Genomic DNA, 288358 nt, shown 5'->3' with positions numbered 1-288358 from the left:
AGTGGCACTTTGAATGTTTTTTTTTTTATTTAAAATATCTAATTAGAGAAATAATTGGTTTATGTTTCGTTCAAGTCTCTTTTTCGGGAGGGTTAATTTTTTTCTAGGTGCGATTTATCTTGGGAGGGTGGTGGTACCCTCCCCTAAAATAGTTATAAACCTTCCCGGGACCTATGAGAAGCTACCCTGTTAAGGAGAACCAATTCAGCAGTTAGCGAGATCCTTCGGTACAAACACACAGACATCCTGTTACTTTAGTTGTTGTTGTTGTTGTTGTTGTAGCCATGATTCTCTGAAGTTAGGACTCAGATCCACACGGAGACTGGAAGTGAGAATCCTTTGGCCAATCTTAGATTGGTAAGCTTCGCGCACAGCTGATTGTATTCTATGTTACATTACAAGCTGACCCGCAATTCTCGTGGAAGCTACTCAATTATTACATCACCCTGGCCTAGAGTTTTGGCAGGTGTTCCATATTAAGCCACCCTAATTAATGGCACTCTGATACGAGGAGCATGGATGAGGGAAAGCATGATCAGAGCTGCTTGATTTGTAGAATCCTAACTTCCTACAAATCTCCCCCCTTACAACCCTAGGGCATCTTAGGGTAGGTTGCGTGATCATAATCTGACAAATTGCGACAGCATTTGTCAACCAAGTGCAGTCTATGTTGGGACTTGAACTCGGTTTCTCCCAACCACAGCGTAGTGCGCTAACCACTACACTATGGGACACCCTTGTTACTTTAGTATATGGATGACCCGACCTGACCTGAAATAATAAACAATTTATTTTAAAAATAAAATAAAATATTTTAGACGCAAGAGCACGTTTCTAAATTTATATAATTGCTAAATTTTGTGCATTTCTTATTTGATTTACATGAATTTGCTTAAGACATAAATTCAGGGTTTTGGAAATAATTTTCATTCTAATTTTTACAAAGATGTTACTAACTTTTTTATTCGTTGGCGTAAAAACTTTGTGAACTCTAGTGCATTTTGATTGTTTTGTCATTAAGTTTAGTGTTCAAACGTTTCAACCACTTATCGTAATGCACAAAAGGGGTAATTTTGTGCATTATCAATGGGGATGTACATCAATTTATTGGCCATTATTGTATCCCTTTAGAATTAGATTCCTGTTGTAACATGAACCCTTATGAAATGAACTTTACATAAGTAATATTTGTTTTTGGTTAATAAATAGTGGAAATATGTCTTAACATGTTTAATATTTGCTAACACCTATAGAATGGACTACATTTTATGCATAGCACATTGGGCAAATAGAAAAATATTTATAGTTATAAGGCCTACTTTCCTTCCTTCAACTAGACTTATTACCATTACCTTGTAAGGGCGGGATTCCCCTTCGATTTTAAGTGCTCATCTAGAGAACCAAGAGCATCATCCACGTGTAACGAGATTCGATACTCTAACACCCAAGGATATTAGGTGAAGTAACTTCCATCAGACAACCAACTCTCTGTGACGCACGACCTTTGTCTGAGAAGTCTTAACTGCATGATAATGAGCTGCGCCTGCTTTGGGCCAAGGCATTCCCCCCACTCTAACTGTTTACGTCGCGCATCTGACATAAAAGCAGTTGGAACCATTTTTAACGTCTTTAGTTATGAACCTGTTACCTTCCCGACGAAGAGCGGATGCGCTACGTGTTGAGCCACGGTCGCGGGTTTTTCAACTAGAGTTAATAATGATTTACGAATTTTGTAGCCTTTTTTGCCAAGATAGCTAATAAAGAAAAGGAAAAGAAGAGTGATAATTTAAAATGGAGAAAGAGAAAAAAAAGAGAAAAAGACTACTAGCTGCGAATGTTATTAAATGACCAAACATACCTTAGAGAATATACACAAGAAAAATCAGACCTTTATCATTTACTAGCGGCTTCGTCCCTAGCCTCTAGGGGATTTGCCCCAAGAGGCAATTAAAGAAAAAAAAATAAGTACCTCTGGAGATGCCCATACTAATTTTAAATAATTAAAAAATTAAAATAAGCACATCTGGAGATGCCCCCACTAATTTTAAATTATTTTTAAAAAAGAATTGGGGGGGATTTTTCATTTTTTGGGGGGTTGGGGGTGTCCTTTCCAGGAAAGTAGCCTAAAACCACTAAAGGACCAGTAGGTATGTTCCATGAAGATTAGAATCCGATTGAATCAGTTGTTACCGAGATCTTAAGGAACAGACGGAAAGACAGACATCGTTCTACTTTGAATCAATAAAATGTCACCTTTCTTTATTAACTTACTACAGGTTTTTGAAATGGAATAAAATTAAAGTCAACACAAGCCAATCAAAATTGTAGGTCAATTAGCTATTTAGGTTTAACATGGATGGTTATATAAATATTTGCCGTACTTACATTTTGCATGGGTAGACTTTGAACTAAAAATGGATATAGGATATATGTATATGGAATATGTATAGACAAGGAAATATTTGTAGTCAATTTAGCTTGCTATTATAGACCTCATTTATTAGTCAGTACGTTTATTCAGTAGGAGGGAAGGGGGTGGGTGGGAACTTGGAAGTTTCATTAATATAGCCAGCCGCAAGTATTACTTTATCAGAGTCCATGATAATCTGTTGCAACATCCAAGTAATAATATATCGATTGTCAAAAACGTGATTTTTAATGGTTATATAAATATCAAAATGAGCAGTGTCGCTTTTCAATGGATTATGTTGACACCATGGAAACTGTCCCAATTTTTTATAACTTTTGCGGAACATGTTCCAGTTACGTCATATACGTTTCGGGAAAGAGAAAGGGAAGGGGGAAAGAAAAAAAGGGAAGGGGGGAAGAAAAAAGAGATGGGAGAAAAGGGGGTTTTCCCCATCTCTTTTGAAGAGATTTTCTTCCCCCCTTCCCTTTCTCTTTCCCGAAACGTATATGACGTAACTGGAACATGTTCCGCAAAAGTTATACAAAATTGGGACAGTTTCCATGGTGTCGATTATGTTACCCAAAAAGCTAATCTCCATATTTTCTTTGTCCATTAAAGATCTGAATCTAAAGGAATAAGACAATGGCTGATAAAATGATGTACATCCCTAATGACGATACACAAATTCACCTCTTCTGTAGATTAGAATTAGCGGTTGACACGTTTTTACACTTAACTTAATATATGAACCAATTAAAATTCACTGAAGTCCGACGAATAAGAAAACGTTTCAATTAACATTGGGGACTAAAGTAATGAATAGCCTATGGCCCCCTATCTCTCTGCATGAAAGAACACCAAAACAAAGCTTCTCCTCAAAGCGCAACTTATCTTATCCAGTTTTTAAAAAAAGTATGATGCTTATAATCAATTTACCTTTTTATCCTATTATATATTGTAGAAAGCTTTTTTGTCTGTAGCAAATAATCTCATTAACCACTGAACCGATATTGTTCTTTTTTACAGTGGAGGTTTTTAACTATTTAGGGGGAGAGTATCTCAACTCTCCAATTGAAAAATGACTCCATCCCCCCAATAAAAAAATATTCTTTTTTCTTTTTATATCTTAAAATTAAAATGGAGGTGGGGGTTGACATCCCCCTTCCCTCTCCCACCTTAAAGTGCCCCTAGAGTTCTTTAGGGGCGTAGTCGCTAGTATCCAAATAAAGCAGTTTGTGTAGATAAAATTAAAATAGCAGCGTTATTATTGGAATCAAATTTGGTCATGAAATAAGAAACTTTTCTTAAAGGTAAATTATTTTTTGAAAAATATCAGTATAAAAAGTATATTAATTCAAATTTGCCACTGTTGAAATAAAACAGAGTTAATTATTACAAAGCAAATATAATGGTGCTATCAAATGTTTGATGTTGCTTCATTTTACAAAAAAAAATATTACATAAAGTTTTAGCCATAGATATGGTTTTTGTATTATATAAACATACAGTTATCTCAATTAAGTATAGTCTAAAACAATTCAGATAAACATGCGAATAAACTGTTCTTATTTTTTTATGAAAGTTGTCTGCATTTCTTATATTTGCATTAGATTTTGGTATTGCTCAAAAAATCAGCCATGTGACGTTATAAAAATGAGGGAGATGAGAGGAGAAGTAGGAAAGAAAACTCCTAAAGATAGATAGATAATCCATAATTCTTATGACGTCACAAGGCTGATTTTTTAGACCCTTTGTCCAGCTACAAGGTTTTGTTATGCTGATAAGTACTATATAATTTTATTTTCATCAATTGTATTCATAGGCGTCCAAGGGGGGGGGGGTAATGGGGCGATTACCCCCCCAAAACGAATTTAGGGGTGACGTAGGCACCCCCAAATTTTTTTTTCATTTTACCCCCCCAAAATCGAATTACCCCCCCCTTAAAAAAAATTTTACCCCCCCCAAAATAAAAAGCTTGGACGCCCCTGATTGTATTAATAAGTTCAGTAATTTCACTTCTATTCCTCATATATTTGTAATAATTTACACTTTTTAACTACTTTCATCATGATCTCTTGTAAGTTGCCAATGTAAGCTAAAGTTTCAGTATTTTCCGAATCAATACATTCCTGCTTTGACACTTAATATTTGGTTAGATTGGTAGAATAAATGGGGACAAGGGCAAATAAAAGTTTGCATGTGAATCGTCTTGTTGTAATAATTCAAATTATACAATTTCTTATATAACCCTGGAATCTAAAGGGATAAGAAAATGGCCGATAATTTGATGTACATCCCCAATGATGAAACACAAAATTACCCCTTCTGTATATTAAACTTAGTGGTTGAAACATATAACACTCAACTTAAAGAATCAGCCAATCAAAATTCAGTAAGGTCCTCAAAGTTGTTAAGCCAAAGAATAAGAAAACGTTCATATAAAAACTTTGGTGACTAGTGTAATAAACACTAAACAGCCCATTGTCCCCTCTCTCTCTGTATATAAACATTATTATGAACAGTGTATAAATTTATTAAACAAATAAATGTATATGAGTTTAAAAGTACAATTTCAGTTTAGTATGAAGTAAAGGTCTAGCCAAACTAGTCATAGGACCATATACCTATAGGAATAACGGAGAAAAATTGACAATTATATCTTTTAGAAAGGCAACCTTACAATGAATGCCATTTTGAACAAAATCTGACGTTTTGTTGAAAACTTTGAATTTGTTGAAATAATAAAAATACTATTCTATTTGTTTTATTACAACTTTTAAAATCACCTTTATAACTTATATTATAGAAAAAAATGCAAGTTATAAAAAGTATCAGAATACTGTTTCTAGTTTTGGCGACCTGTATTTTCAGCTTTCAGGGAATGATCCTTAAAAAAAAATATTATTCTTGCAGAAAATGTTAAAAATATTAATCCCAGGAACTAAAAGGGATAGAACAATGGCCGTTAAATTGATGTGCATCCCCAATGATGATACAAAAAATTGCACCTTAAATTGGTAGTTGAAAGTTAAAACGTTTAAACACTGAACTTAATAAACCAACCAATCAAAATTCACTAAAGTCAACAAAGTTGTTAAGCCACCTAATACGAATATGTTATTATAAAACTTTGGTGACTATTGTTTTAAACAGCACATTGTCCCCTCTCTCTCTCTGCATTACCCCTAAGATGTACTATTATCATTTTATTTCAATCAATAATATTAAAAGTTATAAAAGCTGGTAAGGTTTTAGGTTTTTAAAAATAAAATTCTTTTGTCAAGAAAACATCTCTTTTCTAAGATTTTTCTCTTGTGCATGAAAAAGAACCATTAAAACATGCAATTAATAAAAAAATTTCTCAGAAAGGGTTTAGTAGCTTTAGCAAAATTCCATAAAGTTGTGAGTAAGATTACAGTCAAATGCATTTATTAGGTCAAATTGTTTTTAAATATGCGTTTAATTATACTACACGTTTGGTCAACATTAAGAAGAGTTAGACTTAATAAGCGCTTTTGACTGAAGCTTGCTCTCAATTTTATTAATATTGCAAAGACTACTATTCCCTTTGTTGATAAAAATTGGAGTGTTAGCTATTGGTAATGAAATAACTTGCCACAAATAAGGGTCAACGCTTTTAGATGTATCAATCTCTTAACAAATATATAGACCCTCCAGTAATTCAAACTCTATCAACAATCAAACTTCAGGATATGAAACAGCCAGTCTTTTATATCTGTCAGGTAATGCCATTTACAGTATGGCTTCCAAACCGATTGAAATCCGCTGGATTATAACCGGTTCTCATTCATGCTGAAATATTATGTATACCTTCGCATTAACGACAATTTTCACAAATATTAAAATAAAAATCATAAAATTATTTTCATACTAGTTTTGGTAGCCCTGGAGGTTTTAATCTTATAATTTTCATTTTAATATCCGTGGAAAGCTGTCTATTATACGATGTAATAAATATCTATTATAGAATGAACAAGTGAACTTCACAGCTCTGAGAAGCAATGGCTACAACCTTACTGGCCAATTATTCTCTGGGCAACGTATGAATGCGGGAATCAGTTGGAAAGGAAAAGATGGAAATATGAGCTTTGATCAATTGAAACAGCAAATTTATGAAAATGATTTTACAACACTCAATGTTATGAAAGGCCAGATTGTTAACAATGAAAGCATATTTATGTTTCCACAGGTAATAAATATTGGTGTTTTGTAGTCTAACAAGGATGACAACATCCATAAAAGCGAAGCTCTGAAATGGAAGGACAAACGAACATTAACACTTGTTGAGTGTCAGAACTGAATAAACTGAATATTAACGCACATGTCTATACAAAATTATAAGTAAATTTGTTGCAAAACTGAGAAAAACTCTATTCACGGACTTACTGACGTTTTTAGGACTTCATTATAGAGATGCTTCGCTTACAACACTATTACTTGTTGTAATAGGAATCAGTATACCAAAAATCAGATGAATCGGATAATTTTAACATACAAAAATTTGTTGTTAAAAAAATCAGCATGTTTTAAATGTTGGAAGTGCAGTAACGATTATAGAGTTGCTGCGCTTTCAAAGTCGTACCTAACTGTTAAAGGAATCATTATCCAAAGTTTAAAAATCAAAATGACAATTCTAACCTGTTTAAATTAACGAAAAAAGCTAACTGTAACGGACGGTTGTATGGACCGACCCTAATTATAGAAAAGCTTCACTTTTAAAAAATATGAAAGGAGGAGGAGATATTGGGCTGTTTATTGCACTAGTCTCCAAAGTATTTTAATAACATTTGTTATTTGATGGCTCAACAACTTTAGGGACTTTTATCATTATCACGTAACCGTAGTTCTTTATGGCAGGTTTCCTACTTTACATAATGAATAAAAACATTAAGGAAATTAATATTGTCACTTCTTGAGATAAATACTGTTTAACGTACAAGTTAATGATTGCTTAAAATAATTATCTCTTAGATGTCAAAGATCTGTAAAATTTTAGTCTGTGTCATTATAAATTTAAAACTTGACTCTGATATAAATGTAACTTATTGTGTTGCATCCTAAAGGGATAGTTGCAGGAAATGATTTCAAGCAGAAGCTACAAGTTTACCATCAAACATATACAATTTTGTATTACAATAGACAACAAACAATTAGTCATCATGCTGTTTTTTTTGTGTAAATAAGCCAGCTATTTAAATTGAATAAATTACAATTTTCAAGTCTTGATATTTTTAAAACCACATGATGGGAAATTTTCTTTCGTCATCTTAAATCATTGAACAGGAAAAAAAATGCAGTTCATTAAATTCAAATTCAAATGCATTTTGTGCAACATCCACTTTAAATAAAACTAGCGGCTACGCCTCTAGTGGCACTTTAAATGTTTTTTTTGTTCAAGTCTTTACGATACCTTTTTTCTGTTGCATTCAAGTCTCTAAAATATTTTAATTTTTTTCGATTTTTTGTGATTTCTCTTGGGAGGGTAGTGGTACCTTCCCCAAAATAGTTATAAACCTTCCCGGGATCTATGAGAAGCAGCTCACACACAGAAATCCTGTTACTTTAGTATAAGAATTGACTGAATTTAATTAATAGGGTTACTGTCAAGAGGTAAAATTTGCTGACATTGCTGAGGGAGATTTTACAATATCAAGCAAAGTAACCTTCCTTGCTGTGGATTCAAGTGTTAAGAGCAAGCTCAGAACAGGTATATTTATACTTTATATTTATCTATATAACCTGCAAAAGTGGCTCAAAACTTGGCGCATCCATTTGTCATCAGGAAGGTGATAGGTTCGAATCTTGGCTCTAGATTGCGTAATAAAAAAAGATGTTAAAAATGGTTCCTACTGCTGCTATGTCAGGTGGGTGACTTATAGTTTGAGTAGAGGGAATGCCTTTGCTCATAAACATGGAACTCATTACCATGCACAGTTAGGTTTTCTAAGATAAAGGTCATGCAATCAAAGGGTTGGTTGTCTGTTACTTAACCTAATATCTACCGATGGGCGTTAGAGTTATGCATCCCATTACAAGAAAATGATCCCTTTGAGTTCTATAGATGATAACTTAAAATCAAATGAGAATCCCGCCCTAGTTAGGTAAGAGACAAAATAGTATTTATCTATTGTGTCAAGGTTAGCAACTTGTCTTTTTAATTGCCATGTAGGAGATCTCATCAAGAGAACCCAAGGGCATTATCTGCTTGTAATGAAATGCAATACTCTAACGCCCAGTGGCGAATATCAGGTTAAGTAACATCCAACAGACAACCACCCCTTTGATTGCATGATCTTTGTCTGAGAAGTCCTAACTTTGCATGAATTGCGCCTGTTTATAGGCCAAGACATTCCCCCTACTCTAACTATTGAGGAACTATTTTTAACGTCTTTAGTTATGACAGTCATCTTCCCAATGACGAGCAGATGCACTACGTGTTGTGCCTGGGTTGTGTAAGGAGGGAGATTTTTGAGTGGTTAGGATACTTAATAGTCACGTACATACATAATATCTATACAACCCATCTCCCAAGTGTCGTTCATAATGGTGACTTAATTTGGGACACCTGCCATACTCAGTAAGGTTGAGGTAATAAAGAGTAGCTCCTTTGAGACAGCGGTACTTGTACTTGTACTTGAGTGTGAAGCTTGATAGCTCTAGTGGCTATACAAAGTGTCTCGTCCTACTCTGTGACTACTTAGGACCAAACGGCTACACACACGCCTGCTTTTTAATTGAAGAGATTGTGTGTATGTCTGATCTGATTTAACTTTCAGGTGGAAGTCCTGATGCTTGGTATTCTGTAGGACCAAATAATCTTGGCAGATATGATTGGGCAAGAATTCAGATTGTTTATGAAATTACAGATGCAACCTTAAAGGAACACATGATTAAATCATTGCTTTAACAACTGCTAATAAATGTTTCTTGTATTCATTCGTAACTGATTAATATCCAGTGGATTAGAACTGGTTCTCATTCATACAGAAAAGTTATGTTTAACATATATAATATCCAGTTTTCTACGAATATAAAAATGTACAATCTTAAGATTAAAACCAGTTTTTTTAGACAGTGCACTCATCATTTTGGTTCTAAAAAAACTGGTTTTAAGCTTATAATTGTACATAATTGTACACAGAAAGCTGTTTATAATACAATGCGAGAAATAACTATTATTTGGTTAAAAAAATCCTTTTTAAATAAGCAAAAGTAAAATTATTTGTTGAAACACAGGAAGGGTCTGTGTGCACTAATTATGAAAAGAGTAACTCAAGCTATGATCAATGTATCATTGATGCACTGAAAGAAGAATTGGTATCTGTCTATGGATGTATCCCTCCTTGGGTACCTGGTCATATCAGGTATAGTTGGTATCTGTGTATGGATGTATCCCTCCTTGGGTACCTGGTCATATCAGGTATAGTTGGTATCTGTGTATGGATGTATCCCACCTTGGGTACCGGGTGATATCAGGTATAGTTGGTATCTGTGTATGGATGTATCCCACCTTGGGTACCGGGTGATATCAGGTATAGTTGGTATCTGTCTATGGATGTATCCCTCCTTGGGTACCTGGTCATATCAGGTATAGTTGGTATCTGTGTATGGATGTATCCCTCCTTGGGTACCTGGTCATATCAGGTATAGTTGGTATCTGTCTATGGATGTATACCTCCTTGGGTACCTGGTCATATCAGGTATAGTTGGTATCTGTGTATGGATGTATACCTCCTTGGCTACCTGGTCATATCAGGTATAGTTGGTATCTGTGTATGGATGTATCCCTCCTTGGGTACCTGGTCATATCAGGTATAGTTGGTATCTGTGTATGGATGTATACCTCCTTGGGTACCTGGTCATATCAGGTATAGTTGGTATCTGTGTATGGATGTATTCCTCCTTGGGTACCTGGTCATATCAGGTATAGTTGGTATCTGTGTATGGATGTATACCTCCTTGGCTACCTGGTCATATCAGGTATAGTTGGTATCTGTGTATGGATGTATTCCACCTTGGGTACCTGGTCATATCAGGTATAGTTGGTATCTGTGTATGGATGTATTCCACCTTGGGTACCTGGTCATATCAGGTATAGTTGGTATCTGTCCATGGATGTATCCCTCCTTGGGTACCTGGTCATATCAGGTATAGTTGGTATCTGTCTATGGATGTATACCTCCTTGGGTAACTGGTGATATCATGTATAATTTTAACTAATCATTAAACTGCTTTTTATTTCAATAAAAGTCTGTTTGATGGCTAAACTGTTCAAATGTTAAAAAAATCTCCTTTTTACAAGAATTGGACATTTAAGTATAACTTAAACCTTTTATATCTAACTCTTTATAGTGGTCAAATATGTGAAACAGACCTAGCTGTGGCGCAGCCTGTACAGCCAATGAATCTGATGAAACTGTTGAATGAAGTTATTGTTGAGCTCTCCTCCAATGGTGAAGTAAAGATATTTAAGTCCTGCCTTCAACCATGTGTAACAACAAAAATACAGTTCAAGGTACTATATTGTTTTAAAACCAATATATTTCTGTTGATTTTTAAAATCCAGCTTAATTTGGTTTAAATCCATAAGTGTGAGTTTGGCAGTAAATATATAAATTTATAGTAAGTCTCATCCTTTATTTTCATCTAAAAATTTAATAATATGCTAATAATCTAATATTACTTCCTGTACTGCTTATAAACTAATCTATAAACTAATCAATATCCTGTGGATTAGAACCGGTTCTCAGCCATACTGAAAAAGTATGTCTATCATCATATTATATCCAGTTTTCTACGAATATAAAAATGTATAATCATAATATTTAAACCAGTTTTTTAGCCCGTGCCCGTGGTTTTAATCTTATAATTGTATATTTTATATCTGCGGAAAGCTGTTTATAATACAATGCTATAAATAACTATTGAAGATTATCTTATTAAGGTTCTTTACTCCAGTTCTGATCTTATGGAATACTCAAAAATAAAATTCTCATCTAAGGTACCTCCAATTTTTAGTAGCAAAGCTACTCTATAATTTGAAATGTCCGTCTGTCTAGATTTTTAGGTAACGATTTTCCAGAAAAATGATCATCTACTCTATGTCTTACTTCATCTGTCAGTTTGTCAGTAATGCTCTTAGGGTCATTTGTTTTATATTAAAAAAAACTATTTACCAATGCACGTCTTCTCTATAAATCATATTGTGAGTCTATCAGTAATGCTCTAAAATACATAATACTTGATTAACTGTTACCATAGATAAACTTCTGATATTTTGTATAAATATTTATAATCATACTCCACTGAACTCATTGGAATCTAAATCCTTTTTTCCCCTTCTTCAGAGATATTTTAATAACTCTCTTTGCTTTAATTACCCAACAAAGTTTTTTTTAGGATAATGTCCATGTGTTGACCGACGTTTATGGCTATGATCTCCTGATGCTCATTGTGGATCTGGGAAGTTCCCTAGGTTGGTATTCATATTTTTAGCAGCGCTGCTTCTCATTGGTATGACTCTGACCGTTGCCCAAAACGTAGCGCATCCACTCATCATTGGGGAGTTGATAAGTTTGAATCTTAACCTGACATTGCGTCATAACTAAAGACGTTAAAAATGGTTCCTACTGCTGCTATGTCAGATGCACAACATAAATCTTTAAAGTAGGGGGAATGCCTTGGCTCATAAACATCTTAATGGATAAGACAATGGACAATGTATCTACAAGGATGATAAAAAAAATTACTCCTTCTGTATATTGCAATTAGTGGTTGAAACGTTTGGACACTCAATTAATGAACCGACCTATCAAAATTAATAAAAGAACCCAAGAAGTTGAGCCAATGAATAAGCAAACATTTTTTTAATAACTTTAGAAACTATTAAAATAAACAGCCCATTGTCCTCTTTCTTCCTGTGTTATTATCCTTGTCAATATTCAGGTTTATGGCTGGGACTAAGTGCTATCAGTTTTCTTGATATTGCTCTGGAGTTTTGGTATTTTATGTCAAAAAATAGATATCTTAAATAGAGGATATGTTTATTATTCATATTAGAAAATATAGTTTAATTAAAAAAAAATTGTTTTTTCTTATGATAATACCAGTTTTGCATCAAATGCTTTGGTTATGTCAAACAAACATTGTTATAGAGAAAGAAGCAAGATAAATTTATAAAAACATTCTCTAGATAAACAGCTGAAAATTATTAGTAGCTTTTAATAAACAGGTATTAGCAGATCAATTGAATTAAATGTCTAAATTTATTATTTTTAATGAATTAATGTATAATACAATAATACTGATACAAATTTTAAGGAATTAACTTCTTAAATTTTTTAAACCAGCCTGAAAAAAAAAATACATTTAAAAGAACCTAATCTATAAAAAATCAATGATAATTTCATTATTTATAAATTTTTATAGAGTAAATAAAACTAAAACAATTATTACCTTCAATAATTAAATAATTTTCTTGGCAAGTTACATTTGTACATGACTTTTTACATTCATGATTATCTTCAAGCAGTCTGGTCATACTTGATTTGTCTGCAAGTTTTAGGATGAATTCTTTAGGAGCTTTGCACAAATTCTTGGAGGTATAACCATTCTCTAAAAATAGAAGTATTTTTAAAATTTAAAATAAAATTTTAAGAAATATTTTAACAGAAGCAACATACCAATAATTTCACAGTTAATTTTGCATTTTTCTTTATGGCACTGATTACAGCATTCTTGTTGACTGTCTTGAATTTGCTCAACACCAAATACATCTTGAAGTACAAGAAGGTGCACAGGGTTTCTTAGGCAGAAAGTATTTCCAGGAATGTAATCTACAAATGTATTGTTGAAAAATATTCAATGTCAAGAAAAACTCTTCTAGTATATATGCTAAGCCTCTAAGTTATCTTCGTATAAAGATTTCTTACAGAATAGGAAGGAAATAACTAAAAACAATGAGCATATTTTAAAACATTATGATATTAAAATACAGAATTTTGATATTTTTGTACTTTAACCTATTTAACAAAACATATACCTAGGACTTTTTTGGATTTTACTGTTACTTTGTCAGACAAATCTTTTAGAATTATCATTTATATTAAATAATCTTTGAGTCATTCACACCTTCAATAAATTTACACTTATCATCACAATCCTTCATACTGGTAAAGTTGACTCCACATCCTGCACAGCACCAGTATCCCACACTTCCACCTGTTTCATCTGTTGCATCCATATCACCTTAAAAAATTAACAGCTATTTCTTGCATTATATTATAAACAGCTTTCTGCGAATATGAAATGTACAATTATAAGATTAAAACCAGTTTTTTTTTAACACTGAGAGAAGAAAACTGGATATAATACGATGCTAGACATAATTTTTTTGTATAATTAGAACCGGTTCTAATCCACCAGTTATTAATTGGTTTTGAATCAATACGAGAAAGACTTTTATTTGTTGATTTAGTGTCTATTAATTGACCTAATTAATATATTAAAAGTTATACATTTAAATACAATCTATGGGCTCTTGTATATCCAAAACCAGAATGTCAAATGCTTCAAGTGTAGTGCTATAAGATATTGCTTTTCATTTATCTTCAATGATAGTAATTAATACCTCCATATTCAATAATATCTTTAACATTTTCTATTGTTTTTGATCTACAAGCTGAGTGCAATGGAGTAAAACCTAAAATTCACCATAACACCAATTAAATTATTCAATAAGAATTTTATCATTCATGATTTGAAAAAAAAAGATTTCATGAATTTTATGAAAAAAATATACCTCCACATGTCTTTTGATTGATAAGCTTTGGAAACTTGCCCAACAAATCTCTATTTATAAAGTAATGAAGAATATTAAGCCCTTCATAAGATGTTATTTTATGATCTGCTCCAGCATCTTTAAGCTTCAAAATGACATCAGTATCATTGTGTTTAGCTGCTTGTACTAAGGCTGTCATACCTACAATTTTTGAATAAGTAAATCTTTCTTTCAAAGTATAATTGACAGTTCTCCTTTGATGCATTAAAGAACAACAAATTTAGTTACTTAAGATATAAAGGTAATAACAAACAAAAGGGATTAAAACTTTTTTATGGAGAAATTCTAGAAAACCATTGAAGACATAAGCTTATAACAGTTTACCACTAATTTATTTCTGGTTGCAATAAAGTAATCATCATTTTATTTATTCAAGATTATTAACCTGCTACATCTCTAAAGTTTAGTTCCTGGGGATAATGTTCAATGATGCTGTCAATCATTTCATAAAAGTGAATGTTGAAATGATTTTGCCTTGGAAAGACTACAGCTTTATGTAATGCTGTTACTTTCATTGTTCTGAAAACATTTTAAATATCAGACTAAAAAATAATTTGTAATACTTTAGTTAAATGTTATTGAGAGAGTACCTAAATTGAATAAATATAGCATTGAAGATTAAAAAGATTACCCATTCTTCAGATAAGTTGTTTCAGTTGATCTACAAGAAATGAGTTGATCAGCTACTTCAAATTTACCCAAACTGATAAAGTCATGTACAGTGTATACAACTGAAAATTATATAATATTTAAAATTTTCATGTGTTATAAATTTAGTAGTTGCTGTAATTTAGTCATAAATTATATATTGATTACCATCTAGTTGTGCTTGATCTCTCAGTAATTTACACACATCTTCTTTCCTGAAATTTATATGTTTTAATGAGAATTTTGATAGTGCTCAGTTCCTTTAAAATATAAAAATGTTATTCACCTTTGAATTGCACTCATGATCTTTCCTTGAAAATCTGTGATGTTTTGTTTAGTAAAATTTTCAGGAACTTTAATTATTTCTGGGTTTCTGCCATCAAATATAACAGAAACTACACCAATTACTATGAACATAGTTAACAACCCTGTCAATGCAAAAAAAAATTAATTATGTTTTAAAGTAAAACAGTATCTAATTTAAGAATTATCCTATAATATAAAGTACTTGAGTTTATCTCGGATATCTTCATTTAAAATTGGTTGTACTTTGCAGTTAAGCTTAGACTCTATATTTGGGTGGTTTAATCTATTTTCCTAGCCTCTTTCACCCTCCCCTAGAGACTAGGGGTGAATCTACTAGTTTATAATAAACCCAGAACCACTTCATTATGCAATCTACATTTTCCTGGATATTTTGTCTACGGTAGTCCATAAGTGTACAGCTTTACAGTACATTGTTTCTCTTTGTTAAAGCAACACGTATGATAAAAGAAAAAGATTCTGTTTAAAGAAAAATGCTTATATTTCAATCAAAATCTATATTTTTGTATTTTTTACCGATCCACTTCATTATGCAAATCAAAAGGAAATCAATGGGAAAACGTTTGTTTTGCCCTTTTCTCCACTTTTAAAAATAAATTCTGATAAAATAACAATTTTTTAAGGGATTTATGCATTAATTATAATGAAAAATTGTTTAAGGTAGATTTTAATGATTTTTCTAAATAAGAAATAATTGAAAAAACGAAATTCTATCCCTATCACTTTAGAGGACAACTGCTGACCCCCAGTCTTTTGGATGAAGCTAAATACATGTTAAAGATAAAAATTACCCTGAAAAGTATACAAAAATGTTTTTTGATGTGTTAAAAAAATCCATTTTAAAATCTTGATTTTGAGGATGATGGCCTTTAAGATGCTCTTACTGGTGGTGATGGTGAGCTAAATGTTATCAAAGTGCATGCCCATGATGAAAACTTATATATTGAACTATGGTCCAATTTTTGTAGTCATAGCTGCCTCCAGCCAAGCAATATTAAAAAAGAAAAAAAAATGCAATTTTAATTAATAAAATTCATAAAGTAAATAATGTAGTTTTTAGATAATGGTTATATTTCATGTCGAGAGGCTCCACTGGAGGCTGCTATGACAACAAAAAATGGTACATAGGTTAATAGACAAGTTGTTGTAATGGTCATGTACTTAGATAACATTTAGCTCACCTTCACCACCAGTAAGAGCATCTTAAAGGCCATCATCCTCAAAATCAAGATTTTAAAATGGATTTTTTTAACACATCAAAAAACATTTTTGTATACTTTTCAGGGTAATTTTTATCTTTAACATGTATTTAGCTTCATCCAAAAGACTTGGGGTCAGCAGTTGTCCTCTAAAGTGATAGGGATAGAATTTCTTTTTTTCAATTATTTCTTATTTAGAAAAATCATTAAAATCTACCTTAAACAATTTTTCATTATAATTAATGCAAAAATCCCTTAAAAAATTGTTATTTTATCAGAATCATTTTTTAAAAGTGGAGAAAAGTGCAAAACAAACGTTTTCCCATTAATTTTCTTTTGATTTGCATAATGAAGTGGATCGGTAAAAAATACAAAAATATAGATTTTGATTGAAATATAAGCATTTTACTTTAAAAAGAGTCTTTTTCTTTTATCATACGTGTTGCTTTAACAAATAGAAACAATGTACTGTAAAGCTGTACACTTATGGACTACCGTAGACAAAATATCCAGGAAAATGTAGATTGCATAATGAAGTGGTTCTGGGTTTACATTAAATTATCACCTGACAGTAGGTTTACCACTCTTTCAATTGAACAGTCACAATGTCTTAAAACAAAAGTTACATTCTAATCAGTTCATTTAAAAAGGGAACCCTTCACATTTGTTTTAAAAATATATACTATTACAAATCATGCAACCCATACTGATTTATTTGGTTAGGGTAGGAAAAAACTTTAGACAAACAGTATGAATAGTTTGTATACTCACTGAAGAGACAAATCCAATTAGTCCAGCAATTTAGAAATACTTTAAGGTTGCTGGATGAACCATACAGACAGACAGTTTGAAAATGATTAACATGTTTTATTAATTATATAATTTTAAAAAATTACCTTTTAATGCTTCTCTTGTTAGATATAATTGAAATTGACTAAATATATTAAAATCCTATTATGATCCATAATTTCAAATTTAAAATAAAGCACATCTGATCTTTTCTTAACAACAAGATTAAACACATTTTACCTTTTGTAAGATGTTCTTCCTGGTGTCAGGATTAATTATCCGATCTTGGATAAAAAAATGATGAGAATTTCATAATAGAATTTATTTATTTTTGGTTTAAGCTACTTGTATTCTAAAATCTTGGTTCAATTTTTCTTTCTTGAATAATGGTTTTTACACTAACTGCAATGCAATGCTTTAAAATGAGTGTAATATAAACATTCAACTTCTGTTAAAATATAATTAGAGTAATGAGCATTAAATGGGATAAAAATTACCTCCTGACACCATTTCTTGTGTATACATAAAGCCAATCCATCCATGTCCTGTACATTTGTACTGTATAACCTCTACAGCTGAGATTGTCAAACATGAAACTGCTATTATCCATGTATAGAGAAGAAAAATTTGAAGTTTAGCAGTGCGCTCATTGCAGTCAGTCCTTATAATTATTATAGTTGAATGAGTTTTAATTTTCTATTATAAATAAATAAACACTAATTAACATTACCAGGTATCCTTCACAGGGAACACTTGATAGCCATGAATATCAACAATCTGGACAATGATTATTACAAATGAAAGCAATAACCATAGGAATTTGTTCCAGATTCTTGCCAATGTTGATTTCCATCTGTGAACTAATACCAGAAGTGGAATACAAACTGGATGGCAGGCATGCAACTCCTCTTTTAGTTTGTCAGGAACATCAGGAATGGGCATGAATAAAGTTGATCTATCAGCAAAGTGATTCAAAGCTTTTAGATATTTAAATCTAGCTAAGATTGAGGCAACTGTTGGTAATATAACCAGTGATACACACAAAGATAAAGTAGTTATGAATATTCCGAACTTCCATTTAGTACTAAATATCATCACACTCAGCATGACTGCAAGTCTGAAAAAAAATCTTTTAAAACTAAATTCATTAAAGGAGAAGGGACATTAAAACATATATCCTAAAACCATCCTTAGAGTCTATATTTTCTTGTTACTTAAGTTATAGTTTAAAAAAACTCTCTTACCTTCCAATCACATCCACTGAACTTCTAAGTATCAAACTTAGGATTGTCAACATGCTTGGATTGGTAGTTTGACTATTCTTGTAGCTGCTCAACCCATAATTAATGGCAACAAGTGAAGTGACAATGCTAATTATTTCAGTCATTCTATCTTCTATTTGTATTGGTTCAGGGATTTCTTCTATTATATTGTGTTGGTATGAGTCTGTAATATATCTAGGATCTGTTGTAACAACTTCAAATACAATTACAGTAATTTGAAGTAAGAGTTGTGTTGTTGATTCAATTGAAATTTCATACATCTACAACATTATTAATTGATACAGAGTAGGTAATTTAAATTTTTTTTTTAATTTAATGTATAAAAACCTTCAGTTTTTGATGTTTTATTTTTCCTTTCTTATCCTCAGGGTTCAAAAAACATTTAAGTCCCTAAATTTACATCACATGATTATTGATTATAACAAAATAAACATATAACTAAGTGTTGAATATAATGTACTGTACATACTAGTAAAATTTAGTTTATCTTTTTCATATAAGATAAAAAATCTAACCATCCAAACCAGAGATAGTTGATGAAAAATAGCCTGGAAAATCTTTTTCAGATGGAAATCTTTCTTTAGTAAGAGATCTAACACTTGGCAAAATCAGTATTATCACTGAAAAAAATTTAAACATCCATAAGCTTTTTCTGGGTTATGTAATTTTTTAAAATAGTAAAATAAATAGTTAAATAATTAAAAAAAAACAATATAAAATATATTTTATTTTTGAACCTGAGGCTATAAAACTGACAGAATACAGTTGCTGTACACCAAATGACGTGTAATCAGTAGCAGGGTCTTAAAATATAATTACTGCTATATATCTTTAGTAAATTTTTCAAAATGTTAAAAATTAAACTGTATTACCTAGAATAGCAATCTCTACAGGTTCATATCCTTCCTAAACAAAAATTATTAACATAAGAATTGTGAATTTTTGGAGGAATAAAGTTTTTTGAAGAATTAAGTTTTATGAAATACTTAAATTCAAGAACAAGCTCAAATCAAAATGTTGATATCTTTGATATTAGACAAAACCCATCCCTTTCCATGGAATATTATTAAAATTTCACTAGACATAGAGACAACAAAATTTGTGGACTGCAAGGGGTGTGAAATATTAGCTTGCATGAAAACTAGGGTTGGGTGGGATACCTATTTGGCTGGATATCCAACTAATTTTTAATACTGGATATTCAGACATTAAAGTAGCAAAAAAAGATTCAAAAAACTCTTGGTACTGATTGCTATATAATACCAAGAATTTAAGAAATAATGCCTGTGTCTGTTAACTTGGATTTTTGTTGTATATAAAAGATTAAAACCGGATATCCAACTGGATAGTTTTAATATCTAGTATCCGCAAAATTATACCTACCCAGGTAAAATTAGCTCTGGACCAATAATTGCCAAGGACTATAAAATCAGATATCATATCCCAGGCAGGGAGGCAAACATCAAACAGCAAAAACAAAATATTAGAAATCGTGAAAAGTCTAAAATTAAATACATATAATAATTTAACAAAAATTTAGTTTTAAGTAAAAGTTTGATATATTGTCATTCAAATAAAATTAATGAAGTAATTAAGATATTTTTTTTTATATAAAATTAACTAAAATATATAACCTAAGATTAAAATTAAAACTATAAAATTATATAATATTGTTATTCATTGTAAATTAAGATGAATAGTACTTTTTGGTAGAATAAAAAACTTGAAATTAATAAGTTTTAAATCAATTTTAATTTATTGGTAATAAAGATAAAAGTACCTTTTGTATTGCTTTCTCATAGCATGAGAAGAAACCTAAAATTTTACAACTTATATTTCATTAAGTTTTACTTCAATTAAAATTAAATAAGTAATTTCCATCTAAATGATTCTAATATCAGTGAAACAGGAAACTAGGAATATCAAGTGAAATACTTAAAATGCATTGCTAAATTTTGCAATATTTTTGTTTAAATGGAAGTGGTGAAATAAAAGGTTATTAGAGTGGAATGAAAAGTAAAAAAGTAGCTGTGCTTTTTGGGTATTTTAGTAGCTCGATAATACCCAGGGACAAGGGAATGCTAAACAATTCTAATGGAAAATTTCCCCACAACCCCCTTCCCCTTTTCCTCCTTCTTACCCACCACTCTTCAGTTAAATGAAACACTTAAAAAGGTTTTGTGATTTTTTGTAGAAAACTTTAAAAGGTTTTGTGATTTTTTTTGTAGAATTTATTGTCAGAAAATCTACCCCTGGATAATACCTAGCTTCACATTTTATTCAATTGCTTAACAGTTTCACTTCTTTTTTGATTACCTCATTGTCTTTTTCATTGTTTTCACTTGTTTGAGAAGAATCTGAATTGTCACAAATTTTAGTTACATTTTGAATATGATCAGAATTAACTGAATTGTCTTTCTGATCATTTAGACTTTCAAGCGGCATTTCAGCACCTGCTTCCATTTTCTCATTCTTAAAATATAGGCATTGTAATTTTCCTCATCCTTCCTCCTATTATATAAGGTAGTAAGCTTTTTTTTGTCTGCAGCAAAAGGATCTCTATAACTGCTGAGCCAATATGGTTATCCTTTACAATGAAGCTTTTTTTAGGTCAAGGGAAGGTTTATAACTAATAAAGGAGAGGGTATCTCCACTACGAGAGAATTACCCCTAGAACAAAATTATTCCCCCTAAAACAAAAATGTACTTTTTATTATTAAATCTTTGTTGTAGCATTAAAAAATCTTTGACTCAAAATGGAATAACGTCTCATGATAATAAAAGCATTAAGGTGGGTCGATTTTGAACATTTTTATCTGTGACCTAGGTGGGAACTTGCACATGATGAGAGTAATAAACCTCTGAATGATTTAAAATTTAAAAGAAATACACCAACCTAACTGCTGAAAGACCCAATAACCCAAATTTAAAGTCTTCAGCTTTAATAACAAAAAAGTTGTAAGCATTTTAAAATGATATTTATGTGGTATATAAGCCAAAGAGATAAATAAATCCTGTAATAAAAAGTAGACATTTTTTGTTTAAAGCTATAGATCTCAGTCCGAATTGGTCGTACTTTTTGGGAATTTTTATAGATGTCTTGGTTTGGTTTCCTGATCTCAACCAACCTCACATATGGTGATTTACGACCAACCTCTATATATAGGAACGATGTCCTTAAAAGCTAGAGGCGAAGCTACCAGTTTATTTGGGTAATGTGAAGAAAACAAAGTTGTGGGTTTCATCATATTTTCACAGTAACTTTTCTTCTATTTCTAGCCCCTGTAGGGGGCTCTAACCCTGCGGGGCAATCACCTAACCTATCCTAAAATTCGTTTCCTTCACATGACTCGTTTATTTTAATAAGATATTTTTTTCTCTAAATTAGGTTTGCTTTGCTATTAATAAATATATTGATCTTTGTTTAAATTCACAGAACAAAAAAATTAATTGACATAACACGATAAAGCAATAATGATAACTAATCGTAGAAAATTTAAGTATTACTAATTATGTTCTTTTTGTATTCAAGTTTATTTGCATTTAATTGCTTATCTATGTACTTTTTGAAAGCATAGGTTTTTATAATATGAGTATTTCCATTCGTCTTAAATTTATTTGTTGAAATTATAAAAAATTTGCTGATTTTTCTCTTCTAGATTTTTAGATTTTTTATTTTATTGTTACTTAACATTTAACGGATAGCTTTTTTCGTTGATTTAATCATTGATAATTTGTATTGTATGACGTATTTCCATTCGTCTTAAATTTATTTGTTGAAATTATAAAAAATTTGCTGATTTTTCTCTTCTAGATTTTTAGATTTTTTATTTTATTGTTACTTAACATTTAACGGATAGCTTTTTTCGTTGATTTAATCATTGATAATTTGTATTGTATGACGTATTTCCATTGGTCTTAAATTTATTTGTTGAAATTATAAAAAATTTGCTGATTTTTCTCTTCTAGATTTTTAGATTTTTTATTTAATTGTTACTTAACATTTAACGGATAGCTTTTTTCGTTGATTTAATCATTGATAATTTGTATTGTATGACGTCATTTCTTAAGGCACTATAAAGAGCTTCAAACTGCTAGTCTATAAAATAAAAATGTCAAATGTTTTAAAGCCAACGAAAGAGAAAACGTATGTATAAAACTTTAGTGTAGGATTTTCAGTTTAATGTCTCCTTTATCCAAGTAGAATAGGGATGGGGGTGGAGGGGTTATACATACAGGATTCAGGAATATATTTAATACAATATGCATTACTAGCGGCTACGCCCCTAGAGGCCTCTAGGGTCACTTGAGGAGGAGAGAGTCGAATTTAATAACCCAATTTCTTATTTTAGATTTTAAAAGAAAATAAAAAAAAATAAAAATTTTGGGGGGGGGAAATTTTTTAATTTTTTTTTTTGGGGGGGGGGTGCCCCCCCCCCCTCATTTTTAACTTTAGTAAAAAAAATTTAAAAAAAAAAAAATTTTCGGGGGGGAATTTTTCATTTTTTTGGGGGGGGGTTGGGGGTGTCCCACCCCCCAAGAAAATAGTTATAAACCTTCACGGGACCTATGAGAAGCTACCCTGTTAAGGAGAACCCGATCGGTTCAGCGGTTAGCGAGATCCTTCGGTACAGACACACAGACACACAAACTCACAAACACACAAACACACAGACAAACAGCTTGTTATAAATTCATGGCTCATGTATAAAGTCATCCTTGTTGAAGCATTATCTTTGAATAAAAATTATTACTGATAAAAATGCAAGTTATCTTTTAAAAAGCGAAGCTTTTCTATGATTAGGGTCGGTCCGGTTAGGTTTTTTCCCTTTTTAATTTATGCATCTTTAAATCGATTTCAAACTTTTCATGATGATTCCTGTGGTAGTTAGGTAAGATTTATAAGGCGTATGATTTTGTTTCTACTTTTAAAAATTTATACTCTACAAGTGTTAATGTTCGTTTGTTATACCTTTTCAAAGCCTCGCTTTTATTGATGTTGTCATCCTTGTTATAATTAGGGCCGGATTACCTGTTAGAAAGTATACATAAAATTTATAGCAACTCTACCATGAAGTCCCTAAGTTGAATGAATGAATGAATGAATATGTATTTCGAATCTGCATGAAATAATATTACAATTTTTTAGAAAGAAGGTGTATCAACTTTTTTTTATGGCTAGCCGGTTCTTTTAGTAAGTAGTAGATGTAAAATTTTTCATAGAATTCAGATATGCAATCGGTTTTTTTGTAGACCTCTTATTTTTTAAGTAATTTAAGTTTTTTAAAAAAATAATTAAGTCGGTTTTAAGGTACTAAAACGCAACAAAATAAAAGAAGAAAATGGCCAGTAAGAACAAAAATAGTAAGATCTTTAATTTGACACCTTACTTTTAAAATTCTGTTGAGTAATTATTGAAAAAATCTATTTTTTTAACCTCGGTTTAATAAAAACTTTAGACCTAAATATTTTCTCAAACAGACATAAAAAACATGGGTTCATATATACCTTTAGAATCAGAAAAATATTACGAATCCATTGTAAGCAAAATTGAAAAAAAGTAAAAAAATATAAAAATGGCCAATTGTATTTTTTGTTCTGGCAACACTATCGTCTTCCCTTTTTTACCCCCTCTTTACCCCCTCTATACCCCCTTCCCATTTTTATACCCAATTCAAAAGTTAAGACGTTGCCTGTACAATATAATATGATATTTTCATATAATTCCTTTTATTGTAGTTTATATACTATATTGTAAACTTTTTTTTTCAATTTTGCTTACAATGGATTCGTAATATTTTTCTGATTCTAAAGGTATATATGAACCCATATTTTTTTACTTGTGAAATGATAAAATTGAGTTCAAAGTATTTATTCTCGTGGGTTTAAAAAAATCGATTTTTTCAATAATCACCTGACAGAATTGAAAAAGTAAGGTGTCAAATTAAAGATCTTACTATTTTTGTTCATAATGGCCATTTTCTTTCTTTTTTTTGTTGCATTTTAGTACCTTAAAATCGACTTATTTTTTTTTTAAACTTAAATTACTTAAAAAATAAGAGGTCTACAAAAAAACCGATTGCATATCTGAATTCTATGAAAAATTTTACATCTACTACTTACTAAAAGGACCGGCTAGCTATAAAAAAAAAGTTGATACAACTTCTTTATAATATAAAGTTCATTTTAACCCGCTTGCTTTTCTATATTACTTTAATTTTTGAAATGAAGATTCTTAGGAAAATTAGGCTTCAAGCAACTCTATAATCAAGTCTTAATACGTAAGTTAGAATAAGTTAGAATTAGAATAAGCTTCGAATTAATTTATTTGTCTCTTTCAAGACATCATCTAGTGAACTAACCAAAGGACATTATTCGCTTGTAAAAACTCCAAAAATATTACAGTTAAATTATATGTTATTTGTATTTGTAATAAATTGGATGTGACTCACTGTAGAGTTTAAAAGATTAGTATAAACCAATTGATAACTAACCCTTTGATTGCTCGACCTTTTGTCCGGAAGCCCTAAATGTGCATGGTAATGTGTTGCGCTTGTTTATGGGACAAGGCATTCCCCCCGTCTGTCACAATACGTGTCACGTGCTATACATAAAAATCATTTCAAACGTTTTAGTATGAGACCAGTTCAAACTTGAACCGAAGGCAATTTTCGCTATTGACGCGGGTTATCTATGAACCTCACTGTCTTTGTTTATATCTCGTATTTTATAGTTTAAATAAAACAATGAAATATTCCTATAATAGTATGTATAGTTTAGGAAGTTTGATAAGGAATTTATTATTAATTAGAATCAAAGCTGAAGATAATAGAACAAGAAAGGCATCATGTATCAAAGCGAAGATCAACAAATTAAAACATTCCTTCAAGCTACCATTAGCAAAATGGACTTATGACAAGCTTCACTTTAAAAAAGAACCATATCGGTTCAGTGGTTAGTGAGATCATATACAATACTCACAGACTTTCTGTTTCTTTTATAAAAGGGTTGTTTATATTCTTGAATGTCTTTATTTAAGACCAGAGTTGCTTTAACTGGTATAGGCGGGATTCTCCTTCGATTTTTAAGTGGTCATCTCGAGAATCAAGAACATCATCCGCGTGTGATGGGTTGAGATACTCTAACACTTTGTATATTTGGTTAATCAACAATAACATCCAACAGAAAACCAACCCTTTGATTGCCTGACCTTTGCCTGAGAAGTACTAACTGTGCAGTGCATGGTAATGAGTTGCTCCTGTTTATGGGCCAATGCATTTCCCCCTACTCTAACTAATAATGCACCTGACATATCAGCAGTAGGGACATTGTTAACGTCTTTAGTTATGACTCGGTGTAAAACTGAGATTAGAACCTATAACCTCCCCGACGATTATCGGAGGCACTACGCGGTGAGCCACCGTCGCCAGTTAAATGACACACATTTAATATAGAAAATCTTTCAAGGATCTAAAGGGATAAGACAATGGTCGATAAACTTATGTACAATGTACACCCCCAATGATTAGAAACCAAACTATCCCTTCTGTAGATTGAAATTAGTGGCTAAATTTGAACACTCAATTTGATGATCTAACCTATCGAAATTCAATAAATCCCCAAAGTTGATAAGCTAACGAATAATTATTATTATGCAACTTTGGGGACTATTTTAAAAAACACTCCATTGTCTACTTATTATATAGAAAATCTGCTTTTTTATAATACTATCACACAATAAATCTGTAAAAGAAATTAATTTAAACACCAATTTTTCGGAACATTAGACATGAAGCAAAGCCTTTTTAGTGCCTTAAATGCTTATAAAATAACAAGGACAATTTTGTTATAAACCTAAAAGAAAATAAGGCGATTTCCTTCAAAGTGCCTTGTTAAACAGAGAACCCATTCCCCTAATTTTTAAAATAAGGGAAATAGGGTGGGGGGAGGGCAGTAGTTTTTAAGTCTTTTTTTTGTTCTTTAGGTCAGGTTAGGGTAGGTTATATTTTGTAGTTGATAGCCCCGCAGGGTTAGGACATCGCAAGTAAAGGACCTGCAAAGGGTTAGGCAAAGGTAAAAAATACCACCTTATTTCAATTTATTTAAAGAAATAAATAGGGGGGAGTCTTGGTGTTCGACAACTACTTTGAAGGAAATCACTGAAAAGACGGACAAAGTAAGTTACAGAGTGAGTGTTTAGATAATAAAAGTAAGTTGTTGCACACACTTTATTTCCCCAAATAGCTGGCTAAATAGTTATACAGAAAATTCAAAGTCATCCAAGCGTTAAAGTGGTGGGCCGTTAGCCAAAGACTATTACAGTTTAGATCCTCTTAGACAAAACATAGGACAATGTTATAGATACAAAATATTGACAAGTAGTGGGACAAAGTGACTAAAAAGTCAGCCATGTGACGTCGTAAAAATGAGGGAGATGATAGGAGAAATGGGAAAGAAACCCCCTAAAAGTGATGATCCTTCATTTTTATGACGTCACATGGCTTATTTTTGAGTCACTTTGTCTCACTACTATTAACAATCATTTTTAACCTACCTACTTTATTTTTTCAGGGGTTTCTTTTTTACAACCCCCCCCAACCCTTAAAAAAATGATAACTTCATTTAAAGTCCAGTATAGAATAAAGGTATTTACAGAACAGGTATGATTTTTAACAATTATATTTATGACACGAATTGGACAGAGATACGAACTAGTTCCAAAGTCAAGGACAGCCATTGTCCCATTCCTAAATCCCTGAGCTGGATCTTTAAATCATTTTAGTGGTGAGCAATATTGGGGTGAGCCAACTTTCCACCAATGAGAGCACAGCATTTTATGAAATGCCGCGCTGTGATTGGCTGAAATTCGGCTCACCCCGATCTGGCTCACCACTAAAATGATTTAAAGATCCAGCTCTGGTTTCGAACCAATCACCACTACGGTTGTTGGTTTCACCGGACAGCGGAAAGTGTCATGTGTAATGTCATAAAAATACGTCTAAAAAGGAAGGATTACAGAAGTGGGAAAGAAGACCCTAAAAAAGAGTTAACAATAGACCTAATTTTATGATGTCACACATGACAATTTTCATTCCCATATAAACAACCCCTTAAATAGTGGATGTAAATATTCATTTATTTCCCGGAGGTAGTCATTTATTTCCCGGAGGTAATCATTTTTAGAAGATTTTTAATTTTTTTTTGGAAGATTTTTGAATTTTTTATTAATTATTAAAAGAAACTTGATATCAGGGATATAAATGATCATAGCCGGGAAATAAATGAAAATTAAAAACCAAAATTAAACCACATTTTAGCATAAAAAATGAGTTTTTTTTGTTTAAATGAGAATGATATTCCTGTCCAGTTTTTTGTTTAGGAATGAATATTTCTTACCCGAGGGAATAAATGATGGACCGACTTCTCGTGAATAAATGATGACCTATCGGTCCATCATTTATTCCCTCGGGTAAGAAATATTCATTCCTAAACAAAAAACTGGACAGGAATACCCCATTTCTCCACAATTATTCTCTACTTGTAAACATAATTTTTTACTTCATGTTTATAATGTTATTGTTAATAATCCAATTTGTGAAAAAAAATTGCACATGTTTTTGCGTTGGATCCTGCCTCTAGGAAACATAAAAAAGGGAGAGGTAGGTTTCGGGTAAAATCCGTAAGGGTGTGTGTTTTAAGGCTTAAAAATAGTAGTAAAACGATAATATTCACTAAATATGTGTATTTCTTATTGAAAAGAACTATAGACAAACAAAAAAAATAATTTTTTATCGTTATACTACTGTTTTTAAATAATAACACATAACCTTTACGCATTTTACCCCAAACCTACCTCTCCCTTTCTAATCCTTGTTTATCTACACTTAAATATTCTTTGATTTGAATCTTGTTTTATCCTCCGTTGAACGGAAAATTATCATTCACAAACCAGAAAATTGCACCCCAAAAATCCTCTCAGAGTAATAAAGAGAAAGAGTGAGAGAGCGAGAGAGAGGGAGAGAGAGCGAGAGAGAAAGCTAGAGAGAGAGAAATAAGCGGCACAGTTAGATTTAAATGGAAGTTAGGAAGGCTTTTCCCTCAAAGTGCGTTGTTGAGAATAAAAACCCTGCACTCTTATTTTTACATACTTTGAAAATAAAGAGGATGTTGTTATTCGTTTTTTATATTTTTTTCTAAGCAACATTAAAAAAATTTATGTATTGCCATTTATAAAAAAGCTTTTCTTTTATTTTTCTGGATTTTGGTTAAATTGGTCCTTCCTTGATTTTTTTGAGCTTCATTGCCTTTGGGTGTTTTCATCCTTAATTTTATTCTAACTTACATTTCAAATCAACTGTGAGGATATAGATAATAGAAATAGAGAATAGATAGATAGAATGGGAGAAAAATAGAGAAAGAAAGAGAGGATAAGCTTAATTGTAAAAGAAGGGAAATAAAGAGAGTGGGTTAAGGGTTTTATATTATAATCAGGGAGGAAGGGAGAGGGCATTAGACCGTAAATTATTCTTGTTCCCAAACTTTTATAAAAATTCAATTTCGTTGGCTTAAAACATTAGGTACTTTTATTTTATCTTGATTGGTTAGTTTAAACTAGAGGTGTTAAACTTTTAGTCTACAAAAAGGGGTAATTTTGATTATTATCATTTGGTATTCACAACAATTTATCCTCCAATTGTCTTATCCCTGATTTTAATATTCGACTAAGTATAATAGACTAAAATATAGAATGATAAATTCACTAGAGTAAATCTAAACGTCTTTTTTTCATAATTAATTTCGTGAACAATGCACCCTGTAACCCTGTTCACGTAGCTCTACAAAGTGTCCGAAAAATTGAGCCGTGTGACGTCAATAGATCCATCACTTTTCCTTTTCCACTTCTTCTCTCATCTCTCCCTTTTTTTGACGTCACACGGCTCATTTTGTCGTGCTTTCCTATTCATTCTATTGCAGTTTAGCTGGATAAAAGATCTACAATATAAAAGGATTTCTATTAGTTTTATATGAAAAGGAATTTTCCTCTAAGTACACTCTATTGTTAAGAGTTTTTGATAGGTTGGGGATTTTATGATCATAACCCTTAAAGCAAATTTAAATAATGTAATTTTAAACAAATTATTAGCACAGCTACTCTTCAACTTGCATATATACATACAAAGTGTCTCACAAATCAGTCATGTGGCGTCATAAAAATGAGGGAGATGAGAGAAGAAGTGAGAAAGACGTCACATGGCTGATTTTTGAGACACTTTGTCCCACTACATACATGCGTCTCATATACCAATGTTACTTAAACTTCTTGTTCATCGAATGATTTCAAAAAAAAATAATAAGCTGCCTTAAAAAAGGTTCTTATACAGAATTTAAATGCGAAAATTAAATTAATTGTAGAAAATAATATTTTCTTTTCAAACATAAGCGTGGAGAAGGGAGGTGAGTGGGGGTGTCAAACTCCCCCTAAAATAAGAAATTAGTATGGACTGTCTTCTCCTTTCCCCCCCCCCCCCCCAAAAAAGTCTTCTCATTCCCTGTGTACGCAACAGAAATGACAAACAGACAAAAGAAGGTAATAAGCAGATGTTAAGTCAAAAAAAAGAAATCGAGAAAAAACGATTCTCTTAACATTGTGCCTTATCGTGCAAGTAATCACTTCTAAATTAAACATTTTCTTGTCTGTATTTTATATTGATTGTCTACAGTCTTCTGATAAAGAGTAAAATAGATTGCTCAATTTGTAACCTAAATTGGTTTACAATAGTAGATAAAATTAAATACTAAATTGTTTGTATATAAAAAGATGTTTTTGTAAAGTGGCTATTTTAAAACTAAAGGCAGGGATCTAAATGTATACATGGCAGATAAATTGATGTACATACCCAATGATGATACACAAAATGACCCATACTGTAGATTACAACAAGTGGTTGAAACATTTGGATACTCAACTTAAGAACCCAACCAATCAAAGTTTAAAGAAAGTCACTAAGGAGTTAAGTCAGCGAATAAGGAAAAGTTAGTATAAAACTTTGGGGACTGCTGTAATAAACAGCCCAATGTCCCCTCCCTCCCTGAACTAAAGAACTATCTGAGTATTTTCTGAAATGTACGCTCCGCCAATTTTCAACATTATTGTTTTTGTTATAATAAAACTATTTTCATCTAAGAATAGGGAATAAAATAGTTATTTCTCGCATCGTATTATAAACAGCTTTCCGCGGATATAGAATGCACCTCGGGGCTAAAAAACTGGTTTTAATCTTATAATTGTACATTCTATATCCGCGGAAAGCTGTTTATAATACGATGCGAGAAATATCTATTATCTCCATTAACAATGCGAGAAATAAATGTTTTGTTTTGACAATAGAATTATGAGACCTTTATTGTTTTGACATTTTAATTTTTATGATCACGAAACCTCATAAAATAGAAATTTATATTTAAATATTTATATTGAACTTTAGGGGGAGGGGGGTTGTTAAAATGACAAAGGGGGCGTTTTTTTACTACGGAGTAAAATTTAGTTACCACCTCTAAATTTTTTGGGTGGTTAAAAACTAACATTTTGCTATGAAATGTTACATTTTACCTGGCCTTTAAGAAGTTTTTTGTTGTAAGATCTCAGTAACAGCTTATCTTTTACTTTCCATAGGAAACTCTATCCATTAAACTCATTTGAAAAAGATTTTTCTAGTCTAGATCCTTAACCCCACATGGCTGTTTTACATCAACTTAACCTAACCCAGAGTGTTTTTGAAAAAAAAGTAACGAAATTTTTTTTCTTTAAAATATCTTGCTATGTAAGTGAACCTTTATAGGGATCTAAAGGGATAAGACAATGGCCGACAAATTGATGTACATCCCCAATTATGATACACAAAATTAACCCTTCTGTAGATAAAATTGAGTGGTTAAAACGTTTGAACACTCAACTTAATGAAGCAACAAATTAAAATTAACTAAAGTTCCCAAAGTTACGCCAACAAATGAGAAAACGATATTATAAAACTTTGGGGACTAGTGTAATAAATAGCCCATTGTCCGCTCTCTCTCTGTCTAAATAGCAAATGACTTTATATTGTAAATGTATGTTGATTAATGAATTGACCCCTGGGGTCATGAGAAAGCCAATTAAGATAAAATATGCGCGTACAATTTTCACATAAAACAGCAAAAAAAAGAGAAGAAAAATCGGGTCATGTGAAGGAAACGAAGTTGCGGGCTTCGTCGTATTTTCACAGTAGCTTTTGAAAGGTTATTTTAGGTTAAGTTAGGTTAGGTGATTGCCCCGCAGGGTTAGAACCCCCCCCCCCCATGAGTCGGATAAAATAGGAGAAAATCTACTGTGAAAATATGACAAAACCAACAACTTCGTATTTTTCACATGACATGAAAAATCTCAAAAAATGCAATACCATAAAATCAAATAACTATTTTTAAAAGCGAAGCTTTTCTATAATTAGGGTCGGTCCGTCCGTACGTCCGTCCGTACGTCCGTCCGAGATAGATAGCTTTTATTCGTTAATTTAGGCATGTTAGAATTGTCCTATCGATTTCAAACTTTGCATGATGATTCCTGTAGTAGTTGGGTACGATTTAGAAAGCGTAGCAACTCTATAATCATTACCAGAATGTCCGTACGTCCATTTTAAACATGTTGATTTTTCTACTTTTTTAACAACAAATTTTCAAGTGTTTTAATTATCCGTTTGATCTGATTTTTGGTATATTGATTCCTGGGACAACAAAGAACAATATTATAAGCGAAGCAACTCTATAATCAAGTCCAAAAATGTAAGTATGTCCATAAACATTATCCTGTTTTTAAACAGTTTTTCAACAAATTTACCTACAATTTTGATTCGACATATTTACATTTATGTTCCGATTTTTCAGTTCAGATACTATACAAGTGTTAAGGTCCGTTTGTCCTACCGTTTTAGTGCTTCGCTTTTATGGATGTTGTCATCCTTGTTAATGAAAGAAGAACACTTAACTAAAATACATTGATAAATTATTGTTTTGAGTAATGAAAAAGTAAAGTAATACCGCAACTAATCACAAACAAGAAAGTCTGTTCGTTGGTCAATTTAACTTATTACATGATTTCCGGCTCTCTATATGTGTTAATGTTTTTTAGTCTTGTGGCAGGGCTTCCCTGTTATGAATGTTGTAAAGTCTGTTAAGTTATTTTATGTTTCATCATTATTAAAAGCGAAGCTTTTCTATAATTAGGGTCGGTCCGTCCGTCCGTCCGTACGTCCGTCCATATGTCCGTCACGGATAGCTTTTTTTGTTAATTTAGACATGTTAGAATTGTCCTATCGATTTCAAATTTTGCATGGTGATTCATTTAGTTGTTAGGTACGATTTAGAAAGCGTAGCAACTCTATAATCATTACCAAAATGTCCGTACGTCCATTTTAAACATGTTGATTTTTTTACTTTTTTAAATAGCTTTTTTCGTTAATTTAGGCATGTTAGAATTGTCCTATTGATTTTAAATTTTGCATGGTGATTCCTGTAATAGTTAGGTACAAGTTAGAAAGCGTAGCAACTCTATAATCATTACCAGAATGTCTGTACGTCCATTTTAAACATGTTATTTTTTTTTACATTTTTAACAACAAATTTGTATTTGACCTAATTATCCGATTGGTCTGATTTTTGGTATACTGATTCCTGGGACAACAAAGTACAATATTATAAGCGAAGCAACTCTATAATCAAGTTTTAAAAATGTAAGTATGTCCATAATCATTATCCTGTATCAAGCAGTTTTTTAACAAATTTACTTACAATTTTGCTTTGACTCTTATACATTCGCATTCTGATTATTCAGTTCTGACATTATACAAATGTTAATGTCTGTTTGTCGTACCGTTTCAGAGCTTCGCTTTTATGGATGTTGTCATCCTTGTTTGGCTTTAATTAAGTTGGTCAAAAATGTTGACAAAATAAACATTTCTTGAGCTTAGATACTTAAAAAGTTCCTTTACAAGCCCAAATAAATCAGTTTGAAATATCTTTATATGTCAAGAAAAATTTATGAAAATACTAAAAAACCTGAATTTGAGTGTAACCTTTTATATGCACTGATACCATAAAATCAACAGAAAAAAATACTTATTTATACTTTTCTCTCATTTTAAAAGTTTAATTCTGTTGAATTAACTATTCTTAAAGGGATTGATTTTAAGATAATTATTTAGCTTAATGCTGATATTGTTCAAATTTGTGGGGACACTGTGTATGAAATAGATCAAAGATATCCCGATGACAAAAATATTTCTTATAACATGTGTTTTATACTAATTACTTTACATAGCTCAAATATGTACATAGATAGATAGATAGCGAAGCAACTCTATATTCACTACCATAATATCCGTACGTCCATATAAAACATGCCAATCTTCAACTTTTCTACGACATTTTTTGTATAATATAATTTTTAAAAAAATTGTCAAATAATTTATCCCATCGATTTCAAACTTTGCGTTATTATTCCGAGGTACGATTTAGAAAGCGTACCAATTCTATAATCTTTGACAGAAAGTCCGAATTACAATTTTAATAAACATGTTGATTTTTAACTTTTTAACAACAAACTTTCATGCGATAAAATTATCCGTTTAATCTGTTTTTTGGAATACTAATTCCAAGGACAACAAAGTACAATAAACAAAGCATCTTTATAATCAAGTTCTAAAATGTAAGTATGTCGTTAAACATTTAAGCAGTTTTTAACAAATTTACTTGCAATTTTGTTTAGACTTATGCATTAATATTCTGCTTATTCAGTTCTGACACTCTACAAGTGTTAATTTTCGTTTGTCCTGCCGTTTCAAATCTTCGCTTTTATGGATGTTGTCATCCTTGTTATTTGAGGAAAAATTGTTTTATTTCATATTACAAAGTAAATTCTTTGTTGATAGCATTAATAGGTTTTATTAAAAATACAATGACATATTTATTTGATTGCTTAAAAGTTGTAGTCTAATTTAGTAATTATTTTTAGGAAAAAATAATATCTCTTAAATGCAGGAATCTAAAGGAATAAGACAATGGCCGATAAATAAATGTTCATCCATCCCCAATAATGATACACAAAATTGCCCCTTCTGTAGATTACAATTAGTGGTTGAATTATTGTGATTAACATCTCGGATACGCATATTCCTACTTTTAGGGAAGCCTAATCAGTGCCACACATAACATCTAGTGTTAGTCATACAATTTAAATTTTATAAATATTATGAAAAATTGTAAAGTACACCTGGTACTAAGCAGTATCTTGGTGTACTATTGTATGTACTGCTTCGTAAGACGGGGGGTAATCTGTCACTGAATAAATGTTTTTTATGTTTTTTTTATGACAATCAAATAAATGAACAAACCAAATAAAATTCAATACAAGTCCCCGATTTTTTTTAAAAAGGTGAAACAGGTATTATAAGCTTTTGAGGACTAGTGTAATAAACAGCCCAATACTATCCCTCCCTGTCTTAAATAATATCTCTTAAATGTCATAAACTCATCTATTAACCTATTCGCGTAACCTCGAGGGGTAGGGGTTGAGGGGTAGAAGGGCGGGAGGGGGGTTAACCCCTCCTCCGAGGAAGTAATTAGGGAAGTCCCATTTTATCTCAGACATTTTGGGGCCTCCCCTTAATTAAACCCCACCCTTTTTGCCCATTTTACCCCTCCCATAAAGAGTAATGCAGACCAGGGAGTAAGGGGACATTTGCCTGTTTATTACATTAATCCCCAAAGTTACATAATAACGTTTTCTTATTCGTTGGGTACACGTTTGGGGACTTTTATTAAATTTTAATTGGTTGATTCATTAAGTTAAGTGTCTAAACGTTTCAATCACTACTTGTATTCTACAGAAGGGGTAATTTTGTTATCCTCATTGGGGGTGTACGTCAATTTATCGTCTCAATTCTCTTATCCCTTTAGATCCCTGAATATAAACGCCTTTGTATATAGGATTACATAATTTGTATGTATATATTTACTCTAATATTAGACCGATATTCTTTTATTTTGATAGCATTAAACTAAATTTGGAATTGGTATCAGAAGGATAAAAAGAAATACAAATTGCTTTTACATACATTATAATTTCACAATCATACATTTGATTGAAGAACTTATATTGAAAGTCCTAACTAAGGGGATAATGTAACACATTTTTTAGAATCCATTGCAAACAAGAGGGGGGGGAGGGGGATGATCTCAGTTTACTCTAATAATGACATCGGAGACATATAGGAGCCTATAACTGTTCCTCTGTCCCCTCCCCTTTTTAGCTTTAACCCCTAGACCCAGGAATCTAAATGGATAAGACAATGGCCGATAAATTGATGTTCATCCCGGAAGTTAATAAACAAAATTAGCCCTTCTGTAGATTACAATTAGTGGTTGAAACGTTTTGTCTGTCAACTTAATAAACCAACTTATCATAATTCGTTAAAATTTGACAATCAAACGAATAAGAAAACGTCCTTATAAAACTTTTGGGACTAGTGTAATAAACAGCCCAGTGTCCTCCCTTGCTCCCTGCTATAACTGTCCGCCTGTCCCCAACCCCAACATTTTTAACCCCCCAATCCCCGCTACACAAGGGTTAAACGTATTTAACCCCTAATGATGTTGTACACCATATGGAATTAGGTTATTTAGGTATTTCTCATGCATCATAGAAACACAAAATTGGGGGGGGGGGGCAATAAGTCACAGGGATATAATCTTAAGTATATAGTCATTTAAAATATATAAAACTGACAATTCTAAATTAACAAAAAATAAATTGTTTCAAGATAAAAAATGAAAATATTTTAATGTTTGTATATGTATTTATACATTGTTTACTTAATCTTACATTAATATTAAAAGTTTAAACATTTAACTGCGTTTTTTATTTGATTCATTTTAATTGTATTATAGGAAACAAGAATGAAAACATCCATAAAAGCGAAGCTAAACAATTAAGTTGGTGAGGCAAAAGAAAAAGATGAAATATATAGTAACAACTCGTTTTAAATTTGTCAGTTTTTCGAATATTGAATAAAATTTCTGTTATTAGCTGTCTAAATTGTAAAAAAAACCTGTCATGCAAAGTTTGAAATCGATAGGACAGTTCTAAAATGCATAATTTAGCGATTAAAGCCTTCTGTTGCGGACGGACGAAATGCCCTAGATGCTTCGTTCTAAAAATTTTGATTTACTTTTCCTCTTATCTATCTACATCTTACTCATTACTTAATATCTAAATTTACTAATTAACCTCCCGGGTGGGGAAAGGTGAGATTCTAAGTTGAAATTTTTAAGTAATGAGTCTTCTTTATAACTTACTTTGTTCGTCTGTTTATAGACTATTGCTGAGCCCAATTTATATAACTAATAAATATCTATATTGAGTAATTTCTAGCGATTAAAAATATTTTACCCCCTCTCCCCACCCCCCCCCCCCTCTACATTTAACTAAACTAATTATACCCAAGTTAAAGTTGATATAAACCTTAACCCAAAATTTGAAAAAAATAAAAGCTTTTATTTTTTGAAAGCAAAGCTTTTCTATAATTATTAAAAGGAAACAAGTCCTAAAAATGTAAGTATGTCCTTAAACATTATCCTATAATTAAGCGGTTTTGCAACAACTTTACAATTTTGTTTAGACAGACGCATATATATTCTGCTTATTCAGTTCTGACACTCACTTACCCTAGGGTAAAATTGTTAGGTGATTAATAAAATTAAGCGCGCTTCGCAATCCCCTCTCCTCTAAAATGAGAAATTCTACATTAAAGGCCCATTAAATACTTATTATTATTATTATTCTATAATTTATTGGGTTTTCTGTAAAATAAACATAATTGATAAAATACGCATATATTAAAGCATGATAAAATAAAGTAAAATAAGAACAGTGGGATATAGTTTTACTGGTTGATGAGTTTGATGGCTGTATCAATTGCATTTTCCATGTTGATGTTGTCATCCTCTGCATCGTCGTTAGTGTTGATGATGGTGTCGCATTTGTAGATATTCTTCTTTGATAGCAGGGAAGAGAGTTGTACCTGTAGACTCTTCTTATATCTGGAGGTTGGTTTGTTGAGTTTGGTTAGCAGACCAAACACAAATTTAGACAGTGTTTCAGTGGCGCTATCCTGTAGATGGACGCCATCGGTGAGGTTGATTAATACTTATTAATAGATATTTATTTAGATAATTTTGAGATAAAATTTTTGATATTGATTAAGTCTAGAAACTTTTATTAAGATCTATTTAGATAATAGATTAAGATTTTAGATGAAAACAAGAATAATTATATCTATAAGTAGAACAGTATGCATATAAAAGAATGAGATTAAGTATAACCCTCAGGGTTCTAACGGGATAAGACAATGGCCGATAAACTGATGTACATTCCCAATGATGATACACAAAATTATCCCTTCTGTAGATTACAATTAGTGGTTTAAAAGTTTGGATACTCAACTTAATTAACCAACCAATCAAATTTTAATTAAAGTCCCCAAAGTTGGTAAGCCAACGAATAAGAAAAAGTTATTTTAAAACTTTGGGAACTGGTGTAATAAACATCAAATTGTCCCCTTGCTCTCTGTTTGTAAATTCTCATTGATGAAAACGGAGAAATGATATAGCACACATAGTAAAAGCGGCTGAAAACCACCTAGAAGTTGTCTATTAGCAGATTAAAAATGTATAGAATGATGGACGTACAGACATTTGTAAAAAAAAAGCTGCGCTACTAATTGAATTAAAAGTTAAGTTTGCTATGATGATCTAAATTAATCGAAAATTAACTTGGATTCTCTTTGGTTAATGGTTGCCTCTGTTGTTTCATTTTATGGGGCTTTCATACAAAATGCCAGTTAAACACTGCTAACCCTCTTTTATTTTAGAAATAAAATGAAAATAGGTGTGGGGGCTTACCTAACCCTGCGGGGCTACCAATTACCTTCTATAGCCCAACCTAAGTAATAAACAAACAAACGAAAAACTACCCCCTCTTAATATCTAATTATTTGAAAATATGGAAGAGGGGTTTCACTGTTCAACAAGTCACTTTTTGTAAAAGTACCCATTTTTATGAACATGTTAAGTTAGTTCGGCTTTAACTTACAATAAATTTGATTTGAGCTAACAGATTTGAAACCTTTTAACAACAATATATGATATAGTTATCCTATTGATCCAATTTTTTATGATCATTTTTATGGCACTATTTTATAAGCGAATTATCTCTATGATCAAGTCTTATACTGTAAGTATGTCCGTCACTGTAGACTGTATTCATATAATTTTGATATTCTTCTATACGGAACTTTAGTTCAGACTTCTACTGAAATCTATTCAGCTCGTTTTGTTGATTCACATTTTCATGCTTGTTTAAGTAAATTGAATATTATAATAAAAAATATACGAGTTTCCCTTTATTTAATCATTGGTAAAGGAAGAACCAATTAAATTAAAATCTTTTGTTTGCTCTGTAGTTTATACAATATTCTTCAGGCATCTAAAGGGATAGGACAATGGCCGATAAATTGATGTACATCCCCAATGATGATATACAAAATTACCCCTTCTGTAGCTAAAAATTAGTAGTTGAAACATTTGGACATACAATTTAATGAACCAACCAATCAAAATTTACTAAAATTCACTAAAGTGGTTCAGTTATCGAATAAAACTCTATTTTAAATTTTGGGGACTAGTGTAATAAACAGCACAATGTCCACTCCCTACCTGATATTCTCCCTTCTTTAAACCAATGTCCATACAAAACCTTAAGACAGTGGCGTGCACTGCGATTAACCAGAGAGGGGGGGGGGGCTGTAAAACAATTAAGGAGTGAAAGGAAAAGTTGGCACATCTTTAAAGATAAAATTGTTAAGGGGGTTTGACACCCTCTACACCCCTCTACAGCACACCTCGGTCTTAGGATCTCTGTTTAACCTAGATATCCTCTTGAGGACGTGATACACAATTAGGTCTTGCTAATGAAGTGCATGATTACGCGGCCAAACCATTGCTTTGATTGCTCGAACTTTGTCTAAAAGTCCTAGCTTTGCATGGTAATAAGTTACGTTAGTTTTTGGCCAAGGCATACCTTCTAATTTGAAATGTATCACTATTTTCATTGTTTTTTTATGCGGTTACATGACTTATCACACACACCAATATCCCAAACCCACACCCCACCCCACACACACTCAAATGGAAATGTTGAGGAAAATAATAATAGTTTTTTTTATCACAACATATCATAGACAGCTTTTCGTGGATAGCAAAAAAAGATGATAATTTCTAGTAATGTTGGCAAAAATGGGCTAATGACTATGATTCTCATTTTATTATTTGTGGAAAATTTTCATTATGGCTCAGAACCAGTTCTAATACAGTGATATCAATCGGTTTCGAAGCCATTCTAAAAAATAGTTGTCTAAATATTCAACAAGAATGTATAAACATAATAATATCCTGGTATCCCATTTGTGTGCATACATCTTAAATCAAAACAGTATGGCGTCCCATCTCTGCTGCAAACATAAACATCCACAAAGTGTTTAATTTTAAAAAAAATTAGATGGGAACTATGTCAATTAAGAAGCAAAAAGTATAGGAAATTTTGTGCTGACGTTATAACTTATGGTTCTTTTTGATGTTTTGATACATTTAGTGGAAGTGCTTGCACACCAAACAATAAAATGATGATTTATGTATTGCAGTTGGGGATATCAAATATAATTCGAGATAATAACAGAAAAAATACTTTAAGATAAGACAATGTTGAACGTTTCCTTAGATAAAAACATCATGCTTATTGAACAACCTTTTCAATAACAAAACTTGGGTCATATATTTTGGAATTCTCCCAAGATTTTAAGTGTTATGGGGCTAAAACAAGCTTTTTGAAATTGATAATGCTTATTGTTTTCTTAGTAAGGAACTCTCTAACTCATGTTTTTGTTATTGTACATATAATATTTCCAACTGTATCTGTATGACAATTCTTAGAATAAACTGAACACAAAAGCTTTCATGGTACAACAAAAATATCTAATTAGTAAAAAAAAATGTATTTTCAATGAAAAACAGAGCTCAGCAAATAAACCTTAATACAATACTTCTATAGATAAAAAAAGTAGTTTTGAACTATTATATTATCAGATTTGGTCTATTTGGCAGGTTTTCATAAATTTATATACAGCTTTTGTTTGAACAAGGTTGAGGAAACAAGATAAAATGATTGGGGTCTTTTATTAACAAGAGTTACTTAGAGAATAAAACAACCTTACTTTCGTTTGATTAAGTCAATAACTAAATAAAAAATTGGATTGACAAATGAGATAAAAATCTTATAATTTTGATTATTTTCTTTAAGCAGAAGAATGGATACATGTATATGTATGTATAAAACCACTTACATGGAAGACTTTACAACCAGCATGGATGATGGAATTCAACTAATTATGTAAGGGTGTCCTATGCCCAAAGATCTACCTTTTTCCCAATATTACCTATATATCCTTACTTTACCCAAAGTAAAAAATAATTATTAACCTGCATTCTTATTAATTTAATCTATTACAAAATAGTGGGGTAGGGCAGTGCAGTTTTTTTTGTTTCTGCCAATGAGGAAAACCACTGTAATAGTGAAGTACACGGATATTTCTACACTTTATCAACACTTCCTCAGTCTATATAATATTGAGTTCTATTGTTCTTGATCTATCCTGTATTTCATGAATTAGTAACTACTTCTTCCCTTAGATAAATAGTCTATTCTCAGATATTAAACAATATAGGACAGATGTTTCTTCATCCATAACAAATGAAATAGCATTGTTTAAAGTAAATGTCTTTTAATCATCTAGAAAGAACATAAGAATTTTTTTCAAGTTAAGTAAAAAAAAACTTGCACAGGGGTGGCTGATGTCCTGGACACTTTAACATTAGGTCCAACTACCAAGAATAAGTAAAGTCTTTGCTGTCCAAACACCAGGGGTACTAGGTTAAGTTACACCCAACACACAACTAACTCTTTGATTGCAAAACCTTGGCTGGAAGTCCTAACCTTTATGTTACCTTGTTGGACCAAGATTTGAATCAATACCTCTCTGGCAGTAATGTGTGCTTATCCATGGTCGTGGGTTAGAGTATAAAGTGTGTATAGGATATGGATCTACTAAAACTTGTAAAAAACATAAAAAAAAAGAAATTGTGTCATAGAAAAACAAACCCACCAACTGGCTTTTTTGGGGGTGGCAACTGCACTAAATAATAAAGAGTTACTGATACAATGGTCAAGTTTCTTAATTAAAAGCTTTGTCAAAGTCAGGGCTGTGATTCAGCCAATCAATTCCATTAGAAATTGCCAAAAATTAAATGTATTGTTGGTGTAGAACTTGTTTTTATGTAACTGCAGGGATGTGGTTAAGAAGGGGTGGGGGGGGGGGAGAAATAAGGAAAGATGGTTTGGGGGAAATTTTCAGTTAGATTTGTTTGTCAGAAAAACATTCCCTTGTCCCTGGTCAAAGTCATAACAACACTTTTTTGCAATGTGCAAGAGAGCTTGGGCAGCTAGCATAATAAGATCTATTTTTTCTTAATATTTAATTGTTATTTTATTTCATATTAAACAATCAAGAGACCTACCAACAAGATATCATTTAAGAATAGCTGCTAAAAGTTTAATCATCCAAAATAAGAGAACAATCATACATCTTTTCCCTTGGGTATTTTGCGGGTTTTTTGTTTCCCCGACTGTTGCTCCAAAAAAAAATACGCTTAAATCACATTAAGGTTTTTCATAATTAGCTGCAATAACGTGCTGTGATTTTATAGGTTGATTGGTGTTTTGGAAACTCCACTTATTTCATAAAATTTTGATTAGAATCCTATTTTTAAAGTTAGGCTTTTCTACAAATACATTCATTATGTTAGAACTGTCATTACGATTTAAACTGTACTTGATGATTCCTATGGTAATTTCAGAATTTTTAGCATTTTTATATTAATTACGAGAAAATTCAGCACGTCCATTTTAAATACGAGCGGTTACGCCCCTAGCATCATTTAATTTAGAAAGATGAACAAAACTATCCTTCTGTAGGTTTCAAATTCATTGGTTCAATGGTTTATACACTACTACTTTTGAACTAACCAATGGTAATTCTATAAAAGTTCCAAAAGTTCTTAGCCAACGAAAGATATAACCTGGTTAACAGTGTAATTTACAGTCCAATGTCCCCTCCCTCCCTAGTATTTATCATATAGATGTAAAGAGAAAAAATCACCCCGAGGTGTTTACTTTAGGTATTTTCTTATGGTTCAACTTTTGATTTTAATATTAGCGCAGCTACTCTATGCATAGGCAAGTCTTTACGCCTTTTCGTAATTTGAGTAATAAGAATTTTATTATCGGTGATTGCCTCGTATTGTAAAAAACAATTTTAGGTTAAGTAAAGTTTAAAAGGGCCTATTACCTATTTTGGGCAGGATTCTCCTTCGATTTCAAGTCCTAACTGTGCATGGTAGCTAGTTGCGCCAGTTTATGGGCGTAGGCATTCGCCTTACTCGAACTATTTATGTCGCGCATCTGACATTGCAGCAGTAGGAAACATTTAAACGCCTTTAGGGCCAAGATTCGAACCTATAACCTCCCCGACAACGAGCAGATGCGCTACGTGTTGAGCCACAGTCGCGGGTTTTAAAGGGCATAGTAAGCTAATAACAAGGGCTACAAATATTTTTTCCAAAATTCCAATTTCGGTGGCTGGTCAGCCTGCTTTTCACTTTTTGTTTGAGGACTTAATTTTCTTGTTTGTATATTAACAACTATTTGGTAGTTTGGATATATTAGCCTATTACAGACATCCTGTTATATCAGATTTATCTATAATACAAAGTAGAATGATGTCTGTCCGTCTGTCCGTCTGTCCGTCCGTCCGTCCGTCCGTCCGTCCGTCTGTTCGTCCGTCTGTCTGAAGCTTAAGATCTTGGTAACCACTGACCCGATCGGATTCTAATTTTCAGGGTACATACATATTGGTACACTATTTTTTGTAAGTGAGGCAGCAATAACAATCTAATAACATTATACAGAATCGTAGAATATTCTAAATAGAATAAAGAACCACAGTATCGTAGAATATTCTAGAATAAGAACTGTCTTAACCTCTTTTCGAGGAAGCTTTGTGTTTATCAAGATCGAAATTAATTCCTTATCATTATCCCAAATTAAGCGCAAATGTCGTCTTTTTTGACTTTCCTTTCGTAAAGTGACGCGGTATGGATTGTTTATATCAGACATATGTCTATTTGAAATCAATCCAATATATCTTTGACGATGGAAATTTGAAACTCACGGGTCAATATTTCTCAAATATTCCCCCTATTTACGAACTGTCCAAAGTCGTTTATAATAATTAGGGAAAGGGTTGAATTTGGACATGAAACATAAATATTAAAATCTTTTCTAAATTTTTACGATCCTGAAAGTTAATATTTACTGATATTTTCCAATAAATTTTTTCGTTCCGTCAAAATTTGGAAAAATAGCCAATATAGCTGTCTAGAAAGAACACGAAACCTCTACACCTAATATTTTCTCAGTGTTTTTTTTTACTTTTTATACAATTTTTTTTTAAAAATTAAATATTGATGAGTTTTTTATTTTTATAGAATGAATTATAAAAAAAATAATATTGGTTGATTGGTTTTTGCGATATCAGAACTCAGAACCATATCAGTTTTACTTTTAAACAATTCAATAAATATGAAAACTTTAAAAATTAAATATTGATGAGTTTTTTTTATTTTTTTAGAATGAATTATAAAAAAATAATATTGGTTGATTGGTTTTTGCGATATCAGAACCATATCAGTTTTACTTGTAAACAATTCAATAAATATGAAAACTTAGATATAAAATTTGTATAATAGATAAGACTTTTAAATAATTTATTTTATTCTCCCCTTTCTTTATTCCAAAAATCTCGATTTTTCTTTCATTGTCATATCCTAGTATTTATTATGTGTATTTGTATTGTCGTGTGAGTATGTGAGAGGGTTGTAAAGTACACCTTAGGAGATAAGACAATGGATGATAATCTTGTTATCCTTGTTTAGATTACATTTAATAGATGCCTATTGATTATAGGACATGTCAAAACATAAATACAAGGATATTTTAATTGGTTGGTTAAATTATTAACTTTTTATCTAACATTGGCTCAAATAAAAGTAAAATTTATTTTTTTAAAGCGAAGCTTTTCTATAATTAGGGTCGGTCGGTCCGTCCCTCCGTACGTCCGTTTAAGATAGATAGCTTTTATTTATTCATTAATTTAGAATTAACCGAACGCTAAGCAAGATAGATAAATTACCACCCCCCCCCCTCTCCCTCACATAGCTGTTAAGACTTAAGATTTTTTGTTTCAGGCTTTCAGCGTATCTACTCTATAATAATCCACCTTCCAAAGTTCCAACACCCTACATTCTCCAACCCTCCACCCTGCTTACTGTCTTCTACATTTCAACTCAACCATATATCAAACTTGCTAATATCATAAAGTGAAAGAAAAGTTAAAAAATAAACCACCAATAACCATTAAATAATGTATTAATCATTCTAACTCAAGTAATATGTACTAATTTATTATTTAACCTAACATACTAACAAAACAATAATCATAACTTTTTTTACTTTAATGAAATAAATAATCTAAATAAATAAATAAACTATGTTGACTTAAATAAAATGAAAATAAATATTTTTATTTTATTTGGATTGGAGTTAGTTTTGTAAATTGTAACGTTTTGTCCTTGTTCTCTAAGGTCTCATATTTCTTGTATCATGAGTTGACCCTTAGCTTTATGCGGTCATAAATGTTCCCCCCCCCCAAAAAAAAAACGCTGAATCGATAATAATTTATTATACTAGTGTAGTCTCACCCCTCCCCTATTTAAGAAATGTTGTCTACCCCTACCTCGCCCCCCCTAGTTTGAAGGTTGACCGTTACGATACAAATATTGACCCCTCCCCTCCCCCCCCCCCAAGAAATAACAATTCAAAACATATGGAAAATAGGAATTAGCGAAGCTTTTCTATAATTTGTGTTGGTTATAGACGTCAGTTAGTATTACTATTTTATATAATTTATAGACAGAATACTTACTTATAATTTTGATTATACTTATGCATTTATGTTAATGTTCCCCCCCCCCCCAAGAAATAACAAAACAAAACATATGGAAAATTCAAAATACTAGGAATTAGCGAAGCTTTTCTATAATTTGTGTTGGTTATAGACGTCAGTATGTTAGTATTTATATAATTTATAGACAGAATACTTACTTATAATTTTGATTATACTTATGCATTTATGTTAATGTTTTGCTTTAATGGATATTGTCATCCTTGTTAAAAATATTTCACACATCCCATTCCCAACACTTCATATTTGAAGATATCTAGAATATTATTAATCTTAATAATTTCTTGGAAACCAACAACAAAGAAAAATAGTAAAAATGGTGGTAAAAATCTAAATTGGTAGGGGGTAATGATTTCCTTGAAATTTCAATTGCTTACGGACCTTTGAAGTGACAACATATACTACAGTACTACAAATTCATATCATCTACATTCTACATTCTCTAGTATTTATTTTGTTGCATTGTTTTACTTTTGCTATCGTTATGGCGGAACAAGGACAGAGAGTCAGAGTTGACCGCAGGCGCAACGTGATGATGGATGACTTGGTTCCTTACTTCCCCCGTACTCTTACCTGCACAGATCCAGAACCGGCTTTATACCCCGACCTGATGCCTGGCTGGTTCGCCCATTATCAGGTCCTACACAGATATTTTAAAGATATCTGTAACCTGCTTTTCAGGTCGGGGTTTCAGTCGGTTCGTAATATGGAGGCGCTCAGGCTATTTAGTGAAGGAATTGGTATATACCAATTCCTTCACCAAGCCCTTCCATCTTCTCAGCGGACACGCGAAGAAAATGAACTTGTTCTGCAGCAACTTGAAGCCAAATGCAACGGTTACCGTGACGACGTTATCCAGTCGTTAGATGTCTATGACCGTGCCATTAATTTGGATGGCACAGTAGATCTATCATCAGATGAAGACGAATATCCCGATATCTCCGGCGATGTCAATCCATCTTCCGATGATGACGATATTGACGCCATCCTGGAAGTCCTGGAACACGAAGGTGGCGCGAGCGCGAACTCTACCCGTGATGACTCTGTGATCATTATCGATTGATAATTTGATTGATGTTGCGTTGAGTTGAGATCGTATTCCTGTGAATATTTAGATTCCACATAAATAACTTGACAAATAAATACAATACAAATATATGCTATAATAATAAAACTATGAAAAATAATTTTCTTATTTTTATTTAATTTAATTTGTAATTGCGATGCTGCTCTATAATTTGAATTTCTTAATGTCTGTTACTAAGACTTGCGAATGCGATGAGACTTGGTTAATAATTGTATGAATCTATCCTATAATATAAACTTATAAAGAAGTAAGCTCTGTTTGTCTGTAGCTAAGGATCTCGCTAACCACTGAACCTATATGGTTCTCCTTTACAGTACAGCTTCGTATAGGTCCTTAGATGGTTTTAGGCTAGAGAGACGTTTGATATAGTTATTTGATATAGTTAAAGTTTAGTTAGGTCGTTAATTAATATATGTTTACGAAATACTTATGTTTCTGCCGTGATTATTTGTGTACTTATTTTAACTTTGAAGACATAAATTTAAAATTATCAATAGCTATAGTATTTCTTGCATCGTTAAACGGCACGTCAGGGCTAAAAAAACTGGTTTTAATCTTATGAAATTAAATTAAAGACTTGCGATGAGACTTGGTTAATAATTGTATGAATCTATCCTATAATATAAACTTATAAAGAAGTAAGCTCTGTTTGTCTGTAGCTAAGGATCTCGCTAACCACTGAACCTATATGGTTCTCCTTTACAGTACAGCTTCGTATAGGTCCTTAGATGGTTTTAGGCTATTTTTCTGCCCTTTCATATCCCTTCGAATATAGAGCCTCTAAATGCTAGGGGCGCAGCCGTTTGTATCCAAGGAAGAGAGACGTTTGATATAGTTATTTGATATAGTTAAAGTTTAGTTAGGTCGTTAATATATGTTTACGAAAAATACTTATGTTTCTGCCGTGATTATTTGTGTACTTACTACTTAGGTAGGTTAGGTAAGCGTTCCACGTATTTAAAATTATCAATAGCTATTTCTTGCATCGTTAACGAATAAAAGCTAACTATCTCGGACGAAAAATCAACATGTTTAAAATGGACGTACGGACATTCTGGTAATGATTATAGAGTTGCTACGCTTTCTAAATCGGACGGACCGACCATAAGAATGAATAAAAAAGTGTATTATTTCGAGTTTCTTATCACATTTATTTTTACAATATCACGAATATGAATATGAAATGAATGAAATACAAAATGAAAATGAAACAATGAAATTGAAAAAAAAATTAAATGAAAATGAAAAAATTAAAACTAAAGAAAAGGGGTAGTTTCACGAAATGCATTTGAACTTAATTTAGTGAACCGCATATTTTATCCTGGTTAAATGGGTAAACTACATTTATATGGCATATATTTGAAATGAATTCAATTTTCTACCACGTAGTTTTTAAAATATCAAGACCTGAAAATTGTCTTTTTTGTGATATATGCAATTTAAAAAGACGATTTTCAAGTCTTGACATTTTAAAAACTATGTGGTAGAAAATTGAAATTTTTTCAAATATATGCCATATAAATGTAGTTTAACCATTTAACCAGGATAAAATATGCGGTTCACTAAATTAAGTTTAAATGCATTTCGTGAAACTACCCCTTTAAAAAATCTGCAAATTTACGAAAATTAACAATAATCAATAATAATATATATTACAAAATTAACAATAATCAATTTGAATTCTATCATGAAATAATATTACAAAATTATAAATATTAATTTAAATAGAATTCAAATTGATTATTGTTAATATTGACTGTGGCGTGCGCACCTATTGTCAAATTGAAAATAGGTACGACACGGTCACGACGAGGTTCTTGCTGTGGGGGGGGCTGGGGGGGGGGGTTTGGAATGGGGTCTGGCTGTGGCTGTTGGGGGGGGGGCTGTTGAGGGGGGTCCGGCTGTTGAGGGGGGGGCTGCTGTTGAGGGGGGGGCGGCTGTGGTGCTTGATGGGGAGCCGGAGCAACACCAACATTGTTGTTGTTGCCCATCTGGACAACCTGTTGAGCATGACCTTAATAAATTAAATCAAAATTAAAATTAAAATCTCTCAGGAGGGTGGTCGATAGATCGATGTACATCCCCAGTGATTTTCCCTTCTGTAGATTACAATTAGTTCCATAAAAGCCAAAAAAAATACATTTTAATTAAAGAGCCAAAAAAAATACATTTTAATTAAAGATCCAGCTTAGATTTTTTGACGCATTTTTTTGGAGCTTCTCTTTTATGCATGTTTTCATCCTTGTTTTATAATAATCATGTAAGCAATTCTGTATGATATTTACTATTAATTTAAATGGTTAATTTTTCAAAATCATAAAATATCTCAACGCAATCAGATTAAATTAATTCCAAAAGGTGAATTTATTATTTCAAAGTAAGGTTACTGGACAAACGCAGGAGTCCCAATTATATATAATACCTTGTCCTCTTGGAACATTACGGCGTCCATGGCCTCGACGATGCCCATCAGGCTGGGGTGCAACAGGAACAGCGGCAGCCACACCTTAATGAATTAAATCTTATTTATTATTTCAAAGTAAGGGGACTGGACAAACGCAGGAGTCCCAAACGTCGGAGTGGACAAACGCAGGAGTGTTAAATTAAAATATTAATTTTAAGTATTTCTGTACAGGTTAGGTTAGGTTAATATGTACAAGATATATAAGACTTGGAATAGGTAATAATAAAAATATGATTATATATAATACCTTGTCCTCTTGGTTGAACAACCGGATCATCTCGTCCATGGCCATCATCAACAGCAACAGGAGGAACAGCCACACCTTAATAAATTAAATCTTATTTATTATTTCAAAGTCCCAAACGTCGGAGTGGACAAACGCAGGAGTCCCAAACGTCGGAGTGGACAAACGCAGGAGTCCCAAACGTCGGAGTGGACAAACGCAGGAGTGTTAAAGTATTACAACAGCCACACCTTAATGAATTAAATCTTATACACTAAATAAATTTATTAACTTAGTCCTATAGTTTATACAAACGGACAGTTTAACTTTAAAGTTTAAACTTTACAGTAATATAATTAAACTAAAGAGTAGCTATACTTAAAACAACGATGACAACATCCATAAAAGCGAAGCACTGAAACGGTAGGACAAACGGACATTAACACTTGTATAGTGTCTGAAGTGAATAATTTAAATATAAAGTATAAGAGTCGAAGCAAAATTGTAAGTAAATTTGTTGGAAAACTGCTTCATACAGGATAATGTTTATGGTTATACTTACATTTCTAGGACTTAATTATAGAGTTGCTTGCTTCGCTTATAATATTATTCTTTGTTGTCCAAGGAATCAATATACCAAAAACCAGATCAAACGGATAATTAGATCACATAAAATTTTGTTGTTATAAAAGTAGAAAAATCAACATGTTTAAAAGGGATTTACGGACATTCTGGTAATGATTATAGAGTTGCTTCGCTTTCTAAATCGTACGTAACTACATCATGCAAAGTTTGAAATCGATAGGACAATTCTAACATGCCTAAATTAACGAATAAAAGCTAACTATCTCGGACGAAAAATCAACATGTTTAAAATGGACGTACGGACATTCTGGTAATGATTATAGAGTTGCTACGCTTTCTAAATCGGACGGACCGACCATAATTATAGAAAAGCTTCGCTTTTAAAAAGGTAAATTAAAAGGTAAAAAGGAGAACCCGATCGGTTCATCGGTTAGCGAGATCCTTTAGTATAAGGATTATTTATTCATTATATTACACTTGGAATAACTAAAAATAAATAGAATTCAATATATATTATACCTGGGTCAAGTCGTTGACGTCGTTCTTGTATTCGCAGGCTCCTTCGTTTCGTGCTGGGTCTAGATTTCATATTCGGATATTTATACTGAAATAAATTATTAAGGTAATAAATAATAATAATTAGTATTTTTCATAATGCAAATGCAGATATAATTCAATTTCAAAACGTTCACAATATAAGTATAAAAACACTGCAAAATCAAATATTAAAAAATAATTAACTTTATAAGTTTATGCGTATATAAAAAATAAAAAATAAATAATAATTACGCATTTAAAAGAAAGAGAAAGGCGTTGAAAAGGAAGAGAAAGCCATTAAAATAAAGGGGTTGTATGCAAAAATGTAATTTCATCATTACCTTCAGATAAGCCGCTGAAATTTATTTTGCCTTTTCTCGGCAGTTTTCGGCGGTTGCGCCGCCGTTTCTTCAACTCTTTTTTTAGTTGAGTTCCTCTGTTGACATCCGCCTCTCCCCTTAGTATCCAAGTAACTTGAAGTTGGCTGGCCCATCTCTCGTTCGTCGCCAACCTACAATTTAATTTTAAATTACAAATTTGTAAAATGTAAAATGTAAATTATCTTTATAAACCAACCTAATGCCGTAAAATCAATCTTCGATATTTATTATTTAGAAAATGTTAAGATTTTTAATTTGTTAATACTAAGAGCATGAAAAAATTTTATCTTTACATACCCTTTAAAATAAGTGGCATCCGCATTTAGAGCCTAGAGGTCAATATCAAACATATATGGGTGGGGGAAGGGTTTTACATGTAAGTAACACCTTTATAGTCCCCCCCCCCCAAAAAAAAGGGAAGGGCAATGGGCTGTTTATTTTACACTAGTCTCCCCCCCCTCCCCTATTTAAGAAGGGTTGCTATATGAAAAGAAAGGGTTGAAGATTTTGAATATATATATGACACCTTTATTATAACCCCCCCCCCCCAAAAAAAAATACAAAGAATAATCCCTTTATTTATTTAAATTTTCCTTTATAAAAATTTTCCACTAATGGTGGGTGACGGGAGAGAGTTTTTTTAACTTTTAAGAAAGGTTTATATATATGACACCTTTATAAATTATAACCTTATATTATAATGGCCGATAAATTGATGTACACTCCCAATGATGATGCACAAAATTACCCCTTTTGTAAATAACAATTAATAGTTGAAACGTTTTTACACTCAACTTAATGAAGCAACCAAGTCCCAAAATTCCCCAAGTCCCCAAAATTGTTGAGCAAACCAAAAAGAAAACGTTGGTATAAAACTTTGTTTTTAAAAGATATGAAATGATACAGATATTCATCATATCATTATCATCAATCTATTCTATAATTGGCCAAAAAGCCTTCATAAAGTGACAAACGGCAAACTGACAATATTGCTGAAAATCCTTGTTATGTAACTTCCAATATGTAACTTTGAAGCAATTTTGTTTGTCTACATTACCGAATACTTTTTGAATTCTATTCATCTCAAATGTAACTTTTCTTAAAAATAGGTTTCTAAAACTTGAAATATAATTTTTAACTTTTCTTACCAATGAATGATGAAACTTAAGTATAAATTGAAAAACAATTTGAAATATTCAGCCTCTAACGGCTAATTTATTTACTAAAATTTCATCGTATTAAATCCAAATTAAATCTTGTTGTTTCCCCCCCCCCCCCCTCCTCCTAACCATTACGTTATGATGGGTGGAGAAAAAAAGATTACATATAATTATATTCAAATAAGAAGTGTTGAAAAAGGGGGGTGGGGCAGGTTTCAAATAATCTTTAATCTTTTAATCTTTAATCTTTTACGGAGGGTAAATTAAGTGTTAAATTACCCCTTCTGCAGATTAAGCATCAAATCCTCCCCCCTCCTCAAGGGGAAATTAGGAGAATTCTTAGTCTTACATGTCATATAAATATTTTCCAACACATCTCATGATTTCCCTCGTAGTAATTGGATACGGATTACCCCCCCCCCCACACTTTCTTTTATGTGTGTTTATTTTATCCCTTACTATTCCAAAAAATAAAATTATGGGTGGAGTTACTGTTAAGTTGTTAACCCTTTTCTTCCCCCAATCATCCAATGTAAGCGGTAACCTGGCCATTTTCACCACCTTGGATACGGATAACCCCCCCCCCCCCCCACACTTTCTTTTATGTGTGTTTATTTTATCCCTTACTATTCCAAAAAATAAAATTAAGGGTGGAGTGACTGTTAAGTTGTTAACCCTTTTCTTCCCCCAATCATCCAATGTAAGCGGTAACCTGGCCATTTTCACCACCTTAGGCTTAAAGTCATAAAGTCATAATTAATATTAATCTTTTTATTTTAGTTTTAGTTCAGTTACAACATCGTTAGAGAATGGCTGAGCCTGACTCTAATAAAGTTATAGGTGACCGTCAGATTGACGATGATGACAACATGTCCGATGTTTCGGATGTTATTAATATTGACAGTGAGCTTGTCCAAGCTATGCCTGACTCTTCAGTTACGCGTAGTTTCCGTGAACGTAAGATCGACGATGCAAGCATGTCCGATGTTTTGGATGAGGTTGAAGATATGTTGGAGGAAAAGGAGGGTTTGGGGACCCCCACAAAAAAAATAACCCCCATTGATACCATTAGGTAATAATAATATTTTCATTTTATATTTAATAATGTTATAAAAAAACTAAAAGGGGTAGTTTCACGAAGTGCATCTACCCATGCTAAAAAAATTATAGAAATGGGATTATGAAAAGAAAACGAAGTAGTGGGTTTCTTCGTATTTTTACAGTAACTTTTTATTTATTAAGCTCAAATGCATTTCGTGAAACTATCGCTTATAAAATTATAAAAATGGGATTATGAAAAGAAAACGAAGTAGTGGGTTCCTCTGTATTTTTACAGTAAATTTTTATCTTAGGGTAGGTTAATGTTAAAAAAATATCCTCACTTACTTTTGGTCAGGTTAGGTTGGGTCGCATTGAGTAATGAGTAATCCATCCCCCGGGGCGAATTCCTTCCATGTTCAGCAACTCTCGGTGCTCTACACACTCTATATTTAATAATGTTATAAAAAAACTAAAAGGGGTATTTTCACGAAGTGCATCTACCCATGCTAAAAAATTATAGAAATGGGATTATGAAAAGAAAACGAAGTATCTTAGGGTAGGTAAATGTTATTTATTTATTTAATTTTCAGTTGCACTCCAGTGTCGGAAATGTTGGAGGAAAAGGAGGGTTTGGGGACCCCCACAAAAAAAATAACCCCCATTGATACCATTAGGTAATAATAATATTTTCATTTTATATTTAATAATGTTATAAAAAAACTAAAAGGGGTAGTTTCACGAAGTGCATCTACCCATGCTAAAAAAATTATAGAAATGGGATTATGAAAAGAAAACGAAGTAGTGGGTTTCTTCGTATTTTTACAGTAACTTTTTATTTATTAAGCTCAAATGCATTTCGTGAAACTACCCCTTATAAAATTAGTGGGTTTCGTCGTATTTTTACTTTTTATTTACTATTAAGCTCAAATGCATACCCCTAATAAAATTATAATAAAGGGGATTATGAAAAGTAGTGGGTTCCTTTGTATTTTTACAGTAACTTTTTATCTTAGGGTAGGTAAATGTTAAAAAAATATCCTTACTTACTTTTGGTCAGGTTAGGTTGGGTCGCATTGAGTAATCCATCCTCCGGGGCGAATTCCTTCCATGTTCAGCAACTCTCGGTGCTCTACACACCAAGAGAGGCCAGTTTTTTTTAGAATATAATCCCAAATTTGGTAAATTTGGTGGGTTCTAAAAAGAACCAGAGAAAATTGTAACAAAACACAAACACTGAAATGCTTTATTTATTTATTTATTTAATTTTCAGTTGCACTCCAGTGGCGTCAAAAATAGCTGATCCACAACGGAAGCGCATAATAACAAAGTTGTGTTCACCTCCAAGGGTGAAGAAAAGAAGAAAAGAGTCTTCTCCCCAATCGAGGTAAAAAAAAACAAGTAGCCAAATAATTTTTTTTATTTTGTCCAGAGGGTAAGGGAAAAATAATATTAATTAATAATTAAAATAATAGGCTAATTTTTTAAGGTCAAAACCTGCAAGCCCAGAACCTGAAAAAACAACTTCACCCCCCAAACCTTCTCCCCAATCGAGGTAAAAAAAACAAGTAGCCAAATAATTTTTATATTTTGTCCAGAGGGTAAGGGAAAAATAATATTAATTAATAATTAAAATAATAGGCTATTTTTTTAAGGTCAAAACCTGCAAGCCCAGAACCTGAAAAAACAACTTCACCCCCCAAACCTTCTCCCCAATCGAGGTAAAAAAAACAAGTAGCCAAATAATTTTTTTATTTTGTCCAGAGGGTAAGGGAAAAATAATATTAATTAATTAATTAATTATTTTAAGGTCAAAACCAGCAAGCCCAGAACCAGCTTCACAAACAACACCAGATACATCACCAATCCGCCCACTCAACGTAACGCCGCCGTCTCCATCACCTACAAGTACAACAGCCACACCTAAAGCCGCAGCCACACCTACAACACCAGCTGGAGACACACCTTCTTCAGCACAGTCATCCCCAGCTGGAGAAAAGCCAAAAGGGAGAGGTGGCCGTACAAAAGGAGCCAAGAATAAACCCAAGATAAACAGTGACAGTTCGGAACATATGTTCATCAAAGGTAAGCTTAAATTAGTATAATTAATATCAATAACATAGGTAGTAACATTAAAAATTTAATTGACAGGATGTCTGTTTGTCTGTACTTAAATAAAATACATTATATTATATTTATAATTAATAACCATACAATCTCAACCGTAAATACATAAATTTCTAGAATACTAGTTTGTTTTACTTTACCTATATATTAAATTAACTGTTCTATTGATTACCTAGACTGCGTGGATACAGTACAAGGTGACACACACTCGCTCTATGACCGCCTTGATGGGAAGAGGATAACATATAGTAATGGTGATAAGGTACAAACATAAATACTAAAAATACTAATAAAATGTAGAGGGGGGGGGGGGGGGGCAAAAGTGACACTTTTTGAAACCAAAACTAAAAGTCAACAAAGGAACACAACTAAAAAAAGAGTTACAGGTGTGAGATTATTAAATAAAATGTTTAATAAAATTAAAATTACTTCAGGTTTATGTCTACTTGGTTAAAGTGCTTGAAGATCATGCTTACATGATCCCCAACTACCCTGGAAAGGGTAGTCATAGGACCCCGTGGGGGCGGGGGTGCAAATACTGTCACTTCAATACCTGGGATGACACATACCACCAGAAAGAATGCCCCACAGATCCAAAAGCAAGGAGAGATTTTATAAAGCAAGAAACTAACCTTCTTAGGTAATAATATTAAGTTGACATAAAATAACATGATGTATTAACGCAACGTGCCGGAGCCGTATAATTTTGATGCGGCTCCGGCTCCGGCTCCGCGGAGCCGTATTTGGAAATACGGCTCCCGGCTCCGGCTCCAGCTCCGGCTCCGGCTCCTACCTTAAAATTAATATATCAATTTTTTTTCATTATTGAATTTGATAAAATAAGATAAATAATATAAAATATTTTGCTTTTATTTGATTAAAGCTATATAAAAGTAGAAGGATGTGTGTCTATTTGTTAAGTAACAATAGTTTTTCAGTTTATTATATGGAAATAGACCGTTGCCAAATTATAATATTACTTTAAAAAATCATTTTTACCTAGTCCGGAGCCGGAGCCGTTTTTAACAAAAAATACGGCTCCGGATCCGGCTCCGGCTCCACCAAAAATGTTGCTGCTCCCGGCTCCCGGCTCCGGCTCCGGCTCCAGAACACTGGTATTAAGTATTCATAAACATTGATTAAAAATATATACTGACGGACAAGGTGAATTATAGAGTAGCTTTGCTAAAAAAAATAATATTAATTGCTTACCTGTTTAGGAGGTTTCGCCATCACTGGATCAATGACCACAGAGATGTTTACCGAGAGTATAGGAAGGGAGTGAACCTGGCCAGCTTTCAGAGGAAGTTTCAACAGGCCCAGGCAGATGCTGAAGTTATCCATGAAGTCAAAATATACACCACTGCCTTAGAAGCACTGCGCCACATCACAGGAAAACTGGTTAATAATGAAAGTTTCCTTCGCTTTAAGGTAAATGTATGTTTAATATTTTTGATCATATTTGCTGTTATCTAATGTCTCATACCTATATTTTTTTAAACAAAATGAATTGAAAATGATTGCTAAAATCGAAATATATCTTCATGTCAGTTAGAATAGTGTATTTTTTAAAAATAGGTTGAAAAACATACTAACTTTAAAAAATTCGCTTTAAGGATAAGGATGGCAATGCCTTTGACCATCTCATCGCCAAGCAGGTCGGTTTACTTGAGAAAGGCAACAAGCAGGCTGTTCCCACCAGCAAACAGCTTCATAACTGGCTGCAGGGGCAGCACAAGTATTACATGGAATCCTTCAAGAAGATTTTAGAAAATAAAGGTATTAATAACTATTAACTATTAAGTATTATAATTTATAAACTAAAACATTACTAAATAATTTCAAAATCTGAAAGAAATAACAAATACTTAATTTAAATTATCTTTACTTCCGCGGGTGTGTACATTGCCGAAATCGAAGGAAAGGTGCACACCTGCGGAAAAAATGTTAATATTTAATTATTTTAAATAACAAATAATTATAATCAATATTATCTTTGTTTCCGCAGGTTTGCACCTTTCCTTCGACTTCGGCAATGTTCACCACACCGACTTCATTGCAGGTAACCTAAATAAAATAAATAAACTATTATTATTTATTAATGCAATTACAACTGCAGCAGCTACATAACCTGAATTAAATAAAGTAAAGTAAACTATTATGAATAATATAAAAGAATTACTAATTTTTCAGTAACTGCAAACTATACCGATGCAGAAGGTCCCAAAGAGTTGTTGCTCGCCTGTGAACAGGTATAAGTTTAAAATTAATTCTTAGAAATTTAGAATGACCACAAATACCTAAATGATAATTTGATTAATTACTTATGTTTAGATGCCTAAACCCGATGCTTCCGGCCGCAGCATCTACGAATATTTCGAACAACTGTTGAAAAGGTTTGGGCTTGAGCATTATCAACTTCTCAGCTCCACATCTGACTCGGCTGCCAACTGTGTAAAGGTAATGAAAAATTATAAATTATAATTATAAAATCATAACTATTTAATAGTTTTTTCTCGCATCGTATTTTAAATGGCTTTCCGCGGATGTAAAATGTACAATTGTAAGATAAAACCAGTTTTTTTAGATGAATATTTGAATGAATACGAGAATTAATATTCTAAAACAATACCATTAGAAAGTAAATCATTAATTTATTTTTCATTCTTTAGTCCGTCAAGATACTCAATGAAGAGCACGGGAAAACCCCCACAGAGTATACAAGTTACATGAACCATGAGGATGAAGATGAGGAAGTCAGTGATGATGATGATGATAGTGATAAGGAAGACACACCTGAGGCTGATAGTGAAGATGAAATCCCTTTGGATATGGTTATAGATGAGGTTGACAAAGGAGTTGCACAAGCAGAAGATTTAGATGAGGTTGAGGATGGTGTTGTAGAAGCCGAAGGTGAGGGTCAGGATGGAGGTGAAGAAACCCTGGCAGGAACAAGACAAGGCGATGGCGGCATATCAAGTGCGATTTTCTACAGGTCCATCGCCATCAAAGATCCACAACAAAGAGAGGGTAAGTAAAGTTAAATTAAATTCATTCCCAAAAAATTCAATGAATTACATTTAATGATTTACAGGGGTAGTTTATCGAAATGCATTTAACTAAATTATATTAATTTATTAAATTATTTCTTTTCAGCAATCACAAATTTCGGGAAACTAATGGAAGAGAACATCCAGAAAATAATGATATGTGATGAGCAAAAATGTGGACTAATAGTGGGAGGCGTTTGCCTCAACCACCAAGTCGAGTTGGCGTTGAAGGCAGCTGCCAAAGTTGTAAGTAAATTAATTAAATGATTAATAGAACCAACTAAATAACTTATACAGTAACTTAAAAAGTTAAATAATAAATTATACAAAAACGTGAAAATTAACAAATATTATATTTTTTAGAAAGGGAAGAGGTACAACAGAACCATAATTAACCTGGCAAAGCTGGTCAGTAAAATTATGAATAACAAGAAGCTGCGTCGCATTTTGGCAGAGAGTGGACAACGTATGCTTACCAGATACGTGGAGACGAGATGGAGCTCCAGAATGAACATGATCAAGCGGTTCTTGGAGATGTTTGACAACAAACAACTACTTCAGAAGGTGAAAAAATCGGTGCAGGATCAGAAAGGTAAACCCAAAAAAGTTAATTATAATTTAAACAACAATTTAAAACTAACAAAATTACCAACTTAAATTTCTCTCTGTCCCTTAATTAAACAAAAGAGAAAGGTAAGAAATAGAAGTTTATTAAAATTTAAACTAAATAAATTATTTCTTCTCTCGTTCCCTTAATTAAAAATTAGAACTGTATATATCAATAGAATTAATTTTTAATTTTTATTTTAGTCAACAAGAAGTTTGACAATCTGTGGCCAACACCTGACCAGGTTCTTGCCCTCAGAGAAGTCCTGCAAGTGTTGGAGTGTGTGGATACCATGCTGACAATTCCCGCCCAAGCCCATGAGGCCACAATCGTCCAGATGTTCACCATGCTGGATACGGTGTTCTTTACCCTACAGACAAGTATGCCTGGCAACTTATTCGCTGGACGTGTATTCAAGTTCCTTCATCAGAGAGTTAACAAGATTGTCCGTAATAATGCAGGCTGGCAAGTCTGCCTCTACCTACACCCCCTGTCACGCAGTCATTTGGAAATGATTGCGAGTGGCACACAAAGCTTTACGGTGACACAGGATGAAGCAAAAACAATCTTACAACAAGCACCCAAAAATTGTAGGTTGTTGGGTGAACGGCTACACCGAATCTCACTGAGAGCCAACCTAAGTCCTGAAGAAAAGGCAGATGAAGAGGCCGACCTGCGTAGTGCTAATGCGGATGCCGACAATGAGGATTCCGAAGCTGACGAGTACGATTCTCCAGCAACTGCACCTCCCACAGGTAAAGATATACAATATTAATTAAAATAGATAATAATAATAACATTAGTTAAATAATTCAATTATCATTTTTATTAATTATATTTATGTATTACAGGCATGATGACACCCCTCCAAAAGATGTTTTGGACCAAACAACAAGAGTTAAAACAAATTCAGGCTCAAGCAGCAGCCAAGAAGAAAAAGAAAGAACAACGTGACAAACAGAAGGATCCCCTGGACGTCATGAAGAAACACCTGAAAGCTGGGCTGAAGGATTGGAATAATATAGATGAATCCAAGTTGCATGCCTTGACATACGGTTACCAACGTGAAGTCAATAAGATAAAGGAGGAAATTGCGAAAGTCAAAAAATCTAAGTCCAAGGATTTCGATGTTGAAGAACGCCAGAAACTGTACAAACAAGGAGCAATGACCGCAAGCCACAGGATGCTTACTACCAGGTATGAACATGTTGCAGAGCAGATATGTTAGCCCCCTGGACTTGTCAGTTTGATGACCAACTTCAACAACTTACCTGTTTCTAATGCGAGGTGTGAGAGAATTTTCTCACACCTCAAATTAGTTTACTCATCGAGGCGCTATAACCTAGAGAAAGACACCATCCACGCCATCATGTTCTTGAAGATGAACAAGCTAGTCCCCAAGAAGTCCCAAGCATTTTGGGATAGACAGGTAAAAGTTACCAAGAAGACAGCAACCAAGGAACTGGAAAAGTGAATGAAATAATTTTTGTAAATATGTTTATCATATTAATTATGTTGGAAAGAAATAAAGTAGAAGTAAAAGTAAAACAAATAATTTAATGAAATAATTTTGTGTTTTTTAAATATCTGTATCATTACCATTATAAAATAAATGTTGTAATAAAACCCAAAAAACTGTTTATTGATATATTTATTTTTTTTGCAGTATTGTTATTTAATTTAACAAGGATGAATAATCAATAAGTAGCGAAGCCAAAAACATTACTCAAATCATACTTGTCTTGTGTCTTTATGCGTGGATGGTCTCTTGCTCGAGGTTCTAGAGTAAATAAGTTGGACATCAAATGAAAGTAAATACTAAATATCCAAAAATAAATTTGAATTTCAATTAAAGGGTGATGGAAAAAAATAAAAATGCGTACTTGCCGCTTCGCTTATATTATTGTACATTCAAACATCAGTAAACCAAAAATCAGACCAATCGGATAATTAGGTCACATAAAAATTTGTTGTTAAAATGTAAAAAAAATACGGACATTAATGTCAGAACTGAATTATCAGAATGCGAATATATAAGAGTCAAAGCAAAATTGTAAGTAAATTTGTTTAAAAACAGCTTGATAATCAGGTTTAATATGAGCGTACATTTAAAAACGAGTTTCAACGCAAAAAAACGCGGAGCCGAATCTAGAAATACGGCTGCGGATGTGTGTATATTTGGTAACATATGGTTTTTAAGTTTAATTTAAGGAAATAGACCGTTAAATCATATTATTACTGTAAAAACTCACTTTTAACTAATGTGGAGCCGAGCCGTTCTGAACGACGTAAAAAAATGCACGGAAATTCTTTTCGAACACAGGGATTCAATATTTTTAGGTAAGACTAAGACTTATCGATAAAACACACCCGATACTTTGTAATTTTGGAACGATATAAAAAAATAAAAAAAAAACATAATTAAAAACAAAGTATGGAGCTTGCCGAATTATTCACAGTATAAAATCTGTGCGTTTAAAATTGAAATTACCAAAAGGCAAAATAAGAATAATTAAGTTATAACGAACAGACTTTTCACTTTATATTTACAAATTATTACAAAATCCTTACCTTAATATACTCTACTAAATGATTAAGTGTTACCGCCTTCCGAAATAGAAAACATAGCCTATTATTTTGACGTGCATGTACTCTTATGACATTCACGCAAAACAATAGACTACAATAATCCTTTTCGGACGACAGTACAGAATTAGATCTTGTGTTGACACTTGACTTTGTTTCTTTCTTCTTTTTTTTATAACTATATTTTCAATTGCAAATAATATTTATCACTTTATTTTATTGTATTAATATAATTCCATTTGAAGTTTTCACATTGTATATTAAATTTTTTATTATTTTTCACTTTTCTTTGTATCTAACTAACGCGTAGTATAACGTGTCAATACACTCTGAAATTCAAATAAGGACTGAAGAACTATGTGTGTGTGCACCTCATGGAGACACGAGGTAGAAATGTACATGGGTAATTAGAAACTTCAATATAATTTATTTCGTTATATTTACATTTTTTAAAATAAGATTTTTTAATATGTTTTGACCACGGTAAATAATAAAAATTTGTTGGAGGAATTTTTGTGTATATATTTATCCCTGATATAAATTGAACAGCATACACCGGAAACGGATGATATCAAATAACAGGGAATCTATAATTATATTGTTACAAATACAATTACAAACTATTATAAGTTAACTTTAATATATTTCATTATCGTTATATATTTTTTTTACGTAATGCAAAATTATACTTTTTTAATATTAGGAAGAATTTTTATTTTACCCTGTAAAAAAAGCAATGAAAAAAGTAAGACGTCTAAAATGTCGTATTCTTAACAGGTAGACTTTTTGGAGTAAGGAAATTATGTCATCACATTAATTTCATAGAAAGAACCTAAAAGTCTAATATATTTAGTAAATTTTATTTCGGAATTGTTTAACGAACATACTTCATTTAAGATTGCGTGATTTATTTCGAAATAGAAATATAAAACGTAAAAATTTATTATTTTTCAAAATCTTCTATTTATTTACGAAGTACTTCGTAAATAAATATTAAGAAATTTGAATATTTAGAAAAATAGAAATAGGGAGGTATTTTTGAACGAACGGAGAGGGGAATAAATATCATATTTTTGAAATAGAATTCTTGCCGACGTTAATTAATATTCCCCAATTTCAATATTTTCATGTCTCTAAATTCCCTTCTAAATTTTCTCGAAATACGATACGTTTAGGGTTTGGAATACTTAATATTTTAAATATCTAGTAGACACATCATTGGTTTATATTTTGATGCGCCCACGTTCGTTACTTTTGAATGAGATATGAGTGTGTGAAGATTTCAGAGAACAAAATTGGGCCTATCATTGGTCTCATAGTGCGTGAACAACCCTAGTATACCAGGGATTTGAAACCATAAGAACTTCAGGTAGAATTTGTTAATTTTATTAAGTGGAATGGTGTATAGGACGATTATATTTAGTTTAAAAGGCTTTAGCCAGCTAAGCATGAAACTTAATTATGAGTAATTATTATGTTTTAGTAATTTTTTATGTGCCTTTATTTTTGCATTTAACAATGATTTATTAAACCAAATAATTTTCCTTTAAAGCCAAAGTTTCCAAAGATTCTTAACCATAGAGAAAAATGATTTTAAAAAGCAATTAAGATTACGTGGTTATAAAAACTGGAATTTTGTATTAATTGATTTTGTAATTTCAGGACTTTGAAATAATTTCATCAATAAATCTATAATCAAACCTGCTGTTGAAACTTGATGGTTCCTGGTATTGGGGGTTTGTATGTTCGCAACAGATCTCGAGAACTTCCCGCTAATTCGGAAGTCACACTCAACCAAAGTGTCATGGTTGAGACAATTTCAAAGGATCTGAAGAATAGGCGTTAGCATTCTTCAAGAGATCAATAGCATCCAGTGATTATTGATGCAATAAACTGTGACAATTTTTTTCTGTGAAATAAGTACCTAGTGAATCAATATGCCACTAACCAAAAAGCAGAAAATTGAGCGAGCTATCGCTATTGGCAGTGAAAGGCTAGAGGTGTTTGACGAACAGTTAAAAGTGTTTTATGACAATCTAAAAGCCTGCCAAAGTTTTAGTTCATGTGAAAATGTGAATTTAAAATCAATTCGTGACATTTTTAGTGAGGTCAAGGACCAATCTGACCTAATAAAAAGTCTAAAACCTGCCGTGGAGACTAGTGAGCTGCGCGAGTTCAAGCGTGATTTGGATGAAGCTAGTGAACAGAAAACTGTTGCAGATAAAGTTTATGCGTCGTTGGAGCAGTGTACGAAAATTCTATACTGGCTTGACAATGATTCAGACGACGCGAGGTCAAGCACTGTCGCCAGGAACCTCGACGTCATTGAGAAGGTGAAGATGGACATGGGAGTGCTTAAAATTTCCATGGAGTTGCGCCAAGAAGTACGTGATATGTACCGAAGGCTTAGAGAGATGGAACGTCGTTCATCTAACTTGGATGAGAGTGGGACACCTGCCATACTCTCCAGAAGTATGTCTGCCGTGGATATCCGGAGTTCCAACCCGCAGTATGGGCGCTGGGACAACAGTTTGCTGCCGTCCTTCGACGGTACAGATACAGATTACTCCAACTTTAAACAGGTCTTTAAGGATCTATGCGCTGGTTACGGATTTTCTGACCAGAGGTTAAGTCTGATGTTGTGTATGGAGAAGGTGATAACCAACCCGGAGCTACGCAAGCAAGTGTCAGCGATTAGAGATCATAATGAACAATGGTTGTTTCTCGATCAGATGTTTTTATCAAACACTCGCCGGTTCATGAAGATTTTAACTAAGCTGAACAAGATGAAACCTGTGGATAAACCTGTGGACGTGGTTAGTGCAATTGCTACCTTCAAGAGCACGATGCAGGAAGTAGAAGCCATCGTTGGTTCTGCAGCTAAGGATTACCACCACCTAACTCTTATTCATATTTTCAAAGACAAGTGCCCTGATAGTCTGAGAGAGAAAATTATGATGGAGCTAGGTAGCATGAACCAACCAAACATCCAGAAGATTGTAGAACTGCTGGAGAGGACAAGGGGAGCAATGTTAGCTGGTGATATGTCCTACGACACTAGCGCCGGCAAGAGAAATCGTGACAGAGCTGCCGCCGCGCAAGTATCTGGCCGCAGCGACAATAAGAATGGAAAGGCTGGAAAGGACAAGGCTTCCAAGTGGAACAGTACATGTCCTGTGGAAAGCTGCAAGGAGAAACACCCGATTTTCCGTTGCCTCACGTTTAAGAAGATGGATGTGGTTGACCGAAAGAAAGTTGTCCAGCAGAAAAAGTTGTGTGAACTCTGCCTGTGTGACGGCCATGCTGCTGACAAGTGTAACAAATCGGATAAGCTTGGTGTTTGTGGCACCAATAATTGCGACAGATATCATAGTAGGTTGCTCCATGAGGCTAGTGCTGGTGTGAATACAGTCTACAAGTCAAGTTCTGCACCCAGCCCCTGTACCTTCTTACTTCAGTTAGTTCCTGTTGTAGCACCTGGCGGCGGCACCTGCCACGCCACTGTCATGTTTGACTCTGGTGCAAATTTGCCACTTGTGTCTGAGAAGTTATCCAACAAGTTGAAGCTGAAATCTACCGGCAGATATACAACTATTTCTGTAGCTGACGGCAGTGAGTCTTCCTGCCGCAATGTTGTGTTTTATCTGAAGGATAGGGACGGTAATTTGAGGGAGTTTGAGGCAGCTGTCATGCCTACCCTCGGCGGGGCCAACGAGATGCGCTCGGTCCACCCCGAAACTGCCGCCGAAATATTTAAGATGCCGCCAGAAAGATTTACATATATTAGTGGAGGCTTAGATATCATCATTGGAAATACACATCCTGACGTGTTTCCATCAACCTACCAGAAAGTGGGCCAGTCTATGTTGTGGCGAACCATTTTTGGTAGTGGTTTTATCTGTACAAGTGCTGACGGTGGAGCTGGAGATCAAAAGTCGGCATATAAGGCTGTCAGTGTCAGTGGAGGCACCTTGCCAGACTTTCTGACGTCTGAATCGTTTGGCGTACAGCCGCAGGCACTTTGTCCAGGATGTACTGCCTGTCAAGAGTGCAAGGCTATGGCCGACGGCACTACCTGGGACCAGCGTGAGAGGCAGAGGATAATTGAGGCAGGTTTAACACTAGACTTGCAATCCAACAAGTGGACAGGTCAATATGCTTACATTGAAGATCCTCACACTTTGCCCTACAATGAGAGTTTAGCCCGCAAAATTGCTGAAAAGGATCGTGCCAAGATGGTCAAGGAAGGTACCTATGATATGTATGTGGAGGTATTCAATGACGCCATCTCCAGAGGCGTGTTTCAAAAAGCCACGCCTGAAGAATTGAAGTATGAAGGGCCTAAGTCTTGTTCATCAATAGTGGTTGCTTTCAAGGAGGATTCAAGTTCCACACCCATGAGATTGTGTGCAAATAGTTCTCTGACGTTCAAGGGCACCAGTTTTAATCAGATAATGCTGGGAGGTCCGCCGCCAATGCAGAAGATTTTTTATCATTTGTTGCTTTTCCGCGGTTACAAGGTTGGTTTAACCGCGGATATTTCCAAGTTTTATAACTCCATCCTGGCCACAGAGTTCGACAGCCAGATGAAGAGAGTTTTATTTTCCCCGACGCCAGACGGTCCACTTGAAATTTACCTGACCAAAGTTGTGAATTTTGGCGAGTTGGCTGCGGGAAATTTGGCAGTTACAGCCCTGAAGTTGACGTCCCGCCTGTTCGGCGGAAAGAGTGAAGCAGAGGTCAAGGAGATGTATGGAGAGGGTAAGATTAATGGTAGTGAAATTGTTGCTAAACCTGAATTATGGAAGGAGCCACAAATACCTACCTACCCTGAGGAGGATTTCAAGTTACCTCAGATTCCAGTTGCAGTCAAGCTTGAGAAGCACAGCTTCATAGATGATGTTATTTCGGGAGCAGGATCTGTGCCAGAAGCCAAGGAGATGATGAAAGAAGCCGAAAGAATTATCAGCAAGGGTAGTTTTTCCTTCAAACAAGTCATTTATTCTGGTGATGATTGCCAGCCAACCAAGGTTCTTGGGCTGATATGGAAGCCAACCACTGATGTGTTATCCATCGCCACGAGAGTCAACCAAGATGGTAAAGTCAAGGGAAAGAAGGTGAAAGAGGATGCTGATTTGTACAACCTCCAGGACGCCTTGGACGAGAATCTGGCAAAGAAGATGGTCCACAGGTTCGCCGCCCAGACCTTCGACCCGCTCGGGCTTTGCAGCCCTATCCTGTTGAGAATCAAACTTGTCCTGCGGAAAACATGTTTGCTGAATTTGGGCTGGCAAGATTTCATTCCAAAAAGTCTACGGGATGAACTTGTTAAGTCGCTGGAGGACAGAGCTGAGGTCGCTAAATTGGAGTTTGACCGTTGTGTGGTCCCGGAGGAACCAACTGGCCTTCCATCCTTGATGATGTTTTCGGATGGGTCATCAGAGGCCTATGCATGTATGGCATATTTGAGGTGGCCAACTAGGCAAGGGTTTGAAACGTTCCTGCTAGCCACCAAGTCAAGAGTTGCGCCGGTCAAGACTGAATCAATTCCACGCCTTGAATTGATGGGTTGCCAGATGTCCACCAGGTTGTCAAAGTCCATCAGAGATGCCCTGCCCTTTGATGTTATCAGAGTGATGTACTTTACTGATTCATCGTGTGTTTTATCACAAATTGTTTCCAACAGTGCCATGTTGAACACATTTAATTCTCATCGCATTGGAGAAATCCAATCTGCAACCAACAAGGATGACTGGAGGTGGGTCCCAGGGACACACAATGTTGCAGATTTGGGCACCAGAAGCACCTGCAAGGTATCAGATTTAGGTCCAGGTTCCAGGTACAGATTGGGCCCAGAATGGTTGCGCCAGGATGAAAGTGCGTGGCCGGTGAAAACTGCCGAGCAAGTCAAGCAGGAGTTACCACCGGAGGAGTTGAATACCAAAATGGTTAAGTTATGTTCAATGAAAGTTACCGGAGAAGCCGCTGAAGATGTCTTTAGGTTTAAGCACAGGAGATCATTTGGACAGGCCAAACGTATTATGGCAGCTGTCCTGAAAGTATCGAACACCTGGTTGAAGAAGCTAAAGAGCAGACAAGAAGGCAAGGCTACAGCCGCTGGTAGTCATGTAGCAGCCGCAGATTCTGTGTACAAGCCGTCTTTGTACAATTTTATGGCGGCGGCGGAACTTTTCATTGTGTCATGTAGCCAACGGGATGAGTGGATAAATGACGCTAAAGGCAATTATTCGTCATTGAATCCATTAGTGCATGAAGTATCATTGACCTGGCCTGTCGTTGGTCCCGGAGGTAATTATGTGACCAGGGAGATGAAAATTCTTAAAATGGTTGGTCGTGGAGAGCCCGTCATTGACGCCATTACTGGTGGCCGTAAAATGCTATTTGAAGACATGCCAGGGTTAGTAATTTTGGAGCCTGGTAATTGGTTAGCTTCTATTTTTATGAGAGAAGCGCATGTTGAGCTTCATTCTGGTGTCCGTGGAACTTTAGCTGAGAGCCGCCGTTGGTGCTGGATTGTGAAGGCAAGGAGGTTGTCCATCATGGAAGTGAAGAAGTGTTGGCCCTGCAGTGTTGAGAGGGCCAAGGAATGTCGTACTACCATGAAGGATGTGTTACCTGACAAGTTGGTCCCGAGCAGGCCATTTGAAGCTGTGCAAGTTGACCTGATGGGTCCGCTGGTTACGAGGAGAGCTGCCGCCAAAACGAGGAGTCAGACAGCAACGAAGAAGGTGTGGGTGTTCGTGGTAGTCTGCAGGTTCTCAGGGGCGCTATGGTTAGATGCCTTGGAGAAGTATGATACCAGCAGTATCCTGTTGTCCCTGCGCAAGTTGGAGGCTGTTCATTGTCTGCCGAAGGTTATAGTAAGCGACATGGGCACACAATTATCCGCTGCTCGCAAGGTTTTAGAGCAGAAGTTGGGCAGCCAGGTAGAGTTTTCTTGGTCTCAGATCCCGGCCCGAGCCCACCATTTTATTGGGCAAGCTGAGAAAATGGTGGGATTAACCAAGAGATTGCTGTCCAAGAAGTTGGTGAATAGTTCTGTTAATTTTAATGAGCTCCTGGTGCTGTTGGGAGAGGTTAGCAAGTTGATGAATAGCAGACCGTTGACGATAGAAGCTGCGAACGACGTGGAGAATTGGCGGCTGATTACCCCTGGCCAGCTGCTGGGAAATGTAGACCGCCAGCCGTTGTGCAATGTGGTGATGAAACCGGAGGACCAAATTTCCTCCAGGTTGAAGTTGTTAGAAGATCTGTCTGCCCAGTTTTGGACTGCCTACCGCCAGGAGATTCTGCCGAAGATATTAAGGATGTCCAAGTGGAGAGAGGAGATGGCGGAGCCGCTAGCTGACGGAGATATAGTTCTGGTTACGAGTACCAATCCGCTGATGAGATGTTTGCGGATGGGCCGAGTGACGAGGATTGAGGATGGGAGAAAGACTGCAAGAGTCTTGTTCAGGCTGTCAGATAAATCTCCCCTGGAAGAACATGCTGTATCAGTCAGGCAGTTATTAAAAATTATGATTAATAATTGATTCTTATTTTATGGAAATTGAGATTTTTTTAATAAAAAAAGCCACATTTTTCATATGCCTATTTTTATGCCTAAAATAAGAATCAAGTGAAATGCGATTAATTTTTATTCTATTTCATATGCTCAAATTTAATTTTATTGGGTTTAATTTCTTTTCAAAAGTACAATTCATTATAAAACTTACCTGAAAAGTTTACCAAAAAAGAATAAAAATGTGAGGTATTATGAGTCCTAGTGAGGAGTATAATATTGTGTATGCATTTCACGGGGTTTCATTTAGTTAGGAGCAAAAATTGTCACGTTTTTCGGGATGTGGCCATTCTCATGTGATTATGGTGAGTTGAGTTTAGTGAGAAATGTTGCTAGTGCTCAGCGCAAAAAAAACCTTGAATCTCGTTAAGGAAGTTAATTTGACTTTCAAACGGGGGGTGTGTCTTAACCTCTTTTCGAGGAAGCTTTGTGTTTATCAAGATCGAAATTAATTCCTTATCATTATCCCAAATTAAGCGCAAATGTCGTCTTTTTTGACTTTCCTTTCGTAAAGTGACGCGGTATGGATTGTTTATATTTTGATGCGCCCACGTTCGTTACTTTTGAATGAGATATGAGTGTGTGAAGATTTCAGAGAACAAAATTGGGCCTATCATTGGTCTCATAGTGCGTGAACAACCCTAGTATACCAGGGATTTGAAACCATAAGAACTTCAGGTAGAATTTGTTAATTTTATTAAGTGGAATGGTGTATAGGACGATTATATTTAGTTTAAAAGGCTTTAGCCAGCTAAGCATGAAACTTAATTATGAGTAATTATTATGTTTTAGTAATTTTTTATGTGCCTTTATTTTTGCATTTAACAATGATTTATTAAACCAAATAATTTTCCTTTAAAGCCAAAGTTTCCAAAGATTCTTAACCGTAGAGAAAAATGATTTTAAAAAGCAATTAAGATTACGTGGTTATAAAAACTGGAATTTTGTATTAATTGATTTTGTAATTTCAGGACTTTGAAATAATTTCATCAATAAATCTATAATCAAACCTGCTGTTGAAACTTGATGGTTCCTGGTATTGGGGGTTTGTATGTTCGCAACAGATCTCGAGAACTTCCCGCTAATTCGGAAGTCACACTCAACCAAAGTGTCATGGTTGAGACAAGAACCACTTACAAAATTATATTTTAAAACTTTAGTTGTAATTTTATCCAACGGTAATTGACGTTTGAACGTTTAATAATACATTAGTTATAGAGTAGATGCGCTACTAATAGAATGACAAAATGATATTAATCATCTATTTAGAAATAGGAAAAATCGTACAAGAAAAATAAATAGAACAGCAATAATTATTTTAATAATAATAATTAATAATAATGTTAAAATAGGAAGCAGCTTGTAGTGCCTACTAAAAATTTCGTCATACAGTGCAAATGACCAATGATAGGCCAGTATACATTTTACCATTAGTCAATTACAATGCATTCTGGCCTATCATTGGTCATTTGTATTTTATGACGTCATTTTTTTGGCTCTAGAAGCTGCTTCTTAAAATAGAGAAAAGGGAAAAGCAAAATTGTATTTAAAATTTTGTAGTAATATTATAAATTTTAAATAGAAAAATAATGTCCATAAAAAGTGAAGAATTATTGAGCAACTAACATATTTAGTACTAGCTGATACGCCCCTAGAGGCTTCTAGTGGCCCTTAAGGAGGGAGGGGAAATAGACCCATCAAACTTTTAATTTTAGTTTTAAAAAGAAATGGTAAAACAAGGGAGGGTGTTAGTACCTTCCCCAAAAATAGTTACAAAAAAACTGTCCTTGGACCTATAAGAAGCCTCATTGTAAAGGAGACAAACGGACAAATTAAAAGTCATAGAGAAACTTCACTTTTTACAGTAGATAAAAATATACAAATCTGTAGTTTTGCTTTTTTCCCTTCTCTCATAAGATTAAAATTAATAAGTTTTTAAAAATAATATAATTATAATAATAATAAACAAATAATTAGTTTGAGTGGGAAAACTGTGAAGGCGGGGAGGCGGAACGGTCCATTAACCGTGGCGGCGAATTCGCCGCGGCGGACGGATGGTGAAGGCCGGGCAGCATGCCTTGCTGAAACAACAGTGAGGCAAGGCTGCCGGCAGGTCCGTGAGGCGAGGGTAGACCGCCGCTGGCGGCAGCCACCAAAAACGGGAAGGATGAAGGGTGGGGCGGGTAGTAGAAGTCGGCGGGACTCGAGTGGCCGGGATGAAGGACGGGCGGCCGGAAGTTGCAGGGGCCCAAACCGCCGGCCGACGGGCCGGGCGGGCTGACGAGGTTGCCGCAGTTGACGTCTAGGCCGGGGTTCTGCTTCTTCCATTTGGTTCGGCGGTTCTGGAACCAAATTTTTACCTAAAATTTAAAATACTAATTTACATGTAAATTTATATAAGGTATTACAATGATTTTTTTGTAGCCAAAGATCTTGAAACTGCATGTCCGAATCAGTTGGACTTTTCAGAGTAGCTTTATAAATGTTTAGGCTATTTTTATGATCTTATTCGCCCTGACCCTCCAATAGAGGCTAGTAACTATTCCTATTATATAAAGCATTACGTTTTTTTTTGTCAGAGGCTACAGATCTTGAAAAGTGATGGTTGTATAAATGAGTATTATTTTTTAGGCCTTTTCCTTAAGTCTGCCTCCCCTAGAGGCAAGCATAAATACAAAGTAAGAAAAAAAATTGAATTAAGTCTTTTATTCTTTTATCTATCTATCTATCTATCTATCTATCTATCTATCTATCTATCTATCTATCTATCTATCTTTCTATCTATTTACCTGAGTTTCTGTAAGGTTAAGGCTAAGAGCAAGGTTTAAGCGTTCACAAACTGATAGATAACGGGTGGTCTGAAAATAAAATAAATTTAATATATTTATAGAAAATTTAATGATATTTCTCGTTTCATCCAAAAGTTTTAATCTATTTATATGTATTCATTTTATCGTTCATTGTATTATCCCTTTAATATATAGTAATTTATTGGTTTAGAACATGGTAAAATACAAGATAACTAATTTGTGCTTATTAGACTTTATAGTAGCATTTGACTGATAGAATTTGTTTTTTCACTAAATACAGGGTAGGGGTTAAACTTAAATAAATATTATCTGGAACTGGAAAAAAAACCACTGATGAATGTCAGATCCACCCCACCCCCCATTCAGCCATGCCAATTTTTCACGTTTTGCCTCCCATTAATTGTTGGATTGGGTTATAAGTTTATTTCAGATTCAAACAACCGAAATTAAAGAGAGATAGAGAGGACAATGGCTTTTTATTACACTAGTCTCAATAAAAATAATAACGCTTTTTTATTCGATGGCACAACTTGGAGGACTTTAGGAAATTTTGATTCATTGAGTAGAGTGTTTAAACGTTTCTACGACTAGTTTAAATCTACAGAAGGGGTAACTTTGTGTATCATCATTGGGGATGTGAATTAATTCATCGGCCATTGTCCTATCCCTAAATTTGCTTCACTTACAATTGTCCTTTATTTCTCTAAAACAGATAATCTTGTATATCTATGTATAACTTGTTATTGCTGCGCTACATATGGATATTATTGTGCTTGTGTCTAACATTTTCCCTCCCTTTTTAAAAGCGAAGCTTTTCTATAATTAGGGTAGGTCCGTCAGTCCGGTAACGGTTACCTCTTTTCGTTAATTCAAACAGGTTAGAATTGTCCTATCGATTTACAACTTTGCATGATGATTCCTATAACAGTACGACTTAGAAAACGCAACAACTTTATAATCGTTACCAAAAAGTACGTACATCCGTTTAACACATGCTGATTTTTTACTTTTTTAACAGCAAATTTTTACTTGAAATAATTAGGAAATTGAATTGATTTTTTGAATAATCTTTTTGGAAGTATCTCCTTAACATTATCCTTTATTTAAGCAGTTTTTCAACAAAATTACTTACAATTTTGTTTCGACTTTTATACATTTAAATTCTGATTTGTCAGTTCTGATTCTCTACTAGTGTTGATGTTTTTATTTTAGAGCTTTGCTTTCATGGACGTTGGCATCCTTGTTATTATATTTTTTGCTGAAATTTTGAAATGCTTAAACAAATACTGTATACTCGAATGTAATCCGTGTTTTCATAAAAGATTTAAACATAATTAAATTATACTTATATACGGCTAAAGTTAATCCTCAGTTATTTAACCCTTTGCAGTGAATTTTAAAGTTTGAAATATTTCAAGCAGAGAGCTACAATATTATTTTAAAAGTCTCAGTGTCTGTGTTTTTTTTGTAAAATGATTTTTAGCTCCTACTCAAATAGACATCTGATTTATTTTTATAGATATTTTTCTACTGACAAAAGAGCATCTAATTTAAATCTCAAGTTAGTTTGTTTGATCTTCTCAATAAATTACTAAATAATAAAAAGGTAGCAGGACAAAGTAACTCAAAAATCATCCATGTGACGTCATAAAAATGGGTTTTCCTTCCCATTTTTCTCTCTCATCTCTCTCATTTTTATGACGTCACGTGGCAACAATATTTTTTTTATTTCTTTGACTACAAACCCACAAAAATGAAAAAATAGGATATTTTGTTATTAATCTGATTTTTCCCCAATTGTATGAATTGAAAAAGCACTACAATTTGAGGCAAAGCCCTTAGAGGATATTTTCAAAGCCACCAGCTATATACAAATGGACTGACATTGGTTAAACTTGGAGTACCATCGCTGAAACAAATTAGGAACAGCAATGATGGGTTGAAGGTCCCTAGAGAATTCTCTTTTACAATTCAGAATATTATTCTTATACTATTGATCTAATAAATTAAACAAGAATGACAACATCCATGAGTTGATAATAGAAAACATGTTTGAATGAAAAATTATATAGTAATTTTTTTCATTGCAGTCTTGAATGATCAGACAGGCGGACAGACAAAGTTATCTACTGTATAAAGGATGATAACATTCATAATTGAGAATCTTTATATTCTAAGATATTTCAGACATCTATCACTTATATATATCTACTGAACAGTCTCTCACAGACGTACAGACATTTGGATACATTGATTTATAGAGTAGCTACGCTACTAAAAATATACTGTATTACACCAGGGATCTAAAAGGATAAGAAAATGGACGACTAATTCATGTACATCCACAATGTTAATACACAAAATTATCCCTTCTGTAGCTTACAATTAGTGGTAGAAACGTTTGGACACACAACTCAAACCAACCATTTAAAATGCATTAAAATTCCCCAAAGTTGTTAAGCTAACGAATAAGAAAACGTTATTACAAAACTTTGGGGACTAGTGTAATAAACAGCCCATTGTCCCCTCTCTAACAGCTGTATTACACTACTTAAAAATGAAATTTAAACTTAAATATGTGCTATTAAACGCTTGATTAGTACCCATATATTTCTACTTAAATTATTTAATTACAAGTTCTAACTAAGCGTAGAGGCTACAAATTTAAAATAAGATAAGAGTTTTTCCATCACGGCTTCGATTCTTTTCCGCTAAATACAAACCGGTTTTGAGCTATACTGAAAATAATATGTATTGTATTATAGACAACAAAAAAGAAAATATTTTTTCCTTTCTAGAACTGTCTAGGGGGTGTATAGTAACACCCTAAAACTTTAAAACCCCTCATTTAACCCCCACCCCTAAAATTAAAAAAAAAAACATATAAGATTTTCTCCCTCAAACCTTTGAAACCCCTCAATCCCCCCCCCCCTCTATAAAAAAAAAGCTTGGACGTCGTTGAATAGGTTTATAATTGTCATTGAAATATTTTGCCCCTAGAAAAAAAAACATAATATATATTATATTTAGACAAAATATATTGTTTGTAAAAAACCTAAATAATCCGGAGATTTATACCATTATAGTGTTAAAGATACTTATCCTAATTCCTTATTAGGTTAGGCCAGGGATAAGGGGTTGACACAATGGATAATTAATTCAATTTAAAATATCTTTATATAATATATGACATCTTTTAAAGAATATAGAACAGTAAATAGTAATTCATTTTACGAAAAATATTTCAAATAATCAAATAATTGTCAGATAGATAGAAAGGCATACACTGAGACGGACAAACAGACAGACACACAAAAATTGTGTTTTTTTTTTACCAGAGATCTAAAGGAATAAGACAATGGCCGATAGATTAATGTCCCCAATGATAATTAACAATATTAACCTTTCAGTAGATTGATATTAGTGGTTTAAACGTTTGAACACTCAACTTATAAATCAATTATTCAAAATTCACTAAAGTACCCAAAAATTGTTAAGCCATCGAATAAGAAAAAGTTATTATAAAGCGTTGGGAACTTTGCGCTATTCAAAATAACCAAAAATTTAATTTTATCCCATTGTCTTTTCCCTCTATTTCTGTGATAGCAGAAAAAACAATACAGGGGCTAATAACAGCAGTATAAATTTTAAAAATTCATGAAAATATAAATCAACTCTAATACTGAATTAAAAGACATAATTTCTAAGATAATTATGATTTTAAGTTCTCAGTTTAAATGAAGATGTAGTATAAATTAGATTACCTTTAAATTAGGCTGTCCAAACATAGATACAAATTTTTATTTTAGCTAATTTCTAATCTAGTAAAACACCTTGTGCCGACTTTCAATTGGTCTTTGAAAATCAACCAATTGCGTCGGGAATATTAACACAGCCAAGTCGCTACAAAAGAGCAGAAAGCAATTTGCTAGCAGACGAAAAAGGTCTCCTACTGATTCATTATTATACTTGTTTACAGTGATTTATCATAAACTAGATTTTACCCCTAGATTTTAAGGGCTCTGCATTCAAAGGGGTAAGTTGGAGGCAGAAAACAGCCTAAACCCATCTTAATGCTTAATCTAAAAATAAAATGGCCTAAAACCATCCTGGGACGTATGTTTCAGGTTCCTGAAAAATCAGATCAGAAGCTATTGAAATCTATTGGGGGGTGTTGATATCCCCCACACCCTTAATCAGACAACATTGTCATAATTGTTGTATTTATTTTGGCTGGTTTGAACTAACACCAACATAAATTGATATGGAATGGGATCTAGTAAAGTAATGGTTTATCTTCCCCTCCCCCCAACCTCCGAGAGGTACCCCCTCCCCCCCAACCCCTCTGAGAGATGCTATTGAGAGGCAACGGAGTGTTAAATTAATCCAATACTAAACTCTACTACGAAGTAATGGAGTGAGTGAACATATCTATCTATCTATCCAGATATTTAATTTGATATCTATATATGTATATCCAAATATTTAATTTGGTATCTATCTATCCAGATACTTAACTTGGTGTCAATCTATCCTAATTTGATAACTATATAATATTTAATTTGGTATCTATCTATCTAGATATCTAATTTGATATATTATATATCCAAAATTGTAATTTGATATCTATCTATCTAGATATTCAATTTAATATCTATCTATCTGGATATTTAATTTAGTTGTTATCTATCTATATATCTTGATATTTTATTATTTAATTTGGTATCTATAGCTAGATATTTAATTTGGTACCTATGTATCCAGAGATATTTAATTTGATATCCATCTTTCTAGATATCTAATTTGATATTTATCTATCTAGATACTTATTTTAATATATATGCCTAGATATCTAAATTTCTACCTACATATCTATTAAGTTATAGACATATCCTTTTATATCAAATTAACTATAGAATAAATCACTCTTTATTTTTTTATTTGCGTATCCGCAGTTAACTGTCAATGTGTGACTCAGTGAAAAAAGAAGACTAATCAACAACCCTTTCGCCTTCAATTTTGATTATTCTATAAACTCACCTTAAATTTATTTTCCAGGCTAACAAGTTGTTCGTACGTGAAGGCGGTCCGCGCTCGCCGCGGTTTCCCGCCTTTCCGCTCCTCCCGCTTCTTTCTGCCGCCCTCCTCACCCTCTTTCCCGCCGTCTTCACATTCATCTTTGATTGAGTCGTCATCATCTGCTATAGAGTTGTCTGAAAAATTATAAATCTTATAAAAAAAGTAACAGGATGTTTGTCTGGTTGTCCAGAGAGAGAGGGAACAATGGGCTGTTTGTTACACTAGCCCCCAAATTCATATAATAATAATAATTATTCGTTGGTTTTACTTCTGTTTGGTTGGTAAATTATGTTGAGTGTTAGTGTTTAAACGTTTCAACCAATAATTTGAGTATACATAAGGGGTAATTTTGTTTATTGTCATTGCGGATGTACATCAATTTATCAGCTATTGTCTTATCCCTTACGATCCCTTGTTGTCTGTGTGTACCGAAAGATCTCGCTAACCGCTGGAGAGAAATGGTTTTACTTTACAGTGAGGCTTCTTAAAGGTTTATATATTTTTTTTGGGTAGATTCCACCTTAGATTTTTTGGGGGGAGGATGGGGGTGTCCCACCCTCCAACAAAATAGCTTGAATATTATATTCCCTGTAGAGTAGAGACTAATCGGTTCAGCGGTTTCAGAGATCTTAAGCTTCAGACAGACATCATTCTACTTTTTATTATATATTAATAGAAAATATTTATGAAATCTATGAGCCTTAAAGGTGTCATATTGAAGGGTCAAACAAGGTTAACTCATCAACAACTATGTAGTTTAAAGTTAAAAGGACAACACAAATTTTCTTTTTAAGTCGAGTTTTTGTAAAAAGATTCCTATGGCGATTGGGGACTATATCAGGGATCTTAGGGGATACACAATGGCCGATAAATTGATGTATATCCTCCAATGATGATACACAAAATGACCCCTGTCATGTAGAGTAAAATTAGTAGTTGCCCCCCCCTCTCTTTCTCTGTCATTATATTCTGTCAAGCGAAGTTCTGTAAAATCAAGGCTTTTAAGTAATATATACATGTATATTGTATATGGAATTTTTTATTAGACTTTTATATAGGTTTAATTTTTGGTAGGTATTTTCAATAAACCACTATATGTGAAACATTAGTTTTAAATCTTGATAATCTGTCAGCAAGGTATAACGGAGTAACAAACGGACATATACAAAGTTTTAAAGAATCTACCAGGAAGGGAGAAGACATTTGCTGTTTATTACATTAGTCTCCAAAGTTTTATAATAACGTTTTCTTATTCAATGGCATAATGATTTTGGAAAACTTTTATTGAATTTTGATTGGTTTGTTCATTAAGTTTAGAATCCAAATGTTTCAACCAGTAATTGTAATCTATAAGATGGGTAATTTGTTTATTATCATTGGGGATGTACATTAACATTGTACATCCATTTAGCAGCCATTGTCTTATCACTTTAGAAGTTTAGATACCTGCGAATCTATGCATTTACAAATAAGGGTAAATATACTAGTTTCCTTTGACTGAATCTTAATGATAAGTCTCCTTTATTGTGACAGGAAATTAGAGTTCAATTTTGTACAGTATATATTCTGTACATATGGGTTTTCTCAGGGATATAAAGGGATAAGAAAATGGCCGATTTATCGATGCACATCCCCAATGATGATACACAAAATTATCACTTGTAGATTACAATTAGTGGTTAAAACGTTTGGATACTCCAAGTTACAAGGTTGTTAAGCTAACGAATAAGAAAACGTTCTAATAAAACTTTGCAGACTAGTGTAATAAACAGCTCATTGCCCCCCTCCTCTCTCTCTCTGATTATAGTGGTTATATGCCATTGTACTTTTAAACCTTGCATATATTATTGTATTACTGGTTTATCTGTCACCCCATAGCTCCGTTATGTCTAGCGAACGTTTACGGATCCTTTTTGTTCGGGAGGGGGGGGGGGGGGATTCCATAAATACACCGACAATATATATATTTCTTGACCTTTGACTTTTAACGATTTTAAGGGCTCCTTTAGGTCTAGTTATTACTTCATTGCAAGGAGGGAGGGGACATTGGATTTTAAATCATCCTGGTGTCCTTTCATGAATTAGATCAACAAAGTGAATGCGTACAGAGTGATAGGGGACATTGGACTGATTATTACACTAGTCCCCAAAGTTTTATAATAACTTTTTCTTAGTTGTTGGCTTAACAACATTGGGGACTTTTACTGAATTTTGATTGTTTTTTTATTAAATTGAGTGTTCAATCGTTTCAACCACTAATTTTGATCTACAGAATGGGAAATTTTGTGTGTCATAATTGGGGATGTGCATTAATTTATTTGGCCATTGTCTTATCTCTCTAGATCCCTGGAATGCCTACCTTAGGACTTACTAGACATTAAGGAGCCCTCTTTCCACACCCCCCCTCTACCTAACAGGGAAATAATTTACTAAATTACTATAATACTACTTGTTATTGATACCTTGTAAGTCAAGGGTCAGATAAAGTGACTGAAATATTTATAAAGGAATATATTATTATTTAAAACCAGGAATCTAAAGGGATAAAACAATGGCCGATAAATTGATGTGCACCCCAAATAATGATACACAAAATTACCCCTTTTGTAGATTACAACTATTTTTTGAAACATTTAGACACTTAACTTCATAAATTAAGTTCTTCATTGTGTAATAAAACTCTGTATTTAGTGTATACTTTTTCTTCGCTATCTCTCTCTCTTTCTCTCTCTCTCTTCACTCTCTTTACTCTCTATCTATCTTTCTTTTTTTCTCACTCAATCTCAAAAATAAAACTTTTTAAAATTGTTTTTTTGCTGTAATCGTCCATTTTTTTTACATAAAAATCCTTTCATAACTAAGCACAGAATCCCACAAAATGAAACTTTTATGACATGTAAAAATATTAAAATTATATATTTTATCTCAGAAATTGATACGCGAACAAATTAGGAATTTTTAAAATTTTATATTTTTACGTTTAAGCAAATTTAAGTCTAGAAAAAGTAAATTTTGTTCATAATTAGCGCAGCAGTAAAATTGATTTAATTTTCTTTGAATGAAATCAGGGAACTAAAGGGGTAAGACAATGGAGATTAATTTATGTACATCCCCAATGATGATTACCCCTTCTGTAGATTATAATTATTGGTTAAAAAGTTGAGCACTCAACTTCATGAACCAACCAATGAAAATTTATTAAAGTCCCTAAAGTTGTTAAACCAACGAATAAGATAACGTTATTATAAAACTTTGGGGACTAGTAAAATAAAAAGCCCAATGTCCCCTACCTCCCTGCTTTGTAATATTTCTCTTGCTATTTTCAAAATAATTTTTTTTGCTGCATTTTAAATTGTTAAAAATTTCTTCAAACTTGGGTTTTGTAGGAGGGTAAAAGGGGGTATAGATAAGAAAGCTATTGGGGAAATTGGTTCATTAATTTTTTAGGGGGGTCATGCATGAGAATTGGGGGGGGGGGGGCCGGAAATATCATTTCTCAAAAATTAGGTAATTAAGACATTTTTCTCATGGATAGTAGTTCATCCAGGAATCTAAATGGATAAGATAATGCCTGACAAATGATGATACACAAAATTACCCCGTCTGTAGATAACAATTGGTAGTTAAAAAGTTTGAACCTAAGATTAATGAACCAACCAATCAAATTTAATAAATGTCCCCAAAGTTGTTAATCCAACGACTTAGAAAACGTTATTATAGAACTCTTAGGAGTGTAAGTGTAATAAACAGCTTAATGTCCCCTTCCTGCCTGCGGTCATTTATGATAAAATATCAGGAATAATTGGATACTCTATCTAATTGTTCTTACAATTTAAGACCTCACTCACTATTAGTTTAGAACTTTAGACAGACAGACGTATAAACATCGTTATACTTTTTACTATAAAAAACAGATGTACGTGTTGAAAGATCCTTATTATAGAGTATCTGTGCTAAAAACAAACAAGCATGACAACATCCATAAGAAGCAAGGCACAACAAAAATATGGATGTCCAAACGGACAAAGAGAGTAAAATAGAAAATGTATTTTATGGTATGACCTACAGACTAATGGACTCGGTAAATTGAATACTAAAGTAACAGGACATAGTGTCTAAAAAAATCAGCCATATGACGTCATAAAATTGAGGGATTATCCATCTCTTTTTTAGGGCTTTTCTTTCCCACTTCTCCTCTCATCTCCTTCATTTTTATGACGTCACATGGCTGATTTTGAAACACTTTGGCAATTTACAATACTGAATAATCTTTGGTAAGAGGTATTTTCACAAAAAAGATCATCGGGAATAGTCCCTTTCGTGGCAACGCCCCTTAATTGGCGATTCTTCGTACTTTTCAAATGGATTTGATAGGTTATTTTAGGTTAAGTTAGGCTATATTGGGTTAGGTGATTGCCCCACAGGGTTAGGCAATTGGTCCCGCAGGGTTAGAGCCCCCCGCAGGTGCTAGAAATAGGTGAAAAGCTACTGTGAAAAAAATGAAGAATCGCCCCTTAAGGAGCGTTGCCACGAAAGGGACTATACCCAAATCATCAGTCTATCTTAAATAGCAGACTAGAAGAAACCATTAGAGACGGACAGACAAAAGCGAATTATAGAGTAGCTTTCAAACAAAAAATGACATACTTTTAGTTTTTAATGACTATTATATAAGATCAAGTTAGAACAAAGGAATCTAGAATATCTGCGGATAAAAAGCTGATTAGCTGCATATGTTATCATACTATTCTAATTAGACTTTTTTAGTATTTTAATTAATTAAGAAGAAATATTAATCCCTCCTATGTAGAGGATAAGTATTCAATATCAGAAAGAGAGGGGACAATGGGATATTTATAAAACTAGTCCCTAAAGTTTTATAATAACGTTTTCTTATAATTGACTTAACAACTTTAGACAATTGTATTGAATCTTGATTCGTTGTTTTATTAAGTTGAGTGTTCAAACGCTTCAACCAATTGGTTTAATCTACAGAAGGGGTAATTTTGATTTTCATCATTGGGGATGAACATCAATTTAACGGTCATTGCCTAATCCCTTTAGATCCCTGATCTAGTATACTGGAGAAGCAAAATTTGAGTGTGTATGAATTTTGAAATCTCGGGAACTGCTCAATCGATATAACTATAAGGTAAGGAAGCTGAGCTTTTTGCAGGTTTCAAAGTATTTTGACAGGTAAAGATAAAGATAGATAGATAGGTAGATAGTGAAAAAGAGACACAGAGAGAGGGGGTTGGGGGGGGGGGGGAGAGGACAAGAGTGAGAGAAAAAGAGAATCAATTATAACAAAACACTCTAATATAATACATTTATTGTATAAACACACTAATTTATACCTTTATTGTCTTAAGCCTCTACTCTAATTACTCTATTGTGCATATAACTGTGTTTAGAGCTCATATTTCCCCAGTGTCTAATATTCCTTAATTGCCCTCTGCCGCCAAAATTTGCGCAATTTTTTTCACGCCATTTTCAAAGCTATCTTTTTTTTCTTCAAAAGAACAATATTTGTATACTAAAAACCTTTATCGATCGGATCATGTTACTTGTCGATGCAGCGCTGCACTTACAAGTAACATGTTTATAAGAGCTGCATCTACAAGTAACATGATAAAGGGAGATAAAAAAAAAGGAGATGCGCAGACAATGTTAGTTATATTTTTATTGAAAATAAGCTTTTTAGTCATTTCTAAAGAACTTCAAAACCCCAAACAACTTCCTTCATCTTGAAGCAATGAGAGGTTGTCAGAGAACCTTCTTACAAAGTTATTTGGATGAATACATGTGGAGGGATCGCTATAATGATAATGCATTTTACAATTTGTGCAACCAGATTGCTATTCAATATCATGTTTAATTATTTAATAATGTTTTTGCATATATTCAAAACCATTACTAATAAATGTTGAGCTAACGAATTAATCTTAATTGTTTCTATTTATAATCATATTAGTATCTCTATAGGGAATGGAGGGGGGATATTGCTGCACTAACAAGTAACATGTATGAGTTTGCTGCATCGTCAAGTAACATGTGATAAGCGCTGCATCGACAAGTAACATGATCCTATCGATCTTCTGCTTTATTCATAAAGCTTATTATCGGTCAAGGGTGTATTATATATTAAATTTTGAGTAAAAGTTAGCTTTAAAAAATAGCAAAAAAATCAAGCTTTTTTTTCTAAAATTTGCCGCCACCAGAGAAGGCAATTTGCCGCCAATAAACTGAGAGTAATGTGTGCGCGGAATTTCAACCAATCAGAGATGAGCATCTGAGATAGGATATTAAGAGAGAGACAGAGGGGAAAACTGAACTGAGAAAGAGGGAGAGGAAAGAGAGAGAAAGAGAGAGAGAGAGAGGAAGTATAGGTAAGAGCAAAAACTTAAAATTTAACAGGATTGTCCGATTTTAAACTTTTGTTTTGTCAAAATTTGAAATAAAATATTAATACCAAGTAAAAAAATTATTCAAAAAGCTCCTAGGCTTCATCATCGAAATTGGGATATTCACATGAAATATTTTATTTCCCTCTTAAATAGCGTAATACCTTCCCAGGACTAATACTTAAACTTTCTGAATATTTAAAAGAGAAATCTTACTAGAAGTTTAGAAGATCTTTACTTCATTACAAATGGGACAATGGAAAATGTCATGTGTGACGTCATAAAAATATTCTAATATCCAACTTCTTTTTTGGGTTTTTCCTTTCCCGCTTCTCCTTTCATCCTTCCTTTTAGACTTATTTTTATGACATCACAAATGACACTTTTCGCTGTTCCTTTACAAATACGACCAACTAATGTACACATGTATTATGTGAAAATTTTATAATGGATTTTGATTAAAGATTATGTTAATTATACAGATTTGAAATGTATTAATAAATAATAAATGTAAAAAGAACTAATCCCCTCTTTGCATAATCAAACTAGGAATAACAAAACAAGGGTTCTGTGGGGATTGAGGGATAGTTAGTCTTAATAACAATTATAATTATCTATCGTTAATTTTGTTGTATGATGGAAAACAATTTTCAATTCATATCAATGTCATTGTAGTGGGACAAGGTGTCTAAAAAATTATCCATCTCTTTTTAAGAGGTTTTCTTTCCCACTTCTCCTTTCATCTCCCTAATTTTTATGATGTCACATGGCTGATTTTTGAGACACTTTGTCCCGCTACTCATTGATCAATTTCCTACAAAGTAAATGAGAGTCTTTAGAAAAGTCCATAATCTAAAAGTAAACTATGATTTCTTCACCAAAATCATCTTTAAAGTTAGTTTTGATAATGAAATTGTTTATCATACTTGGGATTGGGATTTCCTATCCTTTACATGACATAATTTTGCCTGAAATAAGCATTAAAAATATGTTTTTTTTAATAAGATTGTTATAGGTTTTTTCATAAATGGGATTGCCTACAGAATTTGTAAGAAGCCATATCCATTATCCCTGTATGGTCTTTAAAAAACTTATTCCTATTTCATTCCCCATATAAGAATACACTTAAAGAAAATCAGAGCATGAATTGATTTTAAAAGTATTATTACGAATAAATTTTTCACAAGAAATTTACCTAAGATGAAAAATACAAATTTAACCAAATCATTTAATGAAATTTAAACTTTTGCTCTAACATCTATAATAAACCTAGAGGTCTTAAAGCTTTTGTAAATATATTTGTATGTTTTTTAAATTAAAAAGATAGAATGTGTTAGCCCAAATTGTGTTAAAATTGTGTCAAAAATTATAGAGGTTTTCTTTCCCACTTCTCCTCTCATCTCCCTCATTTTATTACATCGCATGGATCATTTTTGACACAATTTTAACACGATTTGGGCTTTGTCTATTTCTCTTTTGGTGGTTTTACCCTACTTTATTGTGGATACTACTATATGCTAAAGGCAAAGTCACTATTGAAGATATAAGAAATGAGATTTAAATTCATAGCACTCCTTATTTACAACTAGTGGCTACACCCCTAGAGGCCTCTAGTGGCACTTGAGGAGGGGAGAGTAGAACTTTTTTTTGAGTGGGGGAATTTTTTTCTAGGGGCGATTTCTCTTGGGAGGTTGGTGGTACCCTCCCCCAAAATGGTTATAACCTTCCCGGGACCTATGAGAAGCTACCCTGATAAGGAGAACCCGATCGGTTCAGCGGTTAGTGAGATCCTTCGGTACAAACACACAGACACACAAACACATAGACAAACAGACATCCTGTTACTTTAGTATAAGGATTACATAAAGTTTATTGAACTTTGTGCAATTATAACACTCTGAACGAGTAAATGAACAAAAAGAGAGAAAAATTTAGTCGGCCAGACCTTTTCTTTAAACACAGCAAATTTGGCAGAGAAAATTGTATGCATACTGCAAAAGAGAATTAGGCAAGATAGATAGATAGATAGATTGAAAGGAGATAGTTTGGAAAAAATTAGATGGATGATGCTAAAAAATGGAAAAAGTTTGGATGCATAAGTCAACCTATTTTTGAAGTAGATTTTTTTCTTCTTCTAAACGATAATGCATTTAAAGATTTTTTTTGTGAGCTGACGAGCCTTAACAAAAATGCAAGCGGGGATATGACAAGAATATCTACAACTTCTCAAAATTTAGTAACATAGAGAAAAAAAAGATGCGCATTCTCGTATTTTTCCTTATCCATTTATCTACCCACTTAAAAGTTTAAATTCAAGGTGTTTCTATAACAAATCTGAAAAGAATAAAATCCTTGAAAGCCTTATAAATACGTGAAATTAATTGTAATTAAATGATTTGAAGTGCAATGAACACCAGTGATAAAAAATTTGGTATTTTCATTAGTAACATAAAGTCAGTAGCCTTTTTTTCGATTTACTAACAACTTAAGTTTTAACCATGGATCTAAAGTAGAAAATACAATGGCCCAAAAATTGATGTACATAAACCCATGATGATACACACAATTACCACATAGTTGTTAGGCCAACGAATAAGAAAACGTTATAAAAAAACTTTGGGGACTAGTGAAAAAAAAGTCCAATGTCCCCAACTTCCCTATTTTTTTTATTAAACTTTATTCAAACTGAATCATATCATGTTCGACTCTAACTGTAGAAAAAGCTATGCTTTTGAAGAAGATAATTTTACTGTTCATTTTGAACACTCAACAGCTATCTTTTCCGGCTAATAGAAGCCTCAAGGTGTAGTTAGGAGGACATGAAATAGTCATTTGTTTCATTTCTCAAACAACAAGGACGACAACATTCATAAAAGCGAAGCTTAAAAATCTGAAATTGAAGTATAAGGATATGGGTGTCTTACATTCTAGAAGCTGCAAATAGTGCTTAATAAAAAATGACGTTCTTCAATACAAATGTCCAATGATAGGCCAGCATATTGGTCAATATAAATGTTTACTGGCCTATCATTGGTCATTTGTATGAAATGACGTCATTTTTATTAGGCACTATTTGCTGTTTCTGAATTCTAGTCAAAAATTATAAAAATGCAAAGCTTTCTTTTTCGTCTAAGGAATCCCTTTTTTAAAAAAAACAAATGAATATAACATATCTTTGGCAATGATTTTGCGTTTCATGTTATTTCTAATTGATGGCAGAATCCACTTTTAATTTATAAATCTTAATATGCTAAGAGCTAACCGTTGGAGACGGAAGGACACACCGACATTCAAAGTAGAAAAGCTTTACTTTTAGAAATCACCAATTCTATCTTTAAGGTGATTGCGCAAGGGTAAAACAAGGATGAAAAGTTCATTTAGTGTCACAACTATCTTAAATAAAAATAAAATTGTATTTATATTATTAGGATGTATTTTTAAAAGCGAAGCTTTTCTATAACTAGGTTCGGTACGTCAGTCCGTCCGTTGCGGTTATCTCTTTTCGTTAACTTAGAAATGTTAGAATTGTCCCGACTTTGCATGATGATTCCTTCAACAATTAGGTACGATTTAGAAAGCGTTGGAACTCTATAATTGTTACCAGAAAGTCCGCTATTTAAAACATGTTGATTTTTCAACTGTTTTGACCACATTTTTTGTATGATATGTTTTTTTTGTTAATAATGATTCCTAGGACAACAAAGTACAACATTATAAACTTAATTGATTGTCGTTTTTAGCAAGACAAACAGATAATTCAAACTATACAGTAGCTACGCTATAGAAAGAAATATATAGTTAGTGGACAACAAATTACTAAAGTTAATTTCAAATGTTTACAGCTGTTACAGACAAATTGAATCTTTAAATGAATTGTTTCTCAAAATATGTTCATTTAAAAAGCATTTACTAATACGGCTAGGTACATAAATGAATTACTGTATTTTAGTAAAGTATTATTAAAAGCAAAGACTTTAAAACAAAGCAAACATCAAAACACCTCATAATAACTTTAGATTAAATCTAATTGTAAAATTCATAATTAAATTCCTATATTTTGATTTATTAATTCTGTAGAGATCTTTATTCTAAAATTGTATTATCATAAAACTTTGTTCACTTTTTATACCATTAAAGAGTGAATCATGCGTTAAAAGTTTTTTTTTACAACGTTAGTTTTGTGAATTGACGTTACAAGATAAAAGTTCAATATCTGTCCCAATTCACAGAAATCCAACTATGTATCTAACTGTAAGAGTAGTCGTCACAAATTTGAGTATAATAGGGCATAGCAAAGAAGTTATTGTTACACAAAAATTTGAGAATAATGGAGCAGCAGATTTTGTTTCAAATTAATGTTTTAGGCACAATCAAACACTTTTCTAAGGTCTAACCAACATAAATGTATAATTTTTAAATGTAAGATTTGTCATGTCTTATTTCTCACATCGTATTATAAACATTTAAAACCAGATTTGTTAGCCCTGAAATGCTGAAGGCAAGGACTAACAAAACTGGTTTAAATATCAAAATTGTACATTTTTATATCCGTAGAAAACTGGATATAATACGATGCTTCACATAATTTCACTATAAACTTATTATACCTTCATCCTCGTCGTCTAAGTCATCATCCTCAAGCTTGCAGAACCTGCCGGGTGCCAGGATATTCTCCACGGAGAAAGGGAGGTTTCTGTTGCGCGTCTGATCTCTCCAGTCTGATGGGCTCAGCCCTCCCCCACCCTCGCCCTCCTTGTTCCGGTGGTGCTCCTCTTGTAACTGGTGGTGTAATAAGGCCTACAATATTTATGATATAAATATATAAAAAAAAAATTATGCTTTTTTTCAAAAGACCTCGCGAGCACAGTAAACCCTCCCTCCCACATATTAAAAAATAGATTAAAAACAAGGGGAGCAATATAACCTAACTTAACCTATATTAAGGTAAAACACTTACAAACAAAAACTGCCCCTCTCTTAATTATAATTCAATTTTTAAAAAATGCTCAAATGGATTGGTTTATGTGTTTGCTTGGCACTCTAAGGGAAACTGCCAAAAATATTTTGCTTTTATGGGTAAAAGGTCAACCTTTCTCTAAATTTTCTGCTTATCAAAGACTTTTTACGTGTTTTTTGTGCCTTATACTTCAATATAAATCCTTTATTACTCTGATTGATTAATACTTAAACAATTCTTAATTCCTTTAAACGGCATTCCATTAATGGAAAATTAATTTGGAATCTCTTTAAAATACTGTTTATACGAAACACAAAATGGTATTAGAATTTAAATACTGTTAATAAGCAGGTAGCTAAAGGGATAAGACAATGGCCGATAAATTTATGTACAGTTGATACATTAAATTACCCATTCTGTCTATTACAATTGATAATTGAAATATATAAACACTTAATTTAATGATTCAACCAAACATAATTCACAAAATTTTCCCAAAGTTGTTAATCCAACGAATAAAAAACGATATTTTACATTTTGGGGACTAGTGTAACTTGTTTTAAAGAAACTTACGGACTTTCTGGTACCAAATATTGAGTTGCTATGCTTTTAAATCGTATCTATCGGATCATCATGTCAAATTGCAATTCGGTAGGACAATTTTAAAATTATTTTCTACATAGCAGAAACACTTTTGAAGAGAGTTAAAAGTTTGAAAAGGTTCGTGTGCATCAATTTATATCATCGATTTAGGGTGGCCATTCACATTTGCAAAAATACAAAATCCTTATAATAAAGTAACAGGATGTTTGTCTGTTTGTTTGCTAACTGCTGAACCACCAAAGAGAAAGTGCCGCCAGAAAAAAATACACCCCACCAAATTTTTTTTAAAAATTTTATTTCAAATTAAAACTAAATATAGGGAGGGTTAGGTGGTTGATCCTAATTTAACTTCTCCCTTCCTCAAGTGCCCCTAGATATAGACGTATCCGCTAGTAGAATATAAAGTACTAGTTACAGAGACAAGCAACCTTTGCTTTAACTTTAAATGAATGTAAATTCCAAAATGATTATCTAAGAGCTATTTAGTTTTTTGGAGGGTTGAGATACGATACCTTTTAATATTTTAAAACCTTCCCTGAGCCTATAAAAAGTGTCTTTATAAAGGAGAACCATATCGGTTAAGCGGTTAGTGAATTCCTTCGCTACAAACAAAAAAGATTACTTGTTTATATAATAGGATGACAAATAAACAAAGAGGAAGGGGTAGTGTTATCTGTTGTAATATGTTATAATGATTTAATGATGTGATAATCACGGGATAAAACAATGGAAGATAAATTTATGTACAGGGTGGGGCAAATAAGACCGGACAAACTTTAAACGGCCATAGCACCAAAACTACTTGACCAATCATGACGTTTGACCACACTATAAAAAGCTTAGGTAATGACCTTTTAGCACAAAAAAATCTTTGGACGAAGATGGACGTGATCAACGAGCTGGCCGCGTATATGTTCAACAAGGCATATTCCAAATGCGCCGGTGGTTTAATCTGGATTCTTGACTAGGGCCCACTAAATCTGACCTCAGCCCATCTGTAGGTGAGGTAGAATTATGCAACTTGCTGGGGATACTGTTAGATACATAAGTAAGACACTAAAAAAGACTAGAGCTCTCTATCTGAAATGGCTTGGCCGTAGTACTCCAGCAAAGTGAAACGAGGCAGATTTTGAGATGTTAAAAACGCCACAAAACCGTGAAAATTCGTGAAAATTTATCGGTTCTTGACTTTAGGGACCCACATTGAACTTTAAAACTCACTTTAGACTATGGGTTGCGCTGACAACCATAGCTGAAACTTCATGCCATTTCTAAAAAGGTAAAGAACGTCGTTCTAGCTCAACTGTGGGCCAAATAAGAGCCTCTGTGTATAAGGGTAGCTTGAAAGTTGGGCGAATTTGGATCCTGCGGTTACTCACGTTCCTAAGGAAATGTGGCCTCCCAGCAGCCCGATCTTAATTCAATGGACTCTTGGGCCTGGGGCTTCTTTAAAGCATGCACCAATAGATGTGCCCATACCACAAAGACCTCCCTCATTGCCACTATCAAGGAGAACTACGCCAGCTTGGACAGGTATATTTTGACCTGGACCTGCCGGCGGTTGAAAAGGCGGGTAGAGGCGGTGATTAAGGATGGCGGCGTTCTTATTGAATAATCTAATAGTCATATACCTATTTTGCTTGCAAGTTTTTAAAATTCAATAAAATCTTTAAAATTGACGATTTTTTGTTCATTTGTTTAGAAGTTAGAATTTGTCCGGTCTTATTTGCCCCACCCTGTATATGCTTAATGATAATACACAAAACTACCCTTCTGTAGCTTACAGTTAGTGGTTGAAAAGTTTGGAACCTTAACTAAATGCAACAATAACAGGGAGGGGTAGTGTTATCTGTTGTAATAAGTTATGGTAATGATGATTTAAATATTGTGATAAAACACAGGGTCTTAAGGAATAAGACAAAAAAGGATAAATGATTTACATGCTCAATGATGAGCAACAACATTACCCCTTCTTTACAATAAACCTATTGTTTGAGAAGTTGATTCACATATTTTTGAAGTAACGCTTTCAGATGTCCCCTTCATCTTAATTTTGTTATCGCAGAATCTCTATATTTATAATATGGCCGTCCGTCCAACAATCCGCTAGGAGTAAGAAAATCCTCCCTAAAATTGAGTGCTGTTTAGCCTCGAAGGGTTAGAACCCTCAGAATAGGAAAAAAATTAACACATTCCCTAAATTCAAATTATCTTAAAAATAAAGCGATGGAAGTTATGGATCGATAGGCCCTTTGCACAATTCCAATACCTATCGTTTTAATAGCATTACATTTACTGGAAACTTCCTAAAATTTTCTTAATCATAACTGAAATTAAGTATATTATTCTTAATAACAATAAGCTACTCTATAATTTTGTCTGCATTTCTGAATAAACACCTATAGATTTTCCTATCTTAACCTCTACCAATGCGTTTAAAATCACCGGTTAAGTATTTAAAATAGTGTTTATACGTTCTCAAATATTTTTTAAAACTTTTTAAACAGCTAGGTGCGATTGTAATTAAGGGATAAATAAAGTACTTCTATCAGACAAAAGTATAAAAATATAAAGGATGATCAATGATCCCCAATGATGATACACAAAATTACCCATTCTGTATATTACAGTTAATGGTTGAAATGTTTAGACACTCATCCAAATGAATCCACCTATCAAAATTCAATAAAAGTCCCGAAGGTTGTTAAGCAAAAATTTAAAAAACCGTTATTATAAGACAAGTGTAATAAACAGCCCAATGTCCCCTCCCTCCCCTAAAAAATGCCCTAGTATTTTTTTGTTTAAAAACTATTGAAAAATTAAAAAGCAATTGGCTATTTTTGTATAACAACTGAAATGAAGGAATACTTTTAAACTACTTTAAAAGTTTTCGTTTTATTTTGCACACCCCTTCCTCTCTTCCCCTCTATCTCATTCTCTCTCTCTCTCTCTCTCTCTCTCTCTTTCTCTCTCTCTCTCTCTCTCTCTCTCTCTCTCTCTCTCTCTCTCTCTCTCTCTCTCTCTCTCTCTCTCTCTCTCTCTCTCTCTCTCTCTCTCTCTCTCTCTCTCTCTCTCTCTCTTTATTTTGAATGGATTTAATGCAGAATCAATTAGCGATCAATTGGAGAGTTTAGAAGGATAATTAATTTTTAAATAGCCTGGTCCTCAGGCAGGGAGGGGACAATGGGCTGTTTATTACACTAGTCCCCAAAGTTTTATAATAACGTTTTCTTATTCGTTGGCTTAACAATTTAGGGGACTTTCATTGAATTTTGTTTGGTTTGTTAATTAAGTTGAGTGTCCAAACGTTTCAACCACTAATTGTAATATACAGAAGGGATAATGTTGTGTATAATTATTGGGGATGTACATTAATTTATCGGGCATTGTCTTATCCCTTTAGATCCTTGCCTGGTCCTTATGAATTAAGAGTTGAGGTTAATAATAAATTAAAATGAACAATGATGACAACATCCATAAAAGCGAAGCACAGAAACGGTAGGACAAACGAACATTAACTTTTGTTGAGTGTTAGAACTGAATATACAAAATATGAAAATATGAAAATATAATGCTTGACAAAATTATACGTAAATTTGTTGCAAAACTTCTTAAATACAGAATTCTGTTTATTGACATACTGACATTTTTAATACTTGATTATAGAGATGCTTCACTCATAATATTGTACCTTATTGTAATAGGAATCAGTAATAAAAAAATCAGATCAATCGGATGATTTTATCACATAAAAAATTGTTATTAAAAAAGTAAAAAAATCAACATGTTTAAAATGGACGTACGGACATTCTGGTAACGATTATAGAGTTGCTATGCTTTCTAAATCGTACATGACTACCACAGGAATCACCATGCAAAGTTTGAAATCGATAGGACAATTCTAACATGCCTAAATTAATGCATAAAAGCTAACTATCTCGGACGGACGTACGGACGGACGGACCGACCCTAATTATAGAAAAGCTTCGCTTTTAAAAATACTCTTTAATAGGAGATTGACAAGCATTATAATTTCTACTTCTAATAAAGGTTATTTTAATTGTTTTGAAATAAATCTTAATATATCTATACTTTTTGGTAATTTTTTCGTGATTTTTAATTCTTTACACTTAATAAGTCTAAAATTAATTTAAATTAATATTAGAAAAAACCTTTTTTTTTAAATAGAAATAAAAATAGCCAAGAGTGAAAAACATTTATTTTGAGCAGGTAAATTTTTACTTCTATCAAATTTTAAAAAAAATAATTATTTACAGTTGACTAATACTATAAAACTGAGCCAGAACGTGCTTTATGTGATACTTTATTTTTTGGGGGGTTTCTAGCACAGTGTATCATGTTTTAATTAGTAGCCTAATGGTTTAAAATTTTAGTTTTTTGGGCTTAATTCCATGCATAAACTATTTCGTATCGAAGTTACGACAAAATTTTCCAAATATCAAATTAATAGGACAATAATATGTCCTAAAAATTGCTATAAAAAAGTTTTTAGAATGGAGTTTTAAATGGACTGAACGACTATGGAGCTACTAGTACAGCGATTCAAAACTTCTACCTAACTTCTACAGGAATCACCATAAACATACCTGATTAATAAGATTTTGGTGGTGGATTTGTTTTAAAAGTTCTGGGTGAAGGCTGGTTGTGTTGCAGTTAAAATCTCCATGGTACCTTCCCTCCCTAAATAGATAGATAGATATGGTTGTGTTGCAGGTAAAATCTCCATGGTACCTTCCCTCACTAGATAGACAGATATGGTTGTGTTGCAGTTAAAATCTCCATGGTACCTTCCCTCCCTAAATAGATAGATAGATATGGTTGTGTTGCAGGTAAAATCTCCATGGTACCTTCCCTACCTAGATAGACAGATATGGTTGTGTTGCAGTTAAAATCTCTATGGTACCTTCCGTCCCTAATTAGATAGATATGGTTGTGTTGCAGTTAAAATCTCCATGGTACCTTCCCTCCCTAGATAGATAGATAGATAGATAGATAGATAGATATGGTTGTGTTGCAGGTAAAATCTCCATGGTACCTTCCCTCCCTAGATAGATAGATATGGTTGTGTTGCAGTTAAAATCTCCATGGTACCTTCCCTCCCTAGATAGATAGATAGATAGATAGATAGATAGATATGGTTGTGTTGCAGGTAAAATCTCCATGGTACCTTCCCTCCCTAGATAGATAGATATGGTTGTGTTGCAGGTAAAATCTCCATGGTACCTTCCCTGCCTAGATAGATAGATAGATAGATAGATATGGTTGTGTTGCAGTTAAAATCTCCATGGTACCTTCCCTCCCTAGATAGATAGATAGATATGGTTGTGTTGTAGTTAAAATCGCTATCGTACCTTTCCTCCCTAGATAGATAGATAGACAGATATGGTTGTGTTGCAGTTAAAATCTCCATAGTACCTTCCCTCCCCAGATAGATAGATATGGTTGAGCCCAATATATAGACCAGATTACCAATGGCATTCCAGTATACATTTTCATTGACCACTGTTAGGCCAGTTTTACGTCATTTTTTATAGGCATCAAAATAAGCTTCTCTCTTTTTCGTATCAAGCCTAAGCTAGATAAACGAAATATTTAATGTCGGTCGTTGCATATAAATAAGACTTACGGACGCATGTAGGTAGAGAAGCGACGCAACTATACACTACTTACCCGGGTAATGGTTCGTCGTCTCGACTACTTGAATGTGGAGTTTTATCTATACTTGATACATCTAATTCATCACTAAAAATAGATAGATGCATAGTTAAATAGATTTGTAGAGAGATTAGAGTAAAAAATAGATAGAGGGGGAAGGACACTATGCCCACTTTCAATTGGGTCTTTAAAAATCAACCAATAGCGTCGAGAATATTAATACAGCCAAGTCGCTACAAAAGAGCAAAAAGAAATTTGCTAGCAGACGAAAAAGGTCCCCAATAGGGGGAATCCAAGTAGTTGTCTGGTTATACATCTATATTTATAGATTTATTGTAGAGAGGCTACTCAATAATTCTATAAAGTTTGAAATTTGTAATTGATCACTAACAAATATTTCTAATTGACCACAGATTCCAAAATAAATTTCTTAAATTTTTTTTTATTATTTAAAGCTATGAGGCGAAATTCGACAAAAAGGTTTAAGTTCGGGGTTTTCCAAGTAAAACTAATGAAACCTTAATACCTAGAAAACCTAGGAAACATTATAAACATTACAGTCTGACCAAGCTATATTTGCTTGATTCACTTCACTAAGAGATGCGATTGATAATTTTCTTTGAAATATATTTTGTTATGAAGCAGCAGTAGTTACCAATTGTTAGGGTTGAGATAGATTTATAACTATTAAAAGTGTTATAAGATTTGGCCCAATAATATATACAAAATCATGTCATTATTAATTCATTTTGATATGAGAATAATATTCAAAAAAAAGTATTTTTTTTATTTTTGATCAGATTCACAAAACTATTCATGTATATGAATTAAATAAAATGAAGAATTTCTTTTTTTTTAAAGTCAATATTTAATTTTAATATACTCTTTTGGATCATGGAAAGAAAACGAAGTAGTGGGTTTTGTCGTATTTTCACAGTAGCTTTTGATAGGTTATTTTAGGGTTAGGTTAGGTAAATGTAGATTGCCACGCAGGGTTAGGAAATTGGCCCCGCAGGATTAGGGCCCCTCGCAGGGGCAAGAAATAGGTAAAAAGCTAATCGGAAAATGCGTCGAAACCCGCTACTTTGTTTTCTTTCCATGATTGAATCTTTTTTTTTACCTACTGTCATGATGACTTTCTTCCTCTATGCTATCTACATTTATATTATCAGACATTTTAACTAACTTTTTTATATTTTTTTTTAACAATTTAAGTTCTTTTCACTATTTAATTATTTTATATTAACACTATTAATGTTTTATTATTAAGTTAATAACACTATAACATTATGATAATATAATAAAGATGTTTGCAGTATAAGAATCAAAGCTCAATTGCGGACTAATTATAAAAGAATAAAGTGAGTAACTTAACTATCTATCTATCTATCTATCAGCAGATATTTCACCCTAGGGATAATAAACTAAACTCTATTAAGAAAAGGAGGGGGGGGGGAGGAGGGGAACGGAGGTATAAAAACAAAGAGGGGAGGGGAGGGGGGGAGGGTTAAATGTATTTGTGTGTCGGAGTCATTCTCTTGGAGAAAGATATTTTCTTCTTTAAATCAGGGAGTAAGGGATAGGATATTTGTAATTTTATTTTATTTTATTTGGATGATTTTTTTATATTGGAATAGTTGAAAAATATAGTATTGATTTCATTAAAATTGTTAAAATTTACTCTCCCATCGAAGAGTTATATCAGGTCAATTTAGGTAAAGTAAACGATGGAAAAGCCCGTAGTGATAAGGGCTGCACAACTTGCAACGGCTAGAATTAATGGGAGAGGGTGTTTTGGTGGTCAACTATTTAAGTTTAAAAGGTCTATATTTGTTCATATTCAAATTTGCTTGAATAATTGTAAGGAAAAGCAGCTTATGGTGCCTAATAAAAAATAACGGCATACAATACAAATGACCAATGATAGGCCAGTAAACATTATTCAATTTTATTGTATACTGGCCTATCATTAATAATTTGTATTGTAAGACGTCATTTTATATTAGGCACTCTAAGCTGCTTCTTGTAAGGAGCCAAGCCAAACAAACAATTATTTTTCCCATCCCTTTTCCTATCCTTTATATCCCTGAGTTTTAAACTGTGTTTTGTAGTTTGGGGGTTTGTACACATACCAATATTGGGGTGATAGCACTTATATTACTTATATGCCGCCCACAGTAGGGTCATACAGCATAAAGTCATTTTTAAAATAATTTTTTACATTAGAAAATTTAAAAATGCAAATATTTATTAGTTAATAACTACTAATATTATTTCTTTAAAATGTGGCATTTCATAGTTTTCGAAATAATTATTTGAAAAATGTTGTATGACCCTACTAGCGCCAAACACACACGCACACAAATTGGGGAAATTAACTCCGGCGCCGCCACTTCTCTCGGAGCTGTTCATACAATAGTCCCCAAAGTTTTATAATAACGTTTTCTTATTTGTTGGGTTGAGAACCTTGCGGTATTTTATTGAATTTGAATTGTTGGTTTATTTAAATGAGTGTCCAATCGTTTCAACCACTAATTTTAATCTACAGAAAGGGTAATTTATCAGCGATTGTCTTATCCCTTTAGAATATAAAGAATGGCTTGTCCCAAAAAAAGACTTGCCATTATGGGTAATAAAAAATTGAATTAAATTTTCGGCTCACATGAAGGAGACTAGCACCGGTGCTAGTTTCCTTCATTCTACACCATTTGGTGCTAGGGTTCTTCATCCTTAATATTTACAAGATTTCTAATAGTGGGAGGGATTTTAGGTGTAAAAGGGCCGGGACATATTTTGTGTGAGAAAAGGGAGGAGCAATTTATGAATTACTAGCGGCTACGCCCCTAGAAGCCTCTAGGGGCACTGCACTGGTAGGAGAAGGAAAAGTCGACCTCATCCTATTTTAAATTTGAGTTTCCAAAGAGTTATAAAAATTATTTTTTTGGGGGAGAGGGGGGTTAAGACAAACTCTCAAAAATAGTTTAAAACCTTCCCAGGACCTATAAGAAGCTTCTCTGTAAAGGAGAAAAATATCGGTTCAGCGGTTAGCGAGATCCTTTGGGACAGACAAAAAACGCTTACTACTTTATATAATAGGATTAATACATAATACAATTAAGAAGGGTCAAAACATTAGGTGCTAGCTTTCTTCACTTTAAGACATTTGGTGCTAGCTTTCTTCATTCTTCGATTTTGGTGCTAGTCTCCTTCATGTGAGCCAAATTTTCTTATTTATTCAGTGTTGAGTTTATAAAGCATCATTTGATAACTATATTAATTTTTTTATTATTATTTTATTTACTATTCGTAGAAAGTTGTCTAAAATACGATACAATACATGATTTTTCCGTATGGCTGAGAATCAGTTCTAATACAGAGGATATCATATCTCCAAATAGCATAAAACTTTTCTGAAAATTATGCAACCATTATCCAAGTTGCAGACATCCTGTTGCTTTAGTATGTTTGGATCTTGCTAACCGCTGAACCGACATGTCTCTCATTTACAGGGTAGCTTCTCATAAGTCTTTAGAAGGTTATAACTGTATCACCACCCTTACAAATTAAATCGCCAAAAATAACTAACCCCATCTAGTGTCCAAGAAAGTATTCTTGGTAAACAGCTGATCTTAACATAAATGAAAAAATACATTTTACGTTCCGCTAGATACCTGTAGGGGCGTAGCCGCTAATATATTATATTATTTTATATAAGGTTAGGTGATTGTCCCGAAGAGCTATGAATTGACTCCTCAGGGTTATAGAAAAGCTACTGTGAAAATACGAAGCGTTGCCACGAAAGGGACTTTACCAGAAATATCTTGTTTGAATTTAGGATAGCGTAACCTCCAGAGGCATTAAATCTCTATTCATCAATTGTTACACTAATTCGCGATATAATTGTCTTTTAATTGATGTGGCATAATAGGGTCATGTTCCTGCCCCCCCCCCCCTTCCCCCCTACTCATACTAGGGTCATTTTCCCAGGTTTTCTCCATCCATACTCGATCCCCCTCCTGTTGCATTGACTTAAGATACCTTAACTTACCTCAATAGGGCGGGATTATTTTTAGATTTTTAATTTATCATTGGATAATCCAGAGCATCATTCGCTTGTACTGGGATGCAATACTCTAACACTCAAGGGTATTAGGTATAGTAACATCCAACAGACAACCAACCATTTGATTGTACGACCTTTCATTGACTCTGCGCACCTGACATAGCAGCAGTAAGAACCATTTTAAACGTTTATGGTTATGACGCGGTGTAGGACTGAGATTTGAACCTATCATCTCCCATTGACCAGCGGATGCGCTCAGTTTTGAGCCACAGTCGCAGGTTTGCTTTAGGTTAATAAACGGCGAGTCAAATTAATCTGCGTTTTCTAATTTTCTGAAACAACCAGGAATATGAAAGAAACCACGTGGTGCATTATTTGCCAAATGTACCACTTTTCTGCACTACCTCTCCGATTTTGTTAAAACTCTATATTTTGGTCCGTTGGATCATTCAAGGATGCTGGATGGCCAAAAAAAAGTTTCAGAGTCCCTGGATGTCTAGATATCTAGCTATCTATGAAGGTAGGTAACAAAAATGTAAAAAACACCCATTTTTTCACAATTTTAAAAATTAATTTTTTCATCAATCTTACATCTAATCTATACATTTTATACACCAAAATGATCGTTTATTCATGTAAAAAGTGCACATAATGCTATTTTGGCCAAAACTCTAATTTTACAGGGTGTCCAACAAAAAGTGTATTTTGGATATCTAGCGTAATACCCAAAATACCAGTCCGAAAAAAATCTTTTTTTTTGGCTTAAATCCTGTGTTTTATCTGTGTGCATATGTGGTATATAACGGTTTGGACCACCCGGGACTATAAGGTTGTCAAATTTCACTTTGGGACACCCTGTAAATGTGATTTTTGCGTCTGTAGAGCTAAAACTTGGTCCAAATTGGCTATTTTTTTCAAATTACTCTAATATGTGTCTTAGTATGTTTGGCCATAGTGTTTTCTGACCAGATCAATAATTTCATATTTTTTGACACCCTTTATTTCCAAAAAAAGAGAAAAAAAAATTTTGTTTTTTTTTTAAATTTTTTTTCTATTTTTAAGTTACTTAAAACTGTCATATAGATACAGATTTTGACTAATAACAATAATATTTGCCTATTTTACAATTTTTTACACTTTTGGGACACCCTGTGCATGTTTTTGAAAAATGATGGTTTTTGCCCATTTTTTGGGGGAAAGAGGCGTTTTAGGGCCATAGACTATTTCTTCATTTTTGTAGAACTTTTCAAGACACATCATTTGTTATTTATGCAAAAACCACAAAAACCGAACCGTTTTGCCGTTATTCACCGTCAAAGGCAGAATTTTTTACGTTTTTTGCCGTTCCCGAGGTTCTAATGGGCATTTGTGGTAAGAAGACGTTGATTTATCAAGATCCCTCTTAAATACTTTTATTTAGGTAATTTAATTTACTAAATTTCATATGAAGTAAAATTTTTTGTGCAGCTAACCGTTTTTCGTCGAGATGGATTTCAATTGTTAAAACAAGAAAATTAAGTGAATATAACATAAATAATTGCTATAACATAAGTGATAAAAGAAACATAAATCATGTGCATTTGAAATTCCTTTTGACAAAAATCGGTTGGATATACAAAAAAATTTACTTCACATGAAATTTAGTAAATTAAAATGCCTAAATAAAAGTATTTCACAGTTATTTTGATAAATCAACGTCTTCTTACCACAAATGCCCATTAGAACCTCGGGAACGGCAAAAAACGTAAAAAATTCTGCCTTTGGCGGTAAATAACGGCATAACGGTTCGGTTTTTGTGGTTTTTGCATAAATAACAAATGATGTGTCTTGAAAAGTTCTACAAAAATAAAGAAATAGTCTATGGCCCTAAAACGACTCCTTCCCCCCAAAAATGGGCAAAAACCATCATTTTTCAAAAACATGCACAGGGTGTCCCAAAAGTGTAAAAAATTGTAAAATAGGCAAATATTATTGTTATTAGTCAAAATCTGTATCTATATGACAGTTTTAAGTAACTTAAAAATAGAAAAAAAATTTAAAAAAAAACAAAATTTTTTTTTCTCTTTTTTTGGAAATAAAGGGTGTCAAAAAATATGAAATTATTGATCTGGTCAGAAAACACTATGGCCAAACATACTAAGACACATATTAGAGTAATTTGAAAAAAATAGCCAATTTGGACCAAGTTTTAGCTCTACAGACGCAAAAATCACATTTACAGGGTGTCCCAAAGTGAAATTTGACAACCTTATAGTCCCGGGTGGTCCAAACCGTTATATACCACATATGCACACAGATAAAACACAGGATTTAAGCCAAAAAAAAAGATTTTTTTCAGACAGGTATTTTGGGTATTACGCTAGATATCCAAAATACACTTTTTGTTGGACACCCTGTAAAATTAGAGTTTTGGCCAAAATAGCATTATGTGCGCTTTTTACATGAATAAAAGATCATTTTGGTGTATAAAATGTATAGATTAGATGTAAGATTGATGAAAAAATTAATTTTTAAAATTGTGAAAAAATGGGTGTTTTTTAAATTTTTGTTACCTACCTTCATAGATAGCTAGATATCTAGACATCCAGGGACTCTGAAACTTTTTTTTGGCCATCCAGCATCCTTGAATGACCCAACGGACCAAAATATAGAGTATTAACAAAATCGGAGAGGTAGTGCAGAAAAGTAGTACATTTGGCAAATAATGCACCACGTATATTCTATATCCAATAATGATTATGACAAATAAATTTTTTGTCTCTTATTGCTAACATACAAATGCAATATTTAACTAATATATTTAACTGTTAAAAAATTTGGTTCTTTTATTTCCTCTATTTTTGCATATCTTTCTATTTTATTTATGGTTTTCTCTTTTTCCACCTTATTTCTCCTATGATTTTGCTCATACTTTCAAAAGCAAAGCTATTTTATAATTAGAGCTGGTCCATCCGGCCTTTCATACATAACGGTCGGCTCTTCCAATTGATTTTATTAAAAATGCCCTATTGATTTTAAACTTTTCATGATGATTCCTAAAGCAGTAAGGTACAATTTAGAAAGCGTAGCAACTCTATAATCCTTACCAGAATGTCTGTACATCCATTTAAAACATGTTGGTTTTTAACCTTTTTGACAACAATTTTTCATATGATGTAATTATCCTATTCCTCTGATTCCTATTACAACAAAGTACAATATTAATGGAAAAGCATTTCTATAATCAAATTCTTAAAATATTAGTATGTCCATAAACAGTGTCGTCTATTTAAGCAGTTATACAACAAATTTACTTATAATTTTGTTTAAACTCATGTATTTATATTCTGCTTATTCAGTTCTAACACACTATAAGTGCTAATGTTCGTTTGTCCTACCGTTTTACAGCTTCGCTTTTATGGATGTTGCCATCCTTGTTGCCTTTTTATTTGAACAGCTTCGCTACTAATGGGCATAATCGTCCTTGTTGATATTATCAAGATTTACACAATAGACATAATATATCTAGATGTTCCATCTGACGCGAAAATTTGACAAACTAAAAAAGGTATTTTTCTCGCATATTTAATTTCTAAAATGCTAACTTTATCCTGACATAATTTATCCAAGAAAATCTTTATCGTGAAAAATGATACTTTCTATAGCTGACTCATTATGCAAAAGAAATAAAAAAAATTATGTCGATCGATTCCTACTAAAATCTGTACACAATTTTAACCAATACCATGGCTGGGTTAATCCCGAACTATTATCATATTGGCTTATATAGAGAATATCTATTATTTACATAAAAATAATGGTAAAATCGTAAAATAATATATTTTTTAGATTTATTCACACACAAAATAAGTATAAAATGACATAATTAAAAGGAACAGTAAATATAAATAAGATACGATGCGAGAAATAACTATTAACGTTTATGTGATACTTAAAAAATAAAGTATTAGTTCTAAAAACAATAAGTGTTCTTTTACTGGCTTAATCCTTATACTAAAGTAACAGGATGTTTGTTTGTCTGTGTGTGTGTCTGTGTGTCTGTACCGAAGGATCTCGCTAACCGCTGAACCTATCGGGTTCTCCTTAACAGGGTAGCTTCTCATAAGTCCCGGGAAGGTTTATAACTATTTTGGGGGAGGGTACTACCACCCTCACAAAAGAAATGACAAAAAAATTGAAAATTTTCTTTAAATCTGGGAGACTTCAACGTCAAATAAGGTGGTATCGTACATAAAAAATTAACTTTAACAAACAAAAACATTTAAAGTGCCACTAGAGGCCTCTAGGGGCGTAGCCGCTAGTAATAATATACATTAAAAAGAAGTTATTAGGTTTTTTTATGAAATGTAAACTTGCTTATGTTATTTATCCTTTTATATAAAGAAGTAAGTATTTTTCTGTTTGTCCCAAAGGATCTCGCTAACCGCTGAACCAATATTGTTCTTCTTTACAGTGAAGCTTCTTATAGGTCCTTGGAAGATTTTAAACTATTTTTGGGGAGGGTGTCTTCACCCCTCCCCCCCACAAAAAATATTTTGTTTTACTCTTTTGAAACTCAAATTAAAAGTGGAATAAAAGTGGTCTGAGGTCGACTTTTCCCTCTCCTACCTTAAGTACCCCTAGAGGCTTCTGGGGGCGTAGCCGCTAGTATATATATATAGTAAAAAATTTAAGTTAATTTTTACAGTCTTATAAATATTTGATCAAATATTCAAAAAATATGTTATAATTTTAGTAATTTAATAGGTAAGATAATTTAAAACTATTTTAAAAAAAAATCTTGTAGTTGTCCAGTCCACAGTGTACTCAACCACACCCAAGTACGTTAGAACATCTTGAAGTCGTACTAGAACTCTAAAAAAATTAATATAACACTGGTGAGACTTAAGAATTTCAATGGGTAATAAATTAATGTAACCCAAATTGTAATTAAAATTGTCATATTCTTTGTATTTATTGAAATAGTTGGAGGAATACTTTGGACACTTTGCAATTAATCAATATTCAAATATTAAGGAAGATAATGGGAGATTGACAAACAGGCCATTGTCATCACCTTCCCTGTATATATAAGACATTTTAGAGATCTTTTTATTCAGAAAATAAAACTTAAATTTAGTATAATAAATTGCACTATATAAATTGTCAATTATTTTACTTACTGTGCCAGTAGCACTGTTGGTTCTTCCACCCCCAGTTTGCAAAACAACATCGGGCCTTCCAGCCCCATTAGAATTTGGGTTCCCATAACTTTGTTGGTTATATATACCATTATCATATCTTTGAGGAAATCTCATCATAGAGTTGATCATCATGAGAACAAAACTAAATATAAATTTATCAAGTTTTATATTTATTGATGTGGTAATATTTTTAATTGCATCGTATAATATAATGCTTTTCGTGGATAGTAAAATTGACAAGGATGACAACATCTATTAATTCGAAGCTCTGAAACGGTAGGACATAGAATATTAACACTTGTAGAGTGCCAGAGCTGAGTAATCAGGATAAACATACAAAAGTCGAAACAAAATTGTAATCAAATTTGTTGAAAAAGTGCTGAAATAGAGAATAATAAGGACATACTTACATTTTTAGAAATTGATTATAGAAATGATTCGCTTATAACATTGGACTTTGTTGTCCTAGCAATCAGTATTCCAAAATTCAGATTATTTGGGTAATTGTATTACATAAAAATGTGTTGTTCAAAAAGTTAAAAATCAACATGTTTGAAATGGACGTTTGGACATTCTGGTAACGATTATAGAGTTATAGAGCTACTCTTTCTATATCGTACCTAACTGCTACAGGAATCACCATACAAAGTTTGAAATAGATAGGACAATTTTCTTTTTACGAAAAGAGCTAAATGTAACAGACTCCCTAACAGACCTTACCTAATTATAGAAAGCTTTGCTTTTACTAAATGACTTACTAAAAGATGACGATTTTCATTGCAACGAACCAAAGCCTTACTTGGTTGAAAACTTACTAACGAGAAAGTATATTTAGTTGTTTAACAACAACAGTTCTTTATCTTTAATCTGAAATTTCTAAACAACTTTCTGTAAATTCCTTACTTGCAAAAAAGAGTCAAATTAAACTCCACTCTCTAGAGGTATTACATATCCTATTATATAAAGTAATAAGGTTTTTTTTGTCTGTAGCTTAAGATTTCTATAACTAAATTTTCCATTTTAATGAAGCTTCACTTAGGTTCCTGGAAGGTTTAAGGTTTTTTTTTATATTTAAGTTTAATAGAGAGCTGCTAATTGTTAGAGGCGCAGTTCCTAGTCCTTAAAATAAAGTAAGGGGATCTTTGTCTGTCTGTCTATACTAAAGGTTCTCGCTAACCGCTAAGACTATATGGTTCTCCTTTACATGGTACCTTCTCATTGGGTGCTTGGAAGGTTTAACTATTTAGGGAGGGGGGGGGGGGGGGGAGGGGTATCACATTGAAAAATTAAATAATATGTGAGAGGCTAACCGCCCAATTTTATATCTTTATAAGTTCATTGACTTACCAACTGTTTTTTTTTATTATTCATTTTAAAAACATGCTCGAGGGGAGTGGGGAGTTGGGGACAGGGAGAGGGCGGTGTACTTTGTACCAAATAGCAACGTTCATTATACATTTTACATTTATTATAATATTCTGGTTTTAAAAAGCGAAGTATTTTAATAAAACAAAATTATGTAGATTACAGAACCGCTAAGAAGTTTATTTTTAGGAAATATAAAAACGATTCCTGTGCTACGCATAGTTTAGGAGCTGTTAAAATGTCCCAACTGACTTAAAACTTGACTTGCGAGTAAATTTTGGGACATTTTACCATCTGGCTCCTAAATTATTTGTAGCACAGGAACCGTTCTTATATTTCCAAAAAATACAGTTCATAGCGGTTCGAATGGTATGCGTAACATTTTTCTACTATTAACACAAGCCGCGCAATTTGAAATTAAAAAATGTAGGTATCTTTTTTTTGCAAAATATCTTCTTTAATGTTTAGTTATATTTTAAAATTTACTCGCAAGTCAAGTTTTACATCAGTTGGGACATTTTAACACGTAGCTCCGTAACTATACGTAGCAGAGGGATTGTTCTTATATTTCCAAAAAATAGATTTCTTAACGGTTCTAACGGTATGCGTAACATTTTTTTACTATTAACACAAGCCGCGCAATTTCAATTTTAAAAATGTCCGCATTTTTTTTGCACACCCTTTAATTGTCTTATCCCTTTAGATCTCTGAAAAGAAACAATCATCATTTTTTCTTCTATTGTTTTATACCATACGATCACTGAATTATTGCCTCTATTATATCTTCCTATTTATTTGAAGCAATAGCCCCCCCCCCCCTCCCATTTAGCTTTTCTGTATTTACCCCATTCTAATTTTTAACGACTTAATTTTATGTAAGATTATTTACCCTTTTTACCTTTTTTATGCAGTCTTCCTTTTGCCTTACTCTTTTACATTGATAAGATTTTTTTCTCTCTTCCAAATTTTACCCTCCCCCCTTCCCATAAAAAAGTGTAGCATAATATTACGTAATTAGTTATGAATTTTTAAAAAATTTATATTATTTTACATGTTCATTTATTTATCTATTTAATTATATTTCGTTCCTTTTTTTCTCTAGAGTATGATGACCCCTCAAAATTGCTGCTTATTAGTAGCGAAGCTACTCTATACCTAGAGATTTTTCCGTCACACAATCAAGGTACACATACATACCAGAAAGAATGGGGACAATGAGCTGTTTATTACACTAGTTTCCCAAAGTTTTATAATAAAGTTTTCTTATTCGTTGGCTCAACAACTTTGGTGACTTTTAATGAATTTTGATTGAGTGGTTCATTAAGTTGAGTGTTCAAACGTTTCAACCAATTTTTATCTACAGAAGGATTTGTGTAACGTCATTGGAGATATACATCAATTTATCGGCCATTGTCTATCCCATTAGATCCCTGATAAACTGTTCTTATAATTGCTGCGCTACTTATGGGCTAAATTGTTGCATATTAAAAAGTCACATATGTTATATTGTCATAATTCCCCCCCCCCCTTAATTTCCCCCCCATCCCATTTGTTTAAACTTCTGTTGCTTATTAAGTTGTGTTATCTTGTACCCCCAATAACATCACAATGAAACTTTTTCGGATTTTTGAAGTAACTGGAAGTTTGTCTGTCTAGAGAGAGCAATCCTGCCCTTTTGGAGAATATATTTAAACATAAAAGGAATTGCAGAAGGCTTCCCTAAAATCTACAGTCCATTTTTCCAGTCATTCACAAATCTTTTGGCTTTCATTAAAAAATCTTACTACTTTTAGCGTCAAGGTCCTCTGTATTTAAAGGGTAGGGGAGAAGGAAAAAAAGTCTAAAGCCATCACAACAAATTGCCGAAAACCATACCTGTACCGAAGCTTCCCTAAACAAAAACTAAATCAGTTTAGTGGTTAGCAAGATTTACAGGACAAAAGACTTTACTACTTTACACATGATGATACAAAAAATTACCCCTTCTGTAGGTTAAAATTAGTGGTTAAAACGTTTAAACACTCAAATCTCTTAACCAACCAATCAAATTTCACTACAGTCCCCAAAGTTGTTAATACAACGAATAAGAAAACGTTGTTATAAAACTTTTGGGACTAGTGAAATAAACAGCCCATTGTCCTCTTCCTCCCAGAAAATCTCACTGTGTTTCCTTTCCACTTTTAGTTTGAATGGTGTCCCTTCACATCTGCACATATAAATTACATAAAAATCGTCATGAAAGTCCCCAACGTTTTATAATAACGTGATCTTATCCATATTCTTAAGAACTTTACAGACTTTAGTGAATTTTTATAGGTTGATTTAAGTTGCAAGTATTAATTTAAATCTACAGAAGGAGTAATTTTGCGTATCATCAATTTATCGGCTGTTGTCTTATCCCTTTATATCCCTGGTCAGAAATGCAATAAGGGGACAATTGGCTGTTTATTACACTAGTCCACAAAGTTTTAAGATAACATTTTCTTATTCGTTTGCTTAACAACTTTGGGAACTTCATTGATTTTTGATTGGTTGCTTCATAAAGTTGAATTTTTTTATTTTAATCTACAGAAGGGGTAATTTTGTGTATCATAATTGGGGAGTTACAGGAATTTATCGGCACTTGTTTTATCCCTTTAGAAGATCAATGATATGAAACACCATGTGGAAATTTTAAAATGCGGACCTGCACGCGCACTACTAGAGTATCTTATCTTGGCGTAATGAAAGATGAAATTTAATCATGCTTTAAATGAGGTACAGCTTAACAAGTAGCAAAACTGGTGTATCTCAATAATTGTACAAAATATAAGGTAAAATTTTTGTTTTTTTTAACCAGGTAAATTCTGCAGGTCCAGATCCTCCAGGTTTCCAGAAAACTTTAAATGACTCCTGAGCATCAAGCTTCATTACACATTAAAATTGTCAATATTCACCGTCGTTTCAGACTTACGCAGCCGCCGAAAAACAGCTTAACAAGTAGTAAAACTGGTGCATCTCAAAAATTGTACAAAATAATTTGTGTTTTTTTTTTATCTAGGTAAATTCTGCAGGTCCTGATCCTCCAGGTTTCTAGAAAACTATGAACGACTCCTGTGCCTGCAAGTGCCTTAAGCTTATTATACATTGAAATGAACAAAATTCACCGTCGTTATTCAGACTAACGCCGCTGAAAACAATGTAAAAAATTATATATATTGTCTACCTAAAATTGTACTTTAATTTCGAGTTAAGGTTATTGATTGTGCGTCATATCAAAGATGTTAAAAATATCAGCTACCTGCAGTAGTAAATATTCTTGTATTGAAAGGGTTGGTTGTTTGTTAGAGGTATAAGGCCAAAGACAAAACTTGTCTGACCTTTGAATAAAAAAATTATGGATTAAAAGCACCAGCGCAGGAGGAAAAGTATGGGGCAAAATAATTTCTTTAGTTCAAAATTCTTTACCCATAAATGGAGACAGCGGAAAGTGTCATGTTTGGCGTCATAAAAATACGTTTATTATCCATCTCTTTTTTAGAGGTTTCTTTTCCTGCTTCTCTTCTCATCCTTCCTTTTAAGGCGTATTTTCATGACGTCAAACATGACACTTTACACTTTCCCTTAAAATTTCTTTCACAAGAAAAAAACTTTTATTCTCAAGCTTTTTTATTTAAGGCATTTTTTGAGTCCCACTTGTGGGTTGGCTAAAATGTAGCTGTCACATGCCATGTTCTAATTTTTCATCTTTATATTGTAAAATATTCACAAAAATACATCAAATTTTACGTTTTTCTGTATAACATAAATTACCGTATATATTAGTTTTAATTTGTTTTATATATTAAAATTGTGAAAGATTTACATTGAAGAACAAAAAATATTTTAAAGAATACATTAAAAAAGCCAATATTATCATTTAAGTTTTAATTTTTACATTGCATGAGTTGTGCCTGTTTATGGACCATGGGACACGTCCAAGCTTTTTTATTTTTGGGGGGGGGGTAAAATTTTGGGGCGTAGGCACCCCCAAGCTCATTCTTTTTTTGGGGGGGGGGTTATCAACCCATTACCCCCCCCCCCCTTGGACGTCTATGCCATGGGATATGTGGAAATTGTCATGTGTGACGTCATAAAAATTCGTTTAAAAGGAAGGGTGAGAGGAGAAGTTGACCATGGCATAATACAAATTTTTAACATTATATTGACGCAATGAAAAAGCAGCACTTAGCAAGATTTTAAAGCCTCTGAATTGACGGGAAAAATCTTCAAAAAATTTATATTTGATGGCCCTTAGAAAGTTTTAATTTTACAGCTAAAGTAGGATTTAATTTTATGCTTTTTAAATATAAATATTATATCTAAATGAACGTTAAACTATGAAATTAACAAATTTTAAAATTGTTAGTAGTTTTCCTTAAAAATTTTTATTTTCAGATTTTTTAACATTAACAAGATTGACAACATCCATAAAAGCGGAGCTCTGAATTTTTAAACGGTATGATAGATGAACATTGGCTTTTGTAGAGTGTCAGAACTGAATTTACAAAATTTGAATATATAAGTTTTTACAAAATTATACGTAAATTTGTTACAAAACTTCTTAAATACAGAACTCTTTTTAAGGACATACTGACATTTTTAGGATTTGCTTATAGAGATGCTTCGCTCAAAATCAGATCAATCGGATGATTTTATCACATAAAAATTGTTGTTAAAAAAGTAAAAAAAATCAACATGTTTAAAATGGACGTATGGACATTCTGGTAACGATTAAAGAGTTGCTACGCTTTCTAAATCGTACCTAAATACTACAGAAATCGTCATGCAAAATTTGAAATCGATAGGACAATTTTAACATGCCTAAATTAACGAAAAAAGCTGTCCATAATTCTAGAAAAACTTCGCTTTTAAAAATAATCATCAAATGTTTTGTTAAGTTCAAATTGCTATATTAACTTTATAGTACCAAAGCTACTCTATCATTTATCTTGTATGTCCGTACGTACGTAAGTCAGTCTGTGAGTCAGATAACAAACAGACACAGAGAAATCATGTTACTTTTATGTAATGATAAACAAAATTAATGTTATTGTCTTAAAGATTTCTTTGTATGTTATTTCTTCGATTCATATAAAAGGCATACATCTTAAATAAGGGGACAAAGTGTCTCAAAACCAGCTACGTGACGTCATAAAAAAGAGGGAAATGAGAGGAGAAGTGGGAAAGAAAACGCATAAAAAAGAGATGGATAATCCCTCATTTTATGACTTCACATGGCTGATTTTTGAGACACTTTGTTTACTTAACTTCTTAAATTTCTTGTGAATAATCCCCTGGTTACCACAAAAACAATTAATGGGTGTAAATGCCCGTTTATTTGGATTTATACTATGACAAGAAAAGTATGATGTCTTTCGGAAAATCAGAACCTTATTGGTCCAGCGATTTTTCTTTTTTTGCTTATCATGGACAAACTTTCAACTTTGTTATAAGATTTTAAAAATTCCGTTGAACTATTGCGATAAGATTTTTTTATTTAGTAATAAAATGTTAATTTCTATTTAAATATTCCTAATTTATGGGATGAGAATCCAATTAATTGAAGAATAAAAGAATTTTAAGTTTAAGTTCAAATTGCTATATTAACTTTATAGTACCAAAGCTACTCTATCATTTATCTTGTATGTCCGTACGTACGTAAGTCAGTCTGTGAGTCAGATAACAAACAGACACAGAGAAATCATGTTACTTTTATGTAATGATAAACAAAATTAATGTTATTGTCTTAAAGATTTCTTTGTATGTTATTTCTTCGATTCATATAAAAGGCATACATCTTAAATAAGGGGACAAAGTGTCTCAAAACCAGCTACGTGACGTCATAAAAAAGAGGGAAATGAGAGGAGAAGTGGGAAAGAAAACGCATAAAAAAGAGATGGATAATCCCTCATTTTATGACTTCACATGGCTGATTTTTGAGACACTTTGTTTACTTAACTTCTTAAATTTCTTGTGAATAATCCCCTGGTTACCACAAAAACAATTAATGGGTGTAAATGCCCGTTTATTTGGATTTATACTATGACAAGAAAAGTATGATGTCTTTCGGAAAATCAGAACCTTATTGGTCCAGCGATTTTTCTTTTTTTGCTTATCATGGACAAACTTTCAACTTTGTTATAAGATTTTAAAAATTCCGTTGAACTATTGCGATAAGATTTTTTTATTTAGTAATAAAATGTTAATTTCTATTTAAATATTCCTAATTTATGGGATGAGAATCCAATTAATTGAAGAATAAAAGAATTTTAAGTTTAAGTTCAAATTGCTATATCAACTTTATAGTACCAAAGCTACTCTATCATTTATCTTGTATGTCCGTACGTACGTAAGTCAGTCTGTGAGTCAGATAACAAACAGACACAGAGAAATCATGTTACTTTTATGTAATGATAAACAAAATTAATGTTATTGTCTTAAAGATTTCTTTGTATGTTATTTCTTCGATTCATATAAAAGGCATACATCTTAAATAAGGGGACAAAGTGTCTCAAAACCAGCTACGTGACGTCATAAAAAAGAGGGAAATGAGAGGAGAAGTGGGAAAGAAAACGCATAAAAAAGAGATGGATAATCCCTCATTTTATGACTTCACATGGCTGATTTTTGAGACACTTTGTTTACTTAACTTCTTAAATTTCTTGTGAATAATCCCCTGGTTACCACAAAAACAATTAATGGGTGTAATTGCCCGTTTATTTGGATTTATACTATGACAAGAAAAGTATGATGTCTTTCGGAAAATCAGAACCTTATTGGTCCAGCGATTTTTCTTTTTTTGCTTATCATGGACAAACTTTCAACTTTGTTATAAGATTTTAAAAATTCCGTTGAACTATTGCGATAAGATTTTTTTATTTAGTAATAAAATGTTAATTTCTATTTAAATATTCCTAATTTATGGGATGAGAATCCAATTAATTGAAGAATAAAAGAATTTTAAGTTAATTATTGAATTTCTTTTGTATTTAATTAATCATAATTTGGATGAAATTTAGATCATTAGGATTTTCCATTTTCATTTTCCTTTAGAATTCAATTGAACCCCCCAAATAATATCTGAAAAAAACAAGGATTAAAACATCTATAAAAGTGACGCTCTCAAATCAAACGGTGGGACAAACGAGCATTAATACTTGTAGAGTGTCAAAACTCAATTATAGAATTGTTACGCTTCATACAAAGTTTGAAATATATAAGACAATTCTAACATGCCTAAATTAACGATAAGAATAACCTATACGGAAGTACGATTCGACGGACCGACCCAATCTATATATAGAAAAGCTTATGTAAAAAAACGTATTATATTAACAAAACAAAAAAACTCAAAATAAGACAATTAAAAAGATGTTTTATATTTTAGAACAAAACCTTTAAACACTATTGATTGAATGCAATATAATATTATTGGTGAACTTATTGATGCAAATTCGTCAAAGTAATCACCATGTACAAACTTAAATCGGAGGATAAATTATAAAAAGCATAGTTTTTGTAAGAACGTACTAATGGTGTAGATTGTAGGGTTGATACGCTTTGAAAAAAGTACATATTTGCAGGGATCTAAAGGGATAAGACAATTGCTGATAAATTGATGTACACCCCCAATCATGATGCAAAAATTTCCCCATCTGTAGATCAAAATTAGTAGTTGAAACGTTTGAACACTTAACTTCATGAACCAACCAGTCAAAATTCATTGGTGTTCCCAAAGTTGTCAAACCAACGAATAAGGAAACGTTATTTTGAAACCCTTGGGACTTTTATATTAAAAAGCCCATTGTCCCCTCTCTATTTGTCATAGAAATAATCATGCAATGTTTGAAATAGATAGGATTATTCTCATGTAAGCGGGTCAATATTTGATCTTAGGAAAATTGTGTTTTCCATTTACTAATTAATAATCTGTTGTTGAATTAATAGAATTAAAAGAATTGGTTAGCAGACAAAACAACTTATATAAAAATAATAGCTAATTACCTTTTAAAAAGCAAAGCGTTTCAATAATTGGAATAGCCGTCCTGTAAATATATATACTACTTGCGGCTACGCCCCTATTGGCCTCTATGGGGGTGTTGATTTAAAAACCCAACTTTTATTTTTTTTATTTGGGGGGGGGGGTATTTTTTTGCTACGGGCGATTTCTCTTGGGAGGGTGGTGGTACCCTGCCCCAAAATAGTTATAAACCTTCCCAGGACCCATGTGAAGCTACCTTGTAAAGGAGAACCACATCGGTTAGCGAAATCCTTCGGTACAGAAAGACATTATTAATAACAAAGATCCTGTTATAAGTTAAAATGTTTGTTTTATCTGAAGCTAAAGAGCTCGGAAAATACTGGTTGTGGTATTAGGATATTTATATGACCTACCTCGCCCTTCCTTAAATGATAGGGTAACGTTTTTTATAATCAATCTATAATAATCTTAACGTCAATGTCAAAATCTCAATACTACTGATGGACCAACGTAAGTTATAGAGTAGATGCTCATTGATCCAGGAAATTTACACCCAAAAAATCGACCTTCTATCTCTAATCACAGCTAAGCAAATCAAATTTTTCCAAGAGTATTGCCATACAGACAGTCAAAGTTAGTTATAAAGAAACGTCGTTAATTAAAAGTGGATTATGGAAAAAAAACAAAGTAGCAGGTTTCGTCGTATTTTCATAGTAGCTTTTGATAGGTTATTTTAGGTTAGGTTAGATAAATGTTAATGATTGCCCCGCAGGGTTAGATGTTAGAAATAGAAGAAAGCTGCTGTGAAAATACGACGAAACCCACTAATTCGTTTTCTTGCCATGATCCCAAAAAGTTGTAAAAAATTGTTGTATTGCCATGCAGATAGTCAAAGTTATTTATAAAGAAACGTTGCTAACAAAAAAATTCTCAAAAATTGTTGTTTTGTATTTGATATTTAAATAATTGGATCTGATTAAGGCGAACAATAGCGGATTAATTATGGGACGTGAATTTAGGATTTTAATTTCTCCATGTTTTTTTTTAACTTTTCATTAATTTATTAAATTTTTTTCTATATTTAGGAATTGTCTGTTTGAATTAGTCGCAATTAGTATTATCATTGAATATTTGATAATAGAAAGTAATACAAGAAAATTCGTCTTCCTGATTTCAATAAATGTATAAATATATGTAAATGTATAACAATACAGCTACCTTGTTGGGGACCTTTTTTGTCTTCTATCAAATTGCTTTTCTTCTTTTTTTAGTAGCGAAGCTACTCTATAATTTGAAATGTCCGTCTGTCTGTATGTCCGTCTGTCCGTATGTCCGTCTGTCTTAGTTTGGGGGAAACGTGATTTTCTCGGCTCCTATAAAAGATAAAAGGCTGAACAACATTCCCATTATTAAGGAGCCCAATTAACTATAAAACATCAATGGCGGTTGGACCGTATTTAGCAGGTTTTAGGCTATTTTTGTATTTTTCACATTTTTCTCCATATCTTTGGTGTTTATGGTCCAATTTCCAAACTTTTTTCAGTTTTTGATATCAAAATAAAATTTCCTGTCTTTTCATAAAAAAATGACGGTCAGACTGCCTTTTTGCAGGTTTTTGGCTATTTTTGTATTTTTCACATTTTTCCTGATATCTTTAGTGTTTATGGTCCAATTTCAAATTTTTTTTAGTTAAAAATATCAAAATTAAATTTCCCGTTGAATTGATCATCCAATTTACTTTGACCGTCAGTCTGTTAGTCATAGTACTAATATATAAGTATTGAAAAATTAAAAACAAATATTGAAAAGGTTTCGTGATTTTTCCCTAATATACATGTTTTTGACAACTAATCTTTAAAATCTTATACATAATTTTTGTGCTTCGCTACTTATGGATGTTGTCATCCTTGTTGGTTGTATAAATATTCCCGACGCTATTCGTTGATTTTTAAAGACCCAATAGAAAATCGGCACAAGGTCTTCAGGAAGGGGATATATAGTTATTTAACCCTTTATTGTTTTACTCTAATATGTAATACTTGACCGATTATATTTTTTTGGGTTACAAATAATTGGTATAATTGATAATAAATAACCACCAGAACACAGGGATCTAAAGGGATAAGACAATGGCCGATAAATTAATGTACATCACCAATTATAATACACAAAATTACCCATTTAAGTTAGATTAGTGGTTTAAGCGTGTGAACAATCAACTTAATTAAACAGCCAAATCGAAATCAAGTCCCCAAAGTTGTTGAGCCAATGAATAAGAAAGATTATTATAAAAATTTGGGGACTAGGGTTATAAACAGCCCATTGTCCCCTCTCTTTTTGAATAATTGTTATAATTGATAATAAATAACCAGCAGAACATGTGACAAGTGTAAAGAAAACGTGTACGTGTGCTCTATAAAAAGTTAATGGCAGCGATAAATTGGGGATAATTTTGTTAGTTATAAGTTGTTATATTGGTATTTTGTTACGGGTATAATAACCCAGCTACTTTACCCTTGGGAATTGACAGAGGTGCCAGATTGTCAAAATTTTCCCGCACATAAAAAAGCATTGAACAAAAAATTAAAAATTCAGAGATTCACTGTTAAACCCTACTTTACTTATCACAGAGAGATGGGACAATGGGCTGTTTATTACACAAGTCCCCAAGGTTTTATATAAACGCTGTCTTATTCGTTGACTTAACAACTTTGGGGACTTCTAATAAATTTTTATTGGTTGGATTAATAAATTGAGTGTCCAAACGCTTCATTCACTAATCGTAATATACAGAAGGGGTAATTTTGTGTATGAATATTGGGGATGTACATAAAATAATTTACGGTTTATGGACAAACGGACAGAATAATCGACCCTGTTAATATGGCCACCCTGATATCCACCAATTTCTTTGCTCATACCCATGAGACCTTTCTATAAAATATGATACCAACCAGGGAGGGAGGGGACATTGGGCCGTTTATTACACTAGACCCTAAAGTTTTATCGTAAAGTTGGCTTAATAACTTTGGGGACTTTTAATGAATTAATTGTGTGTCCAAACGTTGTAACCACTAATTGTAATCTACAAAAGGGGTAAAATTGTGTATCATCATTGGGAATTCTTCGGCCATTGTCTTATCCCTTTAGATCCCTGGATACCACCACTGGTCCCTCCTTCTTTACCACTAGTTCCCTTCTCAACTATTATACTTCTTAAATCATCAATTTCAACACTATGGGATATAAATTACCAAAATAGGACAATTGTAATAACAAAATGTACTTTTAGACTATAAATTTATAGTTTGAGCAAATTTAATGATTCTTATGGGGCAAAGGTAGGTGACAAAGCTCTACGAGTAATTGTTTTATTAAGAGTCACACAATAGAGTGTTAAAGTGTTAATTTGTATTTTTTTTTCAGAATTTTTTTCTTCAAACTTTTCAAATTTCAACTAATTTTCCACTGTGATTTCTTTCTTATTTTTCCAATTGTGTTCCAATTTGTCCCTCTCAATTTTCCAATTAGAAAAAGAACTGTCAAGACCCCGATAGAGAGAGAGAGAGATGATTGTCAAGTAACAAGGATGACAACATCCTTAAAAGCAAAGTTAAAAAGCAGAAAGTTAGACAAAATAATTTTATCCATCCTATTATATAAAGTAGTAAGCGTTTTTTGTCTGTCCCGAAGGATCTCGCTAACCGCTAAACCGATATTGTTCTCCTTTATAGCGAAGCTTCTTATAGGTCCTGGGAAGGTTTTAAACAATTTTTGGATAGGGTGTCTTCACCCCCTCCCCCCCCCCCAAAAAAAAACTATATTTTAAACTCTTTTGAAACTCAAATTTAAAATTGGATGAGGTCGACTTTTCCTCCTCCTACCAGTGCACCTAGAGGATTCTAGGGGCGTAGCCGCTAGTAGATATAAAAGTAACAAGATGTTTCTGAGCTTTCTGTTTGTACCGAAAGATCTTGCTAACCGCTGGACCGATATGGTTCTCCTTTTCAATGAAGCTTCTCATAGGTCCATGGGAGGTTTATAACCATCCAAAGAGAAATCATCCATAGAAAAAGATGATCAAAACCAAAATTCAAGGACCCCCACCTAAAGTGCTCCTAGAGTCCACTAGGAGTGTAGCAGCTAGGACAATGGGCTGTTTATTACACTAGTCCCCAAATTTTTATAATAACTTTTTCTTATTCGTTGGCTTAACAACTTTGGGGAATTTGGTGAATTTTGATTGGTTAATTTATTAAGTTGAGTGTTCAAACGTTTCATCCACTAAATTTATTCTACAGAAAGGGTAATTTTGTGTATCATCATTGGGGATGTGCATCAATTATTTGTCTTATCTCTTTAGATCCCTGGATGGACAGACAGACATCCTTTTACTTTAAATTATGAAATGTATTGTTAGATAAAATAGAATACTATAATATTTATATATGCATAGCAAATCTGTTTGAAAACATTTACAAATTCTAAGTGTGTAAGATTAACTTGGGGTGTGATACAAAATGCACGATGTTTAAGACTGTCGTTTTTAAACTTTACATGATTTTAAAGGCGAAGATTTTCTGTAATTAGGATAGGTCCGTCCTTCAACCCATTCATAACGGAAAGCTCTTTTCGTTATTTTAGGCATGTAAGAATTGTCCTGTATTTAAGCAGTTTTTTTAAAACAAATTTACAAATTTTGTTTCGACTTTTATACATTTATATTCTGATTATTCAGTACTGACACTCTACAAGTGTTAATGTTCGTTTGTCCTACGATGTTGTCATCATTGTTTATCTTTAAATCAAAGGTTTAAAAAATAGGGTCAAAATTGTATTGAATGATGATTTTTATAACAGTGAGGTTTTTTGAAAAAACGATTTCTTGGACGATTAGGCACTCTGTTTTTAATTCATTTTTGTAGCCCAACCCCAAAAGATTATGTTCAATTTGATTCCCCCTTGTTTTCCCCCACACCATTTCTAATCAGGGATCTAAAGGGATAAGACAATGGACGATAAATGGAAATCGATAGATGATAATAGTTATCTATCGCATCGTATTGTAGATAGCATTCCTAGAATATTAAAATGAAAAATTATAATATTAAACCAGTTTTGTTAGACCCAAGAAGCAGAAGGCCCGGTCTAACAAAAATGATTTTTTGCAGACACTATAGCGGCTACAAATTTGGAGAAATTAATTTCCTGTCAATTGATCTATCCCACTATCCCCTTAATCCTTCCTTTTTTGTGCTGAAAGGTATTTCCCCCATGAACTATAATTCCCCTCCCTTAATTCTAAATTGGGTGGGTTAGTATTGTTTGGGGGGTCTAAAAAGGAGTTTATTAAATATAGTAAATATTTTATTTGCAAAGCTTCTTATTGGTTAAAACTTTAAAACTCGTATTCTCATTGGTTCAAATACTCTTCTCTGATTGGCGTATTTTCTAAAATTGTTTCCTGATTGGACACACATAAATTTACTCATGTTTCATTGGATTCAATTTTGAAATTGATCTGTGATTGGTGAAACAAACGGATTCTAATATCTAAAAAACTTACAAGACTTTTAATGGAATTTGATTGGTTGGTTTATAAAGTTCAGTATCCAAACGTTTCAACCACTGTATTAACATTAGGCTTGTACATCAATTTATCGGCCATTGTCTAATGTCTTATCCCTTTAGATTCCTGCAATTTTTTGCTGTTTTATTTCAACTCTCTGAGTCTTTATTTCATCTGGTATTAATAATTCAGTAACTTCAAATTCAACTTAGATTTATCCATACAGTATTGTGTGTGTGTGTCTATGTTTGTGTGTGTGTGTTTGTGTGTAGGTGTGTGTGTGTGTGTGTGTGTGTGTGTGTGTGTGTGTGTACTAGTCTGAAGTGTGTTTTTAATACACAAAACTAACTCTAATTTGTTGGTTGCAGCTTTTCTATAAACCAGTGGTTTCTCCATATTAGTTTTTCATAAAAAATTATTTTCAGGGGGGAATTTTTAACTTTTTCGATAGTTGGGGATGACCCAAGAAAATCGCTTAAACCACCTAACGACCATAATCTAGAACCCAGTAAAAGTGTCGGACTGATTATGACGTAAAAAAATAATTAGCCAATGAGAGGTCACTATAAATTTTACCATTGGTCAATAATGGCCTCTCATTGGCTAATTCTTTTTTTTACGTCATAATTAGTCCGACATTATTACTGGGTTCCCATAATCTATAATTCCTGAGAAGCACTACCCTGTGGGTTGATATGTTATCGAGACCTTAAGCTTCAGATAGACTTACAAACAAACATCGTACTATTTTGTATTATAGACTATTGGCTTCATCCCTAATATCTAGGAGTTCTTTATTTGCTAATTTTGGGTAATTAAAATAGAGTTACTACGCAATCTAGCTGTATAAAGGAATACCAAGTTTGAAATCGATTGGGTAATTCTTACATTTCTAAATTAGAAATAATAGCTACCCGTTACGTAATAATTTAACAAGTTGAAAAGGAGATACATTTATACTCAGGGATCTAAAGAGATAAGTCAATGGCCGATACATGATGATACACAAAATTACCCCTTCCAAAGATTAGAACGTTTGAACCAATCAACATTTAAAAAAAAAGTTGTTAAGCCAACGAAAAAAAGAGATTATTATAAAACTTTGGTGACTTAGTATAATTAATAGCCAATAGTCCCCTCCCACCCTCATTTATTCAGTAGGCTGTTTATCATACAAGTCCCAAAAGTTGTATGCTAATATTTTCTTATTCGTTGGCCAAACAACTTTGGGCACTTTAGTGAATTTTGATTGATTGGCTCACTAATTTTAATCCACAAAAGTTATAATTTGTGTATCAGCATTTGGGATGTACATCAATTTATCGGCCATTGTCTTATCCCTTTAGATATCTGCTTTATTCCCCCCCAGAAGATATTGAAATGTGAACAAGCAGGAATATTGAGTACGTGTAAAATTCCGGGGGACAATTCAAGGAGAACAAAATATGTTTCTTCAAAGCAACAAAAATACTAAAAAATGCAAAGAGAGAGTGGGGATAATTGGCATTTTATTACACTGGTCCTAAAAGTTTCAAAATATTTTTTTTTTATTTGTTGGCTCAATAACTTTTGGGACTTTTATTGAATTTTGATTGGATGGTTCATTAAGTTGAGTGTCCAAATGTTTCAACCACTAATGTAATCTACAGATGGGGAATTTTTTGTATCATCATTGGGGATACACATAAATTTATCTGACATTGTCTTATCCCTTTAGATCCCTGCGATATAGGACATACGTGGATATATTGACAGGGGAAAAGTTATGATGTCAGTATAGATTGCAAATAAAGACCTCATTTATTGGTCAGTTGGTTAATCTGGTAGGCGGAGAAGGGATGGGGTTTTGGAGGGGGTATCGTTATTTTAGCCAACTCCCTGCGCATCACTTTATCAGAATACATGAAAATCTGGTGCAACATCCAAGTAATAATTTTTCAATTATCTTAGTTAAAGTACTCTGTTTTTTCATCGACTTATATCGATATTATAAATCTTTTTACTGAGTGACCTTTCTCTAATAGTCCTAACTTACAGAAAACAACCAAATGTTTTACAAGCGTAGCTACTCTATAAATCACTTTGTCTGTCCGTCCGTCAGTCAGTAACGCTATGTAGAAAATGTGATTATCTTTACTGGCCGTTTTTTTTGCTATTTTATTTTTGCCTATTTGTATTAATGTAAGAGCATATAAAGTCCAAGGGGGTAAAATTCCTAATTTTTCAATTAAAATATCTTGTTGTCGCGTCCCCACAACTTAATACAAAAGGAGCTCTTATTCAGGGAACTGCAGGGATAAGACAATGGATGATAAATTGTTGTACACCCCCAATTGACATAATTACTTCTTCTGAAGATTGAAATTATTGGTGGTAAACATTGAACACAAATGGTCTTCAAGATTTCATAAAAGTACCCAAAGTCGACCCTCTACTTTTCATATAATTTTTTTTTACAGAAAAGGTAAAATTTTTTCTCGTATTCATTCGAATCCGGTGGATAGGAACCGGTTCTCATCCACACGAAAAAAACTATGTCTAGCGTCGTATTATATCCAGTTTTCTACGAATATAGAAATGTACAATCATAGGATTAAAACCAGTTTTTTTAGCCGGTGCCTTCGGCACCACGGGGCTAAAAAAACTAGTTTTAATCTTATAATTGTACATTCTATATCCGCGGAAAGCCGTTTATAATACGATACGAGAAATAACTATTCTCGTATTCATTCGAATCCGGTGGATAGGAACCGGTTCTCAACCATACGAAAAAACTATGTCTAGCGTCGTATTATATACAGCTTTCTATGAATATAAAAATGTACAATCAAAAGATTAAAACCAGTTTCTATATATCCGCGGAAAGCTGTTTATAATACGATGCGAGAAGTAAATATTCTAGGTGCGATTTCTCTTGGGAGGCTATGGTACCTTACCCAAAACTAGTTATAAACCTTCCCTAGACCTATAAAAAACTTCCCTGTAAGGAAGAACCATTTGAATTCAGCGGTTACCTAGATCTTAAGCTACAGACAAACACACAGTCATTATGTAACTTTTAAAAAAGAATTTTGATTATAGTCAAAATATTAATTCGAGTTTTCATGTAGCTGGACAATGTGTCTAAAAAATCAGCCATGTGACGTCATAAAAATGAGGGAGATGAGAGGAGAAGTAGGAAAGAAAACCCCTAAAAAGAGATGGATAATCCCTTATTTTTATGACGTCACAAGGCTGTTTTTTTGACACACTTTGTCCAGCTACAGATTTCATATACTATAACTAGACAGTTCACTATAGAGACTGCGTAGATAATTAAATAGTGATTAGTCACGTATAGACGTTGGAGGATAGACGTATGTACATTTTATATACCCCAATTGGAAAGCAGAAGCGCTACTAAAAATCATTGCTACATGTGAGATATTAGACATAAAAATTTCTTGTAAAATCATTGATCCGAAAAATGACCCTCAAATCTAATTCCCATTAATATAGGTTTACATTAATTTATCATGGGAACAAAATTTACAAATCTGATTTTTAGGAAAAAGATTTTTAGCATATCTTTATATTAATGCTTTTAAAATATTTCTTTAATTGTTATGTTTTATTATCAGCATATTGATATTTGAAAATTAAAATTTACTGTAACTTTAATTTAAAGACAGTGAACGACTATAAAAATATCTTAAACCATGACTTTAATCTAGAAAGAAAATAGCTTAAAACCTTCACATGACCTATGCAAAACTTACTTAAAATAGATTATAGAAAACCAAATCGGTTCAATAGTTTATAGAGTAGAAATAAGTTTATTTAAAATTAATAGTAAATCTACTGTATAAAAATCACTAAACCTTTCATTTCTGTTTTTTATGTTTTACTATTTATATTTTCGTATTTAGATTTAAATGGTTATAGGCTATTATTGACCCCTTCCTTCTTTTTATTTAATTCAGTGCCTTTTAATGCTAGGAGCACAACCGCTAGAAGTTCATATATTGTTCGCAGCGCAACTAAATGCGCCAAAAATACAACCCTCTTCATCTTTTTTGATCTTTTTAAACTACTTTTTTTGCCCGGTAGCAGATTTTAAAAGTGTCAAAAATACCCAACTTTATAAATCCAACTTGATCTAAATATAATACACGCACCAAGGGATAGGACAATGGTCATTAAATCTATGTAGGCATATCTACCCCCCCCCCCCAAAAAATAAAAAAAAATTGAATAAACTACCTCTTTTTTGTTGGAATTTAGTATAATATTGTCTTTTTTTAATCTTTTTAAAACCTCTCCTCCATATAATAATTTCAAACTACCAAAATCAAACATTTTATAGATGTGATTTAATCGAAATATATTCCTACAAATTGAGCTGTGTGTTTTTCCTTGGATAGTCTCTTTTCAACATCGTTGCCGTGTATTATGCCATTAAACATTTATGATTTTATAGTTTACAAAATTTGGGGAAGAATCTTCTATAACCTATTGTCTCCTCCCTCCCTGAATATATAATCTTTTTATTGTTGATCTTCTTATAATATGTTTATCCTCTGTGAAGAATATCATCTCTATCCATTCCATTACAGAATATACAGAGAGGATTTACATTTCATTTCTGTGATAGATAGATAGATAGATAGATAGATAGATAGATAGATAGATAGATAGATAGATAGATAGATAGATAGATAGATAGATAGATAGATAGATAGATAGATAGATAGATAGATAGATAGATAGATAGATAGATAGATAGATAGATAGATAGATAGATAGATAGATAGATAGATAGATAGATAGATAGATAGATAGATAGATAGATAGATAGATAGATAGATAGATAGATAGATAGATAGATAGATAGATAGATAGATAGATAGATAGATAGATAGATAGATAGATAGATAGATAGATAGATAGATAGATAGATAGATAGATAGATAGATAGATAGAAGGGGGGTGGAACATTAGATGAACTCCCCACCACACATAATCTAATTATGAAATTATTATAAGAAATCCATCATGTTATGGGCGGAGTAATTCGGGGGGGGGGGGGAGAAATGGAAACAAAGATTTTCTTGTGTTCTAAAATCTTTACAGGGATAGTAAAACTGAAGATAAAAAATCGAAGCATTATCGTATTGGAAACATGCCGGCTTGCTGTCGGCTTCGAGAATTGTCCCCACTGCGTTATACTAGAGACGTTAAAAATGATACCTACTGCTGCTATGTCTGACACGTGACACTGATAGTAAGAGTGGGGGGAATACCTTTGCCACAGTCGCAATTCATTACCATGTACAGTTGGGACTTCCAGACAAAAGTCGTGCAGTCAAATGGTTGTTTGTCTTATGTATGTCCCCTTTCCCACTATTATGTACCTAAATAGGGAGGGGTGTTAAATTTTAGTGATGGAATTAAACAGGAATTGCAAATTGGCAGCCGCTGAATAAATACGTTAAAAAAATTAAGCCAAACAGCTGTTGCTGTTACTAATACAGACTAAACTTGGCAGTTGTGATTTACTCCAAGCTGCAATAGCTGTGATAAGCTGCTAATGCGACTGAAAAAGCCGCAAAGAATGTATATTATATTAGTTATTAATATTTAATATGTATAACTGCTAACCCTTATCCTACTAACATGTATCTTATTTATAAATTCTTTTTATACATATTTTTATATCATATTATGTTTTTTTTCTTCTGTAAAATGAATAAATCATTTCAACAACAACGAAAAGCGGCTGCTGCTTAAATAAAAGTTTTTGTGGCTTCTGATTGATGTTTTATAAAATATATATATATAGAAAATAGTGAGATAAAAAAATGAGTGAAGGAGAAGGAGAGAAAAAAAGGAAACCCATCATTGGTTGGAGAGATATCTATGTTTCAGATGGACAGACAGACATTCAAATACAATTATAGAGCAGCTTTGCTACTGCTGACACACAAAAAGATAACACGTACTATATTAGTAAAGATTATCATATTTGCTATAGCCGCTAGTTATTATATATATATTGTATTTGTTATTGAATTGTAAAAGTAGATTTAAGTGTAATACATTAAAAATATAGTTAAGTGAAACTTTATGAATGACAATTATTATGAAGCTCTTTATAGTGCCTATTAAAAAATGACGTCATATGATACAAATGGCCAATGATAGGCCAATACACAGATTAAATTACCAATAGCAGGCCAGTATAAATTTTTAATTGACAAATAGTAGGCCAGTATGACGTCATTGTTTATAGGTTATAAACCAGGGATCGGAAGCCTCACGTAAGCCGCGCATAAGCCTCAGTTTTAAACCTGTTTGTGAGCAGAAAAAAAAAATTAAGAAAGAAGGATTGTCTGCTAAAGAGCCGTTTTATACATCCAGCTGAATTTTATAGTGATAAAATCACGATTTCACTGAGGCTTACACGCGGCTTACGTGAGGCTTCCGATCCCTGTTATAAACCCTCCCAGTACATACCTGAGATGCTATCCTGTAAAGGGAAAACCATATCAGTTCAGCGATTAACGAGATCCTTCGGTACAGACAAACAAACATCCTGTTACTTTATTACTACTCCCTTATTCCCTGGCATATCAGGTATTTGAGATATTTTAATTGACAAGATGTAGTTATTCACACGTTCATATCAATACAGGGGAATGCTTCAGGGATCTAAAGGGATTAAGACAATGGCCGATAGTATCCCCGATGATATTACACAAAATTATCCCCTCTGTAAATTACTATTAGTGGCTAAAACGTTTGAACACTCAACTTATCAAACCAACCTATCAAAATCAATAGAAGCCCCCAAAGTTGTCAAGCAAATTATTAAGAAAACGTTATTATAAAACATTGGAAAATAGTATAATAAACAGCTTATTGTCCCCTCCCTCCCTGGTAATGCTTACTAGGTGGCCATAGAAAACTAACAACATTCTAATTAGTAGGGTTGGGCCGGATATCCGGTGTGGCCGGATATCCGGCCATTTTTAATATCCGGCCAGATACCGGATATTGAAACTATCCGGCCGGATATAATTTTTTATACTTTACACCAAAAATCTCTGCTTTTTAAAATCTTAAATGGCTATAATTTTCTTATTATTGAAGCTAGAAGAACATTTTTTCTGAATAAGTTTAACTTTATGTAAAATTATATAAGATTTCTAAAGAATTTTTTTTTACTACTTTAATATCTGGTAATTTGGCCGGTTATCCGGCCGGATATCCGGTAATTTGGCCGGATAACCGGATATCCGGCCGGATATCCGGCCAGTTACCGGATATCCGGCATTTGAAATCAGCCGGATATCCGGTATCCGGCCAAAAAAGTATCCGGCCCAACCCTACTAATTAGTAGTAAAGAACAGTGAATTAAATAGATATAAAGGTCTTCCTATGTTATTTCTATTTTTATGAGTTAGAAAAATTAATAAGATACATGGATATACTCCCTTTACCCCTCATTATGACTTTAACCTTATCGCCTCCTCTAAATTTGGAGAACACAAAGACCTATATTATCAATCTAATTTGATAAAAAGGTTGTGGGGAAAAAGGTGGGTCCGGCTTTCTGGCATATCTCAAATTTGGCGAACTTAAAACTTATTTTTTTTCTATTTAGAATATTTACATTCTATATTTAAATGCACTAAAAATTATTAAAGGATTATTATTTTGTATATCAAAAACATTAATTTGATTTTAAAATTAGCGGTTGTATCGGAGACAACTTCGCAGGAAACTAAATAACATTCGTGTTACATCTAGGATGACTTTAGAGTTTAAGTTTTAGTAGCGAATTTACTCTATGTTTAACCATAAACGGTCGGTACTCGGTGGACCTTAATAGGTTTGGGAGGGGGGGGGGGGGGGCGGGGGGGGGGGGTGGGCGTTGAAGTTCCCCCCTATTAAACAAACATACTGTTATTTTCTTATGAGGATTGCTAAGTATTCTTTTTAAAAGCGAAGCTTTTCTATAATTAGGGTCGGTCCGTCCGTCCGTAACGGATAGCTTTTTTCGTTAATTTAGCCATGTTAGAATTGTCCTATCGATTTCAAATTTTGAATAGTGATTCCTTTAATAGTTAGGTACGATTAAGAAAGCGTAGCAACTCTATAACCATTACCAAAATGTCCGTACGTCCATTTTAAACATGTTGATTTTTTTACTTTTTTAACAACAAATTTTTTGTGATCTAATCATCCGATTGATCTGATTTTTGGTGTATTAATTCCTGGGACAACAAACTATAATGTTATAAGCGAAGCAACTCTATAATCAAGTCCTAAAAATGTAAGTATGTCCATAAACATTATCCTGTATTAAGCAGTTTTTCAACAAATTAAATGTTGACAAAGAATTTTAGCCTTCTATCTTAAATGGCAGCTTAGAAAATCACATTTTCCCAAAAGTATTATTGACTGACAGACTGATGGACTGATGGACAGACTGACAGACATATGGACAGACATCTCAATATCTCTAAAATTAAGCTCAGAGCCTAAATTTTTAATGTTTGTGGGGTCTTTTGCTCAACTAGCTCCTAAAAGTAAATTCCCAATATGAATTCTGTATTGATTACTTAGTACGGTTATGTTAAGAAAGTTTTCTGGAAAAAATCATTTCAATATTTCTAAAAATAAGCTCAGATTTAAAATGTTAGTGTTTGGGGGTCTTATGCTCCACTAGCCTCTAGAGGGAAAGTTCCAAAATGAAATCTATAATGATTACTTAGTACGGTGATGTTAAAAGATTTACTACAAAAAAAAATCATCTCAATATCTTTAAAAATATGCTCAGAACCTAAATATCAGTGTTTTGGGGTCTTTTGCTCCACTAGCCCCTAGAAGGAATGTTCTAAAATGAAATCTGTAATGATTACTTAGTTGTGTTATGTTAAAAAAAGTTTTCTGAAAAAAATCATCTCAATATCTTTAAAAATAAGCTTAGAACTAAAATTTCTACTGTTTGGGAGTCTTTTGCTCCACTAGCCCCTAGAGGGAAAGTCTCAAAATGAAATCTGTAATGTTTACTTAGTTTGGTTATGTTAAAAAAGTTTTCTGGAAAAAAAATCATCTCAATATCTCAAAAAATAAGCTGAGAACCTAAATTTTTAGTGTTTGGGGGGTTCTTTTGCCACACTAGCCCCTGGAGGGAAAGTCACAAAATTAAATTTTTAAAGTTTTATGGGTAGATCCAGTCATGTAAGAGAGCTTACAAAAAGAATTAGGTTGATAACTAGAAAAACAAGCCAGGGCAAAATTTGCTATTGAATTTCATTTCCTATAAGTGTACTAACTTCCCCCCTCCCCCCTTATTTCATTTTTTTTGCCAGCCGCTAAATATTAAAACAGCTGTAGAGCGGCCAATTTTAAAGCTATGATAACCAAATTTTAGGACGAACTCTTAGTTTACATAACAAAAAAATATTTTTCTGACCATCGCCGAAAAACGGCAAATAACGGAAACCGCCATTTTCGGCGTTTTATATGTTTATGATTACAGTAATAGACTACATACAAAATTGGCTGGTCTAAAGCTGTTTTGCTCCACTAGCCTCTAGAGGGAAAGTCCCAGGATGAAATCTGTAAGCGTACAAACTCCCACCTTAAATTTTTTTATGGAATATGGATATGATTATACATGAATTAAAATAAAATTAACAAAATTGACCTATTATTGCCCTTTGGCGCATATCTTATTACAGACTTCCTCATTTGGCAACATCCATATAAGAAAACCTCTGAAATGTAGGACAAACAAACATAAACACTTGTAGCGTATCAGAACTTAATAAGAAGAATAATAAACACAGGTCTAAAAAAAATTTGAAGTAAAGTAAATTTGTTGCAATCTTCTTTAATACAGAAGAATTTTTAAGGACATTTTCATCTTATTTATAGAGATGATTTGCTTATAACAATGTACCTTGTTGTAATAGGAATCAGAATCCCAAAAATTAGCTGAATAAATAAAAAATCATCATGTTTTAGATGTACTTTCTAGTAACAATTATAAAGTTGCTACAATTCAAAAACCATACCTAATTATTATAGGAATCATTATACAAAGTTTGAAATTACTAGGACAATTCTAACCTGTTTAATTTAACCAGAAGAGCTAACTCTGCGCGCCAGAATAATAAACTTACATACAGACAGACAAGCTTTAATTATATAAAAGCTTTGCTTTTAAAAAGCTGATATGAATTTACTCACTTACAGAATAATACTGATTAATTTTCCAATATTTATTTTCCAGAGTACACTTGAACAGAATATATTTGTTTTATTTTTGAATCTTTAACCATTTGAGGGTGAGGAGAAAGTTGAATGGCAGGAAAATGTTGGCAAATAAACTAATTTTTAAAAGCAAATCTACACTGCAACTCACTTTGTTTTTTGTCCCTGTTAATCTATCACTCTGTTTGAAATCCTATAAGGAAAATACCTAAAAACTATAAAAAATTAAAAATAAATGTAGTAAAAAAGTTACATTAACCCTTTACAGTCGGGCCCCTTGCCGCACCTTAATCGGTCGGGAGGGGTGGGAGGGCGTTCAACGACCCCCCTTATTATCTCAGTTCCTGTCAGAGCTAGAGGGCTAATTTTTTTTGTGCAAGTCCCCTGTTTGATAATGAATTTCCGACCTTTTATAAGTCTAAGTCAATTTTCGCTTCCTTCACCCTTTTATTTAACAACCTTTGTTTTTAGGTCTTTTTTTACTTAAAAATTTCAAACGGCTGTAATTTTCTTATTTTTGAAGCTAGAAGAAAATTTTTTTCCAGAAAATGTTTATCTTTATGTAAATTTTCATTAGAAATATCAAAATATAAATTTCTGCGGCCGCAGCTGTACTTGGCAGCTGCAAGCCGCCGCAGTCGGCGGTCGGCGGGAAAACGGCGGCGGATCTTCATGAAATTTTAATTTGTAATGTAGACATGTAAGAAAATCTTAAGTTTAAAATTTGAAGTCTCTAAGTCAAAAATTGCGGCCACAGGAGCCTTTTAAAGATTTCTGGAGACCTGGAATTTCTGGATAAAATGCTTTAGTCAAAAAAATATTTTGGCTCTTTACCTGGATGACCCTGCCAGGTTTGCTGGCATCCTGTGCCCTCCAGGATGGAGATTTTCAAAAAATTCCAACTCTCAGTTATGTGTCATACCCATACTTAAAAGTCAAGCAGTTTGGGTTCTTTATCTTTCACACACAGAAAATGAGATAGAAAAAACAGGATGGAAAAAATGGAAAATGAGATAGAAAAAACAGGATAGAAAAAAAAACGCCCCCACCCCCCGACCGTTAAGGGTTGACAGACATCTAAATTATAGATAAAATTCGCCAACAATTTCAAGATCCATATTTCAACTCTATTTATCCCTGCAAACATAATTTACATTAATGCGAATACATTCAAACACATGCGACGCATGTGAATTAATTGATACTTTATCTAAAGTCGCTTGTAATAAAAGATTTAAATATATCTATGTATATAAAATACATTAATATACAGATTTTTATTTTTGTTTAAATTTTAATTATTGGTGGTGTTTAAACCACTTTTTTGAACAACGCCCCCATATAAATAAGAAAAGTACATTAAGCTATTAAGTACATCGATAAAGTATTTTTTTTCTTCATAGTATTTAAATTAATTTTTGAAACAAACTTAGAAAAAAAGCTTTTGAGATTTTAATAATCATTAATTAATTCTTTTTAAAAAAAATAATTTAAATATCTGAAAATTTGCCGTTAGTTCTTAGTTGGTATAAAACAAAATAATTTAGAGTAGCGGGTCTACTCTATTACTATAAATATTACAGAAATTTTAAATGAGTAGTAAGTAAATATCATAATATTAGCACCAGTTTTGTTAGCTCAGGCATTTGGAACCTTGTTTTCACTTATTATCCACGGAAAGATGTCTATAATATGATGTGGTAAATTACTCAGCTAAATTTATTTAGGATCTACAATATTTTGATATACATGATACAAAATATATTTTTTTTTATTTAATGAAAAAAATATATTTCTTTTATTTCATGAAAAAAAACATTTTCTACTTTTCATCCCTTTTGTCCTTGTTAACACAATATAAACTTTGTACAGCAGAGAAAGAGTGGGCAATGACAACAGTCCCCAAAGTTTTAAATAACGTTTTCTTATTTATTAGCTTAACAATTTTGGGGATTGAGTCAATTTGAATTGGTTGCATCAATAGGTTGAGTGTTCACACTTTTTAACCACAAATTTTAATCTATATAATGGGTTATTCTAAGTATCATCATCGGGGATGTATATCAATTTATCAGCCATTGTCTTATCCCTTTAGATCCATTACACTCACTACTGTATACAACTTCTAATTTAATTTGCTTTTGTGTATTGATAAAACAATATGCTTATGTGATAATATGCGGAAATGACCGCACACCGTTGAATTGGTCTTTTCCCCCCCAACTAATTTGTTTCACTACGCCTCCCACTGTATAAAAGTAGTCAGTAATTAAGAACGATAAATCATGAGATATTTGATCATGCACCTCATGCGTGGACCCACCATATTCCCCACAACTGATAAAAATCTGCCTGTCACAATATCCACATATTCTATATCCATTACCAGAAGGCTATGCGTGTAAATATATAAATGCTACATAGCTACGTATGGATATTAGATTCTCCACCAGTAATTAACAATGAATTAAAAACGACAATTTATTTATAATAGCACATAATTATATAGGTAACATATAAATTAGACATGTAGATAAAACGGTGGTTAAAATTGTAGGTAATAATTGTTTGTAGGACTCTGGTTATGAATTAATTTACATGTAAGCAGTGTCTCTCTACGGTTGCATCAACTGTGTTGAATACTGAAACAATAAACTATTATAAGTCAGAGAAACCAATAGCCGGACAAATCTGGAAGGCTTATTGGTACAATTAAATAAGCTGGTTTAATCCTTTAAATACCTTTCATTGGCTTGACCCTTTAGGGTAAGGTTTACTCTTTTAGATGATTACTCTAATGTAACATAAGCTGTAGTTGTTATCAACGAATTATAGAGTTTAATGTATAGGTAAGTTAGGACGATTTTTTTTTAACACAAACCCATCTAGGAACCTCTTATTTGGGTTAGGGTTATCTATTCATTACATCCCTGTAGGGGTAATTAGGTACTGGCTGTCTTAGGTATAGGTATAGCTTCGGGTTTATTTAGATTACTAAACTGATGAAACCCTATTCATGGAAGCTCCCCTTTACTCTATCAGTATCTATAGCTACCTTTTCTTACCTAAGAATAAGTAGAGTAAAACAGTGCACACTGCAGGGACAGCTCTGTTGGGGTGGACCAATATGAGGCTTCTTGTCTTGTCCCAGAAGTCTGATGAACAGGTCCGCCTAAGCCATACAGCAGTGCATCATCAACGAATTTCTAGATACATAAAAAAACTATTAATTTCATTAGATACTTTTCTTTATAGGCCTGTATTTGAGAGCGCAGCTACTCAACAGATATTCAGATATTTAGTCCGCCTCTCATATAGATATATCTTAATAAAAAAGAGAAGATTAATGCTTAGCCTCTTGAGTCTTTCCTTAGGGCGCAGCTACTCAATAGATATTTAGTCCGCCTCTCATATAGATAGATATATCTTAATAAAAAAAAGAAGATTAATGCTTGGCCTCTTAAGTCCTTCCTTAGGGCGCAGCTACTCAATAAAACAAGGTCCGGCTCTCCATAGACAATTCTAGATATATAAATAAATAATACAGTTATTTTAAGTCTTCTTTGGGGGCGCAGCCACTCTATAAATAGTTTAAATGATGCCCGGCCTTATACAAAGAAATCTAGGTTAGAATAGATTAATATACAGTTATTTTAGGCCTTCTTTGGGGGCGCAGCCACTCTATAAATAGTTTAAATAAGGAACGGCCTTCTACAAATAAATCTAGATTAGAAAAAAAATTAATATTCAGTTATTTTAGGCCTTCTTTGGGGGCGCAGCCACTCTATAAATAGTTTAAATAAGGAACGGCCTTCTACAAATAAATCTAGATTAGAAAAACATTAATATATGGTTATTTCAAGGCTTCCTTAGGGGCGCAGCCTATTGTTAGACGTTTAAGGAGCGTAGTAACTCTATAAGGGGTTTATAGCACAGCTACTCTACAGCTTGTTTAATACCGTAGCTACTCTATAAGTGAATTAAGAACGTAGGTACTGTATTAGTGAATTAAGGGGTAGCTACTCTATGAGTGAATTAAGGAGCGCAGCTACTTTATAAGTGTAAATAGATATAAATAAGATTTTTACCTCTTGTTTCAATATTCTTAGGTCTCTTACAGCGAGTCCAAACTAAATTAAATTCACTAACTAGACAGAATTGTCAATAAATCACAATACATGGATTATTAAGCATACTGCACTTAATTTCAATGGTCCTGTTTCTTTATATTAACGGCTGGGAGAAAAAATCTGTAGATTTGTGCCTAATTTAATCAAGCTTGACTTTAGAGAAAAATGATTTAATTTAGAGTTTTACAACAAATTCTCTTAAAAACATATATGTAATTTGCCAAAATTCATGCATATAGTAATATTTAAACTGATTATAAAAATCACTATCTCACCTTCACTCGATCGTGGTTGGTTTAAGACTGGCAAAAATTTCTCTTGTTTGGATTCTTTTCTGGTGATTAGCTTGATAATTTGATTTTTAAACTGTTCATTAAAGCTTGTAATTCTTCGTTATTTTTTAAATTTCAGTATTTTTTTATTTGTTTGTTATTATAAAATATTATTTCTTAAGGTTAATTTTTGGGATGCTGACAACTCTTGATGGGTCTTTTCACAATAAAAAACTGCTTGATACAGGATAATGTTTATGGACATACTTACATTTTTAGGACTTTATTGTAGAGTTGCTTCGCTAAAAATATTGTACTCTGTTGTCCCAGGAATCATTATACCAAAAATCAGATCAAACGGATAATTAGATCACATAAAGATTTGTTGTTAAAAAAGTAAAAAAATCAACATATTTAAAATGGACGTACGGACATTCTGGTAATGATTATAGAGTTGATACGATTTTTAAACCGTACCTAACTACAACAGAAATCATCATGCAAAGTTTGAAATCGATAGGACAATTCTAACATGCCTAAATTAACGAATAAAAGCTATCTATCTCGGACGGACGGAAGTACGGACGGACGGACGTACGGACCGACCCTAATTATAGAAAAGCTTCGCTTTTAAAAAAGTCTTTATAATGTACGTAAGATCATAACTGCCAAACTGAGGGACTAAGTAAATTATATACTGTATGCTCATTAGTAGGGAATCTTTACTAAATAATAATTCCGTCAATCTTGAACAGCAGCCGAGAAAATAACAGTCTTCACATACCGTTTCTTTCGGACGGACATTCCGATTTATGAAGTAGCTTCGTTTCTGAACAAAATTTAAACTATAAATCAGCTATGTATGTTTAGGTTGAATCTACAATTCATGTTCGTCTGTCAGTCTGTCAGGTTTTTTGGTCATCTATAATACAAAGTAGAATGATGTCTCTCGGTCTGTCTCGGTAACCACTTAACTGATTGGAAATTAGTGGTTTCAGCTCCAATTTTCTTTCTTTAACCAGTTCGAAATTAGTGGTCACAGGTTTCTAACTATTATTGGGGAAAATCACCCTTAGAAAAAATTATCCCCCTCTCAAAAAAAAAATAAAATAAAATGGAGTTGTGGGGGCATCCCCCCTTCTACCCCCTAAAATTAAAAAAAATAAATTTAAATTTAAAAGAATGGGTTTCGGGAATCATCTCCCTCTAGAGGCTCTAGGGGCGAAGCCGCTAGTATATTTAAAGGTATAAAGTAAAAAAGCGACTATTTGACCTTGATCATGTCTAATAATTGGGTTTTTAAAAGCGTAGCTTTTTAATAATTCATTTAAAGTCGGTCTTTTTTCGTTTATTTATGCATATTGGAATTGTCCTATCAATTCAAAGCTTTGTATGATGATTCCTGTAACAGTGAGGTACGATTTAGAAAGCGTAGCAACTCCATAATCGTTACTTGAAAGTCCGTACGTCTCTTTAAACATGCTGATTTATTTTCCTTTTGACAACATTTTGTCGTTTGATATAATTTTCCTATTCATCTGATTTTTGTAATAAAGATTCCTAGAACAACAAGGTACAATTTTATAAGTGAAGGATCTTTATAATCAAGTCCTAAAACTGTAAGTATGGCCTTTAAAAGGTATCATAGATATATGCAATTTTGCAACAAACCACGTACAATTTTGTTTAGACTTATCTGTATTCTGCATAATATAAAGTTTTTAATATTCGTTTTTCCTAACGTCTGATTTTAGAGCTTGGTTTTTATGGATATTATTATCCTTGTAAGTGTAACTTACAAAACAATAGTGGGCAAAAGAACGAATTTGAAGTGAGAGGCAGGTAGATAGAAAAAAATAAATCTATGAAAAGTTGAAGAACTGTTATCCCCCTAGGTCACTCATTTTTTTTTATATTCAAACGATTTTACAAAAAAAATCTAGCAAAAATTTTAAACAAAAGTAATTTAAAGATATCTTCCTTTATGGCACAGAATTTGCTTTTAAATGCTTTTTAAATGTTGCATTTTTCAAATATTAACCATATCAATAAAAGGATGTATTTTTAAGTTTTCAATTTTAATAATTTTTTTTGTAATATTATTCAAATCATAATTAACCCAATTCCAATAACATTATTTTTAGTAGGAAAAATACAAAGTCGTATTTTAAGATACAATTAAAACATTCGCCATTGCAAATTATTTTTATTTGGTGCATTAAAAGAACACATTGACCTATGAATAAAGGTACTAAGATTCTATTACCTATGTTGGGTCGCGTCGAAGTACATATACGAATTGCGTGCACGTAAGCAACTTGCGTTCACAACCACATGCGTCACGCGCGTGCATTGAATATATATTAAGTGGATATATTAAGTGAAAATTTTCGTCATTTTAGGTTGCTGATATGGACCTCATTTATTGGTCATTTCATTCATCCAATAGGGAGGAAGGTGATGATGTAAAAGAGGTGAATGTTTGCGTAGAGTGGGGCGTTATTTTACTATCCCTAGATTATATAAAAATCTGGTGCAACATCCAAGTAATAATACATCGAATGTGCATGGTATCTTGCGTTTGCAGTTCCAAGTGTGTGTGTGTGTGTGTGTGTGTGTGTGTGTGTGTGTGTGTGTGTGTGTGTGTGTGTGTGTGTTTGGGTGTGGGTGTGTGTTGGTGTGTTTGGGTGTGTGTGTGTAGTGTATTACATCCAGTTTACGGGCAGTAAGACCATAAATATGAAACCAATATTACGTCTTATTTCATATAAAATTTTGCTTCAAATGTGTAAAAAGTAGATTTAAAGTGACTAATTATTATTCAAATCAGTATCGTACACAGTGATTTATTAAAAGCGAAGCTTTTCTATAATTAGGGTCGGTCCGTCCGTCCGTCCGTCCGTCCGAGATAGATAGCTTTTATTCGTTAATTTAGGCATGTTAGAATTGTCCTATCGATTTCAAACTTTGCATGATGATTTCTGTAGTAGTTGGGTACGATTTAGAAAGCGTAGCAACTCTATAATCATTACCAGAATGTCCGTACGTCCATTTTAAACATGTTGATTTTTCTACTTTTTTACAACAAATTTTCAAGTGTTTTAATTATCCGTTTGATCTGATTTTTGGTTTGTTGATTCCTGGGACAACAAAGAACAATATTATAAGAGAAGCAACTCTATAATCAAGTCCAAAAATGTAAGTATGTCCATAAACATTATCCTGTTTTTAAGCAGTTTTTCAACAAATTTACCTACAATTTTGATTCGACATTTATACATTCATGTTCCGATTTTTCAGTTCAGATACTATACAAGTGTTAATGTCCGTTTGTCCTACCGTTTCAGTGCTTCGCTTTTATGGATGTTGTCATCCTTGTTTTTTTTATATTCTATTTCATTTTTAAGCATGGATGAACCTTTTTAAAAGCATTTATTAATAGTTGATTATTTTCGAGTTTTTAATAGTATTGCATTCTTATTAATAGTTATTTTTTATTTATATAAAAAAAGGCATGATAATAGCTGTGTATCAAAAATAATATATACAAATTTATATTTAAACAAGGATGACAACATCCATAATTAGCAAAGCACAAAAAAGTCATCTATAGATATATAGACAAAGTGTAGAATCAAGCAGTAGTCATAAAAAAAGGACCTGCGAATCAGGAAAATTACGAAACCCTCCAAAAACATTCATATTTTCTTTGTAGCATGACTTTCGCACCGACTGACAAAGTGAGTTGTAAGAGAAAATACAAAAAAAGTGAAAAATTAAAATAAAGCTACTTGCTCATGCCCTTTCATATATGAACACCAAAATTCATTTTTAAAATGTGGAAATCAGTAAAAAGAGAATAAGCGACCAATAAGCTGCTTTAAATCAGTTGGACAGCTATGATTGTTTCATACTTAAATTTTCTCCCTATATTTATGGAACTGAGTAAATATTCTCCCTATATTTATGGAACTGAGTAAATATTCTCCCTATATTTATGGAACTGAGTAAATATTCTCCCTATATTTATGGAACTGAGTAAATATTCTCCCTATATTTATGGAACTGAGTAAATATTCTCCCTATATTTATGGAACTGAGTAAATATTCTCCCTATATTTATGGAACTGAGTAAATATTCTCCCTATATTTATGGAACTGAGTAAATATTCTCCCTATATTTATGGAACTGAGTAAATATTCTCCCTATATTTATGGAACTGAGTAAATATTCTCTCTATATTTATGGAACTGAGTAAATATTCTCCCTATATTTATGGAACTGAGTAAATCCCATATTAACTACTAGCGGCTACGCCCCTAGAGGCCTCTAGTGGCACTCTAAATGTTTTTTTTAAATTTAAATATGTCTATGTTGCGTTTGACGTTTATGTTTCGTTGAACTCTCTTTGTTGAATCAAGAAACATAAAAAAATTAGATCTTTTGTGATTTCTTTTGGGAGGGTGGTGGTACCCTACCCCAAAATAGTTTTAAACCTTCCCGGGACCTATGAGAATCTACCGTGTTTTCCGCGGTTAGCGAGATTCTTCGGTACAAACACACAGACAAACAGACATCATGTTACTTTAGTATAAGGATAGCGTTACGGACTAAAAGACGGACGGACAAAGTGAATTATAGAGTAGCTTTGCTACTAAAATAATATCAATATCATTATGGAAACATTGTTATTGGACTTAAATTTAATAGACAGATTTGTTGAATTAGTTCAAAAACAAATATCTTAACAATATATTCTATTGATAACAAAATGTTTTTAGAAAAAAGTAATATGTAAATCATCTTAAATATGTGTGTATGTTTGTGTGTGTGTTTTTGTGTCTGTGTGTGTTTGTGTGTGGGTTTGTGTTTGTGTGTGAGTTTGTGCGTGTGTATAGTGTATGTGTTTATGTGTGTGTATATGTGTGTGCGTGTTAATTTACAAGAGAATGCGTAGAGACTGTATTAATATTGTATTGTATGTAGATGAATGAACTTTCACATTCTAGGTATACTAATAGTAGCTAAGTAATTAGAACAATCCTACTACAAAGTAACATGATGCCTATCAGTTTGTCTGTATGTCTGTGTGTCTATTTGTAACGATGGAACTCTCTAACAGCTGAATATGGTTTTCCTTTATAATATAGCTTCTCATAGGTCCTGGGAAGGTTTATAATAATTTGGAGGAGGTTACCATCACCCTCCAAAAGAGAAATAGCTCCCAGAAAAAAATAACTACCTCCCCCAAAATTTTTCTTTTTAGAATTAAAATAAAAAATGGCGATGTATAATTCCCCCCCCCCCCCCTTACCTTAAAGAAATGTTTTCCTTTAAATAACAACTCAATACATTTGGGTCTCTTTTGAGTGTTTTAATGTGCATATTTTTGTATAACATTTTTATACTAGTAGCGACTGAGTCCCTAGCATCTAGAGGCTCTATAATTAAAAGGGACAGAAAGAGGCTAGACTAAAATAGCTTAAAACCATCACGAAACCTAAAATAGAAAACTCAGTCAGTTCAGTATTCATTGAGATCTTATAAGCTTCAGACAAAAACACTACTACTTTATATACTATTATATTATACACTTGCTGCTTCACTACTAACCTCTAGGGGCTTTGCCCCAAGAGGTGATTTTAAAAAAAAATGTCAAAATTCGTAAAAGGACCAGGGAAATCTTCAGCAAATTTTAAAAAAATTTGGGGGGGGGGATTTTTTTTTGTTTTTGGGGGGGTTGGTGGAGTCCCACCCCCAAAGAAAATAGCTTAAAACAACCACAGGACCAATAGGTATAGACCCTGAAGAGTAGAATCCGATCGGTTCAGTGGTTACCGAGATCTTAAGCTTCAGACGGACAGACAGACGGAAGGACAGACATCATTCTACTTTGTATTATAGATATCTCTTTATCCCAATTTTATGGGAGGCGATTTGGGAGATTTAATTACCTTCACAGTTTTCTAATCATATGGACACTAATTGACAGCTATAATACATAAATACAAACAAAATCAAGGATCTAAAGGGATAAGACAATGGCCGATAAAGTGATGTAAATCCCAAATGATGATACACAAAATTACTAAAGTCACTATATTAAGATTATTTAGTACACCCTGTAAATATTCTAATTCTTACTATATAGAGAGTTTAAGATTAGATGTTTAATTATTCATATCTAATATGTGATTCGCTTACTTTTTATAGCCAGTACTAAAAGGAAACTACCTTTTTGTAATCAATATTAAACAAGAATGACAACATCCATATGCACCAAAAAAATCATGTAATGGTCAACTGGACAAAGTTAGTTACTAGTAGAGTTCAATTGAAGATAATAAAAAAAGGGAGAAAATATGCTTAAAGTCAAAGAAAATCCCGAAACCTTTGGACTTTAGTTTCATTCACTGACAGACAGACGGACAAAAAAACAATGTATAAACTAGATGCTCATTGATGCCTTTCTTTAACAATAGCCCAGAAAATCATATTTGAACAATGGTGTTACGGACTTACGGACGGAAGATTCTTAATGGTTGAAAAAATCTACTGGTTAGCAAAATCTGCAAAAGAAATTGCAGCCTTCTGTCTCAAATATCAGCAAAGAAAATAGACATAGAAATTCAATATCTCCAAGAAATTATTGAGTAATATCATAGATGTTCATTTTTCATAGGAATCCCCCTAGCCATATGAGCATAGGTTAGACAGAGATATAGACCAGGGATCTAAAGGGACAGTGGCCGATAAATTGATGCTCATCCTTAATGATGACACACAAAGTTACCCTTTTTGTAAATTAAAATTAATCGTTGAAACGTTTGAACACTCAACTTAATTCAGTAAAAGTCCCCAAAGATGTTAAGCAAACGAATAAGAAAACTTTTTTGAAAAACTTTGGGGACTAGTGTAATAAACAGCTCATTGTCCCCTCTCTTTTTAGATATATGACTACAAATTGCAAGCAAGGGAAAAAATTAGAGTGTCCATTTATGGTCTATAAAAGTTAAAAATTGTGGTACGTGTTCTCATCAATTTTCCATAATAACTTTTACAATTTTGTGCTATCATAATTTCAACAAAGATAATTATATCCATTAGAAACTATATATCATTTCCTCTGCGGGGGGCTCTAACTCTGCGGGGCCAATTGTCTATACCAACGACCCAATATAACCAAAACAATCAAATGAAAAACTACCCCCCGCCTCTTATTATGGGAAAATACTTTTTATTCTTTCTAGATAGATTGCGTGACTTTTTAAATCAGCAAGGTTTGGTGATTTTCTTCATGTAGTAATTCGGACGAGAACTTGAGTGTTCATTATTAAAGTGAAATAAGGCTTTTTATACATGGTGTTAATAAAAAATGCGTTTTCCAGTTCTTAGGGTCAAAATTGTCCTTTAGGGATTTTATATATAACTATTTTTTAAAAAGTTGTGAAACCCTCTTCCCCATGCTAAAAGATATGATTAAATACATATAATTTCTGTATTAAACTTTACTTTTTTTGTTAAATATTTAATTTCTTTCGAAATTTACTGCTCTACTTATGGATATTAATAACCTTTATAATATTCTGCTATATATGATTAAATACCCATTAAGAAATTAATTATTAAAATACTAGATTTTCACAGTACATTAGTAAAAATATGGGCTCGGCAGCCGCTTATAAGCCTTAAATTTAAACCAGCTTTTGTGGCAAATTCAGCTTGTACCAACAACGAAATTAATTGGAAAATAAATCACGAAACCTATGTGTGATTTTCAGCTGTCGTTGGGGGGGGGGGGGGCAAACCATTGTAAAATTGATGACCTTTACATCTCATGTTCAAATATTATTTTAGATTTATTTCGCTTATTGGCTATACCCTATTCCTGGCAAAATAAAATTCTTAAAAATTGTTGAATTGTCTGTTTAGCAACAGGTTTAGACATCCAGCTGATAATGACAATCTCACTGGCGAGCCCTCGTAAAAATTCAGGGAGGGAGTATCAATGTTGGATAAAATAATCTACAACCCTTCTTTTTTCCCAAAATTTACAAGTATTAGAGTACAATTTCTACATAAGATTGTTAAAAAAAAGATTATTTTCAATTGAACAATCTCTTTATTCGATCCCTTAAGCATAAATCATATGTCAAAACAAATAAATGATATTTAAACTTTTTATAAAATTTTAGTAGCGAAGCTAATTAACGCACTTTGTCCCTCTATACAGCTTTGTTTCTAAAAATATAAATTAAAAAAAAAATATTCATAAAGCTTTGTTTGGGTTAGGTTGGGTTAAGCTTACCGGAGACCCGCAGGGATAGGATCTGCAGGGTTTGAGCCCTGCATAGGGCTCAACTATAAACATACTTTTTTTCGAAAATTGTTAAAAGGCGTTACTTAAATATATAAAAACATTTTTTTGAAAAAAGGTGTAAAAAAGGACTAAATTATACAAAAGAAAAATCTTTACAGTCTAATTGCCAGAAGACAAACGAACACATGTTGTTTGTAAAGTGGCATTTTTGCTGAAAAAAATGACATAAAATAAAGATATATGAACTGTAATGTGAATGCAAAATAAAATAAATTGTTCCATATTGCTATTAAAATCCAGGAAACATTAATGATTACTTTTTACAAATTTACAACTACCTAAACTTAATTGCTGTTATTTTATGCACATTTTCTTATTCATTCGTTTTAGATTGCCCAGTTTGCATTCCTTTGCTATATAATATTTTATGAACTTACTTATGACAAGGCAAAAATTCTACTTAACTTTAGGGCTGTTTCCCTCAGTGCATATTAGGACACAGAAGGAGCTTTCCTTATACCTTATTTTGAAATAAATTGAAAATAGTTTGAGTAGTTTTTTGTGACTAAGAGTTAGGGCAACGCAGAATTTTTCCCCCAGGGTTAGAGCACCATAAAGGGTTAGGCAAAAAGAAAAAAGCTACCTACCCTTCAATTTTAAAATAATGGGGGAGGGTTTAAGCTCGCTCGGCACTCTGAGGGAAAGCACTGATTATGGATTGATCTAAAATGTATATCCTCCAATCAGGGGCGTCCAAGCTTTTTTTTGGGAAGGGGTAAACCCTTTTTAACCCCCCCCCCCCACCCCTTGGACGTCTTTGCCTACAATAAGTAAATATCCCCTTTTTATACATTAATATAGCTATAGGTACATATATGGTTAAAACGTCATATTTACTTTTGATATACAACTTCTCTCTTTACATATGACATGCCTAACGTGCAAACCAACAGACAATAGAGCATTTAGAAAAGCTTGCTTTAAATAGAACTTATTGACCTTATACTTAAAATTATAGAGTTGATTTCCTATACAACTAAATTATTCATATGATCATGCATTTTGACAATTTTACTTCTACAAGAAGTGGACCATAATCAAACTTTTTAATGCAGAGCTAGAGAGAAAGAGGGGATAATGGACTGTTTATTCCACAAGTCCCCAAAGTTTTATAATAACGTTTTGTTATTCGTTGCCTTAACAACTTTGGGGACTTTAGTGAATTTTGATTGGTTGGTTAATTAAGTTCAGTGTTCAAACATTTCAACCAATAATTTTAAGGGGTATTTATGTGTTTCATCACTAGGAATTTACATCAATCTATCGGCCATTTTCTTGTCCCTTTAGATTCCGGGAGGGGTGTGGGGTACTTTGGTTCAATTTTCGGTTTGAAGAATTATACCAACATTAATTTTTTTTTTGAATTTTTTCTATTTACAATATATTGTATACAACAGTCATTATTAGACCATAGGTTCTACATTATATTAATGTTGTATTTTAATGGATTATATCCGTAGAACGGACATTACAGTGTCCCGTCCTAGAAAAATTTTGTTGATATTTTGGCCCCCAGCCAAAATATGGTTGAGTTATGCAAAAAAAATGACCCATGCAAAATATTTTTTCTGTAATGCAAAAAGACCTGTTTTTTAAGCTTTTGTACCATCTCAATTTTAAAGATTTTACAAAATTTCAACTAAAAGTTATTGTATTGTTTTAAAGCCAACTTTCCACAGATAATAAAATGAAAAAATATGTAATTTAAACCAGTTTTGTTTGCCCCGAGAGTACGAAGGCCCGGTCTAACAAAACTGGTATTAATTTTATGATTTTTTTATGTTCGTGGAAAATTGTCTATAATACGATGCTATATATAATTTTTCAGAGAGCCGGTACTAATCCTGCGGATTTTAATCGGTTTCGAAGCATTACTCTAAAAATGTTACAGTTAAGAAAAATATGTATTGTATACCTACTCTTTAAAAGACACTTTGGGGCTACTTTTTTCCACTTCGTTTATTTTGTCCTGATCCAATAATGATTCTTATTTTAAGCAAAAGATCTCTGAAAGTTTAGTTAATTATTTACACAGAAGCTTCACTTGTCATTAGGTGGTAATTGGCTTTTTTTTATACAAAGTCTATTAGTGTAAAACCACTAGTATTAATAAAAATATTTTGTTACCCGGGCAGAAGTGGTTAGGATTTAGCTTGTTTATTGTTATTAGTAATATCTTATATTTTTTGATTTTATGACTTTGTTTAAATTTCAATGCCCAAATGAATATGTCTATGTTAGTTTTGTTTAATTAGTTTGTAATTTCCTAACCATCTAAAAAATTTTCATTTTTCATTTGGACTTCCTGGTAATAAGTTTTAAAATAATTTGTGACATTTTTTATACAAATTTATGTTTGATAAATATAAATTTTGATCATATTTGCTACTATCTAATGTCTCAAACCTAAAGTTTTTTAGACAAAATGAATTAAAAATGATTGCTAAAATCGAAATATATCTTCATGTCTTAGTATAGTTTATTTTTTAATAAATAGGTTAAAAACATACTAACTATAAAATGTAGAAACTGATACTTTTAAAAGATTTTAAAGTTTAGTATTGCTTTGTATGCATTGCTGTACATTTTTCAATATTCAATATACATTTTAACATTTTTTTACTTGAAAGTAATTATAATTTTATACATTAAGAATTATAAAAAGTTACTGTGCAGTTTTCAAGATTTTTAAAGATGATATACAGATGCAATGGTACAGTCGAGCGCTATAAAATTGCAGAATTAAAGGCGAAACTATTTCATATACCTACCAGTATAAAATTTTTGGGGACTTTCTTGGCTGCTAATCAAGACAAATAGCTGAATTTGTTTTAAAGATTCTTACATCCAGTTTATAAGTCTTTGACGGATATCGTTACTTTAGCCCGCTGCGAGTTTTACTTTACTAGAGAAAATGAAAATCTGGTGTAACATCCAAGTAACAATAAATCCAATAGTGCTCATTTGCTTTTAAAAATTGAATTCTGATTTTTAGTGATAAATGCTACAATCTAAATCCTTTCTTATGTTTAGCTGTTGTTCTTGATGATATAAGAGCCTCGCTACTTATAGATGTTTTCATCCTTGAATACTATATAGTTGATAATTATTATGCAATTTAATTGTTGGTATCCTTGATTTTTTGCCCTTAAGAGTTTAGTTTTCTCATTTTTTCTTTTTGTTACACGAAATACTTATACAGAGAGCAACAACTGCACATATCTTCATGTATCAAAGTTCTTTTGTGATTATAAGTACAACTACATGATTTCCTATTTTATAGGAGCGACGCTTTTCTAAGTTTTAAACAACCGTCTATATGCTCATTTAAAAGTTTTGTGAGGTAAAGTTATGAAAATTATGCCTTTACGTACCAAGAACGGACTAAAAGATATTGCAAATGTCTGTGCTTCACATAGCAAAATCTTATAAAATATAGCTTTTCTGTGCTTCACATAGCAAAATCTTATAAAATATAGCTTTTTGTCCTTCACATAGCAAAATCTCACAAAGTATAGCTTTTTTGTCCTTAACATAGCAAAATCTCACAAAATATAGCTTTTTGGTCCTTCACATAGCAAATCTTGCAAAATATACGTACCTTTTTTGTCCTTCACATAGCAAAATCTCACAAAATATAGCTTTTTTGTACTTCAAATAGCAAAATCTCACAAAATATAGCTTTTTGTCCTTCACATAGAAAAATCTCACAAACTATAGCTTTCTGTCCTTTTACAGACAAAAATAATTTATAGTTGACTTATCTCTATGATTCAATTTCAGAACAAAACTTAATGTACAATGCAAGATGATGAAGAACGGAATGGCCAGCCAGAAACATTGCAAATGTCTGGCGCTATTATTATCCTCTGTAGTTCTAATATCATGGATCCTCATATTTTATGATTCAACCTATGTTTTCCAAAATTTAAGCTTAACATCAACAGGTACAGGAATGCAGAAATCTATAGGGATAAGACAATGGCCGATAAATTAATGTACATCCTCAATGATGAAACACAAAACTACAAATTCTGTCGATCTAAATTAGTGATTGAAACGTTTGAACACTCAACTTAATGAACAAACCAATCAAAATTCAATAAAGTCTACAAAGTTATTAAGCTAATGAATAAAGAAACATTAGCATAAAACTTTGGGGACTAGTGTCAAGCAGCTTTTTCAAAGAATATTTTTGCTAATTGTTTGGGTTCGAACTTAATACAACCTTGCAACTTAAGTGCCCCTAGAGGTTTCAAGAAATTGATAAAACAGTTACACTATTTTTTATTACAGAAGGATTGGAGGAGTTATTCAGTGAGTCAGGCAGTCAGACAACAGTTAAAACTAAAGAAAAATCTGGAGTGAAAAAAGAACCTAATACAACATGTTATAAGTATATAGTAGGTAATATTTTTGTTCTTACTAAATAAATTTATCCTTATAATAAAGTAAAAGGATCTCTGTCTGTCTGTGTGTACCGAAGGATCTCACTAACCACCGATATGGTTATCCTTTACATGGAAGCTTCTCATAGGTCATGGGAAGGTTTATAACTATTTTTAAAATTTTTCAAATCCAATGCCCCTAGAGGCCTCTTGGAAGGGGGGGGGGGTGAATAGTATATAACAAGTTGAAATTATTTTTAGCATCGCAGCTACTCTATAACTTAGGTTTCTCGTGGACTTTGTATTTTTTATAAACTTTAAATTGAATTCACCCCCAAATTTCCAAAAATTCCAAAATTCTTTGAATTTGGAAGTCTAACTCTTAACTAATCCTATAAATTTCATACATAGTAGTAAGGTTTTTTGTCTGCAGCTTAAGATTTCTATAACTAATGAACTAATTGAGTTCTCCATCTTAGGGAAGCTTCACATAGATCCTTGGATGGTTTTAGGCTATTTTTCTGCCCTCCCTTTTATATGCTAGAGGCGCAGCCGCTAGTAGTAATTTTAAATATGGCTTTAACAATACTTGAATTAGTTTTCAATTTAACTTTAAAAACTCTTAATTATGATAATAAAACTATAGTATAGATGTATAACCAGAAAACTACCTGGATCCCCCTGTTGAGGACCTTTTTCGTCTGCTAAAAAATTGCTTTCTGCTCTATTGTAGCGACTTGGCTGTGTTAATATTCTCGACGCTATTGGTTGATTTTCAAAAACCCAAATTGAAAGTCGTTACAGGGTCCTTGGGAAGCAGATATACAGTTATTTAACCCCTCCCCCCTCTATTTCATTACTCTAATATTATGATTTATCTTTTCAGGAAAGCAAAATGAAAGTATCCAAACAAGAAAGTCAAAATTTAGAATTCTCTCTGACATTCCTAAAAATCTGACAGTATATAATGATACAAATTTCTTCAAATGGTTTAGCTTCAAATACAGACAAGTTATTATTAATAAAGAAACAGATGCCAACAAAGACAGGGAAAAACAGATGAACAAATAAGCATTTACATAACAAGGATGACAACATCCATAAAGCGAAGCTTTGAAACGGTAGGACAAACAACCATTAACACTTCGTTTCTAGTATTTGTTTTTTGCAAAAATGCTTAAATACAGGATAGTGTTTTAGGACATTCTTACATTTTAATTTTAGGACTTGATTATAGAGATGCTTTGCTGATAATATTATACCTTGATGTAATAGTAATCATTATTCAAAGAATCAGGTTAATAGGATAGTTATAACACATTAAAAAGCTAAAAATACCAATGGAAGAATCTTAGGTATTTGAGATAAATTGACGACATATTTCTACAGTCAATATATCCAAGTATATCGTATATTCATTATATATTTTGGGTAAGTAGCATTTATATCACGCAACCTTTCAGAAAAAAATATGTTCTTTGATTTAACATTTCGAAAATATGTTATTTTAAATTAAATAAAGAAATAGAATAAGGTATTTATTATATTCCTGTATTTATTAGCTCTTCAACATTTTTTATATTAAATTAAGCTAAAGTTATGCTTTTTACACTATAAAATTGCTAATTTGTTCATATACAATGAAAAAATTAGGGAACGAAAATATGTAAAACCGAAAGATCTGAAAACTATAATTTTATATACACCACTGTTTCAATCTTTCTCATATGGTTACAGGAAAGTTGGTTGATTTCAATAGGGGTATTTTATCCGTTAATTCCAACAATTTCATACTATTGACATAAAGAGACATGATAATGGCCGATAAAATGATATACATCCCCAATGATGACACAAAAAGTTACCCCTTCTGTAGACAAAAAATTAGTTTTTAAAAGTTTGAACACTAAGTGAATCAACCAATCAGAATTCACTAAAGTTGATAAGCCAACGAATAAAAAAACGTTATTATAAAACTTTGAGGACTAGCAAATAAACATCCCATTGTCACCTCTCTCTCTCTGTAGTTTACAGTTTATTTCTACAGTTTTCTACGGCATACTGTTTGAGCGTTATTAACATATCAATAATTTCATTGATAATATTATTAGTTAGAACCGAAGTTGTTTGATTTGGGTAGTTTTTTTCAGGGGGCGATTTATCTTGGGAGGGTGGTTATACCCTACCTCAAATTGGTTCTAAACCTTTTCATGACCTATGATAAGCTACACTGTAAAGGTGAATAATAATAGTTCGATTTGTATAAAGAGAGACAGACTAAGATCCTATTACTTTTATATATAGATTTAAAAAATAATGAAGTCAACCAGCTGTATTAAAATAGTCTTTGGGAACGACATTTTCCATTGGAGAATCCTATGGTGTGCAGAAATGGGTATTCATGTGCCCTAACAACAGAACATTCACAATTAAGCAAGGAAAATCCACAATAGATTTATTCATATCTAATAACTCTTGTAATTAGTTTTCTCCCCCTTTTCATAGTTTTAATATATTTTAAAAATAAGATAAAGGGGGTATCAGTGTTCGGTAAGATACTTTGAGTTAAAGCGCCAAGCAAAACTTTGAATTTCCATGTATGACGTCATATTTTTGGCGGCACTTTACGCTGTGTCTGCTTTTCCTTCTGATAGAATTGTTCGATTTTTAAATCTATGGTTGATCTATCAGGCATCAGGCGTTGTTGTTTCCTTGATGGGACTTCCAGCAGAACCTACAGCTTGGATACCTCCAGGTAATGATAATTATGGTCAGGTAAAGTTGTATCCTTGATGGTGTTTCCTTTAGAACCTACAGCTTGGATACCTCCAGGTATTGATAATTATGATCAGGTAGAGTTGTATCCTTGATGGGACTTCCAGCAGAACCTACAGCTTGGATTCCGCCAGGTATTGATAATCATAGTCAGGTATAATTGTATTATTGATTGGCCTTCCAGCAGAACCTACAGCTTGGATACCTCCAGGTATTGATGATTATGATTAAGTAGAGTTGTATCCTAGATGGGACTTCCAGCAGAACCTGCAGCTTGGATACCTTCAGGTATTGATAATCATGGTTAGGTATTATTGTATCATTGATGGGCCTACCAGCAGAACCTACAGCTTGGATACCTCCAGATAATGATAATTATGATCAGGTAGAGTTGTATACTTGATGGGACTTCCAGAAAAACCTCAGCTTGGATACCTCCAGATATTGATAATTATGATCAGGTATAGTTGTATCCTTGATAGGGCTTCCAGCAGAATCTACAGCTTGGATACCTCCAGGTATTGATAATTATGGTCAGGTTTAATTATATCCTTGATGGGACTTCCATTAGAACCTTCAGCTTGGATTATAGATAATTATATAGGTCAGGTATAATTGTATCCTTGATGGGACTTCCATTAGATACTACAGCTTATATACCTCCAGGTATAGATAATTATATAGATCAGGTATAGTTGTATTCTTGATAGGGCTTCCAGCAGAACCTGCAGCTTGGATACCTCCAGGTATTGATAATTATCGTCAGGTATAGTTGTATCCTTATTGAGGCTTCCAGCAGAATCTACAGCTTGGATACCTCCAGATAATGATAATTATGATCAGGTAGAGTTGTATACTTGATGGGACTTCCAGAAAAATCTCAGCTTGGATACCTCCAGGTATTGATGATTATGATCAGGTAGAGTTGTATCCTTGATGGGACTTCCAGCAGAACCTACAGCTTGGATACCTCCAGGTATTGATAATCATGGTTAGGTATTATTGTATCATTTAAATCCGTAGGAAACATTAAATATATTTCTAGTATTCATTCGAATCCGGTGGATAGGAACCGGTTCTCATCCATAACAAAAAATTATGTCTAGCATCGTATTATATCCAGCTTTCTACGAATATAAAAATGTACAGTCATAAGATTAAAACCAGTTTTTTTTGCCAGAGCCTTCGGCACTTCGGATCTAAAAAAACTGGTTTTAGTCTTATAATTGTACATTCTATATCCGCGGAAAGCTGTTTATAATACGATGCGAAAAATAACTATTATTTTTTATTTCAGGATACTCGCCTCCAGCTGACCAAAAATGGGTGGCAATCTGGCACGAAGCACCCTGGTATTTTAATGAACATAGACCATATCAATATTTTTTACAGGTAATAAAAACTACATTGTAAAAAGTAATATTTTGTCAAGTAACATTTAGCTAGTTGTCGAAAAAAAAAAAAACCACTAAACTCCTAAACAAATATTCAAGTCACAAGTCATTCGTATTCTTTGTCAGGCGGTTGACAAATATAAAGTAAAAAGAAGGCACTGGACAGTACTATGCATATTTAAGACTTTCAGACAAAGACCATATAAATGGTTGGTTGTCTAATTCTATCGTATAATAGACAAATGATAAAGCATTTAATAAAGCAAGTAACAGGGTGAATGTCGTGTATTTCTTTTATTATTACGTAGTTTATTGGTTTTTAATTAGTTAAGTAACATAAGATCACAAATACAAATTGTTGAAAATATAAAATTAGAAAATTATTTACAAATACTACATAAAATTTATTTTCAGTATATTTCACGTGATTTGTCTTCTTTGACTATTCGGAATATTTAAGCTTTTGTTTTATGTGAGTGAGGGCAATGGCGTCTTTTTTTTATAAACTCGTGGATCTTATTCAATTTCTTTCTTCGACTGGATTGGCTGCTCTCGAATTTAGGATGGAGTTACCTAGCAGAAGTATTTTTATACCAAAATACCTAGCATTAAATAAAGATTTGTGAACAAGTCAAGCTGATGGAACTCGTCTAAAGGTATTTTTGACGTAATTGTAATTGAGGTTGGATATAATACGTTCCACAAACTGTGCAGCACTGTGTTTGGGCGGTCCTAGTTGCCAGTTGCCTCTGAAAACCTGTCACAAAATCCATACTACAATCACAAAGAGAACCCGCCTCATTTTCCATAATTGGCAGGGCGGGTATAGCCACTACACCCGCACCAAATTTCTGAGAGGCAGATAAAAAGCTTTCCATAGGCAGAACTTAAAGATAGCCTGAGCCTGACCTGTCGCCTACATCTCAGCTTGTATATTAACAAAAAGCTGTGTGAATAAGATTAAGCAAGATGTTCTTTAGCCCACTGGGAGGGGGACAATCGCTGGCAACACAGTTAAGTTCAGGCTTTTTAGTGCCCAGGAAAAAAAACACAAAAAAAACAAGTATTCATACCAGTATATACTTTGTGACAGGTGTGACAGGAGGCATACAATGGCAGAAGCTACCAGGTTTAATTTTAAAACGCGGCTGCGCTGGTAATCCAGCAGGAATTATAGTTGTTCAAAACTGCCTGACTCAACTCTGAGGGTTGGGAGGCAGCTACATGACTACCTAGAACCGAAGGTATGTGTTCATCAGCTAAGATAAGCATTTCTGGTGATGGCAAGGTTGGGGTGGTCAGGTATGATGAATTTTGGGGTTGTTGGAAAGCGGTAACTTGTACTGCTGCTGTACCTAGCAGGGGACTTTATCTTGGTGCCCGGAACTTCCTCTGGTGTCTGTTGATATCATTAGCCACTACTCCTGAAATAAAAAATAATATTAGCTGAAAAAATAATTTTACGTTTTTGAGGAAATTTGTCAATGCTAAAATTAATTTTAAATGGAAATGGAGTAAATATTGACAAACGTGTATTTCTGTGTGTACCAAAGAAGTTTGCTAACCACTGAACCAATTTGGTTCTCCTTTATTATGAAGCTTCTCATAGAAAGGACAAAAAAAACGACTTTAGAAATAAAATTCTTTTCAAAATCAAAATTAATTAAAGGGTCCCCACCCCTACTATCAAGTGCCTCTAGAGGCCTCAGGATGCGTAGCTACTTGTACAACATAAGGCATGATAGGTGTAATCAAGTGACCAATTACAGATTTATTTTAGGCATTAGATAATATATTTGACTGGACAATCAGTTATAGAGAAGATTCAACATTTAATGAATTCTACCAAAAAGGATGCAGGTATGATTTACTTAAATTCTAAAATGAATTTGTACAATGTTAGTTGTATAGGGATGGAACAATATGGATCTACAATTCATACTTTTAGTTGTTTTGCACATATTTGCACTTTTCTTTGATTGAAAAAACTTTTAAAGAAAATTTAAAACAAAATCTAAAAATGTAAATAGATTAAAATAATATAAAAGATCAATTTAAGATAAAAACTAAGGTAAAAAATGATAAATTGCAAGTAACAAACAACACATTCATTTCCATTCATTTCAATATAATCCTATTATATAAAGTAGTACGCGTTTTTAGTCTGTGCCAAAGGATCTCGCTAACCGATGAACCGATATTGTTTTCCTTTACAGTGAAGCTTCTTATAGGTCCTTGTAAGTTTTAAAACTATTTTTGGAGAGGGTTTCTTCACCCCCTCCCCCCCCAAAAAAAATCTTTTCTATTTCTTTTGAAACTCAAATTTAAAATGGGATGAGGTCGACTTTTCGCCATCCTACCGGTGCCCCTAGAGGCTTCTAGGGGGCGTAGCCGCTAGTTTATTGATAAAGTACGTTTTCTAACTCGTACCAAAATGTTATAGAAATCATCAAGCAAAGTTTAAAATCGAAAGGACAATTCTAACATGTCTAAAATAACGTAAAGAGCTAAACGTTACCTAGACCCTAATCAATCATAGAAAAGCTTCTCTTTTAGAAATTACATTTTATTCTAGATATGTGAAAAGAGACAAACGGCTACCTCTAAAGAAGAATAAAATTTTAAGCAAGAAAACCGACTCAGTTTTATGGGTTGTTAGGCACAAAATTATGAATACAGTATCTTTTAATATAACAGTATAATTGCACAGGGATCTAAAGGGATAAGAAAATTGCCGATAAATTGACGTACATCCCCAATGATGATACACAAAATTACCCTTTCTGTTGACTAAGATTAGTGGTTTAAACATATGACTTAATGAGCAATCAATCAAAATTCACTAAAGTCTTCAAAGTTGTTACGCCAACAAATAAGAAAACGTTATTATAAAACTTTGAGTACTAGTTTAATAAACAGCCAATTGTCCCCTCTCTCTCTGAAAAGCACTTATCAAGTTATCTTCTTAATATTCAGTCCCATTCACTAACCCGATCTTATTAGAAAAATTATTAAGCTTTTTGGATGTTTGTAGCTTAAGATACTGATTTAAACAGGTTCTTGGATGGTTTTAGAATATCTTATTTTAAGATTTTAGCTTTAGGGTCCTTTTAGGCTATTTTTCTTTCCATCTCTTTATCTTTGATTACTGAGCCCTTTGATGCTAGGGACGCAGCCGCCAGTTTAGTATATAGACATTTCGGGTATAGTCCCTTTCGTGTCAACGCCTCAAGGGGCGTGTCATCGTATTTTAACAGTAGCTTTTTAAATATATCTAGCCCCTGCGGGGGACTCTAACCCTGTGGGACCAATGAAAAAACCCTGCAGGGCAATCACCTAACCTAACTGGCAAGGGACAATACCCCACATTTCTAACATTACCTGGTAAGGTTTTCAAAAAGCTTTAGATCATAATTTTGTATCGTAGTCATTGTAATGTAACAAGTAATCGTGATCAATATGCAAAGGCAAGGAAAATTGTTTAAAGTACTTTCGAGGACAGCTTTGAAACTAATTAATATACGCTGGATTAAAACCAGTACTGAAATATACTGAAAAATCATGTATAGCATCGCATTAGTGAAAATTTTCCACGAATATTAAAATAAAGATCATAATATTTTTACCAGTTTTTCCAGACCGAAGGCCTGGGATAACAAAACTGGTTTTAATCTTACAAATGTTCATTTTACTATCCGTGGAACGCTGTTTACAAGACGATGCGATAAATAACTACTCTTGTACTTTAAGTAATAAAATTTGAATAGGAGCTTTCAAATGCTGGACTAGTGAACGTTACAATTTTAGGGAAATGTAGCGAGTCAGGTATAATACTTATATTAAAGTAACAGAATGTCTGTTTGTCTGTACCGAAGGATCTCTCTAACCGCGGAACCGTTTGGTTCTTCCATACAGTGTAGCTTCTCATGGGAACTATTTTAGGGGAGGGCACCACCATCCTCCCAAAAGAAATCGTCTCTGGAAATTTTTTAAAAATAAAATAAAAAAATGAGTGGGGAAGCGAAGGGTAATCGATCAACCCCTCCCAACCCCCCCCCCCCCAAAAAAAAAAAAATATTATTACGCTAGTACTTAAATAAACCACGAATGAGGCTTAATACGTAGCGCATCTGCTTGTTGTTGTGAAGGTGATAGGTTCGAATCTTAGCCCAAAACCACGGCATTATTTAAGACGTTAAAAGTGGTTCATTCTTCTACTATGTGCATACCAATGATACCAATTTGGTACCAATGATATGGTTAGATTGTACCTACTCTGTTTTCCTATTGGGCCAATAAACAGATTGGGGACCATACTTTCTATGTTTATTATTTTTAGAATTACTTGTATTTACCATTATGAACATTTACCATGCAAAGGGGAAGATACACTTTGTGTTTTGTAATAAAATTCTGTTCTGATGATTTAATAATATAATAAATGATGTACACTACAGCCAAATCAATCTTTATCAGAAGCAGCTTATAGTGCCTAATAAAAAATGACGTCATACAATATAAATGACCCATGATAGCCAAGTACACATTTGAATTAACCAATGGTAAAATGTTTGCTACAATGCTGACCTATCATTGGTCATTTGTATTATATGACGTCATTTTTTATTAGGCCTTATTAGCTGCTTCATTTTTATCAACTATTTTATTGAAACTTGTGATTTTGAAATAAATCTTATAATCTTTTTAGGGAAAAAAGCAGACGATGCCTTCGACAGCTTGGAGAATTATTACTTCTATCTGAGCTTTGAAAATTCTCTGTGTGATGATTATATCACTGAAAAGTTCTTTGACATTCTCAAGAAAAATGTTGTACCTGTGGTTATGGGCGCTCCCAGGGATAATTAGATATTTACAAGAATCTAAAGGGATAAGACAATAGCCGATAAATTGAGGTTCATTCCCAATTATGATACATATAATTATACTTTCTGTAGATTACAATTACTGGTTGAAGTGTTTGGACACTGAACTTAATGAACCAACTAATGGGGGTTTAATTTATTTTTTTTAATTGTACAATATCTAGGAAAGGAGGGGTCATTGGAATGAAAATTACACTGGTACCCAGAGTTTTATAACCACGTTATAAGCCAAAAGACATTGGGTACTTTTATATAATTAAACCAAAATTTTAATCGGCAGATTGAATAATTTGGCTAATCATCATTGGAAATTTACATCTATTTATCATCCATTGTCTTATCCCTTAAGATCCCTGACAATATCTGATTATGTAAAAACTATAACAGAAGTGATTATGAGAGGATAGCTCCACCTAAATCATTTATCCATGTTGGTGATTATCCAGGTCCAGAGGAGTTAGCTCAATATCTTGCTCATCTACAAAATCATAAAGGTAGATTTTAAAAAGTTCCTAGTGCCTAGCATTACTTGTGGAAAAATTGAAAAAATGGGTGAAAGAAGTAGTTTTTGGTTTGTTTGTTTAGTACATATGATAGGTAAGGTTAGGTTATATTGGGTGCTGGTTAGCCTCACAAGGTTAGGCCTTGCAGAAATAGGGCACCCGCAGGGGTTACACATACGGGGAAAAACTACCTTTTCTTTCTTTGGTACTATCTCAATTTATTGTAATTTTCATTAAAAAGTCAATCTATGTGTAGATGAATATTATTCGTACCTGTCGTGGAAGTCCTGGTACAAGCTGGAGTGTCCAGAGTCCTGGCCTGCCTGCCAGCTCTGCCAGAAACTATATGAGGATGACGAAAGATATCAGGTATGTTTTTGTAGAGATACAGTTGGTTGGTTGGTCAGATAATGTTATAGAGTGTATTTACCACTTGGTTAAGAAATTTAAGCTGTTTCTTTTTAAATGCCCTGTACACAACCCCCCCCCCCTCATTACCACCACCTTTAAAATTAATTGAAAATAAAAAGGAATGAAAGATTGTTTTTTAAACTTTAGGTTAGGTTAGATTACATTGGATACAGGGTACTTATTTATGGTTAGGGCACCAGCAGAGGTTAGGCTGACAAAAGTTTACTGTAAGGTAATTTATAATAGGATTATCGAGAATGTTTCAAAATATTTCAGCATTCAATCTCTATAATTAGTGGAATAAATAAATCATAACTAGCAACTTCACCCTAACCTCTAGGGGCTTTTATCCCAAGGGGTAATTAAAAAAATTAAGTATTACTGGAGCTCCCACCACCAATTAATCAAATAACTTTTTTTTTAAATTGAGGGTTAGGGTTTTATTTTATTTTTTTGGGGGGGTTGAGGGTGTTCAACCCATGAAGGAAATAGCCTAAAACCACCACAAGACCATTAGGTATATTCCTCTAAGAGTAGAATTCAATCGGTTCAGTGGTTACCGAGATCTTAAGGGACGGGTGGACAGACAGACAGACGGACGGACGGACAAACATTATTCTACTTTGTATTATAGATGGACATACTGACAAACATTCAGCCAGGACAATTATATTATAGAATAGACTCTCATATAAAAATGTTATAAATTTCAGGACAAGCAAATCAAAAATTTTACAGAGTTCTGGAATAAGAAGAAATGTTATGGTCAAGACTATACAAACTCAAATATTTCATTGGATAATTTTTAGAATAAAATCTAATTTTAAACTAAAATATAGGTTTACTAGCGGTTTCGCCCCTAGCCTTTAGGGGCTTTGCCCCAAGGGGTGATAAAATTTTTTTTTTTGGCGAAATACGTAAAAGGACCAAGGAAATCTTCTGAATAAAAAAAAATGGGGGGGGGGGATTTTTTGTTTTTGGGGGGTTAGGGGTGTCCCACTCCCCAAGAAAATTGCCTAAAACCACCACAGGACCAGTAGGTATATTCCCTGAAGAGTAGAATCCGATTGGTTCAGTGGTTACCGAGATCTTAAGGGACAGACGGACAGACATACGGACGGACAGACAGACAGATATCGTTCTACTTTGTATTATAGATAGGATTTTCAACTTTTTAGAAGGTTATTCTCCTTCTCTAGTTCTCAAAATTTTTTCTTTTATACACAGCCCTCCCGGCACATGAATAATCAATTCCAGCAACCCTGTCATGCTAAAAGAAGAACTAATGTGTCGTTGAAATGAAATAAAAATACAAAGAGGAGTGTCCTTTTTAAAAAATATTTAAATTATTTCTGAATAGTAGACGACATGACCAAAACACAGAAATTGAAGACGACATTTGATTTTCTCAATTTACAACATATTAGTCCTTCTTTCAGTATAACAACCCCCCTTCGATCCCATTTTTTGTTTGGGGGAATTTTATTAAGCGCTAGGAGGGGTGGGGGGGTATTTGATAAAATTTTAAAAAGGACAAAAATTAACTCACATATCTGTGATAAAATATTGCCGTTAATAATTTTTTTTGTATAATTAATTAAACTTTAATGCTTTGTCAAACTGTGGAAAATAAACTTTGCCCAGAAATATATGAAATCTAGTCTTATATTCAATCCTTTTTGAGAATCTGTGTCTCTATACATTATTTGATGTGCAATTTCCCTTTTATGTTTTTATTTATTGCATAAAATAAATCTTTTTTATATGTTTGTAATAATTTTTTTATATCTATTCATGTATATTATATAAAAACATATTTATAGTTAGATAAATGTATTCTTAAATTTATTTAGATGTTAATATAATTAAATCTATGAAAGGTTTAGTGATTTTTAATTTCAAAATAATTAATAATGATCCTTTGTATTTTCTTGTTTTATATGATATTTTAAATTACTTTAAACTTATATTAATGCATACAAAATACAGTTTTATATATATAAACAGTATTTTCGTTGATTTTAAAAACAGAAAAGAACATTTTAACCCTAAACAAATATATAGATTTTAAGAATATATATTCCTACACTTTACAAGAATTCAAATAGATATTTTGGGGTTCCATGACAAACGCAGGAGTCCCAGACGTCGGAGTGGACAAACGCAGGAGTGTTAAAAAATTAATTTAATTAAGTATTTCTATACAGATTGGGTTAGGTTAAGATATGAATGTACAAATAAGCCTCCCGCAGGGGTTAGGCATTTAAAAAACCTATAACATGGTCTAAAATAGGTTAGGTTAGGTTAAGTTTCCACTCCTGCGTTTGTCCACTCCGACGTTTGGGACTCCTGCGTTTGTCATAGGACTTATTTTAGGAGTTAATATTTTAAATGTCCTCCCAATAAAAACTTAAAATAAATTTTTCAATTGTTTTTTTTTTTTTGGATTTAAATACCTACCTTCGCGGATAGTTAGATAACTCTACATCCAAGAACTTTTTTTCTGCCCTCTAGGATCCTAGAAACAACTAGTACAGAACAAAATATAGAGTATTACCGAAATCGCAGAGGTAGTGCAGAAAAGTGGTCTACTCGGCAAATATGCACCAAATGTATTGTTTAAGTTTTATTATGTCGTTTACATATAAGAGTAAAACACGAGAAGGAGAAAGGGTTAAATAACTGTATCTTCCTGTCGCATCACCTTGTGCAATCTTTCTATTTGGTCATTGAAAATCAACCAATTGTGTCGTTTATATATAAACAAAGCCAAGTAGCAGAAAATAACTTAGAGGCAGACGATAGAGGTCTTTGAAAAAGTAAAGGATGTAGTTGTCTGTATATACATGATTCTATACTATAGATCTGTTGTTTATATAACTTAATGGAGGAGAGTTCAACCGTCATCCCAAGAGAAATTGCCAAAAATAAAGAAATAATCTCCCCCCCAAGAAAAAAAATTCTTTTCTTTTTAAAACTAAAATTGGAAATGAGAGAATGGGGGGAAGACTTCTTGGGGCGAAGCCGTTAGTAATATTGCTATTCAACAAGGATGACAACATTCATAAAAGCAAAGCTCTGAAACGGACAAACGAACATTAGCACTTGTATAGTGTCAGAACTGAATAATCAGAATATAAATGTATAAGAGGCGAAGCAAAATTGTAAGTAAATTTGTTGAAAAACTGATTGATACAGGATAATATTTATGGACATACTTACATTTTAGGACTTGATTATATAGTTGCTTTGCTTATAATATTGCACTTTGTTGTCCCAGGAATCAGCATACCAAAAATCATATCAATCAGAGAATTAGATCGCATAACAATTTGTTGTTAAAAAAGTAAAAAAATCAACATGTTTAAAAAAATGGACATTCTGGTTCTGATTATAGAGTTGCTACGTTTTCTAAATCGCACATAACTACAGCAGGAATCACCATGCAAAGTTTAAAATTGATAGGACAATTCTAACATGCCTTCATTAACGAAAAAGCTAACCGTACGGACGGAACGACCCTAATTATAGAAAAGCTTCGCTTTTAAAAATGATAAATTAAATCAAAACCTTATTCCACTTTAAAATACGACGACATTTGTGAAGCTCAAATGCCGCAACAATTTATTTGGCACCGCATTCATAATTCCGTTCCGTCCGATACGTTTTGTAAACAAAACAAGTAATAGTAATATATATTTTTAGAAGCTCTTTACATTTGTTTAGGCATGTTAGAGTTGTCGAATGGATTTTAAACTTTGCATGGTGATTCCTGTATAGTAGTTAGGTACAATTTTTCGATAAATAACATATGTACGTACAATCATCTCTGTGATTGCACCACCTTTGGCTGGTAGTCGTAATTGTGTATGTATAGTATAAATAAGATGCGCCTATTTAAGGACCATGTTGCAATTATATAATATTTGCATCATTGCAAAAATGTACAACCAGCTACACGTTTAATTAGTGAAGCGCTCATTGGTATTCGAGGCTTTGCTTTAAGGTAGTCAGTTTATAGATATCATGTATTAAACATACATATATCATGCATGCAATAAGTTAAGAAAATAAATGTATAATAATGAGTTATTTTTATTTATAGTAAAATGATAAAGCCAAGACATTATTTTTTTTTTTACTAGGTATTATTAACTGCAGAATGCAGCTCGCGGGTATCATTTTTAACGTCTCTAGTATATATTTATGACCATATCATATCAACTAGGTAATAATTCAAATTGTATTTTAGAAGAAAAAAATAACAAAATGAATGTCTCGAGTAGTGGAAGTAGCAGTAGGAAAAAGTCGAGTAAATCTGGACAAGGTGGAGAACGCAAGTAAGAAATTTTAATTTTAAAAATGTAAAAGGGGAAGTTGCACGAAGTACGTGCATGTAAACTTGAATTTGGTTAACTGAATATTTTTTTCTTCTCAATAGTTTAAAAAATGTAAAGACTTGAAAATCATATTTTATGGATATGTGCAACTTATATGGCTGTCCTATTTATTATGTATGTTAGATAGTATTCTTGTAACTTATGCTTGCAATCAAACTTGGCAAATGCACTTCATGCAACTCTCCCTTTGGTTTTGTGAGCATAGGTAATAATATAGAGTACGGACATTGGAAGGTTGGTTCAATTTCATTAAGAAAGCGCAATATTTATTACACTTTTAAAGTGTTATATATTGGTCATGTAACTAGGTATTTTTTTATTATAGATAGTCAGCTTTTATTTACAATACAAGTAAGAACGATGCCTTGTCTGTCTGTCTGAAGCTTTAAGGTCTCTGTAACTGCTGAACCGATTGAGTTCTACTCTTCAGGGGTTATACCTTCTGGTCCTGTGGTGGTTTCAGAATTTTTTCTTCAGTGTGAGACACCTCCTCCCCCTAGAAAGAACCCCCCCAATATGCACCCCTGTGAAATAAATTGCACACAAATGTTTCTATATAGGAGCTGATTTCCTTATAACTCACTGGGCGAATCCCCTAGGGGCTAAGAGCGAAGCCGCTAGTATGAAATAAAGTATATTTTTATTGTACTTAATATAATATACCTAACTGAATCTTATTTGTTATTTTAGAGGAGAAAAATCTGGAGAAGCTCCCCTGTTGGATCTAGAAAATCAATTCATTATGAGGTAATATCAGGGAGGGCGTGCTCATTAGACTGTAAATTACTTTGGTACCTAATTTTATCAACAAGTTACCTCATCGTTTGCTGATATACTTTTAGTAGGTACATTTGTTGAATAAATTTTGATTGTTTGGTCCCAAACTAGTAGTGCATAGACTTTTCTACAGGCATATCGGGCGGGCGGTTTTTGGCCGCCCTTTATCGGAAATTTTGGTCAGATTTGGGCCGTTTCTTCACAGTTCCATATTGTTCTCCACAATAGCAACTGCTGTGCCGAATTTTTGAGCTGTACCTCTATGGGCTGAGATCATGTGAGTATTAATTTTGGTTTTCAAAAAGTGGCACATCCGTCCTCCCCCCCCCCCTTAAAATTAGGACATTGATGTTGTGATCCCTGTTTTATTTAGATTTCCGGATGGCGAGGCTGCAACAGCCCTGAAAAAAGCTATCGAGAGTGGAGCAAGCAATTTAAAAGAAAGATTATTTATACAGCTAGAACCTGATAAAACAAGCAACAATCAATATTTAAGGTATATTCATTGTTAATTTACAACCTAAGGTGTGTAGATTTTCCTTAATTAACCTCCACCCCCCCTCCTCCGTGGGGGAATTCTGGCATAAGAAGCCAAAACTTTACAGAAAGGGAACATATTCACATAAAGGCGTTCTTGAAACTAAAATAATCATACTTCCTATTATTTCATATGTTACAAAAGATTATCAATTTACATAAAGAAAACAATGATATTTAATCCTTTTTTTTTATAAAGTAGCAAGCTTTTGTCTGTAGCGAAGGATCTCTCTACCGCTGAACCGATATGGTTCACCTTTAGAGTGAAGCTTCTTATAAGTTTTAGACTGTTTAAATTTGATATAAAAAAGTCGTTGTATGGTTTTAAGCTATTTTTCTGCTCTTTCAAATCCCTAGATCTAGGGCCGCAACTGCTAGTATAACATTAAAAAAAAGCTAAAAAAAAAAACCTTCTAAATATATCCTATTTTTCTCGAATTTTTCTTTAAAAAAATCAATTTATAGAAAAGGAAGGGTACAGTTTGATGGTTGGAATTTCACATCAAGACTTGTAGATTTACCGACCATCATGGAGAGCCACAAGACCATTGACAACAACACATTGTATAAAACTGCAGATATCTGCCAGATTATGATTTGCAAGGTAATATTTTTTTTTAGCACAGTAAATATTATAGTAACAAGATGTCCAGCTGGTAGGGTGGGGTTAGGGCCTTCGGCAGGGTTAGTCGTAGGAATAAAAAAAACTATCCCTCTCCTTCTTGGTTTCAATTTTACAAATAAAAAGGATGGCTTTTAATGCTTAATAGGCACTTTGAGGGAAAGAGCATTAAAAAGTATTTTTAGCAACAGAAGCTAACTAATATTATTGTTTAGGAAGGAGATGAATTTGAAAAGGAGGAGGCCGAGTCTCCAAGCAAAAAGAAGAAAGACCCTAACAAGGTAAATATAAAGGAGGGTGGGGACTGGGACGCAGCAATTAAACCACTTTTTGTACCCAAAGTAACCCAAACTCAAAGTTAAAGCGCTAAGATTTGGCTTGCGGCTTGCTTAATTAGGATACAATGTAAAAATGTGAGAAAAACTGGCACATCTGCCTTCGACTCCTCTTTCTCAATAGTGAAAATCCTTTGAACTCATGAGTGAAGTTTAAACATAAAGCAGTTACCTATATACATATATTTTTATAGAGGGGAAAGAAATGGATAAGCAGGAGCTGGGGGGGGGGGGGTATATATTATACACCCCTGAATATGATTGCTAAAGTAATCAAACTTTTCTCCTCTTCGTAGACGAATCTAATGTTATGATTCTAGGTTGATAAGAAATATATCTGGCCGCACGGATTGGGACCCCCGCTGAAAAACTGTAGAAAAAGACGTTTCAGAAAGACATTGAAAAAGAAATACGTCGAAGCACCAGAAATAGAAAAAGAGGTAAAATTTTTGTTCCATGAAAGAATTTTCCAGCTCAGCGTTTACCTAGGTATTAAATATGTTTTAAGATTATCACCAAAAGATCTTCCTTTTTTTTTACCATGATGGGTTATTTATGCTGAGATAGATGTTTCTCAAATTTCCACAAACAACCAAATACTTTTAATTTTTTTTTATCGATGGAAGTAACAGAAACTTTTTAGATCTTTATTATTTTAAAATTACCTCATACTGTACTGGCGGGGATGCTGACTGCTGTCCAGGTCTAACAACCCAGGATAACTAAGGAGGGCCAAATGTCTCCTTTTGTGTCCGAACACCCAGGGTATTGTGTTAAGTATCACCCATCAGACAAAGAACTCTTTGATTGCACGACCTTTGTCTAAAAAGTCCCAATTGTGCATGGTAATGAGATGCGCCTGGTTTGGGTTAAGGAATTCCCCCTAATCTAACTATTAAAGTCGCGCACCTGACATCAGCGTTTCGGAGCCGAAGCTGGGAGCCGGGAGCAGCAACATTTTTGGTGGAGCCGGAGCCGTATTTTTCGTTAAAACGGCTCCGGCTCCAGATTAGCTAAAAATGATTTTTTAAAAGTAATATTATAATTTGGCAACGGTCTATTTTCATATAATAAACTGAAAAGCTATTGTTACTTAACAAATAGACACACATCCTTCTACTTTTATATAGCTTTAATCAAATAAAAGCAAAATATTTTATATTATTTATTTTATTTTATCAAATTCAATAATGAACAAAAATTGATATATTAATTTTAAGGTAGGAGCTGGAGCAGGAGCCGGCGCCGCATCAAAATTAAACGGCTGCGACACGCTGCCTGACCTAGTAGCAGTAGGAACCATTTTTAACGGTGTTAAGCAGAGATTCAAACATATCATTTCCCCGACGACGAGCGGATGCGCTACGTGTTGAGCCACGGTCGCGGGTTATGAAAACAATTATCATATCAAACCTAAGCGATCTTTATCTTTTTTCGAGCCTAGTTCATTTGAGTTTCAAAACTTCATGAAATTAATAATCAATTTACTTTTTTTCAGGTGAAACGATTACTGCGTACAGACAATGAAGCCACAAGTGTTAATTGGGAAGTTATTACTGAAACTGAGCTTAATGCCAATAAGGTTAGTACTAGATACTATTTATTTTAACACCAAATAATATAAATATTAAATATGATGTCTTTTAGTTCGTCCTTGTGTACTAATAGAATTTGACAAGTTTAATCTAGTTCAGTTTTTTATTTATTTTGGGTAAGGGAAGGACAACATTTGAAGTAAAAAAGCCTTCATAACATTTTTGATGTAATTTAGGTGCCACGACATACCAGCAATTTTATTTTGGGTGCTACTTCCTTAGTTTTAGAGATAATTGGGTAAAATCTTTTTGGTTGTGTCACTAATTACCCCTAATTAGGCGGCGGCGGAAAATGGCGATGAACGGCGTTAACATGTTTAGTTTATGTTTTTTATTGTGGATTTCCGTTATTTTCATGACTTGTACCAGAACAACATATATGTACATATATTTAGAGTGGAGAAGCTGGAAAAGATAATCCTGGAGTGCTGCCGAGTCAGTCTGGCACATATCACTCTGAAAACCCATTCAACTCCCTGGGGCTGGATCTATCCTCTGACGAAGAGGAAGCAACGAGGTTAGAATTTTATTTATCATACAAAGTAGCTTCATGTCTGTCTGTCTGTCTGTCTGTCCGTCCGCCCGTCTGTCCTATTCGATTCTACTCTTCAGGAAATATATCTACTGGTCTTATGGTGGTTTTAAGCTATTTTCTTGAGGGGGAGGGGGACACCCCTAACCTCTCCAAAAAACAAAAAATCCCCCTCAATTGACCGACCCTAGTTATAGAAAATCTTCGCTTTTAAAAATAATTTGAAATTAGAGGTACATGTTTTTTAATTACCTTTTGGGGCAAAGCACCTAGAGGCTAGGGGGAATATTTGTTTCTTTTAACTTTTAAAGCACAAAGTTTAATCTTCAGAAAGTTCAATTTATCATCTTTTGAGATGTTAATCAATAAGTCGTACATTGTCTTATCCCTTAAGAATCCTAAGATGGGGAACTTTTCTACCTTCTAAATTGATTATAAGGATTTGATTATGCCTGAACATACGATGAATCTAAGAAATGTTCAATAAAGCATATTTATATTTAATATGATTCATATATATGTATGTAGAATATTTAATGTTTAGGGATTTTGAGATGGACAGTGAAGATAATTCTCGGTTGAGCGCCACAGGGGACGATTCAAGATTTGATTCTAGGTATGATTCACAACTTAAGAGGTAACATTTCACAATTATTAGGTTGTATATGATACTAGGGTTTGGCCGGATATCCGGCCAATTTCAATATCCAGCAGGATATCGGATATTGGAACTATCCGGATACCGGATATCCGGCTGATTTTTAATATAGGATATTCGGTTATCCGGCCGGATATACGATAATTTGCCGGATATCGAACGTTGGTTAGATATCCGGATATCTAGCATTATAAAACAGCCGGATTTCCGGTATCCGGCCAATAAAGTATCCGGCTCAACCCTATTTGATACCTTTTAGAGAAATAGCGGATTTGCCCCTCGCATCTACATTGAACTCTGCATTCGAAGGCGCATATAGATCAAAGTGCAGAAAAATAGCACCTGTGTGAAGTTTCCCGTAAATGGAGAAATTGATCGGTTTGGTATTTATTTAAATCACTAAATCTATTTTTGTTCAGGATGTCTGACAGTCAAGCTACAGGAAGTGTAAGTACCAGCCTGGCCAGCCAGCGGCCGTCCAGCGAGGCCTCCAGCCACCAGCTACCTGTCCAGTTCACCAGTGATATGTTTGCACCCCCGCCTCCGCCAAATATTAAACCAAGGTATAGTGTTATGTTGCATTTTTCAGTAGCAAAGCTACTCTATAATTGACTTTGTCTGTCCGTATCAGTCAGATCCTATTGCTTTGGATGGGGTTTTCGCGACTGCTATTTAAGACAGGTTTTTGGCGTAAATTCCTGGTGATTAAGTTTCAAAAGTAAGAGGTAAAATTATCGTGATTTTTAAAAAGGATTTATTGCATATTCTCTCTTTTTATATTTTACTAGCGGCTTCGCCCCTAGCCTCTAGGGGCTTCGCCCTATATAGTTTTGGGAAGTCAACCCTCCTTAATAGAAATATTAAAAAAATTATTCTTTGTTTAATTACTCTGTGGTAAAATCAAACCCAGGTTGTGCGCTTTGTGCACAAAAATTTTAATTTGTACAAATTAAACCCAGGTTGTTTGCCGTATACACAAAAATTTCAATTTGTAAAAATTAGACCTAGGTTGTTCGCATACACAAAAATTAAAAAAAAAAATTTGGAAGTGGGGATTTTTTTTATTTTTGGGGGGGTTGGGGTGTCCCACCCCCCAAGAAAATAGCTTAAAACCACCAGAGGACCAGTAGGTATATTCCCAGAAGGGTAGAGCCCAATTTGATCAGCAGTAACTGAGATTTTACAAAAAATGTAAAAAAAAAAATTTTAGGGGTTGGATTTTTTTTATTTTTGGGGGGGTTGGGGGTGTTCCACCCCCCAAGAAAATAGCCTAAAACCACCACAGGACCAGTAGGTATATTCCCTGAAGAGTAGAATCCGATTGGTTCAGTGGTTACCGAGATCTTAAGGGACAGACAGACAGACGGTCAGACGGACAGACGGTCAGACGGACAGACATCAAGCTACTTTGTATTATAGATGACAACCAAATATCTGCTCTACAAATCAATTGTTCCCTTGTCCAATGTCCATCCAGGATTTTTGTGCGTCACTACTTGTGGAAGTCTTCATCCTTGTTATTATAGGATTAGATTGAGGGGTGGGGGGGGGGTGGTCATTGTATTACGAATTTCTGAAAATGAGTCGGTCATAATTTTTGCTTCAATCGCCCCTTTATATGGCAAATTTTGTTTTTGTCATTTTTTTTACTTGAAAACTCAACCCCTTCTCTCACCACCGTTAATGGCTAAGAGATTCTGTGCTTGTGATAATAATTAGGGTTGGGCCGGATATCCGGTCATTTTCAATATCCGGCCCAACCCTAATAATAATATTACATTTTAGAAGTGAAGATGAACAAGATTTGCGACAAGAACTTGTGATGCTCAAGGCTCGAATGAAAGAACTGGAACACAACATCAAGACCTGTAATAATATTCCCTTGAAGGAGAAGTTCAAGAAAGATCTGAAGGATATAAAACAACAGATTAAAGATAAGGAGGGCGGTGTTTAGTGAAGGTTTGAGTCCACAACCTTTCATTTTAAATAATATTTTGTACGTACATTATCAGATTAGTATTTATTTAAAATTGTAATATTTAAAAATTTCAGAATCAGTTGATTAAAATAGGTATTCAAAATGTCAAACAGAGACGAGGACCTAAAAGATTTGATTATGAAAGAAAAGGTACTTTAAATTGTCAATAATCATAGAATTTTTAAAAGCGAAGCTTTTTTATAATGAGGGTCCGTAACGAATAGCTTTTTTCGTTAATTTAGGCATATTAGAATTGTCCAATCGATTTCAAACTTTGCATGATCATTCCTGTAGTAGTTAGGTACTGCTAAGTAAGCGTAGCAACTCTATAATCCTTACCGGAATGTACTTACGTCCATTTTAAACATGTTGATTTTTAACTTTTTTAACAACAATTTTTTATGTGATAAAATTATCCGATTGATCTGATTTTTGTAGTACTGAATTCTATTACTATAAGGTATAATATAATAAGTGAAGCATCTCTATAATCAAGTCCTAAAAGTTTCAGTATGTCCTTAAACAGTATTCTGTATTTAAAAAGTTTTACAACAAATATACGTATGGTTTTGTCCAAACTTATATATGTTAATATTTTGTATGTTAAGTTCTGACACTCTACATTAGTTCATGTTCGTGTGTTATAACCGTTTCAGAGCTTCGCTTTTATGGATGTTGTCATCCTTAGTATTTCAAACAATGATAAAAACATCTATAACAACAGCGATTATTAAATACACAAAATTGCATTAATTTTACAAATAGGTTGGGTTAAAGTTATTTTTAAGGAATTAAGTTTGAGTGTAAGAAGAAGACACTCCAATGAAACTTCAAGAAAAAAAAACAAGTGCATTGCTGAGGCCCCCCCCCCCCCCCCCCGTTATATTTCTAAAACCAAATAAAATAAGTGGAACTGGGAAGTAGTATTTTGTATGTATGTTTTTTCAGGGGTGTATATTCTGCACAAGATTTATTTTTTTTCCCCTGCTACAAAATTTTTTATTTTTTCCCCCCCTAGATTTTTCTTAAAAAGTAGGGGGGGAAATAGAAAAATATTTAAAGAACTCTATATTTTATTTATTTTATCCCTCCTACCACACATTTTTTTAGTTTTTTAACCAAGGAGGGGGTCGAAATGGAAAAAATGTTTTCAGTTTTCTTAATTTTTACATTTTTTTCCCCTCCAACCACTTATTTTTTATTCCCCCCCCCCCTGAGCCGGGGATCCCATGCAGAATATACACCCCTGTGTTTTATTCTTTAGGTCATATTGGGTACTGGATAATCCCGCAGGGTCAGCTATAGGAAAAACATGAATTAGGGTTGGGCCGGATATCCGACCATTTTCAATAAAACTATCAATGAAACTATCAGGATACCGGATATCCGGGTGATTTCTAATACCGGAATTCAGAATATCCGGCCGTATATCCGGTAATTTGCCGGATATCGACCGTTGGCCATATATCCGGCATTAGATATCAGCCGGATATTCGGTATCCGGCCAAAAAAAGTATCCGGCCCACCCTAACAAAATTCCCCACCCATATTTTCAATTTATTTTAAAAATATGAACGTAGCGTTTCAGAATTCGACAGAGACTTTGTGGGAAAACGATAATAGTTATTTCTCGCATCGTATTATAAACAGCTTTCCGCGGATATAAAATGAACAATTATAAGATTAAAACCAGTTTTTTTAGCCCCGAGATGCCGAAGTCACGGGCTAAAACTGGTTTTAATCTTATGATTGTACATTTTTATATTCGTAGAAAACTGGATATTATTATAATACGATGCTGGACATATTTTTTCTCGTATGGAGGAGAACTGGTTCTAATCCACCGGATATTAATCGGTTTCGAATGATTACGAGAAAATGTAATTGCATTCACAATTTTAATTTAGGAGGGACGTAAGGAGGGCAAGGCGGCTGCGCCCGTAACAATCAACAGGGAAGAGGTGTGTCCTCTCCTGCTCAGAGTTTTCACAAGCACTGGCAGTCATAATCCTATCTCAGAATACGATAGAGGTAATGTGCTATCTTTATATGAAAGTAACAGGATGTCTGTTGTTTAACATCTCGATAATTGCTAGACCGACATGGTTCTAATTGACAGTGAAGCTTCTTATGCAGGTCCAGGGAAGATTTTTACTTTTTTGGGGGGCGGGTTCCTTTCCTACACTCTCCCAAGAGAAATCCCCCTCAATTTTTTTCTTTTTTTTATCTAAAATAAATTGTCAAGTGGATTGTGGCCATCCCTAACACCTATTCTTCTAAAGACCCTTTAAAGGGTTAGTCCCTAGTACATCATAAACCACATAGAAACGTGTTTGTGTATAAGTGTAAATAATAAAAAGCAGGTGCTAAAAAATATTTCAACATTTTTGTGAATAAAAATAGTGGACCTTATTCTCAATTAATTTTAATATATAGCTTTTAAATATAAAGAAATTTTTTTCCCAATAATTTTAATAATTCAAACTCAGCAATTTCAATATTTTATAAAATGTTATTTTTTTTCTTCAGGTAATTGAATAGGGAATAGAAATCAAATTCGTTCAAAGTTGAAAAATTGAAAATCTCGCAAGTTGACAGATCATTGTAGGGCTGAAGTTTCTTCAAAAAGCGTTCATAATTAAACCAACAGAAGCCAGGCGTTTTAATTTAAGTAAGTATATTTTTTTCTTAATTTAATGCTGTCTTGGAGGTGTGGGTTCGTGTTTGGACCACTCTGCGTCATACTAGAGACTAAGGGGCGTCGTGGCTCAGTGGTAACACACTAAACTACAGTGGTGAGAGTTCGGGTTCAATTCTCCGTGTGTTGACTCGAATTTCTTATTCGCAATAATAAAAACGAAATTTCCCCTAGTTGTGTTAGAAGGGGATTATTGAGTAAGTTTGGATACTCAATAGTCACGTACATAATATCAGTACTACCCTTATCCCAGGCTCCTCTGCGGAGAGCGTCATTCATTACGGTGACTTTATTTGGGACACCTGCCATACTCGGCGAGGGTGAGGTAATAATGAGTCGCTCTCATGAGACAGCGGGTCAAGTCATAATGTGCTTGAACGTGGAGCTTAATAGCCCTATACTAGTGGCTATAAAAAAGTGTCTCAGACTACTTAGGCCCAAACCATAAGAAACTATGACTAATCGATCAATCAATCAATACTAGAGACTTTAAAATTGGTACCTACTACTGCCATGTGTGATAAAATATCAGTCAGAGTAGAAGAATGCCTTTGCCCTTAAACGTCAAAAAAGAATCTTAATGCTGCTTTTTCTGACAAATGACCCTAATAGTGAGAGTGTGGGGAATGCCTTTGCCCGTAAAAAAGCGCTACTCATTACAATGCAAAGTTAGGACTTCCTGACAAGGTTTTTTCAATCAGTGTTGGTTTCTTAACGTAATATCCTTTAGAGGGCTATAGAGAATTTTCCCTGATAGAGATTAAATACTAAACTTCCCTGAAAATAATGGTGCAATCTAGGGTTGGGCCGGATATCCGGCGATTTTCAATATCCGGCCTGATGCCAAATATTGAAACTATTCGGATGCCTGATATACGGCTGATTTCCAATGCCGGATATCCGGTTTTCGGCCGGATATCCGGTGATTTTTAAGCATTTTTTGATGCTTGCCAGATATCCGGCCATAACCTAGTGCAATTGTATTAAATAAAAAATTCTTATTGTTTTTTTTTATAAAATTAAACGTAAAAACTACCTTCGTTCATAAACCTGACTGAAAATAAATATTGAAAAGACCTAATTAACTCTTTTCAATAATTCTAAAGATAATTTTTTGTTTTTCAGGTTGTTAGGATGAATATATCTCTCTCTCTTCAGAGTAATGTTATATAATATCTCACTCAGGTTTTATTTACACAAATAGGAGCATTTTAGAATATTTTTTTTTGTGATTAGTTAGAACTAGACATTTAAGAAAGAGGGAGGCGGTTGTGACACCTTTTGAAACCATAACTGAAAGTTAAAGGAAATCAACTAAAAAAGCACTGAAATTTAATTTGGTGTGGCTGTTGCTTCAAAGAGGTACAATGTGGAACTTTGAAGAAACGGCGGCGGAACCGCCGCTGTCACCGATTTTTTTGGGCGGGAAATTGCGGTAGCGGCGGTTTCAACAACTTTTCTACCCAGTTCCACATTGTACCTCTTTAAAGCAACTGTCATTCCAAATTTCAGTGCTGTAACTCTTTTTTTAAGTTTAATTCATGTAGTTTTGGTTTCAAAAAGTGTCACAACAATTGTTTTTTTTATGTTTAAGAAAAATAAAAATGTACAATATTGGGGTAAAATACATAATTAACTGTTTAAAGTGACTAAAGTTAGCTTTTTATAGCATAATTTGTTTTAAAGGCAGCTTTTCGCGAAGATTAAATTAAAAGTTTTATTATCATTTTCTTTTTATGGGCCCTAATACCGTTATATTTTATGAATTTTATTTTATTTTTCGTGCAAAATTGTCTAATATACTGAAATACATGCTTTTTCAGTATAACTCAGAACTGGTTCTAATCCAGCTGAAATAAATCGGATTCTAATCCTATCATTGTTTTATTGTTGAAAGTCGGCGGATTACCTAATTATGATTTTAGCCAGCTGGCTGCGGTTGGGGCTAAAAATATAGACTGTTTCGTTCCTAAAAACCGGTGAATATTCAGTATTTTAGCTACTTTATAGCTGCTTGATAAATACGTCATAAGACAATAAAAGTTAGGTACTTATTTTGACTCCAACTAAGGTTTTTTTTTAATGCAACCATCTCGTAATCAATGCACAAATGGCACTTAGAATCTAATGTCTGAGCAGCCAGCCGTTAGCTGTTAGGTACTTTTCCAACTTTTTGTTCGATTTTGGAAAAATATACCTATATATTCATGCCAAGTTTCATTTCGAAATTGGATTCTAAGTGCCATTTGCGCAATCGCATTGATTACGAGATGGTTGCATTATAAAAAAACCTTTTTAATATTTTTTTTATTGCGTTACTTATGTACTTAATTATCCCTATTAATAAATGTAATAGGGTAAATTTTTATTATGAAATATTACCAGGACGTACCCCCGAGAATGAGATCCAGATCTATACCTGGATGGATGCAACCCTGAAGGAACTGACAGGTCTTATCAAGGAGGTCAATCCTGATGCCAGAAGGTATAATCATTGGTAATTAATACTGTTACCCAAAGTTTTATAACCACATTTACTTATTCGTCGTTGGCTAAACTTTGGGTACTTTAAATGAATTGTGTTTTCATTTTAAAAACTAGTTGTGTCCAAACTTTATAATCAAAAATATAATATGAAGGTGTAATTTTGTTTACCATCATTGGAAATGTACATCAGTTTACCATCCATTTTCTTATCCCTTAATATCCAGGGCGACCACTGCATACTATATATACTATTTATACTATATAGGATGAGTTTGGATACTATATCATACTATATGACAAAAATTTACTATATATACTATATAATATTACCTTTATTTGACCAAAATTTACTATATATACTATATGATATTAAATTTAAATAACAAAAAACGAATATTGTCAGTTTTGAGACAACGCCTCTGAAGGAGCGTTTTGTCTTATTTTTACAATAGGTTTTCTCCTATTTCTAGCCCCTGCGGGGGGCTTTATCTCTGATGGGCAATAATTAACCTTTGACTTACCTAACCTAAAAATGCATAAAGCTCTACAGTAATTGAGAAAATCCTGAAAATATATTATTGTTTGTGATTATGTTTTCAATATCAGTTATTTTTCATAGAATTAACTTAACTGGGAAGGGAAAAGTTTTGCCACTTTCGCTTACTCCGTGATTATTAAGCTAGGTATTAATGTGAGACTGTAGGTTAGTTGGGATAAAAGTTTACTTTTGGGTATTAGTTCACTTTGATTTATTTATTTTTTGGATAGGTTTCCAGGTTCAGGTGATGCAGGCTGGAAGGTGGTTTTTGGACAGGTAAAAGAATTTAAAATTTTTGTTTGATGATTAAGAGATCAACTTATATTAAACAAAATATGCACCTTTCAGGATGTTATTAACATCTGAAGAAAAAATTAAAATTAGCCTCCTTGGTCAAGTCCTGCAGGCCTCCAGGTTTACTCTGGACAGGTAAAAAATATTTTTTTTTATTTTAAGAGTTAGAGGTCAACTTTTAAAACAGAATATGTGTTTTTGATCTTATTAACATATCTGAAGAAAATGTATAAATCGGCCTCCAAGTTTAGGTCTTGCAGGCCTCCAGGTCCACTCTGGACAGGTAAACAATCAAATTTCTTATATGAAGAGTTAGAGGTCAATTTATATAACAGAATATGCATTTATTTGGATAATATTAACATATTATATACTAACATAATATTTTACCTGTCCAGAGTCCATCTGGAGGCCTGCAGCACCTTAACCTAGCCTGGAGGTCGATTGTCATTTTTTCTTTAAAACACATAAATAGTATCTAAAAAAGATGCTTATGTTGTTTACATGAACTCTGAACTCTGGCCAAAGCGCTCAGCTCCCTAGCCTGCCTAGCCGCAGCGCTCGGCCCCCTTGCCTGCCTAGCCGCAGCGCTCGGCTCCCTAGCCTAAAACCTAACCAAACCTGAAATAGTTGTTTGTCTTTGTCAGGGGGGGGGGGGGGTACTCAAATTTTCAAAATTGAAAAAAAAATTTCTAAGAGGATAACGCCAACTAACCTTTAACCCCTTTAACTAACCTTTAACTCCGGTACCACCGCCATATTTTATTCAAATATTTTTTACTGACCTACCTAAAAAGATTTTGTTTCAATATCTTTAAAAGCTTAGAAGAGGCACTGAATGTAATTTATATCTTAATAAACAAAAATTTGAAGAAAATAATGACCAAGTCCCCCCGCAGGGTTGGTTATAAGGGAAAAAATTTTTGAAAAAAAATATCATGGTTTTTTTTAAAGATACCAAAACTTTGGGTAATTAGTGACCCAGCCCAAAAGATTTTACCCAATTATCTTTAATACTAAGTGAGTAGCACCCAAAATAAAATTGGCGGTATATTGTGGCACGAGTCACCACATTCCCCCCCCCCCCCCCTTTAAAATTTTGATGTTATACCTGTCCTGAGTCCACCTGGAGGCCTGAAGCACCTAATTCGGGAGGCTAATTTTATTTTTTCCTTAAAATATATCAATAACATCAAAATATAAGCTCATTTTGTTTAACAAATATTCCATTAACTGTTCAAATCAGAAGTTTGATTTTTACCTTCCTAGAGTCCACCTGAGGGTCTCCAGCACCTGAACCTGGAGGCTAAATGTCATTTTTTTTCTTCAAATGTGTAAAAAATATCCAAAAAGATGCATACTTTGTTTTATACGTTGACCTCTAACTCTTCAAACAAGAAATTTGAATTTTACCTGTCCAGAGTGGACCTGGAGGCCTGCAGAACCAGATCTTGGAGGTCGATTTTAATTTTTTCTTCAGTTATGTTAATAACATCCAAAAAGATGCATTTTCTGTTTTATAAGTTGACCTCTAACTATTCTAATAAGTTTCTGTTTTATAAGTTGACCCCTAACTATTCTAATAAGAAATTTGAATTTTTCACATGTCCAGAGTGAACCTGGATGCCTGCAGGACCATAAATTGGAGTCTGATTTTAATTTTTTTTCTTCAGATATGTTAATAACATAAAGATACATATTTTGTTTAATAAGTTGATCTCTAACTCTTCAAACAGAAATTTAAATTTTTTTTTACTTGTCCAGAAACCACCTTCCAGCTAGCCTGCAGCACCTAAACCTGGAGACCTATCCAAAAAATGATTAAATATACGTGAAGTTCTACCCAAAAGTAAACTTTTATCCCTAATGACCTATAGACGAATATTAATACCTAGCCTAATAATCAAAGAGTAAGCGAAAGTGGCAAAACTACCCCCCCCCCTTATATGTGAAATTTCTTTGATAACAGCTTTGCCTTGTGTTATTATTGATGATTTATATACTATGTATTACTAAATAAAACAAAGTCCGATACTATATCATACTATATGAGTAAGAAAAAATATACTATATATACTATATGGATTAAAAAAATATACTATAAAAATACTATATTTATTTGGTTTTGGAGTGGTCGCCCTGAATATCCCTGATATAATATTTTTGTGCATTTTCCTCTCAAGTTTTTTTTTCAATTTTGAAAACTGAACGAGCGCTTGGACACCTAGCCTATAACCTAAGCTTATTTTTATTTCAGACGCAATACCCACTTCAATTTCCGAGTTATCTACCCAGACCTAAGATCAGGGAGGTACTGTCACACAGAGCTAGGCTCTACAGTTGCTGGTTCTAAGGTATTTTTCTATAGAGAGATAGTTAGGGAGATACTGTCACACGGAGCTAGGCTCTACAGTTGCTGGTTCTAAGGTATTTTTCTATAGAGAGATAGTTAGGAAGATACTGTCACACAGAGCTAGGCTCTACAGTTGCTGGTTCTGAAGTATTTTTCTATAGAGAGATAGTTAGGGAGATACCGTCACACAGAGCTAGGCTCTACAGTTGCTGGTTCTAAGGTATTTTTCTATAGAGAGATAGTTAGGAAGATACTGTCACACACAGAGCTAGGCTCTACAGTTCCTGGATCCAAGGTATTTTTCTATAGAGAGATAGTTAGGGAGGTACTGTCACACAGAGCTAGGCTCTACAGTTGCTGGTTCTAAGGTATTTTTCTATAGAGAGATAGTTAGGGAGATACTGTCACACAGAGCTAGGCTCTACAGTTGCTGGTTCTAAGGTATATTTCTATAGAGATACAGATAGTTAGGGAGATACTGTCACACAGAGCTAGGCTCTACAGTTGCTGGTTCTAAGCTATATTTCTATAGAGATACAGATAGTTAGGGAGATACTGTCACACAGAGCTAGGCTCTACAGTTGCTAGTTCTAAGCTATATTTCTATAGAGATACAGATAGTTAGGGAGATACTGTCACACAGAGCTAGGCTCTACAGTTGCTGGTTCTAAGCTATATTTCTTTAGAGATACAGATAGTTAGGGAGATACTGTCACACAGAGCTAGGCTCTACAGTTGCTGGTTCTAAGCTATATTTCTATAGAGATACAGATAGTTAGGGAGATACTGTCACACAGAGCTAGGCTCTACAGTTGCTAGTTCTAAGGTATTTCTTTAGATGGCTAGCTGCATTAAGTGCATTTGACGAGTTTAATTTTAAGTCTCGATATTTTTAAAACATCGCAAATTCTTTAATTTTTTTCATTTAGGTATATCTTTTTAAAATACATATTGTATCATAGAAAATCACAGAGAACAAAACTGGATTTTAAAAAAGTTCAAATTGATTTTGTGGTGCTATCCCTTGAACAAGGATAATTTGTTTATAAGTGGTGCAGGGTAAGCTCATGTAAATTTTCAAATTCTAAAAAAAAATTTTTTTTTTTGGCGGAACCAATGTTAAACATTCTTAAAATTGAGACTGAAATTAAAGGGGGTGGTAGGTTTTGCTAAAAATCCGTAAAGGTGTCTTAAAGACTTTAAAATGGGAGTAGAACTCTAAAAATTTTTATGGCACTTGCTCTAATTTATATAGTACAATATACCTAGTACATATCTTATACCACATTAAAGCAACTGCCATGCCGAATTTTAGAGTTCTACTTCTATCCTAAATTCTTTAAACTCACACATTTACGGAATTTTAGCACAACCTACCTCCTCCTTAGTGGGAATATGATCTTGACGAACTCAAAAAAAAACTACTTCCTACCTTCTTGATAATATGCTTCAGTGAATAAGTACATTTTTCGTACGTTTTTTTCTAAAACCGTTCAAAATAAACGGGTATATTGTATTCCCTTTCGTGGCAACGCACCTTAAGGGACGATTCTTGTTTTTTCTTTTCACAGTAGCCTTTCTCCTATTTCTAGCCCCTGCGGGGGGGGGGGGGCTCTAACCCTGTGGGGCAATCACCTAACCCAATATAACCTAACCTAACCTAAAATAACCTATCAAAAGCCATTTTAAAAATACGACGAATCGCCCCTTAAGATGCGTTGCCACGAAAGGGACTATTCCCAAATAAACTTTTATTTGTAGGGAGTGGACGATGCAAAGACTTTGTCTGAATGTAAATTCACGATCGGAGACTACTTGGACGTTTCCATCAGTCCACCAGGCATGAGGGGGGATAGGATGGATTATGGCAGGCGTGGTGGCATGAATGACAGGTAAAATATTAGGGTTGGCAATACGTCCAATTTTTGGACCGGATTCGAATTCTAAAAAAATCCGCCAAAAAATAAACGGATTTATTCGTGGATTCCGGATTCTTTTTTTTTTATGGATTCCGTATTTTTGCAATACTTTCAAAGGCCTTTTTTAAGATAAATAAAGGGATTAATTTTTTTCGGGAACTGGGAAGAATCTAAAGCTGCGTTTTTTCTTCATATTTTCACAGTAGCTTTTCTCATATTTCTAGACCCTACAGCGGCCAAAATGACTGTTAAAATTAAAATATATATTCGTACCATAAAAAAACTCTGGATTCCAAAATTGTCCAAAAATTGGACGGATTTCGGATTAGGATTCGGATTGCCAACCCTATAAAATATAAAGTGACGTCTCTATTGTGAAGAAAGATGATTTAAAAGGAGCAGTTGGGAGCGGGATCTAACGGGATAAGACAATGGTCGATCAATTGATGTACATCCCCAATGATGATAACACTAAACTACCCCTTCTGTAGATTACAATTAGTGGTTAAAATGTTTGTACACTTAACTTTATCAACCAATCAATCAAAAATCATTAAAGTCCCCAAAGTTGTTAAGCCAACAAATAAGAAAATGTTAATTTAAAACGTTGGGAACTAGTGTAATAAACAGCCCATTGTCCCCTATTTATCTCTGAGATGGGAGATAGTTTGTGGACAAAATAAAGTATGCTAAAATAAGTTAGTTAGAAGAAGAACATGGGAAAGCAAGAAATAGATGATGAATGTTAGAGACTAAAATTTATTTAGTATTAAGTATAGTTTTATCGGAAGTTACCATGCAAAATATACACCCCTGAAAATAATAATAATTTATTTTAATTCAGATTCCGAGGCGGCCGTGGAGGTGGTGGACGTGATTTCGGTCGTGGCGGTGACCGCAGAGACATTGACATCCGTGACCGGGACAATGACAGAAATGACCGCAGGGGAGGTGGTGGTGGTCTGGACAGACGAGGAATGTTTTATGTCATTGAAATCACAATCATTTTATTTATTTGGAGGGATTGACACCCTCCAGTCCTCCCTAAATAAAATTTTAAAATTGAAAATAAATTGGAAGGATATATGAGGGAGGTGGGAGAGGCTATTGGCTAAAGGCGAACCCACTAGTTAATTTAATAAATTAAAATTAATCATTTAAACAAAAAATCTAAATTCTTTAAAAAGTTTTGATCAGGTTCCAAACATTAAGAAATTTTATGTTCAATAACAAATGTTTCCTAGCCATTTTAAGATTCAAAAAAGAGAACTTTCATAATTGTAAGAATTTACACAATGACATAAAAATTTCACAAAAGGTGGCGATGACAGACGTGGTGGCGATGACCGGCGTGACCGAGGTGACCGTGGAGGTCGTGACCGCAGGGATAGGTCCCGGTCACCACGTGACAGGTCTAGGGACAGATCTGTATAAAGGTACAACATGCCCCCTGGTTTTCGCTACTCTGAAATATATTTCATTTCTCTTCCAAGGGATAGTTACACGAAGTGCATTTATTAACAAGTTTGATTGTAGCATAAGTTACAAGAATACCATCTATTTAACATAAATAATATTGCATTAAAATAGAAAGCAGTCAATTAGACACCACCAAAATAGTCATAATGCTGTTTTTTGTGAAAACGGGACAGCAATTTATGTTGCATATATCCAAAAAATATGATTTTCAAGTCTTGATATTTTTAAAATTATCTGGTAAAAAAAGTAATTCTTTCAAATATATGTCCTATAGATGTAGTTTGAACCGTTGAACAGAAAATAATATGCAGTTCACTAAATTCAAGTTTAAATGCACTTCGTGCAACTACCCCTTTTATTCAAAACATGTTGATTTTATTGATTTTTGATTGACTGACATCAAATTGTCTACAATACTAAAACTGCAGTCAATTTTTTGACATTTGTCAATGTTGTTTTCGTTAAGTCTAAGTATTTTAAACATTCTAAAATAAAATATCATTATGTATTCTTAAGTTGATTTTTCAGACATTTTCCCCAAAAATTTTGTTTACCCTCTATTTTTTACACTTTTTATGTTGAACCTATGTACCACTGTAAGTTGTTTTTATATGTATTATACAGGGGTTTTATTCTGCAAAAGATTCATTTTTTCCTCTGCTGCAAAAAAATTTTTTCCTCCTAGTTTTTACCACCAAGAAAGGGGAAAAAGGAAAAATATTTTCAGAACTTTATTTTATTCATATCATTCCCCCCTTCCACATATTCTTTGGGTTTTTTTTCACCAAGGAAGGAGGGGAGAAAGTTGGAACAAATTTGCAGAATATACACCCCTGGTATTATTATAGTTAATTTAGGTAATTGTTGTTAAATGTATTTTTTTTATTTCAGATGTTTTTTGTAAGCGGTTTGAACGGGCTTAATCTATGGTTTTTTTGTTGTACTATAAATATTGTGTTTGCATTTTTTCCTCTTAAACTGAAAGACATTTTTTGGTAGGGTTCTCGTTCTCAATGTAAAGGGGACAATATATAACATTCTAGTAAACTTAAGCTGAAATAAAATGTTTTTTTTTATTGCTAGAATAGTCATTTATCGTTTCATATTCGAAATAAAAAATAATAACATTAATTTATGGTTTTGTTGGTCTCAATTGGTCGAAGACCCAGGTCAACGAAACTGGCATTAACTTTATTATGTGTGAAAAATTTCACTAATCGGGTACTTTAATTTTCATTATGGCTCAGAACCTGTTCTGATCCAGCGGATGTTAATTCAGGTTTCAAAGACATTCTGGAAATTTTAACTTTGAGACCATCAAAAACGTCATTCACGCGTAACCCTGTATTGGTTTCTTTTATTATTTGATTTACGAGAAATTTACTCCACCACTCCCTTTATAAGGATTTGTTTGCACATATGTTTTTTTCTGTCAATTATTGTTCGTACTTTAATGTTCATCAAATAAATTAAAAAGTACCTAATTGAATGTTTTTTTTTATTTCATTTAATGTTTTTTTATATGTTTAAAACTTTAATGTATAGTTGAACAAAGAATAGCAATCAAATATGTACAAGGTTTCTAAACATTAAAAAGAATACTTAACAAAATCTGGAGGATTTTTTTGGCAGTCACATCTGTTGATAAAATACACTTTTATATCTATAACAGGGGTGTATATTCTGCACAAGATTAATTTTTTTCCCTCCTAGTTTTTTTTTCCAGCTAGGAAGGGGAAAATGGAAAATATTTTCAAAACTCTTCTCCCCTCCCACATATTCTTTTATTTTTTTAGGATAAAAAAAGATTTTCAGTTCTTTTAATTTTTACATTTTCCCCATCAATTACATACTTTTTATTCCCACGCCCCCCTCCTCCACTTTAGCAGGGTCAAACATGCAGAATATACACCCCTGAATTCTATAAGTTTTGACAGCAAAATTCATCTTTGTTAAGGAATTTTGAAACTAATCTATATTCTATACACATACCTACCTACCTAAAGTACTTAATCATTTTTTCAGCATGCCTTTTAACTGTTTTTTATTAATCATTTCTTTAAAGCCTCGTAGTAAAGGTAAGCTTAAAATGTCCCAAAACTTAACCAACATTCTATAAGGAATACCATCTGGTCCTACACTAGAATTTAAATTGGCTGACTTAAGTGACTCTTTTAATTCATTAATAGAAATGTCTGCCTCTAATTTTTCTCTATCTGTGTTATTTAATTTATGTTCTAATATTTTTGGGTGATTTACATTATTGCCTAAAAAATCAACGAGAGAAGAGTTGGAAATAAAGGCTGTACCAAATTTATTTTTAAAGTGATTTGTTAAAAACTCATTTCTTTCTTTCTCGCATGTAAAAGATTCACCTAAGTCATTCTTAATTTGTGAGATAGAGTCAGCTTTTTTTGAGTTTTTTAGCAAACTACTAAATGCTTTTGAAGCCTTTTCTGCATTTAAAATGTGGAAATACCCAGAAGTCTCTAACCTACGATAATTTTCTTCATCCTCCATTTTACATAGACTGTTTTCAATATCAATGATTTTCTTAAGTACAGTTTCATCTTTGACATTTCCACACTTCAACGCATTTAATGACTTAGACAAATCTTTTTGTATTTTTCTACTGCTCTTAAGAAAGTTTGATTGAAAGCTTATTATAGAATTTTTAATGCAATTTAACAATACTTCAAGGAAAGCATCATGACTAATATTTAAAGACATTTCATACAAGTCATTTAAAGGGGGAAGTAAATCAAAGAGATAATTTATAGCCCTATCTTTTTGTTCAATCCAGAACAATACTAGTCTATCATTTTTAAAGTCTGTCAGACTTAGGTCATTCTTTAATCTAAATGCTAAACTTATCTGAGAAATGATGTCTCGTAGATGAAACTTGTTAGATGTAAGATGTGGTAAAATTAGACTTATAGCCAAAAAAAATTCTGACCTTTCAAAAATTAAATCTTGGCGGACAATTTTTTGTTTGTCTACTGTGTACAAAATTTTCTCTGGGGTTATTGACAATAGGTTAAAAAAAGTAATTGACAAAATAAATATCAGATCTCAAAAAGCCTATTCTTCTAAATACACTATTCAGGAAAATTTGATTCAAAGGGGGGGGGGCGAAAGTGACACTTTTTGAAACCAAAACTAAGAGTCAACAAAGGAACTGAACTAAAAAAAGGGTTACAGGTCTGAGATTTTGCATGGCAGTTGCTTTATAGGGGTACAATATGGAACTGTGAAGAAACGGCGGCGCAACCGCCGAAAACCGCCGTTTCCCGCCGTAATTTTTGTTGCCTTATCTCGGCGGTTTTCGGCGGTTGCGCCGCCGTTTCTTCACAGTTCCATATTGTACCCCTATAAAGCAACTGCCATGCAAAATGTCAGACCTGTAACACTTTTTTTAGTTGAGTTCCTTTGACTTTTAGTTTTGGTTTCAAAAAGTGTCACTTTCGCCCCCCCCCTTTATGAACTAATTTCTAAAACTTTAGCTTCTAACTCGTCTCTAGCAATTGCTTTAATTGACTTTCACTCAGCCTTTGACTGTATTGGACATGAATATTTAAAAGATGTATTAGAATTTATGAATTTTGGCCCTAATATGATAAACATGATTTTAACATGCATGAATGATAGATTTGCCCACATTCTTACTGACACTGGAATAACACCAAACTTTCCCATGAAAGTTGGTTATATGCAAGGTGATAGGCCAAGTCCTAACATTTTTAAAATTGCCTTAACCCCATTATTACTTATGTTATCAATTAACAATGAAATTGTAATACCAAGAGCTATACCTTTTAAATTGACTGACACTGACAAACAGCCTGACCCTGAATCAGCATTTGCTGATGATTGCAATGTTGCATTTAGTCCAACTGCCATTGCTTTGAAAACTATTTTTCAAATTCTTACTTTCTTTGCTCAAGTTTCTAATTTAAGAACAAATGTTAACAAAACTAAAATTTGTATAATAGGTAGGATGCCATCAAATGATTTTTTTCGGGAGTTGGATGTAATTGGAATTGACGTGGTTGATGAATTTGATATTTTAGGTTTACATTTTGATTCAAAACTTTTAAATATGCAATATAATTGGAACAAAATTGTTACTAAAATGTCGAAAATTAGAAATTTTTGGGCACTTTTCTACCTTACTACACCTGGTAAAATTGCTATTATAAAGGGATTCATGTTACCTTTACTGAATTATGTAGGGGCAGTTGCCTATCCATCTGAAGAAATAATTTCTCAAATTGAAAATCTTATTATTTCTTTCTTATGTCAAAGTAGACCAATAGCAAAATCCAAAATCTTTTCAAGTGCCGAAAATGGAGGTTTAGGAATACCAAAAGTAACAGATTTTTTACGATCTCTAGATATTTTAATGTATAAAAAATCTTTATCCATAGTTGATACTTGGTCTTCAGAATTAAAAAATACAAGATGCCAAGCAAATGATCCATTTTATTTTTATGAAAAATTAGATCAGAATATTAATCCCATTTTATCAAGAATTATTGAATCATATACAATATTTTCAAATTCATTTTGGCTAAAACATGACAATATAAAAGACATGAGAATTTTTAAAAATGATTATTTTTGTAATAGTGATAAACAAATTGTAAGCAGGGCTATTTTTACAGAAACAACATGGTTACGTTATGAAAATGATATTAAGTTAATTTGCTTTGGAGACCTTTTAAATACTGATAATGTATGTCTAGATTATAGAAACTTTAACATCAAATCAAAGGTCAATTTTAATTACATGGAATATCTGAGACTTAGGGGATTTGTTCAGCACAATATTGCTATATATAGGTGTAAACTTTCAAAACCCCAAACTAAAATCAGTTCCCTGTTTTTAAAGCCAAAAGTAAAGTCAAAACATTTTCGTTACTTCTTATCAAATGATGAACAGAGGATAGAAAAGTGTAATACTTATTTAAATAGGTATAACTGGGCGAAAATAAGAGAATTTGACATAGAGAGAGAGCGTAAATGGCAAAAAGTCTGGAATTTGTCCTTTATTCCTATAAACATAAGAGATTTCTCGTTTAAATCAATAAATAATTTTCACTATTTTAATGCCAATATCGCTAATTTTAGGCTAGAGTCTCCAGAATGTACACTTTGTAGACTGGACAGGAATCTACCCGCACCCAAAGAAACTGCCCAGCACTTTTATCTGGACTGTCCTGTCACCACTAGTATTACTGCCAACTACTTCACAAACCTTCTACAAAATATTGAACATAATTTTGAGTCAAGCTGGCTGTTAGTAGGAGTTCCAAAAACGCTCACCAGTAACATCATAACTGTATTGAATATCGAAATTATTCTTGTGTTATTTTTCATCTTTCAGTCAAGACTGAAAAAAAAGCTTCCATTAAATTCAAATCTACTTGAATTTATTTCCTTTCAAAGAAAATTTTTGCTTAAAAATAAAAGTTATAAGCTAGGATATGAAAAATTAACAACAATACAATTTGACCCTGGATAAAATTCATTTCTACTCTGTCGGTTAGTCAGCTCAAGTATGCTATACAGGGTAAATACCTAGGTAAGGGACCAGTCGATAATGATCCTCTGGCGACTCTTAAACCTAACAGGGTCAGAGCTGTCTATTATCAGAATACATGTCCCTGCCCCTCTCATCTTAATTCAGTCTGCTAAACACATCTTATATGTGATACACTATTTTTTTTAATGATGGGAATCCGGATCCGGAATCCGAATCCGGAATCCGCCAAATTTTCGGCCAATTTTGGAATCCGAATCCGGATCCGGAATCCGTTTTTTATAGCGGATTCCGGATTCTAAATTGGTAGGCTAAAATTACCTTCTTGAGTTTTTTCTTACAACTCCCTCTTACGTAGCACTTAAATTTTTTTCTACATAACAAATTTTAATAATTACTAATGTGATGTAAATGTTTTAGTTATGCTGGAAGTCAACAATTTAAACAAATCAAGGCTTTAACCAAGTAACATAGTGATAAATTAACGAAAAAAGCTATCCCTCTGTGACGGACGGCCTTTTAAAATACTGCTAGAATCCGGAATCCGAATCCGGAATCCGCCAAAAATAAGAATCCGGAATCCGCAAGAATCCGTCACTTTTTTTGACGGATTCCTTCAGAATCCGGAATCCGAATCCGGCCCAAAAATTCGACGGATTCCCATCCCTAATTTTTTTGGAGGCTTTATTGATGACTGGGCTAGGGGAATACCACAGGATCTGTGACTTGAGTTATAGGGGCAATACCAAGGTAAGGGACCAGTCGAAAATTATCCTCTGGCGACCCTTGTACCTAACAATGTTAGAGCATTCTGCTCTTAATAAAACTGTCCCTGCCCAGGATCTGTGACTTGAGTTATAGGGGCAATAACAAGGTAAGGGACCAGTCGAAAATTATCCTTAATTCATCCTCTGGCGACCCTTGTACTTAACAGTGTTAGAGCATTCTGCTCTTAATAAAACTGTCCCTGCCCATCCTTTCTTTAATCAGTCTGCCAATCACACCTTAAATGTGATCCATTATAATCTGAGGAATTAAAATATGACTGAACAAAGGGAATGTCACAGATTGTAAAAATCTTTTTTATTTAACCAATGTAATTTTGAAATGCTATTCTTTTATATATGTGTACATAAACAATTTTTACCCAACTTGAATATTTTAAATGAGTTTTAAATTAATATTGTTATACTTTTAATGTAATCTTTGTAAGTAAATGATAAAGACAAATAAAGAATCAAATAATAATAATAATAATAATTTTTTCAGATTTAATAAGATAATAAAATGGGAATAATACAAGTAACAACACACGATGTGATCTACCCAATTCTTATCCCGTTGTTGTCGTACAGGCACAAACATATATATAGATCAACTCTCACGTGAAATACATTACCATTACTTTTCTATGGGTGATTTATTTCTATGATAAAGGAGGTTGGTGGAACCCTCCCCAAAAATAGTTCAAAACCTTCAGAGGACCTAAGAAACGCTACATTGTAAAGGAGAACCATATCGGTTAGCGAGATCCTTCGGTACAGACATATATAAAGATCCATTTACTTTACTAAAAGGATACCTATTATACTTTTTAAAAGCGAAGCTTTTCTATAATTAGGGTCGGTCCGTCCGTCCGTCCGTTACAGTTAGCTCTTTACGTTAATTTGAACAGGTTAGAATTGTCCTATCGATTTCAAACTTTGCATGCTGATTCCTAAACAGTTAGGTACGACTTAGAAAGCGCAGCAACTCTATAATCGTTACCAGAAAGTCCGTACGTTCATTCAAAACAAGCTGATTTTTACTTTTTTGACAACAAATTTTTGAATGGTAAAATTATCCTGTTCATCTGATTTTTTAAATACTGATTCCTATTACGACAAGGTATAGTGTCATAAGCGAAGCATTTCTATAATCAAGTCCTAAAAACGTCAGTATGTCCTTAAACAGTAACATGTATTTCATTAGTTTTGCAACAAATTTACTTACAATTTAATTTGTATAGAGATATGCATTAATATTCAGCTCTGACACTCTACAAGTGTTAATGTTTGTTTGTCATACCATTTTAGAGCTTCGCTTTTATGGATGTTGTCATCCTTTTTTATAATAGTAAAAGCTTGATTTTATTCATCTTTCAAAGCCACGAGTACAGTTTGATGTATGTTTGTGTACAGAGATTGGTTGAATCTGAGATTAGTGAACAAACAGTTTAATAAGTTAATATTGGAATATCTACCCCTCAACAGAGTCTTGTATCAACCTATTAGGAAAGGTAAAACTTTACCAGTATTATGGCTTCCAAACTGATTGATATCCGATGGAATATAGCTTAACCGGTTATGAGCCATACTCAAAAATCATGTAATGAAGTTTTATTTCTGGTTTAAAATGTTAAAAATGAAATCGGTAGGTAGGTAGTTTCACGTGCATTTTGTTTTTAATTTAGTTTTTGTTATTTTATAGATTTAAACTACATTTATTTTAAGGAATTTCAATTAGCTTACATGTTGTTCTAAAAATAACCAGACTTGAAAATCATATTCTTGTGGTCTACCTATGCTGAGATATCTAGTCTTACTTTTAATAAATAGCATGAATTCTAAATGTTACACAGTATTATTATAACTTGAATTAACCTAGGCTTGAATTATATATAGGCTAAAACCATCCCGGTACCTATGTGAAGCTTTACCAAAAAGGAGAACTAAATCAGTTCAGTAATTATGGAAAATTAGGTATAAGCAGGGTAAGGAAATAAAAGAAAATTGCCTAAAACAATCCCATGGCTTAAATCTAAAAATGAAATAGCCTAAAACCGTCCCAGGACCTATGTTAAGCTTCACTTTAAAGGAGGACCATATCGGTTCAACAGTTAGTAAGATGCTTCGCTGCAGACAAAAAAGCTTACTTTTTTATATAATAGGATAGGATTATTTTAGGAAAGATAAAAACCGCCTGATTAAAGGCGACTTACCGGATTTGTAAAACAAACGGCTCTGAACCACGGCGCGAATCATAACAAATCTAATTCCTTCTTATTTTACCATAGAAAATCTGTTCCATTTCCTGACCAAGGATTGTCGACATCTCCGGGTGTTGGTTATGTCTGATGTGCCCTGGCTGACAGGTCAGTATATACGCACCAGTATGGCTTTAAAACCGATTAATATCCGCTGGATTAGAACCGGTTCCAAGCCATACTGAATAATTATGCATATTTAATTATAGCTTAAAATCAAATTAACGTTCAAGCACATTACAGAAACGGAATATGACAGGTGTTCCACAAATAAATTGTATCTAAATTAAGAAATTCAGCGTTCAAAAGCTATTTAGTCGTTTTCGACAGCAGTAGCAGTTACGCCGCCGTTTCTTCACAGTTTCATATTGTTCCACTTTAGAGCAACTACAAAAAAGCTTACTCCCCCCCCCCCCTTTAATAATCACTTTTCTTATTTAGATAACCACATAAAGCAGTTATTACTGAGAAATAAAAAGCTTAAACGGCTGGAACTACAATCATGTCTGGGTCTTTCACAATCTATTTTACAGGTAAGACAGACTATTATAAAGCTTCCCTTCAAGCCATTTATAGTTATTTCTCACTATTTATTATAAACAGCTTTCCGCGGATATAAAGTGTACAATTATAAGATTAAGATTTATAAGATTAAAACCAGTTTTTTTAGCCCCGAGATGCTGAAGGCACGGTTAGCCCGTTTTAATCCTATGATTGTACATTTTTATATTCGTAGAAAAGTGGATATAATACAATGCTAGACATATTTTTTTCGTATCCACCGGTTTCGAATGAATACGAGAAAATCTCATCTGTCAGCGAAGCCTCAATTCGAGCCAAATCCAAATGGCAATGATGATGATGATTTCTTTGTATACTAGCGGCTACGTCCCCTAGAGGCCTCTAGGGGCACTTGAGAAGGAGAGAGGAGGAGAATTTAATAACACAATTTATCATTTTAGATTTTAAAAGAAAAAGTTTAAATAAAAATTTTTTTTGGGGGGTAATTTTTTTCTAGGGGCGATTTCTCTTAGGAGGGTGGTGGTACCCTCCCCCAAAATAGTTATAAACCTTCCCGTGACCTATGAGAAGCTACCCTGTTAAGAAGAACCCGATCGGTTTAGCGGTTAGCGAGATCCTTGGTACAAACAAACACACAGACACACAAACAGACATCCAATTACTTTAGTATAAGGATTTTTACTTTTTTTAAAGGTAATGACAGTTCAATGCATAGAAATAGAACATTTGTTACTGGGTGGCTGTGGCTGGGTCATGTCTGAGGCATTAGAATACCATGCAACTCATCATTCCAGGCATTTATTTATTTTAAACTTATGTTAGAATTGTCCTAAAGATTTGAAACTTAGCTTAATGATTACCATTATAAAATCGTTATCTAAAAGGTCCCAATTTTATTTAAATGGTGATTTAATTTTTTGTGATGAAAAAATCATCTAATTCACTTGATTTTTAAATAATGATTCAAGGGACGATTAGACACAATGTTAAAAGCGAAGCATCTCTATTATTTACCGAAATTAATAAAAAAAAACTACTATATTAATAATGCTTGACATTTTAATACTTTATATAAATGAATGTAAATTTCTAGATTAGAGGCTGCTAAAAAAGATCCAAATTTTAGGCTGGTAAGTTTTTTAGTACCTATTTTAGTTTATTTGATTTATGTGTTTGTATTATTCCTTTAGCAGTGAGTTAGTGAGATCTTTCGCTGCAGACATCCTGTTAATTTTATGTAAGGATTGTATATTGTTTTTATTTACAGGATCCTATAATTTTACTCGGAGAGATCGGGTTAAGATCTAAACCTTCAGAAAGAAAAAAGGAACAAAATTAGATTCATTCATACTTCACACGATAAATAATAATACAAAAAAAGGAAACAAAAAAATTTAAAACTCGTTTATTAAAAGCAAAAAAGGTAGTAATAGTGCAGATGTTCAGTGGTAATAAATAAAAAAAGAGAAAAAATTTTAAACCATTTCTAAAAAGTGGGAGGTAGGTTGTGCTAAAATTCCGTAAAAATGTGTGAGTTTTAAGGCTTAAAAACAGTAGTAGAACGATAATATTCACTAAATATTTTTCACTATTTTGTTGTTGTCTAGGTATAGTTCTTTTCAATAAGGAATACACTACACATATTTAGTGAATATTATCCTTCTACTACTGTTATTAATCCTTAAAACTCACATCTTTACGGAATTTTAGCACAACCTACCTCCCCCTTTCTACAAAAGAAGTTGAATTACAACAATACAATGATAACAACATCCATAAGTAGCAAAGCAAAAAATATTGAATAGCCAAACGGACAAAGTGTAAATATACGGCAGATTTTCAGCAGTCATAAAAAAGAGATGAAAAAAATACCAAACATTTTCATATCATTACTCATTAAGCATGACCAACAGTCTAACGGACCAAATAAGATGCTTTTTTATATGAGATATCTTCACCAAAAAACAGCAGTATATCTAAATTAGCATCCGAGAAAATCACATTCCCCAAAATCCCAAAACGGACGGAAAGACTAGATTAGTTAGAGAGTATCTTCTCTTCTATGAAATGAAATATTATTTTTTTTATGGTGTCTAGATTAGGGTTGGGTCGGATATCCGGCCATTTTCAATATCCGGCCGGATACCGGACATTGAAACTATCCGTATACCGGATATCTGACTGATTTATAATGCCAGATATCCGATTATCCTGCAGGACATAAGTAATTTGCCGGTTATCCGGCATTGACCAGATATTCGGCCGGATACTGGATATCCTGCATTAGAAATCAGCCAAATATCCGGCCCAACCCTAGTCTAGATATTAAGTACAAACAAATTAAACGGTTCAGTTGAGCAAGATGTTGAACAACGGATAGACAGACAGACATTGTTCTACTTTGTATCATAATTTTGTTGTTACTACAGTCAAGATATATTGGCCCAGAGAATCTATTCAGCAGAATTACAGATGAAAAAGAAGCTGCTAGAATTGATAAAAAATATCATAGGAAACACATTTTTAAAATTTATTTTCATACCCTTAGTGATAAGAGGATGGGGGGGGGGAAGGGGGTGTGCACAATGCCATCTGAACTTAAACCGTGAGCAAAATGGTCTAAAAATTAAGTTAGAATTATGAAACTTGGTACATAAGCTTAGTCCAATAGGTTCTACATCACAGGGACAAGAGAATGATATTCTAACAAACAACTCGAAAGGAAAATTTCCCCACAACCCCCTTCCCCTTTTCCTCCCCTTCTTTCCCACCCCTCTTCAGTTACATGACAAATACAAAATATGCCACCAGATACTTAATAAGGTTTTGTGATTTTTTAGAGAAATGTTGGTTAGAATAGCTACCCCTGTCTACATCTAAATGGAAAAAATTATTGTTAGCTCAGGTTAGGTAAAATGCACTCACTTTAGAATAAAATGCACTTAGTTCCTGCGGGCCACCCACCTAGCCCGCAGGGGTCTGATCTGCTGAATCATTTTAAATAATGTCCTTATGAATCGACAGAGTGTATTCTCCATATAAGGGAGAAGCCAATATTATCCTTATTTTAAAGTAAAAGGATGTTTGTATATTTGTTTGTCTGTTTGTTTGTACCGAAGGATTTAGCTAACCGCTGAACCTATGTGGTTCTCCTTTACAGGGTAGCTTCTCATAGGTCCTGTTTTTTTATATATTTTTTTTTATATTTATCATTTAATCAAAAATAAAAAATTGGTTATCAAATTCAACTCCTTCCTCCTCAAGTGTCCCTAGAGTCCTCTAGGGGGCGTAGCCGCTAGTCTATAGATAATAACAATGTGATTGTGTGTGCAGAAAGAAGAATAAGAAGTACCTGGGCAGCCTGTTGTCCCTGGATGTCTCCAGAAGTCATTTCCTGGACGATACCATCTTCCAAGTTTTCTTCAAACAGTTCAATCAAATCAGATATCTAAATATTTGTAAGTGTTTTACGTCTTTGTTTTGGAGAATCTTAAATCAGATATCGCAATCTAAGGAACTGTTCATAAAGCCGGATTCTGATACATTCGAAACATGTCCGGATAAATCCAAGCTAAAATCTTTCACGGATCTTGGATTCTGACTTTTTTTTTGAAGGGGTCGCGGTTGTCATTAGTGAAATTATTGGTTGAATAGTTTGGACACTTCTTGTGTTGTACCAACTAATCAAAGGGGGGGGGGGGCGAAAGTGACACTTTTTGAAACCAAAACTAAAAGTCAACAAAGGAACTCAACTATAAAAAGAGTTACAGGTCTGAGATTTTGCATGGCAGTTGCTTTATAGGGGTAAAATATGGAACTGTGAAGAAACGGCGGCGCAACCGCCGAAAACCGCCGTTTCCCGCCGAAATTTTGTTTGCTTTTTCTCGGCGGTTTTCGGCGGTTGCGACGCCGTTTCTTCACAGTTCCATATTGTAACCCTATAAAGCAACTGCCATGCAAAATGTCAGACCTATAACTCTTTTTTTTAGTTGAGTTCCTTTGACTTTTAGTTTTAGTTTCAAAAAGTGTCACTTTCGCCCCCTCCCCCCCTTTCAATAAAGTTACCTAAAGTTTTTTAGCCAATGAATAAGATTGTTGGTTTATAAAACTTAGGATACCTGTTTAATTTACAGTCTTATGTCCCGTTCCTCTCCGCAAGTATGCCACAAAACAGTGCTTTCTAAAAGTACAATTAATTTTATCAGTGAAGTTTCCCAATACAAGATCTTTTAATTAAATCAACTAAATTATCTTTTTATAGCATTCTACACGAAAGCTGTAAATTATATAATTTTTTCAGCCAATATACCTAAGCTAACGGATGCTACGTTGAAATATATCGCTGAAAATCTCATGAAACTTGAAAAATTGGACGTTAGGTAAGGTTTTTGTATGACTCTTTAATTACACTTTGAGGGACATTATGCTAGCTTAAAACAATTTTTTTTCAACTCGGTTTTAAGCCTTCTAGCGGAAAAGCCCCTAGAGGCCTCTGTCTAAGAGATATGAGGGGGGGGGGGGTGTTGGAGGTTTAAGTCGAATCTAACTTCAATTTTAGTTTTAGAAAGACAATTTTAAGTAGAGAAAATTTCTTTAGGGGCGATTTCTCTGGGAGAGTTTAGGTACTCTCCCCCCCCCCCCCAAAAAAAAGTTGAACCATCTTTCTGTCAGGGATAAATATTTCCTGATAATGTCTCACCTCATTAATCAGATAATTCATCTGACTGTACTAAAGCCCTTGTAAGGTAGCTTCACAACTATCTACTCATTATGATCTTAAATAGATATAAAAGTGTAGGAAAAAGATGTGAAAAAAAAACTGTTCCAATCCTGACCCTTAAGATTTTGTCATTTTAGTATTATCTGGAAGTACAAGACTTTCAGTAATGGAGAAAATTTTTTTTTTTTTTTTTTGGGGGGGGGGGTATGCTCAGGGAGTCAGGAATGAAACAATTTATTTAGGCTAGCTTTGCTTCTCATGGGTGTGCCTCTAGTCATCTAAAATAATAACATTTATAATGTACGTATAGTACACTTTCGACCTATAATAAGCTTTACTTTAAAGGAATACTACACATATCGGTTTAGCTACCCACTGATAGACACTAGACATCCTATTACTTTATAATAAGGAAGACCAAATCTAGATTTGTTTAGATGACAAATATATATCAAACGCTTTGTTTTAATCTAAAATACTTGAATTACAGATTTGTTTATTTTTTTAGTGAAAATCCGCGAATATCAGACAAAGGAGTGTACACAGTTGCTAGATATTGCATTAATTTAAGGTAATTTATTAATTAGGATGATAACTAGGGTTGGGCCGAATATCCGGCCATTTTCAATAACCGGCAGGAAACCGGATATTTAAAATATCCGGCTACTAGATATCCGGCTGAATGCCCGATAAAAGCTTATTTCTACCTGATATCCAGTAATATGCCAAATATCGAACGTTAGTCGGATATCCGGCCGGATACCGGCTGTCCGACATTATAAATTTGCCGGATATCCGGCCAAACAAGTATCTGGATAGTCCAACCAACCACCAGTTATGCGGTTAATTTGTTTAAAATTAATCATTATTTAGGTTACCTAATGTAGTCTGTAGACAGACTTATTAATGTGTTATTTTTATTATCTTATAATAATTTGCTTAATAATTACTGTTCGGATTCAAGAGCATATTTCTAGATCATCATAATTAAGTAGCTAAGCCCGTGCCTTCGGCATCTCGGGGCTAAAAAAACAGGTTTTAATCCTATAATTGTACATTTTATATCCGCGGAAATCTGTTTATAATACCATGCGAGAAATAACTATACCGAAGTACCTATTAAACTTTTCTTTCAAACCTAAACATTTTAAATGATTTACTTATATTATTTTTTTGTTTTTAGTTCAATTAAGATAGCTGGATGTATTGGTGTCACGTTAAAACTAACTAAATTTCTAAAGAAACACAAAATAAGGTAAAAGAAATACAGGGGTGTATATTCTACACAAGATTCCTTTTTTTCTCCTGCGAAATTTTTTTTATCTTTTCTCCTCCTAGTTTTTTCCAGCAATGAAGGGAAAAAATAGAAAAATATTTTCAAAACTCTTTATTTTATTTTATTCATATTATCCCTCCTCTCACATATTTTTCAAGTCAAATTTGCAGAATATACACACCTGAAACAAAATTTATCTAAGTATACATTTAAAGCTCAATAAATTAGAAATAATCGGAACAAACGAATATCTTCATAATAAAGTACCAGGATGTTTGTTTGTGTGTGTGTGTGTCTGTCTCGCTAACCGATTAACCGGGAATGGTTAAAAGAAATTGCTAAAAATACCCCCAAAAATTGAAAACATAGAGAAATTATTTCTCAAATTAGATATTTGAAAAGAAAACATTTGTACTGCCACTAGGGGCGTAGCCGCTAACTTTAATTGTACTATTAGTTAAATATTTTAACGAGAAAGCTATGTAAATAATAAATATGTTTTAAAAATAAAAAAATGGCAGCTCCTCGGCTCCGGCTCTGCATCCCTGGTTTAAACAGTGCTTATCAACCACCAGATCACAGATTCAGAATTCATATTGATTATAGAGATGATACTCTCTCTCTTTTTGAAAATTTTAGCTTCTATTTACTGGAATTATCATGAATGTTTAACATCGGTAGGACGATCTTTCATGCCTGAATTTACAAACACTCCTTAAATGTACGTCTGTTTTAATAATGGATTTACTTACCTATGTATGTTTAGAATCTATGGAGAGAGCTTGGCGTCATCAAATTCTGGCGCGGGTATCCAACCTGCCATCAATATAGCTGGCGTGGGTATCCAACCTGCTATCAATATTGCCGCTTTCCAACCACCTGGCCATATTGGAGGTAAGTCAAGTCTTGGAGATCAAGGACTAGGATTGGGCCGGATATCCGGCTGATTTTTAATGCCGGATATCCGATAAATTGCCGGGTATCCGGCGTTGGCCAGATATCTTTCCGGATATCCAGATTTAGAAATCAGCCGGATATCTGGTATCCGGCCCAACCTTATTAAGGACGTCAGTTTTTTTTATGAGGGGGAGGGGAGGGTTTAAAACTTTTTGTTTTAACTTTCTCGGATGTTTAGGAGTGTAGGGATCTTAAGGGATAAGACAATGGCCGATAAATTGATGACCATCCTCATTGATGACACACAATATTATCTCTTTTGTAGATTATGATAAGTGGTTGAAGCTTTTTAACACTGAACTTAATATATAATCAAAATTTCATAAGGTCCCCAAAGTTTTTAAGCCAACGAATAAGAAAACTTATTTAAAAATATTTGGGACTAGTTAATAGACTGTCCAATGTCCCCTCCCTCCCTGTTATAAGTGTCTTTCGTATTAGAATTTCACTATCTTCTATCTTTTAATATTACAATATCTTTTTGCCTTTATTATAGCTTATAGTTGGGAGTGGATGTATGGCCATAAATCTTCATTGAAACAAGAATGACAACATCCATAAAGCGAAGCTCTAGAATGGAAGGACAAACGAAAGTAACAATTGTAGAGTGTCAGAACTAAATAAACTTAATATTAATGTATATCAATGTCTATACAAAATTGTAAGGAAATTTGTTGCAAACCTAATTAAATACATGTAACTGTTTAAGGACATACTGACGTCTTTAGGACTTGATTATAAAGATGCTTTGCTTGTAACACTGTACTAGGAATCAGTATAAAAAAATTAGATGAATAGGATATAAATTATTAACATTCAAAAATCACTTGTCAAAAAATCAAAAAAAATCAGCTTGTTTCAAATGGATGTACGGACTTTCTGGTAACAATTATAGAGTTGCTGCGCTTTCCAAGTCGTACCTAAAAAGCTTCGCTTTTAAAAATATTGGTACAATTACATAAAGCGACTGTTGAGCTCTGATAACCTCTCACCTTATTTTTAAAATAAAATGAAAGTAAGGGGGAGGAGGGTTGTTTTTTTCCCTATGACTAACCTCCCACCTTACACTGCAGGTCTGCACCCCCGTTGCCCTATCCCTATCAAATAGTAAATAGCCAAAATAACCTGACCTAAAGTAATAAACAAACGAAAATGTATCTCCCCCCCCCTCCCCCTAATTTTAATTTATTTCAATAATATGTGGTGAGGGGGGGGGAGGATTAGAAATTAGTGCAAATTGTGGAAATTTTCTATAAAAAAGTACATATGTACATAATTTAATAGGTATGTTGTTTTTAGGCGTGCCAAATCAAATACTAGGAGACCTCTACCTGGCAGCTCCAATTCTGGATGAAGCTGAACCCCTCAACCTTATCCCTCCCCCTCCAATGCCTAATATTATCCCACCTCCTCTAGTCCTCAACATGAGTCCCCCTCCACCCAATCAACACGTGAATCCCCCTCCAATTGCAAATAACGAACCATCTACATCTAATAATTGTCCGGATGTATTACAATTAAGTGACAAAAATACAAACTCAAAAAATCCTCCAAAACAAAGTAAAAAATCGTCTAGTCAAAATGAAACAAATTCAAGTTTGCCCGGGTCTAGTAAACCATCTATTTGTGAACAGCTGATGAGAATTCAGCAAATAGCATGTGGACCAAAAGTCAAAGGTCTTGGGGACCTAAGCCAAAAAAGTTCTCTTGAGCCAGGTCTGATAATGATTAAGCATTTTGAAATTAAATTAATAAACGGTGAAGAAAAAGATATATAAATTCTTAAAAATTGTCAATTACTATACACTAATGTCTTGAATATAAGTAGCAAAGCAATATTAATCTAGCAAAATCATGTCTATTTGATATATCATATATGCAACTTATATGGCTGATGAATATTTTGTTTATCCCTAATTGAATTTTATTTATTGTAATACAAAATTATATATGTTAGATGGTATTATTGTAACTTTTGCTTGCAATCAAACCTTTTAAATACACTTCATTCAACTATCCCTTTAGATTTCTTTTTCTTTTTTTTGCTAAAGTTCACTTTTTCCGTCCCGGAAATGGGATTTACTCAGAAGCTATTTAATCTATACCACTGGTTTTTCTTGTTTAAATACTTAATCTTATCGTGGTTGAACAGGACCAAGTGCCAAACGTAGAAAATTATCTAGTCCAGAGGTAGACCTTCCAAGCCAAGCATCTGTATCAAAGAGTTGCAAGAAATTGTGTCGGTCTCGTAGCAGCAGTGATATGATGTATGAGGCGACCATCATTCCCAGCTATAGCTCGGTCATTTCTTCATCTTCGGTGAGATTTGTTCTGTAAAGTATCAAGTCCTTACACAGGGGTGTATATTCTGCACAAGATTTATTTTTTTCCCCTGCTACAAATTTTTTTATTTTTCTTCCCCCCCTAGTTTTTTCTCCCCAAGTAGGGGGAAAATGGAAAAATATTTTACCACACATTTTTTAAATTTTTTTTCACCAAGGAGGGGGGGGGGAATGGAAAAATGTTTTCAGTTTTCTTAATTTTTACATTTTTTCCCTCCAACCACTTATTTATTATCCCCCCCCCCCCCCCTAAGCAGGGGATCCCATGTAGAATACACACCCCTGTCCTTACATAAAAGTAGTGGGTTGTCTGTGTGTATGTCTTTCTGTCTTGAAAAAAATGGTAAAAATCTAAAGTCAGTCTGTGGAGTTAGTAGATCTGTCATTAAATGAATTACGAAAACGAGTTACTTGGGATAAATTTAATTGGTCTTTTTTTTTAAAAAAAAAGGGGATACCTAGTAGCTTTCGCTTTTCTTGCGGTTTAAGACTTTAAGAATTATAGAAAGAAATATTTCAAAAATAACGATATCTAAAAATCTGGAAAAGCAGGGGATGACTCATGAATAAATATTTAGTTTACACCCATAAAAGCTTTGACTGTATTATCTAGATGAACAATTGGTGTCTTAAAAATATAAATTTATGTCAATGTTTAGGGTTTTTGTGCCTTTGGAAGGCTAGGGGAGGGAGGGGGAGGGGGTGGGCTACGGTGTTACTTGTTACTGTAGGTAATGCCTCTTAATATCTCAAAAAATTTGCTCTAATTTTACTATACCATGTTAAAAATGAATTATTGTCAGTTTGACATTATCGAAGCATTTGACGAATTTTTCAGGTTTTTTAACAATTTTCAGGTATCCTTACCTTTAAAAAAAAAAATTCTATCTATTTCTTTTCAATACGAAAGGAACCTATATAGTAAAAATTATTGTTCTACTCCTATTCTAAAGTGTCAAAACACACACTTTTACTGAATTCTGTGAAAGCTACCGTCCTCTTTACCGTCCTCTTTAATTAATTTTATTTCAGGTACAAATTGACTATGCAGAAGCACTGTTTAAAGAGTGTCAAAGTTCCACAGACAGCTCACAAATAGTCCAAGAGGGCAGCCAACGCTCACAAATACAACCAGAAAGCAGTGTAGGCTTACAAATGTTACCAGAGAGCAGTCAACGGTCACAAATACAGCCCGAAATCAGCCAACGCTCACAAGTACATCCTGAAAGAAGCCAACGCTCACTAATACAGCCTGAAAGTAGCCAACGCTCACTAATACAGCCTGAAAGTAGCCAACGCTCACAAATATATCCTGAAAGTAGCCAATGTTTGCAAATAAATAATGATTTTAAAGAAGTTTATTCGACGGATGATGAATATGCGATGATGGATTAAAAATTTTAAGTAGAAGAGTAACTTAAATACGCTAAATTACTGGAATAAGAATGTAATGGTTAGGTAAGGCTTCATAAAGTAACTTGAGCTTAAAGATTATCTGCATTAAGAGACAAAACTAGTTGCCGCACGTCGACAATGAAAATAGTCAGAAATACTATTCTATTATATAAAGTAAGCTTTTTTGTTTGAAGGGAAGGATCTTGCTACCCGCTGAACCGATATGGTTCTCCTTTGCAGTGAAGCTTCTTACAGGTCCAGGGAAGGTTTTAAATTATTTTTGGGGGAGAGAATCTTCACCTTCTCAATAAAAATGACCCCTTTAAAACTATTATTTTTTACTTTTTCTCATTAAAACTCAAATCGAGAATAGAGGGGGGTCAAAATTTCTCCCTCCCACCTTAAGAACCCCCCGAAGGCTTCTAGGGGGCGTAATCGCTAGGTAGTATATTATAAAGCTTCAAAAATATACACCAAACCTCAATAGAAACAACGACGATCTAAATAATAAACAATAAGCATTTTTTAAAAAAAAAATAGATACATCCTGTCAAGTATTTATTTGAAATTACTAAAAAGGTTGAAATTCTACACATATTTCAGTACCTTAAATGAGTTTTGACTTGCCTTTTGAAATTTCAAATTTTATAAGAGAAAAAATAATTGTTTATGGATTTATAAAAAAATCCCCTCTTAATAATTTTGAAATGATAATTTTTGTTAAACCCAGGAATCTTAAGGGATAAGACTATGGACGATAAAATAATATAAATACATTTCCAATGATGATAAACAAATTAACCCCTTCTTTAAATGTTAATTATTTGGTAAAAATCTTGGACTCTTTTAGCTAGAAACCAACCAATCACAATTCAATTAAAGTACCCAAAGTTTTAAACCAATGAAAATAATACAAGTCCAATGTCCCCTCCCTCCCTGGATAAACCCATCCTGTGATTAGTGTTAACATGTTTCCCTGTGATAATTAATCAAACACAAGGGGACTATGCACGAACAAGAGCAAGTGATTTTAAGCACCTTCCAGCTGTGATTCTAAATGTTTTTTTGGTCTATATACCAGGGTTATGTTTAATATTGTTATATCGATTTAAAATTTTTGTTTCACCATGGTTTTATATGAATACTACTTTGAAGTGAGTAAATATCATCAAATGTTTTGTTAAGTTCAAACTGCTATGACAAAACTAAACTTTTTTGATTAAAAATGTTAATTTAGAAAAAGGGACAGTTTTATTAGTATACTTTCCTAATTTAATGCATTTGATTGTGTTTTGGCGTATTATTTTATTTAAACTTTTGAACTTAACAAAACAATTGATGATTTTTTGTCAAAAAATGCATAACATTTCAAAGTTTTATTTATAGATAACCATGGTGAAACTTATTTTTTTATTCGATATAACGATATTAAACATAACCCTAGTATATTCACAAAAAAGATTTAGAATCACTGCTGGAAGGTGCTTAGAATCACTTGCTCTTGTTCGTGCATAGTCCCCTTGTGTTTATCACCTTGTTAAAAAATGCTAAAGAATTAAATGAAAAAAAAATAAATTTTTGTAGTATAACAGTCTGTAGATCAGCTTAGTAGCGAAGCTAACCTATAATTATTCGTGTCTCACTATCTGTCTGATGCACTCCACTAGTACGTTGATATGTTTAAAAGAAATCAAATAGACGTTATTCTTATCTATGAGTAACAGAAGGTATGCCTGTGTATCTTAATAATATCTCGCTAACCACTTGACCGATATGGTTCTCTTTTTCAGAGAAACCTATGGGAGAGTGTACTACCTCCTCTTAAGAGTAACCTCCCTCAGGAAAAAGATTTCCCCCTTCAAATTTTTTTTAATATCCCCACCCTCCCCAAACTCTAGGGGCGCAGCTGCAAGGTTTTTATATTGCACTAATTATACCTTGCAAATTTATGTGTGGTTTAAAAGTTTAGCACATTTAGTGGTTATACCATAATAATAATATAGAGAGTAGGTATTAGATCCCAGAGATGGGTTTTTAATAAATGCCGCGTTTTTTCGACAATTTTTTAGACATTGATTGATTGAACGAAGACGATGGGAGAGTATACAACTTAAGAATTCAAAATTTTGAAATTATAAATTTAGCCATTTGTATAATGTCTAATACAACTTAAATCCATTTTCGCTGCATATTTATTAATGCATCTTTTTAGAGCTGTATTAGATATTATACAAATAGCTAAAATGATAACTTTAGAATTTTGATTTCTTAATTTGTATACTCTGTTAAAATCGTACGGGGTATTAATCTTCAAGATGAAATAAGGTTTAAAATAGAGTATACAACTTAAGGATTCAAAATTTTAAAATTATTATTTTGGCCATTTGTATAATGTCTAATACAGATCTAAAAAGATGCATTAATAAATATGCAACTAAAATGGATTTAAGTTGTATTAGACATTATACAAATGGCTAAAATAATAATTTTAAAATTTTGAATTCTTATGTTGTATACTCTGTGTTGAAATCCCATAGTCTTCGTTCAATCAATCGATGTCTAAAAAATTGTCGAAAAAACGCGGCATTTATTAAAAACCCATCTCAGGAATAAGGTATAGTTGGGCTAGATATCCATTTTGTCCGGATATTTAGCCATTTTCAATATCCGGCTGGACACCGGATATTAAAACTATCCGGATCTCCGGCTGATTATTTATAAAGCCGGTTATCCGACCAGATATCCCATCATTTGCCGGATATCGAACGTTTGCCAGATATTTGGCATTAGAAATCAGAATAAGGTATAACCATTGCCAACTAGACTGAAATAATATTTGGGGGGCCGTTGTTTGTTAGTCAATTCTACTATATATGTTGACCCCTATCGACAGCTGAAAATTAAGTATGGTTTCAAGATTTTTTTTCCAAATTTTAAGTTCGTTGTTGGTAAAAGCATAAGTAATAAAGTATATTGAGTAATAATAAGATAATTGGATGATGAATTGATGTACATCCCAAATGATCATAAACACAATTACCCCTTCTATAGATTAAAGTTATGTGTTACTACTAGTTTGAACAAACCAATCAAGCTTTGATAAAAAAATACCTTAAGTTTTTAGCTAGCTAATGAGAGAGTGTCCTTTCAAAATGATAATAATTTACTGACCCTCCTTCCCTCTCTCCCTGCTATAAATATATATTGATTTGTTAGTTGTACCTTTAGTCTAGGTGATTTGGGGGATTTTTACACGCAAAATGTTTTCTATAAAGTCTTAGAGATTCGTTTTCCTACTTTTTGTATAGTGTCATAACTGAATAATCAGAATATAAATTTCGCTTATGATCATAAGGAAAAAGGATAAGAGGATGAATACTCACCCCATTTTCATTGTAAAATATTACTTTCCCCCTACTAAAATAATTTGTCTGCTATTTATCTAAACCGTCCGCGGCTTTTTGCATCTTAATCATAACCTATTCTATATATGTAAAAAAAAATAAAAAAAAATTTATCTTATTAATTATTATTATTTTTCTGTAATTTATTATGTTTTTAAAAAAATTAAAGAAAATATTTAAAATACAATTTGATTTAGAATCTTAAAAAACAAACAGCCGTGGGCGGTCTTAGTGCAGCAGAAAAGTATGTTTCGCCTAGTTTAAAAATAGGAGGGTTCACCTTTTATGATCAAAAATTTTTTTTTTTCAAATTAGCCTAAATGTAATATTTAAATCTAATTAACATGATAAAACTTTTAAATGTTTACTAAAAAAAATTAATAGTTTAGCTCTCAGCCACCAGGTTCGCTAGTTGTCTTGTCTACTTCAAAGACATACATTAAAACTAAGGCTAAATATTAAATAAAAAATTTCATAACTGAATAATCTAAATAAGTGAATAATCTGTAATGCTATGTAATGTTCTTTCTCAGACAATACTCGTTTTAACAATATTTTTAACATTTTCAAGTGATGTTATTTACCCCTCAGGGTTTGGCCCTTTAGTGACAAAAATCCAAAACAAGAAAAATACAGGCAGAATAAAAATTGATGAACGCTTTGATATTCTAGTTCTATATCCAAAGCTAGATGGCACTGAAAAACTGATTATTATAATTTACAATCAAATGTTCATATTAAATTTGTAAAAACGTTTATTTATTAAAAAATATAAGTTAGATAGACTGCAATATAAATCTTATAAGCTAATAATGAGTGTTATGATTAAAGTCAGTAGCAAAGTCATGAAAAAATTAATAATGATAATTTTATATTCTTTCACTAGGTTTCATCAGAATGGATGATAATTCAAAATACTTCTATATCATCCTATAAAAATTAGATTTATGCTTCAAACAGCAACTATAATTGTCTTGAAAATATATTTAATTTTAAGATATTCCCATTTTGAAAAGTGGTGGAATAACATTAAAAATTCAGCGCGGCAATTGCTCAATATAGGCCTCTAGGCCCACTGCCTATTTTAGTCCTTCAAATACCTCGATTTCTCTCTTTTATTATTTTCTCTATGCTTATGATATTGTACTTTGTTGTCCTAGGAATCAGTATACCATAATTCAGATCAATTGGATAATTAGATCACATAAAAATTTGTTAAAAAAGTAAAAAAAAATCAACATGTTTAAAATGGACGTACGGACATTATGGTAACGATTATAGAGTTGCTTCGCTTTCTAAATCGTACCTAAATACTACAGGAATCACAATGCAAAGTTTGAAATCGATAGGATAATTCTAACATGCCTAAATTGACGGAAAAAACTATCCGTTCCAGACGGACGTACGGACCGACCCTAATAGTAATTATAGAAAAGCTTCGCTTTTTAAATGTGCAAAGAAAATAGTTAAAAACTTAAAAGTCTAGGAAAGAAGTTTACCACCTATTTAATCGATAATTTGCTTGCATGAGTTTTACCAGAATTATTTAACCTGACTTTCTTCTAGTTCATATTTGTGCTCCGAGTGTGTTGTGTTAAATAGAAAGTTACATATTGTTATAAACATTTTTTAATGCATGCATTATCGGACAATTCCAATAATTTAGGACAGTTATATACGACAGAGGTGACGCACACAGCGATTTTACTAATATTCAAGTGATTCCTAGGACAGTTAGGCATTATGATATAAGCAAAGAATTTCTTTAAACACATTCATTTGGTTTGTTCTTTAATTGCAGTCATACAGGGGTGTATATTCTGCACAAGATTCATTTTTTTCCCCTGCTGCAATTTTTAAAAAAAATTTCCCCTCTTAGTTTTTTTCTAGCAAGGAAGGGGATAAAATGGAAAAATATTTTTAGAACTCTTTATTTTAGTCATATTATGCCCCCTTCCACATATTTTTTTTATTTTTTTTTCACTTAAGAGGGGAGAAAAATAGATGAAAATGCTTTTAGTCCTCTTAATTTTTACATTTTTTCCCCCCAACCACATATTTTTTGCAGGGCCAAATTTGCAGAATATACACCCCTGCAGTCATATGTTTTTCTTTATGTTTGATGTTATGATCTTCCTCTTTTTGGATATTGTCATCCTTGTTTTATTTGTAAAAGATAGAAGGCAATAAGTGACTATTATTACAATACAAAAAGATTAAAACATCAATTGCAATATTATTAATCTAAAATATGCCTAAAATTGAACAGAGAACAATATTTTTTTGAGAAAAAAAAATATTTTGTTGCGGACAATAAGCAATTATAGGTATGAGCTTTTGGTAATAATTTTTAACCAATATAAAAATAGGTGTATTTTTGTCATGAAAACTGTGAATTTGAATGACTCACTTAATTTCATGGGTGTGAAAATGACAAAAAAAACTGTGTTTATGACAGCGACAAAGATGTAATTTTGACAGTGGATAATAAATAAAAAACTAAAGTGACAAAGACACATCCACTTTTTTGTTAAAAACACGGTTACTGTAATTTTTGCTAGTGGTTGAAGTGGCAGCACCCCTTTGAAACTTCCCACCACTATTATTTTAAATTTATTTTAAAATTGAAGGTGTTCTGTGCTCGGTAGGCTCTTTAAGGGAAAGCATAAAAATATTACTTTATCATTAGTTTCACTGTCCAAACTTATCTCCATCCCAAACGCCTGGGGGAAAATATAGATTTGCAGGAATTATTTTTATTAGTATCATCTTTTTATTTACTGGTTACATACTTTTCTTTCTACTTACAACTAAATAATATATATTTAAGCCAATCTTTAGAATTGGTTTTTCAATGGTTTACATGGTATATTTTGGTTTTTTTTATGTTTTTTTTTTTAAATTGATTACAAAATGCAAAGTAATTAAAGCTGAGATGGGTTTTTATATGTATATGTTTCTTTACGCATATAAGAGAAGCAATGCCGCGACAAAAACAGTTTCACAGCAGTTGCCAACATAGAATAAAAATTCAAATTTTAAGTGTCATTTGTACACTGATTACGAGATGGAATATCAAGTGCCCCCCCCCCCCCCTCATGTTTAGTTTATTGTATTAAATAATTTACTACTACGGAATAAAATTACCCTTTTTTAATTCAAAAGGCGTAAGTTTTGAAGCAAACCAATCATGTTTAGAAAAGATAGGTAGTAAAAATGTGTTCCAGCTACAAGATAGCCTTCCTGCCAATGCAGGAAGGCTCCAGAACCAGGTAACCTATTACCGGAAAGGCTCTAAAAGAACTATATATGACACTTTCATGTTATGTTGTGTTTTTCACCTCCAACCCCCCCCCCCCCTCCCTAAAAAAAACATCAAAAGAAAGGGGTGGATAGAATTTCATCAATCCCCCCCCCCCTACTCCTCCTGCTGTGATTGTGCACCCTCCCCTCAAACAAAAAATCTGTGAAGTTCTTTTCTGTGCTACCAAAGGATAATATAGAAATTAGATATTAATAATCTTTTTAGTAGTAGGCTTTTTTTGTCTTTAGCTAAGGATATCACTAATCACTGAACCGATAAGGTTCTCCTTTAGAGCTTCTTATAGGTCCATGGAATGGTTTAAACTAACTTTTGAGAGAGTACCTCTAACCTCCTAATAAAAAATGTTCACACAAAAAAATATTTTTTTTCTCTTTAACTTCTCCCGATCCCCCACCTAGGGTTACCCTAGAGGTTTCTATAGGTGTACCCGCTATATTTATAATATTATACAATTAAGGTTGTGGAAAGAAGGATTTGAACAGCGCATGGGAAGACGACAATCTGGTTTCAAGTAAATTAAAAGGGAGGAGGGCATTTTTAACCATCTTTGCATACAATTATACATGTGACTAAGATTTAAGAAGGCCATATAGAATTTTTGAATCCTTTGGCCAATGACTGCACAATACAATAAAAAAAAATTTCGCGCAATTCCATAAAGTTGAGCGTTAGGTTGCAGTCAAATGCTCTTATTAAGTCAAAGTGTTCTTAATTATAACCAAATGTATATACATGAAATAAGAACAGCTTGACTACAACTTAACACTCAACTTTACGGATTTATGCAAAAAACCTACCCTCTTAATCTCAATTTATTAGTTGTGTAAGCAATACAAAGATGGCGAGAAATGTTCCCACCCCTCATTTAAATAATTCAAATAGATATAATTTTCATAGGAAGCTTCACAGTAAAGGAGAATCATTTCGGTCGGACAGTTTTAAGTTGTACAAAGACAGAAAGACATCCTGATACTTTTATATAGAGATTGCTTAGTTGTAAAGAGGGGGTTTTTAATGCAACCATCTCGTAATCAAAGCGCAAATGGCACTTAGAATCCCTATTTCGTTATGAAACTTGGCATGAGTAATCCTTGGTAGATCTATTATCCCTAAATCAAACAAAAATTTAAAAAGTAATGGATAACGGCTGTTACCCAGCTGCCATTTTGATGGACCCACACTATTTTTGGAAGTATTTTTGAGCTCAGCACTCACAAAAACCTACCCCTAGACATGTCACAAGCCCTATCTACACATCATACTCTTGTTCGCTCCCAGCCGTTTTCAGCGGCTCTAGCCGTTAAGCAGTTGGTACTAGATATTTGAAAATGGTTATTGTTATCATTTAACATGAATTTAAGCAAAAATATTTTTTAAAAGTTGATTTCTACCTAATAAATGATGGATTTACCATGAAAATGTCAAAAAAAGGCAAACGGCTGTGCTGTTAGTCGAAGTACCGTTTGCGTATTGATTACAAGATGGTTGCATTACCCCCCCCCCCCTTTGTTTAACAACACCTACTTCTTCAGAATGTAGAATATATATACGTGGATATTATGACAGAGGTTGTTAAAATGAAACGAGTTTATTGGTTAGTTTGTTCATCCAGTAGGAGGGAAGGGAATTGAAGAGGGAAATCGTTATTTTAGCCAGCTGGGTTTTTCAGTTTATTAAAGAACATGAAGATCTGTTGTAAGATCCAAGTAATAATATATACATTCTTTCATACCATGTATAAACGTACTTTGTTCATCGAACAGATCTACAGTATAGAAATATATACAGATAAATACCCCACCCCCCCTTTTTTTCAATGACCTTTTTCGTCTGCTATCAAATTATTTTCTACTACTTGGCTGTGTTAATATTCCTGATACCATATAATGATTTTACCCCCCTTCCCCCCCTAATGGAGAGTCAGCACAAGGTCATTGTGATAGGGAAATACAGTTATTTAACCCTTTCTCCATCTAGTGTTTTACTCAAATGTTAATCGTGTTCAGGCATGAAAAAATAGAATGGAATATAGAGTCAGCCAGAGATTTGGACGCCAGGATTCAAAACAAACAATATCTGGATGATGATAAAAGGTAGGAGATAGATTAAGAGATATAAGTTTTCCGGAATTTTAAAGTTAGGGGGAGATTTGAAATCTGCATCAAATTTTAAGGATTTTTTATAAAATTCGTTTTTTGTATAATTCTTTATCTAAAAGCGGAAATACAAATTAAGTTAATTAATTTTGGCATCCTTGATTGATGGATTTAAAAAATCTGCGCTTTGGATGTCGTACATCATTCAACCAATTAGAGCGCAGGTAGTTTAAAATCCACCTATCCTATTGGTCAAAATTAATTAACTTAAAATGTGTTTCCGCTTTTAGATAAAGAATTTTACAAAAAACGAATTTTATAAAAAATCCTTAAAATTTGATGCAGATTTCAAATATACTCCCTACATTAAAATTCCGGAAAACTTATTTCTCCTAATATAGATAGCTTATTGAGGACGTGTATCTTCGGTGTATCTCTGAACAAAAACTTGGTTAATGATGTCCATGACAATATGGTTAAATGCCCTTCACACTAACCCTTTGAATTTACGGCGTTAGTTTGGATACTCTGCATGGTTTTGGGTCGCGCCTAATTTGGACCAAGAACACAGTAAAAGTGTCGGACTGATTATGACGTAAAAAAAATTAGCCAATGAGAGGCCACTATAAATTTTACCATTTTGGTCAATAATGGCCTATCATTTGCTATTTTTTTACGTCATAATCAGTCCGACACTTTTACTGTGTTCTTGTACCAATGCATTCTCCTTTCTCTAACTAGCAGCATTAGAAACTATTTTTAACGTCTTTAGTTTGACACAGTGCAGTGTATGGCCGTCAGTACATTACGATTATGGTAATTTTATCTCAACTTCCTTAACTTTTTTGCACTTAGTGCTAGGACGTCCAAGCTTTTTTTTGAGGGGGTTCAAAGGTTTGAGTGATTACACCCCTTCCCTCTAGGGCCTCTATAACGTAGTGTAATGTAATTATCTCATTAAAAGCCTTTATTATAAAATTTTAATCTCCCTAGATAGTTTTAACCTTCCAGATTAGGATTTATATTTTATATCTTCCTAATACGTTCAATCTTTTTTAATTTGTTTATCTTTAATATACGGATTAAATTAGCATTAAACATGTTAATTAAAATTTATTGATATAATTTAATTGACATACTTTTCTTGCATAATTAAACAGTTATTAACCTTCTCTGGTAAAGGAGAACTATATCGGTTCAGCGGTTAGCGAGACCCTTAGCTACAAACAAAAAAAGCTTAACCCTTATACTAAAGTAACAGGATGTCTGTTTGTCTGTGTGTTTGTATGTTTGTACCGACCAGGTTCTCCTTTACAGGGTAGCTTCTCATATTTCCTGCGAAGGAGGTTACCAGCACCCTCCCAAGAGAAATCGTCCATAAAAAAAATATCCCCCCCCCCCAAAAAAAAAAAAAGTTTATTTAATTTTTTCAAACTGAAATTAGAAATCCCCCCCCCAACCAAAAAAAATTTATCCCCAAAAAATTTTTTATTTTTATTTTTAAATCTAGAATAAAAATTTGGTTATCAAATTCAACTTCCCCATCAAGTGCCCCTAGTGGCCTCTAGGGGCAAAGCCGCTAGTATTCAATATATAATAGGATTACATTTAGGTTTGAATTTCTTGTGCTGCCCACAACCAGATTAGAAAAGAAACGACAAATCCTGCAGAAGATGTATGACAGAAATGAAAAGAAAAAGGTGGCCAAAAAAGTTGGGGAAAAATACAAAAAGATTCTGACGGTGGATAACGCCACCGAAATTGCCATCAAGAATCAGGTTTGTTGAAATTTTAGCAAATTGTTCCTATTGCCAATTTATTGGCAAAAATCATTAAGTAGAAAACTTTATTTTGCTAATGGAGCGCGTTGGGTGACTTTTTTTTAAAGAGCGAAGCTACTATATATTTTGAAATGTCCGTAAGAAACCGATTTTCTCAGATCATAAAAAAGATAGACAGCTGAAATTTTTAGTGAAGATTCCCATTATATATGCCCAACTAATATATATATATTGTTTTGTCTATCTGTCTGTTATTTGGGGTGCTAGATCGATTCCGAGATTTTTATGTTTTCATGATTTTCTCAACTCGTATTCAAGATAGACGGCTGAAATTTTCAGGGATTAAATAAATTTACAATTTACATATCCCCACAATGTTTGAGGTGCTAGATCGATTCCTAGATTTTCACGTTATAAATCTTACAATTTTTCGTGATTTTTTTAGTTTTTTTAAGAAACTGCTCTATATTAAATTTTTCCCGATATTCTTTCATTTTTTTTGAGCTTTGTTACTTATGGATGATGTCATTCTTGTTTTATTTGTAAGCTAAACCCTATAATTGTCACACTTTTATTGCTTTTATATTAAATGTATTATCTACATTGTGTGTTTTATAAAGCTCAGCTTCACTCCTTATGTTTGTGTGGTTGTACCTAATTCTTTGTTTTCTTTAATTTCTCTATGTTTACTGATTTTAAAGGTATGAAACCCAGCAAAATATAAAATATTCAATTTAGTTCTTTAAATATGAAATACTAGCGACTACGTCCCTAGAGGCCTTTAGTGGTACTTTAATAAGTGAAAGGGAGGGGGAGGGGAGTTACACCACACTGTTACACTGTGAAGTAGAATAATACCGGTTCAGCGGTTAGTGAGATCCTTTGCTATCCACACAGAAATTCTGTTACTTTTGTTTTAGGTTTGTAAGAATAGTTATTTCTTGCATCGTATTGTAAATGGCTTTTCTGATTGTACATTTTTATATTCGTAGAAAGCTGGATATAATACAAGGCTAGACATAGTTTTTTCGTATGGATAGGAACCTGTTTCTATCTACCGGATTCGAATGAATACGAGAAATTTTGTTCCTGCACTTGTAATATCATTATGTTATTTGTAGAATGAATATGAGAAGAACAAAGCTAGAAATCACAAAACAAATATACAATTTCCCACCCCTCAGTCAACCATCAGACTCACTAACAGGTATTAACACTCAGTAGTTTTGGCGTAACTCATTGGAGTTGACATTTTAAACAGGGTTGGCAAAAATCCGGCTTTTTCTAGAAAAGTCTACGGACTTTTAACTTGTTAAATATTGGAAAAAATATTTAGAAAGCAACATTTTTATTTGAAAAATATAGAAAGAATTCTTTTTTGTTGGACCTTTTTGGAGGCAAAAACAGAAGTTTTTTCAGGGTGGACTTTTGTTGGTGGTTAAAACCGGAAAAAAAACCATGTGGTTGAATCTGCCAGGGACTTTTCCTGCCAACCCTGAATCTAAAAGAGTTTTATGTTTCTATCTGAATAAGTCGTTTTTGTTTATGATTTAATATTTGGATTTTTGAGAACTTCTCAATTTGTTATTTTTCAATTAAGAATCCGCTTTCCTCACTGACTGACTGACTCACTCATTACATCCAACAGAAACATTTTATTAGAGAATATACTAGTGTAGGTATGTGTTTTTTAGTTTTTTGATTTTTTAATGTGTCCTTTTTTGTGTTCTTCAAATTTCCTAAGAGGGACAGGACAACGCAAATTAAATCTTCGGATCAATGGCCGTCTTTGGTCTTATCTTATCTGTGTTTTTTTTTAGAACTGAAAAACAGAACAAGCCAGTCCGACCAAAAACCACTTCTGTCACACAAAGCAATAGGTGTAAAACAGCTGGTGTTCATAGGTAAGAATATTTGTAAAACAGCTGGTAAAAATTTAGGAGTAAAACAGCTGGTGTTCATAGGTAAGAATAGGTTTAAAACAGCTAGTAAGAATTTAGGTGTAAAACAGCTGGTGTTCAAAGGTAGAAATAGGTGTAAACTCTCGTGTTTAAAGGTAAGAATAGGTGTAAAACAGCTGGTGTTCGTGGGTTAGAATATGTGTGAAATAGCTGTGTTCATAGGTTAGAATAGGTTTAAAACAGCTGAACGGAAATTAGGAGTAAAACAGCTGGTGTTCATAGGTAAGAATAGGTTTAAAACAGCTGGTAAGAATTTAGGTTTAAATCAGCTGGTGTTCATAGGTAAGAATAGGTTTAAATAAGCTGGTGTTCATAGGTAAGAATAGGTGTAAAACAGCTGGTGTTCATAGGTAAGAATAGGTGTAAAACAGCTGGTGTTTATAGGTAAGAATAGGTTTAAAACAGCTGGTAAGAATTTAGGTTTAAATCAGCTGGTGTTCATAGGTATGAATAGGTTTAAATCAGCTGGTGTTCATAGGTAAGAATAAGTGTAAAACAGCTGGTGTTTATAGGTAAGAATAGGTTTAAAACAGCTGGTAAGAATTTAGGTTTAAATCAGCTGGTGTTCATAGGTATGAAAAGGTTTAAATCAGCTGGTGTTCATAGGTAAGAATAGGTTTAAAACAGCTGGTAAGAATTTAGGTTTAAATCAGCTGGTGGTCATAGGTATGAATAGGTTTAAATCAGCTGGTGTTCATAGGTATGAATAGGTTTAAAACAGCTGGTAAGAATTTAGGTTTAAATCAGCTGGTGTTCATAGGTATGAATAGGTTTAAAACAGCTGGTAAGAATTTAGGTTTAAATCAGCTGGTGTTCATAGGTAAGAATAGGTTTAAATAAGCTGGTGTTCATAGGTAAGAATAGGTGTAAAACAGCTGGTGTTTATAGGTAAAAATAGGTGTAAAACAGCTGGTGTTCATGGGTAAGAATAGGTGTAAATCAGCTGGTTTTTATAGGTAAGAATAGGTTTAAAACAGCTGGTAAGAATTTAGGTTTAAATCAGCTGGTGTTCATAGGTATGAATAGGTTTAAATCAGCTGGTGTTCATAGGTAAGAATAGGTGTAAAACAGCTGGTGTTCAAAGGTAAGAATTTAGGTTTAAATCAGCTGGTGGTCATAGGTATGAATAGGTTTAAATCAGCTGGTGTTCATAGGTAAGAATAGGTTTAAATAAGCTGGTGTTCATAGGTAAGAATAGGTGTAAAACAGCTGGTGTTCATAGGTAAGAATAGGTGTAAAACAGCTGGTGTTTATAGGTAAGAATAGGTTTAAAACAGCTGGTAAGAATTTAGGTTTAAATCAGCTGGTGTTCATAGGTATGAATAGGTTTAAATCAGCTGGTGTTAATAGGTAAGAATAGGTGTAAAACAGCTGGTGTTTATAGGTAAGAATAGGTTTAAAACAGCTGGTAAGAATTTAGGTTTAAATCAGCTGGTGTTCATAAGTATGAATAGGTTTAAATCAGCTGGTGTTCATAGGTAAGAATAGGTTTAAAACAGCTGGTAAGAATTTAGGTTTAAATCAGCTGGTGGTCATAGGTATGAATAGGTTTAAATCAGCTGGTGTTCATAGGTATGAATAGGTTTAAAACAGCTGGTAAGAATTTAGGTTTAAATCAGCTGGTGTTCATAGGTATGAATAGGTTTAAAACAGCTGGTAAGAATTTAGGTTTAAATCAGCTGGTGTTCATAGGTAAGAATAGGTTTAAATAAGCTGGTGTTCATAGGTAAGAATAGGTGTAAAACAGCTGGTGTTCATAGGTAAGAATAGGTGTAAAACAGCTGGTGTTCAAAGGTAAGAATTTAGGTTTAAATCAGCTGGTGTTCATAGGTAAGAATTTAGGTTTAAATCAGCTGGTGTTCATAGGTAAGAATTTAGGTTTAAATCAGCTGGTGTTCATGGGTAAGAATAGGTGTAAATCAGCTGGTGTTTATAGGTAAGAATAGGTTTAAAACAGCTGGTAAGAATTTAGGTTTAAATCAGCTGGTGTTCATAGGTATGAATAGGTTTAAATCAGCTGGTGTTCATAGGTAAGAATAGGTGTAAAACAGCTGGTAAGAATTTAGGTTTAAATCAGCTGGTGATCATAGGTATGAATAGGTTTAAAACAGCTGGTAAGAATTTAGGTTTAAATCAGCTGGTGTTCATAGGTATGAATAGGTTTAAAACAGCTGGTAAGAATTTAGGTTTAAATCAGCTGGTGTTCATAGGTATGAATAGGTTTAAATCAGCTGGTGTTCATAGGTATGAATAGGTTTAAAACAGCTGGTAAGAATTTAGGTTTAAATCAGCTGGTGTTCATAGGTAAGAATTTAGGTTTAAATCAGCTGGTGTTCATAGGTAAGAATTTAGGTTTAAATCAGCTGGTGTTCATAGGTAAGAATTTAGGTTTAAATCAGCTGGTGTTCATAGGTAAGAATTTAGGTTTAAATCAGCTGGTGTTCATAGGTAAGAATTTAGGTTTAAATCAGCTGGTGTTCATAGGTAAGAATTTAGGTTTAAATCAGCTGGTGTTTATAGGTAAGAATTTAGGTTTAAATCAGCTGGTGTTCATAGGTAAGAATTTAGGTGTAAAACAGCTGGTGTTCATAGGTAAGAATAGGTGTAAAACAGCTGGTGTTCATAGGTAAGAATTTAGGTTTAAATCAGCTGGTGTTCATAGGTAAGAATTTAGGTTTAAATCAGCTGGTGTTCATAGGTAAGAATTTAGGTTTAAATCAGCTGGTGTTCATAGGTAAGAATTTAGGTTTAAATCAGCTGGTGTTCATAGGTAAGAATTTAGGTTTAAATCAGCTGGTGTTCATAGGTAAGAATTTAGGTTTAAATCAGATGGTGTTCATAGGTAAGAATTTAGGTTTAAATCAGCTGGTGTTCATAGGTTAGAATAGGTTTAAAACAGCTAGTAAGAATTTATATGTAAAACAGCTGGTGTTTAAAGGTAAGAATAGGTGTAAACTCTCGTGTTCAAAGGTAAGAATAGGTGTAAAACATATGTTTATAATGCTCTCCCCTCCACTACATCCTACTATTTCAGCTTTTGATAGAAAAAAGTGCTTGCCAGTAATTTTTGTGTGGCTCCTCCATATCTGATAAAGAATGAGGTATTACAGACAAAGAAACATTTTCCAGTTCGAGACTAGGCCTATATTTTATATATAATTTAGAACTCAGTCTTTACATTGAGACAAAGGGTGGGCGCCATGCTTTTCAGATACATCACATATCAATAAGAATATACCTTATTTTAGAAAATCTTCGCATGGAGAATTGAAGGTTGGGGAGCTAGACAAACATAATCCAAGGTAGTGTTATTTCCAGGGATTTTTAAGAATATATAATCCTTATACTAAAGTAACAGGATGTCTGTCTCTCTGTTTGTGTGTTTGTACCCCTCCCCCCCCAAAAAAAAATTTAGATTTTTTAACTAAAATTAAAAATAAGGAGGGGGATGGCCCTTTTTCTTTAAAAATCTAAAATAAGAAATTGGGTTATCAAATTCGACTCCCCCCTCCTCAAGTGCCCTTAGAGACCTCTAGGGGGCGTAGCCGCTAGTAAACGATGAACTAATATAATATCCAATGATGTAATATTTTCAAGGGGCCATAAATCCAAGCTCAGTCTACTCGAAGCGACAGCTTCGAGTGAACTGTGCTAGTTAATTGGAATGTTTTTATTTTTATTTGTTTGAGGAACCCGGGTAGGTCGAAATGATCAATTTCTCTGTGACTGTCAAAGAGAACCCTATCGGTACACCTGTTAGCGAGATACTTCGCTTCACACACATAGACAGACAGATATCGTGTTAACTTTATACAAGAATAGCCCTGTTCTTTAATATAAATAAACCCCTGGCCAAAGAACACATAGTAACTTAATTTGTATGTCATTATGTTCTTCATTTTTCAATGTGTTTTATTATAGTTTGTTGCTTTTTTTTAAAGCGAAGCTTTTCTATAATTAGCATTTTTCGTTAATTTAAGCATGTAAGAATTGTCCTATTGATTTTAAACTTTGCATGGTGATTCATGTAGTAGTTAGGTACGATTTGGAAAGCGTAGCAACTCTTTAATCGTTACCAGAATGTCCGTATGTTTATTTTAAACATGCTGAATTTTAACTTTTTTTAACTACAAATTATTATGTGATATGATTATCCGATTGGTCTGATTTTTGGAATACTGATTCCTAGGATAACAAAGTACAATGTTAAAAGCGAGGCATCTCTATAAAAAAGTCCTAAAATGTAAGTATGTCCTTGTGTATTTAATCAGTTTTTCAACAAATTTACTGACAGGATAACGCCGTTTCACCTTTATACATTCATAATCAAATTATTCATTTCTGACACTCTACAAGTGTTAATGTTGGTTGTCCTACCGTTTACATTTTCACTTTTATGGATGTTGTCATTTTTGTTTTTAATAAATGTTATGTGCAGGTCAGGCAGAGTTGGGGAGGACCTGTTGGAGCAGATGAGAAATCTGGCAACTTCTGATGATAAAAACATTAAGAATAATAATCACCAGGTATATTTAAATCATAATATATAATACAAAGTAGAGTGATGTCTGTCTGTCTGTTTTTTTGTACCGAAGGATCTCGCTAACCGCTAAACCGATCGGGTTCTACTTAAAAGATAGCTTCTCATAGGTCCCAGAAAGGTTTATAACTATTTTGGGGGAGGATACCACCACCCTCCCCAGAGAAATTGACAAAAATAAAAAAATTTTTGCAATTTGCTAAAAATATAACTAAAACCATCTATTGGCGATAAAATATTTTTTGTAAATAGTTGATTTTAAAATAGATTAAAAAGAAACAATTTTACGTGTCTTTAGAGGCCTCTAGTATTTCCATCAAATTTCATTAATTGCGGTGCTAGATCGATTCCTAGATTTGATATTTTCCGTGATTTTAAAGGTTGCGTGATTTTAAAGGTTTTGTTATTTCCCTATTTTATCAAGTTTAATGTTTATTGTATGACACTGCTCTATAGTAAATTTTTCCCAATGTCTATTCATAATTTTTAAGCTTCGCTACTTATGGATGTTGTCATCCTTGTTTGGTATACAATTGTACAATGTACTTTAATTTTCCGTGCCTTGTCTTATCTCCTAAGATCCCTGATGAATTTAACTTATTTTAGCCAAATGCCATGGAGAAGTATATGAAGATGAAAGCTGAAAGAGATGCAGATCCTAATGTTAAAGAATAATAACCATCTAGCCTTCCCTAATATCTGTAATTTAAAGTAATTGAATTAATTGTTCCCTTTATTGATTTTTTAATACTTAATTCTCTACAATGAATAATTCCTCTTGTAGATAATTATTTATTCTTAAAACCAATATTTGCCAAATATATTGGGCATTTTCATATTTTTTTGTTAAAAATTATTTGTAGCTTTGTACCTTGTTTACATCTGATAGCTTTTACATGTTTTGTTACAGCGTTTTCTATTTTATTTATTGTCACCATTTGATATTTATTAATTAACAAATATTTAAATCATAAACTATATTTCATTTGTAATTAGTAAGTAATAAAACTATTCTAAATATATTCACAGTTATTTCCTCTTTATCATTAGAATTCTAACATTTCATAAATACAAAAGCCACAAGAATACAAATTTAGTTTGAATTTATAGCAATTTTTCAAAATAATTATTTTATTATTCAGCCTTGTTTGTTATGTATTATATTGAATAATTGCTATGAAATTCAGGGTGAGTCAATGCACAGCATTTAAAAGTTGAATATATCTACCAAAATACTACATTTTGACAGATTTGGACAATGCAGAGTGATGATTTCCTCCTTTGTGGGGGATAATCCAAGATTTCCATAATATTGTTCAATAGGCAGGAAGATAAGTAGTTTACAAGCCATCAACAAGCTTCTCCTTCTGCTTGAAGATGTTCTTGAGCTCACCCAGGGTGGACTCCATCTTCTCAAGGGAGAACTGGTTCTCACCATCAGCAGATTTGTCCTTGGCAACCCAGGTGTTGAGTTCAGTGACAGTGTTGTCAAGCAGGGTCCATTCCTTCAGCAGAGTGTCAACCTTGGAAACCCAGCTGTCAGAAGTAGCCTTAACACTGTCGTATCTGGCCTTGAGGGCAGCAACTTCAACATCAGCCTCCTTGTGAGTGGTCATCTTCTTAGCAGCTCCATCAGCAGTCATCAGGACCTTCAGGTAGTTCTCACAGCCCTTAGCGAAGGTACCAACCTTCTCATACAGGACCTTGACTTCATCAAGGTTGGTGGGCTTTGTAAGACCCTCCTTAGCAGCACCCTCAGCCTGGACCAACCAGGGAGTGAATTCCTTGATACCAGTTCTGTACTCAGCCCAGAACTTGACATCCTCAGAGTACTTGTTGCACTCACTCTTGGTTCTCTCCTGGAGCTCAGTGACATACTTAGTAATTCTGTTCAACTCATCCTTGAATTCCTGAGCATCAGCAGGTACCTTATCGCCTAATAATTAATAAAATTAAAATCAATTTTTACTGAAATGACGATGTTCATGTCAAAATATAGAATCATGGACAGTATCGAAACTTAAAAGACTTTGCTGGAGACTAAAAACACAGATTCCTATAACAGAATCCAATCCTGAAGTCTTATAATTATTATATAGATTTATAATTTATTTTAAGAAATAATCTTTTTAAAAATTCACTGAAAATCAAGAAAAAAAATTACCTTGAGGAAGTAGCTCCTGCTCAGTGGCAGCATTCTGGACAAGGATCTCCATCTTGGCAGCAATGTCTTCCTGGAGGTCCATGGTTCTGGCAACTCTGTCCTCAGGAACCATCTTATCACTGGAGTTCTTAATATCCTCAAGCTCAGCAGTGGCAGAGTCCTTCCAGGCATCAATGGACTTCAGGGAAGCATCAAAGTTGGATAGGGCAGTGCAGAACTCCTGGAGTTTGTCAACCTTGTCCTTGAATCTACCAAGAACCTCAAGCTTCTCCTCAACAGCCTTGATTTCCTTTTCAAGGATCTTCTTCTTGTCATCAGGAAGGGTGATGCACATGCACTTGTAGTTCTTGTTCTTGATGGAATCAAACAGACCACTGATGTTAGCATTGTCCTTGTTGAAGATGTCTTGTCTTTTCTTCAAATCATCAAGAGCAGCATTGAGGTTAAACCTCTTCTTAATCTTCTTGATCTCTTCCTCAGCCTTGTCAAACTGAACAGCAATGGTCTCATTGTTTTCAGCATAACCAATCCAAGCATCCTTGGTCTCCTGGAGGAGGGTAAGTCTGTCTTGAGCCTTGTTCTTGGTGTCATCCCAACCAACTTCAATACGTTGGACATGGCCTTCCAAGAATCTTGGTTTGTCAGGGTTCTCCATGATCTTCTTACCCTTCTCAATCAAATCTTTGACAACATTACGCTTAGTCTCAAGCTGATTAAGAGACTTTTCCTGTCTTTCAATCAACTCATCAACATTCTCAACACAGGAAGGAGCAATTTCTCTGGTAGATGACAGCATAATACCATCCAAGAACTCAATGTAGGGCTTCAACTCATCACCATAGGCATAACATTTCCAGTACAAGTCAACCATAACCTGGGTCTTGGAAACAGTAGGAATAAGTTCTTCGTGCTTCTTGATGAGAATATCTAATTTGTCCATCTCATTTTTACGTTGATCTTTTGCCCTTTCAGCCATAAGGATCTCTAGAATCTGGGCTAACCATTTCTTGACCTCTGCTCTTTCCAGATCTTTGCAGAGAGCCTAACCAAAACAATAAATATTTATAGAATTGACTATTTTTAGTTTTTGTGAGAATGCCTAACTGATATCTTTCCCTTATCTAAACATTTTGTCATGTGCAATGGATAATTAGAATGATAAAAGCAAATGCATTTTACCAAGAACACTTATGATATATTTTACTCATTATTCAGCTCTCCCTACATTAAAGTCTAAATTAGTACTCCTTAAATATCTATTTACTAGTGACGAAAGCGGCCTTAGGCCGCCTTAGGGTCCGAGTTATTAGAAAAAAACAGAAGGTCATTTCAAATTATAGAGTAGCTTCTCTACTAAAAAATATTTTAGCAGAAAATCTTACATGAACTTTATATGTCTGTCTGGTACACAATCAGAATCATGGTTTACTTTAAAATAAAAATAGAAAGCACATTTTTCTGTGAGGATTTCGCTGACTAAAAAGCATCATATATTCAATTATCTTTGTCAGTCCGTCCGTCCATTATGCTAAAGTTTTAGCAATTAGATTTTATGGTTTTAGAGATGTATGTTTAAAGTTTACTGTATATATTTCTATTGAAATCTAATGTTTTAACCACATTGTCTATCTTATTAGATTTTTATTAACTTCACAAAGTTTATGGATGTTATCATATGTTTCTTTGTACTCTAATTGAAATGTCTGTCTGTCAGTAAGAAACCGTAAAGGAGTAAACGTGAATTTCTCTTCAGTTATTAAAGATAAATGGCTGGAATTAAAAAAACATCTCCATACTGATGAATATCCAGTATATAACTTACTTTGTCCGTCCGTCTGTTGGAAAGCTTTGATATGCATTTACTATCAAAGATATTGTATAAATCTATTGTAAACCTTTCCATGTTTTTTAGCTTTACTAAGAACTTATAAATAATGTCATCCTTGTTAAGCTTTAAAATTTCTTAGAAATTCTTATAATTAATCCTATCAAGAGTAGAGGCACATAAAGTGTAAACCTCGGTGGGTTAGAACCCCTTGCAAGAATTAGGCTTATGGGAATAACCTATCCCTTCTAATTTACAATTTATCTATAATACAAAGTAGAACGATGTATGTCTGTTTGTAGCGAAGGATCTCGCTAACCGCTGAACCGATCGGGTTCTCTTTTACAGGTCCCGGGAAGGTTTATATCTATTTTCTTGGAAGTGTATTTTCAATGCTTGATATGTACTCGATATGGGAAAGCACCCTAAACCTCACTTGCTTAATTATTATTAAATATATTTTTTACGCGAAGCACCTCTATAATTAGAAATGTCCGTCTGAGGGTAAACATAATTCTTCATCTGCTATCAAAGATAGACGGCTTTAATTTTAAATTAAAAATGTATTTTTTCCCTTTATATGCCGTCGGTCTGTCAGTATAGCTTTTAGTATTTCCAGGGAAGACTTTATTATCTTATCTTCTATTCAAGTTTTGTATGATTTACAACATACAACATTAAATAACTAATAAAGATATTTGTATTTGTAAATATATTGTCAATTTGATTTTAATGTCTCATTCTTAATATCTAATCTACTTGACTGATTGGGTTCTCTATTTTATGTAAACTTAACATCGATCCCGTGATGGTTTTAGGCTATTTAATTTTTAGATTTAAGTCTTGGGATGGGTTTAAGCTTTTTCTCTAGTCCGTAGATAATAAAGTGGCAAATGCTAATAATACATAAAGTTTTTTTGTCTGAAGGTTAAAATCTCGATAACTACTAAAGCGATTGGGTTCTCAATTTTAGGTAAGCTTCAAATAGGTCCCATGAGGGCATTAGGCTATTTCATTTTTAGATGGTTTTAAGCTATTTTTTCTAGCCTGTTTCTGCCCCTTTAATTACAGAGCCCCTGGATGTTAGGTACGCATCCGCTAGGTATGCATTTTTTTATTCAGAATTTAAATAATATGGATTTTGTTAAAATTTCCCTGACATTTCCTATGCCCTTTTTTTTTGGGGGGGGGGGGGGGGCACTGTATATTCACAGGGGAAATATTAGAAAATAAATATAAATATATTAACTTGCATATAAAGATTACTTCAAGTTCAACTACTTATGTTAGAATTTCTGTCCGGCTGATTTTAGTTATTTATTTTATAATAAAAGCCTTTGATACTATGAACGTAATAACATTCTGCATTAGCGTTTTCTTTTTTTTAAAACCTCTCTCTCACACTTGCTTTTTCTTCCATTTTTCTTTGTTTGATCTTCAGATACGTATGTTTTTTTCATTCTTTCAAAAATGCAATATGAATTATGGAATTTATTTTCCAATATATATTTTTTTATATAACCGTCACGAAAGGGTTAAAATGTTTTTAATTTTTGTTTGTAAATCTGAACACATTAAAAGTGGCGCTAGAATCAATTTATTTTAAAACTAAGTTTTCGTAAATTTACTATATTATGAATTTAAATTTTCTGTTTTTAGAATAGTAATTAAATACTTCAGCATAATGTAAATAGCAACATGAAATAAAAAAGATGAATTTATTCTTAATAAAGTAAATTATTGGGTCGTATTGTTCTGGGCAATGAGAGTTTATTATGGATTATTGGAGCACTATGAGTTTTACACATTTATTTCTTGGAAGACTTGAGCTCATATATAGACATTTATTTCCTATATAGATCTGACATGGATCTTGAAGCAATAATGCAGGCCGTTTTGTAAATGTTAAAAATTGGAAGAATCTATTAAATAAAAGTTATCGCAAATATACTTAGTAAATGATAAAGCCCACCAGAAGAGCATCTGTTTTATGTTCTTCAAATATTTTGAAATGAGTAAGAAATGGGTAAAATTTTCTAAATTTTTAGCCTTTTAACAAGCCATTGGTACAATCTCAAATTGATTATTTGCCAAGGTAAAAAGCTTTATAAAATTTTATAATCAGAAATAAATAAGGCCTGATTTAAAGATCATTTGTTAGCTCTGTATTTTAATGCTGTCAACAGTCTAATTAATCATAAAAAAACATGACTTTAGAGCTTGGCTAAAGCTTTTAAATTGATATTAAATTTATGAGTTTATGTAGAATAGGGTCTATTAGAATTGTTATTTACAGTAGTATAACAGTAAAGTTTCCAATTTGTCCCATCCATACTAAGAAGAAAAAAAGATTAATTGAATCAAGTACAATAATCTTGTTTAGAATAAAAGATACACCTTGTCTGCTAGCTTATGAGTTGATTATTTTCAGTAACCTATAATTCTATATTTTTTACAGCATTCTGAACTGGTACTCAAAGTCGTAAAAACAAGCCAAGTTGTGTTGGTTCCAGTACCAATACTTTTTTTCCCTCTCATTGTTATTTATATAATATTATTGCTCAAAAAATCCTTAATAATGGGATTATTTTAAATTTGCCCACCAAAGTAAGAAAAATGATCTAACTTTATTCATAACCTATTTCATCCTCTACAAAGTTAAGCTGAAATGAATATCCTTGTACTAAAGTAACAGGATGTCTGTTTGTTTGTCTGTCTGTCTGTGTGTTTGGACTGAAGGACCTTGCTAACCGCTGAACCGATCGGGTTCTCCTTAATGGGGTAGATTCTCATAAGTCCCGGGAAGGTTTATAACTATTATGGGGGAGGGTACCTCCACCCTCCCAAGAGAAATCACAAATAATCTTTAAAAAATTTACGTTTCTTGATTTAACAAAGAGTGTTCAACGAAACATAAACGTCAAACGCAAGATAGACATATTTAAATATAAAAAAAATCATTTAAAGTGCCACTAGCGTAGCCGCTAGTTTATCATATAATTGTACACCATGATTCAAATGGTTAAAAAAGATGCAAGTTGTAAGAAAAATAATCATGGTATCTTAAGATCTACAGGATGAGAGATATTATCAAACAGCAAAGCTTTACCTATTACAACTTTATAGTCCTTATCAAATCTAAGTTGTAGTTTTATAATTGAGAACACTTAATTTTTCCAAAACTGTAAAGTTAAAGTTTTACTCAAAGAATAATACTTTTTTTTCATCTTAATGTCATCATTTTAGTATATTCAGGTAAGTGCTATCATGTTTAAATTATCCTTGATATACCTTAAGCATCATGTAGTATTAGATAACCTTTACTCCAGCCAGCTATCAGTTCAAATTCAGGAATCAAGCAGGTAAAGAGGCAAAATAGAAGATAAAAGAGCAAAATTAGGAAATGCATTATGTGTTTAAAATTAATTTTATGCCAATCAGAAAATTTGAATTATATTTACCAGCATTATTTAAATTTTGATAGAAAACCAATCTTTCAATAAAGAAAGAAAACAAATAAAATTTTTACATAATATTAATTTATATAAAACATAACTTTATCCTCTTTATCATTAGATCAATGCATAACATACTAAAAAAGCCACAAGAATAATAATATAAAAATATTAGAATCATAAACTGTGCAGTTGACTTTTTGATCTCTTTTATTTCAGCCATGAATAGGGAGATCCTGCACATTTAATTTGTATTTGATTAATGCACAGCATTAACCAACTCAAATTTTATATAAGAATATAATGCAATTTTATTGACACCACTATTTGATGATCAACATTTTAACCTTTTCCAAATCTTTTATCAAAAGTAGAGTCCTTTTAGGGGAGAACATTCTTGTTGTGAAGAAATTACAAGCCATCAACAAGCTTCTCCTTCTGCTTGAAGATGTTCTTGAGCTCACCAAGGGTGGACTCCATCTTCTCAAGGGAGAACTGGTTCTCACCATCAGCAGATTTGTCCTTGGCAACCCAGGTGTTGAGTTCAGTGACGGTGTTGTCAAGCAGGGTCCATTCCTTCAGCAGAGTATCCACCTTTGCAACCCAGGTGTCAGAGACAGCTTTGACTTTGTCGTATCTACCCTTAAGAGCAGCAACTTCAGCATCAGCTTCAGCATGAGTAGTCATCTTCTTGGCTGCTCCATCAGCAGACATAAGAACCTTCAGGTAGTTCTCACAGCTCTTGGCAAAAGCTCCAACCTTGTCATTAAGAGCCTTGACCTCATCAAGGTTGGTAGGCTTAGCAAGACCTTCAGTGGCAGCAACCTCAGAGGTGGTCAACCAAGGAGTGAATTCCTTGATACCAGTTCTGTACTCAGCCCAGAACTTGACATCCTCAGAGTACTTGTTGCACTCAGTCTTGGTCTTCTCCTGGAGTTCAGAAACATACTTGGTGATTCTGTTCAGCTCATCCTTGAAGTCCTGGGCATCCTGAGGAACCTTATCACCTACAATAATTAAGCATAAGAATAAAATAGAACTATATACATAAAATGTCAAAAATTACACAGTTCTTTTAATTTACTTATGAAAATTTACTAAGTTTTATCCAATAATTACCTTGGGGCAGAAGTTCCTTCTCAGTGTTAGCATTCTCAACAAGGATGGCCATCTTGGCAGCAATGTCTTCCTGGAGGTCCATGGTTCTGGCAACTCTGTCCTCAGGAACCATTTTGTCACTGGAGTTCTTGATATCCTCAAGCTCAGAAGTAGCATTCTCCTTCCAGGCATCAATAGACTTCAGGGAAGCATCAAAGTTGGACAGGGCAGTGCAGAACTCCTGGAGTTTGTCAACCTTGTCCTTGAATCTGCCAGCAACCTCAAGCTTCTCCTCAACAGCCTTGATTTCCTTCTCTACAATCTTCTTCTTATCATCAGGGATAGTAATGCACATGCACTTGAAGTTCTTGTTCTTGATGGAATCAAACAGACCATTAATTTTGTCATTGTCAGCCTTGAAGATGTCCTGTCTCTTCTTCAAATCATCAAGAGCAGCCTGGAGGTTGAACCTCTTCTTGATCTTCTTGATCTCCTCTTCGGCTTTCTCAAAGCACTGAGCAATGGTCTCATTGTTCTCAGCATAACCAACCCAAGCATCCTTGGTCTCCTGAAGGAGGGTAAGTCTGTCTTGAGCCTTGTTCTTGGTGTCATCCCAACCCTCTTCAATGCGTCTGACATGACCCTCAAGGAATCTTGGTTTGTCAGGGTTCTCCATGATCTTCTTACCTTTGTCAATCAAGTCTCTGACAATGCCTCTCTTAGTCTCAAGCTGGTTAAGAGACTTTTCCTGTCTTTCAATCAACTCATCAACATTCTCAACACAGGAAGGAGCAATATCTCTGGTAGATGACAGCATAATACCATCCAAAAACTCAATGTAGGGTTTCAACTCGTCACCATAGGCATAACATTTCCAGTACAAGTCAACCATAACTTGAGTCTTGGTAACTGTTGGGATCAGCTCCTCATGCTTTCTGATTAACTCGTCTAACAACTCAGACTCTTTTTTCCTCTGATCTTTTGCCCTTTCTGCCATTAAGATTTCCAGGATCTGAGCCAACCATTTCTTGACTTCAGCTCTCTCTAAATCTTTGCACAAAGCCTGAGACATAATGATGATTGATGTGGATGATTTAGAGATCATAGCCCAGCATGTAGATAACTCAACCAGGAGAGTTCAATGCAGCATAACCATATCAAGATTACCAATTGATTAGTTAACCAAACATGATTGCTTAATTTTACTCATACTTTTAACATGTTTATTTCAGATGCATTTTGAATTTTAGGGGAAAAGATTAAAGATTTGATATTGTCTTACTTATCTAAAATAAAATAGGTAAACCCCCAAATTAAAAACTCAATAATTAAACACAAAATCTTAGTATAATCTAAAGGTATTTTCACTTAAAAGCATTGCTTAATGAGCCCATTCATATGCAAGATTTTAACCTACAGATGGTCAGACGGACATTTTTCCACTTTGTCTAGTTTTATTCTAGTTGAAATTATTCTTATTAGAAGTGCAACTATTATGTAATTAGAGTATATCCATATTTCTAAACACCTTGTTGTAAAAAGTTTGCAAATTTTTAAAATAAAACAATTCTTAACATTACTAAAAAAAAGATCAATTTTATAGACCTAATGATATTTGCAAATACATTTTTTGTATAATAGTTTGATAATCATTGTAAATTAAGAAGTTTGATATTGTTGTGCTATCTATGAACATAATTATCCTGTTTGAGAAACATTATTATTCTCTCTTATTCTTTAATGGTTCCATTGACCTAATACTTAAAGGGAGTGTGAACGTAAAAATTTCTCATCTGATTATCAAAACTTAACATTTTCTAAGCACATTTCACTACACTGATCAACCAAAAACGTCCTATTAACAAAAATATCCAGGAATAATCCCTTGATTTTATGGTATTTTGGGAGGGAAAAAGGAAAACAGGAAAAATCTGAACATTTTAATTTCTTATAATGTTTGTAGGGATATTTAACATGTCATATATAGTTGAAACAATTTACTTACTGTTAAGGATTTATTTTATGCTATAAAATTGCCAATTAGTTTTTTTATAACATAGTAATTAGGTAATTAAGACCTATTTTAAATTCGTATTATTGACAAAAAAATACCTCACTGTCTACAAAGGGTTGAATCTCATAGGTTATTTAAAATAATAATATCCTTTTTTATTGTGTTGGACAATAAATAACCCACTTTGGAGAATTAGTTTACACTTTTATCAGGCTGTTCATAAAGAAATATTGCGTCTTTATTTTTTACAAATTTGTAATTAAAGGTAGGCGAGAGATGGGCCATCTAAAGTTAATTGGATAATAATAAAAAACCTGTTTCTGGCTTTGTTATTGTATTTGGTTTTCAATAAAAAATATTGCTTATTTTATCAATTTCTAAGTAACTATACATTGTTTTAAAGCAAGGATTATGTTAAAAGTCAGCTTAACCGTTAGGAAAAATCTAGAACTATGTGAAAAAGTTTAATTTTAGCTATAATGGGAGAAAAAGGCAATTTAATGCACATTTTATATAATACGGAAAATTTCTTCCTTTCCCTGTACCTTATAAAAATCGTCGGAAAAAGCCGTTTTTTAAGCAAACAAAAGCGCGTTTTGCTCAATCTGTGAGATATTATGAATGAGATGATGTTAAGATTTGATATTAAGATGAGAAAAATTTACGTTCACAGTCCCTTTAATGTAAATGAACTTTCAGATATTTGCACTTGCCCTTTAAAAAACATTTCTTTTTCTTACTTAATGATGAGTTGCAAAAAAATCAAGTAAATTTTCCAATTTGTATCCTACTTAATGTGAAGTAAATCATTTTACTGTGTCTCAAAGACATGTTGTTCAACCTAATTTATTGAGAAAAAATACATGTCTTATTATAATTTGACGAAGTAATCAGTATAGTAATTACAAATTGAGCAATTTAATAAATTCAAACAACCACATTTCCACCAATTGAATCATAATAGATTCATTACTTTCTTTTTTTTCTTCATAATTTTATCAAACCATGAATTTGTTAAAATATTTATATTTATTTGTATTAGCTACACTATGATTTGTAAGATAGCTACATCTAAGTATTGAATTAAGAATGAAGCCGCAGAGCCACTAGAGCTGTTAATAATGGTTTTTATGACTTAATGTAATCTAATTACATGTTGTTTATGCATAACAACAGAGAACCATCCAAGATCATTTTTGTATACAAAATAAAACTTAGGATCATTTTAATATTCATTAAAAATCTTTTTCCAATAAAAATTGTAAATAACTTCAGTAATTAATTTAGTAATAAAATTGAACTTGTAATTGTTGAAACACTAGGAGGATCATAGAATATAGAATTAAGAATTTTTACTAATAGCATAACTTACAAATTAACTGTTATTGAATGGTTCTCTCTAGCCTAAGCATTATCTAAAATAAAAATAAAAACACAAGTTTGGACAATATTAAGTTTATATACATATCTTATGCAACAGACATAACAACAAAATTTCTTATAAAATGGACGGACAAGTGTTGAATACATATTTTTATAATAATTTACACAAATATACAACAAAACCACTAGAATCAATGCCAACATTACTAATAATTGCAGTAAAAAACCCATGTATAGTCAAAATGGGCTTAAATGGAAAAGCTTTTTCCTAACATTTAATAACAAATTTATATTGGGAAAAAGCTTTCAGCAAATTTAAACTTTGCATGGATCTTAAAATTGTTTCTTTTGCAAGATAAATCCAATTTTAAAATGTAAACATAAAGGAAAGCGCGTCAGTTCATGGGTAAATTGCATGTTTACTTTAAAAAATTGGATTTATATTTTATCATAATTATTTAATTTCTAATCAGCCAATTAGATATTTGTTTCTTATTCGTAATATTCAAAGAATTTTTTTAGCAAAAATATGCTATGTAAAGCTAATAATGACAAGGACAAAAGTTTTTGATGTTAAAATTCACAGGACAATATTCATGATTCAAATATATAATATGTATATTTATTTAATAATATACATATGATGTATTTATTTTACCAGCATACCTTTTGTCTCTTTGATAATGAACCCAAGATGTTAATAAATGAGGTGTTGGGTTAAAATTAAAGAGTGGAGGTAAAGATATGGATTTACAGGTTCTCAACCAATTTCTCCTTCTCCTTGAAGATGTTCTTGAGCTCACCCAGGGTGGACTCCATCTTCTCAAGGGAGAACTGGTTCTCTCCCTCAGCTGTCTTATCCTTGGCAACCCAAGCATTGAGCTCAGTGACGGTGTTATCAAGCAGCTGCCACTCCTTAACCAGGGTATCAACCTTTTTGACCCAATCATCAGACACAGCCTTAACTTTGTCGTATCTAGCTTTCAGGGCAGCAACCTCATCATCAGCCTCCTTGTGGGTAGTCATCTTCTTGGCAGCACTGTTGGCAGCTTCAAGAACCTTGAGGTGGTCCAGGCAAGACTTCTCAAAACCATGGACCTTCTCAGCAAGGGCAGTTGCTTCAGGCAGGTTGGATGGCTTAGAAAGACCCTCAGTAGAGGCCTTCTCGGCCTGTGTCAACCAAGGTGTGAATTCCTTGATACCTGTTCTGTATTCAGCCCAGAACTTGACATCTTCTGAGTATTTATCACATTCTTGTTTGGTCTTTTCCTGGAGGTCAGTCACGTACTTGGTGATTCTGTTAAGCTCATCTTTGAACTCCTGGGCATCAGCTGGTACTTTGTCACCTTGATAAAATCAGAACATTAATAATGATTACATAATTAAAATGCAAAAAATACAAATTTTGATTATAAGAAATAAATTCAGTTTATAAAAAGTCATAGAATTAATTTTTTTTGTATATGATATAAAATAAAATCTTAAATTATATATTGTAGACTTTACCAAAAAAGGTCAAGATTTACCTTGAGGTAACAGGGCAAGCTCCTGCTCTGCATTGTTCTTGATAACTTCGAACTTTGCAGCAATATCCTCCTGGAGATCCATAGTTCTGGCAACTCTATCCTCAGGGGCCATCTTGTCACTAGACAACTTGATATCCTCCAGCTCCTTAGTAGCTCCCATCATCCAGCCATCAATGGTCTTCAAGGAGTCATCAAAGGCTTTAAGGGCAGTGCAGAAGGTGTCAATTTTTCCAACCTTTTCCTCAAACTGTGAAACCACAACCAGCTTCTCAGTCAGAGCTTTGTTCTCCTTCTCAATCAGCTTCTTCTTGTCATCAGGGATGGTGATGGACATAACATCAACATTGTGTCTGATAGCATTGTACAGACCCATGATGCTGTCCTTGGTGTTCTTAAGGATCTCCTGTCTCTTGTGAAGATCTTCAAAGGCAGCCTGGAGGTTAAACCTTTTCTTGACCTTCTTGATCTCCTCAGCACCTTTGTCAATTTCAACAACAATGGTTTCATTGTTATCAGCATATCCAACCCAGGCATCCTTTGTCTCCTGAAGAAGCTTGAGTCTCTCCTGAGCCTTTGACTTGGTGTCATCCCAACCCACTTCAATACGTTGGACATGACCTTCAAGGAACTTGGGTTTGTCAGGGTTCTCCAAGATCTTTCTGCCCTTCTCAATCAGATCTCTGACAACAGCTCTCTTGGTCTCCAGTTGAACAAGAGACTTTTCCTGTCTCTCAATCAACTCATCAACATTCTCAACACAGGAAGGAGCAATTTCTCTGGTAGAAGACAGCATAATACCATCAAGGAACTCAATATGTGGTTTCAACTCATCACCATAGGCATAGCATTTCCAATACAAGTCTACCATTACTTGAGTTTTCATGACAGTAGGAACAAGTTCTTCATGTTTTTTGATTAATGCATCAAGAGCTTCAAACTCATTTTTCCGTTGGTCTTTAGCTCTCTCAGCCATCAATATCTCAAGTATTTGGGCCAACCATTTCTTGACCTCTGCTCTCTCTAAATCTTTGCACAGAGCCTGCACAAGGACAATATGTAAACAAAGGACAATGATATGTTAGTACAGACAAACAATGGTTAGAATGTGGAAGGTTTTGTAATGAGTTTATATTATATATGTACCAGAAATTTCAATATAAGCTCATTAGGTAATAATAATATTTTGATATATAGTGTATGGTTTAGATAAATAAAGTCAAACTTGGTGTGAAAATGTGGTTAAAGTTGACATTAAAATACAGGAAAACAATTGAAACTTTTTATTTGGAATTTTTAAATTATCTTATTTAAAATATATGAGATTAAAAGATATTGCTGTATGAAATTAATTTAATTTTAACATAATATTTTTTGAAACAATCAAAATTATGAATTATGAACAAGAAGTTCTCTCTGTTTAAAGATATTTAACAGTATTTTTAACCTTTACTTCTTGAAAATAATAAAATATATTGATTCTAATAACAAAAGCTGCTTATTGAAATAAAATAAAACTACTGGACAAAGAATATCAGAAAATGTACAAAAGCTTGCAGTTTGAAAAAGATAATTTTTCTTTTGATAGAGATTTGTACAAATAAAGTGCAATGAAATATTAAGTTTACTTTTATGAATTAAAAATTACATCTACAATATATGAATATGAAAAGATAAGTTTGGTTAAATAATTCTGTTACAGGTCATCAACAAGCTTCTCTTTTTCTTTGAAGATGTTCTTGAGCTCACTGAGTGTCGACTCCATCTTTTCTAGAGAGAACTGGTTTTCTCCTTCAGCTGTCTTGTCCTTGGCAACCCAATCATTAAGTTCATTGACTGTAGAGTCAAGGAGTTTCCATTCTTGAACCAGGGTATTAACTTTGTTCAACCAGGAATCTGCAATCTTCTTGACCTTATCATATCTACCTCTCAACTCCTTGATCTGGTCATCAGCTTCTTGATGTGTGGTCATCTTCTGAGCTGCATCATTTGCAGCATCAAGAATCTTAATGTGTCCAAGACAACTTTTGTCAAAGAGGTTGATTTTATCATACAGTTGAAGAGCTGCTGGAAGAGTTGTTGGTTTTGCGAGACCAGCTGCAGATTCTTTTTCAGCAGCCTCAATCCAAGGAGTAAATTCTTTGATTCCTGTCTTATATTCAGCCCAGAATTTGACATCTTCAGAAAATGCTGAACATTCTAATCTGACCTTTTCTTGCAAGCCAAGGACAAATTTGTGAATGCGAGTTAGCTCATCTTTGTGTTCCATTGCATCCTTGGGTACAGTTTCACCTTGAGGAAGGAGAGACTTTTCCTTTTCAATTGACTCTTCAATAATGATAACCTTTGCAGCAATGTCCTCCTGAAGCTCCATGCAGACTGCAACTCTATCTTCAGGAACCATATCTTTTGAATGATTCTTAATTTTGTCAAGCTCACTTGCAGCTCTGGACATCCAGTCATCAAGACTTTTATTGGTGTTGTCAAAAAGTTCAAGATTTGTGCAGAAATCTTCAATTTTGTTAACCTTATCTTCAAATGTTTTCAAGACTGTCATCTTTTCTGTGAGGGCATCCAATTCTTTCTTAACAATGGCTTTCTTGTCATCAGGCAAAGTGATGCACATTGTATCATAATCTCTCTTGAGATCATCATAGATTTTCTGGAGTTCATTCTTAGTTTTGTCATACAACTGCTTTCTTTTTGCCAGATCTTCCTTAGCAGATTCAAGATTGAATCTCTTCTTGATTTTCTTAATTTCTTCCTCAGCTTTTGCAAAAGCTTCTTCAATAACAACCTGACCATCAGCATATCCCTCCCAAGCATGCTTTGTATCCTGTAGAAGTTTAAGTCTTTCCTGAGCTTTTAGCTTTGTATCATCCCAACCCTCAACAATCATTTTGACATGTTGATCCAAGAACTTAGGTCTATCAGGATTCTGCAGAAGACTGTTACCCTTCTCAATCAAATCTTTGACAACATTACGCTTAGTTTCAAGTTGAACAAGGGCCTTCTCCTGTCTTTCAATTAACTCTTCAACATTCTCAACACATGATGGAGCAATTTCTCTTGATGAAGATAACATAATACCATCCAAGAATTCAATGTGAGGTTTCAGTTCATCACCATAGGCATAACACTTCCAATATAAATCAACTTGAATGCTAACTTTCTGTACCCAGGGGATCAGCTCTTCATGTCTCTTGATCAGAGCATCAAGTTTGTCATACTCATCCTTTCTTTGATCTTTTGCACGCTCTTCCATTAGAATTTTTAGAATATGGGCCAACCATTTCTTAACTTCAACCTTCTCCAGGTCCTTGCAGAGGCTCTGGAAGAAACAAGTCAAAGTAAACATTAACAATTATATTCAATGAATATAATATGGTAAATGTTCTAATGCAGGTTTAAATGTTATCATTGTTCAAAATATTAGAAATTAACATTTCTACACCACTGCCTTGGAACATTTATGTGTACTAGTATCAAGTGAAAAGATTCATTGTTAAATAATTGTCTAAATTGTATGAGATATTAAATTAAAGCAAATTTTTTTCTTCAGAAAACACTATCAACTTCAATATATTTAACAAAGGATCTTATCTTTTTAAGTGCTGTACTCACTAGATAAGATTTTAAGCCAAAAAAAATAAAATTTAATAAATTGCATGGAAAACTATAAATTGTAAATTAAGACAACTTTAGAAAGCTTTATCTAGTACCTATTGAGTTGAGCATTTTCATTTCTTAATATAAACATTTGATAATAGAATTTTCCCCTTTTTTAACAGACAAAACGGACAAATCTAAGATTTGCTTTCTTTTCATGCTGTTAAAAAGCGAAAGCTTTTGAATCTACAAAGTTGCTGCTCATTCTAAAGCTAAACTACATGCAATTTTGAAATTAAAAAAGAAATAGATCTAAATAATAATAGTAACTTTTTCTAAAACTATTAAAAAAGGAGAAAGGAGAATAGTGACAATAGTTCATAAAAAAAACATGATAAAATAAGAATCTTATTTACTATAACAATCACTTTGATGTGTAGAATAATATCATTCTTGTGAAAACTAGTTTGTATCTTTTTTGATAACTCTTTTTTACAATAATCTTCCCAAGTATACTAAAGATCTAAAACAAGCATTCACTAAGATCATGTCCCCAATAGAAATAAGAAAAAAAAGATCTAAAACTAAGCTAAAATTCAAAGTAATCTACTTAAAATTGTCCTTTTCTCCCTTTAGATTCCTTCTACATAAAACCAATTCAATAGCATTTTAGGATCATTATTGTTCATCTGTTCCTTTCACCAATACCAGAAAAATCAACTTTTGATTAAGAAAATTTTTTTTTATAAAAAATAGGTGAGGTGAAAAAATTGGCAACAATATTGATAAAATAAAATGCTTTTGAAAAAAAAAAACATGCATCAAAGTTCTAATTTTACAATGTAATGCAATACATAAGTAAATATCAACTAATACATTCATGACATAAAACTAAAATACTACAAAGTAACTATAGTAAACAGAAAGAAGAATAGAAAAATACTAATATTGAAATGATAATTATTGAACAAATATTAATGAAATAAAAAAATTCATACCTAAATAAAAAGAATTTCTTCTGGTTTCCTGTAATTAATGAAGGCATGCATTCTTTCAACAACCTAAGACAGCTCATTAATCAAAATAAAAACCCTCTTTAAGAGAATTTTAAGCAAATTTAGCTTGGTCTGTAAAGCAAAATGTAAGTTTAGAAAACTGTGTGTGGTTGTTTATTGAATACAGCCTGTTACTCATGCAATTAATAATAAATATTTAAAAATCTATGTGCAGTGTTTTTTTCACATAGATTATTAAAAATAATGATTGTTAGTACTAAATAAGCAGTCTTTAAAGCTGTGTTAATAATCATGCAAATGTTGATGTATAATAATAATATCTGTTTGAAATTATATTTTCTTTTAGATATTTATTTGTAGCATTCCCTTGTACTATAAATATATAAAAATTGAAATATATAATTGATCCAATTGAAAATTTGTAAGAAACACTTGTTGAAATTTAAAATTGAATCAAACACTACCTACTAATGCCTACTTACAAACATATTTAAAAATATTTAGTAAAAGCTTGAAGTATTTCAGTTTGTATTGTAATGGTTTGATAAAATTGTACCCAAAATTAATGGTAAATGTAACAAAACTTAAAGATTTATTCTTTCTTATTTTCTGTAATATTTATGGCTCTTTTCTTTCTAATCATATTACATGCATTACCAATGTATATTATATACAAAAATCTTAAAATTATAAGCCTTGTTCAAATATATGCAATGCTTATAAATTGTTAAAACTTTACCACCTAGATTTTAGAGCTTAATACTTGATCTAATATTAATAATTTTTAAGCACAAGAGAAAATGCACAATACCCATGCATTTTAAAAGATAATATGCATGTAAAAATTCATGCTTTTTTCATGCAAAGTTTAAAAGAAAGGAAAGATATCAGATTTAGTGATTCATAATTCTCTAAATACAAAGTAAATATTTGACAATTTATCTTTATAGACATTTCAATAGTAAATCTGTAGATTATTTACAAAAATATTCTGTAAAGATAAATGACAAATGTTAAAAAAAATAATTGTCTAATCTAATTGAACTCTCAAAAGGGGAAAATTTGAGATTAAAAAAGTTTCTGAAATGTATTTGAATAATTTTTATTACTATATAAAATTTTTTAACTAAAGCATTTCACTTTTTTGTTTTTAATTATATAATGCTTTAGTTAAAAGTTTTATCCCTTTAACCCAATATAAAATTTCTAAAATGTGCAACCTTAAAATATTCTTTTTGTACTTTTTCCTTATGCACTTTTAAGAAATTTTAGTTGTGAAAGCCCCATATTTCATCAATATAACACAGAAGTTATGACTTTGATTATTTGAATTCATATCAAGAATAATAATAATGATAATTTAATTCAATGTCGTTGCTTTTGTTATTGATATTTTTAATAAATTTTCTTTAAAATCAGGATATGTAAGTATTTGACAAGAAAGTAAATGGTGCAGCCCTAATATTTGTGTTTTAAGAAAACTGTTCAGGTCTCAAATACTTATATTCCCTGACCTTTGTTAAAATGATAACATACATATTGCAGGGATTATGTATAAAATGCACAAAAAAAGATATTTTTGCCTTCAATCTTTAAAAAATAATGTAAATTTGGAGGCAAATCTAGATTTTTTTGGTGCAATATCCATATCCCTGTCATTTTTGCTATGTTATGATAAAAGCTTACATGGAAGTTGTCTCTCTCTCTCTTGAATTCAGCAGAAGTGTAGACTTTGTCAGCCATGATACGAGCGATGGCCTACAATAGTATGTAGATAGTTAGATAGATAGACAGATGTAAAGATAGTCAGAGAGAAATAAACTGTTAGATATCTATTTGAAAGGTCAGTTAAATAGTTAGATAGACAATTAGATATACAGTTTTACAGACAGTTATATAGACTGTTAGATAGATAGTCAAATTTGATACCATTTAAATAGCCAGTTGGATATTCAGTCAGATAGATAGTTAAATAGACAATAAGATAGACAGTTAGATAGACAGTTAGATAGACAGTTATATAGACAGTTAAATAGACAGTTATATAGACAGTCAAATACCATTTAGATAGTCAGTAGGATATACAGTCAGATAGATAGTTGAATAGACAGTTATATTGACAGTTAGATAGACAGTTAGATAGACAGTTAGATAGACAGTTAGATAGACAGTTAGATAGACAGTAAGATAGATAATTATATAACGAGTCAGAATAACAATTAGATAGACAATTAGATAGACAGTTAGATAGATAGTTAGATGGACAGATAGATAGCCAGTTAGATAGACAGTTAGAAAGACAGTAAAATAGACAATTTGAAAGACCAATATATATACACTCATTTAGATAATTAAATAGACAGTTAGATAGATATCTGAATAGAAGTTTTAGGGAAGATTCATTTACAGCTGATAGTTCTATTCAAAACCTACCTTCTCAACATTCTCCATCCACTCGGCCATCTTCTGGTGACGCATGTCATAGACATCCTTGATGAAGGTGTAGTTCTCCTGCCAGAACGTCATTTTGCCGCCCTCTGCTCTGCTCTACCTGAAATTTAGAGATAAAGTTGCACATTTTTATTTTAAAAAGGGATGGCAACATCCATAAATAGCAAAGCACGAAAAAAAATTATGATTAGAAAAAGTGATTTATAGAGCAAATGTTAAGTTGTCATCAAAAAGAAAAGGATGAACAAAATTTTTGTTATTTGAATTTGAGAAATATTTCTCGCATCGTACTATAAACAGCTTTCCGTGAATATAAAATGTACAATTATAAAATTAAAACCAGCCCTGAGATGCCGAAGGCACGGGCTAAAAAAACTGGTTTTATTCTTATGATTGAACATTATTATATGCGTAGAACACTAGATATAATATGATGCTAGACATAGTTTTATCGCATGAATGAGAACCGGTTCTAATCCTATGGATATTGATTGGTTTCGAATGATTACGAGAAAATTAATTAAAATTTTTAAAAATCAACAAACAATAGTATTGTGAGCACTTTGACTTTAAAATAGTGTTGAAAATATATTGTTTGCTTTTGACAAAAAAAACAATACCATTATGTTATTTAATTGTAACCTGAATTAGATATGTTCTATAAATTTTAATTCTATTTTCAAATAATATCAACTTTTATATTTGATTTACATCATAATATTAAAAAAATGTTAAATAATAATTTGGTTTGGAAAGAAAGCCATATTAGTTTTTACAAAATAACATGCAGTTTGTGGTTTTCTAATAGCGAAGCTATGAAAAAAAGTACACAAAATTATCCTTTTAGTAGATTACCATTAGTAGTCGAAACGTTTGGACCATCAACTTAATGAATCAGCCGATTAAAATTCTTTAAATGTCACAAAAAATGTTAAACCAACGGATAAAAATCGTCATTATAAAACTTTGGGGACTAGTGTAATAAACAGCCCAATGTCCCCTCCCTCCCTAATAAGCAACAACAATTTAATCTACTTTCTCTCTCAGTCCTCTGTTCTTTTAAAGTGTGTGTGAGAGGGGGGTGGGGGTGGGCGAGAGAGATGAAGCATTTTTTGATTTGTTTAAAAATAATTATATACACTTAAAATAACTATATTTTCCTCCTACTTATTGATTTTGTCATCCTTGTTTCTGTATAACTCAATAAATTGTATAATATTATACTTTTTGTAATTTTTATTGTTTAAAGTACTTTGTTTTATCAAAAAGTATTTATTTAATTAATTAATAATATTTTTCATATTAACTTTAATTTAAAAAAACTGAAAAATCACTAATTTAAACAGCAAAACTAAATATTTAGACACTAGATCACAAAATAATCAACCCCCCTTCTCTCCTAGCAAGAAATATTGTTTTTTTTAAATTCAAAAAAATAGTTTCACTTATAAGAAATTGAAAAATTCCTATTCGTTTTTTTATAAAGCACTAAATATCTGGTAGAATCTATACCTATCTCCTCTTAGGTTGTGTATACCTTCCCAAAAATAGATATTCCTATATTTACCACATTGTTTAATTTTCCATTACAGATTCCACATGATTTTATATACACCTATATATATATATTTATATGCATATTATATATAATCAAAATATTATACTACCTTCTTTATTGTTTATTGAAAGAAAACTTATTATTTTTTAACTTTATATTTGGACTTTAAACTACTCTTGGTTAGTTTGTTAGTACCTGATATTCGAGGGTTGAGTTGTCGACTTGGGTTTACCCGACACACTGAGGTTATAGGTCGGTCAGCTCGGCCCAGAACAGCACACACACGCACACGCGCGCACAATACACACGCTCGCGCAACTTACAATAACACCATGTATTGTGACAGTGTGCTTCCTAGAGTCATTATACAAGTCCTTAACAGCATCATTTCAACCCACACTTTCTTGTAATTCTACTGTTACAATACTATGACCATGAGACCTTAGTGTCAGCCCATTGTGACCGGCCTCCAGGCACTTTTCTAATTTCAGAGGCTATGTCATACCAAGGGCTCAGGGTAAATATTAACTAGGAATTATTTTCTAAAATATTTATATTTCAAAACTAATTTTTATTTGTAATTAATTTCGTTAATACGGGTTGCTCCAGATTTTTTGTGTAATAAAGTGATACTTTTAGCAGGCTAAAATAAGAATAACCAACAGTTCACCCCAATTACCCATTCCACTCCCCTCCTACTATATGAACCAACTGACTAATAAATAAGGCCCATATTAACAACCTAGATTGACAACACATTTTCCCTGTCAATACATCCACGTATATTACATATCCATTATTTGTTAAAAATGTAGCCCTCAGATTTCAAAACAAGTTTATTATAAGAACAGATGTATATACAGACACCTACCCCCTGCCTTTTTCAAAGACCTCTTTCATCTGCTTCTAAATTATTTTCTTCTACTTGGCTGTGTTAATATAAGCGACACAATTGGTTTCAATTACCCAATAGAAAGGTTGCACACAGCGGTTGCAATGGGGAGTTATACAGTTATTGAACCCTTTCTCCCTCTAGTATTTTACTCTGAAAATATAAGAGCATAACAGACAGACCGACATACTAACCTACACACCAGATTTAAACAGCACTTTCTTACAAAGTGACAGTTGAGAACTGATAACCCCTTCCTCCTTATTTAACGGATGATTTTTCTTATACCTAACCCCTGCAGGAGACACTAACTTTATGGGACATTTACTTGAGGTCCCTCACTCTTGGAGGCTATAAATTACCTAATATGGCCTAACCTAACCTAAAGTTATAAGAAAAACAAAGAAAAAACTCCCACGCCCCCTTATTTTTAAGTTTTAAAATAAGAATGGGGGTTATAATACTCAACAGGGTACGCTGTGTGTAGGTGCCATAATCACTTTGGCCCCGTTAAAAATTTTTAACAATAATCGACATTTTCTGTTAATATTATCCCCTGAAATTTGTATCTAAATAGAACAATGCAGTAAGACATTGTCAGAAAAAAAGGGGAAACTCATACAGTCAGGGGAAAAAAGGGGGAAAGCTTGAGGTCACATAGATAGCAAATCACACAAGGAGGGGAAAAAATGTCATCCCCAATTTGGCGCCCCTATCGGATTTCCCCCCGCCAAATTCTACAACTTTTGTTTAGGAATTTTTGTCCTTAGAAAAATATGATGGATATATACTTCACTTCTTGTCATTTTTTAATAAGAAAATATCCTTTTTTTTGACAAAAAGAAAAGAATAGTATCACAGTTTTTATTTATAAAAAAAAATAAAAATAAAATATATTTTTTATTAATTCAGTTTGACCTGTTTCTGGCCTTAATTTGCTGGAAGCTATTGCAGCGGTCAACACAAAAGGTTTTCCCACAAAGTCGCCAAAGTTATACTTCACAAATTTCAAAGGAGAAGATCGACAAATATTTGTTTGAAAGTGAAGCTTTTCTATAATTGGGGTTGGTCCCTACGAAACGGATAGCTTTTTTCATTAATTTAGGCATGTTAGAATTGTCCTATCGATTTCAAACTTTGCATGATGATTTATGTAGTAGTTAGGTACGATTTAGAAAGTAGCAAATCTATAATCATTACCAGAATGTCCATACGTCCATTTTAAACATGTTGATTTTTAACAACAACTTTTTATATGATATAATCATCCAATTGGTCTGTTTTTTTAAATTAGTGATTCCTAGGACAATAAAGTATAATGCTATAAGCGAAGCATCTCTATATCAAGTCCTAAAAATGTCAGTATGTCCGTAACAGTATTCTGTATTTAAGAAGTTTTGCAACAAATTTAGGTATAATTTTGTCAAAAGTTATATATTATATTTTGTATATTCAGTTCTGACACTCTATGAGAGTTAATGTTAGTCTGTCATACCGTTTCAGAGCTTCGTTTTTATGGATATTGTCATCCTTGTTTTTATAAAACTAATAGTTTATGTCTCATAAAGATAAAATTATCTTATATAGTCTTTCAAATGTTATCGAAGACATGTTAATTAACAAATACCATTTCCACTAGAAACCTATATCCCCCCCAAAAAACTAACTGTGACTGACGTTATAAGAATAGTCTTAGTGTATTTTATTGATAACATTTAATTTTTAAAATAAAAATAAAAATGGATTTATTATTACTTGAATATTACACCAGATTTTCATGTTCTATAATAAAGTGAAATCTGGCTGGCTAAAATAACGTTCTCCCACTCCTCCTCTCCTCATCCCTCATTTTTATGACGTCATTGAGGAACTTTCTTCGTCTTTCCAAAAACAAATATCTGTTGTATTTTAAAAACACCAAAAGCATTTTCCCCATTCTTTTGCGTAGATAACAAAGCTTCCCCTAATTCCCTCCCTCCCCCCTACAAATCTTACAAATTTTTTCGTCCTCTTTATGTTCATTCTCAAAATCTAACAAGGATGACAATATCCTTAAAAGCGAAGCTCTAAAACAGTAGGACTAACGAACATTAACACTTGTAGAGTGTCAGAACTGAAAAATCTGAATATAAATGAGCAAAAGTAGAAACAAAATTGTTAGTAAATTTGGTCAAATTTTCAAGGACATACTAACACCTTTAAAACTTGATTATAAAGATGCTTCGCCTATAACATTGTACTTTGTTGTCCCAGGAATCATTATTTCAAAATCATTAATCGGATTATTTTAACACATAAAAATTTGTTGTTAAAAAAGTTTAAAATGGACTATGGACATTCTGGTAACGATTATAGAGTTCCTTCGATTTCTAAATCGTACCTATTTACTACAGCAATAAGTCTGGACTCGATTGGACAATTCTAACCTGTTTAAATCAAAGAAAAAAAGCTAACTGTCTGTGACGTACGGACGGACGGACCGACCCTAATTATAAAAAAGATTCGCTTTTAAAAAAATCCCCCATCTGCTTTCAAAATGGAAAAAAGACTTTTTACAATTCTTTTTATTCACAGAGCTAAATTGAAATGCTTTTATATTTATAATTTTTTTTAGAAGCGAAAAACTTCTATTATAAGGTCTGTCTGTAGGTAAATCATACCTCTTATCGTTAATTTAGGCATGTTAGAATTGTTCTATTGATTTAAACTTGGCAAGATAATTCCTGTAATAGTTGGGTACGATTCAAAAAGCGTTCCAACTCTATTATCGTTACCAGAAAGTCAAAAGTTCCATTTGAAAAATTTAGATTTTGTAACTTATTAATTGGTTTCTGAAATAATTATTGCTGGATGTTTAAGCAATTAGACAAACTATTTCAGGTTTAAGTAATGATAAAATAAGTAAATAACGACGTATGAATTTAAGAAATGTTTTGCTAGTTGAATATCTTGAATAATTGTTTTGCTGCAGTTTATAGTAATAGTTTAAGTCCGTTTAATAGTTTCAGAAAAGTTTCTTTTATTTTGTACTTTTTTAGCATTGTAATACGCTGCCGATATAATGGTACAGCTTATTAAAATCTCTTGTACAATGCGGTGTGTTCCTGACTTGCAATATCTCTTAAAGCAATGAAAAGATCCTCTCCACTGCATAATTGTAATTTCAAATTCCTTACTATTGTTCAAGAGGTGGGCAGATAAATAATCCTTAAAGAATAGAGTAAAGGTCATACATTTATCTTATCAAATCTGAGGTGGCCAACAAATTTTTTTTTTTGCATAGCTCCTACTCTATATTTTAATTATGAAACAAGGACGACAACATCCATAATAGCGAATAAATATTAATAAGGATGACAACATCCATAACAGCGAAGCTCTTAATCTGTAGGACAAACGAACGTTAACAATTGTTGAGTGTCAGAACTAAATGATCAGAACATAAATGTAAAAAAGTCGAAACAAAACTGTAAGTAAATTTGTTGAAAAACTGAATAAATTCAGGTAATTTTTATGAATGTACTGGACGATAGATATAATTCGCTTATATATTACTTTGTTGTCCTAGGAATCAGTATTCCAAAAATCAGATCAATCGGATAATTATATCATATTAAAACTTGTTGTTCAAAAAAGTTAAAAACCGTCATGTTTAAAAGAGACAAATTAACATTCTGGTAATGATAGAGTTGCTACGCTTTCTAAATCGTATCTAACTATTACAAGAATCACCATGCAAAGTTTGAAATCGATAGGACAATTCTAAAATACCTAATTTAACATAAAAAGCTATCCGTTCCGGATGGTCGTACGGACAGACCGACCCTAATTATAGAAAAGATTCGATTTTAAAGATTATATAAAATAATTAAATCATGTAAAAATTAATTTCATTCAAATAATCTTAAAATTTATTATTTTTAAATGAAAATAAAGAAATGTTGATTGAAATCGATAGGACAATTATAACATGCATGAATTAAGGATGCGAACCATTGGGTAAGGATAGACAGACTAGATGTAGAAAAGCTTCGCTTTTATCAAATACAGCTAACCTTATTGATCAAGTAGTAAGGATTTTGTCTAAAGCATAAGATTTCAAGTTAGGCTTTTTCATTTTAGGTAAGCTTTAAATAGGTTATTTGATGATTTTCTTTCATAGATTCAAATCTTTGTCTGTCTTTAGGCTATTTTTAAAGCCCCTTCATACCTCTTCGAATACCTAGCTCCTAGATGCCAGGGTCGCAGCCGCTAGTAATACACAAAAGAATAAGACACATAATTTAATGAAATGGTGTATATTTACAGTGAAAAAATGTATAGAATTTTAATCTACTTTTTAACAATTTAAGAAAAAATGTTGGAGTCTTTTATAATGATCATTTTACTAACGAAATCTTATTAGTACAACTTCTTTATAACTATGGAATGTCTGTACGTAATTTACTTACAATAACTTGTATGTCTTGATAAAATAAAAGGGGTATGGTCCCTTTTGTGGCAACGCCTCTTAAGGGGCGTTTCGTCGTATTTTCACAGTAGCTTTTTATAGGTTATTTTAGGTTAGGTTAGGTTAAGTTGGGTTGGTTATTGCCCCGCAGTGTTAGAGCCCCCCGCAAGGGCTAGGAATTGGGTAATAGCTAGTGTAAAAATACGATGAAACGCCCCTTAAGAGGCGTTGCCACAAAACGGACTATAACCAATAAAAGACCTAAAACGACCAAAACATGCAAATTTCAATAACGAAATTTTTAAAATCTTAAAAATCCACAAAAAAATATTCTGCCTTTAAAATACATATTTATAGACATAGTGAGAGAAGGAAAGCTGTATAGAACATATTTAGGTTTATAACGTGTTGATAAACAATAAATGTAAATACGTGAGAAGAAATTATTGAATTTTTTTAATGTAAACGTAATTTTACTAAATATGGAAAAGTATTTTTAGTAGCGAAAGTATTCTATGATTCACTTTTTATGTCCGTCTTTCCAACAATCCGTCCGTCCTGCATTGCCATAGAGGAAATTTGATTTTCTCGGCTGTTATTTAAGATAGTCTCATGATTTTTTTGTGTGAAGAGACTCCTTTACAAATAAAATCCAACAAGCAATTTACAATGTACGATAGTCTGTCGGTCAATCTACAAATGAAATACTTTCAAAAGGTTTCAAATATTTATTCTGTTTAATATCCACATATTCTCCCTTTTTATGACCACTGTTCATCTGCTCTGTAACTCACGTTGACCGTCTGTCTATCATCCATGATTTCTTTGTGCTTTGATTCTTATGGATGTTTGTCATTCTTGTCTATTATTTATTGAGATATTGTTTATTGAGAATTGTTATTCTAAAATATCAATATTAAAAAAGATGTAAAAATGACAACATACATAAAGAATAGAAAAATAATAAAAAACTAACAATCAGATAGAGAATGTAAGATATTCAACGGTCGGAGGAATCTTCACGAAAGATTCAGACGTTTATCTTTAATAGCTCCCAAATAAATAATATTTTCTCTTTAAGATGTAAAGAAAAAAAAGGTAGCTTTTTTTGGTGGGTGTTAGATTATCTTGTAGCTCCACAGCGTTTAGGCCTCAAGAACACTCCCCCCTTATTTTTAATTTATTTCAAAAATAAGGGGAGTTGTTTCTGTGATCGCAAGGCACTTTGAGGGAAAGCATCGTTTGTTGCTTTTAAATTTGGCCAAAGGGTAAAACCCGGTCGTTAAATTAAAATAATTAGGAGCACTGCTGTCAACAAATATATTGTTTGTGTTTTTCTTGTACACTAAAAAAAACTGGGAAGTCTATATTCATTAAAACAGAGCTAAAAAAATACTAATAAATGTTAGTTAATATATGGGTTGAGCCAGATACTTTTTTGGCCGGATACCGGATATCCGGCTGATTTCTAATGCCGGATATCCGGTATCCTGCAATATATCTGGTCAACACCGGCTACCCTGCAAATTACCGGATATCTGGCCGAATAACCGGATATGCGGTATCCTGCAGGATATCTGGCCAACGCCGGATATCCGGCAAATTACCAAATTTCCGATCGGATAACCGGATATTCGGTATTCAGCATGATATCTGGACAACGCCGAATATTCGGCAAATTACCGGATATCCGGCCGGATAAACGAATATGCGGCATTAGAAATCAGCCGGATATTCGGTATCCGAACAGTTTTTATATCCGTTATCCGGTCGGATATTGAAAATGGCCGGGTATCCGGTCGGATATTGAAAATGGCCGGATATCCGGTCGGATATTGAAAATGGCCGATATCCGGTCCAACCCTAGTTAATATACCTTCATATACAATTCTAAATAAAACTAGATAGCTTTTAATTTGACATGTATCCTTTTGGATGTTGGCTAAATTCTTAAGAGAATTAAAAATTTTCTTTAAAGTTGCTACTGATATTTCAAAAAGTTTTTCAATATATTTTATGTTAACTTTAGAACATAGTTGTAGAAAATCTGAGGTCATGGCTTTGATATAATTAAGTATAGGTTTAGTCGTTTTAGAGATATTAAGTAATATGCATACAACAACTTTAGGAACTGAAGACTACGCCCCTAGATGTCTCTAGGGGTACTTGAAGGAAGGGGTGAGGGTGAGGGTTGTGTTTGGGGTAAGAAACCTTATACTCATGGCAGGGAGTTGGCATAGCTTTAAACCTTCCCTGGACCTGAGAGAAGCTTCAATGTTAAGAAGGGCCATATCAGTCCAGGATCAGTGCAGGATCCTTCGATACACAAAATAGACACACATCCTGTTACTTTTATACAAGGATAGTAATTATTTCAGTTCACAAAGAATTTGTGATAAAAAGTATTGTTTTCAAATCAACACAATTAGTTTTTGTGTTTTTCTCAGGAAAAGAGAGGTCAATAGCGTATTAATTTATCTTTTCCTCTTTAATAATAATAGCTACCAAAGTAAAAACTTCTCATGCTAAATACAGATAATATTAACAACTAGCAGCTACGCCCCTAGTGGCAGGGATACTTAAAAGGGGGTGGGGGAAGGTTGAGGTACGATTTCTCTTGGGGTGGAGTTATAGTTATCAACCTTATCTGAACCTATTTGAAGATTTACCGCAAAGGAGAACTATATAAGTTCAACTATTAGCGAGATCTTGAGCTACACATGGGAAAACATCCTGTTACTTTTCTATAAGCATTGTCTTATCCCCCAAATCCCTGGCTCCACTTTTTATTGCTTGAAATTTCTTGCTAATTAAATTTAACTATCTAGGTCCAATTTTATTTTACAGTACGAATAAGTATATGTTTTTTAGTAGTTTTTTTGTTTGTTTATTAAAGTTGATTAAAAAACACTTCCCCAAAATTCAAAAAATTTTTAATATAAGGTATTTGTACTCATAAAGGCACTTTGAGTGAAAACTTCGCAATTGTCTAAATCAGTGGTAGTAGGTTATCAAACATTTTGTAAAAGTCAAACTGTTTGAAATCATGCATTTTTAGGACCATTTGAACGGAAGGGAGGGAGGGAACAATGGACTGCAAATTATACTTGCAATAAAAAAGTCCTTCGGTTATATTTCAAAGTAATCCGATGTAAATATTTTAAAAGTGTTTACATTAAAGCTTCTAGACAAATTCATGTACACTTTTAAAAAATAATGTTAATCCAGGGCAAATTTTTAGATATTTGTAATCGGGATAGAGGGGGATATATGACCTCCCCCCCCCCATCCATAGAAATATGCCCCCCGGGAAATCATTTAACCTCAACCCTCCAATATTTTTTAAAAGCGAGGCTTTTTTGTAATTTTGGTCGGTCCGTCCGTCCGTACGTAACGGATAGATTTTTTCGTTAATTTAGTTAGTTATATTTCAAACTTTGCATGATGATTCCAGCAGTAGTTAGGTACTTTTTAAACTCTAAAATTATTACCAAAATGTCCGTACGTCTATTTTAAACATTTATTTTTTAAAACTTTTTTAATAACAATTTTTATGTGATATAATAACCCGATTAATCTGGTTTTTAAAGTAATGAAGTCCTAAAAATGTAAGTATATCCTAAAAATGCATCATGTATTTAAGTTGTTTTGCAACAATAAATTTATAGTATAGATGAATAAATGATATCCGATGGCAAAGACCTAAAGCTCAGCAGACGAGAAACAATTTCATTAAACTTTGCTTTCTAAATTCAGCTGTTTAATGCATTCTTCTGCTTTTTTGAAAGAGAAAGGGACAATTTTTGTGAAAAATTGCCATTTCTGTCTATACTTCTTTGAAGTATTTAAAACTGCCATTATCAATTAGGCTCCTGACTATAAAATTATATTCATAATCATCTTTTCCGATTTACACTACTGCATTGATAAACCTAGTTATTTGTGATTAACAAGACATTTTTCCTAATGATGTAAATTCTTTCTTGCAAATCTTAATTATCAAGTTTTTAGTGACATCTAGCGTCAAATATAGAACTAATATATTGCAGATGTTCCCAAATTTATTTTTTGCCTGAATTTACGTTGTTTTCGATTATTTTTCCATAAAGGGTTGAGCTCTCACTGAGGTGGTGGCAAATTAACTATGTCCTTATTTTAAGTAATTGGGTTGTTGTCAGTTTTATGAGATCAGTAGATAATTTTCAAAATATTTTTCAAGAAATGAACAGTATTTAAACAATAGAAAAACGAAATTAACTAGTAAAAAATGCAGAAATCCATAAAGGTCATACATAGACGTCCAAGTACAGGGGTAAAGGGGTGTTTACCCCTTTAGACTTTGAATCTCTTATTTTACACCCCTCAAGTTTTTTAAAAATACGTTTGATTACTCCCCTTGAACGTATAGAAACCCTAATTTTACCCCAATACAAAGTAAAAAGCTTGGGCGTCCTTGTGTTAACATTAGTTTACAATTTGCCTTTTGTTCTTTTGCCAGCACCCGGCTGTATTTACATTTTTGAAAGAATCAGCTGAACTCAAGGACCCAAAGTATGAAAATTGACGTCATACTGGCCTAACATTGGTAAATTAAAATGTATACTGGCCTGCCATTTGCAATTTAATCTGTATATTGGCCTATCATTGGTCAATTTTATTTTATGACATAATTTTTTTAGGCCATTCTATACATTGGTATGTATGTAGGTCCGTCCCTACTTTTGTAAAGTATTCAAATTATATCCCCTACGCAGCAAGATTACGCAGCATTTAATGTTCGCACTCACTAAGATATTTTTTTTCCTTTTGATATACTTCATTATTTGTACAAGCAAATCTTCTCTATATCTCGCATTTCAAGTCAGTCTGAAACGTTTGGCAAAAAAATGGTATACAAATTACCCTTTCGTTCTTTACTGGCCATCTGTCATTCTTGTCAGCTCCTAAATTAGTATTATTATTTAATACTTAATTACCAAACCACAAGTATTTATATTTATAAAAATGATGTTTCATGTTCAGATAAAGGGTGTTCCCAAATTTATTTTTTGCCTGAATTTACGTTGTTTTCGATTATTTTTCCATAAAGGGTTGAGCTCTCACTGAGGTGGTGGCAAATTAACTATGTCCTTATTTTAAGTAATTGGGTTGTTGTCAGTTTTATGAGATCAGTAGATAATTTTCAAAATATTTTTCAAGAAATGAACAGTATTTAAACAATACAAAAACGAAATTAACTATTAAAAAATGCAGAAATCCATAAAGGTCATACATAGACGTCCAAGTACAGGGGTAAAGGGGTGTTTACCCCTTTAGACTTTGAATCTCTTATTTTACACCCCTCAAGTTTTTTAAAAATACGTTTGATTACTCCCCTTGAACGTATAGAAACCCTAATTTTACCCCAATACAAAGTAAAAAGCTTGGGCGTCCTTGTGTTAACATTAGTTTACAATTTGCCTTTTGTTCTTTTGCCAGCACCCGGCTGTATTTACATTTTTGAAAGAATCAGCTGAACTCAAGGACCCAATCCAAAGTTGGTAAAAGGCCTTTGAAAAGGGGTGATTGTTACATATAATATTTATCGCTTTATATATATTACTTTAATTTTGTAACAAACTTACTTACAATTTTGTTTAGTCTCATGCATTAATATTCTGCTTATTCAGTTCTGACACTCTAGAAGTCTTACTGTTCGATTGTCCTTCCATTTCAGAGCTTCGCTTTTATGTATGTTGTCATCCTTATCTAAATACATTTTCCTGTAAAAATATTTGTATAATAACATTATTTTAAAAAATATCTTATTCAAAATATTTTTATTTTATTTAACAAAAAAAACTGGATCAGGTAAGAAATACGAAGACAGTTTAATTGTCTGTCTCATCATTTACCAAATAGAAAATAATTCTTAGATTTGGTCATTTTCGCGCATTAACATGCGCTTCGAACTTCTTGTGTATTGTTGGTTCATAAATATTTTAGATTGTTTGGTCTTTTTTGCTGATTTTAAGTGTAAGCTGCAAATAAATTTAAAAAAAAAATCTTAAAAAATATAAATTCTGACATGATTTATGAATGTTAAATCTAGGCTTTGTTAATTTGTTATGCTCCAATAACATTTTTGTTCAAAATTTTTGTTTTTATCTATTTGTACAGATAAATATCTAGCGGCTACGCCCCTAGAGGCTAGAGGCACTTGAGGTTGTTGGGGGGTTGAATTCGGCCCCTCCTTTGTTTACTTTACTTTCAAAAAGATAATATAATTTTTTTAATGCCCTACCACCCAAAAAATTGTTAGAAACCTTCCGTGGACTTATAAGAAGCTACATGTAAAAAGAACCATATCGGTTCAGCAGTTAGCGAGATCCTTCGATACAAACAAAGATTCTTAATAGAACTTATTTACATATCTGTGTATAATTTCTAACTTTATAAATTTTATATACATTATTATATGTTTATTTTTTATCTAATAATCTTTCTCTCCATCTTTCTATCCATCTAAATATTTTCTTTTGTTGTAAAATTAACCCAAGATTAACTGATAAACTTACATTCCGTAGACTCAATAAATAAAATTAAACAAGACTAGACATGGCCAAAGCTTAAAAAATCATTCCTTTTATTTTGGCATCTACTATATTAGTTTTGGGTAAAAACTAAGATTATTTAAATTTAAATCTTATTTTGCATTATTTGGCCTTATATGTAAATTACTGGCAAACAAAATCAATGGTAACGATTCATCAAAAAGAAAGTTATTATCATTTATTAATTTACAATTGACGGAAAGGCCATGCGCTAATAATAAAGAAACCAATAAAACTTAACAATAGATGATTTATTTTTAAAAGTAATACAAGAACCAAAATTTAACTTATTAACAGAAAAAAACTTGTTTTTTAAATTCTACACTTTAGACTCACACACAACTATGACCTGAAAGAACAATTTTACTTGTTTGTTGTAGGTTTCTAGAAGAAATTATTAGTAGCTACCCGTAGGATTTTCAAAGTCAAATGTGGTAGCGGGAAAAAGTGTCTTAAAAATCAGCCATGTGAACTATAGGTTGAAAAACATACCAACTTTAAAACAGCCAGGTGAAGTCATAAAAATGAGGGAGATGAGACGTCACATGGCTGTTTTTGAGACACTTTGTCCAGCTACCATTTGGGTCATTTAATTAATTAAAAGTGTAAGTGTTACGCATTGACATAATTTTGCTATAAGCGCAGCAATTCTATACTTTGTGTAAGTATGTTTTAGGTCTGTCTATACTTGTAGTATATACGCAAATAAATAAAGACTCCTACGAAGTTTCACTGAGATGTTTTTTTCATGTACACTATTTTTTTTACAAGCAAATCTTCTTTATATCTCGTATTTCAAGTCAGTCTAAAACGTTTGGAAAAAAATGTTATCCAAAATACCCTTTCGTTGTCTACTGGCCATCTCTCATTCTTGTCAGCTCCTAAATTAATATTATTTAATACTTAATTACCAAACCACAAATATTTATATTTATAAAAATGATGTTTCATGTTCAGATAAAGGGTGCTGAAAAAAACCCAATCGCTCCACTTTTTTCAATACAAACCTTACAGTTTTGGTCCAAAACTAATAAAAAATAATACAATTCATGCCCAAACAATGACAATGAGAAAACAATGTTGAATTTTGAATCTAACCACCCTTCCAGAGCACTAGAGCTTAAGACCTTGCCCTTGCAGAGAAATTTGCCCTACGCCGAAAGTGCATATTTTATTACAAATTAAGACAAATTTGTTTTTTTTTTAAAAAGAACAAACGGTCTTAAGTACTTAAAATCTTGTAGATAGGCCCCATAATGTCTGGAGTTATGTTTAATAATAAGTACACTTATATCATCATAAATAAAAAGATATAAAACAAACGTGAACTCATGTATTCAAATCAACATAAACACAGAGTGATGGTAACAGAGCTTTGTAGAACACTGTATGCATGTTAGAAAATACACCTGACATATACTTGTAGACCTTCACTATTGCCAACAAGCGGAATGCGTATAATAAAACTCCAAATATTGATAAGCTACCAAGGCTAAAATAAACAAGAATCAGTTACGTACAATGTAAACCAGCAGCCTCTAGGGGCATGCAAAATGTTTTTTTTAAACTATGTTAAGATCAGCTGTTCAAAAAAGCTCAAAAAATATCTACTTGGCGGTGCTGGTTTTCTGATTTTTGGCGATTTCTCTTGGTAGGGAACCCTCACAATTAATAGCTATAAACCTTCTCTGGACCAATGAGAAGCTTTACTGTAAAGGATAACCATGTCGGTTCAGCGGTCGGCGAGATCCTTCGGTAATGACAGACAGATACACATGAACCCTTCTACTTTATCATAGGGATTGTCCCCCACTTAGAGTTTCATCAATAGTATTAAAATACTCTAGTCTTGTTAGGTTTGGTTAAATTGGACTGAAAAAAGTAAAAAATCAACATGTTTAAATGAACGTACGGACATTCTGGTAAATAAATCGTACCTAACTACTACAGGAATCACCATACAAAGTTTGAAATTCTATCACGCCTAAATTAACGAAAAAGGCTATCCGTACGGACGGACGGATGGACCGACCCTAATTATAGAAAATCTTCGCTACTAAAAAGAGGCTAGTAAAAATAATATTACTCACATCCACCCAAAAAATCCCTGAGCAAAATATTTAGCAGTCTTGAAAATGGTGGAGAGTAATGTTATAATAGACCAGGCTACGGCAGGGCTTAGAAATTTGTACATGTTCTAAAAAAAGTGGTTTATGTTAGGGTTGGGCCGGATACTTTTTTGGCCGGATAACAGATATCCGGCTGATTTCTAATGCGGGATATCCTGTATCCAGCCGGTTATCTATCCAACGCCGGATATCCGGCATTATAAATCAGCCGGATATCCGGCCCAATCCTAGTTTATATCAAAGTAACTAGTTGAGCAACGAATCCCCTCCCTTCCCCTTAGTTTTGAATTAAATTGAGAATAAGAGGATTGGGGAAGGTTTTTTTTGTGTTTTTTTTTTACATTATATGTCAGGTAATATTGGGTAATCTAGGCATTTTAGAATTGTCCTATCTATTTCAAACTTTGCATGATGATTCCTATAACAGTAAGGCATAGACGTCCAAGGGGGGGGGGGGTAAAGTGGGGACTACCCCTCCCATTTAAAATTTACCCCCAAACAATTTTGGGGGGTAAATACCCCCCCCCCCCAAAATAAAAAATCTCTAACAAAAAAATTTTTATCCCGGGGGTAAATTTTAGGGGGGGGGGGGTAAACAAAATTTAACCCTGCCAACAGATTTCAGGGGGGGTAATTACCCCCCCCCCCAAGCAAATTTTACCCCCAAGGTAAAAATTTTTTTTTTTTTGGGGGGGGGGGTAAAAAAAATTGCGGCATTTCACCCCCCCCCCCAAAAAAAAACCGAATTACCCCTTCCCCCTTAATTTTTTTTACCCCCCCTCCCACAAAAAAGCTTGGACGCCCCTTCGTTTTAAGTTCTGACATTCTACAAGTGTTAATGTTCGTTTATCCTTCCATTTCAGAGCTTTGCTTTTATGGATGTTGCCATCCTTTTGGTTTACCTTTACAACAGCATAGATAGCACAAGCCCAAACATCAGAATCAACTATGTCAAGTGTTATGTCAAACATATTACTAATTGTCGCACCTACAAAATATAACCATAGAGAACTTAATCGGCCCACGTGGTTAGCGAGATCATGAATGAAAACCTCTCACTTCTCTTTTATCAAGGATCTTAAGGAATAAGACAATGGACGATAAATGGATATACAATATACATTCTTGGTGATGGTAAACAAAATTACCCCTTATGTTGATGAAAAACATTGGTTGAAAAGTTTAAAAACTATAAGCTTAGAATCAACCAATCAAAATTTATTAAAAGTAACCAAAGTGTTTAAATCTTTTGGTACCAGTGCTGTGTAATTACAGTCCTCTCCCTCCCTTTATTTTATGTAGGAATACATAACTTTTCTCGTATTCATTCAAATCCAGTGGATAGGAACCTGTTTTCATCCATACGAAGAAACTATGTCTAGCATCGTATTATATCCAACTTTCTACGAATATAAAAATGTACAATCATAAGAATAATCTTATAATTGTACATTTTATATCCGCGGAAAGCCGTTTATAATACGATGCGAGAAATAACTATTCCTTTATTTAAAATTTGTATAACAGTTTTATTATAACTAGCAGCTAAGTATAAACTAACTAGCAGTGAGTTATACAAAGGCGCCGCCTTGCGACACTTAAAAATTTTTGTTTGGTATTTTAATGGTGATATCTCTTGGGAGGGTGGTGGTACCCTCACCAAAAATAGTTTTTTACCTTCCAAGGACCTATGAGGAAAACAGTAAAAGTGTCGAACTATGACGTAAGAAAAAATTAACAATTAACTAATGAGAAGCCAGTATTCACAATGGTAAAATATATAGCGGCCTCTCATTGGTTGATTGTTAATTTTTTCTGACGTCATAGTTAGACACTTTTATTGTTTTCCCTATGAGAAACAGCATTGTAAAGGGTAACCAAAACGGTTCAGCAAGATCCTTCAGTACAGAATAACTCACACAGAGATCCTGTTATTTTTAAATAAGGATACCAAACAGAAGAATAATACCTGTATCTAGTTGTTTCTTAGCAAGTGTATTAACAGTTTTGTTAATTCCAACCAAATTAAACAGGATATTAAACACAGATATACATCTAAAAATAATAGTTATTTCTCGCATCGTATTATAAATGGCTTTCCGCGGATATAGAATGTACAATTATAAAATTAAAACCAGTTTTTTTAGCCCCGAGGTGCCGAAGGCACGGGCTAAAAAAACTGGTTTTTATCTTATGATTGTACATTTTTATATTTGTAGAAAGCTGGATATAATACGATGCTTGACATAGTTTTTTCGTATGGATTAGAACCGGTTCCTATCCCCCGGATTCGAATGAATACGAGAAAATATTTTACCATTACCTCGTAAGGGAGGGATTCTCCTTCAATTTAAGTGATTATCTAGAGAATCCAGAGCATCATCCACGTGTAATGGGATGCGATACTCTAACACCCAAGGATATTAGGTTAAGTAACATCCATTAGACAACCAACCCTTTGATTGCACGACCTTTGTCTGAGAAGTCCTAACTGTGCATAGTAGTGAGTTGCGCTGTTTAGTCCCGCTACTCATACTATTTATGTCGCGCATCTGACATAGCAGCAGTAAGAACCATTTTTTTACGTTTTTAGTTATGACGCGGTGTCGGCCCGAGATTCGAACCTTTCACCTCCCCGGCGACGAGAGGATGTGCTACGTGTTGGAGCCACAATCGCAAGTAAAAAAATTCAAAATATTACGTCCATACGAAGCATGAAAATAAAACATAATATAACATAAACTACTGGGAAAAATAACACAGTTTTATTTTGAACATTTTAGCACCCCAATACATGGTCATAACCTAATCAACAAAAAACCTGAAGATCCTTAGATTTAAAATTTTCAATTTTAAACATAAAAGAAAGATAAAATTAGGTGTTGGGCATTTTTTGTTGGGTCAATTCCCCCCCCCCCTCCCCTCCAAAAAAATAAGTTTAAACTTTTCCTGGACCCAAAATAAGCTTCACCATAAATGTGAACCATTTCAGCTTAGTGGTTAGCGAGATCCTTCACACATACTAACAGATAAACAGACACAAAGGCTTATATCCTGTTACTTTTTTATAAGAATGATTTATTAGTTAATTCTCACATCGTATTATAAACGGCTTTCCGCGGATATAGAATGTACAATTAAAAGATTAAAACTAGTTTTTTTAGCCCCGAGGTGCCGAAGGCACCGGCTAAAAATCTGGTTTTAATCTTTTGATTGTATATTATTATATTCGTAGAAAGCTGGATATAATACGATGCTATACATAGTTTTTTCGTATGGATTAGAACCGGTTACTATCCACCGGATTCGAATAAATTACACAATAGATCTCTTGCAACAGCTGAGAGTAAGAATTCCCTGATCTGTGTCAGGATTGTAGCCGCCAGGTCCTGCAACAGCCTTACGTATGTACTCGTGGCAGATCTCAGTACTGAAAACAAAAAGGTGTAAAAATTTGCCTGTTGTCGCCCTTCTCTTTTCTATTTCCTGACAAAGGTGGTGCAATCAAAGACTTAGTTGTCTGATTGGTGTTACTTAATATCCCAAGTGTTTGGACAGAAAAGGAGAGATTAAGATCCCCTTGGTTATCCTGGGTTGTTGGACCTGACATTAAAGTGTCATGGACAGCAGCCTCGCATTTATAATTGATAGGTCGTCTTCCTTATTGAAACCCGTTCTTTAAAGCTATGAACTCCATTTGAAGAAGATACATAGCATCTCTATAATTATAACTTTTGACAGACTGACCAACTCCCTCACTGACGATTCATACCAACAGAAATTTTGTATATCTTATCAGAGTACATGCTACTTAGGGCCCTTGGAGTCAAAGCTATTTTAGTATATTTGGTTAAATATGTCAGATAGCACCCATTTATTTTCTTTGAATTACCAAATAGTTAGTATTATTCACTATTTGAAAATTACATAATAAATTTACTATTTTGAAATTATCTCTCTCTCTCTCTCTGTCTCCCTGCCTCTCAGTCATTCTCTCTAATGAAGAATCACAAAAACAAGAAAAAAGTAAAAAAACGCCCAAAAATTTATTTTCAATCTTTTATATATATTTCATTTCTTAGCAGCTGCAGAAATAAACATTTTCCCAATATAAAGCTGTTTAATTAGTAAATAACAATATAAATATAATTTTCTATAATTTACCTGGAATCCGAATTTCTTGACCGGCTCGGCGACCTAGATCTGCTTCTAGAACGACTTCTTGATCTTCTCATGATGATATTATCAAAATTAGTCACAACAGTTAACATTGAAAATGCTTGACAGATTTTTGTTAAAATTTTGAAAGATTTATTTTTACAAAATTTTAATTTCAAATTGAATCAAATTTTAAAATTAAAAAAATTGCTTTCATTTATAAAACATCAAAATACGCCGATCCTTGATACTCTCCCAATTATAGTAAACAAAATTATGCCTCCTGAAGATAAAGTTCTTTTTTATGCTAACTAATTAAGATTTTTATCCCCACTTGTTAAGCCAACGGATAAGAAAATGTGTTAATAAAAATTTCGGAATGTTGTTGGTCACAGCTGGTATAATTATCCTATTATTGAAATAATGATTCCTAGACAACAAGGCACATTATTATAAGCAAAGCATTTCTATATTATGTCCTTATGCAGTATTCTATATTTAAGCAATTTTGCAACAAATTTATGTACAATTTTGTTAAGATTTACAAATTAATGTTGTACTTTTTAAGTTCTGACTCTATACAAGAGTTATTGTTCGTTTGTCATTCCTTCTGATTTTAGAGCTTCGCCTTATGTATGTTGTCATCCTTGTTTTTTGCTTATACTATTTCTAATTCGCGCTTCTAATGATTTTTGGACGTAGATTGTCCTTGTTGGAATGAAGTCAATTTTATGCATTATTTTGTTAAAATTGCAAGTATCCGAGACACAATAATCCTTGCAAATATTAAAATTGCAAGTATCCGAGACACAATAATCCTTGCAAATATTTCTGTCAGAGCTTTCTCTTATAAGAAGCAACCCTACTCTATAACTAGGGCAAGTATGTAAATTAAATAATTAAGTAATAATCTAAATAAAATTTACTCTGATGAAAGAAATATCTGAATGTTCAGGTAATCTGATTTAGATGGTCTAGCATCCAATATATAAAACCAAAATTATGAATCAACTGGTCTTGATGTTTTAAGATCTTACAGAAAAAATAAGGGGGGGGGGGAAGTTCTGACACTTTTGCGTAAACAGTGATTATAGGCTTTGTCTTTGGACTGAGAGGATAGATTATTAGGGATAAAATCATTCTTATATGATGAATTTCCCCCCGATTTAAGATTTTTTGGATAGGCCTCCAGGTTCCGGAACTCCAGGCCTCCAGGTTGTCTCTCTACAGGTAAAAATTGCGTAAAATAACATGTCAAATGTATGTTTATGATCTAGGAGCAATACCGAGGAGGAGATGGACAAGATCATCAACTACATCAACAACCAAACCAATTTTATCCTGTATAAATATTTGATTATTATGTGCCTTTATGATAACTGCCTTATTGCATTTATTATGCTTACTGATATGAACATTTGTAATTCCAGAGAAGCCCTGGGGTTTTTAATATTTACTTCTGTGGCAGCTAAGTTTATGTGAATCTCGTTTTACAGATCCTAGGAGGATGGGAGCTTAGACGTTGCATTGTGTGTGTCCGCCTGCATTAAGCCCAGGTAGTGGTTTTATGCTATTTTCTCAATGGTAGCATTGTCAAAAGTGGGAAAAAGATCTATGGACCATTTAATCAGTAAGGAAAAGTAGGAGCACACAATACAACACCTAATCAAGCATAAGTGGAAGATATGCAAACGTATACTAGCGGAAAGTATACAGGATTTTTTGTTAGCAGTAAATCTATAAGCGGGATATAGATTAGTTACACTGGCGGAATAGTGTATTTATGTTTTATACCAGTTATAACATAAAAATAGAAACATAAAAATAAAGACTTTATATCAGCCTAAGTCATATATATTTTTGTGTGTTCATAATTTATACTGTTTGAACTTATACCAGCTTTGTTTAATCAGAATAAATAAATTATTTTCTATTCAGATAAAAATAAATAAAAATAAAGAATATGTGTGTTCATTTATTTTAGTTTCTTTTATTTTTTTCTTTTCAGATAACAAGAGTAACAATTTTAAAGATTGTACTTTTGTGTATTTTTTTTTCAGACAACAAAAAGTTTTTTTTAGAGTCATTTTTTTATTCAGATAAAAAAATTAAACCCCAGGCAATTAACTAAAAATGAGCGACGAGGAGGATAGGTATAGGTCTTTTAGTAGGATGAATAATCAACATCGAACCAGACATCACACGTCCATGCCTATACCATACTTGGATGATTGTGATACATTTGAAGAATATAAGGAACTAGTAGATTTGTGGGAACTATGTACAGATATAGATGAAAATCGTAGGGCTCCAATGCTTTTTTCAACCATACCGATTGATTCCAAAAAGTTTGGGGGAAATTTAAGGAAGAAGTTGATGAAAGTAGTAAAACCAACATCTTTAGCAAATGATAGTGAGGGGGTAAAGAAAATTATGGATTTCTTAGAAGAAAAGATTGGTAAAAGTGAGCACTGTAGACAATTAGAAGTATTCACACAATTCTATGATTATGTAAAGACAGTAAGTATGTCTATATCAGAATACATTTCAGGATTTGAGGAAGTTATACAACTAGCGGCGGCAAATGAAATTGAATTTAAAGATAATGTTACAGCCTATATGCTTTTAAAGAAAGCAAAATTATCAGATATAGATTACAAGATGGTAATGACAGGGGTAAATATTAAGAAAAATTTCGAAGCAAACACACTCTACAAGGAGATTAAAGATAGAATGACAGACGTTTTATGTAATGCAATGGGACATGTTAGCAGTCAGAATGATGTATTTCTATCTACACATGACCATGACGTTCTAGTAGCAAACGGATGGCGTCCACCAAGGAAAGGCAATAGAAAATCATACCAGAAACTGCCTAGCAGGGACAACAGCCGTGATAGAGATTTAAATCCAATAGGTGCTACAGGTACAAGGCTTAAATGTCATCGTTGTGGAAGCAATAAGCACTTGCTTGCCAACTGTCCAGACTCGCATGAGAATAGGAATAGACAAGATAGAAATGATAGACATGATAGACAAGACAGACGAGGTAAGGAATATGACAAGAAGAATAAGAGATACAAAGAGAAAAGATCAGGGACAAGGGATACTTACATGGCAGAGAGAAAGAAAGAATCATCAGAAGAATCTCTTGTAGAGTCATCAAGTGGAAGTGAAGAAGAAGACAGAAGCCGTGGACATAATAGGAGATACGAAGATAGTCCAAGAAGACACAGGGATGACAGGGATAGCTCAAGAGAAAGCCGTAGGTCCAGAAACACGCAATCGGTTCATCTGACCACGAATAAAGTTGAACTAAGCAAGTTTACAGCAGAGACAATAAACTGTGCTGCAATGGACACATGCTGTACGGCAAATGTTGCTGGAAAGAAGTGGACAGATATATTCATAAACTCAATGACGGACAGCATGAGAAAGAGAATAGAGGGACCGTACAAGAGTGAAACAGCTTTTAGGTTTGGAAACCAAGGAGAGTTGTCATCTATTGGCTTCTATAGACTTCCAGTGAAGATTGGAGGTGAAGATTACAAGATAGAAGTGGATATCATTGATTCAGATATTCCACTACTACTATCTAAGAACGAGATGAGAAGATTAGGGATAGGTATTGACATAAAAAGAGATAGAGTGACAATCAACGATAAACCCTTAGTAGTTAACACGACATCTGCAGGACATTATATCATAGACTTACTAGACAAAGGGGTAATATATGACATGCAACAAGTCCTTATGGTAGATATCAAAAGAGCTGACTCAAAGGAACAAAAGAAAGTTCTTGAGAAGCTTCATGCCCAGTTTGGACATAGAAGTAAGCAGTCCTTTGTCAATCTACTAAAAGCAGCAGATAAGTGGGATGATAGCTTTTCCAAGATCATTGATAAAATCATTGATGGATGTGAGGGTTGTGTGTTAAGACGAAAAACTCCAGATAGACCAGTTGTAGCAATGAATATGGCAAACGATTTCAACCAAGTAGTGTCAATTGATTTGAAGGTATGGGAAGACAAGTATATACTCTATATGGTTGATGTCTTCACAAGATTCACAGTAGGGGAAGTGATCAAGGATAAGAAGCCTGAAACGATTGTGGATAAGATCATGCGACATTGGATCAAGTATTTTGGAATAATGGAAGGAATAATCTCTGACAATGGGGGAGAATTTGTGTCGCATCTCATGAGTGATGTGACAAGTCTGTTAGGAGTAGCGCATTATACCACAGGTGCAGAAGCCGGTTGGCAGAACGGCACATGTGAGAAGAACCACCATGTATGTGATGGTATGCTAGGTGGAGTGAAAGATGAACATCCTGACATGCCTTTAGATACAGCCTTAGCTTGGGCGTGTACAGCAAAGAACACACTAGCGAATGTCTATGGATACAGCCCCTATCAGCTTGTGTTAGGAAAGAATCCTAGGCTACCCAACATACTTGAGGATCAACCACCAGCATGGGAAGTCAAATCAATGAGCAAGAAATTGACTGAACATCTGACTGCACTTCATGCTACAAGAAAGGAGTTCATGAAGACAGAGAGCTGTGAAAAGATCAAGAAAGCGTTGAAACACAGAATCAGAACAAGTGACACTGTATATCAGTATGGTGACATAGTGTACTACAAAAGGGAGAACGAAGACAGATGGAAGGGCCCGGCAACAGTGATGTTTCAGGATGGTAAAGTTATCTATGTTAGACATGGAAGCTTTGGCATAAGAGTAAGTGCAAATAGACTCGTGAAAGCAAAGGATGAGCTGGTAGAGAAGATAAAACGAAAGAATGGAGATTTTTCAATCACAGTTGAAAGAACAGTCAGTGAGAAAAGTGATGATAAAACAAAGAAGGAGACAAGAGAAAAAGAGACTCACAAAGATAAGGTGAAAGAGAAGGATGAGGCTGAACAAAAGTATGTTCCAGAACTGTATGCTGAAGAAAGAACAAAAAGAGAAAAGAGAAGAGAACAGACAATGGAAGAGAACACAAATCATCACACAAGCACTCCTAAGAGAACGGCAGAGTTTCCTGAAACAGATGAGGATGAAGAGCAACAGATAACAAGTAGACCATCAATACCTACACGTACACAATCTAGGAGTAGAACAATCACTAAGAAAAAGAAGACGCAAGAGCATGGTTTCAAGAAAAATGACAGGATAGAATGGAAGATTGGGGATAAATGGTACCCAGGTATAGTAACAGGAAAAGCAGGCAAAGCAACAGGAACTGTCGCTAATTGGATGAATATACAATTGGATGATGGAACAAAACCTTTCAGTACAGATGTAATGGATAATGAGCATATTAGGAAAGAAGAGATGGGAGAAGGTCTAGTAGACAATACAGAGGAAAGAGAGAGGCAAATTGAAGAGGTAAATTGGGTAACAGTAAAGTTGGACAATGGATCAAAAGCATTTTCAACACATGTAGAAGATCAAAAGATCAGAAAAATGCTGCCAGAGGATGTCCTGTACAATTGGGCTCATGAGGAAGTCCTTGCTGTAATGTTACCAAAAGAAAGAAGGAATACTCCAGAATGTCTGGCTGCAAAAGATGCTGAGCTGGAGAAGCTTAAAAGCTTTGATACTTATAAAGTAGTAGCAGACAAAGGTCAAGAACATATTACCACAACATGGGTTCTTACCGAGAAAGGTGATGAAATTAGAGCAAGGTTGACAGCTAGAGGGTATGAGGAAACACAGGAATTCCCAAAAGATTCACCTACGATGCAGAAGTCATCGTTAAGACTACTGCTGACACTGACAACATTGTTTGGATGGGTAATTCAGACCATAGATGTAGCTAGTGCATTCCTCCAAGGTAACAAACTAGATCGTGAGGTGTATGTCAAACCACCTAAAGAGGCAAATGTAGTCGGAAAGCTATGGAAGCTACTAAAATGCCTATACGGTCTCAAGGATGCAAGCAGAAAATGGTATGATAAAATTGAAAACAGGTTACTTGCATTAGGTTTCAAGAAAAGCAAGTACGATCCTGGTCTATTTTATTATATACATGGAGGTGAACTTATAGGAATGATAGGGATTCATGTGGACGATTTCTTACAAGGAGGCACAGAGTATTTTAACAAGCATATAATGCCTGAAGTACTCAAGTCCTTCAAGATTGGAAAGAGTGAGATTAAAGAGTTTATGTATACTGGGTTCAATATCAAGCAGGATAACTCAGGAATAACTCTTGATCAATCTGGATTTGTTAAGAATATTCAGATTCCAAGTGTTGAAGCATCAAGACTGAAGGAAAAGGACAAAGAGATGACGCAAGAAGAGCTCTCAATGTTGAGACAAATGGTAGGCTCTTTAAATTGGGCTGTGAGAGCAACACGTCCTGATTTATGCTTTGAAATGATAGACCTATCTACAAAATTCAAAGGTGGATATGTCAGGGACTTGTGCCAAGCTCAAAAGACTTTGGCCAATCTACAAAGGAATCTAGCAACTGTCAGATTCTCAAATGTTCAGAACATAAGAGACTGTCAGATATGGTGTTTTTCAGATTCAGCATTTAGGAACCTAAATGACAAAGAAGATTCGGCAGGAGGTTTTGTGATTCTCTTGGTTAACATCAAAACAGGGAAATGTTCACCATTAGATTGGAAAGCGAACAAGATCAAGAGAAAAGTAGCGTCAACATTAGCAGCAGAAGCAATTAGTCTGGGAACAGCGCTGGATGCAGCTATAGCACTAAGAGATATGCTACTGGAGATAACGAATGCAAAGATTGATCTTCAGATCAAAGCGATAGTTGATAACAAGTCAACCAGAGATGCAGTTTACTCATCAACATGCGTAGATGAAAGGAGACTAAGAGCTGAAATTGCGATGATCAAAGAACTAAGACAAGAGAAGATAGTGTCAGAAGTGAAATGGGTGCGCGGACAACATATGTTGGCGGATGTGATGACAAAGAGAGGGGTGAATCCACTGCCTCTGATCAATGTCATGCAACAAGGGAGAATTGAACAAGAGCTACTGAACATCTGCATGAATTAGATTTATATCAGACCAATCTAAGATTTTTTTTATTTCTAGGAAAAATATATTTTATTCTTATTTTACTTCAATTTAGATTTATATCAGATCAATCTAAAAATTTTTTTTTTATTTATTTTATTTTTAGGAGAAATATATTTTATTCTTATTTTTTTTCATTTTTTTGTTATTACCTACAAAAGTTTTTTTTTTGGTTTGTCTTATCTTATCTTATCTTATCTTATTTTTTTTTAGTAATAGGTTATAACATCATCAAGTATCTCTCATCATCAAAAATTGAATAATTTTGTTTTTTTTAGGAAACAAATTTTACTGGCAAAGTTCAGTTTAAGTTTAAAAATTTTTTTTTTACATTAGGCAAAAATCGTTTTTTTTTATATACAACAAAAATCATCCCTTATCCCTGAATCATAAATAATTAGAAAGTCATCGTCTAATCCAAAGAAGGCAGAAGCAGAAAACAAAAATTCGCGGCATTTTTTGAAGTGATCTGCGCATTGTAAACAGAGAAACGTGCCGTAGGCATGTGAAAGTTAAAATTGCCTATTTTTACACAATTTTCACAGTGAAACGAGTATTTTTTTAGATTATTCGTTACGTGTCGAAAAATTTTATTCATTTTATTTCTTAATATAACGCTTATTTTATTCATTTTTTAACTATTATATCGTATTCATATTTATTTTTAAGTTATGGTTTGGTTCACGATTGTGGATAATATTATTTTTTTAGGAATCAGATAGAAATAAGTTTTAAATTTTTGTGTTGCATAGCATCAGAAAAATTTAATGCATACAATTTTTAATTCTTATAAGAAATCAAGGACATTTCTCGATCGAATGTTTTTTTTTACAAGGCATTTCTTTATCTTAACATCCAATATATTTTTTTTTATCTATTTCTATTAAAACATTTAGAATTCGTAAATTTATTATTTCTAGACAGCTATGGAAGAAAGGCTCTGTTGTAAAAATTTTTCTTTAGGGTTATTTTTTTTACATATCAGAAAACAGTTGCCAATTATTTTTTTTTTCTTTCAGAATAGAATAATGGCTAGTTTTCAGGAGGTAAAAGGGGATGTGTCAATGGAAGAGCAGTTATCACCGCCAGGTGATGATGAGTATTATGTTGAAGACAAGGGTTGCCAAACTGAAAGCATTGAAGGAGAAATGGAGGTATGCACCAAGGATGACGTGCAACAGATAACGGGGACTCTAGAGAATCTGAAAACTGCGGACAAGATAAATATTGAGCCGAGTATTATAATTATTGCGCCATTTTCCATGCCTCAATCAGTTTTGGACACAAGAGAAGTAGGAATACAGTGGATAGGAACGCCTAGAGTTAGTATTGACTCTGTCACCAATAAAATTCTGGCAGAACTGAAGGGGAAAGATCCGAAATGGATAACGGTGACGGCTTATCAACAATTCTTGTCGACTCATGATAGTGCTACAATTGAAAAACACCTTTCCAAGATAACAAGAGCAGCAGTGGATTCAAAAATTCACAAGATTTCTCTAGGTACCTTCTTTCATGTGCCTGAGGAGGAGAAGATATGGGACAAGGTTTCCATGTTGAACCAACATTTGCGTTTACTCAATCTGGACATGGGAATGACCCCCAACAATGTGCACAAAAGTTTAACTTACTCCTTCAACCAGGGTAAAGTGAGCTATGTTAGATACAACGTTTGGGTTGAACGGATGAATTCATCAGGGGTAGGCGACACCTTAAATTTTGAGGGGCTCACAAGATACAAAAATTACCTCCTAAAATATATTCATCAAGGAGGCTTCAAGGAACAACAAGGACCGATGGTCAGAGCCATTGGAGGTGATGGGTCTCCTGCTCCGCTGTGCCATACAAGAGGTTACAAAGGTAATGAAAAGATGTTGGAGATCATGAAGGCTAAAGGGTTGAGGGTACCGGTGAAGCCAATGGGTGATAACAGGTCAGACCTACAGAAAAAGATGGACAAGGCTAGGGCAACTGCTAAAAAGTTTGCAGAAGAGAGCAAGGCAAGATATGGCGACAATTTTGAAGAGAGGGGAGAGAAAGAAAAACAGCCAAAGAAAGGAGGAAAAGAAAATGGAATGAAGAGCGGTAAAGAAAGATTAGAAGCTAGAGACAAGAAAAGAAAAGAAGACAAGGAGCATCAACTCACCCTGGAGGTTAGCAAACTGAAGTTGGAGAGTCTGAGAGCCAGGAGTAGAAGCAAGACAAAGTATGAAGAATTTGAACGTGAGATTGATCGGCTGAAGGACAAGCTAAAGGAGAAAGAAAGATTAGTCTCAGAGCTAAGGAGGGATTTGGCTAGAGCGGAGGTAGATTGTGAAGAATGGCGAGAGATAGCCGACAGAGCAAGGGTTTTTAACAAGGGGCCTAAACGTGCCAGAAGATACTAAGCTGTTAAGAAAAAGATGATCAAAAAGATTAAAATATAATGAATGCGTAAAATAACATGTCAAATGTATGTTTATGATCTAGGAGCAATACCGAGGAGGAGATGGACAAGATCATCAACTACATCAACAACCAAACCAATTTTATCCTGTATAAATATTTGATTATTATGTGCCTTTATGATAACTGCCTTATTGCATTTATTATGCTTACTGATATGAACATTTGTAATTCCAGAGAAGCCCTGGGGTTTTTAATATTTACTTCTGTGGCAGCTAAGTTTATGTGAATCTCGTTTTACAGATCCTAGGAGGATGGGAGCTTAGACGTTGCATTGTGTGTGTCCGCCTGCATTAAGCCCAGGTAGTGGTTTTATGCTATTTTCTCAAAAATAAAAAAAAAAATTCTTAAGAGTTAGATGTCAGCTTATGAGACAAAATATGTATGTATTTTCTTCAAATATGTGAATAACAATCAAAAAGAAGTATATTTTGTATAATAAGTTAACTTCTAACTCTTCAAAAAAAAATCTTATTTTTAATTTTTACCTGTACAGAGACCACCTGGAGGCCTGGAGCTCCGGAACCTAGAGGCCTATCCAAAAAATCTTAAATCTGGGAAAATTCATCATATAAGAATGATTTTATCCCTAATAACCTATCCTCTCAGTCCAAAGACAAAGCCTATAATCACTGTTTACGCAAAAGTGTCAGAACTTCCCCCCCCTCCTTGATTTGCTGACAGTTTTTACATCGTCTACTATATGGCTTCAATACAAAGTGGCCATAGCTGATATTATATCGACATTTGGGAGATACGGAAAGTATCTTGTATAACGTCATAAAAATACGTCTAAAGCCATCTCATTTTTAGAGGTTTCCTTTCCCACGTCTCATCTGATCCTTCATTTTTAGACGTATTTTTATGACGTCACATATGATAATTTCCGTATCTCCAGACATTTGTGTTTCTATTTAATTAAAGGCATTAGTTATAGGAGCCGAGCTTGGTCAGAACGGAGAAATCCTGAAAGCATAAAATCTAGCATCCCCAGAGAATTTATTCCTGTAACTCATTTTCTCGTATTTATTCGAATCCGGTGGATAGGAACCGGTTCTCATCCATACGAAAAAACTATGTCTAGCATTGTATTATGTCCAGCTTTCTACGAATATAAAAATGTACAATCATATGATTAAAACCAGTTTTTTTAGCCCGTGCCTTGTGCATTCTATATCTGCGGAAAGCCGTTTATAATACGATGAAAGAAATAACTATTTCGAACCTTGAATCTTAAATTTTTAACAGTTTCTTTCGTCCAATTTTAAAATGGAAATAATGTACGTGGATATTATGACAGGGCAAATTTTGTCGTCAATTTAAGTTGCAACTCTAGTCCTTGTGCATTGGTCAGTACTTTCCTCTTGTAGGGAAGGGGATGGGGTAAAAGGGGTACATTAGCCAGCTGGAAGGACCATTTTATTAGAGTAGACGAAAATATGGCGCAACATCCAAGTAATTATATATCGACTTATTTTAACAATTTAATGCTTTCAATTTTAGAAATACAGGAATATATAATTGTAAGATTTGCTTTCTTGGCTTCTATAAAAGATAGATGTCTTAAATGTCTCTTAACATATAAGCATCGCTTCTATAAATCACCTTTCCGTTCGCCTGTTGGACTTGGATTTAAATTAAAGAAATTTTCTCGGCTGTTATATAAAATAGATGACTTCCTATTATATAAAGTAGTAAGCTTTTTTGTTTGTAGCGAAGGATCTCGCTAACCACGGAACCGATATGGTTCTCCTTAAGAGGGAAGCTTCGTATAGTACCTGAGATGGTTTTAGGCTATGTTATTTTTATAAATAAGTCTGGGTATGGTTTTAAGTTATTTTTCTGCCCTTCTTTATCCCTACGAATATAGAGCCCCTAGATGCTAGGGACGCAGCCGCTAGTATTATATAAAGTAATAAGCTTTTTTTTATCTGTAACGAAGGATCTCACTAACCGCTGAACCGATTTAGTTCTCTTTTTCAAGGAATCTTTAAATATGTCCCAGGATAATTATAGTCTATTTTATTTCCGTATTTATGTCTTGGGATAGTTTTGGGCCATTTTTTCCATTTCCTAGCTCTTGAAATACATAGCCCCTAGATGCTAAGGGCGCAACGGTTAGTTGTCTATAAATCACTACATTTGAGTATTTACTTACTTTACCCATCTTACTATTTATCACCAGAGAGAGAGGGGACAATAGGCTGTTTATTACACTAGTCTCCAAAGTTTAAGTTTCGTTGGCTTAAGAACTTTGGGGACTTGGATGAATTTTAATTTTTTGGTTCATAAAGTTTAGTGTTGAAGCGTTTCAACCATTAATTGTAATCTTTAGAAGGGTTAATTTTTTGCATCATCCTTACAAAGGTTTATCCGTTATCGAGATCCTACGTCACAGACAGACACCCACAGATCCTGTTTATAAGGATTGTTATTTATATAATTAAGCTTCGCTACTTTTGTATATTGTCATCCCTATTTTTTTAAAACATAATGAATATATTCGCAACATGTACTATTCTGCCAAATTTCAGCAATACATTTGATGAAGCCATATGCTAAAATATGAACCATATCAAATATTCAAATTTTGAAATATAAAATACTATGAAATAAAATTATTCAAAAATCAGAAATATTGAACCAACAAATATTTATTGCCTCCAACTTTTCTGCTGGTAAAAATAATTGTTTTATATTGGATCTTAGTTTTGTAATCATGTGATATAATGGTACTGTTTATTTCAATTCATTAGGGTTTAATAAAGAAGACACCTGCCATATCCTTTGTCAAGTCCTGGCTGTGTATGGTAAATGAGTTTACCAATTTACAAGACAAGGCATTACCATTATTTACGCGCCTTAACATCTTAAGTATGATACAGTGTGGTCCACAAAAGAACGCGACAGCAAGCAGACACGCAGAAGGAGTAATGCCAATTATGCTCAGGAATATTGGTCTGATATCTGAATTTGAATTAAGTAAATGGCGTTTCTGCAACCGGCAGAAATACAGCTAGATATTTTTTTGTCAAAAGGTAAAAAACTCTGACAAAATTACAGTCATACTTAAAATAACTGCCATAAATACATCTAACACTGGCATTTAAACATACAAAATAAATGTCAAATTTTAATCCATACAAACAATTTTGACATAAAAACATCCACTGTATTTCTGCCAGTTGTGAAACGGCAACGTCCCTTTGAATTATCCAAGTGATATCAAGGCGTGAAGCTCCTACGTAATTTCCTTCCATGACATTCTGAAGTCGTATCCAGGGAAGGAAGGGACATTGAGCTGTTTATTACTCTAGTTCCCAAAGTTGTATTATAACATTTTATTATTCGTTGGCTTAACAACATTGGGGACTAATATTAAATTTTGATTAGTTGTTTCATTAAGTTGAGTATCGTTTCAACCACTTATTTTAATCTACAGAAGGCATAATTTTGTATCAGCATTGCGGATTTACATAAATTTTTCAACCTTTGTCTTATCCCTTCAGATCCCTGAATTGCAAAAGCTTTTTGGTGAGCGCAGCTTATATACAATTATTTGATTCTGTCTATTGTAAATTTATTTCACGCATTTGTTGCGTGATAAATAATAGTTATTTCTCGTATCGTATTATAAACGGCTTTCCGCGGATATAGAATGTACAATTATAAGATTAAAACTAGTTTTTTTAGCCCCGAGGTGCCGGAGTCACCGGCTAAAAAAACTGGTTTTAATCTTATGATTGTACATTTCTATATTCGTAGAAAACTGGATATAATACGATGCTAGACATAGTTTTTTCGTATGGATGAGAACCGGTTCCTATCCACCGGATTCGAATGAATACAAGAAAAAGTGTTATTTGATTGTTACTTGAAATTAATTTTGAACTTTTATTAGATTCTTTGCCTGTATTTTACATAAAAATGTTAAACAGAATAGAAAAGAACAAATACAAAGCTTCCCTATAAAATAAAATATCTATTTTGTTTAGTTATTTGTGAAAAAATACATAATCAATCACACACAAACAAACACACATCTAAACATCCAAATATTTGAGTATATCAGATAAAGTATAAATAGTTTTAATGCAAAATATTTGCTAACATTCCACATTCCTTAGTATGCAAATTTCATTGGGTGTGCAGTTTACATTAAAGCCTAGGCTCAGGTACTCTAGCGGCTGTGCCCTTTGTCTCTAGGGGCTAAGCAGAAGGAAAGGGCAGGAAGAACGACTTAAATGATTTTAGCATTTATAACAAAAAACAAGGATGACAACATCCATAATATGAAGAATATAAACATATTTAATCCCTGAAAATTTCAGCCTTCTATTTGTATAGAAGCCGAGAAAATCACGTTTCCCCCACTTCGTGACTGACGGACAGACGAACGGACATTTCGAAATATAGAGTAGCTTCGCTACTAAAAACTTAAGTTGCACCTAATTTAAGAAAGTCAAGGAAAATCATTAAGGCGGTTTGCTAGATCTTTTGATACATTAAACTAGTAATACAGACCTTTTACTCCCATTACACCTAAAAGCAGCCGAGCCCCTAAGGATTCAAGAGGAACCTTAAAAAGGGGGGAGGGGGGGGGGGAGCTGAATTGAATTGCAACTAGCCTAAGATTTAATTTTGAAAATAAAAAACAATATTTTTTGTGGGGGGGGGGGGATTAAGATAAATTCTTACAGGTAAAATTTTCTTTAAGAGGGCTTTCCCATAATCCCCCTAAATAGATAAAAACTCTCTTAAGGATCAATAAGAAGCTTGCTTGTTAAAGCGAACAAAATAATGCAAAGGTTAGCGAGATCTTAATGGTACAATCAGTCAGATAGATACCTCTTTATGTAAGAAATATCGGCTACGCTCCTGTAGGCATCTAGGGGCACTTGAGGAGAGGGGAGTTGAATCCTAAATAAATTTTTTATTTTAGTTTTAAAAAAATTTTGGGAGTGTAGTTAAATTATTTTAGAGGAGGGTGGTGGTACCCTCCCCAAAAATAGTTATGAACCTTCCAGAGATCTATAAGAAGCTATCCTGTTAAGGAGAACTCGTTCGATATCTTTCGGTACAAACAGACAAGTATACAGACAAATAGACATCCTGTTACTTTATTATAAGAATGTGTTGTGAATTATGTGTTAAACATTAAATCTAAAAATAAACACAGAACAACAAATGACTTAATATTTTGAAAATGTTTCTGTAAGACAAAAATACATTAAAAATTTGAAAATAAATGGACCTTTTAGAAAAGTAAATTTATGACAACAAACGAGTTTTGTAACCCAAGATTTAGCTGTGAAATTTTTGGAGAAAGGAATAAATAAATTAATACAACTTAGACTTAGAAAAAGTGAGTGGGGCTATCTTTTTTAATCTTATCTTTTTTTTGGGTGGTTAGGTTAGTTTTCTCTTGGGCGATTTCTCTTATACTTATAAAAGTTACCTATACCTATAAGAAGCTTTACTTTTAAGGAGAACCATATTGGTCCTGCAGTCAGGGAGATCGTAAGCGTCACAAACAGACAAACATCCTGTTACTTTTATATAAATACCAGAGGTTGCGTTCCAATGAGAAGCTACATTGTATGTAAGTGAACCATAATGGTTCAGCGGTTAGCACTGTTTAAAAAAAGACCATTCAAAACTTAAAAATGCTGTATTTTTGTAGCTTTAAAAATGTATAAATTTTTAGTTTTTTTCTCTCTCCAATTTGGTGACCGTTTAAATATACCTTTTTTTCTAAAGAGGGTATATAATTGTTTTCCAAATGATTAGGCAAAATATGAATTAGTTCTACATTATTAGGTTAACTGCTTTCAAAATGATCTCATTTTCAAAAATATTAGAATGAAATGTTATTCAAACAAGTACTTCATCCATAAAAGCTAAGCTCTAAAATGGTAGGATAAACGGACATTAACACTTGTATAGTGTCAGAACTGAATAATCAGAATGTAAATGTATAAGAGTCGAAGCAAAATTGTAAGTAAATTTGTTGAAAAGCCGCTTGATACAGGATAATGTTTATGGACATACTTACATTTTTAGGACTTATCTCTCATTATCCTAACATTCATAAAAGCAAAGCTCTGAAACGGTAGGACAAACGAGCACTAACACTTGTCAGAACTCATTAATCAGTACATAAAAGTATAAAATAAAATGCTTCGCTGATAATATTGTACTTTTTTGTTCTAGGAATCAGTTTTTCAAAAATCAGATCAATCGGATAATAATATCACATACAAATTAGTTATTAAAAAGGTAAAAATCGATATGTTTAAAATGAACCTACGGACATTCTGGTATTGATTAATTATACAGGGTGTTTCAATAGAAACGTTTTTTTTTAAATCTTAATTATGCATAGAAAGTAAAAACATTATATAAAATGCCTTATATATTTGGAAAACCTATTCTGGGACATTTATGTTTCAAAAATTTAAAAATTATTTTTTCAACAAACTATGCCTTAAAAACCGGTTTTTCCAAAGACCTTATTTTTGAAGATTTACAGATTTAAAGATTGTGGAAAAAATGTTCACATTTTTAAAATTCAAATTGCGCGGCTTGTATTAATAGTAGAAAAACGTTATGCATATCGTTGGAATTGTCATAAACTCTATTTTTTGGAAATAAAAGTGCCATTTTTGTGCTATTTGTAGTTTAGGAGCTACGTGATAAAATGTTTCAACTTACTTAAAACTTTTCAACCTTTCTCACAATTTTCAACGATATGCATGGCGTTTTTCTACTATTAATACAAGCCGCGCAATTTGAATTTTAAAAATGTGAACATTTTTTCCACAACCTGAAATCCCTAAATCTTCAAAAATAAGGCCCTTGGAAAAACCGGTTTTTAAGGCATGATTTATTGAAAAAATCATTTTCAAATATTTGAAACATAAATGTCCCAAAATAGGTTTTCCAAATATATAAAGCATTTTATATAATTGTTATATTTTCTATGCATAATTAAGATTTGAAAAAAAACGTTTCTATTGAAACACCCTGTAGAGTTGCTACGCTTTCTGAATTGTACCTAAATGTTACAGAAATCCCCATGTCAAATTCAAAGTAATAGGACAATTATATCGTGCCTAAATTTAGAATTAGAGCTATCCATTATGGACATACGGACCGACTCTAAATGTATAAAATCTTTGTTTAAAAAAAAACAATAGACATTTATTGTGCATTAAAATTGAGAAAATTATATAGCTCTAATAAACTACAATAGGAAAGCACCTGTTTAGCTTTGCTGTGGATCAACTAAAAAGTGATTGCCCATTTCTTCCATAATTTCCGAAGTTGTACAACAGATAACCTAACTATTGCTAAAGCTATTTTCAGCTACTCCGGTCAAAGGGAAAAGCGATATAATGTATAATGATTCATACATTATATATTCAAAATTTTAATTTAATTTTTTTTTTGGAAGTTTGAAGCCTTTTTTTATCAAGTAGTAAATATTGAGATAGGACGAGGGTGCTATGTACACAATCAGAAACTAAAATTCAGCTGACCTTGCTATGACCTTATACAGTCTCTGCAACCTAGGACAATCAAGGATACATTTCTTAAAGTAAAAAAATAATGGGTCAAATATTAGAGTTAGGTTACTAAATGTCTTAATATATTATTTCTAAGAAAAGCTTTATTCTAAAAAAAATCTCCTATTAATAGATGACTTATATGATTGAACTAAAGTTGGCTCGATATAATTATCTCCCTATTGGCTAGTTTTCTATATGCATATCTATTTCTCAATAAATCTATTTTCCTCACCCGGCATTACTATCTAAAAGAAAGTAAATATTTAATAATCTAAATGATTTTAAAAAGATTTTTTAAATTATATTTTTTTCTTTACATTACCACAATCTAATTCTTTTAAAATAGAGTTTTCTTAAATTTATTATATTATAAATCTAAATTTTCTTTTTTATGATTAGAAATTAAATACATTGATATAAGGTAAATAGCAACATGAAATTAAAAAAAGGAATTTATTTTTAATAAAGTAAAATAATGGGTCTTATCGTTCTGGGCAATGAGAGTTTATTATGGATTATTGGAGCACTATGAGTTTTAAACAAATATTCATTGGAAAACTTGAGCTCGTTTATAGACATTTATTTCCTATATAGATCTGACATGGATCTTGAAGCAATATAGCAGGCCGTTTTGTACATGTTAAAAATTGGAAGATTTCATTAAATAAAAGTTATTGCAAATATACTTAGTAAATGAAATGAAAACAACTGCTCTTTAGTACAAAAATGGGCAACTGCACTCCTTCCAGTTAATAATGGATTATTATTGGAAGATGTTCATTTTAAAGGGTTAATTCAAAAGTGTATAATTGCATAATAGTTATTTCTCGCATCGTATTATAAACGGCTTTCCGCGGATACAGAATGTACAATTATGAGATTAAAACTAGTTTTTTTAGCCCCGAGGTGACGAAGTCACCCGCTAAAAAAACTAGTTTTAATCTTATGATTGTACATTTCTATATTCGTAGAAAGCTGGATATAATACGATGCTAGACATAGTTTTTTCGTATGGATGAGAACCGGTTCCTATCCACCGGATTCGAATGAATACGAGAAATGTATTTCTAATTTAACCGTCATTTGTGTAAATAATCCTTGACTGTGCGTGCGCATCTTTGCTTGGCTAGGTAAGCAGGGAGGGAGGGAGGGGACATTGGACTGTAAATTATACTGATACTCAAAATTTTATAATCAGGTTTTCTTATTGATTTTTGGTACTTTAATTGATTCTTGATTTGATTGGTTGGTTTAAAACTATTAGTGTCCAACCTTAAAACAATTGTTTATCATCATTGGAGATATCAATTTATTGTCCATTGTCTTATCCCTTGAGATCCCTGCTTGGTATGTCACCTGTCAACTTTAATGCTCATGTGTATACACACACACACACACACACACACACACACACTTACACACACAATATTGTACTATACTAACTTTACTAATATAAGATGTACATAATATTAGTTTCCGAAAGTGTACCTAGCTTTCACGTCCTATCTCAATATTAAATAGGTACTAGCTTAAAAAGCTTCAAACTTCAAAAAAATCTAAATTTAAAAAGTTAAATAATGTATAAATGGTTTATACATTATATCGCTTTTCCCTTTGACCGGAGTAGCTGAAAATAGCGTTTGCAATAATTGGATTATCTGCTGTACAACTTTTGAAATTAGGGAAGAAATAGGCAATCCTTTTTCAGCACATCTAATACACACTCCTCTGCAGGGATATACAGGGATAAGACAATGGGAGATAAATCATTATAATTTTATGTATACACACAATATTGTACTATAGTCACTTTACTAATATATACTCCTCTGCAGGGATATACAGAATTAAGACAATGTGAGATAAATCATGATAATTATATGTATACACACACGATATTGTACATTAGTCACTTTACTAATATACACTCCTCTACAGGGATATACAGGGATAAGACAATGGTAGATAAATCATGATAATTATGTGTATACACACACAATATTGTACTATAGTCACTTTACTAATATACACTCCTCTGCAGGGATATACAGAGGTAAGACGATGGTAGATAAATCATGATAATTATATGTATACACACACAATATTGTACTATAGTCACTTTACTAATATACACTCCTCTACAGGGATATACAGGGATAAGACAATGGTAGATAAATCATGATAATTATGTGTATACACACACAATATTGTACTATAGTCACTTTACTAATATACACTCCTCTGCAGGGATATACAGAGGTAAGACGATGGTAGATAAATCATGATAATTATATGTATACACACACAATATTGTACTATAGTCACTTTACTAATATACAAACATCTGCAGGAATATACAGGGATAAGACAATGGTAGATAAATCATGATAATTATGTGTATACACACACAATATTGTACTATAGTCACTTTACTAATATATACTCCTCTGCAGGGATATACAGGGATAAGACAATGGTAGATAAATCATGATAATTATGTGTTTACACACACAATGTACTAAACTTACTTTACTAATATACACTCCTCTGCAGGGATATACAGGGATAAGACAATGGTAGATAAATCATGATAAGTATGTGTACACACACACAATATTATACTATAGTCACTTTACTAATATATACTCCTCTGCAGGGATATACAGGGATAAGACAATGGGAGATAAATCATGATAATTATGTGTATACACACAATATTGTACTATAGTCACTTTACTAATATATACTCCTCTGCAGGGATATACAGGGATAAGACAATGGTAGATAAATCAAGTTGTACTCTAGTCACTTTACTAATATATACTCCTCTGCAGGAATATACAGAGATAAGACAATGGGAGATAAATCATGATAATTATGTGTATACACACAATATTGTACTATAGTCACTTTACTAATATATACTCCTCTGCAGGGATATACAGAGATAAGACAATGGTAGATAAATCAAATTGTACTATAGTCACTTTACTAATATACACTCCTCTACAGGGATATACAGAGATAAGACAATGGTAGATAAAGCATGATAATTATGTGTATACACACACAATATTGTACTCTAGTCACTTTACTAATATACACTCCTCTGCAGGGATATACAGGGATAAGACAATGGGAGATAAATCATGATAATTATGTGTATACACACACAATATTGTACTCTAGTCACTTTACTAATATACAAACCTCTGCAGGGATATACAGGGATAAGACAATGGGAGATAAATCATGATAATTATATGAATACACACACAATATTGTACTATAGTCACTTTACTAATATACACTCCTCTGCAGGGATATACAGGGATAAGACAATGGTAGATAAAGCATGATAATTATGTGTATACACACACAATATTGTACTCTAGTCACTTTAATAATATATACTCCTCTGCAGGGATATACAGGGATAAGACAATGGGAGATAAATCATGATAATTATGTGTATACACACAATATTGTACTATAGTCACTTTACTAATATACACTCCTCTGCAGGGATATAGAGAGATAAGACAATAGTAGATAAATCATGATAATTATGTGTATACACACAACATTGTACTATAGTCACTTTACTAATATATACTCCTCTACAGGGATATACAGAGATAAGACAATGGGAGATAAATCATGATAATTATGTGTATACACACAATATTGTACTATAGTCACTTTACTAATATATACTCCTCTGCAGGGATATACAGGGATAAGACAATGGTAGATAAATCATGATAATTATGTGTATACACACAATATTGTACTATAGTCACTTTACTAATATATACTCCTCTACAGGGATATACAGAGATAAGACAATGGGAGATAAATCATGATAATTATGTGTATACACACAATATTGTACTATAGTCACTTTACTAATATATACTCCTCTGCAGGGATATACAGGGATAAGACAATGGTAGATAAATCATGATAATTATGTGTATACACACAATATTGTACTATAGTCACTTTACTAATATATACTCCTCTACAGGGATATACAGAGATAAGACAATGGGAGATAAATCATGATAATTATGTGTATACACACAATATTGTACTATAGTCACTTTACTAATATATACTCCTCTGCAGGGATATACAGGGATAAGACAATGGTAGATAAATCATGATAATTATGTGTATACACACAATATTGTACTATAGTCACTTTACTAATATATACTCCTCTACAGGGATATACAGAGATAAGACAATGGGAGATAAATCATGATAATTATGTGTATACACACAATATTGTACTATAGTCACTTTACTAATATATACTCCTCTGCAGGGATATACAGGGATAAGACAATGGTAGATAAATCATGATAATTATGTGTATACACACAATATTGTACTATAATCACTTTACTAATATATACTCCTCTGCAGGGATTTACAGGGATAAGATAATGGGAGATAAATCATGATAATTATGTGTATACACACACAATATTGTACTCTAGTCACTTTACTAATATACAAACCTCTGCAGGGATATACAGAGATAAGACAATGGGAGATAAATCAAATTATACTATAGTCACTTTACTAATATATACTCCTCTGCAGGGATATACAGAGATAAGACAATGGGAGATAAATCAAATTGTACTCTAGTCACTTTTCTAATATACACTCCTCTGCAGGGATATAATTATACAGGGATAAGACAATGGGAGATAAATCAAATTATACTCTAGTCACTTTACTAATATACACTAGACTATAAAAGTTTTAAAGATTTTTAATCAATATAATAGATTTGAAATCTGCATAAAATTTTAAGGATTTTTTATAAAATTCGTTTTTTATATAATTCTTTATTTAAAGGCGCAAATACGATTTAAGTTAATAAATTTTGACCAATAGGATAGCTGGATTGGAAACTACCTACGCTCTAATTGGTTGAATGATGTACGTCACTTAAGCTTCTCCAATCAGAGCGCAGATAGTTTTCAATCCACCAATCACAGATCTCAAAATTATTTAACTTAATTTGTATTTGCGCCTTTAAATAAAGAATTATATAAAAAACTAATTTTATAAAAAATCCTTAAAATTTTATGCAGATTTCAAATCTATTATATTGATTAAAAATCTTTAAAACTTTTATAGTCTAATATACACTCCTCTGCATGGATATACAGGGATAAGACAATGGTAGATAAATCAAATTGTACTATAGTCACTTTACTAATATACACTCCTCTACAGGGATATACAGAGATAAGACAATGGTAGATAAATCATGATAATTATGTGTATACACACACAATATTGTACTATAGTCACTTTACTAATATACACTCCTCTACAGGGATATACAGAGATAAGACAATGGTAGATAAATCATGATAATTATGTGTATACACACAATATTGTACTATAGTCACTTTACTAATATACACTCCTCTACAGGGATATACAGGGATAAGACAATGGGAGATAAATCATGATAATTATGTGTATACACCCACAATATTGTACTATAGTCACTTTACTAATATATACTCCTCTGCAGGGATATACAGAGATAAGACAATGGTAGATAAATCATGATAATTATGTGTATACACACACACACACAATATTGTACTATAGTCACTTTACTAATATATACTCCTCTGCAGGGATATACAGAGATAAGACAATGGTAGATAAATCATGATAACTATGTGTATAAACACACAATATTGTTCTATAGTCACTTTACTAATATACACTCCTCTGCAGGGATATACAGGGATAAGACAATGGTAGATAAATCATGATAATTATGTGTATACACACACAATATTGTAATATTGTCACTTTACTAATATACACTCCTCTGCAGGGATATACAGGGATAAGATAATGGTAAGTAAATCAAATTGTACTCTAGTCACTTTACTAATATACTTTTCTCTGCAGGGATATACAGGGATAAGACAATGGTAGATAAATCAAATTGTACTCTAGTCACTTTACTAATATACTTTTCTCTGCAGGGATATACAGGGATAAGACAATGGGAGAGATAAATTATGATACCTATGTGTATACTGTAAATAACACTGATGCCCCAAGTTTTGTTAACACGTTTTTTCATTCGTTGGCTTAAAAACTTTAGGTGGCTTTATTGAATTTTTATTGGTTTGTTTCAAACTACTAGTATACATATTTTGTATACAGCAAATGTAATATAAAAAGGGATAATTATGCTTATTATCATCGGTACGTGCATCAATTTATCGTCCTTTGTCTTATTCCTTATCAGTATGGTAATCTTTTTTTAAATTTTATTTATGTTGAAACATATATTTCAGAGTTTATGAGTGGCTCTTTAGTCCTTGGGCAGCTAAGAAAATACAATATCAGTGTAAAAAGAGAAAGCATAAAAATATAAACCCCTTTTCTTTAGAAGCCAAGGTGATCTACAGTTCAGGGATGTCGTCCGTCAGTCTGTCTGCAATGCACTTATTTAGATCATTATTAGTATGGGTTTTCATTTAAAATCTTAGACATAATTACGAAGTAAAAAACAGGAAAAATTAGCTCACAACCGTATGTCGATTTCTCAGCCATTTGAATAAAGGTTTTTTTATGTCGTCAGAAGCAATGTGTTAAATTATCTATTTAGTTTCGCTTCTATTTTTATATTACTTTTTTAGTGCTATATTTCCAAGAGGGGAGTCGTACCCCTCAAAATATCCTCATAACTTCAATGGACCAACATGAAACTTCTCTGAAACTTCTTTCGCAAACATTATTAAAGCCATTCACGTTATCATGAACCAAAATGCAATATTATCTATATGTAACAAAATCATCCTTGTTTACAAAAAATACAAGGACATATTTAATCTATGATGCATCCAGCCACAGCGACATGGATTATAAAATAACAAGGATGACAACATCCATAAATGCAAAGCTTTACAATTTAGGATTACCAAATATGAATTAATATTTAACATTATTTAGAAGTTTAGACAAAAATTCCACATAAATCTGTTTAAAATTACTTAAATAGATATTTTTAATAGTCTTGATATTGACATACTTACAGTTTAAGACTTGATTATAGAGACGCTTCGCTATATATCATCTATAATACAAAGTAGCTTGATGTCTTTCTGTCCGTTTGTCCCTTAAGATCTCGGTAACCACTGAACCGGTTGGATTCTACTCTTCAGGGTATATACCTAATGGTCCTGTGGTGGTTTTAAGCTATTTTTGTGGGAGGTGGGACACCCCCAACCCCCCCAAAATGAAAATCCCCCCCCAAAAAAAAATTGAAAATTACCTCATGGGGCAAAGCCCCTAGAGGCTAGGGGCGAACCCGCTAGTATATTAAATAGGACAATTATATCACATAAATAATTGTTTTTTTAGGCCAATAACTATCATTATGTGCTACGCCTTCTAAATTGTATCCAACTGTTACAGGAATAATCATGTAAAGTTTAAAATAAATGACATACATAACTTTACGATGGCGTATGAACTGGACCTAATCATAGGAAAGCTTTGCGTTTAAAAAATTAATAGCAAGGTCATATTTAAGTTAAAAAATATCTATGAATTTTAAAATTTGATTTGTTTTGTAGGTATAGGACATTATAATTTAAAAAATACTTATAAACCACCCAAAGACCTATGAGAGGCTACCCTGTAAAGAAGAACCATAACGAATCAGTGGTTATCCAGCTCCTTTGGTATAAACAAACAAACAAACAGATAGACATCTTGTCACTTTTTATAAGGATAGATTCAAATATCTCAAATTTAAACATTCTTGATGTCTTAAAATCTACATGGGCCAAAAATACTCTAGGCATTGTTTATTTCTGTGTGTGTATTTGTGGGCGTATGTGTGTGTACGTGTGTGTGTGTGTGTGTGTGTGTGTGTGTGTGTGTGTGTGTGTGTGTGTGTGTGTTTGTGTGTGTGTGTGTGTGTGTGTATGTGTGGGTGTGTGTATTGTCTTTGACGTCAATAGCCAGGTACACACACGGGATAAGGATATGATCAAAAAGAGTCAATTTCTTTTAAGTAGCGAAGGTAATTTATAACTCACTCTGTCCGTACCTCCGTTTGAAACACTATAGGGAAAATGCAATATCTCGGGAACTAGTAAAGATAGACGGCTGAAATTTTTAATGAAGATTTCTTGTATCATAATTGTTCTTTGTCAATGAAAGAAGGAAGGGGACTGTATATCATACTGGTACCCAAAGTTTTATAACGTAATCTTGTTCGTAAATCGTAAGCTCAATAACTTTGGGTACTTTTAGTTGAATTTTGTCCCTTTAAATCCCACGTCCTTTATGATTATTACTAGCGGCTTCGACCCTATCCTCTAGGGGCTTCGCCCTATGAGGCTACCTACCTAAAAAAAGAATAGGTACTGCTTTAGCCTATCTAAAAAAAAATATGGGAGATTTTTTATTGAGGGGTTTGGGATTAGGGGTGTCCCACCCCTCAAGAAAATAGTTTAAAACCACCACAGGACCAGTATATTCCCTAAAGAGTAGAATTCAATCGGTTCTGTGGTTACCGAGTTCTTAAGGGACGGACAGACAGACAGACATCATTCTACTTTGTATTATAGATTTTTTTCTGTATTTGCCTATTCTTTTCTTCCTAATACCCATGACACGAGCTTCAAAAAAAAACAAAATATCAGAAAGCTTTAGGGATAAGACAATGAATGATTAATGATATACATTCCAAAATGATGATAAACAAAATTACTCCATCCTTTTTAAGAAACATTATTGGTTAAAAGGTTTGGACACTACTAGATTGGAACATTCCAATCATAATTCAATAAAAGTATCCAAAAATTTTAGCCAGCGAATAAGATAACGTGGTTATAAAACTTTGGGTGCCAGCTTATTTTACAGTTTAATGTCCCCCCCCCTCCCTGTCAAAAAAATTACACAATCATAAATTTAAAATAGATTAGATAGCCGTATTTTTTTTCAAGGTGGGAGGAATGGTACAATTGTAGATAATAAGGTTTTACTTGTACAAAGTAGGTGCTATTAAAAATAAATCTATAAATATAGATGTATCCCGCTGCTGGGGACCCTTTTCGTCTGCTAGCACATAGTTTTCTGCTCATTTTAGCGACTTGGCTGTGTTAATATTCTCGACACTATTGGTGGATTTTCAAAGACCCAATTAAAAGTCAGCGCAGGATCCTCGGAGTGGGGACATACAGTTTTTTACCCCCTTCTCCCTCTGTTGTTTTACTCTAATGCATTAATATTGGCTACTATATCAAACAAAAAATCATAACCGCATGTTAATATTACAATAGCAGAAATCTTGCTTTTCCTGAAAGTGACTTGCGAGCAGGAAAACCCCTTCTCCTTTTAAATTAAATTTAAAAGTGAAAATTATTAGTATAAATCTTATTACATGTACTGGATACATTTAAAATTCATTATCATTTAAAGACTTATGAACGTTCAGTAATGTTTTTAACAAGGATGACAACATCCATAAAGAATTTAAATGTATAAACAAAATTGTAAGTAATTTGTTGCAAAACTGCTAAAATAGAGAATACTGTTTAAGGACATACTTACATTTTTAGAACTTGAATATAGAGATGCTTCGCTTTTACCATTGTACCTTGTTATAAGAGGAATCAGAATAAAAAAAATTAAATAATTGCTACACTTTCTAAAGTGTCATAGGAATCATCATGCAAAGTTTGAAATTGATAGGACAATTTTAACATGCCAAAATTAACAAATAGGGGTAAACGTTATGGAAACACGGACGTAGGGACGGCCAACCCTAATTATAAGCTTTAGTTTTAAATGAATAATTTCTTGGGTACTTGCAAAGACAATAATTCTTTCTACTTTCTGACAACTGATATATCACTTTGATGACCAATATTAGGCTTTAACTCTTTAAACATTTTGTTAAGGTATTCCTCATAAATCAAATCCATATGTAGGGGGGAATTTGCGAACAGATTACATTTGGATTACATTATAATTGTATCTATCTATTTAACTATCTATCTAGGTAACATATCAGCCCAAAAGAATAAATATTTATGTTCAATTATTGTTCATGAATTTCTCATATACGTATTTTTAAAAGCGAAGCTTTTCTATAATTAGGGTCGGTCCGTCCGTACGTCCGTCCGTCCGTAACGGATAGCTTTTTACGTTAATTTAGGCATGTTAGAATTGTCCTATCGATTTCAAATTTTGCATGGTGATTCCTTTAGTAGTTAGGTACGATTTAGAAAGCGTAGCAACTCTATAATCATTACCAAAATGTCTGTACGTCCATTTTAAACATGTTGATTTTTTTTACTTTTTTAACAACAAATTTTTATGTGATCAAATCATCGGATTGATCTGATTTTTGGTATATTGATTCCTGGGACAACAAAGTATAATGTAATGAGCGAAGCAACTCTATAATCAAGTCCTAAAAATGAAAGTATGTCCATAAAAATTATCCTGTATCAAGCAGTTTTACAACAAATTTACTTACAATTTTGCTTTGACTCTTATAAATTTATATTATGATAATTAAGTTCTAACACTATACAAGTGTTAATGTCCGTTTGTCCTACCGTTTCAGTGCTTCGCTTTTATGGATGTTGTCATCCTTGTTTTAACATGAATGCGTTTGCTCAAGTGTGACATAATGATTTATCTATCTACCTATCTATATATCTATCTTTCTATCTATCTATCTTTCTATCTATCTTTCTATCTATCTTTCTATCTATCTATCTTTCTATCTATCTATCTATCTATCTATCTATCTATCTATCTATCTATCTATCTATCTATCTATCTATCTTTCTATCTATCTATCTTTCTATCTATCTATCTATCTATCTTTCTATCTATCTATCTTTCTATCTATCTATCTTTCTATCTATCTATCTTTCTATCTATCTATATGGTCTGACAAAATTAATTATCATTGCTTAGCTAATAAGCAAGAATTTTTTGACTCTCATTACGTTGCTCATTAAGGTTCATTTTCCCCAAACACTAAATGTGAACTTTTTAAAAGTTATTAAAAAAGGTTTTATGGAGCTTATCTTTGGATAGGTAAGGTTACGGAAAGTCCCGTAGGGACAGGCTACCGACTAAGGAAAAAATAGTTCTGTAGACTTTAGGCTAATCCTATACAATTTCTTATGCTAGATTAGGAATTAGGGTTTCCTTTAAATCAATAAGCAAGACTTAGCAAATCCTTAACTCCAAGGCTAGCCAAAGAAATTTCATGGGATTTGCCCTACTGACTGTAATTTTACTATGTATTAAAATCTAAACCTAATGTCAATTTTACTCTAATCAAGTGGTTTCGTGTTTTTTTACACTTTAGTTTACAAACCGAAATTTTTCTATTATTTAAAAAAAAGATTTGTTATATGTACGTTAAATGGCCGTATCGGATAGCATTAATTTAAAATGTTATAATTGCCCTATCGTGTTAAACATGTTTGATGTAAATATCCAGTTTATCCCCAACATGACTTAAAGTTTAAAAACGTGTACATTTCTTAGAAAAAAGTTAGAACAACTACGTACTATGTTTGAAAAAATGTGTACCATTAAATATAATATAGATACATATTCTCTAAATAAACCAATATAAAAATATTGGAGGAACCATCCGGTCATGTTGTACAGATTTTATAACGAAAGCGCAGTTATTTTTTTCAGTTCATTCGCATAATAGAAAGTTATATTTCTTAGGATAAATATTGAAGAAGTGTTTTTTTCGCTCGTATTATTAGAATGATTCGTAATAAACAAAAGGGCTCTCTGCTTGGAAATATCGGGTATAGTCCCTTTCGTGGCAACGCCCCCTAAGGAGCGACACAACCCAATCTTTCCCGATTTTGTATGATTTTTACGGAACACGATTCCAGTGACGTCATATTAGGGGGGAAGAAAGAAGGGGGGAAGAAAATCTCTTCAAAAGAGATGGGGAAAAACCCCTTTTCTTCCATCTCTTTTTTCTTCCCCCCTTCCCTTTTTCGGGAAAGAAAAATATGACGTCACTGGAATCGTGTTCCGTAAAAATTATACAAAATCGAGAAAAATTGGGTTGTGTCCTAAGGAGCGATTCTTCGTATTTTCAGAGTAGCTTTTCTCCAACTTCTAGCCCCTGTGGGGGTCTCTAACCCTGCGGTGCAATCACCTAACCCGATATAACTTAACCTAACCTAAAATAACAAATAAAATTAAAAGCCATTTTAAAAATACGACGAATCGCCCATTAAGGAGCGTTGCCACGAAAGGTACTGTTCCCGAAATATCTTTTAGGTTTGACGGATCATGGGGCCAGTTTGCCCATCTAGATCTAATATATCTATTGTTTAAATTATACAACTTTAACTTTCTATTAAATTTACTTTTCTATGAGATGTAAATAAATAATTATTTTTTGTTTGCTTAAAAAAATCAACATAAATAATCTTCTTATCTTTAAGTGTGGACTTATGCTTTAACAGAGAGAGGGGACAACGGGCTGTTTATTAAACTGGTCCCCAAAGTTTTATAATAATGTTTTCTCATTCGTTGGCTTAACAACTTTGGGGACTTTTGTCAATTTTGAATGGTAAATTCATTAAGTTTTGTTTTCAAACTTTCAATCCTTAATCATAATCTACAGAAGAGGTATTTTTGAGAAAAATCATTGGAAATGTACATCAATTTAATTCCAATTGTCTTATCTCTTTAGATACCTGATTCTTTTACCATCATCATGTGTACTAATTTACTAAATATCCAAGAATAGGCATACTATATCTAGATTACCCGTCTGACCCGATTTTTCGTCACATCTGAAAACCAACATTTCTTGCAGACGAAAAAATTGTTTACCTTCTGACGTAAGCTGAGGTAAATTCTTAAAATTAATAGGCTCGCTACTCGCTGGTAAGTTTTTTTATGCGATTTTAGAGGATTTTTCACAATAATAATTTTTCCTCCTCAGCGAGTAGAGAGCCTAATTTTTTTTAAAGAATCCACCTCTGTTTTGAAGCTTTCACATTTCAAAAAACTTACGACAAAATTTTTTGGTCAGTTAAGTCTGATTCAGCAAAGCTTTGAACTAAGAAATTATACTGCTTACAGCTGACTTTTATCTATGTATGAAATGAAAAAAAAACATGCATTTCGTAATAAAATGTGTACACAATTATAACCAATGAGGTTCTTGAATGTTACTTAACGATTCTCCTATTGGTGGGATTGGACATTATTTACTTTGAGTAATCTCTCTACTTATCCAAGTAATATGATGTGTGTGTGTGTGTGTGTGTGTGTGTGTGTGTGTATTTTCATATCTAAACCCAGGCTAATAAACAAATAACGCATTTTTCTCGGCTGCTATTCAATATAGATGGGTGAAATATATAAAGATTCCCTATACTAGTAAGCATACAGAAAATAGATGGCATTGTCCGTCGGTCTGTCGGTCAAAAAAAACTAATTTACATAAAGGTTTCGTGATTTTATCTTTCATTTTCATGACAAGGAATATCTGATCATTGGATGTACAACTCACTTTGTCAATGATTGCTTTGTGCTTTGCTACTTGGATGTTCAATAATTGGTTGAATATTTGAGTAAAACAATAGAGGGGGAAGAGGGGTTAAATGACTGTATGTTACCTACCTGAGGACCCTGTGCCCACTTTCAATTGGATCTTTGAAAACCAAGTCGCTACATAAAAGCAGAAAAGCAAATTGCCAGCAGACGAAAAAGCTCCTTAACAGGGGGATCCAGGTATAGTAGTTGTCTGGTTATACCTCTATACTATAAATTTATTGGTTGAATTCACTAAAAATAATTTAGATTAAATTTAAAAAGGTCAATTGGATAGAAACTAGATTTAACTATTTGAATCCTAATACTTTTTTTTATTCAATTTACTAATTAAAAGTTCAATGTAATATTAATAATTTCGTTTTATTCCATGATACCATGACATTTAATAGTAAAATATATAAATAGGGATTAATTCAAGGATTTTTATTTTATAATTTATGGAAAACTTTTGTATAATACAAAATCTTGTGTGATACTTTAGAATGGATCAGAAATTGTTTTATCCAGAGAAAATAAATTGAATTTAGAGAAATGCATATAGTCAGTTTTCCGCGGATATTATAATAAAAAATTACAAACTGGTATTATCATATGACTTTTATTTTAATATTCAAAGAAAATTGTCTATGCATGATTTTTCAATATAGCTGAGAACCGGTTCTAATCCAGCGGATATTTAAGAAGACACTTTATATTTACATTACATAGTTACAAAGAGATGAAATATTGATTTGTAAAACAATTTTTACTAGGAGCTTAAAATATTAAGCTTAACAATCATAAGGTTAGTACAAGTGAACTTTTATGTTTTTGTTCAGGCCTAGCTATTCTAACAATCAAATCTACAAAAAAAAATCATGAAACCTTTGGAAGTAAGGTGGGGGCATATCTTGTTTTTATGTAACTAAAGA

General features: G+C 33.0%; 13 protein-coding genes and 2 long non-coding RNA genes across 25 annotated transcripts; 8 read left to right on the top strand and 7 right to left on the bottom strand.

The window, feature by feature from the left end:
* The first annotated feature begins 6017 nt into the window (after window positions 1–6017).
* Window positions 6018–9338, top strand: LOC145335479 (uncharacterized). Its single transcript, XM_080181240.1, has 4 exons — window positions 6018–6153; window positions 6399–6620; window positions 8027–8138; window positions 9208–9338. The coding sequence occupies exons 1-4, from the start codon at window positions 6052–6054 to the stop codon at window positions 9336–9338; spliced, it is 567 nt and encodes a 188-aa protein (XP_080037366.1). The 5' UTR covers window positions 6018–6051.
* A 333-nt stretch (window positions 9339–9671) lies between these two features.
* Window positions 9672–12515, top strand: LOC145335103 (uncharacterized). The gene is made up of 5 exons (XM_080180821.1): window positions 9672–9795; window positions 10784–10946; window positions 11376–11432; window positions 11831–11906; window positions 12377–12515. The coding sequence occupies exons 2-5, from the start codon at window positions 10833–10835 to the stop codon at window positions 12463–12465; spliced, it is 336 nt and encodes a 111-aa protein (XP_080036947.1). The 5' UTR covers window positions 9672–9795; window positions 10784–10832; the 3' UTR covers window positions 12466–12515.
* Window positions 12516–12682: 167 nt separating this feature from the next.
* Window positions 12683–19316, bottom strand: LOC145304420 (uncharacterized). Its single transcript, XM_080146300.1, has 19 exons — window positions 19251–19316; window positions 19029–19133; window positions 18841–18903; window positions 18475–18773; window positions 17961–18347; window positions 17728–17891; window positions 17471–17514; window positions 17338–17375; window positions 17007–17050; window positions 15205–15346; window positions 15087–15133; window positions 14902–15001; window positions 14656–14789; window positions 14232–14411; window positions 14061–14132; window positions 13562–13678; window positions 13114–13266; window positions 12887–13045; window positions 12683–12690 (listed from the first exon to the last, which is right to left on the bottom strand). Exons 2-19 carry the CDS (start codon window positions 19029–19031, stop codon window positions 12683–12685), a joined length of 2154 nt encoding a protein of 717 aa, XP_080002426.1. The 5' UTR covers window positions 19032–19133; window positions 19251–19316.
* A 27781-nt stretch (window positions 19317–47097) lies between these two features.
* Window positions 47098–51264, bottom strand: LOC145304419 (uncharacterized). The gene is made up of 6 exons (XM_080146299.1): window positions 51029–51264; window positions 50670–50754; window positions 49590–49664; window positions 49301–49384; window positions 48650–48892; window positions 47098–47102 (listed from the first exon to the last, which is right to left on the bottom strand). Exons 2-6 carry the CDS (start codon window positions 50737–50739, stop codon window positions 47098–47100), a joined length of 477 nt encoding a protein of 158 aa, XP_080002425.1. The 5' UTR covers window positions 50740–50754; window positions 51029–51264.
* Window positions 51265–70467: 19203 nt separating this feature from the next.
* LOC145304030 (uncharacterized) lies at window positions 70468–96178 on the bottom strand. Its single transcript, XM_080145790.1, has 7 exons — window positions 95867–96178; window positions 94762–94833; window positions 93678–93771; window positions 88118–88307; window positions 77068–77240; window positions 72007–72075; window positions 70468–71577 (listed from the first exon to the last, which is right to left on the bottom strand). Exons 1-7 carry the CDS (start codon window positions 95920–95922, stop codon window positions 71191–71193), a joined length of 1041 nt encoding a protein of 346 aa, XP_080001916.1. The 5' UTR covers window positions 95923–96178; the 3' UTR covers window positions 70468–71190.
* On the top strand, window positions 95314–181017 carry Bin1 (histone deacetylase complex subunit SAP18). Of its 3 annotated transcripts, none has more exons than XR_013873949.1 (10): window positions 95314–95347; window positions 167841–167915; window positions 169673–169796; window positions 172849–172948; window positions 176040–176136; window positions 177897–178027; window positions 178899–179030; window positions 179374–179490; window positions 180425–180528; window positions 180938–181017. XR_013873949.1 is itself a non-coding variant. In XM_080145796.1 (10 exons), exons 2-9 carry the CDS (start codon window positions 167868–167870, stop codon window positions 179486–179488), a joined length of 747 nt encoding a protein of 248 aa, XP_080001922.1. In that variant the 5' UTR covers window positions 95314–95347; window positions 167841–167867; the 3' UTR covers window positions 179489–179490; window positions 180425–181017. The 3 variants fall into 3 exon arrangements, 2 of the variants coding, with proteins under 2 accessions (XP_080001922.1, XP_080001921.1); XM_080145796.1 differs by adding an exon at window positions 176534–176576 and having other exon boundaries at window positions 176040–176093; window positions 180425–181017; XM_080145795.1 differs by having other exon boundaries at window positions 180425–181017.
* Window positions 95321–200341, top strand: LOC145304028 (uncharacterized). The gene is made up of 17 exons (XM_080145787.1): window positions 95321–95348; window positions 186347–186430; window positions 187256–187353; window positions 188131–188208; window positions 188542–188633; window positions 189316–189416; window positions 189716–189752; window positions 189890–189949; window positions 191052–191134; window positions 191956–192080; window positions 192923–193001; window positions 193851–193913; window positions 194526–194597; window positions 195385–195512; window positions 196875–197291; window positions 197728–197894; window positions 198950–200341. The coding sequence occupies exons 2-17, from the start codon at window positions 186363–186365 to the stop codon at window positions 199310–199312; spliced, it is 2031 nt and encodes a 676-aa protein (XP_080001913.1). The 5' UTR covers window positions 95321–95348; window positions 186347–186362; the 3' UTR covers window positions 199313–200341.
* Window positions 131662–133822, bottom strand: LOC145304034 (uncharacterized). Its single transcript, XR_013873951.1, has 4 exons — window positions 133600–133822; window positions 133283–133324; window positions 132260–132400; window positions 131662–131836 (listed from the first exon to the last, which is right to left on the bottom strand). It is a non-coding gene; the product is annotated as an uncharacterized LOC145304034 (long non-coding RNA).
* Window positions 145765–147436, top strand: LOC145304418 (uncharacterized). The gene is made up of 3 exons (XM_080146298.1): window positions 145765–145924; window positions 146274–146384; window positions 147252–147436. The coding sequence occupies exons 1-3, from the start codon at window positions 145786–145788 to the stop codon at window positions 147434–147436; spliced, it is 435 nt and encodes a 144-aa protein (XP_080002424.1). The 5' UTR covers window positions 145765–145785.
* Window positions 147999–158671, top strand: LOC145304031 (glycoprotein 3-alpha-L-fucosyltransferase A-like). Of its 4 annotated transcripts, XM_080145791.1 has the most exons (12): window positions 147999–148102; window positions 148710–148804; window positions 149058–149120; window positions 150438–150532; window positions 152315–152394; window positions 153110–153193; window positions 153962–154001; window positions 154302–154359; window positions 155243–155390; window positions 155805–155911; window positions 156177–156289; window positions 157045–158670. In XM_080145791.1, the coding sequence occupies exons 2-12, from the start codon at window positions 148744–148746 to the stop codon at window positions 157138–157140; spliced, it is 945 nt and encodes a 314-aa protein (XP_080001917.1). In that variant the 5' UTR covers window positions 147999–148102; window positions 148710–148743; the 3' UTR covers window positions 157141–158670. The 4 variants fall into 4 exon arrangements, with proteins under 4 accessions (XP_080001917.1, XP_080001918.1, XP_080001919.1 ...); XM_080145792.1 differs by lacking the exon at window positions 147999–148102 and having other exon boundaries at window positions 148705–148804; XM_080145793.1 differs by lacking the exons at window positions 147999–148102; window positions 148710–148804; window positions 149058–149120 and adding an exon at window positions 149229–149274 and having other exon boundaries at window positions 157045–158671.
* Taf7 (TATA-box binding protein associated factor 7) lies at window positions 160573–167842 on the top strand. 2 transcript variants are annotated; one of them, XM_080145789.1, is made up of 11 exons: window positions 160573–160671; window positions 161422–161478; window positions 161882–162004; window positions 162511–162649; window positions 162883–162948; window positions 163323–163442; window positions 164501–164584; window positions 164993–165114; window positions 165674–165745; window positions 166207–166350; window positions 167573–167842. In XM_080145789.1, the coding sequence occupies exons 1-11, from the start codon at window positions 160601–160603 to the stop codon at window positions 167739–167741; spliced, it is 1167 nt and encodes a 388-aa protein (XP_080001915.1). In that variant the 5' UTR covers window positions 160573–160600; the 3' UTR covers window positions 167742–167842. The 2 variants fall into 2 exon arrangements, with proteins under 2 accessions (XP_080001915.1, XP_080001914.1); XM_080145788.1 differs by having other exon boundaries at window positions 165674–165766; window positions 167573–167841.
* On the bottom strand, window positions 175012–175707 carry LOC145304035 (uncharacterized). The gene is made up of 2 exons (XR_013873952.1): window positions 175351–175707; window positions 175012–175311 (listed from the first exon to the last, which is right to left on the bottom strand). It is a non-coding gene; the product is annotated as an uncharacterized LOC145304035 (long non-coding RNA).
* Window positions 200342–205841: 5500 nt separating the features above from the next.
* On the top strand, window positions 205842–217437 carry LOC145304027 (uncharacterized). 2 transcript variants are annotated; one of them, XM_080145785.1, is made up of 9 exons: window positions 205842–205988; window positions 206499–206552; window positions 208048–208134; window positions 209750–209915; window positions 211040–211125; window positions 211739–211822; window positions 215128–215181; window positions 216318–216405; window positions 217026–217437. In XM_080145785.1, exons 1-9 carry the CDS (start codon window positions 205933–205935, stop codon window positions 217092–217094), a joined length of 744 nt encoding a protein of 247 aa, XP_080001911.1. In that variant the 5' UTR covers window positions 205842–205932; the 3' UTR covers window positions 217095–217437. The 2 variants fall into 2 exon arrangements, with proteins under 2 accessions (XP_080001911.1, XP_080001912.1); XM_080145786.1 differs by lacking the exon at window positions 215128–215181 and having other exon boundaries at window positions 217026–217220.
* LOC145304026 (muscle-specific protein 300 kDa-like) lies at window positions 217382–238923 on the bottom strand. 4 transcript variants are annotated; one of them, XM_080145781.1, is made up of 5 exons: window positions 238711–238923; window positions 236940–237057; window positions 236193–236264; window positions 218584–219625; window positions 217382–218355 (listed from the first exon to the last, which is right to left on the bottom strand). In XM_080145781.1, exons 2-5 carry the CDS (start codon window positions 237030–237032, stop codon window positions 217760–217762), a joined length of 1803 nt encoding a protein of 600 aa, XP_080001907.1. In that variant the 5' UTR covers window positions 237033–237057; window positions 238711–238923; the 3' UTR covers window positions 217382–217759. The 4 variants fall into 4 exon arrangements, with proteins under 4 accessions (XP_080001907.1, XP_080001906.1, XP_080001908.1 ...); XM_080145780.1 differs by lacking the exons at window positions 217382–218355; window positions 218584–219625 and adding exons at window positions 223931–224870; window positions 224983–226024; XM_080145782.1 differs by lacking the exons at window positions 217382–218355; window positions 218584–219625 and adding exons at window positions 228415–229704; window positions 229885–230923.
* Window positions 238924–250686: 11763 nt separating this feature from the next.
* Window positions 250687–256860, bottom strand: LOC145335035 (uncharacterized). The gene is made up of 8 exons (XM_080180723.1): window positions 256744–256860; window positions 255899–256009; window positions 254549–254634; window positions 253482–253567; window positions 252541–252647; window positions 251860–251942; window positions 251291–251331; window positions 250687–250799 (listed from the first exon to the last, which is right to left on the bottom strand). Exons 1-8 carry the CDS (start codon window positions 256848–256850, stop codon window positions 250770–250772), a joined length of 651 nt encoding a protein of 216 aa, XP_080036849.1. The 5' UTR covers window positions 256851–256860; the 3' UTR covers window positions 250687–250769.
* Between the last annotated feature and the right edge of the window lie 31498 nt (window positions 256861–288358).

This window comes from Acartia tonsa, chromosome 13 (assembly GCF_053477335.1).
Source record: "Acartia tonsa isolate MP-2025a chromosome 13, ASM5347733v1, whole genome shotgun sequence".
In the NCBI taxonomy this organism is placed as follows: Eukaryota; Metazoa; Arthropoda; class Copepoda; order Calanoida; family Acartiidae; genus Acartia; species Acartia tonsa.
The sequence above is the reverse complement of the archived record's forward strand: the minus strand, read 5'-3'. Positions and strand labels throughout refer to the sequence as shown.

Coding starts and splice junctions, on each gene's coding strand:
- LOC145304027 (XM_080145785.1), top strand. CDS start 205,933: ATGTGTTCCAGCTACAAGATAGCCTTCCTGCCAATGCAGGAAGGCTCC. Junction 209,916..211,039: donor AAATTGCCATCAAGAATCAG/GTTTGTTGAAAT, acceptor TGTTATTTGTAG/AATGAATATGAGAAGAACAA. Junction 216,406..217,025: donor TTAAGAATAATAATCACCAG/GTATATTTAAAT, acceptor AACTTATTTTAG/CCAAATGCCATGGAGAAGTA.
- LOC145304030 (XM_080145790.1), bottom strand. CDS start 95,922: ATGTCTGATAATATAAATGTAGATAGCATAGAGGAAGAAAGTCATCAT. Junction 72,076..77,067: donor GCCTGGAAAATAAATTTAAG/GTGAGTTTATAG, acceptor TTTTATTTTCAG/ACCACCCGTTATCTATCAGT. Junction 71,578..72,006: donor TTAACCTTACAGAAACTCAG/GTAAATAGATAG, acceptor TTTAAATTTTAG/GTAAAAATTTGGTTCCAGAA.
- Taf7 (XM_080145788.1), top strand. CDS start 160,601: ATGAATGTCTCGAGTAGTGGAAGTAGCAGTAGGAAAAAGTCGAGTAAA. Junction 160,672..161,421: donor GGACAAGGTGGAGAACGCAA/GTAAGAAATTTT, acceptor TTGTTATTTTAG/AGGAGAAAAATCTGGAGAAG. Junction 162,005..162,510: donor AGCAACAATCAATATTTAAG/GTATATTCATTG, acceptor ATCAATTTATAG/AAAAGGAAGGGTACAGTTTG.
- LOC145335103 (XM_080180821.1), top strand. CDS start 10,833: ATGAATCTGATGAAACTGTTGAATGAAGTTATTGTTGAGCTCTCCTCC. Junction 11,433..11,830: donor AAATAAAATTCTCATCTAAG/GTACCTCCAATT, acceptor AGTTTTTTTTAG/GATAATGTCCATGTGTTGAC. Junction 11,907..12,376: donor GGATCTGGGAAGTTCCCTAG/GTTGGTATTCAT, acceptor GTCAATATTCAG/GTTTATGGCTGGGACTAAGT.
- Bin1 (XM_080145796.1), top strand. CDS start 167,868: ATGTCAAACAGAGACGAGGACCTAAAAGATTTGATTATGAAAGAAAAG. Junction 176,577..177,896: donor CTACAGTTGCTGGTTCTAAG/GTATATTTCTAT, acceptor TTTTATTTGTAG/GGAGTGGACGATGCAAAGAC. Junction 179,031..179,373: donor GGTGGTCTGGACAGACGAGG/AATGTTTTATGT, acceptor TTTCACAAAAGG/TGGCGATGACAGACGTGGTG.
- LOC145304031 (XM_080145791.1), top strand. CDS start 148,744: ATGGTGTGCAGAAATGGGTATTCATGTGCCCTAACAACAGAACATTCA. Junction 150,533..152,314: donor CATATCAATATTTTTTACAG/GTAATAAAAACT, acceptor GATTTATTTTAG/GCATTAGATAATATATTTGA. Junction 152,395..153,109: donor TTCTACCAAAAAGGATGCAG/GTATGATTTACT, acceptor ATTTTATTCTAG/ATATGTGAAAAGAGACAAAC.
- LOC145304028 (XM_080145787.1), top strand. CDS start 186,363: ATGGGAATAATACAAGTAACAACACACGATGTGATCTACCCAATTCTT. Junction 188,634..189,315: donor TTTCACAATCTATTTTACAG/GTAAGACAGACT, acceptor CTTTTTTTAAAG/GTAATGACAGTTCAATGCAT. Junction 191,135..191,955: donor ATTGATAAAAAATATCATAG/GAAACACATTTT, acceptor TTGTGTGTGCAG/AAAGAAGAATAAGAAGTACC.
- LOC145335035 (XM_080180723.1), bottom strand. CDS start 256,850: ATGTTAACTGTTGTGACTAATTTTGATAATATCATCATGAGAAGATCA. Junction 256,010..256,743: donor TCAAGAAATTCGGATTCCAG/GTAAATTATAGA, acceptor TTTTGTTTTCAG/TACTGAGATCTGCCACGAGT. Junction 251,943..252,540: donor CAGGGATTTTTTGGGTGGAT/GTGAGTAATATT, acceptor TGTTTATTTTAG/CCTTGGTAGCTTATCAATAT.
- LOC145304420 (XM_080146300.1), bottom strand. Junction 17,515..17,727: donor ACAAGAAATGGTGTCAGGAG/GTAATTTTTATC, acceptor TTTTTATCCAAG/ATCGGATAATTAATCCTGAC. Junction 17,051..17,337: donor AACAAGAGAAGCATTAAAAG/GTAATTTTTTAA, acceptor TTTTGTTTTAAG/ACATTGTGACTGTTCAATTG.
- LOC145335479 (XM_080181240.1), top strand. CDS start 6,052: ATGTATCAATCTCTTAACAAATATATAGACCCTCCAGTAATTCAAACT. Junction 6,154..6,398: donor CAGTCTTTTATATCTGTCAG/GTAATGCCATTT, acceptor TATCTATTATAG/AATGAACAAGTGAACTTCAC. Junction 6,621..8,026: donor GCATATTTATGTTTCCACAG/GTAATAAATATT, acceptor TTTAATTAATAG/GGTTACTGTCAAGAGGTAAA.
- LOC145304418 (XM_080146298.1), top strand. CDS start 145,786: ATGATGAAGAACGGAATGGCCAGCCAGAAACATTGCAAATGTCTGGCG. Junction 145,925..146,273: donor TTTAAGCTTAACATCAACAG/GTACAGGAATGC, acceptor TTTTTATTACAG/AAGGATTGGAGGAGTTATTC. Junction 146,385..147,251: donor ATGTTATAAGTATATAGTAG/GTAATATTTTTG, acceptor TTATCTTTTCAG/GAAAGCAAAATGAAAGTATC.
- LOC145304026 (XM_080145781.1), bottom strand. CDS start 237,032: ATGACGTTCTGGCAGGAGAACTACACCTTCATCAAGGATGTCTATGAC. Junction 219,626..236,192: donor GAGAGAGAGACAACTTCCAT/GTAAGCTTTTAT, acceptor TGTTTTGGTTAG/GCTCTCTGCAAAGATCTGGA. Junction 218,356..218,583: donor GCAGGAGCTACTTCCTCAAG/GTAATTTTTTTT, acceptor ATTAATTATTAG/GCGATAAGGTACCTGCTGAT.
- LOC145304419 (XM_080146299.1), bottom strand. CDS start 50,739: ATGAAATCTAGACCCAGCACGAAACGAAGGAGCCTGCGAATACAAGAA. Junction 49,385..49,589: donor TGTTCAACCAAGAGGACAAG/GTATTATATATA, acceptor TAATTCATTAAG/GTGTGGCTGCCGCTGTTCCT. Junction 48,893..49,300: donor TAATGTTCCAAGAGGACAAG/GTATTATATATA, acceptor TAATTTATTAAG/GTCATGCTCAACAGGTTGTC.